Source organism: Lontra canadensis, unplaced genomic scaffold (assembly GCF_010015895.1).
Source record: "Lontra canadensis isolate GAN:19392208 unplaced genomic scaffold, GSC_riverotter_1.0 scaffold1, whole genome shotgun sequence".
Classification (NCBI taxonomy): domain Eukaryota; kingdom Metazoa; phylum Chordata; class Mammalia; order Carnivora; family Mustelidae; genus Lontra; species Lontra canadensis.
Window position 1 is genome coordinate 95,137,842 of NW_022630995.1, and position 269,293 is coordinate 95,407,134.

The 269,293-nt window shown below is 38.9% G+C and overlaps 5 protein-coding genes, 1 long non-coding RNA gene and 1 pseudogene across 23 annotated transcripts; 4 read left to right on the plus strand and 3 right to left on the minus strand.

The window, feature by feature from the left end:
• The first annotated feature begins 14,809 nt into the window (after positions 1-14,809).
• On the plus strand, positions 14,810-17,378 carry NEUROG2 (neurogenin 2). Its single transcript, XM_032872062.1, has 2 exons — positions 14,810-15,183; positions 15,564-17,378. The coding sequence occupies exon 2, from the start codon at positions 15,565-15,567 to the stop codon at positions 16,381-16,383; it is 819 nt and encodes a 272-aa protein (XP_032727953.1). The 5' UTR covers positions 14,810-15,183; position 15,564; the 3' UTR covers positions 16,384-17,378.
• Positions 17,379-58,429: 41,051 nt separating this feature from the next.
• ALPK1 (alpha kinase 1) lies at positions 58,430-170,517 on the minus strand. 7 transcript variants are annotated; one of them, XM_032859618.1, is made up of 15 exons: positions 170,467-170,517; positions 145,814-145,933; positions 116,396-116,627; positions 111,016-111,170; positions 86,753-86,951; positions 78,216-78,275; positions 76,788-76,874; positions 75,241-75,317; positions 74,246-74,341; positions 72,309-72,413; positions 69,037-71,152; positions 66,242-66,395; positions 61,469-61,631; positions 60,091-60,277; positions 58,430-58,905 (listed from the first exon to the last, which is right to left on the minus strand). In XM_032859618.1, the coding sequence occupies exons 3-15, from the start codon at positions 116,514-116,516 to the stop codon at positions 58,706-58,708; spliced, it is 3,720 nt and encodes a 1,239-aa protein (XP_032715509.1). In that variant the 5' UTR covers positions 116,517-116,627; positions 145,814-145,933; positions 170,467-170,517; the 3' UTR covers positions 58,430-58,705. The 7 variants fall into 7 exon arrangements, with proteins under 7 accessions (XP_032715509.1, XP_032715500.1, XP_032715519.1 ...); XM_032859609.1 differs by lacking the exon at positions 145,814-145,933 and having other exon boundaries at positions 170,467-170,512; XM_032859628.1 differs by lacking the exons at positions 145,814-145,933; positions 170,467-170,517 and adding an exon at positions 123,605-123,667.
• Positions 93,565-97,594, minus strand: LOC116871366 (annotated as a pseudogene).
• A 9,706-nt stretch (positions 170,518-180,223) lies between the features above and the next one.
• Positions 180,224-188,467, plus strand: TIFA (TRAF interacting protein with forkhead associated domain). Of its 11 annotated transcripts, none has more exons than XM_032859714.1 (3): positions 180,225-180,241; positions 181,200-181,313; positions 187,509-188,467. In XM_032859714.1, the coding sequence occupies exons 2-3, from the start codon at positions 181,269-181,271 to the stop codon at positions 188,088-188,090; spliced, it is 627 nt and encodes a 208-aa protein (XP_032715605.1). In that variant the 5' UTR covers positions 180,225-180,241; positions 181,200-181,268; the 3' UTR covers positions 188,091-188,467. The 11 variants fall into 11 exon arrangements, with proteins under 11 accessions (XP_032715684.1, XP_032715605.1, XP_032715596.1 ...); XM_032859705.1 differs by lacking the exon at positions 180,225-180,241 and adding an exon at positions 180,511-180,690; XM_032859731.1 differs by lacking the exon at positions 180,225-180,241 and adding an exon at positions 181,761-182,177 and having other exon boundaries at positions 181,282-181,313.
• On the plus strand, positions 184,821-187,022 carry LOC116868952. The gene is made up of 3 exons (XR_004382924.1): positions 184,821-185,220; positions 185,426-185,958; positions 186,516-187,022. It is a non-coding gene; the product is annotated as an uncharacterized LOC116868952 (long non-coding RNA).
• Positions 188,468-192,153: 3,686 nt separating the features above from the next.
• On the minus strand, positions 192,154-231,331 carry AP1AR (adaptor related protein complex 1 associated regulatory protein). Of its 2 annotated transcripts, XM_032859684.1 has the most exons (10): positions 230,880-231,330; positions 207,856-207,904; positions 206,310-206,336; positions 203,035-203,060; positions 199,831-199,927; positions 198,568-198,666; positions 196,295-196,353; positions 195,570-195,643; positions 194,384-194,509; positions 192,154-192,793 (listed from the first exon to the last, which is right to left on the minus strand). In XM_032859684.1, exons 1-10 carry the CDS (start codon positions 230,960-230,962, stop codon positions 192,528-192,530), a joined length of 906 nt encoding a protein of 301 aa, XP_032715575.1. In that variant the 5' UTR covers positions 230,963-231,330; the 3' UTR covers positions 192,154-192,527. The 2 variants fall into 2 exon arrangements, with proteins under 2 accessions (XP_032715575.1, XP_032715584.1); XM_032859693.1 differs by lacking the exon at positions 198,568-198,666 and having other exon boundaries at positions 230,880-231,331.
• Positions 231,332-240,241: 8,910 nt separating this feature from the next.
• LOC116876118 (cytochrome c oxidase subunit NDUFA4-like) lies at positions 240,242-240,616 on the plus strand. Its single transcript, XM_032872160.1, is given in 2 exon segments — positions 240,242-240,332; positions 240,335-240,616. Coding segments are annotated over 2 exon segments (348 nt in total). The 3' UTR covers positions 240,592-240,616.
• Positions 240,617-269,293: the final 28,677 nt, after the last annotated feature.

A 269,293-nucleotide genomic window follows, 5' to 3' on the forward strand; every position in this document is an offset into this window, starting at 1 on the left:
GTCCAGGCAATGTATTTTCCTTTCTTCTTTTTAAATATTTTCTTCTATGTTTTTAAACAAATCAAACTGAGCCTATTTATCTTACCATCTAATATTTGTTCATATATATATATATATATATGCCTAATTTATATACTTGAAGCATCCATACCTCACTTTGTATTCTGTTTTTATTCATTATGTTTTCCTTTTCCTTCTTTCTTTTGTTACTTTAAAAATATATTTTTGAATAGGTAATGACATGCACATGATTCAATATTCAAGAGGAACAAAAGGGAGTAGAGTGAAGAGTTTGCCTCCTCCTTGTATCCCCCCAGCTACCCAGTTTTCTTCCACAGAGTCATTCAGTATTATAAGGTTCTTATATTTCTTTCCAGAAATATTTTATTAACATAAAAGTAACTAAATACCAATGATGTTACCCTTTTACACGGTAGTCTACTATACACACTTTCTTGTACCTTGCCTTTTTTACTGAACGATATTACCTTAGAGTTCATTCCATATTGTCTATACTTTTAAAAATTGCTCAGAATTTATCATCACCCTAAATGACTCCAATCTCCCACTGGCCACAGCCTCTCCTTCACTTCCCCAATATGTACTTCCTAGCTTCATCATGATTTCTCACCTCCTATTTCGTTACTGGTCTGCCAATCTATTGGTCTTTTTTGATCTTTTCCTGTCTGCCCAGACAACATCATGTTTAATTACATTCAACTGCCTTGGTGCATTGACTCTTTGCAGCAGTTTTTTTTTTTTTCTACCTGATAAAACTCTAACCATGGATTGATTACTCCAAACATCCTTTTCCATATCTCACACCTGGGCTGCTGGGTGCTCTAGAGAAAATTCTACTAATGTGCAGCTGGGTGCCAGAACACATTTATGATAACTGATCTCACAGATCCCATGTGCCCAGAAGTTCATGTCCCTAATCAGCTCTTCAACTCATTGTCTCCAGTCATTCTTCCACCAGAATGATTTCTCTAACATACGACAATCCCATGAAGTCAATCCATCCCCGCCCATGTTACCACTGATCTGCTCTGTCTCTATAGATTAGTTTTGCCTGCTGAAAACTTCACAGAAATCAACTCATACAGAAGCTACTCTTTCAACTCTTTTTACTCAACATGTTTTTGAGGTATATACATGTTATTATGTATATCAGCATCCCTTTTAATTCTGAGTAATATTCTATGAACATACAGTATTTGTTGTTTTAAATCTGTTCACCGGTCCTTCACATCTGAGATAATTTCACCTTCTGTATTTTCTCTGTTTTTTTTTTTTTTTTTTTCCTGAAACTTGCTGGTTAGATGACGGACTCTTGGACTGATCCTCTAAGTATTTTATCCTTATGTTGTCTATATCTTTGACTTTGCCCCCTGCCCCACACTCAAGGAGATTCCTTAGAATTTATCTTCTGGTGTTTTATTTTTTTAATTTTTAAAAATTTATTTATTTATCTCTATCCCCAAGTTGAGGCTGAAACCTGACTCCAAGATCAAGAACCACATGCTTTTTTGATGGAGGCAGTCGAGTGCCCCTCTTTTGTTGTTTTAAATGACTTTTTTAGAGCAGTTAGGCTTACAACAAAATTGAAAAGGAGGTGTAGATATTTCCCAGATACCTTCCTCGCATTGTCAACATCACTTGCCAGAATGGTACCTCTTTTTTTTTAACCAAGGATGAACCTGCATGGACATGTCATAATCACCCAAATTTATAGTTTACAATAGGGTTTATTCTTGGTGTTGTACTTCTAATTCTATGGGTTTGGACAAATAATATAATGACATATATTCATTATCATACAGAATATTTTCACTGCCCTAAAAATCCTCTGTGCTCTGCCTATTCATCTCTCCAACCCTAGCAACCACTGATCTTTGATCTTTTTTATAGTTTTGCCTTTTCCAAAATGTGTATGGTTAGAGCTATATAATTATGTACTCTTCATTTTGGCTTCTTTCTCTTAGTAATATGCATTTGAAATTCCTTCATGTCTTTTCATGGCTTGATAGCTCATTTCTTTTTAGCACCGAATAATATTCCATTGTTTGGATGCACCACAAGTCATTTATCTATTTACCTACTGAAGGACATCTTGGTTACTTCCAAGTTTTGGCAATTATGAATAAAGCTGCTATAAACATTGTGTTCAGTTTTTTGTTTGGACATGTTTTCAACTCCTTTGGATAAATACTCAGCAGTGTGATTGCTGGATCATATAGTAAGAGCATATTTAGTTGTTGTTGTTGTTTTTAAGATTTTATTTATTTATTTGAGAGCAAGAACATGAGAAAGCACAAGCAGGGGGAGGGGGAGGGGCAAAGGGAGAGGCAGATACAGGTTCCCCACTGAGCAGGGAGCCTAAGGTGGGGCTCAATCTCAGGACTCTGAGATCATGACCTGAGCGGAAGGCAGACACTTAGCCGACTGAGCCACCCAGGCTCCCCCATATTTAGTTTTGTAAGAAACTACCAAACTGTCTTCCAAAGTAGCTATACTGGTTTGCATTCCCATCAGCAATGAATGAGAGTTCCTGTTGTTCCGTATTCTCACCAGCATTTGGTGGTGTCGGTGTTCTGGATTTGGGCCATTTTGTAGATGTGTAGTGATATCTCATTGTTGTTTTAATTCACATTTCACTGGTGACATATGGTGTGGAGCATCTTCTATGAGTTCTGGCAGATTGTATCTTTCAAGGAATTGGCCCATTTATAAGAGATCTGTGATGTTTTCTCTTTCATTTCTGATATTAGTAGTTTGTGTCCCCCCCCCCTTTTTTTTCTTAGTATGCATTGAAGCTTATCCATTTTATTGATCTTTTCAAAGAGTCATCTTTTGGTTTAATTTATTTACTCTACTGACTTTCTCTTTGGAATTTCATTGATTTCTGTTCTAATTCTTCTTATATATTTTTCTGCTTGCTTTGGATTTAATTCTTTTTCTAGTTTCCTAGGGTGGAAACTTAAGTTATTGATTTTAGCTCTTTCTTGTCTAATATGTGCATTCAGTGCTATAAATTTCCTTAAAGCACTGTTTTTGCTGCATCCCACAAATTTTAATAAGTTACATTTTCATTTTTTTTTAGTTCAAAATATTTCTCTTGAGATTTCTTCTCTGACCCATATGTTATATAGAAGTGTGTTGTTTAGGGGTACCTGGGTGGCTTAGTTGGTTGAGCATCCAACTCTTGATTGTGGCTAGGGTCATGATCTTAGGGTCATGAGATCGAGTCCCAAGTCAGGCTTCATGCTCAGCCAGAGTCTGCCTGAGATTCTCACTCTCCCTCTCTCTGTGTCCCTCATGTGTACACATGCGCATGCTCTCTCTCTCTCTAAAATAAATAAAATCTGAAAAAAAAAAAAGGTGTTGTTTATTCTCCATATATTTTGGGATTCTTTTATCTTTCTGTTTCTGGTTTAATACCATTGTGGTCTAAGAACAAACATTGTATGATTTTGTACTTCTAAATGTGTTATGCTATGGTGTTTTATGGTCCAGAATCTGCTCTAGCTTGATGAACTTTCATGTGAGACAAATGTGTATTCTATTGCTGAATAAAGTAGTCTAGAGGTATTGATTATATCCAATTTATCGATGGTGTTGTTGAATTCAACTATGTTTTTACTGATTTTCTGCCTGCTGAATCTGTCTATTCCTGAGGGAGGAGCGTATTGAAGTCTCTAATTATAATAGTAGTTTCATCTATTTCTCCTTAGAGTTCTATCAGTTTTTGCCTTCCTTAAGTTGATGCTCTGTTGTTAGTGCATACACATTAAGGATTGTTATGTCTTTTGGAGAACTGACCCCTTTGTCATTATATAATGCTCTCCTTTATCCCTGATAACTTTCATTACTTTGAAGTCTGTTTTGTCTGAACTTAATGTAGCTGCTCCCACTTTCTTTTGATTAGTATTAGTATGGTACATTTTTCTCCTTCCACTTACTTTTAATCTATATTTATCTATATTCAAAGTGGTTTTCCAGTAAACAATATACAGTTGTGTTGTGTTTTTAGATCCACTCTTACAAACACTGTTTTTTAATTAGTGCTTTTAGTTAGACCACTGACATTCAAAATGTGATTGTTGATATAGTTGGATTAATATCTAACATATTTATTATTGTTGCTGCCCTTTATCTTTATTCCTATTTTTGTCTTCTTGTCTTTTTCTACCTTTTTTTGGTTTTAGTTGAACATTTTATATGACTCCATTTTCTCCTCCTTATTATATCAGCTATTCTTTTTGTCATTTTTTGGTTTTGTTTTACTTGTTCTAGTAATTGCCCTAGAGTTTGCAATATATATTTACAACTAATCCAAATCCGTTTTCAAATAACACTATACCAACTCTATATTATTAGAAGTACAAGTACCTTATAATAATAAAATAATCCTAATTCCTTTCTCCCTGCCTTATATCTTTGCTTTTATTCATTTCACTTATATATAAGCAGACATAAGCATATATATACACATAAGTATACATAACTGAATACATTGTTGTTATTATTAGTTTGAACAAATTGTTATCTGTTAACTCAATTAAAAGTAAGAACAATAAAGGATTTCATTTTACCTTCATTTATTCCTTAGTTGATGCTTATCTACTTTATGTAGATCTGAGTTTCTAAACTGTATTATTTTCCTTCTCTCTAGAGAATTTCTTTTAACATTTATGATCAGGCAGGCCTACTGGCAAAAAAATCCTCCAATTTTTGTTTTTCTGAGAAAGTCTTTTTTTTGCCTTCACTTTTAAAGGATAAATTCTCAGGGAACAGAATTTTAGGCGGGTGGGGATTTTTTGTGTGTCCACTTTTTTTTTTTCCTTTTGAGAGAGAGAGAGAGAGAGAGAGCGTGAGTGAGCAGGGGAAGGATGGGGCAGAGGGAAAGAGAGAATCTAAGCCTGCTTCACACCCAGCATGGAGCTCAACGCTGGGTTCAGTCTTACAACCCTGATATCACAACCTGAGCAGAAATCAGGAGTTGGGAGCTCAACTGACTGAGCTACTCAGACACCCCAATTATCTCAACAGTTTAAATATTTCACTCCACCCTCTTCTTGCTTACATGGTTTCTGACAAGTCAGCTGTAATTCTTGTCTTCGTTCCTCTACTGGTAAGGTGTGCCCCACCCCACCTCCTTTTAGGATTTTAAAAAATCTTTAATTTTCTGTAATTTGAAAATGATAGGCCTATGTGGTTTTTTGGGGACAGGGTGGAGTATTTATCCTGCTTGGTATTCTCTGAGGTTTCTGGATCTGTGGCTGGTGTCTGATATCAATTTTGGGGGAAATTTCCGTCATTATTGTTTCAAATAGTTCTTTTGTTCATTTCTCAAGGAAAGGGTGTAGGTTTGGAGTCCTCAAGTGTGAATATACAGTGTGACAGATCTACTTTGTGCCTGGGATCCTGACTTTTAATTAATATGTGCCTTTGGGCAATAGTTTCCTTGTTTGTGAAAATGGTCACAACAATAATGTCCTCCTTGGGATTTGTGTGAGCACTAAATGAAATAATATATTTCAAGTTGCTACCTGGTACAATGCCTGGCTCATTGTAAGTCTGCCACCCCTCTACAAGAATTATTTTCTAATTTCTCAGTTTCCATCAAGTATCAGCCAGAAAACACTGTCTCTTTTTTTGGCTGTTCACTGCAATGTAAAAATATGGGGTAAGATGAAATGGAGAAAAAACTGCAAAATAAATAATTCCATTAGAAGATAATTTTGTCAAGATCACTGATACTGATCTGACACAGCCTTGGCACAGCTACAAACTACATACTATGTAATCAATACTGACTGATGAAAAGAAAGAGGAGGAAAAGTGACTAATGGCCCTCATCTCTGTGAATGCTATGTTAACTTAAATTTTGTCTTGGTTCTCTACAATGATTAAATTTACTCTGTGTTCTCTAGTTAGATTTCTTTCTCCATAAATTTCCAATTACCAAATTGTGATTGAAATCACTAGGTATTCTTTCTTGGCCAAATGCTTAGAACCAAGAAATGTATTACTGACTTATTAGACTGTATGCATTTTATTTAATATGTTTTATGTATTATTTTATTTTTATTTTTTTAGAGGGGGAGTGAAGGGCAGAGGGAGAGGGAGAGAATCTTAAGCACGCCTACACCCAGCATGGAGTCCAACATGGGGCTTAATCCCACACCCTGGATCATGACCTGAGCTGAAATCAAGAGTTGGAGGCTTAACTGATGAGCCACCCATGGACCCCAAAAGTCTGTATATCTTATTTGATTTCATTTTATTTTATGAGATGAAGAAAAATCATTTTGAGCTATCAGAATAAGAGGGAAGGAAAAAGCTGTTATTTTAATAAGACATTACTTCTTAATTAGCTTATTTTGAACAAAAGAATTGTTTCCAAGCATCGCTGTGGAATAGGCACCGTTGATGCCTATTTCATGATATGGGGGCCAAAGGAATATTCATTCAGAGAAGAAACCAAACACTATGTGATTCTTTGGGAGCAGCTAGCAATTTATCCCAATGACCAATGCAGTTAGCCCTAAAACATTCCCTTAAGCCTTCCAATGACTCATTTCCTGAGAAAGTGTTGATCTCAAATTCAGTATAGCTACAAAAGGCAAAGGAGGTCTCCAGAAGGCCAGTGGTTTGTAAATAATAATTTCTGATTATAAATGTTCCCAAATTTACCTGGAAAACACAAAGAAGGAAACACTACCCAATGGCCCCAAAAAACTGCACTATAAATATTTTTCTCTCCAGGATGTATGTGTTTGTATTTCCCTGCAATTATCCAGATATACATGTCGTCTACAAATTGGAGTTAATACTAAGCATTACATCATGATTTTAAAGATTAAATATCTGCCCAAAATATTATAAATTCTGCATGACATTTCATTATTGTGACAATAATATAACTTATTAATCAGACTCTATTATTGATAAATATGGGCAAGCTTATAAGATTCACAGGTGAAGTGTAAAAGTATAAATCCTTAAGTTATCTTTGACACTTGGGAATGCACAATTTACCTGACAAAGTTAAGGGCAAGTAGATTATAGTGGGAAAGAAAAAAAAATGGGGAGCAGAAATAGGAATTTGGGCACCTGAATACAGAGAATGAGGCTTAAGGCAACTGGCCCCATGTGCCTCATAGCCCCTTCTCCCATCATGCGTAATAGCTGGGTAAAATGGGTATCGAATATCAATTTGGAAGAGAAAAACATACCAGGGGAATGACAAGCAATCTGTGAAGGAATCTGGCAAGTGGCTTTGTGTGTGTGAGGAGAAACATTGATCTACACACATTACATAATATACAGACACAGCATATGCCTGGTAAGTGCGTATGAAGTCCTTTTAACAGTCTGGAACCCAAGCCTTTCCCTTAGTCTATTGCATCTTGGCATCATTTTTAGCTGTTGAATAGAGAAATCCTCAAAAGTCTTGGGGCCTAGGCCCCCTTATTCTCAAACTTGGCCGCTATCAACTGCTGGGGGGGGGGGGGCGGGTGGTGTCTTGTATGTTTATTTCGGCTCCGAGGTCCACACCACTGACGCTTTTGAGTCTGATGGTTAGAAGCAGCCGTACCAAGCGTTTGTAACATGAGTCCAGATGGAAGAATCTAGAGGGTGAACCGCGAGGAACTGCGAAGTGATGCCCAGCCCAAAGTCCTGTTTGCCGCCGGCGGACCAGGGACCCCGTCGTAGTCCCCCGTGGTCCCGCCAGGGGGCGCCAGGACCCCGTCGCGCACCCAGCTCTCCGGGACCAGCTGCGCGACCTGCAAACTCTAGGTGTGACAGGAAGGGAGCATGACCCCCGGGGGCGCGGCCCGCGGTAGGGGGCGCCTTCCTCAAACCCATCGGCGTTCGGGTTCCCTCGGGTATCACCCTCGAGTGAGAGATCTTGTTTTGTGTTTTGTTTTAAAAGCCTCCTCCGTCCGGGTACTGCTTGGAGGCGTAAATGAGAGACGGTGGGAGGGGTGGGAGGGGGAAATGGAGAAAAAAGGCGCTGGGGGACTGAATGCCTTCTTTAAATTACTGCTGACACCTCGGTTCCAGGCCCCTAAAATCTCAATCAACAATCCATTAGAACTCAACAGGAGCAAAACGAAATCCTCGTTTAAGTGTATTTATCCGATCTCCTTTCTCTCTTTCAAATGCAAAATCCATTTCAGCATATGCCCCCTTCTTTCTTGGGCCTTTCTCTCAAGACTGGCAGCCCATACCACTCTTGTAAATATGAAAGATGCTAATCATATGACATATCACGTCTCCGTCGGAGCCGGAATAAAGCCTTCAGATTTGGGATCATTGCCTCCAGACAACAGCTTCATCAGCCGGAAAGTTGGTTTTTTTCTCCTTTCCTTCAACTCTCAATCCCTTCTTTGTTTGGAGGAAAATGCAGCCGACTCGAGCCACCCAGGCCATATGGTTCACTCTGTATTTTCTTAGTTGAATTCTGTATTGTTTCTGTGACTTGCGAAGTTTTTTTGGAAGTGCGTATAAAGACATAGAAGAGCTACTTGTGCAGGGAGCGCTGCCCGGGCGCGCCGCGGCCGCCCCCTCCCGGCCTGGAGACCCGGCCGTCGCCGCTCAGAGCAGCGCGGTGTCAGCGGTGGCATTATCACACTGACGTGACCAACCACCGAGCCGGCCGCAGCTGTCTGGTTCGCTCGCCGGGCGTACCCCGCGTCTCGCACGGCGCCTGGCACACAGTAGGCGCTCAAGAACTATTTGGGGGAATGAAAGCATGAATAACATCAGCTATAAGGCTGGACCCCGAATGTGTTGGGTTCTTAAAATATACCATGGGTCTCTGAAAAACAAAACGTAGCCTCGCTCTCTCCTGACACTATTACCCTGTCTTACTGTCTACATAACACAAGGTCTCCTGACTTAAGTATTTTTTTTTTCTTTTTTACCTGCTAAGTTGAATGCAAGCTTTACGGTGTAGGAATCGCGTCTTGGGCGTCACATTGTTCCCAGAGGTTGATACAGTGCTTGGCACACATTGGGTGCTCCTTAAGTGTATTTTGAACGTAGGAGGGAGGGATGATTGCATGAGTGGTTTAAAGTGGGAAGCTGATACCCTATTCCCCAAAGATACGATTAAAGAAACTCCTAAAGATGCAAATCTATTTACCGCAATCTCACCCTTTTAATCTATATCAGCCACAATAAAGAATACGTTTCTTTCCAGAAGAGAATTCGGTGTTTGAGGGGTTTTGTTTTTTCTTTAGCGGGGAAAGGAGAGGGGGAAAAATCAGCTTTCAGATCTTTATCCATTGCTCTGAATAAGTTTTGTGTTTTCCAGGTTTGGTACTGTCCGTGCTGGGGAGCAGGCTGCCAAATTTCCTTTCTCTCAGTCTAACTCCTTATACAAACCCCAAAGGGCCCTTTCACCAAATCATTAAATTCTACAGAGGTGGTCAAGCTCGCACTGCTTTTCATGAAACGGAGAAAGAAAAGGGTCCTTGAAGTTTAGAAGATGCCCAAGGAAAACTCCTTGAATGACATCAAAAGAATGAGTTTCCATAGCTGTTGAAGCACGAGGGCCGTGTATCCGCACAAAGGGGGACCGGGGCACCGGGACGGGCCCAACGCTCTGTCCCAGGACAATTGGGTCACTGAAATAGGGAATTAATTACCATTGGAGAGTGGGCAGCCCATTCACCACTGGCTGAGTTTTATTAAACGCCAATATAAATAACAAAACAACTCTTGTGGCTGCACTATTCCTACACGCCAAAGGAAGGATTATGCTGGGGATTAACATCTTAAAGTCTATGAGACTTTCTGACTCAAGGCTCGGAGCTGGTAATCGTGTTTGTCTCCTGGTTCAGCGATTAGTGCTCTCTTTCTTGCACTTTCCCCTGGATAGCCAATGTCCCTTTTTGCAGGCACAGAGGGCTAGGGTGGGGGAACCTTCTTTCACTAGTGGGCCCCCAAGGCCCCCATTCACGCGCCGGCTGTTCTTTTCCCCTTACCTGAGGAAAACAATCAGAAAGCTGGCGGGGATTGGCAAAATCTTCTAACAGTGATTTCTTTCCTTCTGGGAAAGAAGATGGGCACTTGGGTCGCATCAGGGGTGAAGAGAAGCCTGCAGGGCGCTGCCTTTCCAGAGCCCGTAGAGAGAGGGTAGGGCCGGGGCGGAAGAAAGGGAGCCTCACAGCACTTGCTGGGCAGATTTCGCCACCACCAAGACTGCCTTGTGCGTCAAGATCGGTTTCCTGAATATTTGGTTTGAGACACCAAAGCACTTTGCGCGGGCTTGGGGCAAGGATCTCGGCAGCGGGGCTCCGGGGCAGGGGGACGATCTTCCTCGCCTGGCATCTCGTGTCGTGGATGTCTCCGCGGTACGCGCGCACCGAAGGGGGAAGGGCTGGCGCGGTGAAGCTCGCAACTCTCCCGAACTAGGCTGACGCGGAATCCTCCCCGGGCGCGATACGAGGGGAAAACCAGGGCAGACGGAGAATTCCGTGCAGGGGGTCCAGGATGAAGGTGGGGCGTGAGTTTGCATAGCTATTTCTCCGGGCTTCCTTGGCTCCCCGGAAGAGGACAGCCAAAAAATCCCAGCCCACCCTAGCTCCCAGCGCTTGTGAGCACAAATAACGAACTCTGGCTTTGCAAGGAGTCCTCGGCGGGGAAAGCTAATCTTTCCCAGTCCGGCTCCCCCGGCTCTGGAAACTGCGTTGGTAGCCCCCCAGGGAAAAACTAAGGATGTTCAGGATTGGCTAACTTGTACTCGCCATCTTTCCGCTCTTCTGAGAGCTCGCTCGGAGGGTCGGGACTCAGGGTACAAACCCCTCTTGGCAGGCATGTCATCCTGTCCTTTAAGCAGAGAGTCGACGCACCCTCTCCTTGCAAGCAGGGTGATTTACTGGGAACTGGGGGGCAGGCCCGCTGCGCAGGCAAACTTTTCCTCTTCCATTCTCTGGGAACAGCGCCCCCCCCGCCCCGCCCCGCCCCGCCGCGGCCTCGCTACCCCCCTCACCCCCATTCACCTGCCGCAGCAAGAGTTTGGGGAGGAGACCAATTGTCCTCTTTGGCCACTTGTGAGGTCGAAGTGTGGATGCGATGTAGCCTATGGCCCCACAGCAACACCTACCCTAAACTTTAGGGCTTTTGGGTCGCCTTAAAGTTCAAGCTTCTTAGAAGCAACAAAGACTTTCTAAAGATCTCCACCCTTTCACCCCTCCCCTTACTTCACTTTTCTCTGGCTACACGCATTCGACCCCCTTTCTTTCGAAGGCTTTAGGGATGAGTTTAAATCATTGTGCTCCCATTTCTTGATAACTGCCTGCTTTGAGCTTTTGTTCTCTTAAAGTAGGATTGCACACTGAAAGAGGGCTGAAGATGAACAGTTTGACCCTTCAGGACAGTTCACGCAGTGGACAGGAGCGGCCCTCGGTCACCATCCTCACTGATGCTATTCACGATCTCCCCTCCCCCTTCGCATAACATTTCAGCCTCGTTTCATCTGGACAATCTTTTAGACCACACAAGTGCCTCTTGAATTTATTTAAGTTAAAAGAGTGCTAGAAGAGTCCAGATAAGGATGTTCCGCGTTGGTAACGTCTTCGCAAATCTGAGTACAAATCGAAATTTCTTTCTTTCAGCAAAACCCAACAAAAGGTTGAACAAATAGAATTCTGCAACTGTGTGTGAATGGCCGGCTTCTGAATTTCACTAGCGTTGTTAGACTCTTCTTGGGGCTCTTTTCTTTTTTAAAAATAATATTCATAGTGGGAAATATTTCCAGAAGTGTTCTATTACTGAATGCTTCTCTCAAAAGCTATAACACAAACATACAACCAAAATTCTTAGAATTCCAAGATGATCTAAAGGACGATTTTTTGGAAACTCTTGTAGTTTGCACAGTAATCTAACATACACCACAGCATAGACCCCAAGAAGCCCTTATTTCAAAGATAAAATTTTGTAATGTCCATGATATCTTTATATTTACATGGATTAGAGGTTGGTTGATGTCAGTGTTTGAACATGTGTACAACCTTAAGTTTCTTGGCACAATTTTCCCTTTAGAAGGAAATTTCTGTAATCATAAATGTGAAATCTATCCTAACAATATTTTATTTTTACTAAATATCTGCATAGGACACACTTAAATATGCATTATTAACTTCTCGTAGACAGTATAGGAAGTTTGGATTTTGACAATAGAAAGCATGTACCCTTTTGGTGCATCATAAAAACATAAAATCGTGGGAGAACATAAAAACTGGGGGGTCATACACGCAAATGCTGTTAACAATCAACTAAAGAAATCCATTGTGTTTCACTCACACTAAGCACTAGACCCAGCTTGATCTCCGTGTCTGTTCAGTTATACAAGACTGGTCAGTCTTTCCTTTAAGCCTCTTCTTAACTGGTTTCTGATTCTGTTCTTCCCCCCCGGAATATCTTTTCATCAGATCAAACCAGCACTTCTAGCCAAACTAAAATATTAAAACAACTGTCCAAGAAGGTACCTTTCTACTGAAACTAAAATAAACCTTTCTTTGTTTTCTGTTACATTGGCATCCATGGCAGTCTTGAAGGCTTTCTTTTATGGGGACTGTGAAGAGTATCTACATGTTTGTTTGGGATCAGTGAGCATCACCTGGAAAATAATGCTAAGGTGTACATGCAACCACGTTAAGCACTTCTGGTAACTTTTACTACGGACACATCTTCTTTTTGATCCAACTCTTTCATGAAATTCTGATTCTGCAGGTTCATGATTTAGAACCAGAGACCCAAAGAAGTGCCAGAGAGGCAAATACTGTATGTTGGAGACTGAACGTGTCTCTCCCTTCTTGATAATTTTTTGCACTTCTCACAAATGAAATCAAGCTCCTCGGAAAACATGGAGGAGGTAACCTGGAGGAAATAATGCTTTTAAATTTAGGGAACTTGTTTTTCAAAAGGAGGGAGAGGCAAAACACAAATATGAGTGAGGAAAGTGAAAATCGTGGCAGTTTTAAAATCATTTTGAGACAGAAGGAAGTCTGGAGTTTGTAGAGCTGAGCTGGGCAAAAGTCTCTTTCGTAGGATTCTAATTTTCATTTTCTTTACTTTGTGCTTTCCAGTCCTGCTTACCCCTGCAGAAAATATCAAACAAATTAAAACCATGCCAAAACACTGGCAACCACTTTCATCATGCCCTTTTCTCAAATAAACTTGTTTCCAATTCCTACAGACTGAATGAGACAGAGACCCGCAGACAATTATCTTTTTCTTTCGCCACTTTTCAACGCCCAACATTCCAAATGTTCCTTGCTTAAACTTAATTTGCAAAAGGGATCTTAAGGCAGTCCTCTCCCATCGACCAGAGTCCAGATCCATCGCCACTACTCAAGCATAGTCTACTGCCCGGCCCAGCACACACTTCTGGGGACTATGCTTCTGTCTCTAAGAAAAGTCAGCCACGTCGACAGGAGGGTGGGCATGAGCGCAGGGAGGAGGAGAGAGGGAGGGCTGACAAGCAATGTAGAACAAGTTTCCTTCGAAGCCCAGTCACCGTCAGTTCTATTTTCCCGTTGAAAAGCCGGGAGTATGGGAAGGACGGGCCCCCTGTCCCTACAACGCCCCCCAGCGCGGAGCAGAGGTCACGGAAATGTCAGCGCGGCCCAGGCGCCCGCGGGAGCGCAGGTCGGCCGCTCCTCCCACTCCGCTCGCTGCCACAGTCGCGGGGAGTCACCTGGTTGTCTGGCCCTGCGGTAAACAGGGGTTAACCCCCCCCCCAAAAAAAAACCAAAACAAACAAAACCTGTGTCAGTTCCCGGAGACCCAGTTTGTCACAGGTAAAATGAGGAGAGTCCTTTCAGCTCTAACACGTGAGCGCTTTTCTCACGTCCTCTTAAAGCCCATCAACCGCTCCCACACTCGATCTCTCTCCTTCTACGAGACGCCCTCGATGAACCCGCCACCGTCCTCTTCCTTCACCCTCGCACTCTAGTCTCTCTGGAACCTACGTGCCCACCACTTGCCCACAACTCGCCACCCCTACTACATATTCCCCCCTTAACCAAATGACTGCGTTTTAAAAACCATTTCCTATTTGATACAGCTCCTAAGAGGCTTTGCCATGAGGCACCCGGCAGCACCAGAAGGTAGCTGCTTTCCCCGGCATTCTGACCCTCATTAACTAATTCCTCGGATCCCGAGGTCCGGGAGCTGAAAGGCTGGGCAGCGCCTGGTACTGCGCGAGAGCGCACGCCGGGGCGGGGGGTGCGGTCGCAAGGACGGGGGCGGGGGCGGCAGCCTGGGTCTCCCCAACGGCCCCCGGCGCCCCGGCCCCTAATGAGCCGCTGAAAGGGAGCCGGCTCCGGTGCGCGTGGCTCGCAGGCCTCCCGGAGTCCGGGGCGCCGTGATTGGCCAGCTGCGCCTCGCGACCTCCATTCATTAATAAATTAGCGGCACGCTCCAGCCGAGCGCGAGCCACCAATCACAATGGGCAGCGGCGGCGACAACAGCCGCAGCTTGAGCTGAAGCCACCACCGCGGCTTCAGCCGCTCCGACCACAGCCTCAAGCTCCAACAGGAGCTTTAGAACCATTTTATGCTGATTAGATAAAGGGGGAAAAGAGGCGGGGGCGATGGGAGGAGGAGGATGGATGGCAGGGCCGGGGAGGGGGGAAGTGGTTGAAGAAAGAGAAAGAAATGAATGATGATAATGCAATGAAAAGAATAAGCCGGGGGAGGGAAAAGCGGGGGAGAAGGGGGGTCGCCACAAGGGGAGGAGGAGGCGGCGGCCCGGGGTTGGGGGGGGAGCTGGGGGCCCCGGGGGCAGATCTGATTGTTTTCTTGGTGGTATATAAGGGGTTTTAAGGAGAGTCGTGTGCCAGACACGCAGCCACTGAACCACAAGCAGCTTCGCTTTAACTGGAGTGCCCGGGAGTCGCGTGCCAGGAGCCGCACTGCCGAGGACTGACTGACAGACAGACACGCACCACCACCACAACACACGAGATCCAGGCGGATCGCCGCGGCCACCGGGGATCTTGGCAAACTCGTCCGTCGGACCGGTCCCCCGTGGAGCCGCACCCGAGCCGCTGTTTTCAAGCGAGGAGGAGGACGCAGCGCTGCGCTCCCGGCGGCGCGGAGAATCGCTTCAGCACACGCCAAAGTACTAGCGACCCTGAGACTCATTTAGGGAGCAAACTACGTAAGTATCCTCCCTGGGGCTTCCAGCTTGCACGGGTGTTTCCGGCACCCGGTTCCACCACGTCCGAATGCCCTTTGCTCGCGTAGAATCTTTGTCCCGGGGGTCGCTGTCCCTTTCCGGACTTCTACACATCCCTGAGGTCGGCCCGCCGAGTGCGGGGGGGCCCGGTTGGCTGGCGGCGGGATCACAACGAGGGGCTTCTCAGGAGCTTGGAGAGCACTGGCGGGGTTTTCTCCCTAACTACGTTCTTCCTTGGCGCGGTTCCGAACCAGTCCGCGCGGGTGCGCGCAGGAGTACTTCCCACTGACACCGAGAACGTGCCTTGGACTCTGTATTTACAGCTCATTTGGTTCTTTCTCCCTCCCCGCTCTCTTCGGTAGGATGTTTGTTAAATCCGAAACCTTGGAGTTGAAGGAGGAAGAGGACGTGCTGGTGCTGCTCGGCTCGGCCTCCCCCGCCTCTGCCGCCCTCACCCCGTTGTCGTCCAGCGCCGACGAGGAGGAAGAGGAGGAGCTGGGCGCGTCGGGCGGGGCGCGCCGGCCGCGCGGGGCCGAGGTCGGGCCGGGTGGGCTCGGCGGCTCTCCGGCCGGAGCCGAGGGCTGCCGGCCCGCGCGGCTGCTGGGTCTGGTGCATGAGTGCAAGCGGCGCCCCTCCAGGGCGCGAGCCGTTTCCCGCGGCGCCAAGACGGCCGAGACGGTGCAGCGCATCAAGAAGACCCGTAGATTGAAGGCTAACAACCGTGAGCGCAACCGCATGCACAACCTCAATGCCGCGCTGGACGCGCTGCGCGAGGTCCTCCCCACGTTTCCCGAGGATGCCAAGCTCACCAAGATCGAGACCCTGCGCTTCGCCCACAATTACATCTGGGCGCTCACCGAGACCCTGCGCCTGGCGGACCATTGCGGGAGTGGCGGCGGAGGCCTGCCGGGGGCGCTCTTTTCCGAGACTGTGTTGCTGAGCCCGGGAGGCGCTAGCGCCTCCCTGAGTAGCAGCGGAGACAGCCCGTCGCCTGCCTCCACCTGGAGCTGCACCAACAGCCCAGCGCCGTCCTCTTCCGCGTCCTCCAACTCCACCTCCCCCTACAGCTGCACTTTATCTCCTGCCAGCCCGGCGGGTTCTGACATGGACTATTGGCAGCCCCCACCTCCCGACAAGCACCGCTACGCACCTCACCTCCCCATAGTCAGGGACTGTATCTAGAACTGCCCTCCTTGCTACCCGCTCCAGGCCTTAGTAGGTTCCCGTTCTTGTCCCTGACCAAGCCCTCCTCCCACCCCTCTCCCGTCTCCACTTCTATATGCCCCGGAAACTATCTCACTTTACGGGGCAGATGTAGGCATTCTGAATCCTGGGTTGTTTGCTGCATTCCTTGGCTAAGGGTTTCCTTCCTTCAGACGGTCTCTACTTTATTGATGGTGTGATGGAGCTTATTGTCAAAGAGGATGGTAGAATTTGGGGGGGGGGCGTTTCTACGGCTAGAAAGATGCTGGAAAGCGACGAAGGTGGCATGTCTAAAGAGTATGCAGAGCGGACTGACGCTCCTCCCCCTCTCTGTAACACCAGAGGGACTCGGAGCAGTTCGTGTGAATCTCCCAGGGGGAATGCAACTGGTTCCTCTGATCTCTTCACCTTTGCTTCTACATAGAGATGTTAATGTCGAGTAGAAACAAATGTATCTTAGCATCTGAATGATTTTACCGGTAATAATATTATCCACAGATTTGCAATGGCTGGCATCTGCTTTATTCCCATTGCTGTCTGAGGGCTGTGGGAATTTCACCTGTCAAACCAAACTTTCCCTCTCTGATGTGCACTTTGTTCTGTTTCCCAGATTCGTCACAATGCCTATTGTCCCGTTCTTCTCTTTCCTTTTTCTTCTCCATTTTGCCATCTGTCTCTTATGATTTATAAGGGGAAAAAAAGTTGTTTTGTTAGAGGGCCAGGTTAGAAGTCATTGTATAATTTGTAGGCTTTGTAATGATTGAATGCAAGCGTGGAAATTTAGGCTGAACTCTCTATCAAAAGGAAAAATGTGGAGGAAAAGGGAAAAATCGGGAGGGAGGATTGTTTCATGCATTATTTATCTCGACCTTTTAGGGGAGAAGGAACTCCCCCATTCTTTCAAGAGATTAAAAATAAATCAACAGACTGAAAACCTGAGCAGACACGGAGCATTATCAGGATCAGCCACACACGTGTTCCTTTCTATTTATTATAAAGAAAATTTTCATGGGAAAAGTATGTATTTTTTGTATATTTTACAGAGTTTATTCTAGTATGTATTTACACCTTGAACAAAAATTGTTCTTGTGATTAAACTATAAATAAAATATATAATTTTCATAATTTTTGTGTGCTGTATTCTAACTTTTCCCTGCTTTTGTGGTTTTTAGAAGAATGTGTTGTGCCTTTCTGAAATTCTCCCTGTAGCAGATTGAGATAGAGTAGTTGTATTTTTCATCAGTGTTTGTGTGTAGAATTTCACTGACATATAAAATCTAAGAGATCACAAGAAGCTGAGTCATATTTGAGACACTAATACTGACATCAGAGTTAACTGCATACAAACAAAACTTGATTTTTAAGAGTGAACAAGATCAGTAAAAAAAAAGGGGGGATAGAGTTGGAAGATAATTAAATCATGATAAGTTCCAAAGTTCAGAAACTTTGATGTAAAAAAAAAAAAATAGTGGAGCTGAAGTTTCTTGTTAGAATGTGTAGAAATGTGTTCTTACACTTAGAGTTTCAATTATCACCTGTAAATTGTAGGGACTTGTCAGTGATTTCCAAGGTCCCTTCCAACTCTAACATCTATGATGTATTTATAATTCATTATTGGAAGCTGATTTTGTATTAGCCATTTTAACAAACTTGTTGGTTTTAAAAGCAAACTCCTGGAGAATATATATTCAGAGTGAGCTGGGATAAAATTGTGTCTGTGGGAAATAGCTAAGCTTTCCATTTTTGTTAAAATAATCACATAGTCAAAACTTCTTCAGAGGGAAAGCAAAAGTGGTTTCCTAATCTCCCAAACACATAGCTCTACAACTTGTACTTCAATTTCCAAAGCAGAAATGAATAGCACCATGGGTCAAAGATGACCAAGTGAAGGTTGATCACATCCTAGGGTTAAGCCCCTTCCTTGGTGGAGAGTGTCCACTGGAGGACACAAGCTTAAAAAAAAAAAAAATCAGCTTAGCAAAGAAATATTGGTTGCTCATGCCTCCCTGCAGCCTCCCCCTCCGCCCCGCACCCCCATGAACTTCATATTTGCTTCTGGTTTGGGCTAAATCTTCCACTCCTCTGCCTTAAGCAATGATAATTTCTCCTGAGATAGCTATCTGAAACTACTCCTCTTCTTTATCCAAGTACAAAATATTAAGTGTTTAATATCTTAATAACCTTTTTTTTTTTTAATCAAAGGAAGAACCAAGCCAAGGGTTTGCTTTGTTTTGATTTCATAGCTGGATATAAAAGAGACTTGTTGGAAAACTCTTCTAATTTAAAGTTCTCGTTATTCCTAGCCTCTCTTGATGATGTGATATGAGGAGGCAATGCTATATCTTTAATATTCACATCTATGTTTCTAATATTTAAAAAGCTAAGCCAGGAAGTAAGACAATTTTAGTAGGGTAGAACGTCAGTTTTAATACCAAATAATTGTTCTAGTGATGATGCTTATGACGATATATGGTTCTTCTTTTGGAAATTTGTCAAAGAAACATGTCAAGGTACAGGTCCGTAAAGACAAACCCTCAGGGGGCCGTTAGGCTCCCAAGACTATGGGAAACCTCAATTGGTGGGGTGATCCCGTAAACGGGTTACCCTAATTGTTTAGTTGGAGAGGCATGGATGGCGAGACAGTCCAGTAAGCGCAGCTTTGAGTAAGCGCAGTACAGCCAACAACTGAGCCCTCTCTTTAGCTGAATGGAGCAGCCACCGGTACACAGGACCCGAGACACGTTTAGCAGGAGCTTGTGGGTCCCCACACACATCCGCAGCATGTCATACATGGGGGGAATTCCGTCTACCATTTGTAACCTATACTCAGGCTCTCCCTTCCTCCTGTAGAGCAGACCTTATTTTACACTAAATCGGTGCAATGATTTTTGATGGCGCCCAATCTCTTTTCGCGGTTACGGATGATCTTTCTGCCTCATTTCGCGTTGGATGTCGCGCAGCAGCTTCCACAGCCCGTGGGCTGAGGCCCAGCCGTCCTTTCCCCTCCTCTGTAAGAATGAGAATTACAGGGTTGAGGCCGCTGCTTCTGCAGTGGGGAGTAGAGTCGCTCTTGTATTTTTTCCATTTCCTCTCCACGTTGTGACCACGACAGGAGGAGCTCGGTCTGCACGGAGCAGGCTGGGGGGCGGCTGAGCAGCCATTCCCTCTCTGGCAGCTCTCTGGTGAAGAACGTTTCAAACGAGGCCAAGGAGACGTTCTTCCAATGATAGCCCCACACCGCCAGAGTTGCTAGATCTTTCCAGCGCCTGCGAGTGTGCTGCGCGTGTTTACCTAAGGGCTGAGAGGTGCGACCGTCGGTCCTGTCCTCTTTGGAAACTTCGCTTCGACGCCGTCAGGGTTCCCGCACTGGTTGATTTATTGGTTCTGAACTGCCCCAGGCCTTGTTACCGGACTAATTTTTCCTTCACCAGATTTTAAATAAATCCAGCTGAGGGCCAATAAGGAGGAAAAAAAAAAAAAAAAAAAAAAAAACAACAACAGAGAGACGGGCTGCTAACTGCTGGGCCCACCGCGGGACCCCGGCCCAGGCTCAGCGGAGGCGGGAGTGGGGAGCAGGGCTGAGGAGCCCGGAGTCCGGCCGCACCTGAGCAGGGGTCGGGTGGGCGCCCTCCCGGGCCGAGCCTTGCAGGCCGGGCTGAGACGAGGGCAGTAGGCGGCCTTGTCCCGCAGAGAGCGAGGTTCCAGTCGGTCCTTCCCTGAGTTTAGCCCGATTACGCATGAAGGACATCTGGGCCCAAGGCCCGCTGTAGCTGCGCACACCAGCCGGTCCAGGGGGCAGGGGCTCCTGGCTGCGGCGGGCCAGGCCTGCGGGAAAGGCTGGGAGCTGTGAGCCCCCCACCCGCCTCGCCCTCCGCTTGCAGTTCGCCGGGTGCACCCCCTGCATTGCACAGCCTTGGGCAGGTTGTGACTTCTGGGCACCGACACCTGGAACCCGTTAAAAGCGCCTCCTCCTCGTGCTCGGCCTCCCCCCATCCCCCGCGCCCCCTCAGCTCTAGGGCTCCCAGGCGAGCTTTGAATGTATTAATTAAATAAAGCAGGCAGCCCTTGAATCGAACCGATGCAGGGCGCTCCCGGGAGCGTGAAAGTCCCGGCCTCCGAATCCGCAAAAGAAAATGTGTGAAAAGAGAATTAGTGAAATTAGGTTAGACCAATAAAACGTGAGGGCTCTGGCACCCACCCCCCTTCCCGCTCCCCCAGCCTGGGGCTAGAAGGGCTATCTGGTCTGATCTATTGTTTCCCTCCCTGGCAGGGGGTTCATTGTGTGATAAATAATTCCCCTTCCATTTTATTCTTTAAAAAAAGGGGGGTATTTGCATAATCACTGCTTTGATGTGGCCAGAATTCGGAGGCTTGGTCTCCCCAAGTCTACTTTTGGTAGCGAAGCAACAAAGCTCGATCCAGATCTTTCACTTCGCTAACAGTGTGTGGGGCAAATTGTCGGAACGGCAGCGTTAAGCTCCTTTTTTAAAGGATCCATTTTAATGATGAAACCTAAGGAATGTCAAAAAATGGGGGGTGAAAACCGAGGGTTCTCACCCCCCTACTTCTCCCTCTCCTTTAGGGTTCATTGTTCTCGGCAGTTTTTTCCCAAAGCCCTTGGGGGTGTGTGTTGGGGGGATGCGCCTTCCTTAGGGCCGCCCCACGTGGCACGCAGTGGGCACCGGCAAGGTCTGCCCGGGTAGGGATGAGCGAGGACTGCAGGAGGGGTTCTCTTGCACCCCCCCACCCCACTTCCACGGTTTTCTTTTCTCAGTTTGGTTTATCCAGCCTGGATGAGCTCCTCTTACGGAGGACGCTGAAGTGAGTTTGCTCTTTAGTCCCCGAATCAAATCCGAGGGGGTCTCCTGGGAACGCAACTTGGGGGCAGTTTCAGATGGTCCCCGAGGGGAGAGAGGAGCAAAGAAATTCAGTCATCCGGAAAGCAGAACGGGAAAGCCAGTGCGGCCGAAGCTATTATTTCCCTTCAAGGTGGCGCGAGTAGGGAGGATGGAGTGGGAAAGGGTCCTGATGGTGTGTGCACTACAACAAATGACTCCCCCCACCACCCCGCCCCTTGGTGCCAGAGGGAGGGCGATGGGAGTGCTCCTGTCTGCCTTCGCTCGCACCCGCCTTCTCCAGCCGCTCAAAGCGCCAAGAGGGGAAAGTCAACTTGGATTATAGACTAGGAACACCCAGTGAAAGGCCCGGGCTCCCTGAGCACCCGGACAGGCGCCAGTTCTGCGCTCCAGCCTGGGTAGGTCTCACCTGCGGGGGAGACGCTCAGCCTCCTGGGATCTGAGCGCTGGAATCTCGCAGAGGTGGGGGTGGGGAATGCAGGCGGGAAAGTGGGATCCGCAGAGCTTTCCTCTCCCTCTTTAGACCCCGCCTCTCACCGAGCTGACTCCCCGCCATTTTTCAGGTGTTCTACAAGCTTTTGGACGCAGAGCTTCACTGGTGGTTAGCTCATCATCAATTCTCTTTTTACTTATTTTTCCCTTTTACTTTTCAAGACTGTAACTGTGTAAGCATTAGGATTTCATGTCAAGATTCTCATGAAACAAAAATCATATTACTTAAGAACGAAAAGGACTTAGGATCTAAGTAAGGTTCCTCCCCAAAGAAGCATACTTTTAATTTTGATTGGACTTTGGGGAGAGTGCTTTAGATTCAAGTTCGATGGTAGCCTCTGCAGACAGTAGTGTACATTGAATTCCAGGGATGTAGGAAATCAAGATACAAAAAGTTAAATTTATTTCAAGGACCCATCTCCGAGGGAGGCCGTTTGGACTGTAACCCGGGTTTCAAAAATTCAGAAACGAGTGTATTTCTTCTCTGATCATGTTGAATTGCAGAGCAGGTGGGTCACCAACGTCTTTCTTCATCTCTCCTTTCTTTCTGATGATTCCATCATCACCTTTTCTTCTTTCTCTTCACTCCAGTGCCTGGAGACATACCTGGAGATGTCCAACCCTGGAGCAAAGAATCAAAACTCACCTATTTTATTTGATCTAGAAACAATGAAGTGAAAGTGCTGGAGTCCATGTAAAATGAAAACTGGAACCTTCAACAGAAGCAGAGAGGACTCAGGCTGGTTTCCATGGCAGCAGCTTGCAATAAAGCCTAATTCCTTGTGACAAAGAGGTCATCTTCCTTTTCAAACGTGTTTATGATCCCTTTGTGCATTGTATTTTGGCATAAAAGCTTCTCCGCATGGTCAGGGCTCTGCGGGCAGCTCTATGACTCTCAAGGGGGTTTATTGCCTCCTTGGTCTAAGAAAAGCAGAAAGAAACCCAACTAGTGCCAGTGTGACAAAAGAGTAACCCCACAGGCTTGCTGTTGTTTTCTCTCTGTAATACATAAATCTTGGTATGCACTGAATAATTAAAAATGAGAGATTCTGGGTATAACTTGAATTTGATTTTGTGTTTTTAAACCTTTATATCTACTGAAGCACCACATCCAAACAAATACAAGAAAACTCATCGAGTGTGAGGATATGGTTCATTTTTTTCTTGACTTGCTTTCCAGATAAGAAATCAGAAATTTCGTAAGAAATAAATTTCAGAAAAGAAATAAAATGCTGTTAAAACCTTGAACATACCTTTGAAACTATGTGGAGGAAAGTCTAGCCATAACTTTAGATAAGTATGGTATTAATGCATTCGTACTTCTTTTCATATCACAGTGCCTAGAACATGATCAAAGAAATTTTTTTTTTAAAAATCAAACTAATTTTATTTTCTTTAACTCTCAAACTGCCATGGCAGGAACTTGGAAATAGACAAGGAGGAAGACGTGATTTTGCTGGTGGAGCAGTAAAGCATCCTGATGCCCTGAGTTCAAACCTAGTGTTTCTCTTGAGTTGGAAGAAAATGAGTCACCATGTCCAATGCAGTGGGTATGTGCACAGGCAAGCTTTTACTGAGCTCTTGTTGGCATTTGCAAAAGAAGTTCCTATACTTTTCAGGGGAACTGAAGAGTCCATCCGACAATGTCTTCAGTCTGGGAAGTTCAGAAAGAGTTCAGTGAAAAATGAGGTGGTTTTTGTTTTTGCTTTTTTTTTTGTGATCAAATAATTTTAAAAGGGCTTCAGTTCTACTTGAGTAAAACTGTTCTAGAAATGTAGATTATTCTGCTCTCCTATACTGGGTAGAGATTTCTAGACTTCCTAGAGCTTTTTCAAAGCCAAAGTCTTCTGAACAATAGCAGATGAAACTGACCTGATGAAGGCCCCAGCCAGTGGTTCCCTCCACACCTTCACATTGTTCTGAATCTCTTGGACACTCATGTCTTCCATAATAACACGTGTAAGATGATAATGATGATAAGACATTACAAAACAGACTGGAGCAAACCTCTAGGGTGGCACCTGCTGGTTATAGCTCTCCAGGTAATTGCTGCTTCTGTATCTTTCTACCTAAAAGAGACCAGAATTCAATTTTCTTCAAGGGCTCCCTTTTTCTACCCCTACAAATTAAGAGATATTATAAGACCCCTTGTAGGGGACTAGAAGGAAATTGTTCATAAACATTAGGCTTCTCAACTTTTTGGTATTCACAATACCGTTTTGAACTTTAGATTTTTTTTTTTTTTTTTTTTTAAGATTTTATTTACTTACTTGTCAGAGAGAGAGAGAGAGAGCAAGCACAGGCAGAGGGAGAAGCAGGCTCCCTGCCGAGCAAGGAGCCTGATGCGGGACTGGATCCCAGGACACTGGGATCACGACCCAAGCAGAAGGCAGCTGCTTAACTGACTGAGGCACCCAGGCATCCTAGAATTTTTTTTTTTAAATTTTAGAAATTTGGGTAGTATGTTTGAAGGGATTAGGAGTCTCAAAGCAACATTAAACAAGGCAGCTATGGATTATTCCACAGAGAATCCTCACTGCTTCTCACAGAAACTGTAACATTCCCAGCTGCACCCTTCAGCACTGTATCATTGTTTGAGGAGAAGTATTTTTGTCCTGACAGTGCCTCCGGCGTACACTGGCCACTATTCCTGCCTGTTCCAAGAAACACAGTTTCAGTGGTACTATCTTCACACTACTCTGCAACTCTTATTTAAAACCTGTCATTTCATTTCCTTCCATCTGACAAAACACTGCTGCCAGACATCGTGGAGGATGTGCCTAGTCTCCACCAATAACTGATGTCCAAGCCCTACTGTTAACTGATGGTCTAGCCCTACTGGGCATGCTCAGGCCCTTTACAGCTGGCTGCCCCACCCTCCACCCTTGCCATCTCTATCTTCCTCTTCTTTTGAGATGGTGAGGACAAAATATTAAAGCTGGTTGGGCTTTTGAGTGACCACATAAAGAACAGTGGTCCTCAAGAGTCACCTGAAGTCACAGTGGGTGTTGAGTGAACGAGGAAAACTTGTGAGTTAAAAGCCACTAGGAGAGGCTTCTGGATGGCTCAGTTGGGCTCTGACTCTTGATTTCAGCTCAGAGCTCTGATGGAGCCCCATCGTGGTCTCCATGCTGGGCAGGGAGCCTGCTTTAGGATCTCTCCCTCCCTCTGCTTCTCCCTCCCCCTGCATAGTACTCTCTCTCTCTCTCAAATAAATATACATTAAAAATAAATAGATAGATAGATAGATAAATAAATAAATGCCACCAGGACTTGGTGGTTATTATTGTATTATAACAGCCCACTCTGATTAAAATGAGTGTGTGTTTATTTGAGACCTGTATAATTTATTTGTAGCAAGAAAAATGCTTTTAGCTGACTAAAATTTGGTGGCTTATCTCTGAAAAATTTGAAGATTCTCCTTTTTTATTTTAAAGATTTTTTTAAAAAAGGATTTTATTTATTTGACAGAGAGAGAGACAGCGAGAGAGGGAAGTGGGGGAAGTGGGAGAGGGAGAAGCAGGCTTCCCGCTGAGCAGGGAGCCCAATGCGGGGCTTGATCCCAGGACCCTGGGATCATGACCTGAGCCAAGGCACCTACTTAACAACAGAGTCACACAGGCGCCCCTATTTTAAAGATTGTATTTATTTATTTGAGAGAGAGAGAGAGAGAGAGCACAAGCAGGAGGAGCTGCAGAGGGAGAGGGAGAAGCAGACTTCCCACCAAGCAAGGACCTGATCAGGTCCAGGACCCTGAGATTATGACTTGAGCTGAAAGCAGACGCTTAACCTGCTGAGCCACCCAGGCACCCTGAAGATTCTCTTATAAAAACCATTTTAATTTTAATTTTGGGTCATGCAGAAAAGGTTTCATTCCTTGGACTCTGCAGCCTAAAAGTGATTTTTAAGATCACCTTAACCATTTTGTAAGTGTACAGTCTAATAGTTTCATGTATATTCACATGGTTGTGCAAGTACCCTCCAGAACTTCTCATTTTGCAAAACTGAAACTCTGTAGCCAATAAATAACAACTTCCCATTCTCCTTACTCTGACAACCACTATTCTTTCTCTTTCCATGAATTTGACTACTCGACATACCTGTATAATAAAAGCTGTTTTCATTTTTGAAGCATGTGTTGTCTCCGACCCCACTTTTCTCTATCTCATTTTAATAAACTTTAATTTTATTTCTCCACACTGCTGATGTAAAAGTGAACATTGTATAAAGTTCTATCATTTACCACACCTGCATTTTCTGCTACGTTGTGGGAAATAATTAATGATATGGAGCTGTACTCTCCTTTGTATAATGTTGGCTGATTGAGGGCAATTTTACAAGAGGGTACCCATTAACGGGGTAACTGACCCTCTTGAATGAAGCCACCTATTCTTGAGAAAGCCCTGAAGGTGATTATATTTTTGTCTCATTCTATCCAGAATGTGATTCAGGTGGTTTGATAAGGTCTGGAGGTTCCTTTGAGGAGTAGAGTGATTCCTGGGACACTATGGATAAAACTTACTGTGATAACGTCTTTTGATCCTATTGTACCCAACCCTATAAGGGGACACATGGTTAAACAAACATGTTTAACTGAAGTACTGTAATTAACTTATTAACTCAGAGTATATGTGATGAGGCTTTTCCATTTTGGAGAAGCCAGAGCTCTGGATTGAGTCAAGAGGCTGAATTCCTGGTGAGAGTTCTTTTTCTGTTACTGAGTGACTACATGACCATGATTAAGTCCCTTAGCCTGATTTTCCTGTGGTAAGAGAGGGTATGTCCAAAGCCTCTTCTTTTTTTTTCAAAGATCATATAAGATACAATAGATTTGCTTTTAGAAACACTTTTGGACACACCCTAACAGTTTTATCTTGATATGTTTTTAGAAAGATTTACTTTAAAAAGAGCCAGATTGATTTCCAAAAATAGATGGGGGAACCAAATTTTAAGATGCCTTTAATAAATGTGTCTTTGAAAATGGAAACTAGAGGCTTGAGGAAGACAACTGAGAAGTCCCTCAAGCTGGGCTAGTATTTAACATCGATGCATAAGACTTGCCACGCACCTTGAGTCCGATCTTGTGTTTCATTCAGCACTTGCACTGAACAGAAGCCAGTCGTTTTAGGTGGGGGAGAAAAGCAAACCTTTCAAAAAAGATTGCTGTCTTTTAAGCTGCTTCCAGGCAGAGGACGACTATTTCTTTTATTCAGAAACTCATATTCCTTCATCTGCCTTCTTTATTTCTCATCTTTAAAGGCATCTCTTGATTTGGCCATCATGGATCTATAAACACATCCCACAAGTAATTTAAAATTGTTCTTCTTGGGGCAAAAACAGATTAAGTCTCAGGTCCCGATGAATAGCTCTGTTCTCGCCATTTTAATAAAGAAGAGTTGGACCAGGGCTGATGGCATATTTACCTTCATGAGCTAAGAAAAAAAAAGGGAGGGGGGAGAGAAAAAGAAAAAAAAGTTAATTACTGCTCCGAGCAAGTTAGTCTGGCTGTCCTGAGCTGTCTTTTATTAGTTGTCCCCTTCATTAATTTCCCTCACTGGATTTGCTGCTAATAGCTGCTTGGTCCCAGTCAGCTCAAAGCCGCATCTGTGCCATTGAGCAGAAAAGTAGGAGCCTGGCCAAAAGGGGGTAGAGATGGGGTGAGGGAGACGCTATTTACAAATCAACTCTTATTAACATGATGGTCTGGTTTGCTGAAGAGGGGAGAAGGCAGGCCTCAGAGGAGAGGGAGTGGAACCTGAAGGAGCCAGCCTCAAGCCTGGCAGCTGGGATTTTTACTTCCCTCCTGTGAGCTAGCGTTCACCTAGCACCAACTTACCCATCCTGACTTTTCTTACACTTATCACCAACAAGTAATGTATTTTGTGTTTTGCTTACATTGTCTTCCTTCATTAGAATGCAAGCTCCAGGAGGACAAGTGTGTGTGTGTGTGTGTGTGTGTGTGTGTGTGTGCGCGCGCGCGCATGCTTTGTTCAGTGTTATCTCCATTACCTGTAACACTGCCTCCCGCACAGTAGGAGCTCAATAAATATTTGTCATGCTAATGCTGATGAAGTCATTTTTTATAGACAAAGAACAGTCAGTTCTAAATCTCTTATTTACATGCATACTCAATGAAGACACATCTCGGTGTCCCTCTTTCTTTTTCTTTGATAAGAAGAAAGAAGTTTTTCTCAAATGTTAACCTTTCCCCCAACTTCTGTCATAGATGTGGTCATAAATGGATCTGCCTAAATAAAAATTTTTCTTCCTCATACAGTAGTTCATCTTTTCAAGCTGCATCTAGGATCTTCCAGAGCTGAGAAAAGCATGCTTGCAACTATACTGTGAAGTATTGTGGATGTGGTGCAAGTTAGGGGGTGAGAATATATTCTTTTTTTTTTAAAAAATTATTTATTTATTTGAGAGAAAGAGAGAGCATGAGCAAGGGCAGAGAGAGAGAGGGAGAAGCAGTCACCCTTGCTAAGCAAGGAGCCCGATGTGGAGCTCAGTCCCAGGACACTGGGATCATGACCTGAGTGGAAGGCAGACACCCAACACAGTGAGCCACCCAGGTGTCCCCCCCCAAAACTAAACTGAGTCTGTTGCAGCCAGTTTGGCACTAGTCTGGGATGGGCATTCAGGAACCGAGGAGTAAGACAATGAATACAAATATGAAGGATTATTTCCAGATGGCCTTGGTTAAGCTACGTGCATATAATTTGGGAGGGTTCTTTGGCAAGAGGCTTGAATTAGCTATGGTCATGCTTCCCATGTACATTATTCCCGGGAAAGTCTGCCTTAAGCAAAACTGGGAAGAGGTAAATTGTCCATAATATTTTAGTAGATGAAAATGTCAAGTTGTAGAATATTATGTATGGAATCATCCAATTTTTTTTTTTAATGGAGAACTTTTTTTATTCACATGTGTTCCACAGCCTTCCAGCTAAGAGTACATCAGGGCTAGGCAAATGGCATAAAAATATAGCCCAGGAGCCCTGGCCATCCAGAAAAACAGAACAGTTTCTAAATCTCCTTATGCTCCCCAGTTAAGGGAGACCACTTGAACACACCAGGCACTTGGCATTTGAGGATTTAGCCTTCACAGTTCCATCATCTGGGAATGAGTCCAAGGGTTCAAGACGTTTTTGAAACCTAAGTGCTATGAGCCTGGAGTGTGGACAAGTCGCCGAGCTGATGAAAAACAGACCCACTGTCAACACAGCCTTGTTATCTTCTACCTGTCTCCACAGGTCGGGAGACTACTTGGAACTATAACCACACATCTGAAAAGTCACAAAGGACCAGATGATGTACTGCCCATGAATGTCAACGGGAACCGGAAATCAACTGGTTCCATACACAGACAAGTTTGTTTCAGGAAAAGGGACCAAAGCACATAAGTAGAGGATGAGAACCTTTTCAGATGATAACCATACCCTCACGATAATATACCCTCTATGTGGATCTACCTATTATGGTCACAAACACCCTGACTCTACATCAAGCATACACAAAAAGGACATGACATACACCTTAGCAAAGGGAAGGCACACAAGTTGAGTAGGTGACTAGAAAGCAATGAGGGAGAACTAAACTTAAAAAAAAAATTCCAAGTTACCTTCAGCAGTAATGTGTTTCCAGAACAAGAAAATGTTTTTAATGACATTTAATGACATTCTGTACCCCTTCTTTACCAACTGCAAGCTATCACACCCCTTTCCAAAACTTTCCAAAACTGTACCACACAGGTACACATTCACATCCTGTGCTTTGGATCTGCCCCTCAGGCCGTTTTAGCCAGCCATTTCTCCAGGTCCTGGATATCGGTGGAGTCAGCGTCCCCTCTTCATACCCTTGGCACTGAACTTCAGGAACTCTGCTTGAGGGGCAACTGTGAGAACTGTAATTCTTTGCCTTTCCTTCGCAGCTGAGCGGGAGAGGGCAGGTAGGTCAGGGTGGGGTGGGATGGGGTGTGGCCGTGCTGGAACTGTCCAGTGTGCTGAGGACCGCGGAACAAGTGGCTAGAGTTCTTTCTCAAGCTGCTGCAGAATTAACTTTGTGGATTGTAATGCCTTGCTCAATGCAGGCATGGAGTCATCCAATCTAAATTAAAATATCAACATGTTTTTATCTATACCCACTTGTTCTTACAAACATGGAAAACCATATGAAGGAACATGCACCAAATAATAACGGTAGCCGTAGAGGAATGGGATTGGATTGGTGGAGTAAGGGAGGCCCTTTTCCTTCGTACTATATATAACAGGGTATAAAATTTTCTAAGTTTGTATCACCCAGGTAATTAAAAATAACCAATTAACACATGAAATATGGTCAAGACAAGCCTCCTAAAGTTCTGTCAGGGTGTATATTTGGCACTTGCCAGTTTGGGATATGACTCCTTTCTTTAAATTGGGCTTTACTTTGCTTTAACAATAAACAAAGGGGTAGCAATTTCAGGACACCAAGGGATCTGGAGACCATCATGGGGTAAATTGCTGTCCTTTTATTTCCTGCCTCTCAGTAGGTTAATCCAATCAGTTTCAGCTCCTTCCTTGGGAAATTTCTTTCTTTCTTATCTATCTAAGCAAATCTAGACTCTCCAATTGGGTTTGCCCTTAACCTGGCATCTGCTTCAAAGTCACCTTAAAGTCATCTTAATGCTTCTGCTCAGGCAAATAAGATTGACAATGGAAATATCTAATCCTCACTTCATTTCCTTGTTTGAGTCAAGGTGACGCTTGGTTCTTTTTTGGTAGCAACATTAAATAGTAAGCTGGTATAATTTCTGGAGAAAAATTACCCAAAGGAACTTGACAAACATTCTATTCTATTTGTTGTTGTGTTGTAAAGTTTTTTTTTTCTTTCTGAGAAAGATGCACAGTGATCATGGTGTGACTTAAGTGAAAATAGTTTACAGGGTGCCTGGGTGGCTCAGTGGGTTAAAGCCTCTGTCTTCAGTGCAGGGCATGATCTCAGGGTCCTGGGATCCAGTCCCACATCGGGCTCTCAGCTCAGCAGGGAGCCTGCTTCCCTCTCCCTCTCTCTCTGCCTGCCTCTCTGCCTGCTTGTGATCTCTGTCAAATAAATAAATAAAGCCTTTAAAAAAATACCTTCTTTAAACAAATATTTTATTTATTTATTTGAGAGAGAGAGAGATGGAGAGAACAAAAACAGCAGGATGGGCAGAGGGAGAAGCAGACTCTTACAAACAGGGAGCCCAATGCGGGGCTTGATCCCAGGACTCCAAGATCGGACCTGAGCCAAAGGCGGACACTTAGACTGAGCCACCAAGGCACCCCTATTTCATTTCTTTAAAGATTTATTTTTTTGAGAGAGAAGGAGGACGTGCACACGAGTGGGAAGAAGGCAGAGCTGAGTGTGGAGCCCCGTGCAGAGCTCTATCTCACGACGCTGAGATCATGACCTGAGCTTAAAGTACGAGAGTCGGTTGCTTAATAGCCTGAGCCACCCAGGTGCCCCTGTTATATTATTATTATTATTATTATTTTTGCAAAGAAGGAAAAAGTCTGTAAATATACTTTGAGTATTAAGGGGACTTTAGGCCTATGGAAGGTAATTTGACCAAAGATCTCCCAGGAGAAGGTGACCACGTATTCAAAACTTCTGGTGTGCTTAAGGTTCCTGATCAGTTGATGATTTGAAAATAAAGCAGGAGCATGTGTCGGAAGAAGGTTCTAACAATGGTCTTTTGCTGGGGCAACGGGTAGAGGGGAGAGTGAGAATTCCTACAAGCTGAAAAAAGTTCTATCTCTCAAAATATTCAAGGTCTAACAAAAGACTTTCTTGCCTATACTATACTAATGGTTAACGGTTTGATGATCAAAAGGAGTATATTGAAAGAAAAAGCACAGCATTTGTAAAGAAAGGGTTTGGGTTTGAGCTCTCTGTGTAATTTTGAGTAAGTTCTTTAGCTTTCCTGAACTCTTAGTTCCACACCTGTAAACTATATTTCCAATCACAGGATATTTAGACTATTTCCAGTTTTTCTTTAGTTTGCACATTGCTGTAGTGAATAAGAGCCTTGTAACTAAACTATGTGGGGGCATTAATTTTCTTAAAGTGGAAGAGTGCACAGGAATAAGACATCATGTGTCTTTTTATTCATGTTGACATATCCTCCCAATATATCATTAGATTTAAAGGAGCAGTTTACAATAATGTGTGTAAAATTATCACATAATAGGTAAAATAACAGCTATGTTTCATCATGAACGTACCCCATGTGAAGGCAGTTGCCAAGTTTTTACATGAATTATTGTGTAAAAACCTCACAATAACCCTTTACTGTAGGCACTATTATTATTTTTGTTTTATAGACAAAGACATTCAAACTTTAAATATTAATAGTAATCTCTTTGGATTATGAATGTTTTAAAAATTTATAACTTTCGTTTATTTGATATTTTCTATTTTTCAACATTGAACACATATTACTTTTTTATTTTGGTAAAATATAACATAAAATCTACCATTTTAAAAAAAGATTTTATTTATTTAATTGCGAGAGAGACAGTGAGAGAGAGCATGAGAGGGGAGAAGGTCAGAGGGAGAAGCAGACTCCCCATGAGTTGGGAGCCCAATGTGGGACTTGATCCCGGGACTCCAGGATCATGACCTGAGCCAAAGGCAGTTGCTTAACCAACTGAGCCACCCAGGCGCCCCCAAACCTACCATTTTAACCACTTTCAAGGACAACTAGCAGCATTAAATACCCTCACAATATTGTGCAACCATCCCCACTATCCACTTCCAGAACTTGTTCGTCATCCCAAACAGAAATTCAGTACCCATTAAACACAGTTAAATTCCCACTCTTTTAAATCTTTAAAACAAAACCAGAAAGACATAATCTCTATTTCCTTAGCGGCTGATGGCGGAGGTACTTTGTACCAGATGAACCATACCAGAACATGGCAACTTTCCTCTTAGTGTCAGGTCTCTAACCTGTTAAAGAAATTGAATGTACATCTTACAAACTACCCACAAAAACAAACAAAAACAAAACAAAACAAAACAAAATTCCAGACGCAGTTAGTTTTTACCCATGAGTTTTTCCAAACATTTAAGGAAGAAATAACACCAAGTCCACACAAATGTATCCAGAAAATAAAAGAGACTGGAATACTTCTCAACACATTCTATGAGACAAAGATTGCCCTGATAAAAAACCAGGCAAAGACATTATAATAAAAGAAATTTATTTTATTAGATAGCTAGTTTTTATAGCTTAGTTTATTAAGTATTAACTTATTTTGTTTATTAGATAAATAATTAAGGGGGTGCCTTGGTGGCTCAGTCATTAAGCATCTGCCTGCTGCTCAGGTCATGATCCCAGGGTCCTGGGATTGAGCCCCGCATCCAGCTCCCTGCTCCGCAGGAAGCCTACTTCTCCCTCTCCCACTTCCCCCTGCTTGTGTTCCCTGTCTCGCTGAGTCTCTGTCAAATAATAAAACAAAAATCTTAAAAAAAAAACCAACAAAACGCCTCAAATTTTAGTAAATTGAATCTAACAATATATATAAAAAATACATCAGGATCAAGTAAGGTTTATCCCAAGGGTGCAAAGTTGGCTCAACTTTTGAGTATTCACCAATGTAATTCACCATATTAAGAAACTAAAAAGGAAATTCATATGACTAATATTTGCAGAAAAACTTTTGACAAAATTCAACATTAATTCATCAGAAATGTTCCCACAAAACTAGGAATAGAAAGACATTATGTTGGCAACCCAATAAAGGACCTCAACAAAAAACCTACAGTTATTATAGTTAGTGATAAAAGGCTGTATGTTTTCCTTTTAAGATTGGGAACAAAGCAGGGATGCTTACTCTCATCACTTCTATTTAATATTGTACTGGCGTTCCTAGTCAGTGCTAATGGTTAGAAGTAGAAATTCAAGGCATAAAGATTAGAAAGGAAGAAGTAAAATACCACTAATCACTGTTGACAAGATTACCTATTTACAAAAAAGCTACTAGAACCGAGAGAATTGAGTATGACCAGAGGAGATAGGAACATTCTACAGAAGTCAATTATATATCTTTTTAAATCTATTTTTATTTTATATACTTTTAGTGATCTCTACACCAAATGTGGGGCTCGAACTCACATCCTAAGATCAAGAGTTTCGTGGTTCACAGACTGAGCAAGCCACTCTCTTTCTCTCTTTTTGAGATGAGAACACTTAAGAATTACTCTTAGTAAATTTTAAATATACATATTGTACTATTAACTATAGTCACTATGTTGTACAGTAGATCTTCAGAACCTACTCATCTTATAACTTGTACCCTTTTGTCAACATTTCCCCACTTCTCCTACCCCTTAAGCTCCTGGCATCCACCATTCTACAGTCTGTTTTTATGAAATTAACCTTTTTTTTTTTTTTTTAAGATTCCACATGTAAGTGATCACTGTACAACATTTGTCTTTGTCTGGTTTATTTTAGTTAGTGTAATTCCTCCAGTTTCATTTATGTTGTCCCAAATGGCAGGATTTCCTTGAATAATATTGCATTTTATGTCTCAGATCTTCTTTATCCATTCACCAGTAGACGGACATTTAGGTTTTTGCCATATCTTCACTATTGTGAATAATGCTGCATGGACAAGGGAGTGCAGATATCTTTTTGAGATACTGGTTTCATTTCCTTTGGATATATACCCAGACGTGGGGTTGCTTGATCATATAGCAATTCCATTTTAAATTTTTTTGAAGAGCTTCCATACTTCTTTGTAATGGCTGCACCAATATACAATTCTACCAACAGCGTACAAGGGTTTCCTTTTCTTCACATCCCCACCAACACTTGGCATCTCTTGCCTTTTTGATCCTAGCCATACTAAGTGGTATGAAATGATATTTTGGTTTGATTTGCATTTCTCTGATGATTAGTAATGTTGAGCATCTTTTCATATACCCATTGGCCATTTGTATAACTTCTTTGGAGAAATGTCTAGTCGATTCTTCTGCTCATTTAAAAATAACATTTATTTTTTTTTACTTTTTTGTTTGTTTGTTGTTTTTGTTATTGAGTTGTATGAGTCCCTTATATATTTTGGATATTAACCTTTTATTGGATATATGGTTGGCAAATATTTTCTCCCATTCACTAGGTTGCCTTTTCTTTTTTTTTTTCTTAAATATTTTATTTATTTATTTGACAGAGAAAGCAAGAGAGCACAAGCAGGCAGAACAGCAGAGGGAGAGGGAGAAGCAGGCTCCCCACTGAGCAGGGAGCCCAATGTGGGGCTTGATCCCAGGACCCTGGGATCATGATCTGAGCCGAAGGCAGATGCTTAACGATTGAGCCACCCAGGCGCCCCAGGTTACCTTTTCATTTTGTTGATTTTTTTCCCCCTTTCCTTTTTAGTTTGATGTAGCCCACTTGCTTATTTTTGCTTTTGTTGCCTGTGCTTTGGGTTTCTTATCCAAAAATACCATTGCCAAGATCAATTTCAAGGAACTTTTCCCATAAGTTTTTTTCCCAGGAGTTTTATAGTTTCAAATCTTACATTGAAGGCTTTAAAAATCTATTTCAAGGAAAAAAAATATATATATGTTTATAAAAAATAAAATTATAAAAAAAAAACTATTTCAAGTTAATCTGGGGAGTGGAATAAGATAGGGGTCCAGTTTCATTCTTTTGCAGGTGGATATCCAGTTTTTCCAAAACCATTTATTGAATAGACTATCCTTCTTCCAGTGTGTATGCTTGGTACCACTGTTAAAGAGTAGTTGACTGTATTTTATTTCTGGACTCTCTATTCTGTTCTATGGCCTATGTGTTTGTTTGTATGGTACTGACATAAAATCATAAAATGGTACCATACCCTTAATTACTACGGTTATGTAATATAGTTTGAAATCAGGAAGTGTGATGCCTCCAACTGTGTTCTTCTTTTCAAGATTGCTTTGGGTATTTGGGGTCTTTTATGGTTCCAGAAAAAATTTAGGATTTTTTTTCTATGTCTATGAAAAATAGCATTGGAATTTTCATGGAGATTGCATTGAATCTATAGATTAATTTGGATAGTATGGACATTTTAACAATACTAATTCTTCCAATCCAAAGAACATAAGGTATCCTCCCATTTATCTGAGCCTTCAATTTCTTCATCAGTGTTTTATGGCTTTCAAAATACAATTTTTTTACCTCCTTAGTTAGATTTATTCCTAAGTATTTTATTTTTTGATGCTATAGTAAATGAGATTCCTTTCTTACTTTCTCTTTTATATAGTTTATATTTCCGTTGAACTTCTCCCTTTATTCATGCATTGTTTTACTGAGTTCACAGCATTATCTCTGTACTCATTGAGTTACATTCATTGAGCTTCCTAAAACAATCATTTTGAATTCTTTGTCAGGCAATTCATAGATCTCCATTTCTTTCCAGTCGGTTGCTAGAAGATTATTCTGTTCCTTTGGTGGTGTTGTATTTCCTTGATTTTTCAGGTTCCTTGAAGTCTTACATTGCTGTTTTCACTTTTGAAGGAGCCAGTACCTCTTCAGACTTTACTGACAGGTTTTTGGACAGAGATACCTTCACATGTTAGTCCAGCTAGGATTCTGAAGTGGTTTCAGACATCTTCTGTGGGTGTACCCACTCCACACTTTCTGCTTTTCTTGGGGGAAATAACTAAGATTGTATACCTTCTCTCAATCCTGCAAAACCAGGCTAGGTGCTGAGGGTCTCCTGTTTTCCCCTGGGGCAGTGCTCTGAAATGCTTGTGAGTTAGGAGTGAGAGGAGTGTAGGGTTATGCATGGGGAACATTAGGAATGGATGTGGGGGCAATGGGGGGGCCCCATATTTGAGGCATCCACAGTTGTTGGTGAGTGGGTTTCCTAATGGAGTTTGTGAATAGGTTAGTAGACAGAAGAACCATGAAGCCATTAGTAGGACCTCTTTAATGAGTTCAGAGCCCTGGCTGCTATACTCTTAAGTTCTTCCAATCCCTTAGGCTTGCAAATCACCTCAGTAATTTGGGTGCAGTGAGAAAGAAGTGGGTGTCTTGGGTAGCATACTGCATAGCTAGGAAAGCCAGGCTCTCAGTCACGTATTTTCAGTTTTCCCTGTGGGAGAAACCATGCCTGCAGCCATCCTGCCTGGGGTAAGAGTGACGGAAGCAACGTGGTACTGTTCCTCCTACCCTCTTCAATGCATCTATTCTCAGACTCGTCTGCTATAATGATGTGCAACTCCTCTCCTGGGCTCCTGAACTCCCATGAATGGACTTTTGTCTGTGGGTGACTGTCAAAATCGGTGCACTGTGGTTGAAGGTAGAAGGGTTGAAGGGTTGAAGGTTGAAGCGTTGAAGGTAGAGAACATCTACTCTGCCATCTTGCTGATGGCACTTCAATTATGCTTCCATGAACTATTAAAGAACATTTGGAATTTGAAATAAGTAAATAATACTTTGTGCAATAGCATAAAAAATGTCAACTACTCAAAGATAAATATAGCAAAATATGGACAAGATGTGCATGATGCAAACTAGAAAACATTTATGGGAACATCAAAGAGGACTTAAATAAATGGAGAAATGTATGGTACTCATGGAACAGAAGATTCTATGTTGTTACAGTAGTTAATTTTCCCCTATTGTGATCAGCCTGCAGCTGCAAAATATGGATGTCAAGACTAATGATGCCACAAATGCACCAAAAGAGTGTGAAGAGAGTGCCATTCATGTAAGAAAACTTTCTGGGGAGAACAAGACAGGCTTCCAGATATGTCTAAAATGGCTTGAAAGAATGGGCTTGGGTTTTTACGGTGTTTAGAAGGTGGGGCTGGTTAAGAACCCTTTCTGTAAGTTGGAATTTGCATACTTTTAGTTTCCTGCTGGTGTCAAAGGAGAAAGGACCTGGGCTTTCTGTTCACTTGACCAGATGGGGGGCAGAAAGGTAAGAAAGAGTGGTGGGTTGAAAAGAAATTTAAAAAAAAAAATTAAAAATAAATAAATAAATAAATAAAAGAGTGGTGGGGCTTCCAGATGCCAACAATCAAACTTCAGTCAGTTAAGCAACTTGATTTTGGCTAAGGTTATGATCTAAGGGTCATGGGATCAAGCCCCATATGTTGGGCTCTGTGCTCAGTGGGGAGTCTGCTAGAGATTCTCTCTTCTCTCTGTGTCTCCTTCTGCCCCTTCCCCAGCTCTCTCTTCCTAAAATAAATAAATAAGTCTTAAAAAAATAAAAAATGGAGTCACTTTTTTAGATTCCCAATTTGATCTATAGACTCAATACTAATTCTAATCAAAATCCTTCATTACCTCTAATATTAATCTTTTTTTCTTAAGCCTACTTTGTTTAATAATAATATAGCTACTACAGCTTTCTTTTGATTAATGTTTGGTGGTGAATTCCCCCAACCCCTATGTTTTCGCTATTAATGATATGGTTTGGCTTAAATCTATCATCTTTCTAGTTGTTTTCTGTTTGTTCTCCTTTTTCCTCTTTTTCTGTCTTGTTTTTGATTTATTTTTATGATTCTGTTTTATCTTTGCTATTGGTTAGTAACTATATTCTCATTTGGACTTTTTCATAATGCTTAATCTAGAGCTTACAATATCTGCCATGAGCTTATCACTGTCTATCTTCAAATAATATAACTTCATTTTATGTATAAGAAACTAACAATATTTGTTATATCTACTATTACCTACCCTTTGTGTTATCATAATACATTGCTATAATTTTTGCTCTACATAATTATCTTTTTAAGTGACTGAAAATAAGAAAATCATCCTTTACATATACACTTATATTTATATATTTCTCCTTAATTAATTGATCGTAAATATTTCTGCCACTCTTCTTTAGTTTTTATAGATTCATGAGGAAATTCCTCAAACATTTCTTATAGCAGTTTTGCTTGTGAAGAAATCCTTCAGCTATTGTTTATTTGAAAACCTCTGTCTTCATTTTTACCTTTAACTATTTTTAAAGAATTTTATTTATTTGAGAGAGAGAAAGAGAGAATGAGAGGAAGGAGGAGCAGAGAGAGAGAGAGAGAGGGAGAAGCAGACTCCCTGTTGAGCAGGGAGCTAGACATGGGGCTGGATCCCAGGACCCTGGGATCATGACCTGAGCTGAAAGGCAGAGGCTTTAACCAACTGAGCCACCCAGGCACCCCTTGTCTTCATTTTTTTAAAAAATTCATTTATTTGACAGACATATCACAAGTAGGCAGAGAGAGAGAAAGAGCGGGGAAGCAGGCTCCCCGCCGAGCGGGGAAGCAGGCTCCCCGCCGAGCAGGGAGCCCGATGTGGGACTCGATCCCAGGACCCCGAGACCATGACCTGAGCCAAAGGAAGAGGTTTAACCCACTGAGCCACCCAGACACACCCTTGTCTTCATTTTAAAAAGAGATTTTCATCAGTACTTCAAAAATGTTTCTCCATTGTCTTCTGACCTGTCTAGTTTCTGACAAGAAACCTTCTATACTTCTTATCTCTGTTCTTCTGTATGTTATAACGTTATACCCCCTTCATAACTCAAGACTACTGGCTGCTTTCAAGATTTTCTCTGCATTTTTTGGTTTCAGCTTTTTGACTATAGAATCTAGGTGTGGCTTCTTTTGGTATTTATGTTTTGGGGGAATTCTCTGGGTTTTTGGCCTATAGAATTTTGTTTTTTATTAATTTTGGAAGTTTCTTAGAAATTACCTCTTCAATATTTCTTCTGCCATATTCTCTAATGACTTCTTTTTCTGGAAATCCAGTTACATGTATGTTAGTTTTTTTGATATTGTTACACAGCTCTTGGCAGCTTTACTCATTTTTAAAAACTCTTTTAACTCTTCTTATTTCAGTTTATATAATATATACTGATCTATCTTCAAATTTACTGGCTCTTTTTTAGTTGTGCTCAATCTGCTGATAGCGCATCTAGGGAATTCTTCAACCCTGATAATGTGTTTCTATTTTTCTTTATGTAAAATTTCCATTGATTTGAAAAAAATAGTTCTTATGTCTCTGCTGAGATTCCCTCTCTGTTCTCATACATGCTATCAACTTTGTTATTAAATCTTTTAAATATTAATCGTAGTGATTTTAAAATCTCTGACTGATACTTCCACCATCTGGGTCATGTCTGATGACTAGTTCTGTTGACTGCTTTACCTGTTAATGGTGGGTTTTTTTATGCTGTTCAAAATTTCATATCATTTCAATGAAGTCTTGACATCATTTGTAGAAGAGTAATACAAGCTGAGTTGAATAACATTTAAATATGAAAATGGACATGCCTCTCTGTGCCTGATTCTCAGGGACAGGGTTTTATCAGCATTTGCCTGCTAAATTCTGATTTGTAGGTCATGGATAGAAAAGAGTTTCTTAGCCATTCCCAGAAATAGTATACCTATCCTTTTACTAGTGCAGGATACCGACTCCAAGACTTTTCCTATTTTTGTCTATGGGCATAAGGCTTTTGCTTTTATTCAGCCCCTAGAAAAAAATAAGTCTGCCCCTTCCTCCAGTAGGCTCAGGCTTTTTTGCTTTTTATGAGAGAATGACCCAGCGGGCTGGGTGGGTTTGTCAGACGTTTGCCACAGTGACGGCCCCAAATTTCCTATATGCCTATACCACTGATCACCTCCTCCATGTCTACTCTGTCCCTAGTTTTTCTCATGAGACCCCAGTGGGAAAAAACTTGTGAATTAGGGCAATGCCCCCTTGTGTCTTCGACTCCCAGCTTTTCCAAACCCTTTAAGACTTCAGTAAATTTTTAGTTAATTTCTCCTTACTAACTTATATGGTGGTCATCTCTTTCTTTTATGTTTTGCCAAAGGTAAAAGAGTTTGTGTTTCCTATCTCTCCTTGGAGGGGCTTGCAATTATTTGGGATTTAATTTATTTGATTGCCTTGTAACCTTAGCTCTCATATGGGCTCAAGAACAGTTTGTAGATTTTCTAACTTTTTTTGGCTGCTAAGGTGGGAAGGCACCATGTCTCTCTTATGGTATTCTACATCCTAAATAGAAGCAAACTCTGGAAATATAAACTTGAAAGACAGAGGGAGTCAGTCAGGGGAAAATCACCAGGGCAAAAATTTACTAACACCTGCTGTGGGTCCCCTGCCTGCTCCAGCTCTTGGATTTTCACATGCAACTACTTCTCTTACTATCTCACATGTAAAGAGTGTCTGTTCCTTGCAATTAAAAACTTTAAAACATGCATGAAACTCCGCATCTCAAAACCAGGAGAACCCAATGTACATCGTGTGTGTGGTAGGCAGGATTTTAGAGATGGCCTCCCAAGATTCCCACACGTTGGTTAGTCAAAATACTTTTCTAGGTAATGCTCTAAAGAGATTTTGCAGATGTAAAATCCCCAGGCAGTTGATCTTAAGATCTGAAGATTATCAAGGTGAGCTTAACTCACTTAGGTGACTCTATTTTAAGCAGAAAGTTTTTCTATAGCTGGTAGCAGGAGAAGTCAGAGAGATTTGAAGCATGAGAAGGATTTCAGTGCACTGTTGTTGGCTTTGAAGGTGGAGGGGGCTCTGTGCAAGGGCTGGAGAACAGGAGCAAGTAGCTGGGAGCATCCCCTAGGCAGCAGCCAGCAAGGAGATGGGGACCGCAGTTCTTACAGCTGTAAGGAACAGAATTCTGCCAGTAACAAGAATGAGGCTGGAAAGGGGACTTAAGCTCCAGATGAGAACATAGCTAGCTGACATTGATTTTAACCTTGTGAGATCCTGAACAGAGATCCTAGCGACACCAGTCTGGATTTCTGACCCACAGAACTGTGAGATAGCACGCTGTGTTGTTTTAAGGTGCTACATTTGTGGTAATTTGTTACACAGCAATAGAAAAATGAGTATGTGTTGATTTCAGGTGACTGGAACCCTCCCAAAGCTTCGAAGTGCTTCAGCACTGTTCATAAACTATTTTGTGACGTTACTAGAAGAGGAGGCCTTTAGAAACACATGTTTTCCTAATCAGGATGTAAGATTCATGATGTTGAAGGGACTTACAGCAGAGACTGAAGCATAGAAAATACAGAACACCACTTGGATGACTAGCAAGGTAACTACACAGAAAGCAGATTCGATCAGTAAACAAGGATTAGAGCAACGAGCATTCAAGTAGGAATAGCTTTTGCTCAAGAGGAAAGCAAAACTTTGTAACTGTGACTCTGCTTTGGTTTAGAAAATGAAAATATGGTGGTAGATAACAATGATGATAAAACAACAGCAACAGCAACCATCGATGGAGTATTTACTCTGCACCAGACACCGCTGCAGTGACGTCACATGTGCTTTTTCTGATCTTAAAATCTTGAGTTTGATGCTATTAGTCTTCTTTTAACCCTTGCATGGGGGTGATGCAGATTGACCCAGAGGTTAATCAGGAAAAAGCCAGGAAACAGTGGCAGCATTTTGATACAGCAAGATTAAGTGTCTGTTACAGTTTTATAACGTGCCCTTAATCTTAATGATGTTTATCTGCTCTGTCTAAAGAAGGAGGTAAATTCTTTAATTCATGCACCTTGAAAAATACCCTTCTTAGTGCACTTAAAAACAGATGGTTTCTGAGCCAGGACCAATAAATTAGACCTTCTGTATTTCTAAGATAATTTATGCTTTATCTAAAGCCTATCGTATAATACATGTAATGTGAATTAGCAATGTTTATTGATCATCTTTTATTTAAGCAATCTCCTATTCCCAGTGTGGGTCTTTAGCTCACGACCCTGAGATCAAGAGTCGCATGCTTTACTGACTGAGCCAGTAAGGTTCCCCAATTAATCATCTTAAAAAATTAGATTACTAACACATTTTGGCCACACAGTGGTAGAGTACACATAATGATAATTATGCCTTATCACTAGGGTCCAAGAACAGATGGTAATCAATTCTCCAGAGTTGTCTAATTAGCAGATACATAAAATAATAGTAAAAATCAACAGTAATAAATACAAGGAACCATTAATTTTTGCCAATTTTAATTTGCAACCCACAGATAGTTTAATTTTCTTAATTAAATAAGTACTAAAATCAAAATCATGAAAGAGGGGACCTAATCTCCTTAAATGATGGGGCACTCAAACATTTTTACTTTTGCATGCAGACAAAACAAAACAAAACAAATAACAAACAAACAAACAAACAAAAAACCCTGTACACCCAAGAGCTAATCCATTTTCCACGCTCATTATCATTCAGATGAGTCTTTTGTAAGACAAAGATGTCCGCAGAGCTTTTTCAGTGTCTGAGAACGCCTTTCTTATTTGGATTGTACAAATAAAGAGGAGCCTCTGGATCTAATTAAGAGATTTTTCACCTGCCATCATTCATTCAGTTCACAAACATTTATGGAACACGTGCTATGTGCATGGTGCAACGTTAAATACTGTATTCGACCACAACGGGCCAATCATAAAACTACACTCTTTTTTTTTCTTTTTTTTAAAGATTTTATTTATTCATTTGACGGAGAGAGAGAGAGCACAAGCACCGGGAGAGGCAGAAGCAAGCTACCGGCAAAGCAGCAGTAGCCGGATATGGGACTCGATACCAGGACTCTGGGATCTCCACACGAGCTGAAGGCGGTGACTTAACCAACTGAGCCACCCAGGCGTCCCATAAAACTAAACTCTTCATTAATCTTGTGATTTTTAATGGTTTACTTCTTTCAGTCAGCAAGGCCTGACTAACAACCACGTGCAGGTCTAGGCCTTGGCGCGGATGAAGGGACTGCTCCATTTCCGCTTTCACGTGCTCATAATCCGATAGGGGAGGCAGATTCGTAAACGAGAAGTTCCTGTGCAACAGAGGTCCCACCTCAAAGGTTTGTGATGGTATAATGGAGCCTCTCGGTGTGTGCGTGTGTGTGCATGAGTGTGTGCGTGAGCGGGAGGAGAAGGGCCAGAGAAGGGATCCCTGAAAAATGACAAGTGCAGGGTCTTGACTGACAAGAATTCCAAGGAGGGTGGGTAGGGGGAGACACTGTAGGCACAGGAAAGAGCCTGGGAAATCTAGTTGTGGGAGCACCCGTCGCATCTGAGGACCCACAGTCAGGTGAGGCTGGAGGATGTAGGACTACTTGGGAATGAGGTTGGAGAGAGAGAAAATGTGAGGATCCTGTTTGGGCATGATTAATTTGAAATCATACAAACTTGCCAATATCAGATGATTTTGACTTCAAAAACAGCAACTTGATATGGTTTCAATGATATTTCAACATGACATGGTAATGATGAATGAACATCAGTAAATACACGAACAGACTGTAATTCTGTTGTCATCAGTGCTGTTATTTGCATTTTCCACTCCCCATCCTGATCAGAAATGACTTGTCCCTAGGACCAGGACCGGTTCCGAGTCTGGGGGAGAATCTGAGGTTACACACAGGGAAGAGGTCTTGGCTGCCAAAGTTGGTGAGAGTGGGAGGGGAAAATGGATTCTGCCAGATGGCCCTGGGGAAAGAGCATGGATATAATGATGCTAAAGCTCTATCCTTTACTGAACACCAAAATGTGCTGGCCACGGTGCTAAGTCCTTCACAAGCATGGTCTCTAGTCCTCCCGACAGCATCCCTAGCTGTGTCTTTTTATACCTATTTCACATACGGGAAGTCTGAGGCCACTCTCTGGTGCACAGTAGAGCTAGGGCATGTTCCTGTGATTTCCCTGCCCCCTGCCCTTCCAGAAGGCCTCATGAGAGTGACTGCAAGTAGAACCAGAAGGGACTGAGCCCAAGCTGATTTTTTTAAAAAAAGATTTTATTTATTTGACAGAGAGAGAGAGAGAGAGAGAGAGAGAAATAAGCAAAGTGGCAGGCAGAGGGAGAGAGAGAAGCTGACTCTCTACTGAGCAGGGAGCCCAAAGCCAGTCTCGATCCCAAGACCCTGGAATCATGACCTGAGCCAAAGACAGCCTCTTAACCAACAGAGCAACGCAGGCACCCCACGAGTTGATGTTTAAGTATTGCCCAGAAGAGGAAAGACCAGACGGTAGGTATAGCCCCATGAATAACTTCAGTGTCACAAGTCCTTGCTTTTTAATTTGTATGTTTTTGGTCTTAGGGAGGTAGACAGGGGCAGGCGGGAGGAGGCAGGAGAGGGGGATGGGAGTGTAGAAGATGAAGCTTGATGGTATGGGAAGAAAAGGGAAGGCAGGCTGCTCTTCCCTCTCTCACCTCCCTGGCAAGCAACCAGCTGGCTCTGTAACTTAACTCTTTGTTTACCATGGCAAGGACAAAGCACAGTCTGCTCAGTGAAGTCTTTCCTGACAAGAGTTACCTAGTAGGGGGAGAAAACTGTGGGGACATCATTCGATGAAAACATTTTTCTTGATTTATTGTCCAAAAAAATGTGCATAGAGAGGAATACATTGTCAGGAAAATGCAAAATGAAAACTTGAAGTGTGCTGCTAAAGGAGTGCTCTCAGCTGGGAGATTTGAAAGTAGACAGCATTTCCATCACACTGTGATGGCGGTCCAGTTGAGAGTCTGCGGTTCCCTGTGGCCTTGTCATCTCGAAGCCACCCAGCACACTACAATGCGCAGTGGGAACAATGCCTCAGGAGGCCCATGCGACCCATGAGTACAGCATCTCATCTATTATCCAAGTGGCCTATTCTAGAAACCATCTTTTGGGTGTGTCTTTTCATTTGTTTCTTCTGTCCCACATGCTGAGAGTGATGACAAGGGTCATTTCTAGTTAATGTTGTGGACAGTGCACTCAGAGTGACCTTTCCAACTGAGAAGCAGCTATTCACACTCCGGATTTTTAAACAGTTTTCTAAAAAAAAAAAAAAAAAAAAGGGAGTGTATTTCCCTAAAGATCTCATGTTTGAATTTAGACTTAGGTACCTCTCTGAGGCTTACCTCTTTTCATAAGAAACATGATTTTGTTAGAGTTTGAAAGAGAAAAATCATTGTAGGGTTATTTTGCAGGGGCAGAAGGGAAGATGTTTTCAGCAAGAGTGGAATAGATCATTAATCCTTCCAATGGAAAACACTATAATAAATATGCAAACCTCTTAGTAAGGTCCCTTCTCTCCTCTAGCATTTGCACGACTCAGCTATGCCAAATTATAAAATGCTTCCTGAAAATGATATTTTCTTCATAACTTGAACTTCAACATTTATAGAACATTAACTTTCCTCAAGTATCTTTTTCAGTTTATGTTTTAAAAACACTTGAGTTATACTCTAGTCGGTAAATGTTCAGAGCATGGCATTTTGGGCACCTTTTCAAAAACAGTCAAGGCAGTAAAACAGTTGACATATACCAAGGGATCAAGCACTTAATTCATCCTGGTCTGTATTGAAACTTAATTTTTAGGTTCCTGATGACAAAATCTGGCATTCTCCTGACATTCAGGACATCTGGGATTTGTCTACCTCTGAGTCATCAGTTGCCATATAGCCACTGAACAACAACAACAAACTTGTTATCGGCCTCTATAAGATGAATCTGAAGCAATAGTCTTTCTCTTCTCCTCCTCATTCTCCTTCTCCTTCTCCTCCTCCTCCTTCTTCTTCTTTTTCTTCTTCTCCTTCTTCTTCTTCTTCTTCTTCTTCTTCTTCTTCTTCTTCTTCTTCTTCTTCTTCTTCTTCTTCTTCTTCTTCTTCTTCTTCTTTTTCTTCTCCTTCTTCTTCTTCTTCTTCTTCTTCTCCTTCTCCTTCTCCTTCTTTTTCAATTTTATTTATATATTTGACAGAGAGAGACCAAAAAGTCAGGGGAGAGGGAGAGGGAGAAGCAGGCTTCCCGGTGAGCAGGGAGGCCCATGTGGGGCTTCGATGCCTGATATCATGACCTGAGCCGAAGGAAGATGCTTAACAACTGAGCTACCCAGGTGCCCCAACAGTCTTCTTTTTGATTGCATTTTTCCCCTCCTTTCTGGTAACCAAGTGTTGAGTGTTTTTTTTTTTTTTTTTTTTAAAAGCTAGTACTTGGCAATGTAAGGTTTTAGAAATGTCAAGTTTAGTTCACCTTCCTCTGAGATCACACTGTCTCCAGATACCTAGGAAGCATCTTTGTTGAGTGCCTGTCCTTGGTCAGCTCAGCCCAGTGCAGAGGCTGTGCTGCTGGGAGGGCAAGAGGAGATGGGGGGAGGGATGACTTAGGTCTATTTTGAAGTAGGTGGTCTGGTGCTTGTCTGAAGGTCCTAGGGCTCTGATATTTTAAACTGGCTTTGTCAGGACAGTTGATGCCTTCGAGTCTTTGCACAGGCATGTTTCAAAGGCTCCTGGGCTCCGTCGCTTTTACCCTTTATTTATACCCACTGAAGGCTCTTGCTAAGTTGTCTATGGTGGGGCAAAGAGGACAGCCACTCAGATGGATGCCCGGTTGCGCGTCCGGCCTGGCCTGGCTCAGCTCGTGCTCCAATATGCCCTGCAGGCTGGGGAAGGCTACAGCTGGCCAGAGGCTCCTGTCCCTCATCCACCACCCTCTCCAGTGCAGGTGGCTCCTTGACTGCTGTCCCGCCCAAGGGAACATTGCACATGATCCAGGTGCTCGGCCCAGAGAGAATGTTCCCTATTGAAAGCACATGGGGAATACGGCCCCTCAAAGCCAGTCGCTGTGCGTCCTTCTGTTATTTGGAAAAGACCATGTCAAATGTCTAACAAAAGTGTCTAAACAGTCCTTCTCCTTTCTGGTGATTTGTGTAGGAAAAGAAGGTTAAATCTGGTCTCTGTCCTTGGCAGAGAAAACGTACACATTTCCGGGACTCTCGTTTGTTCTTACAGAACACTTACAGAACACACATCCAGCTGGTGATAGATGAGCAATGTTTAAAAATTAGTTAGAAGTAACAGAATAGGGGATTCTTTGATTCTGAATCCCTTCAACTAGAAAAATGGTCTGTATTTTAAGAAGGCATTTCCTAAAATTCACCAGAACCTGAAAGAAAACACAGGATTCTTTCTCTTTAACCTGTGTCATTTACAGTGTTAAGGTCTAAATGGCAAAACATGTATTAAAGTTTAAAATTATTTTAAGTTTTAAAAAATATTTCCTGAGGAAGAAATGGAGTCTTCGTACATTAATTTTCATTAATGCACTTATTTAATCTAAAATTAAGCACTTTGATACTTATTTTTGTCTGCCCCCTTTTGAAAATCACTTTGTAAAAACAAATATAACAGTTATGGATTCAATTATTGAAAAAGATGCTATTTCCTGAGATATGATAAATACTTGCCTGGGCTTGGTAAATTACAGGCTGTCCATTGTGAGCTCATTTCTGTAGGAGATTCATTTAAAATTTTATTACTGTGTAGATCATACAATGGAATAACAGTGTTAATAACTTGATACTATAGCTGCAGGATTTGCAACTTACTCTTATGAAGCTAACTGCCCCCAGGCCAGCGGCTGCTCATTTATTTCACTATATTTAAATCAATTGAAGAGGCAGTCAGACAGTAAATTGTGTGTGTGTCTCTGGTCATAAAATTGGCATCTCAAACTGTAAAATCTTCTGCAAAGATTTAACAGCTCCCCCTTTCGGGACGGACTCTTCTTTGTCCAGTCTTCCGCGGGGAAGGTGTGGAGATGTAAATAACATTCTTTTTCTGTCTTCTTGTTCAATTCTCTTTTACCACCGTACAGTGGGGTCCAACTTTTCCAGCTTCTGTAAAGCTCCCACTTACTGCTTGAGGGGGATTCTTTTGTCTGAGCAGCGGAACAAGATAACCGACTTAATCTTCCTAGTAACACGTGAGTCGCCATGTATCATTTTAATCTGCAAAACACTAGGGCTGAGTCGTGTCACATGCTGATTTTACTTTTCTATGAGAAAGTGACTCCCTGGTTCAATGATGGATTGCTTGTTCTCTTTAAACAACAGTCAAGATGGTGAATGCCCCCGGGCGATAGACAGAGTGTGCAATGGGAATGGGGGCAAAGCTGATGGCCCGGTTCAAGTTCACCTGACAAAGCTGGAGCAGTCTGCAAGCAGCATTCGAGAAAGGATTATTCACACTGGCATTATCGTTTTTGAATGCATTTTTCTCCTTGCGCAGCTGCAAAGCCCCCTCACACTGAAGGTTTATGCACCATAATAAAGAGATTTATTTTTTTTTTTTCTCTCACTCTTGCTTCTTACACTTTACACCTAGTTTCTTCTGAACAGTTCCGGCAGAGGAAGTCTGTATAACCAAACTACACAGAACAAACATCATCTCCAAAACAATAGCAGTGCCAAAAGACAGCAACAAAAGCCTGCTAATTCTGATGTCTGAAGGGAGAAAAATTAAGTCTCTCTTTAAGTTGAACCCAACGCCTGAAACTCAGCTTTTTATACATTGTCATTTGACACTACACGCGAAAGATTAAAATAAAAATTATTTATTCAATTTAGAAACACAATAATGAAGTTTTTCTAGAAGTTACTTGAAAATATCCCAGTGGCCACGTTGCTGTGAGAAATAAACATTAAAGAATAGGAGTGGGGGAAGAAATGAGAAAAGCTTAAACATAAGGAAGCAAAATTATTTTCTTTATAAATTAGAGGTTGAACTGAGTATATTCTATTTGTCTTTCTTTCTCTCCAACTTTCCACCCTTCTGTCCACCCACTTATCCGCCCATATCCTACCTTGTTATAGAACGGCTTCCTAAAGTCTGGAGAGCTCAGACATTCTTCTGTAATTAAGACATAATCCTTATTAGCCTCTTGCCTTACGTAGCAAGAGATGGTTAGCTAATAAGCAGTTACTGAGCATTTAAAATGCATAGAATTAGCATTTACTTATTCATTCAATTATTTAAACAAAAATGAACTAATCACCAACTGTTAAGCAGACAGTAATAGAAGCAAGTGCTGGGGGTACAAAGGGCTCCGTTTAGGCTGGTGAAATAGAATGACCTCCAAGCCAGCCTCTAGTGATCCCTGATATTCATGCCTTTTTGGTCTCCTCCCCCATGGTAAGACCGTGATCTGGGTAACCCCTAGTATGTAGAAGTGATGGTATGTCACTTCTGAGGTTATGTTATAAAAGACATGGTGACTTCTGTCTCTCTTTCTCTCTCTCCCTTGGAATTTTCCCTCTGATTGAAGCCACCTGCCATGTTGTGCTATGGACAGGCCCACGTAGAGAGGAACAGAGGCCTCTGGCCAGCAACCATCAAGGAAGACACCTCCTGCTAACAGTCACAGGAGAGAGCTTGGAGGCAGAAGCGCCAGTCCCAGTCAAGCTTTCAGATGACTGCAGCCCCAGCTGATATTGTGATGGAAACTTAAGGAGACTCTGAGTCAGCACTATCCGGCAAAGCCACTCCCCAGTTTCTAATCTGTGGAAACTTCAAGCTAATAGCCTTTTGTAATCTTCTGTGTATAATAATCCTTTGTTATTCACAGCCTCCAAGTTTTGGGTTAATTTGTCAAGCAGCAACGAGAAATAATATAATAATAAAAATAAAAATTAATAAGAAATAACATAATAGATAATTATAATCCAACTGCAGTGTAGATAATATGACATAAGTGTATAATAGCTTCCACAATAACCATGCAGTGAGAGTTACACAATTATTTGGGGACATCAACGGAGGGATACTTTAGGTTGTGGAGAAAAAGAGGGTGGGAGTAAAGGATTTTTTTAGAAAGTGTTCATTGAGTGAGTCTTCAAGGATGAGAGGACATAGGAGGTGACTGTCCTGTAAGCATAAGAAAAGCACGAAAACAGTCATCAAGGGAAAAAATAGCCTGTAGTGGGGGGGGGAGGAAGTAGGTTGACCTCAAACTGAAACCATTAGCAGTTCAGTGTATCTAGAGAGTACATTCCAAGATTAAGAGGCATGATGGTCTGAGGAGAAAGATGGGCCCTATATGCTCATCTGATAATGTGTACTTTGTCTTAAAAAGTTTAAAATTTAAAATTTAAATTTCATAAAATACATCTTTTGATGTAAGTGGTACATCCTTATTCTAAAAACTTGGAAAATATAGATGACAAAGAAGAAAATAAAGTCCACTACCATAAATTCACTAGCTAGGGAAAAATACAATAGCCATTTCCATATATTATGTGTTACTTTTTCTACTTACATACACATATGTACTGATATTGGGATCAATACTATAAATGCTTTTTTTTTTTTTTTTTACTTTAAAATTTATATGCAGGTGCTTAGATGGCTCAGTTGGTTGATCATCTGCCCTTGGCTCGAGTCATGATCCTGGAAGCCTGGGATTGAGCCCTGCATGGGCTCCCTGCTCAGTGGGAAGCCTGCCTCTTTCTCTCCCTCTGTATGCCGCTCCCCCTGCTTGTGCTCTTTCTCTGTGTGTCAAATAAGTAAATAAAATCCTTAAAAAATTTATATGCAATTATTATTTTTTAAAAAGATTTTATTTATTTATTTGACAGAGATCACAAGCAGGCAGAGAGGCAGGCAGAGAGAGGAAGGGAAGCAGGCTCCCCGCCAAGCAGAGAGCCCGATGCGGGGCTCGATGCCAGGACCCTGAGATCATGACCTGAGCCGAAGGCAGAGGCCTCAACCCACTGAGCCACCCAGGCACCCCAGCAATCATTTTTTTTTTTTTTTAGATTTTATTTATTTGACAGACAGAGATCACAAGTAGGCAGAGAGGCAGGCAGAGAGAGAGAGGAGGAAGCAGGCTCTCCGCGGAGCAGAGAGCCCGATGCGGGGCTCGATCCCAGGACACTGGGATCATGACCTGAGCTGAAGGCAGAGGCTTTAACCCACTGAGCCACTCAGGCGCCCCTCATTTTTGAACACGTACAATTTCAATGGATGAATAACATTTGTGGATGAATTATATAATACTATTCCCCTACTCTTGAAATTTTAAATTATTTCATTTTTTTTACTATCATGAGTAAAAGTTATGATGGGCACACTTGTATTTGTTCACATTTCTGATTATTTTCTCATTAGAGATTCATGGAAGAATTAGTGGGTCTAAGAATGGACACCATATAATGTTAAATCCCTTTCCATAAAGACTACTTAAGGCACATTCCTATCATCAGTGATAACAGAATTTCTTTCTACCTTTCCAGAATTGAGTATTACCCCTTAACATACTTGCAATTTGATGAGTGAAAATAGTATTTCCTTTTTGTGAATCCTCTGTTCACATCCTTTATTCTTTTACCCCTTATATGTCTTTTATGGTGGGAATTAAAGCAAGTTAATGATATGGTAAGATTTGTATTTAAGAGAGATCACTAGTGTCTCTGAGGAGGATGTGGAGCAACAATGAAGTCAGAGATCACACAGATCTTGATTAAGGTTCTGGTCATGGCGACAGAGATGGAACTGTATTCAAGAGAGTGGACCGAAGGATGCAGTATAGACTACCCAGGCAGTACTACCTATTATATGTATTCACGTCCTCAATATTGCACTCTAGTAGTCTGTCTTCTCATCTGTTACCGTGGATACACGATCCATGCTGTGGTCTAATACCAACCCTTCCATTTGTGTGCTGGATTCTACTCCCTCTTGCCTTCTCAAGGGCAGTGCACCCACAATTTTCCATTCTCTTTCCCCTGTATCATCATTTCTTCAATTTTCTTTTTAAAGATTTTATTTATTTATTTGACAGACAGAGATCACAAGTAGGCAGAGAGGCAGGCAGAGAGAGAGAGAGAGAAGAGGAAGCAGGCTCCCCGCTGAGCCCCGATGTGGGGCTCGACCCCAGGACTCTGGATCATGACCTGAGCCGAAGGCAGAGGCTTTAACCCACTGAGCCACCCAGGCGCCCCTCATTTCCTCATTAAAAAAAAAAGATTTTATTTATTTATTTGACAGAGAGAGAGACACACAGGAGAGAGGGAACACAAGCAGGGGGAGTGCTAGAGGGAGAAGCACGCTTCCCGCTGAGCAAGGAGCCCAATATGGGGCTCAATCCCAGGACCCTGGAATTGAGCCCAATATGGGGCTCAATCCCAGGGCCCTGGGATCACGACCTGAGCTGAAAGCACACACTTAACGACTGAACCACCCAGGCGCCCCATTTCCTCATTTTCTTCTGTAACTCTCCTATTGTTGTGCTGTGACTTCTCCCATCTATATAAAAATAAACTGTATCTCTCTTAATTCCACTTTCCCCACTACCCACCACCCCATTTCTTTGTTCTCTACTGAAGCATACCTCGCACAGTATTCCACATGCTCTTTCTCCATTTCTTTTCCTCTCTTCTCACTTAAACTCTTCTGTTTGTGCAGATGCACCCTAAAGTAACCCCCAATGAACCACACCACTGTAGTTCCTTCTCCCTGATGGTGAGTAGAAGTTGTGAGTTGCTTCTATCCAACAGACTCTTGATTAAGTGATGTTGCATAAAATTCACTCTGCTTCCTGGGAAGAAAGGAGATGACCTTCCGCTGGTCTTGAAGGAGTTTAGCTGATGAGATGGCCTGTGAGGGGGTCACATGGCAGGAAGGTGCAATGATCTCCAGGAGCTGAGCTGGGCCTCCAGCTAACAACTTGCAAAAAAGTGGGGATGTCAGTCCTACAACTGTAAGGAGATGAGTTTTGAAACAAGTTGGTAAACTTGGAAGTGTATTCTTCCCTTGCCAAACCTCCAGATAAGAATATAGTCTGGCCAACCCCTTGATCACAGCCTTGGGAGACATTGAACAGAGGACCAGCTAAGCTGTGCCCGGACTTCTGACCAAGAAAAACTGTGAGATAATAAATGTGTGTTGTTTTAAGCTGCTAAGTTGTGGTAATTAGTTATGCAGCAATAAAAAAACGATTGCGTCTTTCCATTTGGGCCTTCACCCCCAATATTCAACTATATGTGCTCATACCAAGGTTACTAGTAAATAATTTAATTCACAGTACTCTTCTTATCTATAAGCAGTATTTGACACAATTGATCTGTTCTTCTTGATTCGTTTTCACTTGACCGAGAGGATTCTTCTATCTCATTTTCTTTTTCTCCTTCTAGAACCCCCACCACATGATGGTAGACCTCTCCTTCTTTCCCCCAAATCTCATATTCTTTCTTTTGTATTTTCCAACCCTTTATCTTTCTGCTGCATTTTGGCTGATCTCTTCACATTTACCTTGAATTTCAGTAATTCTTTCTTGAGTGATGTCTAATTTGTTGTTTAACCTTTCTATTAAATGTTAAATATTAATGACTATCTTTTTCATTTTCTATAAAGCCAATCTGCCTCATTTTTAATGCCTCTGGTCTTTTTTGTATTTATACAAACCTTAAAAATATTTTTTTAAAACACCCTAACACTGGGTATTTATTGTTGCTTTTATACAAAATATAAATGAATAACAACATTAAATAAAAGTAAATGTGTAGCCACATTAAAGGGAATGATAACCAACACTTTCTGGGTAGTGATTATCTCTCGCATAGAAGAGGAGGTGAAGATTAGGGAAAAGTCCATTGGAGTCTTCAACATTAGTATTACATTTACTTTCTTAAGCCAGATGTTGGGTATATTAATGTTGGTATAAATAAAGAACAATTTAAAGAGATTTTTAAAATGTAATTTTCTGTGAATTCTCCTCAGTTGAAATATTTCTCCTCTTTATGATATAGAACATTCATTGTTTCATAACCTTCCCTCCTCTCATAGCCTGATGTTGCTAGCCTCATCTCATTCAGTGGATAGCCTGGACTTTTGACATCACAAAGAAAAAGGAGCTCCAACACATGCTTTATGCTTTTCATCAACTTCCTTATTTATCACCTCCGATTTCCAATTTCTTCACCCGTTGTTGTTACCTCCTTTTTTTGTGTGTTGGTAGAGACACCAGTATTTCTTTGTTATGTCAACATCCTGACCTTTATTTCTGATTTTATCTTCTACCACCAGAGTTAACAAACCTTTCCTATAAAGGCCCAGATAGTGCATATCTTTGACTTTGTAGGACACAGACTCTGACACAACTGCTCATCTTTGCCAATGTAACACAAGGTCAGCCACAGATAATATGTAACTGAGTGAATGTGGCCGTGTTCCAATAAAACTTGGAATGCTGGTGGTAGGGTTTGACCCAGGGGCCATAGTTTGCTGATCTCTATTTTGCAATATCCAGAAGGCCACTCTGTCAACCAATTACTTGTTTTTGCTGTGAGCCATCTCTCCTCATAATCCTCAGGCCCTCAGCCAGGGCATATTCTATTTCTTCTTGATTTTTCTGTGGGACTTTACATTGTTGACCGCTCCTTCTTACATTCTTTTCTGATTAGCTTAGTTGATACAAATCATAGTCTTTATCATCTCTATCCACCCAATTCTTCAGATAATCCTTGGTAGTTCTTCTTTTTATGAACACCTAGTTTAAAAAAATTGTGGACACTTAAAAATATATACAAAGGAAAAAGACTAGTATAAAGAAGCCCGATGTACCCTTACGCCCGCTTCAACATTATCAAGAAAGAACCAAGTTTTTCTTACTTCCACCTTCACTTTTTTTTTTTTTTTGGCTTTAGTGTTTTAAGATACCACCTCACTAATTTTATCTAACACTCAGTAAACACTAAAAATCCCTAATTGTGCCCAAAGTTTTATTTTATCATTGATTTATTGTCCCACTTTTGGTGATACAATTGGTTGAGGTATAAGTAACATCAGCCTGATTCTTCCATTATAAAGCTCCTCATCAACTATTCTCCTAATAGTATTCATAGTTATCCATGATTTTTGCCCAGGCCCATTATTTCAATAAGGGATGTTTGGTGATTTCCTAATTCCATCATTCCTTCTATGTTCATTAGCTGGAATTCTTCTATAATGTGCTAGAGGGCGAAACTCCTTTGTATTTCTCCTTTACTCACATACACTAGCACCACATTCACAGTACTTCTGAAACCAGTGGTGTGGATTTTCTCTCCACACTAATTCTCTGACACCAGCTGGATGTTCTATCATTCAGTTCATGTCTAAGACACCCTACCTGGAATTAGCATCAGATCCCACAGGCTAAGGGCTCAGTCTCACAAGAACCCCTCACTTCCGACACTAATTGCAGTCCCAGGTGTTCCCTGTACTTCTTGTGGAATGGCTGCTCATTGAGGTTCTAATGACATCCTCCTCGGGTTTGATACTATGCTAGAGTGACTTGCAGGGGTCAGGGAAACACTAAGTTATTCACTGGTTTATTGTAAGAGAATACGATGAAAGAAATAGAAGAACCTCATGTGGGAGAGATGCATAGGGCAGGGTATGGGGGAATGACACCGACAGAGCTTACTGCCCTCTGTGGCAGCACCTCCCTCCCAGGACCTCCATGTCGTTCAGCACCCGGGCAGCTCTCAGAATTGGTAATTCGGGGATTTTTACAGGGGCTCCATTATGTAGACATGATTAATCATTAACTCAATTGCTAGGCCTTCTCCCTTTCTAGGAGGATGGGAGGTGAGGCTGAAAGTTCCAAGCTTCTGATCATGACGTGGTCTTGCTGGTGACCAGTCCTTATCCAGAAGGTATCTAGGAGCTCATCAAGTTTGCCTCATTAAAACAAAAAATACTCTTATCACTCAAGATTTCAAGGGATTTAGGAGCTGGTGCTCTTATCACTTTGGGAATTACAAGGCTTTTAGGAGCCTTGTGCCAGAAACCAGGGTCAGACATCAATGTATTTATTTTTAATTTTTTTCACAAAGGATACATAGGGTTTGGATAGTAAACAAATTTGTTTTGCTCCTTTTCTCAAATGGAAACAGTTAAGTGCCTCACTATTAATTATAATATTGCTGTTTTTTTTTTTTAAAGATTTAATTTATTTATTTGACAAGGAGAGAGAGATCACAAGTAGACAGAGAGGCAGGCAGAGAGAGGGGGGAGGCAGGATCCCTGCTGAGCAGAGAGCCCAATGCGGGGCTTGATTCCAGGAGCCTGAGATCATGACCTGAGCCAAAGGCAGAGGCTTAACCCACTGAGCCACTCAGGCACCCAATGATATTGCTGTTTAAAAAAAAAAAAAAAAAGTTAAAAAAATCCCTTTATCAGATTTAGAAAGCTTTCCTTTACGCTTAGTTTGCAGAGAGCTTTCTACCGTGAATTGATTTTCATTTTATTAAATGCCCTTTTTTTGCATCTTTGGGAATGATACAAGTTTTCCTCTTTGTTAATAGGATGAAGTTTTTTCCATTTCTTTAAGAAACTTTTGTTGGTTTGGGTTGTTCAGGAAGCAGATGCCTGAAAGGGATTAGACACACGAGATATTTGTTGGGAGAAATGACTCTAAAGGCCAAGGGGTGGGAAGAGGGATATGCAGGTGTGGTACCAGTGAAAGAAGGCAAAGGAGGACTGGGAAGGAAGAGTGTCAAACGGCAACAGAGTGTTAAGAAGATTTTTCTCAGGCCACTGGGAAGATGTTGTGTACAGCCACCTGTCTGAAGCATTCGGAGCCTGGATTTCCTGGCCTTGCTGAGTCACTGGCTGAGAGCATGCGGGGGTGTGGGGGGGCGGTACATGACTTCACTGTGATCCGGAGGGCTCAGAGCTGGAGTGTGGGTTAACCGCACCCCCACAGCAGGAGATCTATACGGTTCTCACTTCCACAGCCGCAGCTGTGGACGGACTTGCCCTGTAACCCAAAATGGGAAAGTTCTAACTATCAAGTAAGCAGAAACTGCACATAGGAGGTCTGAATCTTACCAGATCAGCCACCAAGACTTGCTGAAGTAATACCTCCGAATGAGGGAAAGTTAGACTGAATAGTGGAGGAGGGAAAGAATGAAAATCAGCTATGTCCCCAAAGACTAACCTCAGTAAGGGAATACCTCACCAGTATCTTTTTTCTAAATTTCTTTTAACAAGACGGTGGATGAGCTGCTCCCCACATGCGTGTGAAGAAGCAGATGTGTGTGGCGCAAGGAGTGGACTGTCGTGCCTCTTACAATGCACCATTCTTCCCTCAGACCTTTTGTAAATGTAAACGTACTAGAAACGTACTCTAAAAATAAAGAAACTCGTGGGAGGAGGATCTACATAGAACCTAGAACCTAGAAACCATAAAATAAAAGATGAATGAATTCAACTGTATAAAGTAAATTCTGCAAGGAAAAAAAAATTCATGCGAAGTTAAATGTCAGAAGACAAACAGAAAACAACAGGAACTCATATTACAATGTCCTGAACTCTTTTTTTTTTTTAAAGAGTTCTTCTTCTTCTTCTTTTTTTTTTTTTTTTAAAGATTTTATTTTATTTATTTGACAGAGAGAGATCACAGTAGACAGAGACAGGCAGAGAGAGAGAGAGAGGGAAGCAGGCTCCCCACCGAGCAGAGAGCCCGATGCGGGACTCGATCCCAGGATCCCGAGATCACGACCCGAGCCGAAGGCAGCGGCTTAACCCACTGAGCCACCCAGGCGTCCCAAGAGTTCTTCTTTTTTTAAAAAAATTTTATTTATTTATTTGACAGAGAGAGATCACAAGTAGGCAGAGAGAGGGTGAAGCAGACTCCCTGCTGGGCAGAGAGCCTAATGCGGGGCTCAATCCCAGGACACAGAGATCATGACCTGAGCTGAAGGCAGAGGCTTAACCCAGTGAGCCACCCAGGCACCCTGTCCTGAACTCTTTAATACATATGGAAAACTCCTAAATCGATAGGAAAAACACCCATAGTACCATCGTTGATAGATACTGACCAGAAAACTCCAAAATCTCGATGGCTTAAGCCACAAAAGTTTATTTCTCATCTGTTTTGTGTCCACGATGGGTCCGGTGGGGATTTTTTCAGGTTGCCCTCACTACAGGGCTTAACACCGATAAGCAGCTATCTCCTGACATATTCTGCTCATTGTGGTGGAAGGAAAGTAACTCCGCTTGCACTGGCAATTAAATAAGGGCCTGAAATTGATATTCAACAATTCATCTCACATCATTGGCTAGAACTAGTCCCATGGTCCTGCCTAAGCCCAAGGGGATGGGCTGTGCCATACTGTGTGTGCCTGGAAAGAGGGCAGGACCCCACACATGTAAGGAGCACTAAGCCTATCCCATTACCATGCCAGAGAGTCTATGAATTATTTGGTTTCTCAACTGAAGGTCTTGTCAGAGAAAGACGATGGCATATTTCATTACATTTCACATGCTGGTGATTAAAAAAGTAAAAAATTCCTTTCTTTCCAAAATTGGTTGTGACATCATTCTGATCAACAGAGTGAATCTGGGGATCTGTCAGATAGATGAGCCCTTTTCCATTCCCAGTCACCCAACCTAAAAAAGAAATACATATGTCTGAGAATTAAATCCTTTATAAAGGTCAGTAAAGTATTTCAGAAAAATAAAATGTATTTATTTAGAGAGATACTTTAAAAACTTGGTTATACTGAAGTTTATGTTTAATAAGTTTCTGTTAAGGGATTTGGTATTGTGTATTCCAATTACTGGTTTAAGAAGGGAAACTGAACATTAGAGAATTAAATTTGTCAAATATGACACACCTAGACCACCAATTTTCAAGGAATTAGAGAGCAAAAAATGCACTTAGTTTAATTACGGATATAACAATATATTGAACATTTCACGATTCATAAGTTGCTTTTTAGTGCCTAACCCATTAATTCATCTGTTCATTTAGCAAGTATTTATCGAGCATACACAGTATACAAGACACTGTTTTGAGTACTGGGGATTAAGCAATAAGTAAAAAATCACTATACTCATTGAGCTAACATTCTGGTGAAGTGGGACAGATTAATAAGCAATATAAATAAGTAAAATACATAATATGATAGAGACTGATGATAAATGCTATGGAAGGGGGATAGAGAAAATCTTGGAGAATGGTCATAGAATCATTACTAAAAACAGTTATAAGAAAACTCATTTATCATTTAAAAGAAGAGTATTGGCTAATAATTCCGGTAAACAAAATACTAGATGAACGGAAATAAAATTAAAATATAAATGCAGAGATCTTTTTTAAAAGTCAGATTCGAGTGCACACAACTTTCTATTTCATAATGACCCCATTATGAAACCTAATGTCACACTTGTAATAAAGGTAAAGGGCTGAAGAAAAGAACGAGTGGCAAGTCTTTCCACATATTAAAGCATGCAATATTAAAAAACCTACATCATTCAAATATACTTAAATGAAATAAAAAAAAAGTGGATTTGCTCTAGAATTGAGCCCAGAAGAATGTGAGCCAGATCTTACTGATTTTGTGACACTTTAGACCCTTGTAGACACTTTAGACAATTTTTACAGACATCATTTGTTTTAGACAATTTTTACAGACATCATTACAGTAAAATCAATCAATTGAATTATAAATAGCGGTCTATTTAGGCCCTGAACAGTCTATTACATTAAATAATGACTGGAAGCGCTAGTTACAAGACCTCATGTTTACATATGAATAACACTAAAAATTTAAAAATCCCAATTTCACATACCTTGTAAATCAACTACAACATCTCTATGATTAGAAAACTCATAGGAAAAATGGCCATAAGCCAATCCATATTCTGTGGCTTTGTATTCTGTTTTAACCACTTTTGCGTTATTTGATAACTTCACAAATTCTCCCAGTATGTAAGGTTCCACACTGATACATCCCTTTATTGTCTTGCCTTCCAAAATCTGAAAAATAGAAATGGGAGACCATAAATGACTAGGAAGGCCACAGGCTTTGGGCTTGGGTAGACCTCACTTTGAACCTAGGCTTTGCCGCTTAGGAGCTGTTACTTCCGGAGGTTTTGGTCTGCTCATCTGTAAAGCAGATACTGTAATAATAACGACCTTATAGCACTGTTAAAAAAAATTAAATGAGAAAAATGCATGTAAAGTGCCTAACATTTTGGCATATAATGGAACCTAAAATAATTTTTATTCTTTTTTTAAAATACTCACATAAAAATGAGGCCATGAAGTGACCTACTGTAGAGAGCTAGCTTGTCATGGAGATAAATCATGGCCTGGAATGCTGGGCTGGAATAGCAGTTCAAACATTTGTGGGTATAATCTCTTTTGTCAAGTTGTTTCAAAGGTTAGAGTTGATGTGTTAAATGCCTGGCATAGTGCTTGACATAAAGAAAGTGAAAAATGGATGATAGCTGTAATTGGTAGTAACAAAATACGGGTCAAAAAATGTCTTTGGCCAATGTAAAAAAAAAAATTCTTTAGGTATGAATGAGCCAAGGATCCAACATATTTGGGAAGGCAGGATATTCTTCACCCAAATAAAAGTCAGTGTCTTTCTATATTTAAAGAGATAGCTTAGTAAAAACAGATTGGGCTCAATGACCCCAGAAGGTGGAGTTGCAATTCATAGGTAGAAATCAGACAAAGACACCTTTGGGCTAGATCTAAGAACTTCCTAACAAGTAGAATTGTTTGCAAGTGAAAAGGGAATAATTATTTTTCCTTACTAAAGGTGTTTAAACTATGACTTGGTAATTCCTTGGCTGCCAGGGGTGGGGACTAACAGATGTAAAATAGTGAATTCATGCATCAGGTTGTCGAGGGGATAATTTGTACTCCGTATCATCTTTAGGGTCCTTCTTCTCTCTTTGAAAGTACAGCCAGTACACAAAGAAAGGATATGAAAAAAGCTCACTTGACCATGTGGGACCAGACACCAGACTTAACAGGGTGACTTGAAAGATCCAAATTATGTGTTCAGGGTCTAGAAGGTCATAGTTCTTACACATCTCCCTAAGTAGATGAAGAAGTTGAAGCAGTTGAGGGAGTCTGGTAACTGAGTTTATTGGGAGTTAGCAAATATGTACGCATAGACCTGTTGAACGAAACACTTGCCCTCTTTAATCTTACCAGTAATAATGTGGATGGGATATAGAATATCTGTGTTGGAATCTTTTGTTCGTAAAGTCTCTTGTTAAATTCCGTCACGTAGTGCTGTGCGGTCATTTGCCGTTCCACATCAGTGAAGTGGTGCCAGAGCCCCTTCTGCTCCTTATATTCTTTCCCAACATATCTATGACCAGAGGAAAAAACCATACAAAAGAAATGCAAAAGTGATCTTATCACAGAGGAAGAGAGCAGAGACGAAAGGAGAGATGTAAAAATTCTTGAAAGACATTACTCTTTCTCTACCTTGGACAGTCAATATTAACTATCCTTTCTTATTTCATGACTCAAATAATTTTGTAAGCGCCTCCTGAACATGAGAACATAATTCATGTTGGCTGATGGTGACGGCTAATGTTATGTGCTATCTTGACTTGGCCATAAGGTGCCCTGATATTTGATCAACCATAATTCTGGCTGTTTTGGTGAGGTTATTTTGGGATAAATTTCACACTTAAATCAACACACTAAGTAAAGCAGATTGCTCTCCCTCATGTGGATGGGCCTAATCTAATCAGTTGGAGGACAAAAAATAGAATGAAAAGAATGACCTTCTCCCAAGTGAAGAGAATTCCGCCTGTCACACTGCCTTTGAGCTGGGACACTGGTCTTTTCCTGCCTTTGGACTTGAACTGAAACATCAGCTCTTCCTGGTCTTGAGCCTACTGGCCTCTGACCTGGAACTACACCATTAGCTCTCCTGGGTCTCCAGCTGGCCAACGCAGAGCTTGAGGTTTCCTGGCGTCTATCATCATGCAAGCCAAATCCTGACAATAAATCTCTGTCTATATGTGTATATATCTTCTTGGTTCTGTTTTCCTGAAGAACACTTTCTGATACACTGCCCCAGGACAATGGTGATTATAGAGCAAGTGTCCAGTTACTGTAGCAGTTGGCCAGCCCCCCCTGGCGAGTCTAGGGAGCCAGGATGGACACTGGAAAGTGTGGGCTCTGCAATCAGATCTTTTACTACCCGCACTGTGGCCTTAAACAGGTCAGTTAATCAATCTGAAGTCTTCCTCTATCCCTTTCTTTTGTGATTACTTCATCTGTACAAATACTTGTTTCCATCATCACCTGTTATGTGCGTAGTCCTGTGCTAGTCCTGAATATTTTGAAGAAAGTGTGACATAGGATTTGTATATTTCAAGGCCTTATGCATAGCTGGAGACAACATATGAGGGCAGTAAATGATTAAGTGTTGAAAGGAGCAAAACAGTAACTATCACACTTTACTGGAGTTTATATTTGCTATAAGCCAGTGTGAATTTATGAGGAATTTGCGTGTGTCCAGAGTGACCTCCAAAAATCAAAGAGAATTGTCAGAGTTATAGACCTCAACTAGAGAAAACGCTCTCCAGAAATTACTGAGTCCACCATCAAAAAAATTGAAATCTTACCATTTGTAACGACATGGATGGAACTAGAGGGTATTACGCTAAGCGAAGTAAGTCAATCAGAGGGAGACAATTATCATATGATCTCACTGATATGAGGAATTTGAGAAACAAGGCAGAGGATCATAGGGGAAGGGAGGGAAAAATGAAACAAGATGAACCCAGAGAGGGAGACAAACCATAAGAGACTCTTAATTTCAGGAAACAAACTGAGGGCTGCTGGGGGGGAGTGGAGTGGGAGGGATGGGGTGGCTGGGTGATGGACACTGGGGAGGGTATGTGCTACAGTGAGTGCTGTAAATTGTGTAAGACTGATGAATCACAGACCTGTATCACTGAAACAAATAATACACTATATGTTAACAACAACAACAAAATTACCAAGTCCAATAGGATTATGAAATCCAAGTTGGCTGAAGTTTTGGCCATTCAGACCCCTGAGGATCAGAAGGGAAATTTGAGGGGCACCTGGGTTGCTCAGTTGATTAAGTGTCCAACTCTTAGTTTTGGCTCAGGTCATGATCTCAGGGTCCTGAGATCAAGCCCGGTGATGGGCTCTGCACTCAATGCAGAATCAGCTTGAGATTTTCTCTCTCCCTCTTCCTCTGCCCCTTTCCCTGCTCACATATTCTCTCAAAAATAAATAAATAAAATCTTAAAAAAAAAAAAAAAGACAATCTGACAGTGGAGGCTGCAGAGGAGGAACCTCTAAAGCATCAGAAAGCAGGCAGCAGAGGAGCAGTTGCCTAACAGGGTTAATCCAGCGTTTCTGCTATGGACAGACCGCTCGGCTTGCAGTAGCTTTGAATCCGTTCAGAACTTTGAGCAAACCCCGGTACTGGAACCGTTCCCAAACATTCTGTCAGAGGACCTCCAGCCCTAGGTAGAGGATCATCAATCTGGGGACAGAGGTCCATTCTTTCTGGCATCTTATGCCATTTTGTTGGGATCATTTTTCTTCAGTAAGGATTTGTTAGCAGTAAACTCTTTTTTCATTGACAGCTTTTAAGATTATTTCTTTAACCTTGGTGTTCTAAAGTTTCACTGCTATGTAGCTAGAAGTGGGTTTATGATTGCCTGCCTGCCTTCCTAGTTTCTTCCCTCCTCTTCTATCCTACTTAGGATTTACTATGACTCCTGTATTTGAAGATTAATGTATTTTGGCAATTCTGGGAAATTATCAGGTATTATCTATTTAAATAGTAATTCTTTTCTATTTGATCTGTTATCTTTTTCGGATCAGATATACGTTGGATCCTCTCTTTTCATCTTTCACGTTTCTTATTCTCTCTTTCATTTTCCATTTCAGATCCTTATGACACATCCTGCTGTATTAATTTCTTAGGGCTACTATAACCAAGAGCCATAAATTGAGTGATTTAAACAACAGAAATGGGTTCTGTCACAGTTCTGGAGCCTGTAAGTCCAAGAACAAGATGTCGGCAGAGGCCATGTTCCCTCTGAAGCCACTAGAGAAGGATGTTTTCCAGTCCTCCCTCCTGGCTTCTGGTGGTTTCTGCTCTGTGGCAACATAACTACAATCTGACATGCATTCTCCTTGTGCAGGTCTATCTCCAAATTTCCTTTTTATAAGAGAGGATGAGCGGCCCACCCTATTCCAAAATGACCTCATCTTATCTAATTATATCTGCAATGACTCTCTTTCAATAAGATCACAGTCTGAGTACTATGGGTTAGGATTTCAACATATGAATTTGAGGCTGGAGGTACAGAGCTGTTAAAAAACTCATTCAACCCATAACACACAGCTTCATCGCTTGGATGTGTGATGTGGGGCAAGTTTCTTAGTATCTCTATGCCTCAGTTCCCTCATCTGTAAAATGGGGATAATAATGTTTGCCTCATAGTGTTTTGTGATGATCAATTAAATTAGTATATAAATTACTTAACATAAGCCTTGGCACATATATACTTGGTAAGTAGATTTACATGTTCCTATTATTATTATTATTATTATCAACAACAACCTTTTCAAGAAATATACTTCCATTGTTTAAGAATCACCCAATTTCTCACTCTCTCTCATTTCTTCTCTTCCTATTTATTTCTTACATTATTTAGATTTGGATAAAGAACAGGATCCATCTTAAAATTCTTGGCTTATAGGTCTTTTTAAATACACAGATGATATAAAATTAGGCCTCAAACCTAATGCGGACCACTTGTGGTGACTATTTCTCAGGTGAGTTTTTGCTTGAAGTTGTCATCCAGAACTAAGGCCAAACAAAAAATTTTCTGGGTGTTTACCTCAGTGGGATTTTTTAAAAAATAAAGATTTATTTATTTATTTGAGAGGGAGAGAGAGCCGGAGGAGGAGCAGATGGAGAGGCAGAATCTCCAGCAGACTGCTTGATGAACAAGAAAACGGACATGGGGCTCTATCTCATGACCCTGAGATCAATCATGACCTCAGCCGAAATCAACAGTTGGACACTTAAGGAGCTGAGCCACCCAGGAGCTTGGGGTTTTTTTTTTTGTCTGTTTGTTTTGTTTTTTGTTTATTTTATTTATTTTTTAATTTAATTTTTGAAAAGATTTTATTTATTTATTTGACAGACAAAGATCACAGAAAGGCAGGCAGAGAGAGAGGAGGAAGCAGTTTCCCTGCCGAGCAGAGAGCCTGATGCGGGGCTCGATCCCAGGACCCTGAGATCATGACCTGAGCCGAAGGCAGAAGCTTTAACCCACTGAGCTACCCAGGTGCCCCTTGTTTTTTTTTTTTTTTTTAAATATAAGTTTCTCCTTAAAGATGTAGCCATTCCTGCATCCCTGTTTTATATGGATGATCTCTAAACACTCCCTTACACGTGTAACTTTGGTCACTAGCTGCCACCTCATCCTACCCCACTCAGAATGTCTACAGGAGGTGTCTCAAGGGCTCAGTATGCACTTATACCTCCAAAAATGCTTCATCCCTAGCCTCAAAGGAGTCTCCTACCTTTTCTGCAGACTGTTTATTTACATATAAGTGTAGTTTTCACAGTTGAACTAGACTTCTTGCCAGCATTTTTAGTGGGAGTGTTTGAGGCTCTCTGCCCTGCCATACAGTCAGAAACTCCATTTTTCTTATCTGTACAGTGGGGATAACAATGTCTCCCTGAGAGGTTTGACATCATGTACATCTATGTAAAATGGCTGACATAATGTTGTTCAGTGTGTGGTAACTACTGTCAGTTAATGAGGAGAAAGGAGTAGGGATCTGAAAATATACATTGTGGCCAACTTTTCTGGCTCTTTCAAAATCACATAAGTGATTAAGTAACAGAAAGGCATAATTAGCCCATTTTGCATTAGAAGTACAGATGTTTTAAAGAAATACCTCCCCAGAGTTTCTTCCTGATGAAGATAATGAACCCAAAAAGCATTTCTTTGTCTGCCTTTCTTCTTCACATTCAGGTAGTCCCCCAAATATACAACAGTTTCTTGGGCTGTCCATAGTTCTGATTTTTTAGAGTATTTTAATAAAAGAGCATCTGGAAAAAAAGAGAAGATAAAAATGGATGTTATTTTCAAAGTTTGTTATAATTTATAAATAAAGTTGAAGCAACACAGATTCTAATCCAAATTGCCTGATATCTTCAGTTTCTTTAGATGTTTTCTCAAAGTTCAGCCTCTTCTATGACTACTACTGCAAAGTTAGTGAAGTACAATAAACTAAAGCTTTGCAAATGTAATGAAGATTCACAAAATCTTTTGCTTGTGATGGTGAGGGATTAAGATAAGGCCAGTTTTTGTCTGAAAATAGTGGGAAGGAAAGTCTTTTTAAGCAGCAAAGCCCCAGAGACCATCTTGGAAGAGTGATATATGCTTGCATTTTCTGCTAATTATCTGGGGAACCTGGGACCTACGACTGGTACCAGACCATATAGATAGAAATAAATGAAATAACTTTCCCTCAGAGACTCCTGGCAACTCCAGAAACCATGGTTACTATTAAAGTGCACCTTAATTTTCTCTTACTTGTTCTGTTTAAGCTGGGAAAGTCCAGGAATTACTTGACAAAATATAGCTACCGTACAATTCAATTCTACTCAATTGAAGAAGGAAAAGATAAGAAGGAAAAGCAAAAAACTGTCTCCACCTTAAGGAAAGGCAGAACAGGGCAAGTAAGAAAGCATTTCTTAGAGGGAAAAGACATGAACTCTGAGAAGAAATGCAACATTTTGGGATCCCAGTTGAAATGATGTGAACAAGGACCTCCTGCATCTAGGTCCTGATAATGGGTGAAGGTACAGGTGACTCAGGAGAGAAAAATACTTCAAGTAAGATAAACTCACAGGTCTGGGTCTGGGGCGGGAGATGGCTGGAGGCTGGGGAAGACAGTAGCCAGGGTTGGGTCACTCAGTCAGAGAAACTGGGGATGGAAACAGAAGGCGAGCTGCTTGCACACATCCATAGGAAAGGCAGTGAACTGGGGGAAGCAAGACGGAGGAATGTATAACTTGTTTTGTGCTTCCTCTGTTTTTCTTATCTGTACACTGGGGATAATAATATTCCCCTACTGGGTCTGAGATCATGTACATGTGGCGTTTTACCCACAAACTGGCACATAGGCGTAACAATAAAGGGTTGCCTAACTCTAAGAAATGTGATTCTGAACCTACAGAATCCCTAGAAAGGGAATAGTGAATAGGGAGACCCTACTAGAGTAGCATTTCACTTCTTTTTGTGAAAACTGATCTGTATCTTAGTGTGACTTCAAGGCAGCAGGAAAAGCACTGGAATACTTTGAACAGAAGTGACTGACATTGTCTTTATAAAAACTTACTGAAGAGCTCTTAAGGGCGCCTGGGTGGCCCATTTGGTTAAGTGACTGCCTTTGGCTCCAGTCATAATCCTGGAGTCCTGGAATTAAGTCCTGCAGCAGGCTCCCTGCTTGGCAGGGAGTCTGCTTCTCCCTCTGACCCTCCCTCTTCTCATGCTCTATCTCTCTCATTTTCTCTCTCAAATAAATAAAATCTTTTTTTTTCTTTTTTTTTTTTAAAGAGCTCTTAAAAAATACTGATGCCTGGATCCAAACCTCAGACTCATTAGATTGGACACTCTGGGGTGAGGCACTGGAAATTTTAAAAAGCTCCCCCACCCATAGGGATTCTTATATGATGACAAGATTGAAAACTACTACTCTATTGATTGATTGATTGATTGATTACATGAGATAAAGAGATAAAGAGAGAGAGTGAGTGAGCGGAGAGAAGGGGAGAGGGAGAGGGAGAGAGAGAATCCTCCAGCAAACTTCCCACTGAGCATGGACCCTGATGCTGTGCTCCACAGGGTGCTAGAACCTAGGACCCTGAGATCACGACCTGAGCTGAAATCAAGAGTTGGACACTTAACCAACTACCCAGGCTCCCCAAGAACTATTACTTTAGTATCCAGTGCTTAGCAATCCGCAGAATTTGTCTCTTTTCTCTCATTCAAATAATTCTTCAGTATCTTAGAGGGTGCTACGATATGATCTTCGGGGCTAAGAGAGGAACCTTCTTTTGTCTCCTTCCCCGCCTCTCCACCACTTCTAAGCTGTAATAGACACATTGACTACCGGATGGCCCCAACCAAGACTCCCTGCTATGGTAAGTGACACTGGGCTGTTCCATAAGCAAGAAGGAATTGCTGATTGCAATAGTAGAGGGCACTTGCTCAACCCATTGGCTGGGAGAAACCTTGCGGACAGGTGTGAAAATCTCTGCCCTGCAGAAGAGTGATGTTTAACTAGGTCAAACTCTGCCCCTTAGAATCTGAATAGGGAAAAACAGAAATCAGCTGGTTGGTAATGAGAATCCATGGAAAAGAAAAAAAAAAAAAACCCAAGTGATGACTGTCCCTTGGTCCTGTAAGATTCTTGTCTCCCTTACTGCCTTGTGTGTCTTCACAGCAAGCCCCCAACATATGAGGTGGCCTGAATAAGCCTCTAGTCTTTGCGACCATTAGCGTCCACCACACCAAGAGTGAGGGAAACCCCCAAAGTACATATTTTTCTGTATATTCACAAAGTGTAAGAGGTGTCTGTGTCTTTCATGAGTTTTAAGTGATCTACACATCAAGCTCTTCAGAGGACCCCAACTGCACACTGAGGCTTCCTGAGGCTCTACCTACCAAAAAGGTTGTACTCACTGTGTGCTTGGTGGAGTTGATTGGGCTTAAAAACTCCTGTATTCTCCAGTCTCTGTAACAGCCACTCATGCCTCACCCCTGCCAAGAGTTTTTCAAAATCATCAGGGTGTAGGGTTCGAGCCTCTAGGATCTCTTGCCTTATCATTCCTGGCAATGAAACAAAAGAACTTCCACTGGAATTCAGAAAGGACCATGAGGTTTCCCTCTCAGAAGAACCGCTGGAAAATGCAGGTGATTTCAACCACCATGGAGAGGATGAGCTGGAGTTCTGGCTGCAGTTTAGTGTGTTTCCTGGTTTGTTTCCTTCCTCTGTGGTAGTGCAGTCCTTGCTAAAATCAGGGAAGGCAATGTTACTGCTTACAGATGGACCGGGGGTCTCAGCCCCCTGATCACGCGGCTGCCTCAGAGCAAATAGGCTAGAAGAGCCACACCCCCTGGTGGGGTGAACGTCTGTGCTGTCCAGCAGCTGGCCCTCCTCATCCACTGTGGAGGCATCAGGGTCAATGTCCTGCTCTTTGACTGAGCCGCCACTCTTTTCTGAGTCAGGATTTTGCACAGGCCAATGAAGAGTGGAAGAGCTACATGCTGTCACAGAACTTTTGCCCAGAGACAACTCCACGGCTATGTGAGAGTGTAAGGGTGTATCCTCCTCTTTTTCCTCTGTTTCTCCTTCTGGGTCAATCCAGGAGGAGCTATCTTTGAATGTAAGGCCTGTGCCTCTTTTGATTTCTTCCCCATGCCTGTCTTCATCATCGCAGTTGATTTCTGGAAGTTCAGTTAGTTCAAAGCTTTCTTCTCGGACCAAAGGGTATGTGGCTATGTTCTTGGGTGGACCAGAATCAGAAGAGGACAAAGAAGCAGAACCAACCGAGGGACTGGAATGAGCAGAAGTGTTTCTGGATCCCATGTTTCTGACTTTCTGCACACGTTCTGGAGCTCCTTCTAACAGCCCTGCACCAGAGGCCAAGAATATGGCTGTTGTGTTATGAGGACAGAAGGTTGTCAAGGGCATGTGTTTGTGTTGCTGACTTTGAGAAGACTCTAAACTGTCATCCTTGGACACTTGGAGAGGGAGACCATGAAGTTCTGAAGACAGTTGATGTACAGCTCTTCTTTCCTCATTGATCTCTAGCTCTTCAGACAGGGCAGTGGAACACTGAGTATCCACAAGACGTTCTTCTTTGCAAGGCTCTTTTCTGGTTGGCCTATCATCTATATAATTCACTTCCTCCCAGCTTGTAGAAGAACTAGCCCCTGATAACTTGCTCCAACAACTAGAGCAATGGCCGTCACTCAGAGACTTGTCCAAAACAGCTCCTTCACCATAACTGTGGTCTGGTGACTCAACCTCAGCCTCTACATCTTGATCCAAGGAGACTTGAAATGCATCAGAATGGGTCCAGGTTTTCCCTCTTATCCTCCTGAGTGTCTCCTGACTATTCTTAGCCATTCGGGAGGACGATATTACCATGGCTTTTTGAAAATGTGATTTGTCTTCAGTAGTACTCACAGTATCTACGTTTTTCGTCTCCGTTTTTAGAGTAGTGATACAGACTTTGGTTTTTGCATCTTTCTGTTGATTTTTGTTGTTTCCACAAGAGCTTTCAAATACTTCACACACTGAAGTGTGGTGCTGTGAATAGGCTCCAAGAATTTTTTGGAAATCCACATGCCCATGCAAGATGGGTTTATCCAACCCATGCTTGAAACTCTCTGGAACATAAGACTTGTCATCTAAATTTAAGAAGCCTTGAATTTGTAAACGATCCTTCACCTGGGTTATAATAGACAAGATCTGCTGAGAGAGAGCTTCTCTCTCCTGACTTCCAGAGGAAGTACTGAAACTGTACAGCTTTCCCATAGCTTCATTACAGAGCTGACTGGCTACGCGGACCATCTCGTTCTCCCCGTAGAGTCTTTGGTGCACTGTGGTCAGGCCGAAAGCAGCTTTGAGAAGACTATGAAGCTCTTGTTTTCCAGTGGCTGGTTCGTCATATCTCTTAGTGAGGAGGCCAATTTCGAAGGCCTCTTTGGCTTCATACAGATATGAATTTTTCATTTCTGGAGGACAGTCATCAGAACTACTATAGGACAATAAGCATGTGCCACGGATGTTCTGAGGAAAATACCAAATACAAAATCAGACATTGAATTAGAAACTGGAATTGAATCAGGAAAAACTTCATTCCTAGAGGACAGTCATTAGAAGAATTATAGGAAAATAAACACACACACCGCAGATATTCTAAGGAAAATACACAATCATGTCTTGAGTCAAGGACCCAAAGTATTTTTGGTGAAACAGGAGAACGGACTGGGTTGTATGTGATTGGTTGGCATGAGGGGGTAAGAAATTAGCTTGAGCTACCATCTTGCTGTAGGCCTGATACTTCTTTTTTTTTAAGTTTATTTATTTATTAATTTATTTATTTTAGTAATCTCTATACCCAAGGTGGAGTTCAAACTCATGACCCAGTGATCAAGAGTTGCATGCTACTCTGACTGAACCAGCCAGGAGACTCAGGCCTGATATTTTTGATCAAAGATTATAAAGTTGTTGTTGCTGTTACTTCTGTTGTTAGTTTTAGCAAAGAGATTCTATACATGGGACATGAACATAGTAATTTTCTCTGTGTAAATAAGGCTACCATATACAAAGGCACCATGTATTTAATAGTAGTCAAAACCATGGAGTAGCAGCTTCCAAAGCTCTCTGTGCACCAGGGCAGTATTTCAAAATGAAAGATTTCTAGTACCAGTCCCAGAGATTTGCATTTAGTGGATGTTGGGTGGATCAGGAATGTGCATTTTGAAAAGACTCCTTGGGCAATTCTTTTTTTTTTTTTTTTAAGGATTTTATTTATTTACTTGAGATCACAAGAAGGCAGAGAGAGAGAGGGAGAAGAGGGAGAAGAAGGCTTCTCTCCAAGCAGAGAGCCCGATTCGAGGCTCGATCCCAGGACCCTGAGATCATGACCTGAACCGAAGGCAGAGGCTCAACCCACTGAGCCACCCAGGCATCCCTCCTTGGGCAATTCTGATGTGCTTGGGAACTCTTGGTCTAAGGCAGACAACATCATACCCTCAGGCTGAATTAATTCCGCCTTCACCAGGATGTTACTACTCTGACTGATAAAACCCTTCCATACACAAGGCCTGATCATAATTATCTAAAGATGTGCACAAAGCCCACTTCGGGTTAGACTTTTCCCTCTCGCTGGTTACTTCCCTCACTGGGCAGAGGTTGGTGGGGGGGGCTGCCCCCTGCTTACCACTGCTGAGAGCACAAAGAGGGGTGTGTAGGGACTGAAGGCAGTGGCCAGTTTGCAGGCTTCTGCAGCTGAGAGCAAATGGTGGTCAAACTCCTTCAGCAAACCCTATGAGAAAATAGGAGACAAAACGTTGTACTGACAATCATTTATCCATTAGCAAAACGCAGGCTCTGAAATTCCTTTGCTTTTGTTTCAGGATTCTGAGCGACACTCGGCCCCTCATCACAACTATTTCGGAATAGTGCCAAGAAAGAGTGAAGTGGCTCCAAAGACCCGAGGGTTTGAGCGCCCTCTCCCCCTGCGCCCATACACAATCCTGTCACACACCCTTTGCTCCCCAGAGAGGGCCTAATGTGGGCCAAAATTCACAATGCCTGCCTGTACAAAATAACCAACACAAGTTTCTCTGGAGGATCGTGCAAGTCTTTGTTCACAGAAGCTGCATATCTTGCAGTCAGATTAGCTGATGATTCCTGCGCTGTTCTTGGCAAAGAGCCTTTTAAGCAATTAAGACTCGTTCATTCTTCCTAGAAATACTGTTCTAGGCACGATTAAGACTCGTTCATTCTTCCTAGAAATACTGTTCTAGGCACGAAGGAGATAGCAGACAGTGAGGCTGTAATAACCTCACTTCCTATTGAGGGGAGGGGATTAGTCAATACACAAAACAAGTAAGATGCATAGTGCCTGACGTGGTGATAAGTGTTCCAGAGAAAAATAAAGCAGGAAGGGGTCACAAGGAGGTTCAGGGTGGGGAGGAAATTTGCAATTTTTAAAAAAAATTAATAGTTTTTTTTTGTTTGTTTTTTAAGTAAGCTCTATCCCCCCTGTGGGCCTTGAACTCCAGACTCTGAGATCAGGAGTCACATACTCAGCCAGGTACCCCGGTAGTTTATAATCTTCAACAATCATCAAAGATAACTTCGCTGAACAAGGGATATAACCATTTTCTTGTGTGTTGGTCTGACAGCAAAAGCAACATTTTGCTAAGACTCAGATCGCCAGCAGCAAGCTGCGTGTGTTCTTATGCTACACTCATTACTATTAAATACAGTTACTATTTATTGTCACTTCAGTATTTAATAAAAATAGTAATCTTCATGTAATATTAAAACTCTCAATAACAGTGCTGAGCAGAAGAGCAGTTCGGTGTCTATGCTAATGTTCTAGACTGGCCGGAAACCTTGGTTCTTCTCCTAGTATTCTTTCTTACTGGGTGTGCAAACTATGGAGCTCATTTAGTTTCTCTGGACCTCAGTTTTTTTCCCTCTAAAATGGGAATAATACATTTTGCTCTACCCATCTTATGGGGTTTTATGTAGCTCCTACATATTGAGTTGTAAAGGAATACATAAATATTAGTAATCATTGCTATTAAGGATAAGAACCTTGACAAGTGACTGAGGCTCTGATTTGAACAGAGGCTCAGGAGAGTTTTAAAATTGTTACCCCTTAGGGGCACCTGGCTGACTCAGTCAGTAGGGCATGCAACTCTTGATCTCAGGGTTTTAATTTCAAGCCCCAGGTTGGGTGTAGAGCTTACTTAACAAAATAAAATCTTTAAAACTGTTACCCTTTTACCTTATCACTGAGATAGCCCAAGTGTGGAAGTGGAATTCTGTGATGATTTGGAAGATCAGTGGGATTCAAAGCATTTATCGCCCCGATGATATTTAATATTCATTCATTCACTCGTCATTTTTTTTTTTTTTAGTAACCTTGTATGTCTAGTACTGTGCTAGATGCTAAGATAATATAGCCAAATAGGACACCATAGAAATTGTCCCCAGGATTGTTCACGTGACTCGAAGAGGGGAGACACTTGTGCTCCCTGATGCCTGGAGCGAGAACGAGACTGATGCACCGAGCACCAAAAATGTTGGTAGTTTTGTTAGGGGAGGCCACTCTGCACCCCGGTTGTGACATGTGATAATTACCAAGTTAATCTGCGGATTGTTTTTAAACTTCTCATAATCGTTTTTGCTCATGGAAACAAAGATGTCTGCCAGTATACCTAGTGATGTGGAAATACCCTGTAGGAAACAAACAAACAAAACACAGATTAGGAATTTGTGGTCAATCTCTGCTCACCTCTCAGGGCCTGAAGGCAACAATCAGTTCTCCACATGAACTACTCTGGCTGCTCTTCTTATTCTTAATGTGACTGTTATTCTGACAGTGGAAATACTTCTAAACAGACACTGCAGGTCTCGAAAGATCATCACATCCTGAAGACACAGACCTAAGGTGAGCACAACTGTTTCCTAGTTGAGCTTTACTGGACTCTCAACCCTAGCTTCTCCAGACTGTTAGGCCTAAAGAATTGGCTCAAGCCAGAGTCCTTGTGTCCCATTCTGTCTGTGTCGTAGACGGACTGTAGGCAGCGGCACTGCTGGTACAGCTCAGGGAAATGAGATGACCCGTTGCTCCAGTTAACAAGGAAAACATTCCCACAGACGCACAGAGAAGGAAACATCAAGTAGGAAAGCAAGTGTTGCCTCTCGATTTCTTGGATAAAGATGCCCCAGAAACAAATGGAGCATGGAATGGAAGCCTGTCCACTGACTCAAGGAAAATGACTTTACATATAAGTAACGTGGCCACCTCAACTTTGCTGTGGAATCAGGTAAAAGCTAAGTCCATGCTCAAATAAAGAGATGAATGGGTCATAGAAATAAATAAATAAATAAATAGACAGATAGATAGAAATGAATGCAGAAACACTAAATACATGTCAGGAGTCTAGCTGTGAGTGGGGGCAGGGCAAGACACAAGAGGAAGGTAACCAAATATCCCTGGTCCTATGCCCTCGCAGAATCAATAAAAACAGAACCAATAAACTTGACAAATGATACACTGAATTGTGCCATAAGGAGATAGTCACCCAAAGACAAATGTAGGAAAAGAAAAAAATAAGCACTAGATACACCACCTTTCTATCTGGCTGGGGAAGTGTCAGATATCCTATGATGGAGGTCCAGATTAGCTCTGCTGCTTCATACCACATCCCTGGAAAAAGAGGGGAGACGGGACAAACTGCCAGTATCTGTGTATTGTGAAAGAAAATACACTGGGGAGGGTATGTGCTATGATGAGTGCTGTGAATTCTGTAAGACTGATGAATCATAGACCTGTACCCCTGAAACAAATAATACATCATATGTTAATAATAATAAAAAAAAAGAAAATACCTTTGAAAATTAATACAGAAAGAAGACTCATTGGCTCCTGTTAGGAAAACTTGAGATTGAATTATATTGATAGCAATCAGCAGATAACAATCTGCTGGAAAAACAGCAATCTATATTTCCAGTTAGTTTAATACAGATAATTCTTCCCTTTCACAGAGAAACAGTAAAAATTAGAAATTATATATATATATAATATATATAATTTTTACTGTTGATTTTATGTATATAAAATCAATTCCATTATTTATAAGAAAACTAATTACCATTCTATGTTAAAAATTTTCAAACACTTGGGGTGCCTGGGTGGCTCAGTCATTAACTGTCTGCCTTCAGCTCAGGTCATGATCCCAGGGTCCTGGATTGAGCCCCGCATTGGGCTTCCGGCTCAGCAAGAAGCCTGTTTCTTCCTCTCCCACTCCCCCACTTGTGTTGCCTCTTTTGCTGTGTCTCTCTCTGTCAAATAAATAAAATCTTTAAAAAATTTATTTTTTTCAAACACTTTAGTTTGCAAATTTATTTGAGCACCTGAAGCTCCTTCTTATTCTTCCTTTTTGTTGTTTTTTTAAAGTCTTCTGCATTTAGGTGAGGTAAGGGCTTTGGGATAGGCTAAGAAGCCCACAGGGCCCCCAGGGGCTCCTTACTCCCTCCTAGCAAATCTCCTTCCCTCCTCTCTTCAGCCTATAGCAGAGCTTCTGCCTTGTGCCCCTCCCTCCTCAGACCCCTCCTTTAGACCACACCCCCAACCCCCCCCCTCCCCCCCGCCGTGTTCTGGTTGCTCTGTCTGTGGGGACCGTCCTAGAAGCCCTCTCCTGGACTATTGTCAGAGCGCTCAGGCTTGCTGGGCTCTAAACAGCAGGGGCACGACCATGCATTTTAAAGCACAGTTAGCATTCTATAAATTTTGTTTAACAAGCTCAGGAATGCCCTTGGAGGAATGAATGGGTAAGGTGTCAGGGTGGTGTGGAATAAGGTGTCACTCTAGCACACGGAGGCCCGTAGAACTGAAAATCAGGGGCCAGAAGTAACACGGAGAACCGTAGGGCTCACATCACATTATACAACTACGTATTTCTTGAACAAAACTCAACAGAAAATATTTTGTTCTATTAATGTTCATAACACTCCTGGGATCTTAAATGTCATTTTCTTCTCAATAAGGAAACTCAGCAAAGTGGGGATTAGCAATGGTAACCAGATACATGAAGAAAATTCCACAGTAAACTCTCTCAGCCAGCCTTTGTAAATGAGCCCCAAGAGGTGCGAATGTTTGATGACCGACCGACCGTACCTAGCTTTTGCAGAATTTGCCCTCTGATCTGTATGCAGACTGACTGCACCAGGACCTTGTCGCTTTCATTTCTGTACAGCCAGGTACCTACGACAAAAGAAAGGGAAAAAATAAAAATAAATAAATAAACTTAAATTTATTTATTATTTTTATTTATTTATTATATTTATTTAACTTATTAAATAAACAAATATATTTATATTTTAAATAGATGATAGATAGATAGATAGATAGATAGATAGATAGATAGTTAGTTTTAGTTTTGAATTATCAAGGAAATAGCCTGGTGAAATGGAAGTATTTTCACAGAAGCCGTCATGAGCACATGTGATCTAGATTCGAGAGATGATCTTTTCTCTGCATTTAGGGAAAGGTCCCAAGTCCTGGCTGTAAGCTATAAGGCTTCACAGAAATGAACTCCTATCTGGTCTCCAACTCTCCCAACTGACTATGTTCTGCCACACTGACTTCGTTTGTGTGCCTTATTATGGGGGCTGTCTCTTGCTGTTACCTCTGCCTGGGGTCTGCTTCCCTCTGGTTCCTGGGGAGGCCAGGTCCTCCTTCCAGTCCACCCAAAATTGGTTTGGAGGTCGAGACTGATGGCTGCACATGCACTCCGAGAAGGTATGAAAAGGTTTTGTATTCATATAAGGAGCCTTTCTGAGGAGAGCAGGCAGGCACCCAAGCTGGTCCATTTGACGTGAGTAAAGAGGGGTGAGTGGCTTTGGTTTTTATTGTGATTAGGGTGTGTGGGGCTGGGGTAAAATCTCCCACAAACTACGCTTGGTTTACTGATGAGTTGGTTTAAAACAAACCAAAAAACAACACCCCCACATGCCAGCCTGCCCAGTTGTGGGACAACAGGGTTGGGGGTAGGCTGGGGCCTGAAAACTGTCAGTGGTCAAACACCAAAAATAGAGTCAAATTCATTATTATACCCTCCTTGGTTCTGTGTCACATCACCTTCTCTGTTTTCTCCCCAGCTTTTAATCCCAGTGTGTGTGTGTGTGTGTGTGTGTGTGTGTGTGTGTGTGTGTATGTGTGTGGTGTGGAAGATGGTAAGTATGCATACCATAGGTTAGTGATGGTGGCCACAAAATGAGGGGTGTATGGCCAATATCTGTATACCAAAGTGCCTCCCCACTGGAAATGTCTCTAAGTTTCAAGGAGCTTGGGAACCTTGGATCCAGGCACACTGGGATTAAAAGTCTACTGGAAGTTTTGTTCAACTTAGTGGGAAACTTGTTGGATTTAATGCCCAGAAATTCAGGCAAGATATCTGAAGGTTTAAATGATTTGTTACCCAACTTCCAGGTAGTTCTGGAGATGTCTAGTGTACAGTAACTATGAGGTCATTCAGTTCCTTTTAAACTAGAACTCCGGTAGGACCGCAGGTGAGAGTCGTTGTAAGATAGGAAAGCATCTTACCCGTCGCTCCGTTGTTGCTTATTAGACTGCTCAGGATATATTCTGCTTTTAGAAGTTTCCCTGAAAAAGAAGCAACCAAATGCTACACAATTAGTTCTGAACACATGCCTTCAATACTACTAGTAGTTTATGCTTTAAGATGAACACATTGTAACAGGGAACATAACCTGTCTTGGAAACATTCTGTTTTAACATACTAAGTCAGGAGTGACGGGATGGCTGTTTAGTTAAGTGATGGACTCTTGATTTCGGCTCAGGTCATGATCTCAGGGTTGTGAGATGGAGCCCAGCATTAGTCTCCCTGTTTAGCAGGGAGTCTGCTGTAGGTTCTCCCTCTCCCTCTCCCTCTGCCCCTCCCCGCCCCTCTCTAGAATAAATAAATAAATATTTTTTAAAAATAAAAATAAAATTTAAAATCAATAACTACATCATACGCTAAAGTGAACAGAAAGGGTGAGATTTCCAGGAACTGGTCAAGTGGGAAGTTGTACAGTATCTGAAATGGCAATTAGATTTACACACATTCATACACATATACACTCATTCATATAGAATAAGGTTTGGGAAGTAAAGGCAAACCCTTGTAAAATGTTATGTCTTCTTTTTGTGAATGACTTTGAAAGAAAGGAAAGAAAAGAAAGAACGAATGAAGGAGAGCAAGAGGAGAAACAAAGAAATGAGGGAAGGAAAGAAAAAGCACATTCTGAAATCATGACTTATTGTCTGATTAAAATTTATTCATACCGATGTGTTTAGAAAGAGAGCAATAACATAAAATACTTGTGTAAATGAATTAAAAAAAAAATTTCTTCGTCTCCTCCTCCTTCTTTTTAATTTACTTGGCAGGGAGAGATACAGCTAGAAAGGGAACGCAAGCTGGGGGAGTGAGAGAGGGAGCAGCAGGCTACCCGCCGAGCAGGGAGCCAGATGCAGGGCTTGATCCCAGAACCCTGGGATCATGACCTGAGCTGAAGGCAGACGCTTAATGACTGAGCCACCAGGCATCCAGGTATCTTTCTTCTTAAAAGTTATATTTTCTAATTAGGGTTTTTAAAAAGATTTATTTATTTACCTGAGAGAGAGAGAGTGCACATGAGCAGGGGAAGGCAGAGAAGAAGAGGGAGAATCTTTAGCCGACTCCCCACTGAGTGGGGAGCCCTCACCTGGGGCTTGATTCCAGGACCCTGAGATTACAACCTGAGTGGAAATCAAGACTCGGTTGCTTAACGAACTAAGTCACCCAGGTGCCCCTCTAATTAGGTTTTGCTGATAGCTAAGGGTGGGTATTTTTAAAATATATTAATTCATTATCACCAAACTTGCTGAATGTCTTAATTCTAATAATCTGTGTATTTCTTGAAGTTTTCTATGTCAGCAATCGTACTTTCTAAAAATCCTGATAACTGTGTTTACTCATTTCTAATCTTTGTAGCTCTTATTTCTTTTCCTTTTTGCATTGCATCGGGAGGACTTCTTGGTCAGTATCAAATAGAAGTGATAACAAGATATATTTTTTTCTTTACTTGATTTTAAAAGGAACATTTCTAGTTTTTCATCAGTAGTTTTGCCAAGGTTTTCGATTGCTTCCTTTTACTAGGTTAAGAAGTCTCCTCTTGTGCAGCTACCAACTGATGGCCGTTCAGCTCCAAATTCACCCTTCATTGCCTGCTTTGCAGTAATGGGAATGGACCTTGTAAATAGTTCTCCTTTGTCAGCTTTTTCATTAGAGGGTGTGGAGAGATACCACAAGGGGAGGCTGCTTCTCTTTCTGATTTTAGTGTGCAGTTCTTGCTGGGCTCCCGCAGTGCGTGTTGCTTCTCCAGTGCCTGCCCTGCACTGCGTTCCTGGCTTCTCCTGTGCCTGTGTCCTCCAACACAGGTGGCCTCCCCAGCGCTTGGCTCCTCAGTCTGTGGAGGTCAACAGTGCCCAGCAGCCAGCAGCTGCCTGCAGCATCCTCTCAGGTGACTTCACAGTGGAGTGGGGCCAGGGAAGGACCTCACCTTGAATGTTCCCTCCTGGCATTCCTTGAAGGCAGCCGTGTGGTGAGTTCCAGAGTGCCTCTCTGTGGGTGGCTTCCCCCAGCACCCAAGAAGGTGGATTTCTGGGGAGTTCTGCTGGCATGGAACCTCCTTGACTTCTCTGCCGTCCTGTGAGCCATGGCTGTGCCTTCTCCAAGTTCTGGATCATAGTCCCGGTGTGCCTGGCTGTGGGGTTGGGAACTTTTCCTTATTCTCTCTCTCAGTACAAGGGTTAGTGGCTGCTCCTTATAACTGCTTATCCTGTATTCTTCAGAGTTCTCTTTACCACTTAATAGTAATCACTCATCAATCCCCTGACATAGCTAATTACTCTTTATATTAAACTCTCCTTGTTGAAATTACTGTGTTGTTTCTGTCTCCTGAGTAGAACCTACCAAGAACATCTCTAACTCTAGTTTATAGAACAAGATGAAAATTTTGTAAAACACTTCTTACATCAATTTCAGTGAACACATAGTTTTCTTGTTTATTCAGTCCAAGAGGTGAGCTGAATGAATCAGTTATTACATTATTATTGTTGTTGTTGTTATTGTTATTATTATTTAGTAAGCTCTACCCACAAAGGGGCTTGAATGCATGACTGCGAGATCGAGAGTCACTTGTTTGCTCTACCAACTGAGCTAGCCAAGTACCCTTGAATGAATCAACTTTTAAATAATCAACCTTCCTTATACATCTGGAATAAGCCTTCTTTGCCTGTACTGTATTATTAACTTAATACAATGTTGGTCAATTTGATAATATTACAAGATTTTTTGCATCTGATAAATTATGTAAGTGATATTACTATAAAATTTCCTTTTATTTTTATCTTAATTAGTTTGCATTTGCATTTACCAATTCTTTATTTATCATTGCTTTTTGAATCTCCTCTTCCATCCTTATGGATTCAACTTTTTCTTTAACAAAATACATTCAATAATGTGTGTGTGTGTGTGTGAGAGAGAGAGAGAGAGAGAGAAAGGGAGAAACTGGGAGAAAAATGTCTTGAGAATAATAAATATTTTTAGTCTTTGTCTGAAATGTCTAATTCGTCCTTACTTTTGAATGATGACTTTGCTGAGTATAAAATTCTAGGTTGAAAGCATTTCCTCTCAAAAAAAAATTTTTTTTTTTGTAGATTCCACTGCTTTCTGGACTCTGTTGTTCCTGATAAAATACTTTATGTGAGTCTAAATATAGTTCACATATACATAATCTGTCTTTTCTCTCTGTTTCCTTTAAGATTTTCTCATTGTTTGATTTTCTGTAGTTTCACCACTCTATGTCTAGGTGATTTTTTAAAAAAAAAAGTTTGCTCAAGATTGGGTCCACCTCTTCAATGCAAAGACATGTTTTTCTCCAATTTCAATCAGTCCTCTCAGAAGTCCTATTACACTTATGTGCTTTTTTCATTCTTTTCTCCAATTTTTAAGATTCCTCTTTCATATTTTCATCCACCTATCTCTATATGCTTAATTCTCAGTATTTTCCTTAAATATAATTTCCAACGCCATCACTCTCTCTCCTTCTGTTAGATCTGCTGCAGGAATGCATTTCAGGATGGTCAGTTAGGGGGTTAGAATACCTGAGAAACTGGCCCAGAATTATCTTTATTGGAAGGCTGTTACCACTCATCTGTAATAGGTGGGCACATATTTAGAATTTTTGAATAGCCCCTTTAAAAAATTATTTATTTATTTTTAAAGATTTTATTTATTTACTTGAGAGAGAGAGAGAGTGAGCCCACACATGAGAGAGCACAATTGGGGGGTGGGGCAGAGGGAGAGGGAGAAGCAGGCTCCCTGCTCACATGGGACTTGATCCCAGGACCCCAGAATGATGAATTAAGCTGAAAGTAGACACTTAATCAACTGAGCCACCCAGATGCCTCCCCTTTTTTCTTTCTTTCTTTCTTTCTTTCTTTCTTTCTTTCTTTCTTTCTTTCTTTCTTTCTTTCTTTCTTTCCTTCCTTTCCTTTCCTTTCCTTTCCTTTCCTTTCCTTTTCTTTTTTCTTTCTCTCTCTCTCTTTCTTTCTTTTTTTTCTTTCAAGATTTTATTTATTTATTCATTTGAGAGAGAAAGAACATGAGTGGGGGCAGGGGCAGAGGGAGAAGGACAAGCAGACTCTGCACTGAGTGGAGCCACCCAGACCGCCCTGGAGAGTCCTTTGCTAGTCGAGCAAGATCTGGAAAACAGCAGCATCAGTGTTGTGTGGGAGCTGGTTAGAAATGTCGAATCTGAGGCTCTGCCACATACCTACTGAATTAGGATCTGCACATTTTTAAAAAAAGATTTATTTATTTTAGAGAGACTGAGAGAGAGAGCGCACATGTGCATGAGGTGGGGGGGCGCAGGGCAGAGGAAGAGAGAGAGAGAATCCTCAAGCAGACTCCCTGAGGAGTGTGAAGCCCGATGTAGGGTTCCATCCTGGGACCCTGAGATCATGATGGCTCAGGTCCTACGTACAACTACTGAGCCACCCAGGTGCACTGGGTCTACATTTTTAACAAGATCTTCCAGGGGTTGTTGAAGTTTGGGAAACACTGCTATAATGAGACTTTTTTTTTTAGGTTTTATTTATTTAAATATTCTCTATACCCAGTGTGGGGCTTGAACTCACACCCCCCAGATTAAGAGCCATCTGACCGAGCTAGCTATTTGTGACTTTTCATCACTGGTCTGAGATGAGATTAAGTGAAAAATGGAGAGTGAGCATTTAGTCATTTTTATATCTTTTGCCAAAGTAATTTTATGACTCTTCAATCTAATAATAAGTGCTTTGGACTTAACAGTTGTATGTATTTTTGTTTTTATTTTAATGATCTATTTTATTGTATTCACCTCAGCTTAAGGAGTTTGTTTGGCAGCTGGCATCTGCATTGGCACTTGAAATTCGAGAAGCTTAGCCACCAACTAGGAGAGCCGCTGGATGTTTGGCTCTCTCCAGCCTTCCTCATGTGGTTATATTCTTGTGGCCTGCAGATACAAAAGAGGAACTGAGAAGCTGTGCTTGCTTTTAAGCAATTCCCTAGTAATTGCTAAACTTTCTGACAACCACACTGCTTTTTAATTTCAATTGCTATTTTTTAAAATGTCTTTTTTTTTTTAAAGATTTATTTATTTATTTTAGAGAGTATGCACGTGTGATTGAGGGGAGGGGCAGAGGGAGAGAAAGAATCTCAAGCAGACTCGGCACTGAGCGTGGAGCCCGACTAGGGGTTCAATCTCATGGCCCTAAGATCATGACCTGAGCGGAAACCAAGAGTCAGCCACTTCACTGACTGAGTCGCCGGTATCTTTGAATTTCTGAAAAGTCTCTTTAGTTCTTTTTCAAAGGGTGAATTCATTTTCTTTTCCTGTTCCATTCCATTCTTCAAACATACTGTTTTTTAAGCTGTATGAGTCTTTCAGGTTGTTCTATTTTTATGTTTTGTTTTGGAGGGCCATTTTTCCTATTTGTTGTACATACTGTTCTTCTCTCACATGTTTAATTTCCTTTTGTTGCTTGTATGGTTTAACCAAGGGCATCTTCAGCAAGGATTATTCTCCTGTGGGATTCCTAAGCCCTTGGAGTGTGGATGTTTCTCTGGAACATAGTTCTGTACTTGATATTCTGCTGGGTCCCAAAAATGTCAGTGCTGAACTAGTTTTTTGGTAATTATTTGGAGGGATTCCCTCCCTTGTGGATAGAGTAAATTCAGACTCCTCACACACATCTGACATAGTCTTGGGGTTTTTTGTTTATTTGGGGAGGTTTTTTTTTTTTTTTGGCCTCTACCTCAGAGCTTGGATAGAGAGCAAGCTTCCTTGCCACTTCTCTGGGTGAGCTGGTGGACCTGGTCAGTCACCTCTCAGAGCTGTGCAAACCTTTAAGAATTCCTGCTTTGTCACTCCTCATGTAGTCCCGTGGACCTGTCTCTTGCCCCTACATGGGGTTTAAAATGACAATCCCTTCCCTTTGGACCATATCCAAGTGTAAACGCTTTTGCCCACAGTGTCATGAGCAGCAGAATACTGTTTTAACTTTGAACCCTTTCTACATTTCCAGCACTTAAAAAAAAATTCACAATATCTGTGTAATAGGAGATTAGAATGCTTGCTTAATCTTCCATGTGAAAGAACTAAAAATTTGAACCTTTATCTCTAATTATGGCTTAAAAAGATTATTCTCCTTGCTGGGCAGGCCCCGGATGTCCTCAGTTGTGTATGAAATCCATGTTGAATGCCCCAACCTTAGGCGTGTGTTTTGGGTAGATACCAGGAAGGGCTGAGTCAAAGGGGTAACAGTGCGACTGTGCTGTCCCCTCATATTACCTTCATTCCTCTTCCTTATTTCTTATAATATCATATCATCCTCTCATTTCTCTATCCCAGGAGTCCCAAATGCTGAGAATGGAGACCTCTTCTCCTGTTACTTTCTTTATCAGGACACCACCGCTGCTCTAAGCCCTCGTCTTTCTCTTACTGTATGGGGAAGCCTAAGAGTTGTTTGGGAGGGGGTGAGTGGCACAGTCAGTTGAGCATCTGATTTGATTTCGGCTCAGGTCGTGATCTCAGGGTTGTGAGATCGAGCCCTGCATTAAGCTCCGAGCTCAGCGTGGAGTCTGCTTGAGTTTTTCTCTCCCCTTAACTCCCACTGTTGAACTCTCTCTCTCTCTTTTTTTTTAAAAGATTTTATTTATTTGACAGACAGAGATCACAAGTAAGCAGAGAGGCAGGCAGAGAGAGAGGAGGAAGCAGGCTCCCTGCTGAGCAGAGAGCCCGATGTGGGGCTCCATCCCAGGACGCTGGGATCATGACTCAAGCCGAAGGCAGAGGCTTTAACCCACTGAGCCACCCAGGCGCCCCCATCTCTCTCTCTCTAAAGTAAATTAGAAAAATGAAAGAGTTGTTTGGGGGAGAAGTTCACAAAAATCACTTAACTCTAAGGCTGTGTTCGTTTTCTTGTGGCTCTTTTGGTAGTATCTTTGAGGAAAAGACCACCCAACCACTGGGGACCAAGATTTCGGATTTTATCTTAAGACATAGGCTACGTAGTAGCAGAGAAGCATACAGTTCATGAGGATATCTAGGCTTGTTATCACAGTTACAAGCATGAGAGAAACAACACAACAAACAAGTGAAAAGATCAGTTTGGCTGTGCAAAGCAAAGCTATCAACACACCCACTTACCGCTTGACCTCAATTTCCATGTCACACTATAGCAAATCCATATATCATAAAATAGGCCACATCAACTCTATTCCAAGTTCTAACTGAAGAGAACGAATGCTAGAACTCTGCCTGTGCATGAATGGCCTCCATCATTCTGTTCTCCCTACAGAGCACCCTGCACATACATCATGACCATCTGATGCCATCCAAAAGAAGATGAGTTGTTAGGTTTCCCTCATACCCCAAACAGTACAAACTCCAAACACTGTAAAATGTCCCAAATCAGGGATATCAGAAGGAAGAAAGTTTTCCCAAGTTCAACTCTGTCCCTGCAGTTACTCTAGAAAAGTAATAAACACGGACACAATTTATGCACAGCTGCAAGAACTTGAAAGTAAATGAAGTTGGGCTTTTGAAAAGTAAACCTTCACAAGCCCATTTCCCTCATGCCCTTTTATCTCTGTCCCTCTCTGCATCCAACAATTGTTCCATTTAGTATAGTCAGTACAGTTCCTTTTCAAAGGAAATGGAGTAAAGATATTTTAACCCCTTGAAGGCCAGACTTATAAAATCAATTTTAAAAAATAAGCCAGTCCTGTTTCTGGGAAGGGCAGATTTGCCTTCTACTTTTGTCCTGTATTCTTTCACTCTTAGAAATGAGGATGGCAGGCTACACATTTCTCAACCTCATGGTTATCAGTAATTTAAATAATTCAAAAATTCTATAGAAGTAAACTTCACTGTAATACATAGCAGGCCCTTTCTCCCTCCAACCCCCCTCTACAGTACTTCCTAAGTTAGAATGTCAGCCTCATTTTTCATTTCATTCAAAGTGACAGAAGGAAAAAAAAAAAGATACTTTAGGGCCTAATCAGGTACTGTACCGGTGTCCCCAGTGATGGAAAAAACCCTCGGATTACTTCGGTGGGTTTGTCAGCTCTATTGTCAGCATAGTCAAGTGGCTGGAGACAGGAGAACTAAGAGAAAATAGTCGAATTTTAATCTGCTTTTTAAAGGCTCTTGGTCAGAAGTATAGCAATTCAGATACCCCTGTTTGAAAGCAGCAGGACAGATTTGTTAGAAGACAAAAGCTCCAATTAGTATTTTCCACACCCTTTCACAATTTTCTCTACCGCTTTTGGCTCTGAAACCCTTTATGCCAGGCCTTTGTGCCGGCAGGAGGCGGGTGGAAGGGTACCTCGGAGGGCCGGGGGCGGGGAGAGCCCGCGGCTTGCAGAGCCGGCCCGCCCGCCCGGTGCCCGCCGGCCTCCCGCCGAAGTCAAGGAGCCCCGGAGGGAAGGCGAGCCCCGGCCGGCCAGCCCCGGGGCGCCGGGCTGGGGGGGCTGCAGGAGGGGAGCCTACCTGAGTTGACCGAGAGTCGGGCCTGGCGAATGACCACCTGCGGGGCAATGGGAGTTGCCGGCCGCAGCTTGTGGAGCCCCTTGGCGACCTGCAGGAGTTCGCCCGAGACGTCGAGCCCGTACAGGAAGCGGTCGCTTAAGAACACGATGGCAGCGGCGGTGGCACAGTCGCGGGCGAGGATGGAGGCTTTCAGGGACGCCTGCGGGAACATCCCGGGACGTAAAGAACCACACCGAGGCCGCGCCCCGCACGAGAAGGCCGCCCTGGGACCAAGCTTAGTCTTCTAGGTTTTTGTTTTTCTTTTCTTCTCCTTCCTTTCCTTTTCCTTTCTCCTTGCTTGCTTGCTTCCTTCCTTCCTTTTCTTTCCTCCTTCCTTCCTTTTCCTTCCTTCTTCTTTCCTTTCTCTCCCTCTTTCTTCCTTCCTTCCTTCCTTTCTTTCTTTTTCTTTCTTTCAGTCAAAACAAGAACAACAAAACCTAGAACTAGGGGAAGAAACCTACTTTATTGGGCGGCTGAACGGAAAGAAAAAAAAATAAATAAGGAAAATCCAAGTCAATTGTGAGATAAAACCTTTCTTCCATTTTGTTTTCCCCACTACATTTCTAAAACTCTACAAGTGATAAATGCATATTTCCTGTCATTAGAAAATTCAAACAACATAAGGTAAAAATGAAAAGTGCCCCTTAGTTTCCTGACTCTTTACCTGATGTTTTCCCTTCCTCCTCCCCAATCTCATTCTCATTCTTCCTCATCATGATTTCAGGGCGATCCTTCTAGAAACTTCTACCCTCTTGTGTATATTTAGACATTAATTGGTTCCTTGTCTTGCCTTGCTCTCTCCCCCTTTCCCTCTTTTTCTCTCTCATAAATGAGATTACACTAGACCTATTGTCATGTTGGTTGCTTCTTTCAGTCATCTTAGCATCTAGAAGAACGTTATGCATCAGTTCATAACACTCTGCTTCACTTACTGCCTACATTTTAATTAAGAAGAAATATAGAATTTTAGGAAATATTTTAAATTTATCTTGTATTTAGTTAATGAATAAAACAGGAAAAAGTAGAAAACAGGCATGGAATGAAATTGTAACATAGAGTGAGAAGTAGAGATAAGCAAGGCAGACTTGAATGGGAAAACATCATCTTTTGATCTCCAAGGTATTATACTCAAGATGTTCAAAGTCATGGAACCAATGGCACAAATGAACTTCCCACTCGGTAGTACTTTCTCCATTTGCTAAAGTAAATCAAGCAGTGCTTTCTGAGCATATTGGTTCACATGGGAAGCCCAAGAAAGCATTGCTCATTTTCCTAGCACAATGTTACTACACAAAGCACTGCTTTCTTCACTACGTAATCCTAAGTACTAACAATTATTGAGTAAAACTAGATGTGGGGCATGGTGCTAAGTGCTTTACATGTGCTAATTCACTCACTCTTTACAACGATCCTAAGAGGCAGATTCTATTAATACCCCCATTTTACAGATGAGAAACCTGAGACTCATAGAGATTAAGTAACATGGCCACCATCACATGATCCGTGACTAAGAGGGGAGATTTGAACACAGGAAGTCTAGGTCCAAATCCCACATGTTGAAGTCCCATGTTGTACCGACTTTATTTTAGGAAAACGGGAATTGGATATCAATTATCTGACACTTGCAGTAATGCCAGTAAATTCCAAATACGTAATCAGTCTTGTTACAGTTGCTGGTCTGAGCATTATTTACTTTAATGAATTGAAACTAAAAGATGATGTATTCAAATTGGTAGAGAGTAACCTCTGCTTTTCAAAATCTGCCTGGAACTGTTCTTTTGGGTTTTAATTTGATACTTGTGTATCTCTGAGTAAAACTGGCCTAAACTTTTATATTTGGCCCATTCTAGAGTTCTGTTGATGGTGCTGATAACAGGATTTGAGTTTTGGTATACTTGTGCGCTGTCTATAGCACTGTCGGTAGAACATAACATATATTTATAGGTTTTCATCCATCAGGCAATGCCTACCAATAACCACCACAATAACCCCTCTATTTTCACACTGATGCTTTCTTAACTCGTTAAGGCTTTTAAGCTATCACTGTGTTTATTAAGTCTAGAAAGTGATCATTTGCATTTGTATTTATCCTTTTATTCAAACTGATCACTGTTCTCATTGTGATAGAGATGCCAATTATTAAGGCGGTAGTGGGGCTGGGGGGAGTGGGGATACCTCTTCTCTTTTCTTGGTGTTTCCTTCCATGTGAAGGGAGCTGGCTTACTGTAGCACTCCTGGTCTCTACTTCTTTATCCACTCTGCCCCAGGGGAGGTGGAATGACTTGACTGGTAAATGTGGGAAGAAGAAACTGGCATGTCTGGCTTAGCTCTTCTCTTTTTTTCCTTGGAGATGGGGTGTCTAAGGGAAACAGGATACTCTGCTTTTGTGTATCAAAAGTCTTATCTAGGAAGCCACACTCTATGTGGGGTTCTGCTTGCCCTTGTAATCCCTGTGACTGAATGGGTATGTCTACATAATTCTGGGATTCAGCTAGTAGACCTCCTGTGGTCTAATTATGAAGCTATATCTTTCAGTTTTGCCTTTATCAGAATTAATGGTAATGTTTAACCTCTTGTCTTCTAACTCTTGATATATTTCTCAATTTGCTCAGAATCCAGGAGGGAAAGAATCCTAGAACCTCTCTAAGATTCCAAAGTTAATCATGGCCTAATATGCCATAATCCTTTCTAAGGAAAACTGAGCTGCCCACAGTTACTGCTTTTGAAACTAGCATGTATTTTGCTACTTGACCTTGACTCCATTTCCCTACCCCACCACCAGCTCAAAGCTAAACTAAGAGTACTCATCAGATCCCTGGTCTCATGACTCTGTGGCCTGGCTTGAAAAAAATGAACTTTAAAATCTGAACTAAAAAACATAGAAAGAATGGTAGGGTAGAAAGAAGCAGAAAATAGAATGTAGCTAAGTCACACTTATGGGCAACTGCAGACTGAAGATGGAAGAATGATGGCTCTGAATCCAAATGCACCTGTCATGAGTGCCGTTCTTAGGGTGCCAGGCCTCCTTGATTGTTCCGTTATGTTTTCATAATAATGTACACCCTATTTTGTGAATTTGCTTGAGTGAAACTTTGTTCCTTCCAATAATAAAAAAAAAAACACCCAAAAAACTAAAATTGAAGTGTTCCAAACTTCTATTGAGAATTGTCAAATTTTAAAATAAGAACTAGTCAGTCAATTGACATTCATAAACTGTAAATTCAAATGGAAAGGAAAATTTATGGTTTTATGTATGCCTGGCTCTGTTCACTGAGGTTGGTCTCTGGTCAAGAGTCCTTCCTATGCTAAATACCCATGACACAGTACTTCAGTTTGCAACCTCAGCTGTTATCTGCAGAACTTGTAGCTTCTTCCACTACGAGGCTTCCTAAAACTTGTGCTTGGAAAGAGAAATATTACTACTGTCACCCTGCTCGTCATGATCGTGTATCTTTCAGGGTTCTCAGCAAACCACAGTGAGTTCCCTCTCTTTCAGGTTGCCCTTTGGTGTATGTGTGATGGTCAGTTCTGCTCTCCCTTCTCACAGGTGCCCCACTTCAGTTTCTGGGTAACCATATACCTACTTGGGATGCAATGCTATTTTCCAGAGGTGATTCTTGATCCTTACCTCTCCAATAAAAATGGTTTCCATTATTGTAGCAACATCTAGTTCATGAAAAACATTCACAGACATTATCACATTTAAATTTATAGTAACTATAACATCTAAGTAAGGTAAGGAGACTGAAGTTGAGAGGTTAAGTGACTTGCCAAATTTACAAAGCCCAAGGGGTGCCTGGTCGGCTCAGGGGTTAAAGCCTGTGCCTTTAGCTCAGGTCATGATCCCAGGGTTCCGGGATTGAGCCCCCACATTGGGCTCTGTTCAGCAGGGAGCCTGATTCCCCCTCTGTCTCTCTGCCTACTTGTGATCTTTGTCTGTCAAGTAAATAAAATCTTTAAAAAGAAATTTACAAAGCCCAAAGGTCAGGGTCAGGCAGGAACCCAATCTGTATCTTTTTAAAGTAAATTTTCTTATTGTGGTAAACAATGCATAACATAAAATTTACCATCTTCACCATTTTCAAGTGTACAGTTCAGTAGTGTTTAGTATATTGTTGTGGAATAGATCTCAGAACTTTTCCATCTTGCGAATATGGAAGTCTTTCCTGGTCAGACAACTCCCTTGCCCCACCACAACCCAGCCCCTGGTAATCACCATTTTACTTTTTATTTCTATGAATTTGATTATTATAGGTAGTTCAAGTAAGTGGAATCATATAGTATTTGTCTTTTTGTGACTGTGTCTTTTTGTGATAATTTAGCATAGTGTCCTCAAGGTTCATTCAGGCTGTAGCATGTGACAAAATTTCCTTCCTTTTTAAAACTGAATTATTCCATTGTATGTATATGCCAAACTTTGTTTATCCATTCATCTGTTGATGGACATTTGGGTTGCTCTAAACTGTTGGCTATTGTGAATAGTGCTGCTAAGTACATGCACATGACAATATCTCTTCAAGATCTTGCTTCCAATTATTGTGGCTATATATCCAGGAGTGAAATATATGGATCATAGTATAATTCTAGTTTCAATTTTTTTTTTTTTTTTTTTGAGGAAGCTCCAGGCTGTCTTCCTTAGAGGTTGCACCATTTTACAATCCCAACAGTGAACAGAGTTCCAACTTCTCCATATCCTTGGCCAACACTTGAGGGACACAAGTGTATTAAGGGTCAAGTTTTCTTCCACTTTCTCCCTATGATCTGATCAAGGTGATTTTGCTCAGTGACTAATCTGGGCATAGAAAGCTGGGTCTCTGGAGCAAGGGCTAAACTTGTCACTCACTGAATCCAACCTGTTTCTAAAGAAACCATATCCTTTATTATGATGAGCAAATTCTAAAAGGGACAAAAAAAAATTGAAAAGAACATTCTTCTTACGGATTTAAAAGTAAAGCAACAAAAAGAAACCTTTATAGGAGATGACCTTTAATTTCAGTGTTTTGAAATTCTCTAGTAAAAGTTGGTACCATGAGAGCAAATGATGAGTTGGTGATTACCTGGAAATTATACCAGCAAACATTCTTCACACTGAGCTGCAAAGACACTTTGCAAGTTCAGTGGAAACTTCTATGAGGTGGTCTTCCTGACTTGAGATGATTGAGCTTCTGGGTGTCTGGGTAGGCCAAGGGGGCCAGAGTTCACAGAGAGGGCTGCACATAGCAAGAAGTCCAGAGATCTGAAGAGGGTTTCTTGGATTTTCAGCAGAGCTCATGCATGGAAAGACACCACCCAAAGCTGGAGAAAGAAACCCCTGAAAGGATTAGTGGAAACAGTCCCCAGGCTTCATGTAGGACTTGTGTTTCCAACAACCAGAAAGGAAAATCTTGTTGTTTACATGGCATGGGGTAGAGTATTCCAAAAGGCATCACTTCAATGGTGAGACAAAATCAGAATAAGGTGGCTTTTGGGGCACTCTAAAAGTTTAGAAGCAAGCTTGAAAAAGATCAAACAATTTCCTAACTTGATTGAGTCCTAAAACAAAGCTCAAGGCTATTTATAGGCTCACAGAGTACCCACCATCCTATGTGGTGAAATTCACAATGTCTGGCATCCAGTCAAAAATTACCAGGCATGAAAAGAAGCCCATATTGCAGAGAAAAATAAATCAATAGAAACTGACCTCAAAGTGAGTTATTATAACTGTATTTCATCAGCTCCAGAAGATAGAGTAAAAGGTGGAATTAAAAACATGGGAGGGAGACGTAAAAATGATCCAAATCCAACGTCTAGAGACTAAAGAATACATAATGTCAGAAATGAAAACACAGATATCTGAGTTTGTTTCCTAGCTGCCATTCGTTTGCCATGGCAAGTTACTTAAACTCTCTGACTCTCAATGGTTTCATCTGTGAAATGTGGATAATGTCTATTTGCAGTGCTGTTTTGGATTAGAGGAAATGTGAGTTGAGTGCTCAGCGGAGGGTGGGTTGCTTAATGAATGACAGGGAGCACGGTGGGGGGAAAATAGGGAAAAGAAGTCAGTTCATGCATTCCTACTCTCCTGCACGACAAAATCGCAAGAAAAGACAGGCTCTGGAAATAAATGTCAGTGGACTTTTCAATAGAGTAGAAAGGAAATAATAGATCATGTGTATAACCTCTATAAGGCTTATTTCAGAAAATGGCTCAGCCTCTAATTTCTTTTACGCTCTTTCTTCTCTCCACCAACTCTGAGGAGCGATGTTACTAGAAACTGAGAAAGAAGAAGGAAAATGAGCAGGCTTTATGGCAGTTGGTGAGGGAAAGCTGGTTCCTGAAAGGGGGCCTTCTCAGCACGTGCGAGTTGCTTTTGGCTGTCGCCAATGGAGGAATCCCTCCCCGAGCACCTGTAAACTGATGCTGCAAACACCCTATTCTACATCCCGCATGAACACGCCATATATTTGAGCAGAGAACATTGCCTAATCTATTTTTCCCCCTTCTACTCTTAATAGATTGCAGCACAAAAGCCTGAGAGAGGGTGACCTGCCAGACAAAGGCCCTTTGAGTTCCTTGGAAAAGTAGACTTGGAGGAGGATGGAAGGAATCCAAGTGGCCCTATTATTTCCACTTGCACTAATTAGACATTTTTCTGTCAGCTATTGAGCACTGCTGAGAGGCCAAACTCACTGAATTCATTTCTAAAGTGTTTACAGAAGTTTGCATCTGTTTGTGTCTCTTCAGGAGGAAAATAAGCACTTCAATAGCATTGTGGAAAATCTAAACGAAGCATCCTATTCTGGAGGACCTGGCATCCCCACAGCTGCATAATTTAACTCCGCTCGGTGCCGAACCTCTCGCATCTCTCTCCAAAACCTAACGATGCAAAATGCGGAGAAGTCAACTCAGGAGAATCTTTTCTTTCTTGTCATTGTCTTCTGTCTCCCTCTTTTGAAACAGCGGCCTGCTGCGCTCTACATACAGATGGAGGTGGCTATCATTCCTGCGGCCCCTCTCTCGCGTCCCTCCCGGCGCTCTGAGACATTAATACGCACTTTCATTTGCTGCCAAGCGAGGGGACAGTAAATTCCTCCGCGGCGGCGCAGAATACATCACCGTCCTGGGAATCTCCCCCAGATGTACACCCGGGGAGCACTCTGACTTCAGAAGGAGGGGAATGAAAGGAGGCCAGAGTGTGCTGCAGGGAAGGACACTAAAAGAGAGAGTTTCCCTACGTGGTAAAATGTGCCTGGGTTATGCGCAATTAGATTAACATGAAAGAGAGTCCCTCCCCCCACCCCCACTCCCCAAAAAAGAAAGAAAAAGAAAACAACACAAAAACCCTAACCCAAGGCCTACATGGGCAGTGCCTTTGAAATGCATATTGGTCTACATGGAATTTGATTCAGGATTCTTTTGTTTGGGTCTGTAGGCCTATGACTGACCTGCCATCACAGAGGACTCAAAAATATGATCTTTTTAGACAATCTCGTAGCGACAGAGTTTTAGTGTTGGAATCAACATAGGATAACTCAAGGAAAAAACAAAACCAAACCAAACCCGAGCAGGAATTCTATCCCTTTGTCTTCTCTCAGCCTGACAGTAAAGGCTGTCAGATTGCCCACATCGCCACCAAATTGTGTTTTTCTTGTTGACTGATCATGTTGCCATACAATATATGGGTGTGGATGAGAGAGTGTCTGGATTTCTAGAGATAGGCGTGTGTGTGTGTGTGTGTGTGTGTGTGCAACAACCCTACAGTTGTTTTTTCACATCTGCTTCAGAATGGAAATACGGGGTTTTAATTGAGTTTATGGCACAAAGGGAACTTCATGGCTAGAAAGCTGAGTCAGGTGGTAAAGGAATTAAACTCCGCAATGAGATTTCAATACACAGATGATTGAAAAAATGCTAAAGAGCCTTTGCTAAGGGCTTTTGCTGAACAGCAGCAAGGAAAAGTGTGTGCCGTTTTCATGGTTCCTTGCATTAGTGTTAGCCCCTCCCGATGCCGAGCATCAAGTTTGGGTCCCAGCTATGGGTTCAAAGCCGGATGCGTTCTCAGCAATGACAATGGCAGCTGTTCTCTAGGGGGGCTGGGTGAGGGGACTCAGAACTGAAGCCATCTGGCATTGCAATTGGCAGGAACAGCGTAAAGGGAAATTATTGTTGCATAGCAAATTGGGAGGTTGGAAGAAGGCAGGGGAAAGTGGGGGTGATATCCTGAGGTGAGGAATTAGCAGAATAAACAAACGAGAAGTGGTGATGCCTGCATAGTTATACATCAGCAATAAAAGCAGAGTTAAGAGGAGAAGCCATGGAACTGGACTACTCAAGGTCAATGGAAGACCAAGCATGCCATGCTCTGTATTCATCCACTGAAATGTAGAGAGGGAGGAAGAGAACAAAACTTGAACTTTCCTAAGGTTTATGCCGAAGGCCGGTTAACATTTCGTCAGCCTTCCTTTGTTTTACCAGTGGAACATGCAGATTCAAGCCCTTTTGGAAAATAGTTGGGTATCTTTTTCTTTATATACCTAAAGATAACGTTTCAATCATCTCTATCTGCTTTTCATCCTCTCTCTCAGATCTACCATAGACGGAGTTGGCTATCTTTTAAAAGAAAAAGAAAGCAGTTTCAAAAGAGAGAACCACCTCTCCAGGATCCTGTGAATCTCATGGTCCCTGGGACCCAGGGGCTTAGCCTCTTTCAGGTTGCTTTGGCCACCATGACTCCAGTCATCCTTGGTCATTTCAACATCTACATCGATGATTCCTTCAGGACCCCGGTCTCTCTTGCCACAGCCTCCGTACCTCAGGGATCTTGTTCTACACCCAGCCTTAGTCCCTATGACTCCCATGGTCAGAAATACCCTAGAACTTGCCATTTTGGCAGCAACACAATCTGAATCTCAACTAGACCACTTGACTCTCTGAGCTTTCTCTTGTATTCTAGCTGCCTTTCTCTGGTCAACTCCAACAATTCTGCCATCCATTGACCCTACTATTTTTTGCTATGCTACCAGTCTCCTCATGTTCTCACTCAATTCTTTAAATTCCTATGGTGCAGAAATATAGGGGCTTTTAAAAAACCATTCTTGACTCCTTTGTCACTTTCTGCTTCTGTCCTGTTTGTCTGGAAATTCCAATCGTATTTATTGTTAAGGGAAAATGTTGGCCTCACATTAAAATCATCTAGGTGGACTTTAAAAAGCTCAGATGTCCAAATGGCACCCCGGACCAGTTAAATTGGACTCTCTGCAAGCGTACCCAGCCATCGATTTCTTTTAATATCCCCAGGTGATTCCAAAGTGCAGGTGTAGCTGCAAACCCCCGGGGCTATTCTGTTAGCCTTTCCCCATCCCTCATTTCCTCCTTCCCGCTAAAGAGGGAATGAACTATCTAATGGAAGGGGTATACCTGCCTCAGACCTTCCTCTCCCATCTTTTTTTTTTTTGTTTTTGTTTTTTTTAATTTTATTTGAGAAAGAGCACATGCGCACGAGAAAGAGCGGGAGAGAATTTATCAGCCCACTGTCTGAATACCTAAGGCTATATTCTCCTATCCGTTTTAGAATAATGAAGATTGCTCTTCTGTATCTATCTTTCAGATGGTTCTGAACACAGAAGGTGATGATGAATATTATTTATTGTCATTGACAATCCCCATATTCTATCTCCTTCTCTGCCTAACCCAAGCTTCAGCCCAAGCAGCTGAATGTGGCTGGAGAAAAACACACAACCGTGACACTTTAAATTTATGGCCATAACTTCAAGTTGGCTCTCAGCACAGTCCAACAGTCCAGCTATGCTCACACTCTCTGCGCTCTTCTTTTTTTCTTCTGATTTTTTATTACTCAAAAAAACTTTTTTTTTTTTTTTTTTTTAGCTTTCTGACTCTGTGCTTGTACCTTCAACGCTTTCACAACGATTTTCTTCTGCTCCTTGATAAGGAAAGCATGCTTAATCCTGTCACAAACACACTCAGCACACATGGAACCACCATAGGCCCGGCTGATGTGTTTCTTTGTATTAGACAACCTCATAAGCACTTTTGATCTCACCGCACAAACTCCTCAAAGTTGGCCTGGTGTGCACACGTCACACACAGATTTTGGTGCTTTCCCAACCTTCTTGGTATAAAGGCAAATGATCCTGTTGCCATGGGTTCAGGGCAGTCTAGTTTTGTTAGAGGCTGTATTTTAGGTCCGCCTACGACAGTAGGTCAAACGCTGGACCATTCTGAATGCCTATGGACACCATCCTCCTTTCTGCTCTCTTCTCAAGCTTCCACACTTTCATGGACAACCTGGCTTCTTATTTCACTGAGCAAACAGTTAATGAGAAGCAACCTTCCTCATCGTCTTATCCAGATTTACCAGCCCTCTTGCTGTGAAGCCCATGTTCCCACCTATACTCCCATTGGCAGGTTTAAGGTCAACCTCCCACTCAGTTCTATCCTTTCTTCTTTGCTTAAGGACACTGCCTGTAAACACCCTCTTTCTTTTTCTGCATCATTCATTTCCTCATCTCTACTGCATCATTCTCATCAGTATATAAACCTAGCATCTTCCATCTTTGAGAAATTTTTCTTTATCCACACAGCTTTGTCTTTGTCTGTTCAGGATGTTGCCATAACATAAAATGCCATAACGTGGGTGGCATAAACTCTGTTATAAACAATAGAAATTTATTTCTCCCAGTTCTGGAGTCTAGGAAGTCAAAGAGCAAGGTGTCAGCAAATCCTGTTGGCTGTGCCTTTAAACTACATACAAATGTCTACAATATTTATTATTGATGCTAATGTCATGGTTATTTGTGGTGACAAAAAAATGTTAGTGAAGCCTGAGAAATTGGAATCCTTATTCCTTCTTTTTTGACCATGAAAATGTCTATAAAACCATAGCAAAATTATTTTCTTAGAGGTCTTTTCACTGGAAATAAATATAAAATGAAAAGCAAAATCAAAGATCTATATTATTTGATGTAACACTTGGCTGTGGACAGAAAACTGATTTGGGGCCCATGAGCTTAATCTCAAAAATGAAGGGGAACTCATCATTACAATACACTCCATTAATAGGGGAAAACTTTGCACATGAAGCTTTATAATGTAGCAAATGATTCCTGGCATATGATTTACTGAGAATTCATTCATTCACCCAACAAAATATCTATTGAGCATCTCCTAGATGGCATCTTATGGGCATTGGATATACAATAATAAGAAAAACAGATATGGTGTTATCTGATCCATAAACATTCTGAAGATGTAAATTCCCAGCTAAATGGATTGGGTGGATTTTAGAAAATACAGAGCATATAAATGTCAGAGTTAAAAACAAAAAAAATCAATATTTAGACCACAAGTTTAGCGTTACAGTCTGACTCAACACATTGATCACGAGTCCAAAACTGGGTGGGTCCCTAGAAGAAGGGTTACTTGATGAAGAAGATGCATTCTTCTCCCATGTCCTAACCCCCTTGGCATTCCATGTTATCCACTTACTTAATCCTCCAATCTATGAAGTAGATACTGTTATTATTATCATTATAGCTGCAGTTTACATAGGTTGCCCATGATGACAAACAAATAAGGGGGCTTGGATTCAAACCCAAGCAGTCTAGCTACAAACTCAGCTTCCTTAGCCCCTACTTATGCTGTCTTAATTTTATCCAGATTGTCATTGTCATTGTTACCAAAACATATACTAGAGTAGTGGCATATATAGTACAAAGAGAACTGTTTGGACCTCTTTGTTCCTAGGGCTTTTTACTGGTTCTTAAAGTATTAATTATCACTGAAAGGATTGAAAGTTGACTTGAGCCTGTTGCGATCTTAGAGAAACAAATGGATTGAATCGTCACTTTAGAATCTTATAGTCCAAGAGAATTATATTCACGTAAGTGCAGCAGAAATAAATATTTAATCAGCAAGGGTTAACCTTGCTTTAATAAAACCTCATTAAGAAAAAAATTTCAGATTACTGTACTAGGAAATGTCAACTTAAGGAATGGTTATTCATGTCACAAAGTAGTCTTCATGGGGACGCCTGGGTGGCTCAGTGGGTTAAAGCCTCTGCCTTCGGCTCAGGTCATGATCCCAGGGTCCTGGGATCGAGCCCTGCATCGGGCCCTCTGCTCAGCAGGGAGCCTGCTTCCTCCTCTCTCTCTGCCTGCTTGTGATCTCTCTCTGTCAAAGAAATAAATAAAATCTTAAAAAAAAAAAGTCTTCATGATTCACTATAATATTCTTAAATAATGAACTCCTATAATATATTTAAAATATGATTCAATTACAAATAATGTTATTAATGACAAATAAGATGCTTAAGAAGGGGAACAAAATAGTAGGACTTCAACCAGGTGGTACATTAGTAAATAGTGATGATTTGTTAATATAGATTCTTGGGTCTCAATAGAGACCCAAAATCAGAATCTCTGGGTATATTTTAAAGAAGTGGCCTTTCCCCCCACACACATCCCAGATAATCTTGATTCAGTCAGCTCATTAAGCAGTATTTGAAATCTCTGGCATAAACCATTAAAGTCATAAATAGGTGTTAGTAATGTACATTTTAAGCATATCAGGCAAAGATACAGTCTTCCACAAAGAGTGAAGGGAAGCTGTCACATTCTTGTGCTCAAAGTAATAAAATGAGAAAGCTACTGAGAGAGAAGATTAGGAGTCTAACCTCTAAGCAAGATTTTTTTAAAATGTTATGTTAGTCACCATACAGTACTTCATTAGTTTTTGATGCAGTGTTCCATGATTCATTGTTTATGTATAACACCCAGTGCTCCATGCAATACGTGCCCTCCTTAATATCCATCACTGGGCCAACCCATCCCCTGCCCTACTCCCCTCTAAAACCCCAAGTTTGTTTCTCAGAGTCCACAGTCTCTCATGGTTTGTGTCCCCCTCCAATGCCCCTGCTTCATTTTTCCCTTCCTTCTCTAATGTCTTCCATGCAATTCCTTATGTTCCACAAGTAAGTGAAACCATATGATAATTGACTTTCTCTAAACAAGACGTTTTAGGGTTCTCCCTGACAATGACTCCAGAAAGCCCAGAGATTTCAATTTCATATACAGTGTCAGTGGGAATAATTCATGCCCAGTATGATAAGTTTTCAATAACCATGAAAGAAACAGATTTTGCTTCCAGTCTTTAATGGTGAATAAATATAAAAAGTTCGAGAATGAGTTGGTAATACTTCCAAAATGTGACAGATTATACATACATACAGAAAAGAAGCCAACTTGTTGAGGCTATTCTCAAGAGGGACCAATCACCTCAGTTGCTTTAGGGAGATACTGCAGGAAAAGGCAAAGGGGGGGCCTTTTAGTATACTGAGGCACTATCTGATTTGGGGTAATTCATTTAACTTTTTAATTTCAACTTTCTTATATGTAAATAAGGATAATAATACTACATAGATTACTGAGAAAATTGAAGAAAATATATGTAAACTGCTCAATAGTAGCTGCTTAAGAAACAATGTCTCATTATTTTCAGAGTGAATTGGGGGTAGATCTATGGAATCAGTCTCTCAGATCTCAAAATAGAATGAAAATTTCAAAAAGATTCCACTGAAATTTAACGGTAAGAAAGAAATTAAGCTTTACTGACATTTTAAAAAGTGCATGGACACCAGCTCCTTACTTTGCCTGTATGTCAGATGGCCACTCATCATGGATGGCGCTTGAGGAAGCCCTCATCTTGGAGGGGCCAACAGTGAGAACACTGAACTCATTCTTCAATTGCTTGTATTGCAGTTTATGTATACCTGGTTAAGTAGATTGACAGACTGTACCGTCACAACTCACAGATACTTTGGAATAATCCGTAATGAGAGGGGGAAAGACTATGGACATGTCAAGGCAAAGTTCTTTAAAGAATTGTCATGTTTAAAGAGTTTAGACATTTTCTTTTATAAACAGACAAGTTCTCCAAAATCTCCTGCCTTTCCTGTGATGAGTGGTCGACAATAATATGCTATCCAACCAGAATTTTGAAAAAAAATTTTCAGTTATTGGGGACTGGAAATGTTTTCATCACTGTGATCTTCATGCCAAAAATAAAACATCACATAAAGATAACTCACGCAAATGGGAAACTTTTAACCTGTTTAAAAATCTTCCTCATGAAGAGTTTTACATCCTTTGTTAAAAGAAGAATATCTTCTGATTAACATTGCAAAAAGACACAATTGATACTAGAGAAGGTGGAAATTCATAGCTGAATTTCAACAAATGATTCTTCAGGGTTGGTGGATGGATTGAAATATGAGTGTCACGAATTAGCTGACCTTTTTTATTTGGGATCTTCCTATCTTGGAAGCCTAATTTTTTTCAACTATGAGAGCCATTAAAAGTAAGTGTTGAAAAAACCTGTCCTAGCCATATCTTCACAACACAGTGCTAAGATTTGAAAAATGAATTAAACATACTTAATTATAATTTTAACATGAATCAAAAGTTTCTCATGCCAATAATGCAATTTAAAAAAAAACTTATTCTAAATTAGTCACTTAATCTTAGTGTTCTTCTTAAATTTCTAAAATATATATAACATAGTAAAGCATAGTATAAGCATATAACTTAATTAAATGCTAAGAAGTTTTTACTGAAGAGATGAGCATAAAAAAATTCAAAGGCAAATGATTCAGAATAAATTTATCAGTGGGATCATGCAAGTCTTTCATTTGTGGGGTACAAATACATCCTAAAAAAGAAGGGGCTAATTCCAAATACCTGTGAAATTTCTCGAGCCTAAACATTTTATAGTGTCTGCCCTTGAGACTGAGGCAAGTTGGTTTAATAAGCTGAGCAGGTGATTGCACGTGATGACAGGAAGATGGCAGGCAGAGGGAGGTGGCACAAAGGGGAGGTCTGGGTTGTGTCTCAGCCTAGCCACATTGTAGTGTGGGCTAGGAGAGGCTTTTGAGCGCCCTGAGCCAATCACTTCATCTGGAAAATGGGCATAGTCCAATTTACTTGCCAGGGTTTTCATCAGGAGTGTATGTTGTGAAGAACGTATCATATTGAATCATATGAAATTGCCACAATTTGGTATTTGTTGACATAAAAAGACATAGCCTTTAAACGAATATAAACAGTGTCAGATATATGAAGATGTATTTTCCAAGATAATATTATTGTTTAAGCTCCTTATTTATTTCACATGCCCGACTTAGGTAATGCTATTCTTACTTGTTGACAGGACTGAATAAACACACGCCGAGGGTTTATCCCTTTCGGAAAGTCTTTGCTTTCTTCTGTCTGTCCAGCACAGCAACCTCTTCATTTCCTGAGTTTTGAACCGGGCTGTTCTGCCTGCTCATCTAGGTCAGATCAACTCCTCTAAGACTTGGCTCAGCCTCTGGGTCTCATTATGGGGAGACATGAAACTCATGCCACAGGGTTAGCCCTCATCAAAGGGATAACTCACATGCCTGATTCTGTGGCAACCAGAGTTTCGTCGGTAGAATTTTAAAAACAAGTCATCGTTTTAATTTATCTTCCATTGAAACTTGAAAGTACCATATTAAAAGGGGCAGTTTTTGGCACAGTTTTAGAGCAGGGCTTAAATCCTTGGTGATTTTAATCATAGTCTATCTTAAAGTCTGAAACTTCATAGGCCTTGGCGCTAATATTTATCTTCCAAGGGCGCCTAATTTTCATTCATTAAATGAAATTTATTTTCGATAAATCTGAACATTGTGTCTGACTGGTTTTCAAAAGAAGGACTAAAATGTCCTGTAGAAGAAACTAAAGTTTTGAGTGTTGACAATTGGAAATGATAAAATCTCTGTCTTAATTGATTCTGCTCTGAGTCCAAAAGTCCAATTGTGTGAACAGAGGGGATGCAAGGCAGGTGATAGGGCAGCGGGACGGATAGGAAGGAGCAGGGAGAGTCTGGCTCAATCCTGCAACAGGTCCGTGTGAAGAATGGAGCTGTGCAGACTCAGGGAGGACACAGCAGGCTCAGGACCAGCATGCCTGGGTGCCGTGTCCTGTGGCTCCCACGGACTGGTTCTGTGCCCTGTGAGGAGCCACTTCTCTCTCTGGGTTTCGGTCCCCCATCTATCAACGGATGGGCTTGAAATAGATGATCTGTAAGTTTCCCTCCAGCTTTGACATTCTAGCATTTGATACAGAAATAACTTGTGTCCGGGAATACCAACTATATAGATATATACACATCCATATTCCATATGTGTTGGCCCACAGGTGTGTGCATTTAAAACGATCTCTAGAAGCAAAGCAGGAGCAGAATGATACTTAGCTAATAGCAGGCCATCACATGGGCAGAGAAGATTCCGAAATAAGAATAGTCCTTACTTTATCAGTGAAAGATGCCTTGTGCGAGTCACTTAAATCATGGCTTTAGCTTGTTCACTGTTAGGATAGAAGCAATGTGGCATTTATACTTGCTCTGAAGGAGGTGGTGCAGCGTAGCCTTACTACCTCTACTTAGGTTTTTCTGAACATTTGACCCCATCTAGATTTAAAGGCAACTGATCAACAGATACTCTTCTCTCTCTCCCCTTCCTTTTTTTGTAATGGTAAGAGATGTTGATTGTGAAGAATCATATATATATGTGTATATATATATACATATATGTGTATATATATATAAAGAACAAAAGTAACTAGTTATCCCACCCCTTTAATGAACATGATCATCCAAATTTATTTCGATTTATTTAGATTCTGTTGTTCAGGATTACTAGTAGGTGCTTTTGTAAGAGGTACATTTACAAATCTTTTGTTTAAATTAACTGAGATATCCCCCAGGGACTTAAGCAAGGAAAAAGTGTCAGATCGCCCTTTTAGAAAGATGGTTTTGGTTGCAGTATGGAGTACAGCTGGTGAGCCATGGGGATTATGGATACTGTCTGCCAATCTATCTCTGTGTCTCCCCTCTGAGTTCATGGTAGAATTGTGCTTCCTTGCCTTCTTGAAGTGAAGTGTGACTACATGGCTTAATTTGACCTATGGTCACCACCAAAACCACCTTAAAGTGACCTATGGTCATTTCTGCATGCACGAATTTAAGAGCACGGTACCATTCATCATTTCCCCTTCCTCCTGCCATGGCAACCAGCAATATTCTAAATAGTAGATATTCCTCAAGTTGATTCCCTGAGGGAAAGTGACATGAAGCAGATAGCACTCTTTTCCACCCCCTCCCCTCAGATGGACGTACAGCAAGACGAAGAAGCAAACTTTTATTGCTTCAAATCTCTAAGATTTTGGCACTTCTTTTTTCTGCAGCATAACCTTACTATCCTTATTTATGAGGATACATAAGGAGAGGGGTTGGCTATAGGTAGGGAGAGGGGTTGGCTATAATTAGGAAGGAGATGTTATGGTCTGAACCATTATCGTTGCAGTAGGGTTGGAGAAAGGAAGACACATTTGAGAGCTATGTAAGAGGAAATGGGGGGCTTGATAATCAATAAGATATGAGGGTTGAAGGGGAAGACAGAATTAAAAATGATTCCTAGGTCTTGATTGGGGTTATTCATATTTGGCATTGGCTGCAGTTTGGCTCTAACTCTGAGACTCTGCTCCATGTGTCTTGCCCTTTTCAGGATCCAGGCTGAGGGAATAGCCACTATCTTGTTTGTGAAGCGAAGGAAAATTTCCAATGGCTGAACTACACCATGGCTTATAAATTTTCTGCTTGGGACTGGCATATGTCACTTCTAGTCACATTTCATTGGCTAAGACAGATCATATGGCCAAGTCTGTAAGAATTAGAATATGAGGGCACCTGGGTGGCTCAGTTGGTTAAATATCTGGCTTTGGCTCAGGTCATGATCCCAGGATCATGATCCCATGGTCTTGGGATCAGGACCAGCATCAGGCTCCCTGCTCAACTGGAAAACTGCTTCTCCCTCTGCCTCTGTTCCCCCCACCCCCGGCTATGCTTGCTCTCTCAAACAAATAAATAAAATCTTTAAAAAAAATAAAGAGGAGAATTAGAAGAATATATATTGAGCACCTGCCACATATTAGGTGGTCAATAAATGGGAAGAACCTTTCCAACAAGTGGGTCATTCGACAAAGGCTGGCTGCCCCGTCTTTTCATTCAGGTAGTTTTTCCAGGACATGAACTAGGTCTCTTATTTCTTTTGCATTTCTCTGTGTTCTATACATATCAAATGTCTGGTACATGTTAATACTCAATAAAGTTTTTCTGAATAAATGAATGAATGTGTAGCTTGCATTCATTTTACTTTATATGCCCTGATGAAAAAGATCTCAGCTATTAAAACCCCAAAGCACATAGTTAAAGACGAAAATTTCATTTGGAAAAAAAATCACTTGCTGAAAGAATCATAATCCCCAAATCACCTATTACTGCTTTTGAAGTTTCTATTTGTAATATGAAAACTGGCCCCTGAAATGAATGTGTTTTAAGAAACTTTTTTTTTTTTAAAGATTTTATTCATTTATTTGACAGAGAGAGCATGAGAGAGCACAAGCAGGCAGAGCAAGAGAGGGAGAGGGAGAAGCAGGCTCCTCACTGAGCAGGGAGCCCAACGTGGGGTTCGATCCCAGGACCCTGCGATCATGACTCAAGCCAAAGGCAATCCTTTAACCAACTGAGCCAGCTAGGCACCCAGTTTTAAGAACCTTTTTAAGGGTGCCTGGGTGGCTCAGTCGTTGAGCGTCTGCCTTCAGCTCAGGTCAAGATCCCAGGGTCCTGGGATCAGCGGTGCATCAGGCTCCCTGCTCAGCAGGAAGCCTGCTTCTCCCTCTCCCACTCCCCCTCCCCCTACTTATCTGTCAAATAAATGGATAAAATCTTTAAAAACAAACAAAAAAACACAAAAAAATCTCTTACCCCAGAGCTGCTTTAAGGAGGGGAATTTTATTGCTCCTAAGGATAGTGTCTCCCTTTACCTAATCCTCATACCATGTATCTTTCTTCAACTTGGCTTTTCATTTCCTAATTTATACTTATCTGTTTCTAAAGAATCTTTTGCCCCTCTCTGCCCCAGGTTGATCACACTAGACATTTTAAAAACATTTCCCCACAATATTGTAATGACCAACTCTTCTATTTATTTGTGCTTACTTATGTTTTAATTTTTGGTTCATTAGTATTTAAGTAGTTTAAAAATAAAAATATCAACAAATTAAAGGCACCAAGATTATCTGAAGAGACATATTAGAAAAATATTCTGGAAGCTAAATATATCAAACTTTATTCAACCACAAAGGTTTTTCACCCACGATAGCATAAGAAAACAACTAATCATTTATTATTATTGCTATTACTATTATTATTATACTTATGATTATTTTTGATCTCTCTTCAAATTACTGCAAGGTAGAACAGATACTTCAAAAAATACTTGTGGAATAAAGCTTATCAGATTACCCATTTTCATGGTTATACAGTTGAGAAGAAAATGGAATAAATATCCTCATTCTGAGACTGTTTTATCTCCTTGGACTTGACTTTTATCCAACCTCTAAAAATTACCGTGCATCTCTTTGCAGAGGCACCACACTAAATTTAGGTTCCCTCCCTCCACAGAAACAAAACTGGGGAGAGGACAGCTCCTCACCAAGATCAGAACCCCCAAATCTGCTGCCTGGCTCAAAACCAGGGCCTCTCCAACAATTTCTCTTAGTCTGGCAACTCAGCCTGCTCTCAACTGTCACACATGTGCAAATCCAAACACACCCTTTACCTCTTTTTTAAAAGCCTTATTTTCATATTTTCTTTAATTATGTAGAAATCATCCTTTTTTGGGGGTGTAAAAGTTACTGGAAAAATGACAAAATGTGGCATCTCCGCTGAGGCTGGTGCCTTCATTCCCTGGCATCTCAGAAGCAAGGGTAGATTTACTAGTCAGAACTCTACTGTGCCTGCCTAAAAGCAAGCTAAACAGAAGAGAACGGTAAATGCCTTCAATACTTTTTGAAAAAAATCCATCAAAGGTTTTGTTGAATGATATTTATAAGGGCCTTACTGTTCTCTTTCAAAAACTGAAATGCCCTTCCCCGACACTCGAAAAAAATCGCTTGTGCTTTTCATCTTTCCGTCTTAGAGTGTAAACATTGTTTTGAGTGAAAAGAGCTGAAGGAGCGCTTACTTTGCCTTGAAATTTTATTTTTAAATAAGAGAGGGAGAAAATCCTTTTTCTGACTAATACTAATAATACGGGTCAAAGTGTCAGGCGATATACAATTAAATGGAAAACAAAAAAGGTTCCCCCTCTTTTTCCCACAGCACAATGGCACTGGAATATAAATTACCAATGAAGATGAAATAATACTTCAAAGCCTGTAGGGCAGGGCAGTGCAGTGTTTACAAAGTATTTTCTAGGGCATGATGAGACATTAAAGATGATGGTAACCCATGGACTTGGGGGTGTTGTTGAATAGTCTTAAACTAGCATGAGGTAGGATTGTAGGTCCCTGTAGCCTGTGACCCCATGATATGCTTTGTTTCACGGGGCAGCTGCAGTTATCAACAGATGTTTCAGCAATAAATAATTGGTATCATCTCGGAAAAGACCCATCTACCTGGGGAGAGGGCATAATACCAAAAACACTGCCCAGCTATTACAGCCACATTAATCTCCCATCTCTCCAGGTTTCTCGGGGAGCGTACTGCAGGTGTTTTTCCTGGGAGAGAGTGAACAAACACTCTCAAGTCAGCGAGCTTTGTGTGGAGTGTAAAGGAGGTTGGCCTCTGCCATAAATTTCTGTCTGTGGCCACACACCAAAGGAGAAAAGATTGGGGGTGGGGGAGGAGGAGGGGGGTGCATGGGGAGGGAGGAAATGGGGGAGGCTGAGGAGAGCAGAAAGCAAAGCATGAAACACATATAATTTTTCTTGATTAAGTTCAGCCCAAGAGAATAACATTATAAATGACCCTTAATTTCACCAACCCAGGCACTCAGCGGAATTCTATGCTTAGCTTTGATCTGTTATTTGTGGAATTAAGTTTAATTAAATTAAACTTAACAGGGTTTACACTCTAAGTGTAATGCGAATTTTAAAAATAGAGGGGAAACTTTTTATGGGAAGGGTTCATTTCAAGGCAAAGAAAACCATGGCAAGTTTAGATTTGTGAAAAAACTGTAAGAAGAACTAACTTGGCTGAAAAGACAAGGTCAGTAGCCTTTGACTAATTTTTTATGTAAGAACAGAAGCTCATAATTAATTGATTATTAAAACATGGCCATCCAGCTTCAGTAGAGTATAATATTGAAATCAAGGGTAATGCGACAACAACAAATCATGGAATTCACTCGAGATACTTTTGACAAGCTAAGATATCAAAAGTTGCACGAGTTCACAGAGTGCTCTAGTTCTCCGTATTTAGAAAACTGAGTGGGTTAGTAATTGTGCACTTGGGGTCTGACACAATAGGAAAGCATCCTAAGAGTCTTGGGGAGGTGTGGTTACTTAATTTATAGTTTGATGGGGGAAGCTAAAGAAAATGATGTTCAGAGTCCAAAAAGCTCCCAGGTTAAATACATCAGGGGCTAAAGAAGCCTAATGGACACATTCTTGGAACTGCCTCTCGTGATCTTGGGAGCTGGACACAAACATCTTAATTCCCGATGTCTCTGTTTCCCCCAACTGTGACATCCATGCAGTATACAGAGGGAAAGTAGAAGGAATAATAAATGGGCCCTTAAAACAGTCTAACGATTATGAGCAGTTTGTCTCCCAACTCACATTCACCCTCAAATGCAGCCAGACCACGTTTTCAAAAGACCATCTTCAGTTTTTCAGTAAAGTCACTTCAGCTATGCATTCAGCAAAGGGGGGTCTGGAGGTTGTGAGACGGACTGAGAGGCGTAAAACTTTGGTTATGGTGATGCGTTGTGTTTTCCTGTCTCAGCCTGTGTTTGAAATTCAGAGGGACTTTCTAAACCCCAAACGTCAAAGCAGGGGTCCTGCCATCTGTGAAGCTATCCTGTTCTCACCTTCCCTAGAAAACCTGAAAGTTCCATACCACCGGCTGCCCAATCACACAAGGCTTTCCAAGCAGGTAAACAACTACTGGCTTTTCAGGAATTGGTCTCAGTCCAAACAAGTTCCTGGAATTGATGGGAAGGAGACTGCTTTTATTTATTTATTTCTTTAAAAGATTTTATTTATTTGACAGAGATCACAAGTAGGCAGAGAGGCAGGTAGAGAGAGAGGAAGGTAAGCAGGCTCCCCGCTGAGCAGAGAACCTGATGCAGGGCTCGATCCCAGGACCCTGGGATCATGACCTGAACTGAAGGCAGAGGCTTTAACCCACTGAGTCTCCAGGGGCCCCAGGAGACTGCTTTTATCTTAGGTCTCCTGCAGTCTTCACTTTGGAGTCCCTTTTACCCCCTACCATGTCGCTTCTCCCTTCACATCCCTGGTCAGGCTCTCTGACTTTCCCCTTTGCTCTTTATCCTATTCTTTCCTTTAGAACACTGGTTCTCACACTCTAGCATGCATGTGAATCACCTAGAGGGCTTGTCTAATGTTCATTGCTAGACTCAGCCCCAGGGCTTTTTGCTTGGTAAGACTAGGGTGGGGCCCAAGAATCTGAATATCCCACAAATTTCCAGGTTATCTAGTGCTGCTGCTGTGAGGTCTCATTTTCAGCATCACTGCTGAAGAACTGCCCTGTTCAACAAAATAGTAGCCCTATCCACATGTGTCTATTTATATAGAAATTGATTTTTTTTTAAATTAAATAGTATGAAAAGCATTCAGTTCTGCAATTATACTTGCCACATCTCAAGTACTGGAAAGCCATAGGTGGCCAAGGCCTTATGTATTGGTCAGCAGAGATATGGAACATTTCTATCATTGCAGGAAGCTCTGCTGGAGAGCCTGCATCTCGCCTTATGGTTAACAAGTTTCAGGAATTCTATCTGTGCTTTCAAGTTCTTCACTTGGGGCTTCCTGAGGGAGAACTGGCATTGAGGTGGAGAAAGGAGTAGCTCCACCATCACTGGTCGGTTCCCCTGGGCACATTCATCTCCCTGCCCCTTAATTTCCTCCTCTGTAAAATGGGGATGACAATGGTAATAATCACTGGAAGGCCATTCTGAGAATTAACTGCGCATGCATTTGTTTGTGCATGTGCAAACAGTTTGTAAAACCCACAGTTTTACACTAAGTGTAGTTATTATTCCATTCCACTTTTCCACCTATACCAAGACCGCCAATTTAAAATCCCTGGCTCATCCCTGCATACTTTCCAAGTATTCCCTTTTCCTGGCCTGCAGTCCTCAGTCTACTTAATCCCAGTCTGTTTGTTTATTTATGGGAGGAGAGGTGTGGGAAAAGTGGGGGTTTTGTTATTCTATCAAGCCTCCAAAGATGCCATTAGATGTATGTGGATCATGGACTCTTCCCCAGATTTCTGTTTTGATTGGCGAAGACAGTATCTATATACTTATTTTGGGATGACCCAAAAAACACATTCTCATGTAAACTGCTGAAATAAAGAGTTTAGGGTATTATTATTGTTTGTAATGCCTGGTCTCCAGACAAATAAATATTTATATATATAAAAAAAAAAAAAACAACCATATAAGCTAATAGACTCTCTTCCTTATCAGTGCTACCCAAAAGAACAATGACACTCCCTGTATCATCCCCAGAACCTAAGTCTGAACGCTGAGCTCAAATCCGAGTTCACATGTTATTTGTGAGGTCCTCTTCTATCCGAGGTAGAGATATTAGTTTGACTAATTTCCAATAAGTGAGTTGAGGAATAAGTAAATCAAGGACTTTGATTTGATGCCTCCTGAACAGCCTGCATTGTGAGGAGGATCCTGGGTTTGGGGGGACAGGGAGGGACATGGCAGAGAGCAAGTCACAGTGATGAAATATTGGTGAACTCCTTTTTTTTCCAAGCTACTCCACTTTAAAAAAGGAGCATTTAAAAATAAAAATGTTACGAGACATGGTAGAACCAAAACCGCTCCTCCTGGCCTACCAGTGATATAATAAATATTTCAGGATGACGGGTTTCTCCCTGGACCCCCTGACCACCCTTCTTCACTTTTACTTGACTCAGCTTTCCAGCGGAAGGTCTCATAGTCAGGCGATGCTTTCTAAAAGCTGTTTCCCCCACATTAGTCAATCTGGCAGAGCCGACCATAAGCATAGGGGCTGTCTTATGCTTCAAAGAAATTTAATCTATTAGACCACTTAGAGGCTAAATGCCTGGCTTGGGGGTGTCAGAGGAACAGGTGGTGTGGCTCTCCCTACCAGTAACTGCTGCAACCCGGCGCCAATCACATCCTGCAGGTTTGTTTTGTCCTCTGGGCCCACGGCTTGTTTGTACTGCCACTTTTCAGGCACGAAGGGCCACTTCATTTCCTTTGCCTCCTGGATCAGGGTCCTCAAGTCGCCGGGGAGTGAAGCTGAAAAGGTCAGAGTTCAGGTGAGGAAATTGCAGTCAAAGAAAAGGCTGTTGAGTTACCAATGTTATGATGAAGCACCTCAGTGGCAAAGAAACATTTTTCCTACCTCTTGCTGGCTGGTGGAAAGCTGGGGGTTCTGACTCAAAGAATAATAGCGCAAAGCTATCTGTCAGGGGTGGCCCTGGTCTACTTTGCCCTCAGGTAAATTGGGGTAGTCAGGCATTAAGAAAGGTTTTTAGCAGGAAGTAAAGCACTTCGGTGACTATCTCTGCGTGAAGAATCAGAGAAAGGAATGAAGGAAATATTATTTTCCCTGTAAAATGAGAAAGGGACTGAGATGGACTGCCATCTGGGACTTGTGGCAGCTGGTAAGGCAGAGAGTCAATTTGTACAACCTCTTTTTACTTCTCTAAGACATTGCATACTTTCACTACGGACTACAGTTGGATAGAGGTGATTGTTACAAAAAACCCAAATGAAATTTGAAATAGTACCAATTTATTGTGAAATGGCCCTGTTTCACCATGAGTAGACACGTGCCATATTGGAGTTCCGTGATCTCCTATCCAAACTTAGAAAACCCAAAACTCTGGAAACTGGAATGTTTTTTCGTAAGTTTGGCACGCTAACCAGACTTGAACTGACTGGGAGCTCTTTATGGTCTTGTTTATCTTATTTAGTGAGATTAGCCAAAAGTTTTGCTGCAAAAATTTTAATGTTTGACTCTAGATGCTGCCCCTGCTTCTGCTGGAGTGTGAATGTAACAGATGGTCCCTGCACCATACTACCTTCCTAACATTTGAAAAATTCTGGATGCTGAAGCATGTGTGAAGCCCCAGCGTTCAGGATTATGGACCTGATTACACGACTGATAGTTAGAAAGCTCTAGGTGCATATCTTACAGACATTTCACACTCAGAAGTGTCTAAAGCTGGGGGCGCCTGGGTGGCTCAGATTGTTAAGCATCTGCCTTCGGCTCAGGTCATGATCTCCATCCAGGTCCTGGGATTGGCCCCTGCATCGGCCTCCCTGCTCAGTGGGGTATCTGCTTCTCCCTCTCCCACTGCCTCTCCCCTCTTCTTGTGCTCTCTCTCTCTCAAATGAATAATGAATAAATAAAATCTTTTTTTAAAAAGTATCTAAAGCTGAACTCACCATCTTTCTTCTAAATCTGTTTCTCTACTCTTTATTTTGATGACTGCTACCACCATTCACTGAGTCACCCAAGAATAAAACCTAGAAATCAGGATAGACTTTTTGCTTTTTCTTCCCCTCTCAACCTAACCAGTTACCAAATTCTGTAGATCCTAAATTCCTCCTTTTCATTATCAGTAACTCTTGTCTGAACCACCGTTTCCTACCTTGCCCCATCCATTCCAACTTCCGCGGTGTTGATCCCCATTTTGCTAAAATACAAAATAGACCAGGCCATTGCCCTGAATAAAATTCTTTAATGGTTTTGTACATCTCATCCTCACATTTGCATTTCCCTCCCCCAATCCTTTCATGATCAAGCTCAGGCTGACTGGCTTCAGAGCAAATGTGACCACTTCTCATCAGCCTGCCGTGACCACCCTGCAGAAGTAAAATGTCCGTCCAGAGTGCTCTCAAACCCCAAAGTACATGGCCTTTCAGTATTCATCCCATTGCTGTGTCATCACACTTCCCTCTCACTGTACTGTGAGCTCCTGAAGACAGGCATCCTATCTTACCACCATTGCAAATCCCATTATGATGGTTAAAAGAAGGATTGGTCTTATATCTACATGAGACATGCTACATAGGACAAAAGAGATATGACAGAGAGAATAAAAAACAAAAGGAAGAGGAGGAAGGAAACCTAACTCTGCCCTAGGCCACGATGCTCTTCTGTGTCCTTGCCACCAACTGCACAAATGTAAGGAAGACCGCTGATGGGGAAACATTGCTTGGCACTAAGGAGATATTAAATGGGCCACACCAGTGAGTAATCTGTGCAGACTACTGAGAATGATTTACAAATATCCCACTGAAATCATTGCTCTCTGATTCAGCAACCCAAAACTACTGAGCACTGGCTGTGTGGTAGCACTCCTCCAGAGGAAGCACAGCCCTGGCATTAGGGATTCATGTGGTCATAATCTGCTAGAAAGCCCAGCCCTCTGACGGCCAAAAGTGTTCCAATAGGGACGCCTGGGTGGCTCAGTGGGTTAAGCCTCTGCCTTCGGCTCAGGTCATGATCTCAGGGTCCTGGGATTGAGCCCCACATTATACTCTCTGCTCAGCGGGGAGTCTGCTCCTCGCCCCCCGTCTGCCTCTCTGCCTACTTGTGATCTCTGTCTGTCAAATAAATAAATAAAATCTTAAAAAAAAAAGTGTTCCAATATACATGTAGAGAAAAATTTATTTATTTATTCCTTCCTTCTTTCCTTCCTCCCTTCCCCTCCCTTCCTTCTCTTCTTCTCCCTCCCTCCCTCACTTCCTTCCTTCCTTTCTTCTTTCTTCTTTCAAGATTGTATTTATTTGAGAGAGAGAGAGTGAGAAGAGGCAGAAGGAGAGGGAGAGAGAATCTGATGCAGACTCCACACTGAGCAAGAGGCTGACGCAGGCCTTGATCCCACGATAGCAAGATTGCGACCTGAACTGAAACCAAGAGTTGGCCGCTTAACCATGGAGCCACCCAGCTGCCCCTAAAGAAAGTTTCTTAAATGGTATTTGTAAAGAGTTGGGAATAGGGTGATTGCTAAGTCCCGTTCACTTAGGACAGTCCTTTGTGGCCCTAGAGTACTTATTTGTAGTGTTCCTTCTCACTCTGAAGTGTCCCATTTGACTGATCGATTATGTGGAAATTCTGTCCATGAGTATAAAATTCAGGAGGCAAACAAGTAGTTAAACGACAATAGGAAGCTGATTTCTGGATTCGAAGAGTTTTACCATACACTGGCACAGAATCATTTAAATATTTTCAATTTTTTTCATGATGACAGAGAAAATCTGTTCTACACAACTCATTTTTGCCTTTCCCTCACCAGCCTCTCCCTGTGGATCATGCCAGAGCATGGACAGTCTAGTGTGCCGCCAAAGTCAGTGATGCCTCTGAAGTACATTTTAAAAATATATTGTGTTTAGATTTCGGTTCCTTCTCTATTTCTGAGGAAGTTGCTGGGGTAGTCTCCCATGTTGACAAGGACAATTTCTTTTTCTTTTCCTTTTTTTTTTTTTTAAGACTTTATTTATTTATTTGACAGAGAGAGAGAGAGAGAGAGAGAGAGAGGGAGAGAGGGAGAAGTAGACTTACGGCGGAGCAGGGAGCAACATGCAGGACTTGATCCCAGGACCCTCGGATCATGATTTGAGCTGAAGGCAGACGCTTAATGACCTCGCCACCCAGGTGCCCCTGACAAGAACAATTTCTGAAGGAAGAGGATAGGATTGAGAGGAGGAAGAGAAAGAATAAAATCACAGTGATCATGTTCAAGTCCTCTGACTAGTCCTGTTGCCATAGGTGACCCTGTACTAATGTCTTTCCCTTGGAGTACACACGAGCAATGACTTTGGGGACAGCACAACCTGCCCACAAGCGTCACTCAGAAACCACCTGCTAAGGGAAGGACTCTGTGTCAGACTACACTCAGTTGTACTGACGGTGCGTGGGGTGGACCCCACAGCTTGCCTCCATGGGGATCGATTAATGCTGAAATTGTCAATGACTCAGCATAGGTTTCCTCCCCCATTGACTTATCAGATTCAGCCAAGCGCATCAGTCAGCCCCTGATGGAGCAGTACCCTCTTCTGCCTCTTGAATACTTCCTTCTCCAAGCAGTTTACCTGAAGGGCCGTTGCTAATCGAGTGATTTTTGTGGCCCTGTTTGCCTTATCTGGAACTAAACTGATTATTTCTTCTATTATGTGCCACTTGGGAAGAAAAAGAAGAAAATGCTACCCAACTGGGAACTCTGAGTTTTCATGAGGGAGAACACAAAGCTTAACGGAATTTGGGCTGAGTAGACAAAGGATGCCATGTAGTGAAAGGACCAGAGGAAAAACCTCAGTAGACAGAACACAACACACTGCCCCTGGGGAGAACTGCAGCACGATCTGGAGGCGCTGAGTACCCGCCACTCCCTGACAAGGGGCTAACACCTGCCAGTGTGTGCTCGGGCTGATGGGCACCTATAACTAGCAAGCAAAAGCACACAGCGTGTATGCGGCTAGTAAATAAGGAAATCACATAAACTAAGGAGCACAAATGACAGATTACAAAAATTTAAGACATCTACAGGTCCCTAAAAGTGCCTCTGTAAGAAATGTGTGTGCCTATATACAAGAATATGGGGAAAAGGCTTCTCCAGAACATTTTCCCGTTATATAACATCAAAAACAAAAGAGATGGGGAGTGTGCACTCTATGTGGTCATCTTATTTCTGCAAGGAATAGCAAGTCTCTAAAAATACAAAGAAAAATATTAAAAGCACACAAAAGGGACACACTTATAGAAATGGAGAAACATGTATTCAAATGCTAAAAAGAAATGGAAGGAAAGAAGCTTCTCTCTCCAAAACTGGCTATGGAAGAAGTAAGAAATACTTTAGCTTTCTAGACTTTGTGATCGAAACTTCCCAAACCATGACCTATCTAAAAGTGTGAATGGCATAAACTATGAAATGAGCAAAAGGCCAATTCAATTCTGATAGTGATGCCATCAGTATTTATCAGTGTGAGAGGATTTATTTTACAAACAGCATGTGAATGCAGCATGAGAAATGTATCGATAATAAAAAAAAAAAAAGAGAGAGAGAGAGGGATTGGACCAATGAGATGACATATTTACGGAAACCACAGAAGCCTATGGAAACTGATGAGACACAAAAGCCTCGTTTGAAAAAAAAGTATGTGCCACCATTCAGAAGTTGCTTCAATTTTTTAATAATTGAAATTTACGTGCACCGGTCCACTTGCACCCTTTGTTCTTCTTGAACTACACTGTTTTCTTGTAGCCTCATGTTTACTGAAGCCTAAAATTAGAACTGACAGCAATTCACTGCAACAAAGTGGGCTTCCTCCCCTGCCCGTCCGCCTGCAGCCCATGTCCCATTCATGCCCTAGAAATCCACTCATCTCTCGGTGGTCATCTGCCAAGAGAAGAAAAATAGGGCAGAGATGAAAACACGTCGTTCAGGCAGGGGAGTTGAGAGCGGACCTGCTGGCTTCTCCCTCCCCCCCAGTGCCTCCTGTCAGGGCCTCACCTCTGCACTGCTGGTCCTCGCTCTTGGCCTCCTCCGACACATCTGACGCCTCCAACAGGAGCTGCTCCAGCACTTGCTTGCACTCTTGCAGTAGGGTAGCTACCGCTTTTTGATTATTCATGACGATTACTCTTCCTCAATGATGAGTCAAGTGTCCCTGGGTCTACGGTGATCGATTACCCAGAAGAAGACATCGATTCTCAATAAAAGAGCCCCTTCAAGGCGGAGGTACCTGGTGAACAAAAGCGGGAGAGAGATGATTAACCGAAGCATCATCAATTATCTGTAAGGCTCAAGCAGGGAGGGATAATAGGGCAAACACATGAAAATACATGACAGCCCCTGAGGACTTTATTAGGGGAGTGTGTGAAATTACTGCAGGGCCTGGTCTGGATGGGCAGCACCTCAAAGGCGTCAGAGAGCAGAAGGGAGAGGCTCCTGGTACAGACCTTGGTTACCCGCAGTGATGTCAGCAGAATCCCACGAAGCCAAATGAAGTGAATATACCCTATGATTTATGTATCTTCCGCATACTTCACATCGGTGCCTCTGGATCCCAGTGGCACCACACTTTCTGTCTCTCTGGAAGTGTACAGGAAGCATCTGGCTGACAGTTCTAATATTCAGTTACAAGCACATGGTGATATGAAGTTTACCATTCTCATAACCCGCTACTGATTTCCCCTGTGAAGTATTCTTCATGGTACTTAGCATCGCATAATTTGGACCAAGATAGGCAATGGCAGATGCCAAATTTAAAGCTCTTCACAGCCAGGCACCTTGCCAAGGAAGATAGAGAAATGATATCTCAGAAAACCCAATTTCCTAGATCTATTATATGGATGAATTTATCATATGGACGGATGAATCTACTTATATTGCTATTTAACATATGTACAGTTGAGAGTTTTCATATGCAAATTTGAATATACTGTAATGATCTATGGCAGTCAAGGTAATTTCAAGAACAAAATAAATTACTATCAGTACAAAAATGCCTGGCAAAATTACTAGATTAACTAGTAACTAGATTAACAAATTAACCGGAAAGTTACTAGATTAACAAATCTTTTTGTTTGTCTTCCCTTTATTAAAGAATATACATCGGAAACAAAACAAACTTCCTTTTGTTTTGTTTACAATGAACAAATGAAACAAAGGAACTCTTTCTGAGTTGGCCAGGATAGATTGCAAAGCTGCTGTCTGGTTTAGACACTCTTGTAGGCACACAGAATTTTATTACCAAAGCAAGAGAGTCTGAAAGGGGAGAAAGCAACAGATAAATGGATGGCCCCAGTCCCTTTTTCTCCTAGCTTATACATGCAATGAAGTAATCATCAAAAACATTAAAGCAGTGAATTATTGTATAGGCTTTGGGATTAACAAGGCCTCACTTTAAGAAGCTAGTTTTGAATTTAAATAGCAAGAAAATTTTTTTTTCCTATTCTAAGACTCAAGAGGAATACAGAGTGAAAGACGAGCTCATTGTATAACCTACACATTTCATTTTTCATTCTAACCTGACTGGTATAGTTCATATGCTTTGGATTTTAAAATATACACATATTCTTTACACAGACAAACTGCCAAAGCAAAGTTTTCAGACGTTACAGGCTTGTTTCATTAAAATAATTGTGTATTGTTGGTGAAGAACACAAGTAGAGTACTTGAATACAAAATTCTTGTTACTTGAGAGTATTCACAAGTGAGATTGTGAGGAATTAGTTACTGGAAGCATTTAAGCATAACTATAAATTAAGTTGCTCTTCTCTTTAATATGTTTCAGAAAGTATTCCTGCATGGTTTGGATTGCTGGACTAAATGGTTTTCAGTGTCCCTTTTAGCTCAAGTGTTTTTAAGTCAATGTTGTGTAGTAAGAGCTGGCCATTAGCTTGCCTTTCTACGAAAGGAATCAAGAAGTAAGGGCTAGTCAGAGAGCTAATTAGTGGACTAGCATGAGGAAGAGGCCATGTAGCAAAGGCCATTCTTGTCCCAACATTCCTGAAAAAGGGAGATGTGGCTAGAATGGGAGGTTAGTATGAAGACTGAGAAATGCAGTTAGCTATGGGTGAATAGGACACATTCACTTTTCTTCAAATAAAAACAAGAAGGGGGTTCTCTTTGCTAGGATCATTTTTAAGACTTCATGTAGAAAGAGGGATATAAGAAGAAAATATGAAGAGTTCATGCACAAAGAAATAAAACTACTGTACTATAATTTTCATAGCATATCACCCCTTTGTCTAAAGGCTTATAGTAAGATCTTATTGGTGCCATATCATCCTCTTAAGGCAGAAAGTCATCTTTTGTTATATTAACAAGTTGAAATAAATTTTAATTTCTCTGTTTCTGTAAATGTTTAAACAGAAATAGCATGGAGAAATGGAAAGCAGACTTGGATATAGGAAAACTGTTACACACGAAAGTGTTCAATGGATATTTGTGACTAATTCAACTTCATTCTCTGTCATTAACTATTTGAGAGACCTCTGAGACGCACTTTTGAGACTCATTTTTCGTAACTGTATTTTATGGGGGTTAAGTGGGAACAATTGCTAATATCTTTCCAGGCCTTCAATTACACACTTAGCAGCCTATCTGTTGCTGTAGAATATCTGATACTTATTTACTAAATAATTCCTGTCTCTTTTGAGAACACTTAAGTATAATATCTTTATGTATACTTTTCTCTGTGGCTTAGAAACGTTGGCTTGAATCTTAGAGGTTGATTACTAAATAAATATAACTCTGCTTTTGTTCCCTCACTTGAAATCCTGATGCCTAATGCCCAGGATCATAAATCTCTTCCTTTTGTCTAAGTGCTGTGAAAGAGAGATAAGCTATGTGGTTCTGTGAGGACAAACAACAGGACTGACCTAACAATTTGGGTAAAACGAGAGCAGGTGAATGGGGGTTCTCTGAGGATGTGATGTTGGAACTCTGTAAACTCTGTAAACTCAGTAAGAAGAACAGGGCTTAATGAAGTTAAAATGGTGAGGAATGGACCTAAGTAGAAAGAAATATAGAGGAAATGAGAGAAGGCTAAATTAGTTAAAACAGGGATTAAAGGAGAAAGTTAATATGAGGTGAGTTTGGAGAGCTAAGTAGGGGCTTTTTAAGGCCCTGTATACCAGGTAACGAATTTTGTGTTTACCCTAAAAGTCATAGGAAACTACTGGTAGCAGGAGAAACATGACCCCAGATTTGCATCTGGAAAAAGTTCATTCTGTTTTGGCTGTAGTGTGTACTGGGGGCAGAGAGAAGAAGGTGATTGCAGGTAGACCAGTCAGACATTTATTGCCAACAATTTAGGTTAAAAATATCATCAATTTGTACCAGAGTCATAGGGATTTAGAAAACTGGACAAATTTGAGGGCCTTTTAGAGAGTAAATGCAGTATTGCTGTTGGATGGTTACGAATGGTCTTAAAAACGAGTCCCAAGTTTCTACTTCACCAAGGTTCAAAGTTGAATGGACAAGACATAAATACATCCTAGATTTTGTACTTCTAGCAATAAAGATAGTAAGAAAGATAAGTCCTACTGTCAAGAATAAGTAATTCGATTTTAACCAATAAAGTATTTCTTTAAAAAAAAAAGGAGATATTTTTTGAGATAATTAATGTTTAGTACTTGTGACTATCCAAAATGTACTGAGGATATTCTTTATACTTTTTGAAAGTTATAGCATTTTCTCTTTTCCCTGCAGAATTCAGGAGAGACAATAGGATGAAAATACTGTAACATGAGAAACACTTTGGAATCCAACCATCTGTCCAGACTTGTATGGTTCATTGTTAAGCATAACAGAGGCTGGAGCCTAGGAAATTTTCCTTCAGGCAGTAGTCCTGCTGGAAATTTTGGTCAGCTTCCTTTATAAAAGAATCATTTTCAATTTCAACACATATCAATTTTTGCTCCCTGAACTGTGGCATTCTTTGAGTTGTATGTATTTCTAAATTGAATCATGTTAGTTTCCTTCTATTTTTTTGTAATATATTGATCATTTTTTCTATTTTGACATGCCCCTATATATTTTTTTCTAAAAATTAAATAGAGAGAGGCCAGAAAAAGCAATAGGACATACAGATACCTTTAGAATAACACTAGATACCGAACAAAGTTAGAATCTAAGGCACACATGCACACACGTAGCCAAATTGTCATGTGCTCATACATTCCATGTTTGATTTGATACACGTGTACTTTATTTCGATTGGTGATGTAGAATTTAACTGAGTGGCTGAGTTAAAATTGACAAATCAGCCATCATTAAGAGTCAGCAAATCAGCAGACTATTCAAAGCCGCGTTTTCTTTTGGCATTTGTGAGTCTTTTTCCTCGGACAATTAATACTAAGGAAATGGGGGTAAATCAGGGAAAATAAAAGAATTCCAAATGTATTCCATGGTATACTGGCTGCCACCTCTGTAATAATCCACTGGCCAACCAGTCATAGTCTTTAAGCTAGAAGATGTGGGGAAACATAAAGAAATAGAAGAGATGGCCTATATTGCCAAGAAGTCTATAATATAATTATAAGACATAAATACACTTAAAATGAACTACACAAGGCATACTAAACACGACTATAGTCTAAAAGCTCAGTTTAAAATATCTTTGTTGGAATTCAATTTATGATTGGTTAGTTTCATAAACAAAGCCACAGAGCTCATTTAATTCATAAGTACATGAATAATTATGCGAAATATACCTTTTCATCTACATTCTAAATCATCTATTGTATTGTTTCTATGAGAAAATGTTTTCTGCTCTCCGGCATAGAACAAGAATGTGTTTCTCCAGTCCATTACTAGCAATGACAATCCAGCTTTTTACACCCTTTCACCCTTCCCTGAGCAATCCCACACACCAACTTTGACCATAGTGCCTCTGGTACTGGTTGGTGCAAGTGGGGAGACAAAAGGAGAAAGAGAAGTTTGACTGGAGTGTAAGATAGCCGTGCAGCTTGGATAGATATGTCTGGGTAATGGCCATTTTTAGCATTTTAAAACTGAATAAGAAGGGAGAAGAGAAGGCGACTTCTAAGTCATCAAAACCTGAAAGAGTAGACTTCTATTTCTAGCAGTATGGAAGGCTATACACCCTCACCAACATTCTCACTGAAGACAGGCAGAAATGCTGGAGAAGCACTTTAACACCTCTAAAATGTGTCAATAAAACGGTAAGAAAGGAAGGTCTACTCAGAAAACATAAACCAAGTAAAAGCTGGAACCCAGAAAATTAACCAACACAGAAACTAGCCTTTGCCTCAAGAGAAATTATAAGCACTCTAAGCCGAAACTTTGGTTTTCGCTAAGAGTGTGGGAAGATGGGAAATAAAACCCAAGGCCCACCCAAGGTGGGACATATAAGAGGAAACTGTTCCCTTGCATAAAACTGATGTCCTAAAAGGTTGAATTGTCAGTGTAGGGAGAGCTAAAAGTAAATCCCCATCCTCTCCTGCCACCTCCCAGGAAATCTGCCGGTGGCAAAACCTGTTGCTTTCTGGGAGAGAATGAAATTTTTTGCCTGTGAGAATTTGAAGCCACAAGATCCACAGAACTTCTACCTGATAATTACTTTAAAATAAGTTATTTAAAAATAACCTTAAATCTTTAGGAGGACACACCCTATAAATCCCAACTTACCACATAATGACATCCCTACCTAGGCCTCATGCAGACCTCATGCAAATTCTGAAATTAACTGTGTTTATTGAAAACATGTCAAATACCTAGCCATGTTTTTCATTCATTCTTTAGATTTTATACGATGTTTTTCAAGATCTTCAGAGATAAATAATATTCTAACACCATGTTTGCTATTTAAAATAGCTACAGCAAATAAACGGTGATTTTACATGTGAATTTCATGAAAAAAAAAAAAAAAGGTCCTAGGTTGGTAGTTTGGTAGTTTTCTCCGGCAATCAGTGGAATGAAACATAATCTTCTCTAAAGGAATCTGACTTCAAACTAAGCATCAAAGAATTTCCACCTATAAAATACCAAGAAATATGAGTATACATGTTTAAAGATCTGAAAGAGTATGGTGGGTGTATGAATTAAGAGCAAAAAACTATATAAAGGGGGTGCCTGGGTGGCTTAGTGGGTTAAAGCCTCTGCCTTTGGCTCAGGTCATGATCCCAGGGTCCTGGGATCGAGCCCCACATCGGGCTGTCTGCTGAGCAGGGAGCCTGCTTCTCCACCCCCACTCCCGTCTGCCTCTCTGCCTTCTTGTGATCTCTGTCTTCTCTGTCTGTCAAATAAATAAATAAAATTCTTAAAAAAAAAAACTATAAAAAGGCACAGGCAGATTGAAAAAGAATCAAATAGAATTTCTATAAAAGAAAAAATAATAATTAAAAATATAAAATTCCATGGATTAGATAGATTTGATAAAAATACCAGCTCTGGTTGAAGCTAAAATTTTTAAACTGGTTGATGAATCAGAACATTTCATCTAAAACACAACAAAAGGGGGCGCCTGGGTGGCTGAGTGGGTTGAGCCTCTGCCTTCGGCTCAGGTCATGATCTCAGGGTCCTGGGATGGGTCCCGCATCTGGCTCTCTGCTCAGCCGGGAGCCTGCTTCCCCCTCTCTCTCTGCCTGCCTCTCTGCCTACTTGTGATCTCTCTGTCAAATAAATAAAATCTTTAAAACACACCAAAGAAGACAGAAAGATGGAAAATACAAAAGAGAGGTTAAGAAGCAGAAAGAATTAGGGCACCTGGGTGGCTTAGTTGTTAAGTGTCTGTCTTCAGCTCAGGTCACAGTCATGGGGTCTTGGGATTGAGCCTGGATTGTGCTCCCTATTCAGTGGGGAGTCTGCTTCTCCCTCTCCCACTCCCCTGCTTGTGTTCCTTCTCTCACTATATCTCTCTCAGTCATATAAATAAATAAAATTTAAAAAAAAAAAGAAACAAAGGATTGATAGAAAAGCTCTAGAACATGTCTCGTTGGAATCCTAGAAGGGAAGAAGAGAGGGAAGCAAAAGAAATGTTTGGAGAGATAAGGACCAAGGACAGGAGAAAGAAAGTAATTAAAATACCCATAATCTTCAGGCAGGTTAAATAAATAAATAAAAATCTTTATGTAGTAATATCATAGCAAAACTACGGAACACCAAAGGCATACAGAGGATCTTTAAAGTAGCCAGAGAGAAAAGACAGAATACCTTCAAAGAAACAACAATGAACTTATAGCTACCTACTGAAAAGCAACAATGGAAACTAGAAGATAGTGAGAGGATATCTTCAATATGCTGGGGGAAAAACCTGAAAAATAAAAATATTTAAAAATAAACATAACAGATTCTTACTAACCAAGTCTCTAAAGTATGTGCTTTAGATACAAGGAAAGTGATCACAGATGAAAGGTCTGAGATTCAAGGAAAAATAATAAGCAACAAAAATGGTGAATTGTTGGTTAAATGTAAATACTGATTGTATAAAGCTACAACAATAACAATGAGATAAAAAAATAGAAAAATACACACACAAACATAAGGAGCATATATATCAGGAGGACAGTGATTTGTGTTAAAGTGTTTTAAGATCTTGGAATTGGTAGAAGGAACAGAGATATTAACTTTAGACTATGATAAACATTTCTAAGATAATCCTTAAAAAATTGAAATAAAACATACAACTTTCAGGCTGGTAGAAAGCGAAAAATGAAAAGAAACAAAACAATTCAAAAGAAGGCAAAAGGGGTGCCTGGATAGCTCAGTTGGTTGAGTGTCTGACTCTTGATTTTAGCACAGGTCATTTACTTGAGATGGGGTCCCACAGTGGGCTCCATGCTCAGTGCAGAGTCTGTTATCTCTCTTCCTGTCCTCCTCCCCCTGCTCACACGCTCTCAATCTCTTTCAAATAAATAAATAAAAATTTAAAAAAGATTTTATTTATTTATTTATTTGGGAGAAGGGCAGGGAGAGAGAGGGAATACAAAGTAGACTCCGTACTGAGCTCAGAGCCCAGTGCAGCAGGGCTCCATTCCACAACTGAGAGATCATGACTTGAGCTGAAACCAAGAGTCAGATGCTTAACAAACTGAGCAACCCAGGTGTCCCAGGATAAATTTAAAATACAAAATATGATGGTAGAAATAAATTAAAATATATTAGTATTTCAAACAAATATAAGTGAATTAAATGTTACAGTAAAAACATAAAGATAGACTTGATTTAAAAAATAACTACATGGATTTACTTAAAACATGAGAAGTAAAAAAGGCTAAAAGTAATAAGATAAAAAAAGAAATATTAGAAAAATACTAACTGAAAGAAAGTATAGTTACATTAATATCAGACAAAATAGACTTTAAGGAAAAAGGCACTAATAAAGATAAAAAAGCCACTTTACAGTGATACATGGTTCAGTTCACCAGGAAGGTATAGCAAGCAATTCTAAACTTGTATGCATCTGGAAGCATAACTCTTACTATATATGAAACAAAAAAGTGAAAGAACCATGGAGAAAAATATGCAAATACATAATCATAGTGGGAAAATTTAATACACTCCTCTTAGAAACTAATAAATTAAGCAGACTAAAAAAATTGGTAATGATATTGATTTGATCAACACAATTAACAAACTTGATCTAATAGAGATTTATGAAACAACATATCAAACAATTGCAGAATATACATTGTTTTCAAGCATGCCTGGAACATTTATAAGAATTTAATGCCTACTGTGCCATGAGACAAATCTCAATAAATATCAAAAGATTAACAGTATACATATGACACTGTATGACCAAAAGGCAATTAAGCTGTTAATCAATAACAAAAGAAAAATGTTCATATAGATGGAAATTAAGAAATAAACTTCTAAATAACTTGCAGGCCAAAGAAAGAATCATTATGAAATTTAGAGAATATAACAATGCAATGATAAATACTACATGTTAAAATGTGGAATTCAGTCAAAGTGGAATATAGATGGAAATTGATAGCCAAAATACTTAGAAATAAAGAATGCTGGAAAATTCAAGAGTTAAGCTTGAATAACCAAAAGTTAAAAAAAAATATATAAAAAAGTAGAAGAAAGGAAATAAAAATAAGAACAGAGATTAATGGAATAAAAAACATATTCAATAAGAAGCTCAACAAAATAAAGTTCTTTCAAAGGACCACTGAAATTGATAAACTGCTGGCAAAACTGATCAAGAGATGGAAAACAAACAAATAGAAGTAGGAATAAAAATCTTAGAAGGGGGTGTGACAGATGCTATGGAGATTTTTAAGAAGTTAATAAGAGAATATGGAAACTTTTTTACTGATAAATTTGAAAATAATAAAATGGGTAATTCCTAGAAAAGTATAAATTACTTAAAAGAAACCAAGGAGAAACAGAAAACCTGTATGGTCCTAAAATCTTAAAGAATTGTAACTAGTAGTTGAAAAATCTTCTTACAAGGAAAACACCAGGAACATACAGAAAGAGTTTACCATTCAATAGGCCAATAAATCCAATCTTATGCAAAATATCCTTTAAATGAGCAACAAGTGGCTAGAAAACATAATTTAATAAAAATACACCATTTACCAGGGCATAAAATACGTAAGGTATAATAAAAAATAATATATGTGTGTATATGTGTATATACAAATGAAGTAACTTAATAATTCTAATAATAAATATGCAAGATTTCTGGAGAAAAATTATAGAACTTACTTCATTAGAAGGCATTAATAAAAATCTAAATACATGAAGAGATATTCTATGGTAGTGGCCTGGAAAACGCAATATTATTAGATACCAATTTTCCCCAAATTTATCTATATCTTCATGCAATTCCAATCAAAATTGCTACAGCTCTATGTGTGTGTGTCAACTTGACCAAATGATTCTAAAATTTATATGGAAGGACAATTCTCAAGAATAATCAAAGTACTTCTAATGAAAAATAACAAGGGAGGAGGCAGAGTGTCATAACAGATTCCAATAACTAATACAATATTATATTAAATGATTTAAATGTTACTGGCACTAGAGTAGGCAAATTGAGCTTCGAAATAAAATAGAATGCAGTAAGAGACACGTTTATATAGGGAAATTTGGTTTACTATACTAGGTTAGTATAAGACATTGAGCTAATTGGTTATTTTTTTTTTTTATCAGTACTAGTTAGATTAAAGACTTACATGTTAAAGACAAATGTATGCAACTTTTTTTTAAAGATTTTATTTATGTATTTGACAGACAGAGATCACAAGTAAGCAGAGAGGCAGGCGGGTGGGGAGGGGGGAAGCAGGTTCCCCACTGAGCAGAAAGCCTGATGCAGGGCTCGATCCCAGGACCCTGGGATCATGACTAGAGCCGAAGGCAGAAGCTTTAACCCACTGAGCCACCCAGGCACCCCTAAGTATGCAACTTATAAAGGAGAATATCTTTTTAAATTATTTTTATTTTTATTTATTCATTTTTACATCTTAATTTAATTTTTTTTCAGTGTTCCAAGATTCATTGTCTATACGTCATACCCAGTGTCCATGCAATACATGCCTTCTTTAATACTCACCACCAGGCTCACTCATCCCTCCCACCCTCCTCCCTTCCAAAACCCTCAGTTTGTTTCTCAGAGTCCACAGTCTCTCATGGTTCGTCTCCTGCTCCGATTTCCCTCCTAATGTCCTCTATGTTATTCCTTATGGTCCACAAGTAAGTGAAACCATATGATAATTGACTTTCTCTGCTTGACTTATTTCACTCAGCATAATCTCCAATCCCATCCATGTTGATACAAAAGTTGGGTAGTCATCCTTTCTGATGGCTATGTAATATTCCATTGTATATATGGACTACATCTTCTTTAAAAAAATTTTTTTTATTAACATATAATGTATTATTAGCCCCAGGGGTACAGGTCTGAGAATCACCAGGTTTACACACTTCACAGCACTCACCATAGCACATACCTTCCCCAATGTCCATAGTCCAATCACCCTCTCCCTACCCGCCTCCCCGCAGCAACCCTCAGTTTGCTTTGTGAGATTGAGAGTCTCTTATGGTTTGTCTCCCTCCCAATTCCATCTTGTTTCATTTATTCTTTTCCTACCCCCCCAAACCCCCCATGTTGCCTCTCAACTTCCTCATATCAGGGAGATCATATGATAATTGTCTTTCTCTGATTGACTTATTTCGCTAAGCATAACACACTCTAGTTCCACCCACGTCGTCACAAATGGCAAGATTTCATTTCTTTTGATGGCTGCATAGTATTCCATTGTATATATGCACCACATCTTCTTTATCTATTCATCTCGTTGATGGACATCTAGGTTCTTTCCATAGTTTGGCTATTGTGGACATTGCTGCTATAAACATTTGGCTGCATGTGTCTCTTCGGATCACTACATTTGTATCTTTAGGGTAAATACCCAATAGTGTGATTGCTGGGTCATAGGGTAGCTCTATTTTCAACTTTTTGAGGAACCTCCATGCTGTTTTCCAGAGTGGTTGCACCAGCTTGCATTCTTACCAACAGTGTAGGAGGGTTCCCCTTTTTCCACATCCTCGCCAGCATCTGTCATTTCCTGACTTGTTAATTTTAGCCATTCTGACTGGTGTGAGGTGATATCTCATTGTGGTTTTGATTTGTATTTCCCTGATGCCAAGTGATGTGGAGCACTTTTTCATGTGTCTGTTGGCCATCTGGTTGTCTTCTTTGCTGAAATGTCTGTTCATTGGACTACATCTTCTTTATCCATTCGTCTGTTGCAGGGCATTGCGGCTCTTTCCATAGCTTGGCAATTGTGGCCATTGCTGCTATGAACATTGGAGTATTTATAGCCCTTCTTTTCACTATATTTCTATCTTTGGAGTAAATACCCAGTAGTGCAATTGCAACTGGGAGTAAATACCCAGTAGGTCATAGGGTTGCTCTATTTTTAATTTTTTTGAGGAATCTCCACACTCTTTTCCAAAGTGGCTGTACCAACTTGCATTCCCACCAACAGTGCAAGAGGGTTCCCCTTTCTCCACATCCTCTCCTACAGTTGTTGTTTCCTGTCCTGTTGATTTTGGCCATTCTACCAGGTGTAAGGTGGTATCTCAATGTGGTTTTGATATGAATTTCCTAAAGGAGAATATCTAAGGGAGAATATCCTTTTGATCCTTTGGTAAAGGAAGAATTTCTCAAACTACTTGTGAAAAAAGCAAACCACAAAAGATTGATATTTAATTAGAGAGATAAACTTCTAATTAGTAAAATGACACCATAAAGAAAGTGAAAAGACAAGTCATAAACTGGGAGAAAGTATTTTGTAATGTATATAAACTAACAGAGGATTTCTATTCTGAATATATAACGAATTCCTGTAAGTAAATAAAAAAAAGGACCAATCACACAGTAGGAAAAAAATGAGCAAACGGACACTTCACACAAGAGAAAGAATTGATGGCCAATGAACATGTGAATTGTGTCCAACCTCATTAGTAATCAGGAAATACAAATTCAAACCATAAACATTCACAACTTCTTGACTGGGAAAAAATTTAAGTTGGGTAACAGTCATCAAGAACAGTGTTACTTCCCTTCACCACTGTTGAAAACTACAGTTTGGCATTATTCAGTAAAATAAAAAATGCACACAGTGGGTACACTATGACCCAGTGTTCACTCTTAGGCATATACTCTAGTTTGGAGAAAATCTTGGACCAGAGTCTAGGAAATATAGGCATGTTCACAATGACACAGTTTGTAATAGTAAACAAACAAAAGGAAACAATCCATATGTCTCTCAACAGGAAAATAGATTAAAAAACTGAAGTGTATTTATGCACCGGAATAGAATAAGCAAATAAATGAATGAATTATAGTTACATGTAGCAATATACGGATGAAACTTAGAAATATAGTAAAGCAAGTCACAGAAGAATACATGCATAACATTTAAAACGTTTATAGCTAAAAAATATATTATAGGATACAAATATATATTGTAAAATTACAAAGAAAAGAAAGGTAATGATAAGCTAAAAATTCACAACAGTGGGTTTATGGAGCAGAGAGTGAAGATGTGAGGGAAGTGTATGAACACAGGAGACTTCAACGAAAGTGGTATGTTTTTGACTTAGATTAATCTGTGAGCATCTATCATGTTCTGGCTATATTACACCTATTTTATAATTTTTTGATATTGATTTGACATTTAATGAAAAAATTAAAAAGAGGAGGGCACCTGGGTAGCTTAGTTAATTAAGCATCTGCCTTCAGCTCAAGTCATTATCCCAGGGTCCTGGGATGGAGTCCCACGTTGGGCTCTGTGCTCAGCACAGGGTCTGCTTCTCCCTCTACCCCTACCCTCTGTTTGTGATCTTTCTTTCAAGCTCTCTCTCTCTCTCTCAAATAAACAAATAAAATCTTTTTAAAAAATTGAAAATAGGAAAACAGAAACTCAAGTCTAGGAGTACTGCACAGGTAATAAATGTCAGTTTTTGCCCTCGGGGTTGGAGCAAGTGATTCCATTGAGGACAGCAAAGGAGCCTTTCTGAGCAGGGAGGGGCACTTGCCCTGGGACTTCTCAAGGGGGTAGGGTTTGGAACAGCTAGAGAGAGAGATAAGGAAAAGAAATCTAGTTGGAGAGTGACAGGATAAGAGACTTTGAGGAAGAGATCCTCATCTCGTATTAAGGATCCATGAGTTAGCAGAGACTATTGAAATAATGATGAGACAGGCAGTTGGAACCATTAGTTTAACAAACACTAGATGGCTAAGAAATCTGATTCTCCTTTTCTTTTCACTTACAAAGAAAATGAAGGAGTGTGCTGTGATTTAAAAAAAAGGGGTGGGGGGGAGGGAATTCTATACATGACAGAGAAGTTCTTTCCAATGGCTCTTTATATCAAGACTTCCAGCCTGAGGGCCACACCTTGTTCGAATGGGAGACTGGAGGCCTCAGCTGTCCCTTCTCTCCAAGTTGCCTCTGTCTCTCTCGTCCTTGTGCCCCAGCCTCTCCTGTTCCCAGCTGCTGAAGGTGTTTATCAAACTTGACTGCACAGGAAAGTGCAGTCAGAGTGTTCCGGGTCACCAATGGGTTACCTGCTGGCCTCAGGAAAAAAGAGGAGGGGAAAAAAAGGTCATCATCATGGGGCCTGTTGCTCATAGTCCCCAGCTACAGTTACCCACTCCATCAGCCGTGGTGACATCTGACGAATTATGAGCCTGGCCCCCATGGCTGGAAGAGCAACATCTCAGGTCAAGGTGAGCCAAACCTGCCATCTGGTCCTATTCAAGGATTCGGCACTTGCAAATGGGACTTCCAGGAAGAGTTTTCTTCGTATTTTTGCACCCCAAATGAGAGAAGAACTGCCACCTGTACTGACTCCGTATGTCCCCAAATCCAGAGCTGCCTTAACACTGGCAGGCAATCATAGAGCAGGAAAAAATTATTTTACAAACTTGGAAGGATCTTCAAACTGGCGAGTAGACTCTCAGAGGCAGGTATCATCCACTCAAACTCCAGGGGAAGAATCTGAGGCAGGAGGAGGTTGAGTAACCTGCCCAAAGTCCCAAGCAAAGATCAGGGTAAGAATTCAAGGTTTCTGGGGCACCTGGGTGGCTCAATGGGTTAAAGCCTCTGCCTTCGGCTCAGGTCATGATCCCAGGGTCCTGGGATCGAGCCCCACATCTGCTCAGCAGGGAGCCTGCTTCCTCCTCTCTCTCTGTCTGCCTCTACCTACTTGTGGTCTCTGTCTATCAAATAAATAAATAAAATCTTTAAAAAAAAAAAAAGAATTCAAGGTTTCTGACTTGTCCTCAAAACACACCTACCTTCTCATGAAATAGATACCAGGGTTCTAGAGAAAAACACGGCAAGGAAAAATTCACTGGAAGAGAAGAAATAGGGGCACTGGGTGGCTCAGTGGGTTAAGCCTCTGCCTTTGGCTCAGGTCATGGTCATAGGGTCCTGGGATTGAGCCCCGCATCGGGCTCTCTGCATAGCGGGGAGCCTGCTTCCCCCTCTTTCTCTGCCTGCCTCTCTGCCTACTTGTGATCTCTGTTGAATAAATAAAGAAATATCTAAAGAAGAAGAAGAAGAAGAAGAAGAAGAAGAAGAAGAAGAAGGAGGAGGAGGAGGAGGAGGAGGAGGAGGAGGAGGAGGAGGAGGAGGGGGAGGAGAAGAAGAAGAAGAAGAAATGGTGAAGACTCGATTGCTAATGTAGTGTGTGGTTTGGTGGACGAGGCAAGAGAAATGCCCCGCTTCACAGTCAGAAGGGCAAACCTGCTGGGTGTCTCCGGGGGTGAAGTAGGAGGAAAGTGCAGGTGATGGTGTGGTATATATATGGAAATGGCATGAAGTACAAAAACTGCTAGGGCTATGAAGCATTACATACTTGATGAAAGCCAGCAAATGTGGGGACTAAGGTTACTTCGGCAACAAAATATTTTCAAATCTGTATTCATAATTCTTACAGCCAGTAGAGTTATTTGGCAAACAGCCATGCAGATTTTGAGTTAGAGGTAGCCCACAAAGGAATAGTCTGTCTCAAGACAAAAGGGATGAGGGGGCTGCGAAATTATAGGAACAGCAAAATGAAGATGTATACTTGCACTGTCTGAGCCATCAGTAGAGAGCCACGGTAAACACGGTTAGGGTTCTTGGATTTAAATTTCTGTTCTGCTGCTTGTTAGCTGAGCAGCCTTACACAAGTCAGGTTTCAGTTTCCTCATCTGCAAAACAGGGTAATAATAGGACCAATCTCACAGAGTTTTACTGAATTGAATTATATTGTAACATTGTATGATACAACCATGTAAATATAATACATATGTAAAACACAAGGAGAATCACCTAGCATGTAATAAGTGCTCCGAAGTTATCCGTTATTGTTATCAATAACATTTTCAGGAAATAAAATTTCGTTTTTTTAAAGGGCCTCCTAATTTTTCTTTATCTTACATGAATTAGATTTCCTTATTGACGTAATTAGCATTTATGTTTTTAAGAAAGAAAATTGCTTCGCTATGCAACATTTTCAGATTCTTGATATTTTTCTCAGTATCAAGTCTTACAATAATGGGATTCTTCCCTAAGTAATTCGCCAGATCCACCCTCATTTAATGAATAAAAATCTGTTAGAGAATTGAAATATTATGACCAGTTAGACATTTTCAGGAAGAAAGATGTGAGTTTTATTTGCTTAAAAAAAAAAAACTCTTAAAACCCAGCCAACTCGGTTTAATCAGCTGTTTGCCTCCAGCACTCAGCCTTTCTTTCCTCTGTCTGAGGCGGCAGGCAAGTGAGCCCTGAAGTGGCTCAGGGAGAGAGCGTCCATCGGATTATAGATCAGACAGAAACACCCGCAACCCCACATCTTCTTCTTCACTCTGAGATACACACAAAGCCCTTTATTTATTTTTTACTTAAAATGTCAAAGGCGCCGGGGTGGGGGTGGGCTTCTGGATTGGGGATTGGCAGCCCACACTCCGGGCCTGACATAATCAAAGTCCGCCATGTGGCTGTGTGATTCACACAGCGTGTGCATGTCACCAGCCACCGATGGGTCTTGGCAGGGAGCCTCCTACTGGCCTGGGAACAAACGCGTCTTACATTTTCTGGAGTGGCAAGAGACTGCTGAGGGACGACCGCTGGGACATCCACATGCTTTGAGGGCACAGAGGCACAAGTCGCATTGAGTGAGGCAGACATCCACACCCCAAACTACTTCCACACAGTGATAACCAATACAGCCCAGGGGCAAGGGGCTCTGTAGCAGTTGACGGCAGGGTTTTACCACTCCTGTGTGATCTTAAGCAGGGGAGAAAGGTGTCTATAAAGAAGGGTGGCACGTTTAATTTTTGTTTACTTATCTCTTCACAGCTCCTATGCATCCTACGTTGTATACAAATTACAAAGTCCTTAATTAACATGGGTCATTTTAGGAGCCAGAAAGACTATTAAAAAACTAGACCTACTTCTGCTCTCTGTAACCTGCAGACAGCTTTGAGGCCCTCCCTTCTTCAGGCTGACGTGGAAAATGAAAACAGTTTCAGAATTTCAGGATTCTCCACTTTCTAGAAGAGTTCTGTTCCTGGGGAAAATACTGCTCAGTCACAGAGCAAATGTGCTCAGGGCATCAGTCACCTGATGTGGGGGATAACTTCATTGTTTTTGGACTACTCCACTCACTTTCTTTGGTAGTTCCTCAACAGAAGAGCTCACATTTTCTTTTTTCTCTAATGAGGAGGGTGGAGATCCGAGACTTAGTGTTAATTGTGTTCCTTGCTTTTAGCTAATGAAGGAAGATTTACCAGTGTAGAACTAATAGAAAAAAGTTAAAAATAAGTAAATCAAAGTAAGCAAGTGAAACACATTAGTTTTTACACAGCCTTTTACTAGGAAAAATTAACCATCTGTTTCCTACTATTTCCTTAATGTTTGGTTTTCATAGCTAACTTACAGGTTTATAAAATAACATGTACTGCATTTGCAAACTCTGAATGGTAGTTAAGCATATGCTGAGTATCCATTATATCTTGCATTTGATACTTCAGAAGGTTGCCCAGAAACAGAATAGAGAACCCTCAAAGACAGCCTTACTGGGGAAGGAAAATAAGCATATAATTTAGCTTACAAAAAATTTCAAAGCATTATTCTAACCAATGAGGATGAGTTTACTTACATTTAGACAAATTGGAGAATCCATTCTATCCTTTCCACTATTACAGAAGCAAAGGCATTCATATCAAATCTTGTCAAAAGGAAATAGAATTATCTTACTTTTGTAAGATTACAAGGAAGAAGATAGCTAGTAACATGGTCCCCATTTGAAGAAACAGTCAGAAGTTCAATAGTTTGTCTAAGTTCAAATGGCAACTCACTGGGATTATCTGCAGGTGTTAGACACAAGCTTTTAAATATCCAATCCACTGTGGTTTTATGTGAGACCACTCTGTGTCCCTGGGTTTTCTGGGAAAAGAAACCAATAACCACACTAAAAAACAGGATGCATTACTTTGGTAGAATATGGATTCTATGACAGAAATGTCTATTCCAGGATGTTTAAAGAAACAACTCTTGGGTTGATTCTCAAATTTTAAAGCACTGAAATAATAATGGCTGTGTTTTTTGTTTTTTGTTTTTTTTTTTTTCCTGAGGAAATCTCTCCTAATTTTGACCTTATTCAAGCTGCAGTATAATTCCAGAGGGACCAATGAAGGGGAAGGAAAGAACTGATGAGGTCTAAGTGGTGATTGCATTTATAGATTAATCCTGACAGGGAGCAAATACATCTCTTCCCAGGAGGCACCAGTAGAGTCAACTAAGAAGTGGGGCCATTATTTATGAGCACAGTGGATTTTTCCCATTACAATAAACATTTTAATTACTTTAAGTGAAACATTCTTTTTAGTGGTAGTAAGCTTTAAAATTAAGTACTGTATAGTCATTTTTTGGTAATTTCAACTATGTAGGCAACCCTCTCTTATTCTTTACACTGCTTTACAGAGCAATTTGTCTTACCCTAAAACCAAAACGGGAAAATGGTATAGGTTTATAAAAAGACATTTCACTTACCAAAACCTGCAAGACCCCACATGGAGAAAGAATGGGCCAACTGAGTGGTTGGCAGCATGGCCCCAGAGTAATTTCATTTCCATCTGTTATATATAGTGGCTTTCCATGTATAATTTCATTTGAAGCTAATAAGTTTGGAAAACACTTATCCAAATGAATCAATGAAGGTGGAGTAAGACTAAAATAATGATGCAATTTTTATTTTCCAATAAAACAACAAATTTTCATTCTAGGAAGTTATTACCATATACCACAAAACCTATCGACCACATAAATCAGCAATAAAAGTTGCTACAAAAAAGTACTCATGAAATTCTTACATCATGGGAGCAAAATAGCCAATTTTGTAACACTGAAGCCAAATAATCCATTTCCTTAAAAAAAGGAGGGCCCTCCATTTTCTCACTGATTACATTAAGTTGCAATAAATGATATTAAGGCATTAGTGTTAATTTTTGAGGTGAGATAATGGTACTGTGGTTATCTTAAAAAGGAGTTTGTTTTAAAAAAGGGAAAAAAAAGAAAAGGAGTTCATATCATATCTTAGTATTATTAAATATTAAATATTTACAGATGAAATTGCATGAAGTCTGAAATTTGGTTCAAAATAATTTGGGACATGGAGGTGGGGAAGAAGTGAGGGTATAAATTAGGCAAGCCTGGCTCCAGATTGTTACATGTTGAGGCTGAGTAAAATATGTCAGATTTCTTATACTGCCCCTCTACTTTAATACGTTTGAAATTTCTAATAGTAAAAAAATTTAAGATTCTGTTTCAAGGACTCCAAGCAAAAAGAAATGGTCTTGATAAACTCTGAGAAACAGAAAAGGACCGTTCTGAAATTATTTTAAATCTGCCTACTCCCAGGTTTAGAGAGTCAACAAAACTGGGCTTTAGCCTCCCTAATGTGAACTCTCTTTTGAAAAGTGAAGCCACTGCTTCATCTGATTCTGTAATTAAGTCCAGACTATGACTATGTATATTGGAAGTGTTTGCTTAATGAGTTATCAGCAACACATATTTTTAATCTGTCTGTTCTGCCTACATTTTCCTCATATAATCTAGGTTTCTCTGCTGCACTTTCCAGTTAGCAGTATGTGCTCAGAAATCACAACCCAATTTAATATTATCTTAAGTAAAATATAAACAAAAAGTTAAATGTGTGCAAAAATAATCATACCCACTACTTCAAAGCCATGAGCACGGGTAAATGAGCATTGTCTACAAAAACAAGAGAAGCACGCCCCCTATTAACACCGTCTTGGGAAATCACAGGCTACTCCTGAATAAGTAGAGAAGCCAAGCCTGATTTTAACAAAACTATGTAACACACTTCTATTATTCTACTTTCTACAGAATTAAAAAGTTAAACACCTTAAAACAAAAATTCCAAACTGTAGAAAGAAAATCTCCAACTTCATCTGTTTCAATTTTTTTTAATGTGAAAAAGTAATCTGATGATGTGAATGCTTAGAGTTTTTAAACTAAGTTAACTAATACTTTTAATATACAGTTTACTGTCACAGACACCGCCAAAAGGCAGGATGGAAAGGGAAATTATCATTGGTTGAATACTTTCTATATTTTAGGTACTATGGGAGATATCTCAGACACAAAACCTTATAGTGTAGGCTTTATTATTCCCACTTTAGGGTTGAGAAAGTTGAGGTCATGGAGGTTAAGTAACTTGCCCAAGGTCACATACTACATAAAAAGCATATTCAGACTTTCCAGAAGATTTTGACAGGATGGGTGTTTTTAAAACCATTTACCTTCCAGCTTACTGACACAGTCCTGAATATTTCAAAATGTACAGAAAGATAGGATAAATGGAAGTCCTTTCAGTACTCTTAGATTCCCAATAAAATAATTCTGTAAATATATATGTGTATATCACATATTATTCTACCACTGTACTGATGAAACAATTTCTACCCAGCCTGGTCCAAAAAAGTTAATCAAAATCCGAAATTCCCTCTGAACAGACTACAAAGAGACAACTGAAAAGTCAGGGACAAATTCAATTGGTCACTCCTACTATTTTCATGTTGGAAAGACAATTGCTTACAACTGAATTCTCCTCAGACTCCCGGCCAGAACACGCTCTCCTGTCACACTCCATCTTCAGCAAGTGGAGGGGAGTTTTGTCTCGTAACAGATAATTAAAGACATCGCAGTGCCATTTGCTAGGATTTCTCTCTCTTTTACATCTTATAAAAGAAGAAACTTTAGTTTAAAGATTAGATTTCTTTTTCTTTTTCTTTTTTTTTTTTTTTTTTGCTTTTTCTAAAGCTGGGTATACCAACTGGCATCGGCTGTATTAAAATCAGGAGAAACCTCAATCAAAAAGCCCCTCTCGGAAGGCAGGCTTTCTTGTTAATATGCACCAACATGAAAGGCTTTCTTTTCATGCTATACAACTACAGTGTGTGTAAATTGCAGGGGGCTCATTGGCATAAATCTCGGCTGCGACCTCTGAGGTAAACTGGATTTACATTACTTTCTGACAAGAATTAAATGAAGGCCTTGTGGATATATGAACAGCCTTCTAGGCTGCAACAGATGGGCATGAATGTGCTCCCTAGGAAAACTATCAGTGACATCTGTGTCCTCCAAATTCTGGTGGTCTCAGCCAATTAACAGGGGGGAAGAAGGGGTGGGGGTTGGGAGGCCGCTGCACAGCCCCCAGCCAAGACCAAGGCAGAAGTGTTTGTGTTTGGAGATGGGATCAGGCTGGCCCTGGCCCGCAGCAGTGAGGTTAGCACTTATTGTTATCATTCAAATGGAGAATGTGGCTTACAAGCTATTTGTATACCACAATGAGGATAATATGATTTTTCTCATTTGACCAGAGGAGAGGGCTCTCTCTTGCAGCTGGTATCATATTTCAGGACAATCTCTTTGGAGCCGGTATTTACTCCGGTGTCCTCTGAGGCAGGCTGTTGGTGTTGCTGCCTGCCAGTTTATGTGGTACATTCACATGTCACAAAGCCGGTGAACTCTAAGACAAAACAGAGATCTTTCTCTAAAACATTCTTGCTCAAGAAGTACTCCTTTCCTCCTCCAAAGTGGCCTTTCCTGATTTCACAAGGAAGTCAAAACTAAGGTTTCCTGGTTACAATGAAGTCAAGAGAAATGGCATCAGAGGTCTGTAATGAAGTGGTGGAGGGTTCGTTGAAAAGACAGCACAAGGAACCATGAACCCCACTGTCTGAATTTATCAGATTTTGGCATGCCAGCCCCTCTGTGTTTTGACATGCAGGCAGAAGGAAACCTGGATCTACCCCCTCGCCTTCTCCTCTCCTGCTTTCTCTTCCCATTTTCTTGGATTGTGTGGAGCAGGGGACCGGGACTGGGGAGCTGAAGGATGGGAAGGACAACAGAACTAACATTTACTTATTCAGGAACAGCAGATAGTCCAGATCTATGTCTTCTAGGCCCTAGCATTAAGAACAGAGGCTCTGTATCCAAAATACACTAGTCTGGGTCTACTACCACTTGCTGGATATGAGATAGTGGGCAAGTTACTTAACCTCTCCGAGCCTCAGTTTCTTTCTGAAAATCGAGTCAATAATAGTATCTACCTCTTAATAAGGATGAAATAACCTAACACATGGAAAATGCTTCTGACATTGCTTTGCCAGCTATTTTTATCCTGACTTCGTGGAGAGGAGTATTATGGGCCTAAGGGTAGAGTCCCAACCCTCTAAACTAGTTTCAAAATGAAAGACATTATGTTCTACTAGTCTTTGGAAATTCAGAAAACTGACTTTTCAAAAGAAACAACTTTTATTGCTTTTAGGAACCTAAGGTCATGCTTTCAAATTACCTATTTCTTTTAATGTGTAAAGTTTTTTAAAATCATGCTTTGCTCAAATGAACTTCCTGATTATCAAAAGCATCAGGATATCTCTACATTAGAAAACAGTCGGCCAAAAGGCTAATAAAATACTACATTTAGACAAAAAAAGAAAAAAAGAAATTAAGCTGTTTGTTTTAACTCTCTTTTCCTAGTTGCAGAAATGGAAGTGAGTAGCTTATTCTGTCCTATATTGAAGTTATTATATGTGAAGTGTTAGAAGACAATGGTTAACCACGATAGTTCAGATGTAAACTATTTACTTCTTTGTCCTAGATGTTGTTTAAAACACAATAATTCCACACAGCAATTGTTAGAACCACCACCATCACACAAAGAGGGCAAAAAGGGCAAGAAGACTTTCTAAACAAGACAAGCTACTACGAAAGCTGTAAATTCTCCTCTTGCTAGATTTTTAAAGTAAATTTTCACATATGGATTCTTATCCTCTTATTTCCTGCTATGAATAATGATTCAGTTTTAAGAATTTTAGCAAGCTGAGCCTCAGCACAATGTAAAATTGCTTGTAGGGGAAGCCAAAGCATTGGTCCATAAAGAAGTCACTTGCTCTGTCTCTATTACTCATACACGGGCTTTTGAAACTCATGTAGTCAGTGGTGAGAAGGAAAACAATTGCAGACACAATTTTTATAAAAATTGTGAAGCTTTGATCTTCATTAGGTTATAACACCAAATATAATTTTGTCTTATCTGTTGGTGCTGATATTTTTGCGTTGAGCGAGAAACAGCAGAAGGGCCTTTGTCCGCACAGGGATTCAGAAGAGAATCGACACTAAACAAAAGCACCTGTTGTTTCGTTCTTGTAATGGCCTTAGAAGTGACCAGTTGGCTGCATTTTCCCCACACTCCTCCTTAGGCTTTTCCCAACACTACCATCTCACACATCATGACTGGACGTAAAAGGAGAATAATTGAGGAGAAGATCAATAAATTTAAAGGCTCTTTAAGGAAAGACATAATGAATTTGGTACAGCACATATTTTTAGATCAAAGATGCCTTTGAAGTGACAAAACCCTAATCCATAAACTACTGAAGCACTTCCTTTCTCTCCCAAACTGCTTGTTGTCAAATAAAATGGAAGTTAAGGAAATTATCTTTATCTGAAAATGGCCAAAAGAAGCCATCACCTAATGACAGCCTTGTCACAAGTGACAATTGGGGAAATTGTCAAGATGGCAAGGCCTAACAAGCAGAGGAGTGGGCTTGCTGTTTGCACTAATCTGGCCATGCAGTCCCCACACACAATCCCAGTCAGCTTGCTGTGTGAAACAGCTAAGGCTTTGTCAGTGGTAGCAGCGCCTGGAAAGAGCACTCTTTCATGAATATGTATTACCATTCCTCCTTAGTGTCTACAGAGACAAACCCTTCAAAACTGAGGTATAAAACACATGCACACATGCACACGCGCGCGCACACACACACACACACACCACTGACCAACAAAAACCAAGAGAACCTAAGCTACGTGGTTGAGTGTAATGAAATGCTCGTAACTAAGGAAAGAGCACATAGGCACCCGGTTCCATGTGTTTCCTGGGATCTTTATTTCCCAGCAGTTGAAATGAAATTCTTTAGTGGCCTTTCAATCTTTGGCAGCCATGTGTATGGATTCCAAGTTGTGTCACACAGTTACATGCAAATCACACACCTTATCATGAATTTACCTTCCCAATGTCAGATATGTTCTGAAATTCTAAACATGTGAAAATAATTTTAATATTAATTGAATGTGTGTGCAGCTTTAAGAGACTGATCAAGCCTCATACTGGATTCCTATAAGGCAATAAAAACAATGGATGGAAAATTATGATAAAGACACAGTGTATTTCAACAGTGAGCAGCAGGACATTATGCAGAAAAAAATTTTAAGGTGAAATGGGTGAGGGGAACCTACTCTGTCAAGCCCTTTGTAAACCTACAGTAGTATTTAAAAAATAGTGTTTAAAAAACCCATATTATGTATATATTCCTTTCTACAAATATGAATTATTTCACACCCATCTCTGAGCATAGATCTATCAAGATATTTTTGAATGACTGAATTTTGGTTTTTTCACTGATATTAAAATTAAATTAAATTAAATATATGTATATATTTTAATTCACTTTTTATAGAAGCAGATACATAAGGCAGACAAGTGGAAGGTCGTTCCTTTTCTACTTCTGATGATGATAAAGTTTGTTTTCCCACTGTGCAAGAGACAAAGCTCAGTTTTGAGGGTTTTCCATATTACGCAATGTTTGCCTTGGACATTTACATTTCATTAGCATATTCTACTCTACATGAAACCAGCATTGAATGCTCCCAGCCGCTAAAGCTAATCCTCTTTAAAGAGCTACAGGCTATATTACATGTGGCCACAGCAGCGACAGTGCCATCGCTGCCTCACTTTGAAGACGATGAACAGAGTTCTCTTGTACGTCTGTCTTGTACCCAGCCTCATAAACCACTGCTTTCTGTGCTGTGAAATCCTTCTGTTTTCATCAAGGACAATTATGAGGAGGGCTGAAATCCACGTTACCACTCTGAAAGCTGGACTGCACTTGAAGAGGAGATATTATGCTGATTTCACTTTCTCCTAAGTGTCTGTCCACAATCTTTTCAACTAAGATTAAAATGAACTGTATCTAAGTATTTGGGGTCCTTTTATTAGGATCAAATGCTAACCACATCTTCTGTCTAGGGAATCCGATCTTGGGTAATCAGGGGAAAGAGACTCAGTGATGGCAGAGGTCTTTTTTCCTTTACCTTATTTTTACAGAATCACATTTAGATGTTACAGGATAACATTTAGGTGCAATAATTTGTAGGTCACTCCTACAGATGAAGATGATTCGGCTGATGATACCCAACTAAACAGCAGATAGATAATCCAGTATCCAATTTCAGTAAAATATAACAAGCAGTAAAAATTGTACAACACTGAAGAAAATGTATGTAATTTTTTATCTAAAGCAATGGAAAACAAGTGAATTCCGTTAGTCTACTGCTGGTATTCCCTTACTAATGCATGAATTTTCTTTTTTAAAAGGAAAGTGCTATGCTATACACAAAATGGATTTTATCTGTTTTGCTTATTTTATGATAATTAATTTGTAAAAAATGTAATTGGTTTATAAATTATAATTTTAAAAATAATTTTCTCATAAAAATTGCTATTGAGGATGTTCATTATACTGGTTAGTGTTATTTTTATTTAAAGTCCCATATAATAAATTCTCCTATGATTAAAATAGGAGATATTCAGATTTTCATATTAAATGGATACATTTCTTTTTATTGGATTATGAGGATCGAAACCTTATCATATAGTCCCTTTTCACCTTTACTTCCAGGAAACTCAGAGTCAAATTTTGTAAACAGTTCCACGGGTGTCCTTCACTTAGATAATCTTGTATGAATCATCTAACCCAGGCCCTTCATTGTTTGGTCTACATTATTTACCCTTAGTTTCATAGTTCTAGGCACAACTATGGGTTTCATAATAGGTAATTTCAAATAATTTTGAACATGTATAGAAGTTAAAATATATTTCACAATAGGATTCCTTATTCAATTCGGCCATTTTCTTCATGAGCATATGCTAGAAAGGTTTTATGGCAAATGGAAAGAACTCAGCGTCTGGAGTTAAGGAGGCCTGATGTGTCACACACTTACTATGTGGCAGGAATTACTTGCCAGCTTCTCTGAGGTGACTAAGCTATGAGACAGGTGACCAATTATTTCTCTTGCTGTGAGCCCCTTGGGCACTTACAGACAGTAGAAAGAAACTTAGCTACATGTTGTTTGCCCTTTAATCCTGGCACCAACCAAATTTGGACTGAAGTCTTTATAATTAGTATAATTCTCTGCTTATTTTTCTATCTCCGTCATTTCCAAGGTAAAATGTACTCTGAAGGATTTTATGTCAATCATCTAGATATTAGCGAACACTCTTCCTAGGTAGTGTGACTCTTCTATGTCTGTGCCACTTTAAAAGTTATTAAAGCTTCTGTTTTGTGTGATTCTTATTCTCTCACATCTTCTCCTGATTGTCTTTATTATCACCTTCTTCTCATACTTCTAATTTAAACAAGGTAGGAAATAAGTAAAGATAGAGGTGTATTTAAAGTTGCTTATTGTATTTTATTCAAAAAGTGTCTTCCAAAAAAAACCCCAATAAATATAATTATACGTAAGCATAAAAAAGGCATAAAATAGTTTATTAATCAAAAGTATTTAAAATGCAAACCCTTCTGCTCTTATCCAAAATATATATTTAAATGTGTGTAACTATTGAGCATTTATAAAAATTAATAATATAGTAGGATCAAAAGAAACTTCACAAACCCCCAATAGGAAAAATCATTTGGCCATAATGCATAAAAGTTCTAAATTACTAACAAAAAATTAGATTTTATATTGATCTGCTTGGATTTTTCAATAGCACTTGCAACTCATCTTACCGTCTCTTTCGAATATATTTCCAAACTTAAAGGATGCAAACAGAACTATGTCCAGAAAAAAATGCATAGCTTGATAACTTTTTATAATAAAAACAAAGAAGTACAAACTGTGCTTTCATACTAAGCAAGTGGAAAGGGAGTAACAAACTAAGTCTTAGGGGAGTAGGAGGAATGAATAAACATAAAAATTTTTAAAATAAGGATTTATGAAATAGCACATAAAGCGAAATGGTAGCTATTCGAAAAGGCCAATTAATTGGCTTTCACGAAAATCTAATGGGAAAAAAGAAGAGATAATAATTTCAGAATGGGAAAAGTGGTATAAACACCATCATGATTAAGATTTTAGAAGCATAAGAAACTATCATCGGGTGCCTGGTTGGCTCAGTCAGTGGAGTGTGCAGCTCTTGATCTCGAGGTTGTGAGTTCAAGCCCCATGTTGGGTGTAGAGATTACTTAAAAATAAAATCTTTAAAAAGACAGAGAGAGACTATAATGTACAAATCCTTGTAAAAAACGTGGACATTTGTTTACAGTGTATATTTTCTAGGATAATTGTGATATACTTTTAAAATTGAAGAAAAAATCTAAGATTTAATTAACACTGAGTAAAAAAACTTACCTAGTATATCTAAGAAAGCTGCCAGGCTCAGATGTCATAGTCAATTCTGACCAAATCTTTTAAAAACATGTAATTTCTAGGAACTTATATTATTACAAAGGATAGAAAAATATGAAAGACATTCCCAGTTCATTGTATAAGGTTGAGATAATACTATAATTAGTGCCTGACCAAGATAATGAAAAAATATATAACTATGGTAGATATAGTTGTTGCCCACCTCTATCTCCAAAATACAAATTGTCAAGTAATAATATTACTAAGAAGGGGATTCAAGCTATAAGTGGAAAGAAAATTTTACTGAGGTGAATAGAAGAAGAACTAACAACCAAATAGTTCCCTTAATATTTTAATGATGTGATTCTCTCCAAAACCATCTACAGCTTTAATAAACTTAATAAAAAATACTGACAAGATAAATTTAGACCCAGTAAATACTTAACAACCCACTTCTCTGAGGGGAAAAAAAAAAAAAAAAAGCCCTGGTTTGTAGCATGTGCCAATTTCTGTGGTGTAAATATTCCTACCATAGATGATTTTAAGCTATCAGTGTAGGATCACTGGAAATAGCATTAGGAAGAGATACATGTTCAGTAGCACACCACTATGTAGTGTGTCCACCATGCAAATGCAATAGACATAGGAAATTTCAAAACATAGATAATAGTAAAATACTTAAAGTAATTAAGAAATAAGTTTTGTCTTTGTATTTAAATAACTTAGTAATTTTAAGTTTAAATATTTAATTTTGGTGGTTGTGTTTAACAAATGGCCCCCAAAATTCCTGAAAATTTAATAATTGGGTCTCATAAATCCCAGTATGAGACAACCCCAGCAGACTACCAAGAGGGGTCATGAAGAGTTCCTAATAGAAGGGGGACTAGAAAAAAATAGAGCTTTAAGAAAATTAACAGGATGGCAGAGAGTTTTTGCTTCTTTTCAAGTTTTACAACTTCCATTCCGAATATTTTTAAATGTTCCCAATTATATCTTAGCTGTCATTATATCACTAGCAATAAAGCTGGCACAAAGAAACACAGATGATTGCTTTTTCTTCATGAGATTATATTCGATATTGTCAAAAAGGCAGAAAATAACAGAAGTTGGCAAGGATGTAGAGAAACAGGAGCCCCATACTGTGTTAGTGGACATACAAAATGTATAGTCACTTTGGGAAAATAGTTTGACAGTTTCTTAAAAAGTTATACATAAATTTACCATGAAACCCTGTAATTCCACTCCTAAGTATTGACCCAAAAGAAATCAAAAACATGTGTCATCTAAAGACTTGCCCACACATGTTCATAGCAGCACTATTTATAATGGCCCCAAAGTAGAAACCACCCAATGTCCATCAGCTGATGAATGGATGGACACAATGTAATATCCACGAAATGAAATATTTGGAAATAAAAAAGAACTTGCTACCACACGGATGAACTTCAAAAACATGCTTAGTGAAAGAAGCCAGACCCAAAAGACCAAGTATTTTATTATTTCATTTATTAAAAATTTTAAGAAAAGGCAAATCAAGAGAGGTAGAAAGTAGATTTAATAGAGTGAGAATGAGGCTTGGGAATATAAGTGTAAATATAAAGTGTAAATGAGCATAAGGAATCATATTTGGGTGATTAAGATATTCTATAACTGGATTCTGATATTTGCACAGCTTGGTAAATTTATTTTTAAAAACTTTAATTGTACACTTAAGTTATTTTATGGTATATAAATTATATCTAAGTAAAGATGTTATAAATTTAGCTAAATTTCATTCATTTATTTTTGATCATCCTTATTTACACAAAAGGCAAAGGATACTCATTCAAGGAGATAATTACATAATTTGCTTTCAGTTAAAGCTTTTTTTTTCAACCTTAGAATTTATACTTACAAATACAGTTTCTGTCTGCCTGTCTCTGATTCAAAACTGAAAGATGTTTACCTGAATCTCATTTTACCCACTCTATGAGTGAATCTTCTTTCCATTATCCAGGGTAATTCTTTTTCTTCTCTATAGTATATGGTTGTTCATTTGATTACTCTTCTGCTGGGGAAACTAGGCCTAAAAGAAACAAATGAAAACCTAGACTTTTTTTTTTTTTTAACATTAATTTATTTGACAGAGAGAGTGTATACAAGAGCATGTGTGTGTCCAAGTTGGGGGGAGGGGCAGAGGGAGAGAATCTTCAAGCAGACTCCCCTCTGAGTGCAGAGCCTCACACAGGGGCTCAATCTAAGGACCCATAAGACCTGAGCAGAAACCAAGAGTCCAAAGCTTAACTGACTGAGCCACCCAGGCACCCTCACACCCTAGAGTTTTGATTCATTCATCTATTTACTCCCATTTATTCAACAAATATTTACTGAGCATCTACTATGTGCCAGGCACAATTCTAGGTACTAAGGATACAGCAGTAAACAAAAGAAGCCTTAATAGTTTTGAGAGATAGACTCAAGTTAAGGGCCTGGATTTATTATTTGATTATTTTTATTTTTCCAAAATGCAAATCCACATGAAAAGTTCATAGCAAAGGACTATAAACAGTAAACACTTTATCCACCTATTCAGGTGAATAAAGATCCCAAGAACTTATCAAAGATGTTTGACTGGCCATCTGTGAAAACCTTGTATCTATCACCCTCAGAAGTCCAAAAAAACCTGGAATTGTTGGAGAAAAACCTGTTTCTAGAATCTGCTTGGATTTATTAGGTCAAGCTTTCCCTTATCCAGATGAAATGGCATGTTAATATTGAGATTATATTAAATCATTGAAAATTATAAGAAACTATATTTTTGCCTCTTGAATATGTGGCTTTAGTATATTATATTCACTATGCAGCTCTCCCAAAGCTGAGATTCTGAGACTCACCCTCATACTGATATTACCTTCTGTCCTGCCTCAAATAGAACCCCAATGAGTTCACTCCTTTCTGCCCAAGAAGGCACCAGCTTCCACTCCAGCTAAAACCATCCAATATTCCAGGAGGCCAGTACCCCCCAACCATCCCGTATACCTCAAAAGTAGTAACACTCATCTTTTGAAGAATGAAAAGAAACTTAACCATCTGGATTATTTTTTCCTTTCAGACAAAACTACATCTCAGTGATTAAGATGACAACAACAACCCCCTAAAGCAAATGGTTGTTTTCTCCTGATTCTTACTATAACTACTATGATGACTCCCCTGCCTCTCTCTGGAATGTGACAAGATTGGCAAAAGCAAATGCAAAGATCTTCATTATCCAGTATGCCTTCCTGGTTCTAGCAGGAACTATATGCAAGAAATAAAGATTTAGAAAACAAATTATCCCAAGATTTTTTCTTATCCAACTTACAGCAGAGTAATCAGATCCAAATGGAGCCTAGGAGCATGGGAGTTTGGTTAAACTTAGGAAAGCCTCTGAGTTACTTGGTTTAAAATAATAAGAAATATTCATCCTTATCCTGACTTTCCACTCTGACACATATAGCCCCTGTTATATACTAAAATTCCTATATATCCAGAAGCAAGCTGATCACTTTCTGAAACATAATATCCTCAAGGCTTATGCTATCTGAATCACTGTTTTAATATTTGCCAATTTTAACAATGGTCTTCACAAAGCTTCAACTGTTGGCAGTTTGGACTGGGAACACTGTTTCCCTTTGGGACTGTGATAAGCAGCTAAAGCAGTACTTAGAGGAAAATTGGTTCCATATCCTAATTGTGGTGTTAGTTATTACACAGATCTATAGATAACGTTAAAATTACAAAATAAAGGCTAAATAAAAGATCAACTTTACTGTATGTCAAGTTAAAAAATAAAAAATAAATACAATATATGCTGTTTATTCAAAAAAAGGAAGGAAGGAAGGACAGAAGGAAGGAAGGAAATATAAAACAAATAAAAGGAAAAGGAAAAAAAAAGAATCAAGGAGCTTCATTGTCTTACTTCTTAGAACTATGGGGCTGAGGCATCTAAGTATCAGGAGAATCTGACCAGGTTATGCCTAGAGGATACAGCGTATATATCAAAAGACTTGTATGACTTCTAATTTATATAGCAGAAGACAGGAGAACATGTGTGAAAATGAATTCTAAAATACTAGACTAAGGAGGAAAAAAGCAACATAGCTCCTTTGAATCAAAATTATTAACATGGGTACCTTTACCAGAGATTCTGGATTCACTGTGCTAGTTGTACTAGGTGGGATTTGTTATCACATTTTGGTCAGAAAGTAACAAATACATAAGATGCCTTGGTAAGACACATATCTGACTGAGAATAAGAGATAAATTCCATGGAAGTTCAGAGATCTGCCAATTCATTGATGTTTTTGGGAGTCTAGAGATCTGGAATATTTAGAGGTATCCCCTCCAAAGTAAAAGACAATTTGCTGCATCTCGTACCCAGTTCTATGAAGAAAGAGGCACACACACTTGGTGGGCTTTTAGCATTATAGAGGCAAAATAATACTACACCGGTGTTGTTCCTTCCCATTTATTAAATAAACCATAAGGCTCTATATGTAAGGAAGGCCAACAGCAAAAGAATATTCGTCAGCAGTTCAGTTTAAAGAATAAGCCACTCTAACTACTTAGATCTTGTGACTCAGAAAATCTACTGTGTACAAAATATCTATAACAGATCATTGAGCCTATGAAATTCCCCAGTAAAAGAATCATAACACTGCCACATAATTGAGAGCAAAGCCATGCTTCTCTGACAAGTAACTATTTTCCTTGGGAAACATCTCCTGATCTTCGTTGTTGGATTCTGGTGAAGACTGAATATCTGGCCATGGGAAATGAACTGGTTTTGAGACCTGAGCTGACTTCCAAATTAGATGCTATTTGATTGACCTGTTCTTAAAATTGGATGTGAGGAGCAGCTCTCCATCCTCAACTTGAAGTGGCATATACAAGAGCAGACTCAAGAAAGTTCTAAAAGCAGAAGAAAGTTTCACGAGCAAATACTCCAACTCTCATGGCACCTCATCCTCCTATAATGCCATCTCTCCCTATACCTATTAACTTAGCCTTAAGGGATTTCCCTATAGGTAGGGAAAAAAGATTGAAGATTGAGTTAGTAATGATTATGCATATAATACACTGGCATCAGCCATAAATAAATTGATAATAGCATTAGAGCTCTTCACGCTGTTGGTAACAAAGGACAAGTAGAAGATAAATGTTTATAATAAGCAGAACTTTGAGAAGCAGATCAAACAGCATACTTTATCTAGAGGGGAAGATTATCAGAGTGAAGATTTGTACATAGAACCTAAAGGTTTGGTTTGATGAGGAAGTTGAAAGGAACAATAATTGGACTACAAGAAGGTCTAGGGTAGAGGTATGCTCATGGACCTCTCAAAATAGTTTGATAGTGTGAGAATGCTTGTGCCTCATGTGAAAGCTCACCAATGGACAGAGAAGACTTTCCAGAATCAGATGGGCAAGAAGACCAGGATTGCAAATGTCAGCTGTCCTCTTTCCCCAGCATCACGAGTATTACTCACTGGGTTCGGGAACAAAGTGGCCATGGTGACAGAGAGGGAAGTTATTCGTGGGTTCAGTCTCATGAACTTCCTCTCAAAAGGCAGACCTGGCCACCACCGCCACTGAATGCTTACATTACCAGGAGCAGAGACCCACACTGAGCCCTGCATACAGTTCCAAATGTGTGTGATGCGGATGGCATGGTCGGCTGCCTAGTTACTGATTATACTGAACCCCTTTCACTGTGGACTTGGTAGCAATTTTTCTCACTAGAATGGGTATTTGTTCTGGATATAGATTTGACTTTACTGCTATGCTTCTACTAGCAATGTCTTCTGTGGACTCACTGAAGGCTTAATTCATCAACGGTAATCCATGTAACATGGCTTGTGGTCAGGATGGTATAGGCCATTTCCCACAGGATTCACTGGTCTTACCATAACCCAGGAGCAGCTGGGCTTTTAGAGCAAAGCAATAGTCTATTGAAGACTCAGTTACAAAGCCAGCTGGAGGACATCCTATGAGGTGGGGTACTGCTCTAGAGAAAATGGTATATGCTTTAAATCAATAACCAATATATGGTGTTGTTTCATCCAAGCGCAGATTACACAGGTCCAGAAAGTGTAGGTAAGTAGAAGAAGAACCTTCCATACTACCCTCCTCCTCCTTACTGAGTGTAGGCATTAAGGAAGTTATAGATAGTGCCTCACAATTAGTTGCAAACATGGGGACTGTAGTCAATATTTATATTTTCTTGCTTGAGCGGTAGTGTATGTGTGCATACATTAACCCCTTCTCCCCCTCTCCTTGTCATCTACTATGTTATTTGGTATATTGTTGGTGGTTACCTTTAGAGCTTTGTCTATGAATTACATGTATGTAGCTTTTGCAAAACATTATTAAATGTCTTCTTTCCTCATTTAAGCGTCCATGCAATAAACTTTTTCTAGAATTAAGCTCCAAGAATAAGTCTCCATTTCCAGATAAGTTTACAAACTTCCCTTTACTGGCTGATGAGACTGTATAATCCAGCATGTTTCTTTCTTGAACTAGTTGCTAGGAAGCTCAGAGCTTCCAATTAGCTCCATTGTCATGATTCTCTAGCCTTAGGTTTCCAGCACATTGCTTTCTTCCTTTCTTTTAAATGGTTTCTGCTTTAACTTTTTCTACTCTGGTTTATATACATTTTAATAGTGCGCATCACTTCAATTCTTTTTTAGATGTACCTAAGTAAATACATAAGTAAATAAATAAACAAACCCTGCCATTCACAAAGCAATTCATGACTTCCCAGAGCAGCAGTTCAGGCCCACAGTGGCCCACTCATTCAGTCAGCATTTACTGAGTGCTCACCATGTGCAGGCATGACTGTCCTACACTCTCCATCACCGTGTATGGTCCTCATGTCCTCCGCCATCCATATTATTTCCTGTGAGATGCCCCATGGTAAACTCCATGGTAACATTTTGGGATAATGTGTGGCTCCTCTTATTTCCACTGTCTTTCAGAACCTGTTTCTGTTTGTTCTTTGCTCCCACCTTCCAGGAGATGGCTTTCACCAGTGGACCTTTAAATCCAAATCTACTCTTAGATAAGATCTTACAATTTCTAAACTTCCTGATAACTTCTCTTTCTACCATATCTTAGAGCACCTGCAACTTTTTCGAAGCTTTTAGAAGCTACTGGAAAACCAGAACGGTCTCATCCTAAAAGTTAAGGACTTTCTTCATTTTGGAATGAATGCAGATGTGAAGTAGATGGGATTGGGTAAGGGATTGTGTAAGCTCGACACAAACACTGTAATCTCTGAAGGGATATGTTCTCTCCCAGAGATGGTAAAATAGCACATTAGTTTATAAATCAACCTCTTGAGAGTTTGGTTACTTAAAAAAAAAAAAAAATGTATTGGGCTGGACACAATCTACTGCTATTCTCTCTTTTTTTCTATACTTTTGGAATAATATTTGTCTATCATAGGTACAATTCCTCATGGATGGTTGGCTTATTTTCCTCTTTTTTTCCCCTAAATTGATCTTTCTTCTATCCTGCCTTCTCTTGTTCTTCCAAAGCCATATACTTATTCTTTAATCCATTCAACATTTTCATAAGTACCTACTATGTGCCTGACACAGTCTGCTTAATAATAAACAGATGAATATGGTATAGTTTCTAGAGTTCAGAAGTACACAATTGTGGGGAGGCCAATGTGTGGGCAATAATTTCAACCTTATGGTAAATGACAGGACAGAAGCACCATAGAAGTCTAAAAATGTCCCTTCACCTGACCCAGAAGCTAAGAGGCTCTTTGGGGACAGTGACCCTTTTATAAGGCAGCAAAAGGTCATCAATCTATCATGTTGGGTGAGTTACTAGGCTTTTACACAACTGAAAGAACCAACAAAACATCTCAAGCCACTGCATGAGTAACCACGGTTTTGGAAAGTCACATGAATTTTCCCACTAATTCACATATTATATGTAGTTGTGATCTGATAAAACTAGTAAATATGATAAAACTAGTACCCCAGGGTAGAATTTTAAGTAAGAAAATATGTTTCTCAAGCAGGGCACATAGATATGTAAAGTAATACAAAGCTCCTTTAGGACTCCTGAATGCCCAGTGTGGTACTCCATAGAAATCTCCATCAGCCAGTGAGATGATGTCAGTAAAGGATGGTAATTGGTCCCTAAAGGATTGCCTTGGGAAGTATACAGAACAAATGCTCAAGAGTGGCAATAAAGAAGCAAGGGAGGATATAATTATTCATATAGATCAAAAGATGTGGATACTTTGGACATGTACAATGGGTTCAGATAATTAAAATGTTACATATGGATATTCTGAGAGGGTAACATTTCTGTATTCCTCAAGAGACTTTAAGAAATCTATTTATGTCCCCTACATGATACTCTGTTCTCTTATCAGTGACTAGTAGCCAGCGTGAATGCTGAACCAAAACATTTCTTTCAGAAACTAACAGTCTTGTCCCTCAACAGCACATATGACCTATGATAGACTCACTTGGACAAGTAGATGGACAGTCCATTTAGAGGAAGGAACAGAATGTGTCAGCAAAGAATTCTCTTGGCTTGGTGTAATATGCCGCCTTTACTAATGTATCAATTTTACTTAGGCCTTCCTTTAACAAAACAAAAACCATTGCTTTCTTCTCTAGGTAGTCATTCTTTAGTATTCACCCTATCCAAGTTCGCCACCTACAGGTCATAGAGTTCGCAACTGCTTTTAAGGTCAGAAGATTGCATGTGAGAATTCACACGTGCCTCCTATTTAGGGACTTTCTCCTTCTCCTCCTTCTTCCTTTTTTAAGGAAGTTTATACTTCTAACTGTTGATTGATACCACAATCAAGGGTTGTTTACTGTACACCTACCATCTTGTTAAGATGTTTACTCGTCTCTTTTACATTTCTCTATCATGTAGAGATTTATGTTACAAAAGCAATAGCGAAGAGCTATTAATCATATGTTTTAGTGCCATGTTTCTTCAGCTTCAAAAATATCAATCTCCCTTTTGTTCCACAAAAAGGCAACACACTCTTCACTAATGCTTGAATTACTAAGCAATAACCATCCTAATCATCCCTACTGTGTACTGAGCACTTAGCTTGGTACCATTGGCCAAGAAACTTACAGACATTATCTAACTTAATATTTATAGCAAATGTATGAATTACTATTCCCATCTTATACATGGGAAATCTGAAGTTATAAGCATTTGGACAGCTTAACCCAGGGCATAGAGCTAAGCTAGTAAGTTGGATAAATGGCTTTGGAGATCCGTCTCACTTCCAATGTTCTTGGCAAACGCACCAAACTACCTCCAAGTATTTTTTTTAAGATTTTATTTATTTATCTGACAGAGAGAGGGAGAGAGAGAGAGAGAGAGTGAGCACACCAGCAGGAGGAAGGGTGGAGGGAGAAGGAGGTGCAGACTCCCCACTGAGGAGGGAGCCCGATGCTGGCCTCCATCCCAGGACTCCAGAATCATGATCTGAGCCAAAAGCAGATGCTTAAACAACTGAGCCACCCAGGCGCCCCTGCCTCCAGGTATTTTATTTTTCTATTTTTCAAACTGAGAATGATTGCCTGTGGCTTTTTTCAACTACCTCCCTCCCACTTTGGAGGTTTATATGTGCCCTCCCAAATAGGCATTTTCTCCCTGCTACTTCAGTGAGTGGGAAAGAATAACTTTTCTTCTGCATGTGCTGCACAATAATTGAGAGTACAACTGTAAACTGTAAAGAAGTCTCCTGCATCACCAAGTTTAGTCCAACAGAATTCCAGAAGTTGAGGTGAAGCTGTGACCTGCTACTCCTTCTTCCGGAGCTTAGGTTGGCAGGTGTCTCCAGGTCATGCCATTAATCTTCCCTGTGGACCTAAATAAAGTCATATTCAATCAATAATGCCTAAGTCCTGGCCCTTTTTACAAAAGGATCTTCAAGTTGAAGTTTCTGGAGTTTTTCTTCAGAGGTTACTTTTTTTTTTTTTAAGTTTTAAAAAAATCTCTTTTAGTAACCTCTACAGCCAACATGGGGCTCAAACCCATGATCCCAAGATTAGGAGTCACATGCCTCTCTGAATGAGCCAGTCAGGTGCCCTGAGAAGTTGCCTTTTTAAGAAAGATTGTCAAGCTCTATTTTTGGAGGTAATCCTTTATTTTCAGGTGAATTTGAGTTTCTATTCTTTTCCTTGTCCCAAAAATGTGAGGTACACTTAAGCAAAGTAGAGGCATGATTACTTTTGGAATTCAGTGATTTCTGGACAAGTCATCAAGATTTCTGATTTGCATGGGCCAACCACAGCTCCCTGGGGATGAGAAGATTTTAAAATCTAATGATTGGGAATCTTATATTCAGAGATTCTTAGGTTTAATTTAGCTGCAAGGAATATAACATGCCCAAACTAACTTTAGCAGAAAGGGGAATTTATTGTAGACACAGGGATCTCTCATGGACATAAGGATAGGAATGCAGATAGATAGTCCTCTTGAGGGATTACAGTCAGGAATGGAAAGCTGTTGGGAGCAAAAGTAATCTCTCTGCCTCTCTTTATCCCCCTCCAGAGTCTGTTTTATTCATTCCAGCAAGACTTACTGGGAGCCTACTATGTATCAGGTACCACACCAGGTTGTAAGAGTATAGAGGCAAACAGAACATACAAGGTCTGTTCTATTCTTCTCTATAGATCATCCTTATTTGATCCACTTACCATGGCTTTACATGACCTCCTGATTGAAATCCTCAACAGAAACTAACTAGATCTCATCATCCTTAGTTCAAAGACAAAATTTTAGTACAACACAACCTAGTGAACGGGAGAAGATATTTGCAAATGATATATCTGATAAGGGGTAAATACCCAAAATATATAAAGAACTTATACAACTCAACACCAAAAAAACCACAAACAATTCAGTTAAAAAATGGGAAGAGATCCTAAATAGACATTTTTCCAAAGAAGACATCCAGGTGGCCAAGACACATGAAAAGATGCTCAGCATCATTAATCATCAGGAAAATGCAAATCAAACCACAATGAGATACCACCTCATACCAGTCAGAATGGCTAGGATCAAAAAGACAAGAAATAACAAGTATTGATGAAGATGTGGAGAAAAGGGACCCCTCATGCTTTGTCGGTGGGAATGTAAATTGGTGCTACTACTGTGGAAAACATATGGCAGTTTTTCAAAAAATTAAAAATTGAGGGGCACCTGGGTGGCTCAGTGGGTTAAGCCTCTGCCTTCGGCTCAGGTCATGGTCTCTGGGTCCTGGGATCAAGCTCCACATCAGGCTCTCTGCTCGGCTGGGAGCCTGCTTCCCCCACTCTCTCTGCCTGCCTCTCTGCCTGCTTACGATTTCTCACTCTGTCAAATAAACAAAATCTTAAAAAAAAAAAATTGAAATACCGTATGATCTAATAATTCACTACTGGGAAAATGAAAACACTAATGCATAAAGATATATGTACTCCTATGTCTACTGGCAGCGATATTTACAAGAGCCAAGATATGGAAGCAACCCAAGTGTCCACTGATAGATGAATGGATAAAGAAATTGTGGTATATGTAACAGAATATTACTCAGCCATAAAAAAGAATGAGATCTTGCCATTTGCAACAAAAGATGGACCAGGTAGGTATTATGCTAAGTGAAAAAGTCAGATAGAAAAAGACAAATGTCCAATTATTTCAGTTATATCTGCAATCCAGAAAAAACAAAACAAATGAAAAAAACAAATAAAATCAAACTCTTAAATACAGAGGAAAAAGTGGTGGTTGCCAGAGAGCAAGTGGGTGGGGGGGGTGGGCAAAATAGATAAATGGAATTAAGAGGTACAAACTTCCAGCTATAAAATAAATGAGTCATAGAGATGAAAAGTACAGTATAGGGAATTCAGTCAATAATATTGTAATCACTTGGTATGGTAACAGATGGTAGCTACACATATTTTAGCAAGCACTAAGGGATATGTAGAATTGTTGAATCAATACCTTGTACACCTGAAACTAATATAATGTTGTATGTTAATTATTCTTCAATTAAAAAGAGAATCATGGGATTTTAAGATATTTCATTTGTTCGACTGCAACTTTCGAAGTGAGTATTTAATTCTGATCAAATTCGTTAGCGTAATCTACTTTGATTTGTAGTTCAATTCACCATTTTAAGAAATGCGTGCTAACATTTCCTAAATGAGCATAGTATCCAAACTTTTAATGAAGTTTAGTGTGTGGCAAGACACTGCAGATACAAAGGACTGTAGTTACTGTAATACTAATACAAGCTACAAGCATTGTCTTAGGTTGTTGGGACTTATCTGATTGCTTTGTACATGAGTCCTTCCCACTTCCCATGATATAAAGTTTTTAGAAATTTTATTTGTTATAAAGTCATGTGGTCTTAGTTCTCATTCCTCTTTCTGACTTTTCCTCCTAATCAGATCTGAAATCTAGAACTGTTCCCTTAGGGATTCACTCTTTTTGACTTTTTAAATTCCTCTGTGGTTTCACTTCTTCTCACTAATTAATTAATTTGATTCAACAAATATTTATTAAGTCCCTCTGATGCACTAAGATAACCAAAAGTCTTATTCTCACAGAATGCTTTTGGGAGAGGCTGTCCACCATGGTCTGTGGGCATCACTACAAGTTCTTGCTGAGTGTGTCAAGAATACCCACCAGATTCCTCCTCTCCTGGGCAATTAATCAGGTTTGTATTTGTAGCAACCTTAAGGGATGAGGTAATGTCTCCCTCTGGAACAAGAACAGGTGTGTTATAAAAGCAGTAGCTTCCTCAAGATCCATGTTCATTGGGGGCAACACAAACCTACCCACATTCACATGGACTGCTCAGTGTCACTCCTTGGAGACTTGGAGGACATGAGAAACTGATGTCTACATGATGCTCATGCTTCTTGCTGTGCTCTTGAATAATAACATCCTCTGTCTTTGACCCAAGAGTCTCATGTCTTTTGTCAGTACCCATGAAACAGTAGCAGGTCAATTTATTAACTTTAAAGATAGTTAAATAAAATCCCAGAGCTTGAAACTTAATCTTAATTTCCAGGAATTTCTTCACTCCTAAAAAAACTCCCTTACAAAGTGAAATTTTAGGTAATGCTCTAGAAATCTGCCTTAACTGAAGTAGGACAGAGACAAGAATGTCAACCATATATGATGTAAATTTGCTTTTTTTAACTTCCTATAGTCTCCCAAATGTGTAGCCTGCATATTAAAAATATCGTGTTCTTCACAATTCTTAAAAAAAAAAATTAAGGTTTGTGGGGTACCTGGGTGGCTCAGTCAGTTAAGCATCTGCCTTCAGCTCAGGTCATGATCTTGGGGTCCTGGGATCAAGCCTCATGTCAAGTGCCCTGCTCAGAGGAGAGCCTGGTTCTCCCTCTCCCTCTGCCTGCCATTCTGCCTACTTGTGTTCTCTATATCTCTGTCAAATAAATAAATAAAATCTTTGAAAAATTTAAGGTTTGTGAAACTTTCCTTCCAATAATGCAAGTTATTTTTTTCTATTTTTTTTCTATTTTTTTCTATTCTATATTTCTAGGGCTTCTCCTATGTGTCAGGTCCTACAGGGGATATAAAGATCTTCTATTTTTTTCTATTTCTATTTTTTTCTATTTTTTTCTATTCTATATTTCTAGGGCTTCTCCTATGTGTCAGGTCCTAAAGGGGATATAAAGATCAATAAGACACAGTTTCAACAGTTTCGGGCCTCAGGGCTTAATAGAGATGACAAACACAAACGTGTATCTCAAATATAAGAGTGACGGGGATCAGGTGTAGTTAACTTCCAAGCAAAGAATGGATGAAAAATGGGGATGGGGAGAGTCAGTTAAGCTAGTGTTTGTTAAGAAGGCCAAATATGAACTAAACTGAAGAATGGATAGGACTCCAACAAATGGAGAAAATGGGAGAGGCAGGGTTTGGGGAAAAGGAGAGTGGTACAAAGAGATGCATTTCAGATGGATGGGGTGGGGTGGGGAGCAAAGAGCAAGAGGAAGGGCCTCACAGATCATGATCAGAATCAGCTGGTCGGTAGTCTAGGGTACATGGAGCACTACTGAGAGATGATGAGTTCAGGTCAATCTGTTTGATGTACCCATGAATCCTGTAGAGAAATGAAGCTCTCTGTAAAGAGGTGGGAAATGTGAGTCAAACTAAGGAGAAAGATTAGGACTGAAGAGGAATTTGGGGTGCATCCACAAAGGCAGGGTTTGGCAATAATAGAAGTTATTACACTAGATTAAAAGAAGCAAAGGTAGAATCTGAAGAAGACCTGGCCTTTTAGAGAATGCCTCTACCCGGGAGCCAGATAATAATATAATGGCCTCCAAAGAAACAGCTAGAAATGTGAGAACAAAGAACAGTGGAGACATGACAATGGGCAACAAGTTCCACAGGAAGACCCAGAGTAGCCACTAAGAAGAGGTGACTAGATCAAGTGATGGGAAAGTTCTCGTTGATCACATAAGTAGACACTTCAGAAGAGAGAAGACCAGAAGAAATGGATGCAAAAGTGTTAAACAAGGAAGTGAAAGGGATAAATACAGACTCCTACTCTGAGAGGCACTGCTGTTAAGGGAAGGAGAAAGGTGGAATACGGTCTCAGGAGAAATGAATATTTCATAAAAATCATTAGATTTGAACATGTGTGTAGGCCAAGAAGATGTCATAAGGCAAAAAAAAAAAAAAAGGGAGAGAGAAAAGGGAAGAAAGAAAGAGGAACAGAGAGAGAAAGAAAAGAAAAAAAGATGAAAGAGGGAATATGAATGAGAAAAATCACAAGACAAGTTAAAAAGGGGTTGGTTTAAGAAGTCAGAAGGAGATGGCTTAGATACAAGGGAGAACATTGTCTCTGTGAGGCAGAAGGGAAGGAGAAAATTTGAGAGTTAAACGTAGATAACCCAGTATCCTAAGTCAAACAGATGGAGATCTGCGAGGTAGGGCGGGAGGAGTGAGTTTAGCTTGAAAAGGGGGATCCTGGATTGAAACAGGGACTGTACAGAATTAGAAAGACAATCAATTAAGGATGAATAAAAGAATCAGTGAGGGCCCAGCTATGGTTCATCAGTAATGGATCCCATCAGAGTCAGCTGAGGGGCTGGCTGTCTCAGTCAACCAACATCTGGAAAGGGTATACAGGGGAGGGAAGGAACATAACAAAAGTCGAAAGTGCGTTTAAAAATATAGATAACCTTTTGAGCCAATGTGTCCCTGCTCAGAAAAAGGCTGGAGGACCTACAAGTGGGCTGATAGCCTGGGAAAACTGGAAATCCAGGATGTCAGAGATGCCAATGAAGATGAATGAAAAAGAGGAGGTAGGGGATTCTATTTGCATAAATGTTCTCCAGGTTTGGGACCTAGGATTTAGAGCGGATCAAGTGAGGACAGAGTCTCAGTTGCAGCTGGAGCCAGCCTGATGATTGACATGGTGTTTAATCAAATTCAGGCCACCAGAGAAGGCTTGCGGCATTTTATGACACTTAATTGACAGTGTTTTATTGCCGTATATCAACTACCCAAAATCTCTTACGCAATGATATTCTTATCAACATGTAAATTCCTCCTTACCCATTTTATTTGTTGTTAAGGGAAATACATGATATAAATTGGTATTAAGAACTTCAAATGAGTTGTTCTTAAGTCCTATTTTAAATTTTATTTAATTTTCAATTTTGAAAATGAAAGTAAACTAGTTTACTTGGGGCCCTGTGGTAGACTGGTTTTCATTTTTTTTCTTAGTTGTAAAACTAAGAATTAATTGTGGTTTTGCTTAATGTTTTTCTTCCCCACTGTAATATATGCTGCAATAGGGCAGGGCCTGTGTCTGTTTTATTCCCTTCTATAGCCTGGAGTAATTCCTAGCACATATGAGGTACTCAAAATATATTTGTTTTCAGTAATTGATTATAAGAGGAGATATTTTCTGAATCTCTTAGTTGCTTAATCCTATGCCTTTTTTACCATATATTTGATAAATTGGAAATATTTCTTTTTATTTTAGGAGTATCTGCAATGTTCAAAGTAAATGATTCCTTTTATTGTCTTTGTAAATTATTAAATTCTCTGCCTATGCTCTTGAACAAGAAATAACATGTTTACTTTTAATCCATCCTCTAATCTTTTCCCTTCTGATGTAAAATTTTCAGAATATGTCTCAGTGTTAATGGTCATCAATCTTAACAGAAATTTCCACAAAATTATTACTCTGTTGCATTATAAGGACATCATCTGATGTTCTGAAAATTCTGTGACAATATTTATGTCATAGTCTCTGGCTCAGAAAATGAATCAGTTAATTAAGATGTCAGCCCAAACGGATGTTTAGGTCATTTACAGGATGGTGGTAACTGCCTCTGCAATTTAAGGGCCTGTTCGTTCTTTGTAGTGCCTCACTGCCGCCCTCTTCTGGTCACACATAACAGCACAGGCGCAAGAGATTCCACTTTTAACCAGATGTATATCTTTGCTTATTAATGAAAACAAATGTGGCTCTACAAAACGAAAAAGAACCAAATAAATTACAAGACTTAGTAATGACCAAAAAAAATGGAAAACTTTTGTGAAACGTTAAAATAGTGTTGCATATTATTTACCTGACCATTTCTGACCTTTTCTGAACCGCATTTCAGAAAAAAGTCCATTAATCTTTTGAATTTCATTATAGAAAAAATTCTCTAATCCATTTTCTCAAAATTTATGTTTCAATATCACAACGATAAAAAGTTCACTTATATTATCCATGTAGGAAGAGTTTGCTAACAGAATTAACAGTGTAAATAGCGTTGCAGGCTATGTGTAAACTGCTTGGGAGAAAAAAACAAATATTAAACTATTAGTGTTTTAGAATGACTAAATATTTAAAATGAGTACTGATAATTCAAAGAGAATTCATTACTTATTTATAAAATGCTGAATGAGTCCTTCACTTGTAAACAATGCAGTGGTTCTGAACATATATATGACCTGAAGCTTTTGTGTATTCTGTTCTCTTGATTCTCGCTATACATCCTACAGTCCATGAATTCTGCCATCTTCTTATAAATATGGTCTCTACTCTCCTAGTCTCTTCTGTTGTTATCTCGACGGGGTCCTCTCCATCTCTAGTTGGCACCGTTAGCCTCCAGATGGGTTGTCCTGCCACCTGTCTCTTCCCACGTTTCTACACTCTGTACTTTACATGCTGCCAGATAGCTTTTTAAAATCATAATTAACCTTGTCACTCCCCTGCTTAAAAATGTCTGCTGACTTGCTATTGCCTATCAAATCAAGTGCAAGCATCTGAATTTGGCATGGAGAATCCAGTCTGCCGTGCTCAGCACACCTGCAACACAGCATAGCTTCTGGCCTGAGTACCCTGGAAGGGTGGCCCCCAGCTCTCTGTATTTGACTCTGTGGCAGAACTTGGCGCAAGGCTCTGTCATTTGTCAGTTACCTACTAGTCTCCCAAGAGACTGACTCCTGAGGGTGGTCAGTGTCACACTCATTCTCTTTCAAGTCTTTGGAGCACAGCTGGAGCTACCTGTGGGACTAGCACACAATAGAAGCTCAGTGCAGGTTTGTGAATGTATGAATCAGTGAATGCTGCTCTCCCCATTGTAGCTAATGAAACTCTCAGGTTTGAAGTCTTAAATTATAATGCTATTTCTCTAAAGCCCTTGTTGACTCCCTTCCAGCACAATTAATAGCTAAAACAGCATTCTGTTCATGTTACATTTAGCTGTATGTATTGTCTCTTGTTCAAGGTCGTAAGTGCCAAAAGGCAACTAGGGAGAGGGAAAAGGGCATGAGCTTTGGAAGCAGTTAGCCCTGAGCTGTGTCCCAGCCCTGCCACTTACTCTGTGTTACCTCCGACAGGTGGCTTCAGCCTTTCTGAAATGAACATTATTTTCCCCATCTCTAAATGGGATTAACACCACTTACCCATTAGTTTAAGGCAAACATTAAAATAGAAAGTGAAAACTCATGACACATACTAGATTTTTCACAAAATTTTAGTATTTGTTCCCTTCCACAGAGGGTGAAGATCATATTGAATTTATGTCTAGGTTTCCAGGGCTTGAAAAACTATAAAGACTCAGTAAAGTTTGCTAAGTAAATAAATGAATCCCAGAATTGTAGTTGGTCAAAAATAATATAAGAATTACAATGTTGAATCAAATTTTTCCCACTTCTATGTTTATAGTATCTAATGCATATACAAGTCACATAATTTGAGGCATAAATTTTTCTAATCTTTCAGTTATACTTTCATTTGTACATTTTCCTTTATGTAGTCATTGTAAAGTATATTTACAAAGTATTTAAATTAAAAGAAGTTATGGTTATTTATTTTTATTTGTTTTTTATTTTTTTCAAGGCGGGGGAGGGGCAGAGGGAGAAGGAGAAAGAGAATCTTACGCAGACGCCACACCCATTGCAGGCCCAGATGCTGGCCTTGATCTCACAGCCCTGAGCTGGAATCAAGAGTCAATCACTTAACTAAGCCATTTAGGTGCCCTAAGAAGTAACGTTTATTTTTAATAATAAGATAAATATAATGTGAAGGAAGAAAAGCAGAATATAACATTGTCCACACAGTGTGATAGCTGTTATGTTTAAAAAAAAGTCAATGAAGATCAATAAAGTTTTTTCCAGAAATAGAAAAAAATCCATCCTAAAATTCATATAAAATCTCAAAAAATGCTGAATAGCCAAATAGCCAAAACAATGTTGAAAAAGAACAATGTTGGAGATCTCTCACTTCCTAATTCTAAAACTTTCTACAAAGCTACACTTGTCAAAACAGTGTGTGGTACTGGCATAAAGACAGATATCCAGACCAATGAAATAGCAGAGATAGCCCAGAAATAAACCTTCATTATATGGTCAAATGATTTTTGAAAAGGATGTCAAGACCATTTAATGGGGGAAAGAACAATCTTTTCAATAAATGGCACTGGAAAAACTGGATATGCATGTGCAAAATAATAAAGTTGGACCCTTACCTTACACCATTAAAAAAACCAACTCGGGGCACCTGGGTGGCTCAGTGGGTTAAAGCCTCTGCCTTTGGCTCAGGTCATGATCCCAGGGTCCTGGGATCGAGCCCCACATCAGGCTCTCTGCTCAGCAAGGAGCCTGCTTCCCCTCCTCTCTCTGCCTGCCTCTCTGCCTGCTTGTGATCTCTGTCAAATAAATAAATAAAAATCTTAAAAAAAAAAAAAACTTCAAAAACATAGAGCCTAAAACTATAAAAGCCTTAGAAAAAAAAAACAGAGGAAAATCTTTATGATACTGAATTTTGCAGTGATTTCCTGGGTATGATCTCAAAAGCACAGATAAGAAACAAACAAACAAACAAAAAAAAACAAATAAATTGAACTACATAAAATTTTAAAAACTTCTGTGCATCAAAGGTCATATTAAACAGAGTGAAAAGGAAACCCATGGAACAGAAAAATATTTGCCAATCATTTATCTGATAAAGAGTTAATATCCAGAATATATAAAGAATTCATACCACTCAACAGTAAAAATACAAACAACCTAATTTAATCAATAGCAAAGGGCTTGAACAGACATTTCTTGAAAGAAGATATACAAATGGTCAATAAGCACATGAAAAGATGCTCATTATCACTAGTAGGGAATGCAAATAAAAATCACGATGAGAAACCACTTCACACCCACAGGGATGGCTACATGACAGAAAGAAAGAAAGAAAGAAAGAAAGAAAGAAAGAAAGAAAGAAAGAAAAAGAAGTATTGGCCATGATGTGGAAAACTGGAATCTTAGCACACTGTTGGTGGGAACAGAAAATGGTACAACTGCTATGGAAGACATGGTATTTCCAGAAAAATTAAAAATAGAATTATCATATGATCCAGGAATCCCACTTCTGAGAACATGTCCAAAATAACCCTAAGCAGGAACTTTCAGGGACGTCTGTATCCCATGTTCATAACAGCACTATTTACAGTAACCAAAAGGTGGAAGGAACTTATGGCCCCGTCAGCAGATAAATAAACAAAATGTGGTATATACATAAATGGAATATTATTCAGCCTTAAAAAGGAAATTTTGACACATGCTATTTGAGGACATTATACAAAGTGAAATAAGCCAGTCACTAAAAGACAAATATTGCAAGACGCTACTTACATGAAGGTACCTCGAGACATCAAATTCATAGTGACAGACAGTAGAATGGTGTTTGCAAGGGTAGAGCGAAGGGAGGGAATGAGAAACTATGGTTTGATGGTACAGAGTTTCAGTTTTGCAAGATGAAAAGAATTCTGTGGATAGATGGGAGTGATGGGGTACGAGAGTGTGAATGTAAATTAGCACCACTCTACTGTACACTTAAAATGATTATGATGGCAAACTTTATGTGCACCTCACCATAATTTTTAAAAATGGCAGAAACATAATCAGAAAAAAATACACCAAAATATTAAGAGTCTTGGCTCTCAGTGATACTTTTCAATTATTTTCCCCTTCTTTTCATAATTTCTACAATGACTATGTGTAGCTATATAATGAGGAAAAGGAATTAATTCAAAAGCCTCATATGAAAACACCCCAAATAGATTTTCATAGATTCTGATCCATTTCTAATTTAGAACTTTCTAGTTTAAAATAATACTGAACACAGAGGACTTTATTATAAGAAGAGAATGAACAGAATAAGGGATAATCTCTACTCTTTATTTCCTGCATTATGTCATAGGCATTGTTGCATGATTGCTCCTTGAAACATCTAGATAAGAGAATAGAGGAAACTCATGTTCCCGAGTCCCAAACTTCTCTCTTAAAATTTTCAGATGCATATTTCCAACTGTTTATTGGATATCTGCACTTGGATACCCAATAAGCATCACATTCTCAACATGTCCACTTTGAACTCCAAATGGGTCTCAGCTAAGGTCTCTACCTTTCCGGGAAAGTGAAATAAAGGGCCAGGTCTTAGTTGAGCTGTGCATTCAAAACAGGCTGAATGGGAGCAGATAGGGTGACCTGAAGGGATATATATATATTTTTTTTTCTTACAAATTTTTATTTAAATTCTAGTTAGTTAATGTACAGTGCAATATTGGTTTCAGGAATAGAATTCAGTGATTCATCACTTACATACAATACCCAGTGTTCATCATAACAAGTGCCCTCTTTCATATCCATCACTCAACTAGTCCATCCCCCGACCCACTGCCTTTCATCAATCCTCAGTTTGTTCTCTACCATTAAGAGTCTCTTATGGTTTGTCCCCCCACCCCACTCTTTTTTTTTTTCCCCTCTCTGAAGGGATATATCTTTCGGAGAAAACTTGGCCAGGGGGAACTCCCTAATTCCTTCATGTTCCCTCAGACTTTCACACATTGTGTATGTGCAGCTGTGGTCAAAAAGCTTTTCCTTGACAACTGTGATCTGGGGAAAGACCGTGTTGAGATACTGTAAGACTTCTGTAATCTATGTTGCATAATAATTAGTGCTTTTCTTTTCTTTCACTGTAACTTGCTTTTTCATACATGGCAGCTTCTGGCTTGCAAGTGAAAGGTATTACCAGTCTACTGGATGTCTTCCAGTAGCCTCCATCACAAAGTATTTAAGTCACGAAAATCTTGAAGATTGTACCATAGTGGTCTCTGATGTATTTTTAACCATCTAAGCCACCACCTCTGATGTATTTTTAAAGATCTAAATTTTTTTTTTTTAGGATTTTATTTATTTATTTGACAGATGCAGAATACAAGCAGGCAGAGAGGCAGGCAGAGAGAGAGGGGGAAGCAGGCTCCCTGCCGAGCAGAGAGCCCGATGTGGGGCTCGATCCCAGGACCCTGGGATCATGACCCGAGCTGAAGGCAGAGGCTTTAACCCACTGAGACACCTAGGTGCCCCTAAAGATCTAGATTTTTTGAAACATTTCATTATAATGAGCACAAAATGATGTTATTTTAAAATGTGGAGAAAAAAATGTGGTAAAAAGGAAAATAAGAATTACCCAAAGTACCACTAAGACATAAGCACTATAAACATTTTGATATCATTGTTTCTTTGCATAGTTATATGTTTATGTAAATATTTTATTATATATACATATATCTTCATATTTATAATAAAGTATTTAAAAGTGTAAGTTTTCAAAATTAAACTAAGTATTCTTTGACAATTACTGAGCAGTCTGATTTTTGCTTCTCAATTGAAGTAGCTAGGCGTAGTCAGAAGTGATTTAACCAAACATTGTGACACTGTACATATATTAGTGGCACTTCCTTTCCACTCAAGTTGTATGGTTAACTTAGGGATGCTTTTTGCATGTATTATCTTCTGCTTTTCTTTCAGCCTTACTTTAGAACTAGACAGTCTCACCTCTTTGCCTCCCTCTTTAATCCCACCTAACACAAATGATGAATCCCAGTAACCACACTTCGTCAGTGGTGTATTCACCTTTATCACACCTTATCTAAGGAAAAGGTCCCTCATATTGTGTCTAGGACAGGCATGATGCAGATATAGCAGGATGGAAGAGACTGGAGTAGGGCCAGAACCTCCTTGAAGGGCGGACACATCTGTAGCTACTATAGACACAAATGAGGAAAATCTTGTCTGACAAGTATGTCATCTCACACAAAAGAGCTATTGTCAGATTAAAAAAAAAAATTAGAAGACACATTTTGCAGGGTTCACAACTTGTCAAATGTCTCAACCTTCTACTGCCTCTAGTTGAGTAGACATCATTATGTGTGTGTGGGAAAGCAGATGTAATTCTTCAAGTGTTGAGTTGATGGATTTTTTTTTAAAGATTTTATTTATTTTATTTGAGAGAGAGACAGTGAGAGAGAACATGAGTGAGGAGAAGGGCAGAGAGAGAAGCAGACTCCCCGTGGAGCTGGGAGCCCGATGCGGGACTCGATCCTCGGACTCCGGGATCATGACCTGGGCCGAAGGCAGTTGTCCAACCAACTGAGCCACCCAGGCGTCCCGAGTTGATGGATTTTTTAAAAAAATTTAATTCTGGAGAAAAATGATGTCCTTTGTGAGCTAGAGAACTTTAAGTTGTGGTAAGTCTCATTTAAACAAAAGAAATCGGGCAGAGAAGTAGGAATCCATGAAATTTTACTTATATAGCAAATCCATATTGGGTATCTACAATGTGTCATGCATTGGGCTAGGTAATGGGAATTCAGAGATAAAAGTTACAGACTTAGTTTTCCAAAATGGTTACTGCAAAAAAGTTCTGGGGTAGAAGAATGCTCTGGGCCCTTGGAAATATCTTGTCCAACAGGACAAAGGCTAGAGGCTGAGGAGATCAGGATATACTGTGTGATCTTGAGGGCCTAAACCAGGAATACGTAGATACGGGTAGTTTCCAAAGACATTTAAGAAATGGAATCAATGTCACTTCAAAATTGATTAGATATTATTGATTAAGAAATAAGGGGTCTATGAGAGCCCCAAGTGTTTAGCTTGAGCAAGTACATGGCTTTTAGTGCCAGATATCAATATAAAAAAATATTCATGGAGGTGGTAAATAAATCCAGTGTTGAAAATGTTTGATGTGAGATGCCTGTGGGATGTAGAATACAGATACTAATAGAAGTTTACACCTGGATGTGAGTCCAGAACTCTGGAAGAAGAACCGCAGGACCTTTAGTGAAAACTGGTACACGTGCAGCAACAGGCATTCATTCAACGTGAACACGCAAGAGAGAGAGGAGGCAGAGAGCACAATGCAGTATATGATGGGGGCAGAGAAAGAGCATATAAAAAGGAAGTGCAGCCAGAGAAGTAGGAAAGAAGTCAGAAATGCACAGTGATATGGAAACCAAAAAAAGAAAATACACACAAGTCAACAGTGTCAAAATTGCAAAGACAGAGAAAAATGAAGTCTAAAAATCACCTTTGGATTTAAGTAAAGTAATGAGAGGTCATTTTACTGAGTGGATATATACTTAAAGAATATGCTTCCAGAAGTCCTGAAGGAGGGGTGCCTGGGTGGCTCAGTCATTAAGCATCTGCCTTTGGCTCAGGTCATGATCCCTGGGTCCTGGGATCGAGCCCCGCATTGGGCTCCCTGCTCTGCGGGAAGCCTGCCTCCCCCCCTCCCAAACCCCCCGCTTGTATTCCCTCTCTCCCTGTGTCTCTCTCTGTCAATAAATAAACAAAATCTTAAAAAAAAAAAAAAAAGTCCTGAAGGAGAGCTACAAAGATGAAGTGCTTTGCCACATCGACATTGAGAGGCTGGAGCCTGCAGCCTGGAATTGACTGTGTAGGGGTGTTTCTGTCTGCTTCTTAGCTCCCTTGCAAGCTGTGCCTTTAGAAGCTCCACCTAGTTCCTGGTATCCTCCACCCACCTCTCTGGCCCACTGGGGAAGAGGGGAGATGGGAGGTGGCAGGGGAATCTGGGCTCAAAAGGCTTCAAATGTTTCTTATTAAAGAACCTGCAACTTTTGGAGATGTGAATCAAACCTGGTTGAGTAATATCTTGGAAGAGATGCTATTCACTCACATTTTATTATCCCTCACAATAACACGGGGCAGGATTTAGGGAAGCAAATTTCTGGGTAGGGATACAGTTATCTTGGAAAATGATGAGCTGCAGCATCCAAACTATAATCAGAGATTAAGTTCTTCTGAAAAAGTGGTCAAATAAAAGGACATGTGATGAGGACTTAAGCGTTTTCTTTTTTATAGAAATGAAAAACACTTATGAACAGACAAGAATTTTGTTGAAATTTTTAAAGTATTTTTTTAGTGCTTATAGTGCACTCATGGGGAATGTATCACAGTACCTAGATATGTTAGGGTTAAGATTCTAAGCGAAGTTTCCTGGGCAAGCCAACGACACAATATACTTTGAGGGGTGCTAGGAGTATATGCAAAGATACAGCAACAATGAATGTTAAGTATAACACATATAGACATAAATGGACAACTCCAGCTTATGGGAATCCGAAAGAATGAGAAACTAATTAGGAAATTATTAGCATGCATATCATGTAAAGTTTCCTTGCCTCTTTCCTTCCTTTTTTCCTTTCTTCAAAAGAATAAGTTGACTGCAGTAAAAACCATGGTTGAGACTGAAGCAATCAATGCAAGAAAAATCAACTGAGAGTAGTATTTCAATGGGTATGTCCATCTATGTTCTCTGACTCTCTATGCCCATTCTCTCTAGCACTGAGACTCAATCCTCTCTTTTTCAGACAGCTAGTTATTTGTATGCCAAATAAAGGAAAGGTAAGATTTATTTTTCAAAGACTGCACAGTTGTTTTTAACTAGGCAGCAGCATAGTTTTATTTAACACATTCTATTAGTTGTGTCAAAAAGTAATACAAGCATGTTATATAATATATATTATATATGTTATATATATTATGTTATATATGTTATATATATTATATATTACTATTTTAGATAGTAATATGAAAAGTCAATATAAAAATAAATATACAGACATAGATAAAGGAAAAGGAACAATTAATTTATCACTGTAAGACAACAACCACTTTTAGAATATTTGTGAATTTATTTCTTTCTATATTTTGTACATGAATTATGTAGTTGTAAGTATAATAGTTAATTGATCCTGAATCTGTTTTTCACTCAATATTTTCTATGCTGGTACTATTCTTCACCTTGTTTTACAGATATACCATAGCCCTCCCCCCCATCCTTGGGGGATACATTCCAAGACCATGGACGCCTGAAGCCATACTGAACCCAATATAAATCGTATTTTTTTCCATATATACATACATAAAGTATATATTTATAAATTAGGCACAGGAAGAGATTAACAGCCATAATAATACAACAGTAATAATAACATACTGTAATAAAACATATGTGAATGTAGTATCTCTCTCAAAATACCTTATTGTACAGGCATACATTTTTTTTTTTTTTGAAAGAGAGACAGAGACAGAGATAGCGACAGAGATAGCAAGAGAGAGAGAGAGGGAGAACGCGTGCACACAAGTATGGAGAAGAAGGAGAAGCAGGCTCCCTGCCCAGCAGGGAGCTCAATGCAGGGCTCGATCCCAGGACCCTGGGATCACAACCAGAGCCGAAGGCACATGTTTAACCGACTGAGCCACCCGGGCACTCCTGTACAGGCATACTTTGAAGATATTTTGGGTTCAGTTCTAGACTACCACCATAAAGTGAATATTGCAATAAAGTGAGTCAAATAAACGTTTTTTGTTTCCCTGTACATATAAAAGTTACGTTTATACTATGATTTAGTCTGTTAAGTGTGGAATAGCATTATGTCTAAAAAATGTACATAGCTTAATGAAAAAATACTTTATTGCTAGAAAATGCTAATCATCATCTGAGCTTCCATAAGTTGTTGTAATCACTCATCACAGATCACCATAGCACACATAACAATAACAACAAAGTTGGAAGCATTTGAAAGAATTATCAAAATGTGACGTTGAGACATGAAGTGAGCAAATGTTCTTGGAAAAACAGCACCGGCAGACTTGCCCCATGCAAGGCTGCCATAAACCTTCTGTTTATAAAAAGCTCAGTGTCCGTAAAGTGCAATAAAGCAATCACAATAAAAAGAGATATGCCTGTACTTTACTCACCATTCTTCTCTTGTGGTGATGTGAGCTGATAAAATGCCTGTGTGAGGAGATAAAGTCAGGTGAACAATGCAGGCATGTGACGAAGCGTCAGAAAAGATCATCTGCTTCTTGGTGGGGGTTGACTGTGGGAAACCAAGACAGTGCAAATGGATAAATGAGGGACTACTGTACTATAATTTGCTTGACCTTTCCCTTTTGTTAGAATGCTTATAATTTGGGTGGGAGGTTGGGGGAACCAGGTGGTGGGTATTGGAGAGGGCACGGATTGCATGGAGCACTGGGTGTGGTGCAAAAACAATGAATACTGTTACGCTGAAAATAAATTTTAAAAATTAAAAAAAAAAGAATGCTTATAATTTGTTGTTACCATAAATACCTTTATTTTTTTTGTGAATTTTCTCCATATTAAGAATTATATCCTCCCTAGAATGGATTCCCTAAAAGATATGACCAATATGATCATTTTTTAAAGGACCATTGGCATACTTCATGATACATTAATGACCCTTGACCTAGATGATGTTCATGGTTCCCTCCTCCTCTCCCACCCTTTAGCCCACACCACCCCTCTCCGCCCTGCAAAGATATCAGTGTGTGGGAAAACAGGCAGAATAGAACTACAGTGTTTATTTGGGGTTGATTCACCCTCTCTCCAATTTTTTTTTTTTTTAGATTTGTTTATTTTAGACAGAGAGAGAGAGCCAGGGAAAGGGCAAAGGGAGAGGGAGAGAATCCTTAGCAGGCTCCACGCTGAGTGCAGAGCCCAGCATGGGCCTGTCCCATGACCCTGAGATCAAGACCTGAGTGGAAATCAAGAGTTGGTTGCCCAAATGACTGAGCCACTCAGATCCCCTATCCTCTCTATGATTCTTGTTTCAAAAAATACTGGTTACCTTCTATATTCCTTCAATTTTATGGCAATTCATGAGGACTGAAGATATGATAAAATGATAAAGCATTTTTTATCAGCTATTTTGTATATCTGTAATTATGAAATTTAACAGATTGTTATTATTAATTGAGCTGCATAATCAAGGACCAGTGGGGTTCAAATTTTACAGTGATTTAGAAAATATCCACTTATCAAACACATTAGTTCAATATTTCCAAAACTTTAGCCATTTACATTCCACCTCCTTAATTTTTACCATGTCTGCATATTACCTGTGAGAGTAATTCCTCATTTCCTTAAAATCGGTAGTAAACACCTCACTTTCTTTTCACTTAACATCTTCCTGAGCAATAATATTCATTAAATCATAAATTTTATGAGCTAATTATTTGGTCTTTAAAATTATTTATTTATTTAGAGAGAGCACATGCAAGCAGGGGGACGGGCAGAGACAGAAGGAGAGAGAGAATCGCAAGCAGACTCTGCCCTGAGTGCAGAGCCTAACACTAGGATTCATCCCACCACCCTGGGAACATGACCTGAGCTGAAATCAAGAGTCAGATGCTTAACCGACTGAGCCACCTAGATGTCCCGAGCTAATTATAGTTTTAATTCACATTAAACCAAAGATAAAACTCAAATTTTCGAAGTTTGGATATGTGCCAGCTGAAATCAGTAGTATGTACACCATACTTCGAGAAAACTGTATTAATATATAACTGATATTAAAGCTATGATCATCTCTTTCTGTTCCTTACACATACAATGGTGGCACCAAATAATATTCTTACTTTTTAATTTGTCTATCTCACAGAACTCTAGAAACACAGGAAACCACAATGTCCTGCAAAAATTGATATCACTGTCAATAACAAGAAACAGACTCACCTATATAGAGAGGCAACAGATACAATAACAAAAATATGGCATGAGTTTACATCAAAAGTTTGAATGCACATTCTTATGAAAATTCTCCAAAACTTAGGTGCTTAAAATTTCAGGAAAACATTTTCAATGAACATTTTATGCTAAAAAGCCATCATCCTCTGAAATAGATTAAGGGACAGTAAAAGTAGTCCGTGTACTGTGTTCAGGGAAAGGGGTCAGTGAAATTCTTTTGGAATGGGAGGAACCACAGAGTTTCAGAAAATATTTTCAAATGAATACACTTATTCTTTTTTTTTTTTTAATTTGACAGAGATCACAGGTAGGCAGAGAGGCAGGCAGAGAGAGAGGAAGGAAAGCAGGCTCCCTGCTGAGCAGAGAGCCCGATGCGGGGCTTGATCCCAGGACGCTGGGATCATGACCTGAGCCGAAAGCAGAGGCTTTAACCCACTGAGCCACCCAGGGGCCCCTGAATACACTTATTCTTAAAGAAAACTCCAGGTTCTAAACCCAAATTTAGATCCCATAGGACTCAAGGGGAGATTGTTAGAGCTTAATATGCCAGGTGTGCTCATTATACAGTATTATTTCATGTGAGCTTTTATAACATCCATCATGATTTACATATGGCTCTAAAAAAATATATATATATATGCATATATATACATATATATATATATATATATATATATATATATATATTTAAAGTAATTATTGGCTCCTTTCTGGAAAGGAATCTATTTAAAGCCCCCTCCCCAGCCAATGTTACAGACAAAACTCATAGGTGTTTATACCTGGCCCTCACTCTTTGTTTTTCTATGTCATGGTACCTTTTATTCTCAGAAAACAGACCCCACTACAAAACATACTCTTCTCTGGCATGACCACAATGCACATCCTGGACAAGCCCTGGAGAGAGCTCCTGGAGATACCTGTCACCTCCCGCTCTACCTGGCAAAGAGTCATGTCACACACACCCCGCCGCATGGGCATAGCTGAAACCCTTACACATCCTTTAAAATCCCTCAAAAAACCCAATCTAATAGAAACTCAGGCTGACATCTCTCTTGACATCTGGCCCTTGTCTTCCCTTGGAGAGTGAATAAACTTTGTCTCCTGCCTGTTGCTCTACTCTTTGTACATTTTTTGCTGCCCCCATCACCAACCACCCTAACATTACTCATGCCAGTGAAGGATACTATAAAATTCTGGTGTCTTGTTAGGGAAGAACTTGAATTCCTTCAACTCCAATTCAAAAGATATTTGAAGTGGAAAGTAAAATTACTGCCAGAATACTTTAAGTGTTTTGTTTCTCTCGAGGCTGCAAGTTGGCAAGAGTTCGGAAGGGGGAGGTGGAAAGAGAGAAGTAAATGATTTTGGTCACTGGATATAAAGACTTGACTTGGCATTTGGTTAAGCTTGGTGTGTCTCTCAGGTGGTAAGTGAACCTACACCCAGCCCTACCCAAAACTGTGCTCACCACACATGTAATCTGCTGACATCCCATGGAGACAGGGGTGCACAGCTCCCGTAGTACAATTACAAATGCTCTATATAGTTCAATACTAAAAATGTTTTCGAGGCAAAGGAGGAAACAGGAGAAACAAAGGAGCGTGGAGACTATGCTGAAGTATCATGTGTAGACTTGAACAGCAGCAGTGATTATGTGTAAGGAATTTAAAAGGTTCTTAACAATGAAGTATCAGCCAAAAGCAGAGATTGCTTCTCATAAAAGCACTAGCTGCACTAAGTAAAAAGAAAAGAAAAGGCAGAGGGAGCTAGAAGCAAATATTACAGTGGTGCCATTATGTTGCCACACAAATCCCCTCCTTTCTGCCCACCTGCAAGTCCCAACCTATTCTAAAGCTCATAATTTGTGGCTTTCCAAATGAGTCTTAGAGCCCTAATTCCAAATGATAAAATTTGTTAATGAAAAGACTCCTTTGCATAAAGCATGAAGTAATTTAATTTTTCTAGCTGCTTTCTGTCTATATAATGCTTCACCACACCCAGAATTCCCGTCAGTTCTTCCCAAACAAAAAGAATAATTCTCCACTCTTATCTGTTTCCTGGCAAAATCACTGAGGTCATTGTACAAGTGATAGTTTCTGTTATGATTACCTAGGTACTCCAGGCAAAAGTCCTGGGGTTAATTTTTCATGTAAGTAATCCCACCTCTCTCTCTCTCTCTTTTTTTTTTAAGGTTTTATTTACTTATTTGACAGAGAGAGAGAGGATGAGAGCAAGCAGAGGGAGAGGCAGGCAGAGGCAGAAGCAGGCTCCCCGCTGAACAGGGAAGCCCAATGTGGGGCTTGACCCCAGGACCCTGGGATCATGACCTGAGCCAAAGGCAGCCGCTTAACTGACTGAGCCACCCAGGTGTCCCAATCCCATCTCTTAATGCTTTAATCAAACACCTCAATTCAGTGACAAAGCCAGATGTTCAATAGCAAGCTACCTGACATAGGGACTTTGTTACTAAAACCTTCTATAAAAAACAAAGCAAAACAAAACAAAAAACCTTCTAAAAAACAGGTTCCTTTTTTCTTTCTCCAGTAACCGGAGTTTGTTGCTCCTTCCCCTTCCCAACCCTCACCCTCTTTCTGTGGCGTTTTTTGGAAGTGCAAGTATTCTTAGAGCTTTAAAGTTATTAAATGTAGATAAGATCAGGAAGTAGAAACAAGGTCACAGTTCAGAAAAAATACTTTCTTATACATTATGCCATCTTTTGTATCCACATCTACTGTGTTTTGTCATTTAAAGGCTGATACTCACCTTTGTCTCGAAGTAGAGGATAAACACTTTTAAGACCAGCAAATCTGACTCTGAAAAAGGTTAATTTTAGTGGAATCTCCCTGAAATACACTGTTTCTCATAAACAGCCTCGGTTTCAGGAAGTAGGAATTTGAAAGAAAACAGTCTGTCACTGTCCCAGAATCTGATTGTGTAATTCAACTCTGGGACTTCCAGCAGTTTTGCATCGTAAGACACACCCCTTTAGGGATGGCTTTGGTGAGAGGTATTCTGGGAGTTGTATTACTACAGAGAAGTTTCCTCTTTTAAACGAAGTGCAAGGAAACTCCTTATTTGAATGAAGTCAGGATGGAGTCCGTTGCCTGAGGGCCAAGGAAAAAGAAGGTCAGTAAGAAACAATGAACATGACGTTGTTTTTGATCTATTATCAAAAAACAAACTCATGTTAGGACTCCATTTCAAAGTGGGGGTTGTCAACAGTACTAAAAGGTGCCCGGAAGTGACAAAGGATGAGGACATGAAGTGTCCACTAGCTTGGCAAGTAGGTCAAAGATTGCTTTAACAAGTACAAATTCAGTAAAGTGGTGGCAGAAAGCAGGAGGAATATTTTTAAATCCTAAGAAGATAACTAAGTAGCGTAGAAAGAGAGTCTTTCCATCTTGGATTAGGTAAGTCTTTCCATCCTAGGTTACATAAAGTGTGCACATGGAGCCCATATTCAGAAGGGGTTACACTTCTGAAGTTACTTCTGGGTTGGAGAAAGATGATCTGAAGACTAACTTCACCCTTTTATTATATCCTATAATTCAATATATAATAAACTTGAGGGCCACCAAACAGCAAGGAATAGTGATATTTCTATGGTGTTAATGGCCAGAATGTTAACTCTGGAAATTTTTCCCCTGAATTATGCACTTAGTTGGCAGCACAATTCTGGTAAACATAAACAGAAAACTAGAGATGGAGGCCAGATGGAGAACTTATTCCAGGTATGGCATTTCTCTAAGGCAATGTTTTCTTTTTTTAAATGAGAAAATAAGGGGCTCCTGGGTGGCTCAGAGGGTTAAGCTTCTGCCTTCAGCTCAGGTCATGATCCCAGGGTCCTGGGATCAAGCCCCGCATTGGGCTTTCTGCTCAGCGGGGAGCATGCTTCCCCCTCTCTTTCTCTGCCTGCCTTTCTGTCTACTTGTGATCTCTCTCTGTCAAATAAATAAAATATTTTTTAAAAAATGAGAAAATAAAAGTATTGTGTTATACATTATTTAATGTATAGCTTCTGATCTCTCAGTAGTATAAAATGTTATTTGCTAGAATGCTAGTGATTCCTTAGATTCCTAAGCACTAACAAATGTCATGTAAATACGTAAGTATAATATTAAAGGAGACGTGAGGTTTTTGGGTTTTGTTTTAGTTTTTTCCTAAAAATCATACCAGTGAGGAGTGCTATATGACAAAGTTTAGATTCAACAAGGGAAAGATTAAGTTATTTGGTTTGGAGGACATGTGATAGGTAGAAATTATGCACCCCCCCCCCCAAAACTGACCCTTTTCTCCCTGCTTACAAAGCCTCTAGATCTCATAATGGGTTATTAGGACTGGATCTACTGGGGATTCTCATAATCCACTGAGATCCTCTAACAAAAAAACTCTATTAGTAGACTGTTCTATTGTTACATTAAAAAATTACCACAAATTTAGCAGCATAAAGCAGCACCCATTAAATAATCTGTTCCATAGACAAAACATAAAATATTTGTAAATGAAGAAATGTTTTATTTTATTTATTTTTTAAAAAGATTTATTTATTTTTTTTAGAGAGAGAGAGAGAGAGGACATGCACATACACATGCACACAAGCAGGGGGAGGAAGAGGGATGAAGAGATTCACTGATCGATCTCACTACCCTGAGACCAAGACCTAAGCCAAAATCAAGAATGGGCGCCCAACCAACTGAGCCACCCAGGGGCTCCACGAAGATACATTTTAGATGTCAGTAACTGGTATCATAACTAAAAGATGGATGTTAGGTAATATTTAAAAATTTAGAAGAAAAAATAACAAAGGTTCTATGATATAGGAAAACAAGCAAAAAACCTCAGCACCCATCTGTTATTTCTGTTCCCAGCAGTCAGAAGTCTGGGCACATTATAGTTGAGAATGCTGCAATCCTAATCTAAGGCTTGGGTCTCCTTCTAGGCTCGTTCCGATTGTTGGCAGAATTCTAGTTGTAGGACTGAGGTCCTTATTTTCTTGCTAGCTGTTGTCCAGGGACCGCTCTTACCTCTTAGATACCACCAATGGTTCCTTGCCACGTGGTCTCCATAGGCAGTTCCTGGCTAACATGGGCATATGTCTCTGCCTTCCTGGAGAGCTCAGTCCCTTTTAAGGATTTATGTGATTAGGTCCAGCCCAGCTAGATAATTTCCCTTTGGATTATCTCAAAGACAAATGATTAGAAACCTAGTTGTAGGAGTGATATCCCACCATAGTCACAGGTTCTGTCCACACTCAAGGGCAGGAGGTTATATAAATTACGTACACCAGTGGGTGGGTATGTTGGGGGCTATCTTACCACAGAACTTTCCCACAACTACCTTCAGGGAGGAGCAGAACAGATGGCCCCAAACAGGCTGACTCCTCCTCCTTCACCTTCCGGTGCCCTGCCTTTACAGGCTTTAATTTTCATCTCACCATCTGACCACTCTCTTGAGAACCTGAATTCTATTGTAGTCTTCTATCTTATGAGAAATACTGAGGCATTAGAGCATTGAAACCTGTCTCCTGGGAGATTCCTCTTACTTGGTTCTTCTTTTAAAAGCTGATTTTTTTTGAGTGTGTAACCACAATGCATGCAAATAAGAAAAATTCTGAACAGCATGAAAAAGTACATAATGAAAAATATCTCCCCACATAGATCTTCTGCATTCTCTCCCCTAAATTCTTCTTCTCAGATTAATTATTCTGTTTCTTGGATTTCTTTGCCGATAGTTCATTCATTTACAGACAGATTTTTTGTTTGTTTGTTTGTTTGTTGTTTATTCTACAAATGGCAGCATCTTTGTTCAGCACTTTGGCTTTTTTCTTTAGTAGTGCATCTGGCAAATCTTTCCACATAGATCTAAGTTGTTCGGGTTAATTGTAGTCACGTGACTCCAGCAATAGGGAGGAGGAAGAGAAGTCCACATTAGCTTTCCTTTGTCCCAATCCCAACACTTCGGGCTTCCACTTGTCTCCCATTTAGAGAATAATGGAAAAAGAGTTAAATGAGAAATTTCAAGTAATTTTGAGTATTTTCACCAGTTGGTAGAAAACATCAGCCATGAAATGAGGCACTCCTGAGCTGAGTTACCCCAAATCTGAGCATCTGAGCTGGGCAGTGGAGACTTGGATGAATGTGTATCCAATGGGCATAGAGTGCATTGAACAGAAGTTGGGTTTCATATAACCCAATTACTAGCAAGCAACACAAACAAGCAACGTTTTTCTTTTTTTTTCCTATAAGGTGTGATTGTATTATCGCAAATTAGCTTCCTCTGTTTTTGATCTTAAGTGAAATACAATAGGCTTTCAGGTATATCTGCTTAATTATGGGCTACTGAAAATATCCAAAACTACTCTTAAGAATCTTTCCATGGAAAAATATCTTTCCATGGAATCTTTCCATGGAAAAATATACTAGATTGTGGATATTTTATGTTATTTTTACACTAACTGATTCATCACTGATATCTCAAATAGTAAATACCTCTTTTTTTGTATCAACAAAATACCTGCCTACTGTTTTCCTCTGTTTTGCCTTGATAAACAATCCTAGCCTGACTTTTGGGGTATCCACTTCTCTGAAGGGTTCCTTTTAATCTCTTCCTAAATCCGTAGCCTAGGAATACTTACTTACTAGAAAAATGAAATTATATTCAGCATCTTAAATTTTGGCAATTGTTTCATTTCATTTTCTTTATTAATATTATTAATAACATCTACTACACCAGTCCTTTATAGCTTTTAAAGCATTTCCAAGTCTTACTTAATTTTAAAGGCTGGAGATCAGAAACTCCAGTTCTGATAATATTATTTTATTGTATAGGTTTATTGGCATTGACAAGTTACATATCTTACCTTCTACATGCTCTAATGTTCTTCAGAAGATACTCTGGCTATCCCCACTCCAGAGAAGAGATAATAAATGTTGATGATTAACAAACAAAATTGCAGCCTTACAGGAAATCAGCCTCTTATGTAATTGTACTCCTCCTTCCCCAGGCTTACCTTTCCAGATCACATCTAACTGAGAGGTCAAAATTTAACCCCACAGAATCTCTTTATCAGATGGGGAAGCAGCAAGTATTAATGTCATTTTATTGTCAAGGAAACTGACCTGCAAAGAGCAACTGTTCTGCAAGGCAGGGCTAGAATCCAGACAGATAAACGGCTTCCATCTGACACCTACCAGGATTGGCGGGTAGAGTCCCACGCTCTGACGTTAAGTGGGCCCTTTCCATGTCAGTCACGTCCTTCCTCCTGTCTTGTCGGTGTTCTACTCCTTACTGAGTTTCATTCCTATCCTGCTCTTGACACGTACTGTCTTGAGGTTTTCTTCACTTTTAGTTAATTTCAAACCTTTTCCTGAGACAGGAAAAATACTATTACCTATTTCACTGGAGGCTATAAAGGACTCCTGGGACGTTAAGTGTTTCTCAATTCAATACCTTGTACCTTGTACCTTGTACCAGCCTGTACCTGTGGAACCGCAGAGCCTGGATGTTGAGTGAGGGTACTGTCGGGTGGCTGGGGCGGGAGAGGAAGCCCCTGGAGTGGTCTGGGGCAAGGTGAGGGCATCATGGGTAGCCACGGACTCATTTGGAGCTCTGGGGCACGTTCAAATCCCGTCTCTGCTCTTGCTCAACAGGACACTTAGCCACTCTCAAGGCCACAGTTCAGTCACCTGTAAGGGGGACCTACCCTCCCTACTGTGAGGATTAAATGAGATAATACAAACCGTGCACCTGGCTAATTTAGGAAGTAAGTTCAACTCCCCGCCTGCCCCTAGCTAGTCCCAGGCCTACACTGGAAGTGGGGAGGCGGAAGGGCGGGAGAGGTGAGGGGTCCTCAACTTTGAAGTGGTTCTGTTCCGTTTTCAAAAATCGAGCTCACTAGTCACATCCTCTTCGGAGGGCCTCTTGTTTGGGGCGGTGAGGTCCCCACCAGTTTACTGAGCCTCAGACCTGGCCTGGAAGCGTAGCAAGGTGGTCGGGGGTCTGGGCTTCGCGTGGATCCGGCGTCTGCAGCCACAGGCACCTGGCGGAGGAGGGAGGGTGCGGGCGCGGGGCTTTCGTCCCGGCTTTATGAAGGCTTCGGGGCCTGCTAGGGGGCGCAGTGAGCCGGGAGCCGGAGGAGGGTGGCGCGCGCCGGAGGACCCGCGGCCGGCAGCCGCCCGTTCCCCGGGTTCGCGCGCGTCTGCGCCCCTCGGTTCCCCAGCTCGGCCCCGCCCCCTCGGCTCCCTCCTGCCCTGTCCCTCCCCCAGGAGCTGCGGCGCGGCCCGCTGGCGCTTTCTAGAGTGGCTGAGGGCTCGGGGCGGTGGGCGGGGACCGTCTCCCGACTCCGGCCTCCGCGGGGTGGCCTCCATTAGTGTCGCGCGGAACCCCGAAAGCGAAGCCGCTCTGGGGAGTTAGTTCACCGACTCCCGGGCCCCAAGGTACTTGGCGGGCTGCGGGCTGGGGGTGAAGTGGGGAGGGTGTCTTGTCTGTTCATCGCCCCGAGAGGGACGCTTTGTCCCGGAGTCTTTCGCGGGGCTCGGTGGAAAGTCACACCCACTGCTCCTGCGGGCTCAGCGCCCGGCGCGCTCGAACAATTCGATGCAGCACGGCTCCAGCTTTATAAAATTTAGGAGTATTTATAAATGCGGGGGGGGCTACTGAAAGGAAATACCAGAAATGGGATGAGTTTTCTTTATAATTTTCCGTGTGCTTTGCAAGAGTTCTGTTTGTTTTCCTAATCAGAGAACAAAGAATTCCATTTATCAAGCGGAGCTCACAGAGCAATTGTGCGTGGACCCCTCGGCGTCCCCCAGGGGACTTTTCCGCGGGGCTTCGGATTCCCGAGAACTCCGGTTCTCTGCCGAGGGTTCTTCTGGACCTGCCCTTCTTGCCTCAGTGGTTCATTAGGAAAATACAGTAATCTCCTGTTTTCTGGGACTTTCCCCAGTTTTCAGCTTGAAAGGAGGAATTTCGCAAAGCCTCCGGAAGCCAGAACCCACGCTGTACCCCGTAGCGGATGTCCACAGCCGCCAAGAAGCTGGACTCTGCAGATCTGATTAGGGTAACAGGTTAATCAGGTCGAGTGGGAGAAGGAGGACCCTGTCTCAGAAGCAAAAGTGAGCTCTCTTAAGGTTTTCCTCTTGCTTTTTTTGGTTTTCACCACTCCTTTTGAGAAACCTATTCTTTAAGAATTGATTCTGCAGAACAGTAGTAGAGTTCACAGATGTCTTCGAAGACACACTGGGGGTGAGGACCGGCGAGGGAGGTTAGTCGCCGGGATAACCCTGCCTTTGACTGTGCTTCGGGTTTCTCTTCCCTCTTGTTAGCTCAGTGTTGGGTGTTGGTCAGGGAGAGGGCCTTTTAAAAAGGCTACTTGCAACGACTGATGACATACTTTCTCTTGAGATTATCCATAGGGTGGGAGCTGAGGAGGGATGAAAATAAAACTGTTAGAATACCTTGCTTATTAACACATGGCCCAGAACAAAACTCCATTATTTCACTACAGCTTACCTTAAAAAACAAACTTAAAGCATGAGAATCCTCTTGGCATGCATGACCACCCAGGGGCACCAAACTTTCTGTTAAACTGCTTGGACACCTGGTTCCTCCTTTGAGCGAAATTTCTTTTTGTTCATGACAGTTGAGGTCCAAACAGCCTTTTTGCAAGGTCAGGTAGTATGTCTCTTTACTGGCTTTGCCCAACTTTGGGAGGGATAGCTGGGGTGTGTGTGTGTGTGTGTGTGTGAGAGAGAGAGAGAGAGAGAGAGAGGCAGGGGTGGGGATGTGGGAGTGTGAGCAGGCCCCTAGAGACTATATTTTTGCTCATAACACCTCTATACATATCTATTTTTATTTCCTTTGAGAGGAGTCAGAAGGCAACCTCAGAGTCTAACCCTTCTCTTGACAGCTCAAAGACTCCCAGGTAAGTATGTACTTACTTCTTCCTGTCCAGCAAAGGAGAGGTTTACTCTTCTGACACTCAAAAATGGGGCCCTCACCTTATGTATTATGCTTTCTGTGATAAAGTTCTTGATAGCGGGGCTCATTTGCTCATTTTCATTTCTATATATTTATGTATTTATTGTGGTTCATTTGTGAATATAGATGTTACTATGTATCACCACAGTGTTTTGGAACTTTTTCTTTAAGCTCTATACCCATTGTGGAGTGAGAACTCATGACCCTGAGATCAGGGGTTGCCTGCTCTACTGACTGAGCCAACCAGGCAAAACATGTTTTATAATTTTTTTTTTAAGATTTATTTATTTATTTATTTGACAGAAAGAGATCACAAGTAGGCAGAGAGGCAGGCAGAGAGAGAGAGAAAGGGAAGCAGGCTCCCTGCTGAGCAGAGAGCCTGATGCGGGATTCGATCCAAGGACCCTGAGATCATGACCTGAGCGGAAGGCAGCGGCTGTAACCCACTGAGCCACCCAGGTGCCCCCTGTTTTATAATTTTTTAATGTCAGTTATCATCACAGTTAGCCCCTTTAATACTTAGCTAATCTCCACTTCCATTTAATTCCCTAAGAATCAGATGGTTTGTAATTTTGTAAAGAAAGTATTTGTTAAATGTTTGATTAGACATTAAGTACACATGGTATACAATTTCAAAGGTATAGAATGTGCAATGAAAAGTCTCCTTTCCGCCTCTGACCCCAGGTTTCCTCCAGAGGTAACCACTTTTATGTCTATATAAGCTCATTGTTTTTCTATCTTTGACAACTTATGCCAGGCATTTCAAAAAGCTGCTTTTGAGCATTTACACATTAGTGTTTTTTGTTTTTTTTTTTTTAAGATCTACCATGGCACCTGGGTCACTCAGTCAGTTAAGCATCTGCCTTTGGTTCAGGTCATGATCCCAGCCAGGATATTGGGACGGCCGAGGTGGCAGAGGCCAAGAGTATTAGTGGAACTACACAGTGGCTTTTAAAGCTTCTGCTTGCAAAGAAGCTTCTATGTCACTTCCATTCATGTTTCATTGTCACTGCAGTGGGAAGTATCATCTCTCTGAAGGGGCAAGGCCTGGTAGGGAGGGGCAGCAAATATTTGACAGTAGTACTGTCTACCTCAGTATTTTTGGAGAGTCACATTGTGATCCCCAAATTTGTCAAACCCTAGGAATTGATGCACACCAAGAAGCTAGTAGCCATTGATTTGATAAACCAGAATGCCAATTTTCTCCCCTTGCAGTGAATAATATATCTACCCTGAGAACTAGGCATAAGAGCTTGTATGGGGCAAACTTTTCTTGGTAGATTTGCTCAAAAGCATGAATTCTAAGCTAATTCGTTATAGGAAGAACACAAAACAAAATTTGGGTGTTACCAAAAGATTGTACCCAGAATACACAGTGGTTTTTAATCCAGTTCTCCCTTTGGAACTGTTATTGTCTGATGTCCCAAGAACGAACCAAAATGGTAGTGGTGTGTCCTAGACAAGGCCAAGATCACTGACAGATTCTTGCCCCTCCTTTTTAGGTTCTTTACTTGTTAACAGCTAATTTTTTTCTTGTCAACCACTAATTGTATCATCTGAGGATTTGTTATAATTATTCTCTTTAATGCTGTCAGCTTCTTGAATAATGAGACTTTATTATCAAAATTAAAGTCATCTTCAAATCACAGTTCTACTCATTGTGTGTTAATTCTTGCTGCATTGGTTTCATAGTAATTTTTACTATCCTTGGTCCATGATTTTGAGGGTTCCTCTCACTTTGTTGCTGATAGCTGGGCATGTCCTGTTTGCTTGGGTAGTATGATATGATGTAATAATGTCCAAAAACAATGTATGACAAGTAAATTTAAAATTAAAAATATATTTCCGAATCCATAAAAAAGAAATTTTGGGGGCGCCTGAGTGGCTCAGTGGGTTAAAGCCTCTGCCTTCGGCTCAGGTCATGATCCCAGGGTCCTGGGATCGAGCCCCGCATCGGGCTCTCTGCTCAGCAGGGAGCCTGCTTCCCCCCTCTCTTTCTGCCTACTTGTGATCTCTGTCTGTCAAATAAATCAAATCTTTTTTTTTTTTAAAGAAATTTTGCTTTGCTCTATCATTTGTTGAAAATTGAATACATTGAGAGTTTGATTTTTAACACTCACTCATATGTGGAATTTAAGAAACAAAACAAACGAACATAGGGGAAGGGAAGGAAAATAAGATGAAAATAGGGAGGCAAAGCATAAGAGACGCTGAACTCTGAGCACCTGAGGGTTGCTGGAGGGGAGGTGGGTGGAGGGAAGATAATTGGGTGATAGGCATTAAGGAGGGCACTTGACATAAATGAGCACTGGGTGTTATATACAAATGATGAATCACTAAATTTTCTCCCTGAAACTAATAATACAGTATATGTTAACTAAACTGAATTTAGTTTTGTTTTTTTTTGTTTTTTTTTTATTTGACAGAGATCACAGGTAGGCAGAGAGGCAGGCAGAGAGAGAGGAGGAAGCAGGCTCCCCGCTGAGCAGAGAGCCAGACGTGGGGCTCGATCCCAGGACCCTGAGATCATGACCTGAGCCGAAGGCAGAGGCTTTAACCCACTGAGCCACCCAGGCGCCCCTAACTAAACTGAATTTAAATAAAGAATTTAATAATAGAAAAAAAAAATAGCGCCATAGCTGCAAAACAGGAGGAAAGATTGTATTTTAGAAATAAATAGCAGCAAGTGTAGAAAGAAAAGGAAAGCATTTTGGTTTTATTTTTTTAAGCAGCATAATAATTCTGATACCAACATCTAATATAGATGGCAAACAAAACCACAAATCAACTTCACTTAAGATCATTGATTTCCAAACCCTAAACAGTTTTTAAGGAATGCAGGGAACAGTCAGCATTACTCTGTTGATGTAATTTATCACCATGCTGGATTAAAGGAATTCTCCGTAACCATTCAAATATAAGGTATATGTATATGTGTGGATATGGAAACAAATCACCCATTTGTATTATTAATTTAAGAATGCAAGGTCTAGGGGCACCTGGGTGGCTCAGTGGGTTAAAGCCTCTGCCTTCAGCTCAGGTCATGATCCCAGAGTCCTGGGATCGAGCCCCGCGTCGGGCTCTCTGCTCAGCGGGGAGCCTGCTTCCTCCTCTCTCTGTCTCTGTCTGCCTCTCTGCCTACTTGTCTGTCAAATAAATAAATAAAATCTTAAAAAAAAAAAAGAATGCAAGGTCTAGAACTAAATACACTTTGTTCCTGTTTGTGTCAGAAAAAATTTTCTCTATGTGGAGAACACAAGTTCTATGTTCTACATAGAACTATGTGTGTATGTGTGTATGAGCACACACATAGTTATGTTTATTGTATAAAGATAATTTCTGCAAGGATAAGAGCAACTTTTACAGTGATTGACTCTAGAAGGATTAGGGTGGAGGGAAGATACTCTTTAAAAAAATTTTTTTTTTTTTACCATATCAGTTTTTAAATTGTGTGCATTTAATTCTTTTAAAATAAATTAGTTTTAAAATGGCAAATCTGTGTCAGAATAATCTCTCCAAGAGTTTGGTAATTAATTCTCCGGTCCTGTTATACTGCTTTACTCCACTGATTATCAAAGGTGCATGTAGGCAAGTGTAGATGGAGGGCACCACAGGGCCAGGAGCTCTAGAGGGATTTAGCTCTTAATAGCAGTTAGCATGTGACTAATGACAGTTTGTTCAGTCATTAGGGAACAATTGATAAAAATAAACAAATTCCAGTAGGAGTACAGACTATGGTATTTAAAACTAACTTATGTAATGTCTAATTTTACAAGTATAAAACTTATAAAGCACTTAAGTACTTTTTTTTAGTATAGTTAATGTACAATGTTATATTAGTTTCAGGTATACAACATAGTGATTAAACTTTTCTATACTTTTGCTCACTGCAAGTGTAGCTACCATCTGTCACAATACACTACTATTACAGTAACATTGACTGTATTCCCTATGCTGTGCCTTTTATTTCTGTAATTTACTCATCTTGTAACTGGAAGCCTGTATCTCCCACTCCCCTTCACTCATTTTGCCTAACAACTTCCCTCCCCTCTGGCAACTATCAGTTTGTTCTCTGTATTTGCAGGTCATATTGTGTTTTTTATTTGTCTATTCATTTATTTTTAGATTCCATGTATGAGTATAATCATATGGTATTTGTCTTTCTCAGTCTGACTTAATTTAATTTAGGATAATAACTTCTAGGTTCATCCTAGTTATTGCAAATGGCACAATCTCATCTCCTTTTATGGCTGCATAATATGCCTGTGTGTGTGTGTGTGAGTGTGTGTACATCTTTTTTACCTGTTCATCTATCAGTGGACACATAGCTTGCTTCCCTATCTTAGCTAAGTATTTATTATATTTAACCCTTTACCTACTAGAAATATGAGTATGTAAATAACAAATGTTGAAATTGTTTATAATTTTTAAATTTCTTTAATCAGGTTTTATAATTCATAACATCTAATTCCAATTTAATTAATAAACTGTAGGTTTTCTTTATGTGTATAGCCTCTGAGGGCATTCAAACCAAAGGGATTTATTCCTGATTTTTAAAATATAGCTGTCATATTTTCTATGGGCCAAGTCACTATATTTAAATGAGAATGGAACTGAAGTTTCTTTATGCCCCTATCAAATCACTTTATTATTAATAAGTGTTTCTTGTTATTGTCTAGATTGTGTGTATGGTCTGTTGTCAAACTAGAAGTGAAAAAAGAGATAGAAAAAGTAATAGGGGCACCTGGGTGGCTCAGTTGGTTAAGCAACTGCCTTCGGCTCAGGTCATGATCCTGGAGTCCTGGGATCAATTCCCACATCAGGATCCCTGCTCGGCAGGGAGTCTGCTTCTCCCTCTGACCCTTCCCCTTCTCATGCTCTCTCTCTCTCACTCTCATTCTGTCTCTCTCTCTCTTAAATAAATAAATCTTAAAAAATAAAAAAAGAAAAAGTAATACACCAGATCTCATGGGACTTGGTATAAAATTTCACATATGTGCTAATTAATTGAGTATTCTATGTATTATCTTTTCTTTTTAGCATAGTTTATTTTAATTTTTTAATTTTTTTATAAACATATAATGTATTATTAGCCCCAGGGGTACAGGTCTGTGAATCGCCAGGTTTACACACTTCACAGCACTCACCATAGTCTATGTATTATTTTCTTAAAGTCTAAATAAATCCCTATCAGATTTTCATCAAAATATTAGAATTAAAGATTTCAGTGCCTAAAAAATGGGAGTGTACTAACATGCTGGTTTGATTCTTGCAGGCAAGTCATATTCCAAGACGCATCATGTCCAGTTTCGAAGATGCTGATACGGAAGAGACAGTGACTTGTCTCCAGATAACTGTTTACCATCCTGGCCAGCAGCAAAGTGGTGTATTCCAATCAATAAGGTTTTGTAACCGAGAAAAACTTCCTTCCAGCGAGGTGGTGAAATTTGGCCGAAATTCCAACATCTGTCATTATACCTTTCAGGACAAACAGGTTTCCCGAGTTCAGTTTTCTCTGCAGCTGTTTAAAAAGTTTGATAGTTCAGTTCTCTCTTTTGAAATTAAAAACATGAGTAAGAAGACCAGTCTGCTTGTGGACAACAAGGAGCTGTGCTACCTAAATAAAATAGACCTGCCTTACAAGTGCATGGTCAGATTTGGTGAGTATCAGTTCCTGATCGAGAAGGAAGATGGAGAGTCATTAGAGTTTTTTGAGATTCAATTTATTTTGTCTCCAAGATCACTCTTGCAAGAAAACAACTGGCCGCTCCAGAAGCCCATACCGGAGTATGGTGGTTACCTATCCTGCTCCACCCAAAACACTTCTCCTACAGAAATGGATGAAAATGAATTGTGAACACAGAGGGCTGAGAGGAGAATCATGAAGGATGAAGAAATCTGTAGACATTTTATGGATACTTCACAGTTTATTAGTATTTTACAGTCATCTGTTGTCAAATTTGGCAACTTTTATTATCATTTTGAAGTCTTTAAATTGTATTAGTCATCAGTTTAGTCATTTGTTACATTCCTAGATGTATTTTGGAATTACTGTGTATTATTAAGAATTATTAAGCATATTTAAGTGTACATCTGTGAGGGTTAATGTACAAGAAGTATCCGTGCTGATGAAGGGATAGTGTTCTCAGTAGGATTATTTTCTTTTTATGCTTGCTTTTAGTCCTATGTTTTGTTTTGTAAGGAACAGTCTCTTGGTTTGGTCATATTTCACACGTAGCCATTTTTCAAGGTCAAGGCTGTGGGCGTGTTGTTACTTGTGGTGTAGCCTGTTGGTACCTGCAGTACTAGGGTACTAGCATAATGTGTTTTGGAGAACTGTCAGTGCATCATTGTGGTTTTAGTATAGGAAGCCCTATCTGAGCAATAATACCTTTTCTGTGATTTCCTTTCTGTAGAATAATAGTGTTTATTCCCCAAAATAGAGTTTTCCTTGTATATATTCAGTATCTAAAACCAGTATTTTGGACATTTTAATGAACCATTGCTATGTTTAGGATTCTTTTTCAGTTTTCTTACCAAACATTGACTTTTATGTACCATGCATTTTTAAATTCCATGAATTTGAAATTTTAACAACATTCATGCATATAATAAAGTCAAAGTTTAATTCTGTAACCATGTTCTTTGAAACTCATTCTGGAGAAGGGAAAGAACTGTTCTTAGACTGCTTACTCTAAGGAAGGAGTGCCATAGGCCTCAGGCAGAGGCTGTGACTGGGGATTAAGATGGCTCTAGCTCTGCCCCTCAATGCGTATTGGCTCCAAATCTCCATACATCACTCCACGTGGTGGCACACGGCCACCGGTAGTTCCTGTGATACACATTGTTTGGTTTTCTGCATCTATCTTAAATCTGCTGCTTTTGCCAGTTTCTCTACCCCCGACCTCTAAATATCAACACTTAGTTGGGCTGCTCTGCCAATATGCTGCACCAGGGTGATCCTACCTAGTATAATGACTTAAAATACCATTTACTTATTAATGACTTCTAAACGTGTACCTCGACCTGTTCTCTGAACTACAGACATATGCATCCCATCACCTTCTTGATGTCTTGATATAAATTCCTCATAAACACCTCAAATTTAACTTCCAAAACAGAACTCTTAATTTCCTTCACCTTCCTAAATCTGTTCCTCCCACTACATTTGTCAAGTTGGAAACCAAAGTTATTGTGAAGTGTAGTTGTAGCTGCTAGGTTGGCTGTCATATTTCCAGATTTAACCGGCAGGGAGACAATAAGCTCAAATAGACTTAATTACTTCCACAGATAGCAAAAGCAAGGTCAGCATGAAGTCAGTGTTCCACATCCCTAGGGCTATCCCTTGGACATTGGACCAGGGAGGCCAAATGACACCTAAATGGAGGGCAGCTCTGTTGTTGAAGAGCCAACTCTAAACTCCAGCCTATTAGCCTACATCTGTAGTGAAAGGGAGTGAGGTGGAAATCTCTGCTTCACTAGAACCAGGGAGTGAGATGAGAAGTTGCCTCATGGCAGCCTTCTGCAAGATAGGGGAGCAGTTGATAAATGGCTTTGTCCCATCTCCTGGAAGACTGCCTATCTTGCCATGTTCTGGGGAGGATCACAGGGCTTTGTTAAGATTTCAGTAGGAATGTGGTTGAGTGTTGCTATACAGATGTGCTGTGAGCAAGGTCGCCAGAGCACCATGCTAGATGCATTATCCTACAGTTCTCTTGGATTCTTTTGGATTCCAGCTCTACTTTTGCCCTCCATCTAGCCCATCAGAAAATCTTGTTAACTCTACCTCTGAAGTTTATCAGCTCTGCATTCCTATCACGATTATCAACCCAAGTCACATCATGTCTCATGGCAAGTATCACACATATACTCTTGTCCTCTTATAACCCATTCTTTACACAGCAGCTAGAGGAATTTTTTAAAAATGCAAATTGGATCACGGTCCACTCTGGCTTACAGAAAGTCAGTGGCTTTATACATCAAATAAAATTAACTGTTAACCATAGTCTATAAAACCTTATATGATCTGGCCCTTAAGTACCCCTCCAATATCATATATTATTCTACCTCATGATGCTTCAGTCCCCGTGATCTTTTCATTCTCAGAACATACCAAACGTTCTCCTACACCTCAGGAATTTTATAAACATGCTTTTTATAGACAGGCTTTTTACTTGGCTGGTTCTGCTCAACAGTTAGGTCTCAGCTCAAATATCAGCTCACAGAAGACTTTCTTGTCCCTAGCCATCCTGCATCCTATCATCTCATATATTTTCTAACTGTGATCTGTTGTTTTCTTATTTACATGTTTCCTTGTTACTGTCTTGTCTCTCTCATCAGAATGTAGGCAAGAGCTTGGGCACTGTAAGTCTTTTTACTACTCTGTCCCTAACAAGCTATCAGACTCAGTAGATTCTCAAATATCTGCTGAATAAAAAAATGTTATTTCCAGTTTTTTTTTATAAATACATAAAACAAGAAAATTAATGTTTTCTTAGCAGTTAAAACACAAACATTTTCAAATTTAGTTCCATCCTGCTTTCCTAACTCACTCCTTTTTGTCTTCACAGCAGATTTAATAAAGAAATTATACCTAAGGAGACATAATTATGGTTATGTTTTTAGACTAAAACTAGTAATGGTCAAATAATTTATTATTTTTAAATGTAAAAATGTGTTTATTCACAATCCTTGAGAAGTTACCATTCCTTCAAAAAATTTTTTATGAACAAAATGCCAAGAAAAATTACAATAGTAGCTTATGCCAAACCAAAAATATACATCTGATGTATACAAACTTTAAAAAGCATAACACAGGCAATGTGAATATAGATTACCTTTAAAATATTTCCAGTGACAAAGCTACAACTTAAATTATGTTGAGAGTCATAAATAATAGCATTACCTAATATATTTACATATTTAAAGCATCATATTTATTTCTATGAGATAAAAAGAAGATGAAACTATAGATATCATTGCCTAGCAGTTCAAATATTGAAAGGGCCCCATGATTTTTTTTTAAGTACAGCAAGAACTTTAAGTTACTATTTATATCTGGACCTTCCTATATTTTTGAGAACATGCACTGTCATCGCTGCAAGAAAAAAAGAAAAAAAAAAAACACCAAGGAAAAATCAGAAACAAGTTTGCTTACTAAAATCATATTCAATCCTCAGCAAAATTAAGACAAGCAATTAGGGAGTGCTTTATAGCCTTGGCCTTTCAAAGTGAGACACAAGCTTTAGGGAAAAGAAGAGTTCACTGTATATCACAAATGCAGTTATTTATACTAATATGCTTAGTTCCATCCCATTAAAGTACCTTGTATTACAAGGCAAAGGAAAGCTTAATAAAATCAATGAATCCTTTCACACCAGAAAGGATTTTATTTTGAAATACCCGTATTGCCTTTTTAGGTTTTCCTTTCTTATAAATCATGCACAGAGAATATGTTCTGTGTAAAATCTTTCTAAGACCATTCATTGGAAATATAGAATTTAAAAAAATGACACCTAGAAATTTAATATATCAATTAACTTAAAGTCAATATTCATTTATAGTGGCAGCATGTAAAAGGAAGTGAAGACCTAAATATATGTATTTTCTTAAATATTACTTTTGAATACTAGCTTCAAGTGTCTGAACTCTGAAAGCCTATTTGAACATCTCATATCCTTTGTTCAGACTGAATCAACATTATTATACTAGGAAACGCAGTTAAGTATAGAAAAAAACTGATATTTCAGCATTTCTTTAGGGTCATCAACTCAATTGTGCTTATTATTAGATAATAAAAGTTAAATAAGTCACAGGAATAAATAATGTTGGAAAAGGGAACACTTATGAATCTGATCTGGCAGTCCCTCCTCATGCTCCCTTCACATCTGCTGAGAATTAATACATCAGACAATAAAATGCCTTAGTATTTTCACAGTTAACTACTGAAATAGGCTTAAGAAAGCATTCAAAGTAAAGCTAATAAAACTATTTTAAAAAGTGAAAATCTACAAATAGTAAACACGAATGCTATAAAGAAGAGTTAAAATAAATTTAACTGATAACATGACAGAACCATTACATTGTTTTTGAAAAGCAGAAGGCAGATGATGAAATTGCACTTAATTCTGAAGCAGCTCAGATATAGCCTATCATTCCTATTCCTTTCTAATAAGCATTTACAAGATGTTTTCTTATCTCCCTCTTACAAAAAGGCTCAGCACAACCACTGATACATTCTAGTTGTTTTTTAACATTTGGTCACAACTGATAAACAGGGTCATACAATTTTACCCTATCGTTTCTGTTGATCTGCATCAGACTGCTTTATGCCAGAATCAGACAGTTCTAATACAGGATTTACAAATCCAGAATACTCGGAATTGCCATTATCATCCATTTCAGCACTAACAAAGTCATTCTCCCACTCCAGGCCATTGGAATCATCAGAGGCTGATGTAGGATTACTTCCAGTCTTCTTGCTGCTATACTTAAGTGCTGCTCGGAGAATGTCTTCCTCTGTTCTGGAACGTTCTCTCATTGGAAGCATGCGATTCATTCCTGTTATTTGGAAGGAGTTATTAGAAATCTCAGTGAAAATTTTAAAGGCTATATTAAAAGACATTACGGTTTAATAATGTACTTTTTGTTTAATAATCAGACTTGACTTGTAAATTTACTTAAAGAGTCAGTCCTACGGAGGCCTTATGTTATGGGAAGGTTTCTGATGGGTTCTGTCTTCTACATAGTCTAGTTTAATAACTGTGTTAATAACTTGAATAACCTTGAAAGTCATGTTATCTACAAATCTAATTAGCATACGGATAGTCTGGATGACAGAATCAGGAATTAAAAGATCTGAAAGACTTTAGATCAAACTGAACAAGATGCTACAATAAAAATATATTTTATTAAAGTCTGCTGATTGGGATCCAGATAGGAAATAACGTAAGTACAGGATTGTGGTAACACTGTTTGGCTGAGAAGAAGACTTAAATTAAGTTAATGCAATCTTTGGTAAAGTTATTCAAGCTTCCTATATCTGTTTCTCTATGATAAAAAAAAATGGCTCAATTAGAGGACTAAGGTATTCCATCCCAAAATTCTATGAAATATTTCATGCTTATTAGTCTTCTTAAAGTCCTATATTCTGTAATTGGTTCTTCATTTTCGTGGATTACATAGTTCTTAAAGTGAAAATGAAAACTTGAGCCTTATTCAGTGAAATGGCCTTAAAAAAAAAATCCACATTTGAGGGGCGCCTGGGTGGCTCAGTGGGTTAAGCCTCTGCCTTCGGCTCAGGTCATGATCTCAGGGTCCTGGGATCAAGCCCCCCATCGGCCTCTCTGCTCAGCAGGGAGCCTGCTTCTCCCTCTCTTTCTGCCTGCCTCTCGGCCTACTTGTGATCTCTCTATCTCTCTCTCTGTGTCAAATAAATAAATAAAATCTTAAAAAAAAATCCACATTAGAGGCCTTGCTATCTGTCACATCTGTACTGGTGTTTTATATAAGTTTCATTTCATCCTCACAACATTCATATGTTTATTTGTTCAATATTTACTAACTGCTTATTATGTGCCAGGCATTTTTAGACCCTGGGTATATAACGGTGAATAATCATCCTTTAAAGTAAGCTTATTATTCCCTTTTTATGATGAACAAACTGCAGCTTAAAGAGAGTAAGAAATCTACCTAAAATACTACAGCTAGGAAAACATATCAGCTAAAATTAAAACCTATGTTCATGTTAAAGCTGTTGTACTACACAAAAACTGCTAACAAATGGCTAAAGTTATAAAAAAAAATATATATATATATATAAAATGAACCAAAAGATAATAAAATTTTGGCTTTAGGTTGACCACAAGGGGGCAGTAATTCTTCTTACTGAGTAACAAAATGGGTGGATAACAGAAATATTAAAGTGAAAAATTAACATTTATTTTTAAAAGCTCAAGAAACACTAAGAATTATACTATTTTCTAAACCATTTATCAACAAATATAATCACTAATAAGGTAAGAGACCAAGAAATTTTTATATCGATTTTTTAAGGCCTTGCACTCCCTTCAACATAAAGTAAAATACCAAGTAGATTTGTATAGGCTATCATGGATTAAAATTTAAGGTAAAACTGTGAATATAAAATACCTTCTTCATCTTCCCACTCTAGATCGAGGGATGTGCTGTCATCATTTCCACTTGATTTAGTTTTGGTCATTAAATCACAACTGCTTTCTGTATTTGGTGTCAGAACTGTGGCATCTGATGAGAGTCCTAGGATATACACCAAATATAATGTGGTCATTATACTATACCACAAACGTGGTCATTTGCACTCTTTTATCACAACCATTTATTCTGTAATATTATCTATAATATTATAATGATATAATTTATATTATATATAATATATACCAAGTATATATTAATATATAACAACATATATTATTATTATTCCTTTTAATAGCTTAAGAAACAATTATTGAAATCATCACACTGGTAAGTTTTTGTTAGGAACAACATAGCGCTTTTTTCCCTTTTTTTCTTTTTTTTGCCATACAGCACGATAAACATGCAAATTTAAATGAATTATAAACTTTTCCAATACAATGAACTCTAGGTAACAGTCAATTACAAAGAGAACAAAAAATAAATGAAAAAAATAAAAATGAAAGAAATCTGTTTTCAAAATGGAAACACTACTGGATAGTAGTAGTAGCACTACTATGCTTCCATTATTGGAAGTACAGGAATTCTGACTTTTGAAACTTAGAGAAAAACACTTTGATCTTATAACTCAATTTGTAGTAAGTAAAATAAGTACACTTTTGTACTACTTCTTCCCACCTTCCCTTTTTCTGGGAGGCAGAGAGGTAAACCCTCTGGGGGGTACCACAGTAGAAATGGAAAAATGAGTGTTTGACTCTCCATCAAGATCTACAGTAATAGCCTGAGATTTTTCTTTGCTCCAACTCCTTTTTAAAAAGGAAAGATAGGGGGTGATTGGGTGGCTTGGTCGGTTGAGCATCCAATTCTTGATCTCAGCTCAGGTCTTGATCTTGGGGTCACAAATTTAGGCCCCCTGTTGTGCTCCATGCTGGGCGTGGAGCCTACTTAAAAAAAATAAATAAAATAAAAAATAAAAAGGAAAATTGTATAATTGTATAATTAAATTGTATAATAAAATTGTATAATTAAGGACCAGTTAACTGACCTATCTGGAAAATACAAATTTAGAGGGCAGAAAGTTCTATCGAAACAGAGCCAAGATCTCCAATTATCTGTTTACAGTGGCATGAAGTAAAAAAGTATGCATATATTTTAAAAGACTTACTACTACTTCGAAAAACTTCATACTGTGACTTTATATTTCTCAAACAAGATTCAAAGTCATCTTCTGGTCCTGAACTGTAAGGAAAGTAAAAGAAATATATTCGTAATAGATTCAACATAATGCATGCTTAAGTTAATTTATGGCATTTTAGTCTGAAGGTCTATCCCACACAAATTTATAATTACTATGCAATTAGAGTAACCTAATGAAAATGGGTCTTGATTTTCTTAATGCTAGCAATAAATTGAAAATGATAAGATTTTGGTTAACACTGAAGTCAATGTTTAGTAGTAAGCCCATCTTCATAATTTATAATAATGAATCATGAACAAGGTTCTTTTAATGAGTGGAAAATATGACTCTGGGATGTGTCTTCTAAAAACTGATCCCATATAAACTTTATTGTAAGAGAGATGTGCTAAGGAAAACACAAGCAAGGCAAGAGATAAGCAATTTATCCAAAAGCATTCAGTGTATTACTGCATCATTTTCTACATGGAAGATACGACCACTCTCAAAAATGCAATGAAATCAATTCAATTAAATAATGATCACTTTCCAATGTAAAGAAAGCAAATGTTCTCAGTATTCTTACAAGATAGGTGTCTATGTTTTTTAGGGAACACACAAACATAATATGTATACAAACACCCAGAGCTGAACTGTACTCTCTTTGGATATTACATTTTCTACCACAAAGGGAAGTAGTATGTTTCACTATTTACCTCTGATATTCTCCATTGTTTGAAGGATGGTATCGCTGCACAACTCTCTGCCTTTCTTGCTTTGGAAACATAATGCAATACAAAATCACTCTCTATTGCAAAATTATACTTTAAAAAATCATTCATGCAAAACCAAAAGATTATTTTTTCTAGTTCCTAAAAAAAACTTTAAAAGTTATTCTACTTAAGCTTTTTCCTTAAATGTATCATTGTTCATTTCTATAACCTCTTATTTATGGTTGCAATTTCTCCCGATCTTTCAGTGTATAATCGTTAAGGGTCAGAATATTCATAATGTTATTAAAAACTAACTTTTAAACATATATATATTGGTGTATTGAACATTCTTCTTACCCCTAAGAACTTCTAATAACTGGAAGGATGAATGGTAAGAAAAAAAACAGTTAAAACAGTAGATGAAGTTCTATTTTGGCTGAAATAAGTAGCAAAAGAACTAAAGATCTACAAGACCTGGCTAAGCTGACTCAGAAATAATAAAAACAAAGGATTTAGAAGACCTGTCAGATAGTTAAGGCTCTGACAGTTATTAGCTATGTGCCCGTGGCATGCACTTTACTTTCTGTTTTTTTTCATCTGTAAATTATAGATGGCTATAATACTGCCCAAGCAAACTCACAGAGCTATTGTGAAAATCAGATGAATTTTCATATATCTGTGTATCTTTTCTGTGCCAGTGGATGTTGTACAGAGTGCTATATGTTCCTGCATCAGTATTTAGTCAGGGAAGAAAAAACTCAGAGAATTCGGGAAAAACTCAGAGGACCCAAATAGATTCTGCATATGGAATGCTTTTGTCTTTAAAAGGTGAGCAGTAGAGGGGCGCCTGGGTGGCTCAGTGGGTTAAGCCTCTGCCTTTGGCTCAGGTCATGATCCCAGGGTCCTGGGATCGAGCCCCGCATAGGGCTCTCTGCTTGGCCAGGAGCCTGCTTCCCTTCCTCTCTCTCTGCCTCTCTCTCTGCCTCTCTCTCTGCCTGTCTCTCTGCCTACTTGTGATCTCTGTCTGTCAAATAAATAAATAAAAATTTAAAAAAAATAAAGGTGAGCAGTAGAGAAGTTATAGTAAAAAGAGTTATACAAATTATAGCCAGAAAAATATTTTTATTTCTTAGTAGAAGGTGAGTTAATTTTTAAACTTTTCCACTAGTTAGAACTTACTAAAAAAACAACCCCCCCCACTCTCCCATATAATCTAATTAGTCTGCTGAAACAGATTAATCAAAATGACAGGGGAGCAGGGGGAGAATGAAAGGGAGAAAAAGGGCACAGGTTACATATAAACTCATAGCAGTATGACACGATTTTTCAGTTTCTCTAAGCTACAATAATTATAATGTGACATGATCTTTGTACTACTTCAGTTAATGTTACAGTAGAGAGTTCACATAGGCAAGATACAGAGGAAGATACTAAGTAGGATAACTGGCTCAACACCATTGTACTTGAATGCTGGCTCTACCATTTATTAACTAGGATTTTATTAAGCAAGTTATTTAACATCTCTGTCCTTTGGCTTCCCCATCTATAAAATGAGGATTGAAAATGTTACCTGCTAGGATTGTTGCGAGTATTAAACAAAGTAAAACATGTAAACTAACTAAAACAGTAATACCGTAAGTGCCTGTTATTAATAATGGTCTGGCATTATAGTAATGCCGTATTAGCATGTATCATGGTGAGATATAATAAATCTGTTGCTTTCTCTGATAATATGCCAAAGATTTCTCAAGACTCAAACCCCAAATCTCCCAAAGACACAAGAATAAAGACAAGAAATATACAATATTTGAAAAACAGGCAAATTGCCCAGCTTACCAGATTCAAAGAAGTATAGGAAATTGCAGTAGTTCAAGCAATTGTTTAAAAAAATACTCACAAAAATAAACTAAAAAATGCTGCAGAAATTATGTTTAAAGAGTAGTTTTACAATGTTTCCACCTAAGAGTATATTTATTTTTCCAAAAGAATACTGGATTTTGGAAAACTACATTTCATCTTTGGGATAAACAAGAATTAGCTTCTGCTAATTTAAAGTGAAACAACATTCAATATCAAGCACATACTTTGATGTTATTTCTAGTTTTTAAATACAAGCTAATTTGTCTTTAAAATTCCTAAGAATATATACATAAATACATTCGTTGTTCAACAAGAAGCCCTTGATTCTAGGATGGAGAAAGAATCTCAACTAGGATTTGTCAGAGAAAATCAGGAGAAAAGCAGCCCTAATATATGTTGGGGTCTTTTCCCCTCACCTCCAAGAGCTTTCGCTGCTTTGCTGCCCTGGCTGCTTCACGCTGTGCAGCGTATAAAGCTTCTTCTTCTAGTCTTAACTTCTCTTCTTGTAAGGCTAACTGTACATGAACAAAACAATAAGGATTAACAAAAATCAGAACCTGTCTAACTGCTCTAAAAATAAAATGTTTGTCAAATTAAAAATAAATTATTAAAAAAATAAATGATCTCTACAAAGCATAATAGAATCAAAATTTTTGTGATTTCTCATTTCAATTTCTCCTTTTATAAAATAATTCCAATGATATCAAACATATTATCGAACTCTTTAGAAGTTGAATTATGAAGTAGTAGCATTTAATTTGCAGAAATACAAAACTATTTCTTCCTTTAGAATATGCAGTGATCTTCATTCTCAACAATTGTTCCAATGCCTATCACCCTGACTAGTTTAATGGTTTTGGCTTTCGTAAGTCCAAGGTCTTTAAACTAAGGCCAATCATATCACCATCTATCAAAGTGAAGTAAGCTTTCACAAAGTTCATGTCTCATTGATGCACATGTGTTCTGAATTTTATTTCTATCCAGTTAATCAAAAGTTACTTTCAAATTTAAGTTCTTGCCATTCATAATAGCATACTAACTGCTTTAGTGGTAATCCATTGCAGGTCATATCAAACTTAAAAAAATTTCAACAATTTTTCTCCTTAACCTAATATTAGCATCTATTGCATAGCATAAATGAATGCTGCTGAAATCACTAGTTAATACTTAAAAGATTATTCTTAAATCTATAATAGAATATGACTAATTCCATTTAGTGAAGAGCAAAACTATAATTACAGACCATTCCTATAAACACATTAAAGTAAGTATAACATTTATGATTATAGTTTATGGTTCACTTACTAAGAATAAACAAGTCCTGACAAACAAAAAGACTTAAAAAATATTTACTGTTAGACTTTTTAAAAGTTGTTTTTAAACATAAAAATACATGTATCTCGTCAGAGTCTCTATTTGTGAATTAAGGAATTAGTTTTTAAAAGAACATATTATCTTCATTTTTGGCAGCATATGATTTCTGATCAATTAAACTGAAATAAAACAAACTATAATAGACTAAAATTTTTTAATTGTAAATAATCTTCATCTGCATAATATCTAAATATAGATCCAGTGACTGTTCATAAGGACCATATTAATTAATGAAAACTTTCTCCATAACATCAACAGAGGTCTTATGATAACATATACTTAAGCAACATAAAAATACTATTTACCTCTTTTTGAATTTTCATATCAAGAGCTTTCTGTTTTTCAGCAATAGAATCATAATGCCTCTCTCTTAGGTTGACAATTTCTTCCTCAGTAAGAGGCCTACAGAAAAAAATGAGGGAGAAAAAAGAAAGAAAAGAAAAAAACATTTTTGGTGAGAACAAGTCCAAATAAAACACTGATCAACCAGAAAAATACTAAAATTGTATTGTCAAAAAAGTATTAAAGCAACATGATACTATAACTTTAATGGTTAAGAGTAAAAAGGTATACATTTTAACATTTGCTATAATTTGGTATATACATTGAACATGATGATATATCATCAGAGTATTTTTCAGTACTATAACCACTTTTAAGAAATGCGGACTACATTTATCACTTTGGCTCTGCTTCAGCCATCTGACCATATCCCAAAATGTTCATCATGAAGTATAAACTGCAGTACACTATGCTCTGATAGCCCTCTTACCATTCTGGAACTCTTAACTCACATACACATTACCCTCCTGTTTATCCTGCTCAGTCGCTCTGGGTACTCCAAGGCCTTGATCCTTCCCTTTTCTCCCTGTCTACTTATCCTTATTACCTTGCCACACTTCACATACAACCAATGTGGACACCATGGCAAATCTGAAGTACTTTCTTACCAACATCTCACCTTCTTGCAATCCTATCATCATGATACCTCATTCACCCAGCTTACTTTCTGACCTTGGATCAATTCCATGATCAGCCCTTTCTCCTAAGAGCTGCTAGAAAAAATCTAACATTAGCAATAACCCTTTTCTTAGACATGGTCAACTCCTTCTCACATCTTAAGCTAACTACTTAAAATCTTCAAGTACTCTATGTTCCTCATTCAAACTCTTTTCTCTTAGAAGTCAATTCCATCCCACTCTGAGACATGGGGAGCACCAACCAGCAACTCCTTCAACTTCTTTTTCCTCCTCCTCTTAGCTAAAGTCGATCTTCTCTATTTCCCCCTCCATCCTCTGAAGAGGTGGCATTGCTTAACTTGTTCAAGGTCATCTGCTACACTTATACTCTTGACTCATTCACCACTGATACCACCCTTCCTCCCCTACTCCACAGAACTCTCTGGGACATTGCTCTAACAATTAGCCCCTCTCTTTCATCTTAACCTACTCTTTTTTTTTCTGTCTTCACCTCTCTTCCTTTTGAAGGGAACTGGGAAGAAAGAAAAAAAGGAGAAAAGAGAGGAAAACCTTCATTTGACTGTATTTATCTTTAGCTACACCCTCTCTCCTTCCCATTTCTGCTAAAACTCATGAAACTGAGTGTATATTGCTAGAGCATCTAGCATTTATTGTGTCAAGTTCTCTTCCATGCACTTTACACATATTAACTAATTTTAATCCTCACACCAACACTATCAGGTAGATATAGAGATAATACACCTGAGGGAAATGAGATGAAGAAAGATTATGTCCAAGTAAGTCACATAATATGTGACAATCTCGGATCTGAATTCAAGTAGTCTAGCTCCTTGCTCTTAACTACTATGCTTATCTTACCTTCTCTGTCCTTACCTCCCATTCTCTCATTACTTCATGGCAGTCTAGCTTTGCTTTCCTCCCCAGTAACTCTAGCAAAGGTGGCTTCTATGTTGCCAAATACAGTAGACACTTTTTAAAAAAGATTTATTTATTTATTTATTTATTTGACAGAGATCAGAAGTAGGCAAAGAGGTAGGCAGAGAGAGAGGGGGAAGCAGGCTCCCTGCTAGCAGAGAGCCCAATGTGGGGCTTGATCCCAGGACTGTGAGGTCACAACCTAAGCCAAAAGCAGAGGCCTAATCCACTAAGCCACCCAGGCGCCCCCCCAGTAGACACTTTAAGTCTTCATCTTCTTACTTCAGTTTAATGCAACAGTGATGGCCATTCTCTCCATTCCTTCTGTTGGCCCGTCATCTCTATGACTTCCCGTGGCTTTCTATACTCTCATACTTCTTTTTGCTTACTTAGTCTTGGTTGTCTTCAGAATCCTCTTATAGTATTTGCTTATTCAATCCTCAGACTGCTACTGCTACTCTCTCTCCATGCTCCAGGCACCTCACTTCCTCCTGTTCTCAATCTCAGGTTACGTTAACTTGATAATTATGGTTTTAACCACCAGTATAAGCTAATGTCCCCTACATCTGTTCCTCTAGCCCTTTCTGCCTACGGTTTTTTTTTTTTTTTTTTTTTTTTTTTTAGGTATAACAAATAAAATTTTAAGCGTTCAGTTCATTAAGTTTTGGCAATTACATACCCTTGTGTAACTGCCACACAAAGCAAGATACAAACATATCCATCCCTCCACAAAGTTCTCTTGTGCCTCTTTTCATTCAACCCACTTTGTTCTTGCAATTTCTTCTGTCTGAAATGCTCTTCTCCACTGGTTAGTTCTCATGAGCTAACACTTCCAGGATCAACCTAAGTGTCATCTCCTTAAAAAAGTCTACCTAGACACACCTCTTCTCACACATTTTGGGCAAATGTTTTCTCCTTTAGGTTTTCCTTGCATATTTTATAACTGCTATTTAATCTCTTTTTCCATCTTCTGTTGAAATTAGTCATTTACACGAACTACCTCCCAGACCAGGATATTCTTTCTTCTAATGTAGAGAAGCATGTTTGACTTTTTAATTCCAGTGCCTAGCGCAGTGCCACGTAATTGCCTAATAAATGTATGCTAAACTAAAAAAGGTAAAGAATATGCATTCAAAATATGAAACAGTGTATGAAAATATTCTCTTGATATGAAGAACTCTCCAGTTAAAGACAGATGGTTCTTTTTCAAGTAGCTCATATAATTTCAAAAGAATCTAAAAAGGTTGCTTAAATAAATTAGAATATCAAGGTTCTAGTTAACCTATTAGTAAAACAAGTTTTAGAATGTCATGAGGAAGGAAAAGACGGTTAATATTTTAAAAATTCAAGGAAATGTATTTATTGATATTAAATAGTTTTTTTTTAAACTAAAAAATACATGACTTAGGTTCAATAGGAGAGCACTAGGTACTTATGTACATTAAATTCCTTTATGTTCAAAATAATACTTTGAGATATTATTTGCCTCAAACTTATAGAAGGAGAAAACTAAGGTCCTGAATTGTAAACTATTCAATGCCTCAAAGCAAGCAAATGACAGAGCCTCAATTCTTAGCTTCACACAGACATTGTTTAAAAAATGAAAAGCCTTACCTATGACTGCTTCCTGGGCTTTCCCCCTGTGTAAAAATTAAACAAAGAAATTTCACTTGCTGAATGTTACATAAGGCAAGTCAACAAAATTTTTACTTAATCAAAATATTTCCTTTTTATTTTTATCACAGTAAATAAATTCTATTATTAAAACTATCTTTAAAAGCTTTAAAATTTTACTATTTCTCAAGAGCAAAATTTAATATATAGCTAAATTATATAACAATTAATCGGGGGGCTCCTGGGTGGCTCAGTGGGTTAAAGCCTCTGCCTTCGGCTCAGGTCATGATCTCAGGGTCCTAGGATTGAGCCCCGCATTGGACTCTCTGCTCAGCAGGGAGCCTGCTTCCTCCTGTCTCTCTACCTGCCTCTCTGCCTACTTGTGATCTCTCTCTCTCTCTGTCAAATAAATAAAATCTTTAAAGAAAAAAAAAATTAAGAAATGTCCAATAATTGTTTTTTTTTTTTAAGATGTATTTATTTATTTGACAGAGAGAGAGAGAGAGAGAGAGAGCGCGAGTGCACAAGTAGGCAGAGCAGCAGGCAGAGGGAGACGCGGGCTCTCCACTGAGCAGGGAGCCTGATGGAGGGCTCGATCCCAGAACCCTGGGATCATGACCTGAGCCGAAGGCAGCTGCTTAACAGACTGAGTCACCGAAGCACCCCTCTTAATTTTTTCTAGCTAATATATATTCTATACCAAATGAACTGGGGTCAGGATAGTATTAGACAAGATATCTTCTATGACTTTATCATTTACAGTTATCCTCATTATTTATAAATTCCATATTTGCAAATTCACCTATGTAACATCAAAATTAATAATCTTTGTGCTTTTGTGATCATGAATAGACTTCCACAGAACAGCAAAAACTTTGAGTTGCCCAAAATGCATATTCCCAGTAGAGGTAGAACATGGTGATGCTCTGCCTTCTCGTTTCAGTTCTCATACTGTCCTCTTTACAGACTATTGAGGACCATGTTTTTTGTATGTTTGTGCTTTTTTGTTGGTCATTCCACTATTTAAAATGACCCCCCTGTGTGGTGTTGAAGTGCTGTCTAATGATCCTTGTGCCAAGGAGGCTGAATCAAGCCTTAGGGAGAAAATGTGTGTGTTAGACAGACTTCAGGTATGACTTATAGTGCTGCTGGCCTTGAGTTCAAAGTTAATGAATCAATAATATATATTAAAATAAGTTGTCAAACAGACACATGAAACAAGGTTATTTACTGATTGGTTTATGAAAATATGACTAAAAGCTTACAGGAATCTCTCTATTCCCCCTGAGAGTAATGTTCCAGTTGGTATTCACTAACTCAGCACTTATGGCAACTTTATAAGACATAATTACCATAAATAATGAGAATCAACTGTTTTTCTTTTTTTTTTTTTTTTACATGGTTATGAAATTACCTATAGTTTTTTTTTTTTTCCTCCAAAGTAAACCATAACTACTTCCAAGACTGATTCGGATTTATGTATCTTTCTTACACACTTAAGCTATTCATATGTGATAGTTAAAATATATGGCCAAGTAACAGCAGGAATAAAACTCCAAATGATAAGGAACAGCACTATAAAACAAGATGATGTTCAATTAAAGCAAACACAAAATATGACATGAAAGAGGAAAAGACTGGTTAGTAAAAATGAAAGCAAACAAAAAACTCAACCAAACAAAAAACACCTTAGGAAAATACATGGAACCATAATCTTTTGTCTGTTTGTTTTTTTTGTTAAAGATTTTATTTATTTGACAGACACAGACCACAAGTAGGCAGAGAGGCAGGCAGAGAGAGAGGAGAAAGCAGGCTCCCCATTGAGCAGAGAGCCAGGACCCTGGGATCATGACCTGAGCCGAAGGCAGACTTTAACCCAGGCCAGAGACTTTAACCCAGCCACCCAGGCGCCCCATGGAACCATATTCTTTTAAAAAGCAGTGTGATGCTGGGATGAACCGTAATAAAGACTGAAAGAGCTCTTACATTTAGCATTTCTGAAGTTTAGAAACTTTAAAAATACTATATTAAGTGTTTGCTTATACTAGTTCTAAAAAACACATGGAATTAAAGTAATCTTTGAAATGGGAAAGAAACTAGGTTCTAGGAAACATTAAAATATTTGGCAGAAATTTTACTGGGAAACAAAAGGCTAAGTTTTCCAATGTGTTCTACCAGATGATAATAAACATGTATTATTGTTTTTAAAAAGGATTTACACCCAAATTAATTTGGGAAATGCTAAGTTAAATAGGTTTAAATAATTTTCTTAACAGTTTCTTTAATAGTTCTTCTTAGAAGCTTTAATGTGCTAATTTACATTCTGAGACAAGTATTCTTCCATACACACTGTGGGAAATGTTGGGTTAAAGAATAATTTAAATTTGTTTGATACGTTTTCCTCTTTCTTTAGGAAACAAAAGTGATAAAAGGTCAGAGCTTGCAGTGTTCTTCCAGTAGAACTCATTTTAGAGTTGTATAGAGTAGGCCCAATGGGGGCTAAGTAACTTGTACAAATTCATACAATTAGTTTAGTTAAGTTGAAACTTAGCTCATAGACTAAAACTCTTTTAACTACAACCAGGGCATCAGAAATACACACTACATTTCATAATTCTAAACCTTACCTTCTCCCTATTTTCATATATCTGTACTTGAAATGCATCTTATATTTCAGTTTTAGATGAGATGAAATGCAAAGAAATCAACAAAAAGAATAACTGTTAAAAAAGATAATGACTAAAAAGTCAGAAAGTGATTGTAGAATGGACATGTATAAATTCCACCCTGAGAAATCTATGAAAACTATGGTTAAAGAATGTATCTACCCTGGATTGTTGAGGAATTTTACTTACCTAACAGCAAGAGGTTAAAAATAGCTCTTTTTAAAGTTGCTGGAGTTCTACAGCATGCTTTAAAATATATTTTATATATTTATATAATATATATTTTCTATATAAAATATTAAAATCATATTTTAAGTATGTCTATATACACACACTTACATATATAGAGTACATGAAATTAATACATAAACCTATATATATATCATATATACAGCATTATATACATTATATATAAGAAAATTATGAATTATATACTAATATAAATTAGTAAAAGGACATAGTAAAGGACTAAAAAGACAAAATAAAAACCAAAAGATAAAAATTCTAAAATAAAGACAATAAAATAAACATTTCAAAAATAATTGTTAGAATTAATGAGATGACCCATGAGAACAAATATGGGTTTTGTATTATTGTGGAAATACTTACTTCATCACTTTCTACTAGATTCTCAAACTGAAAGAACAAGAAAGTAAGTGTTAGAAGGGATATTTGTCTAAGGTATGTATCTCAGAAAAAACTGACTTTTTTTCACTTTGAAAATAATATACCTTTATATTTTTAGGATATTTGAGTCATGTGTCCCATTACACATGAGTTCATTTGATATATCCAATAATCCAGTAAGATAGCCAAGATAAGCATATACTATTATTTATGATTTTATGGGGAAAAAAAGGAGAATTACAGCAATTTTCATCAATCAGAAACTTTTTAAAATTTATAAACTAAAACTTTCACCTGAATTATTTCATATGGGTTTTTTAAACCCACACTACCAGTTTCCATTTGAGCTCCGAACAAATTAAATGTCGTAAGGAGAATTTACTCAAGAAACAGGGACTTCAAAGATACCCAAATAAGAATTTATCTTATAATGTTTATATTTATTCATCTACTCATTCATTTAACTATTTACTGAATATCTGCCAGATGGTAGTCATTACTCCCAAATACAGTGTCTTTCTGCATAAAGGAATGTAAACAATTAGATGATGATGTGATAAACAGGAGTATGTCAAATGATTGGATGAAAGTCATTACTACTAAATTATGTTACAAATATATGTACATTTTAAATATAAATAATTTGCTAAATAACCACTGAAAGAAAATAGTTTTATTGTTAACATTGTTTTATTACTTAAAGATCAAGAAAACAATGAATTCAAAAGGTTTAGAAAGACAAGAATTTAAAGAGATGACAAAAATTTTTCAAATCATCTTGAACTTTTTTAATTTGAGATTTAAAAAAAACTAGTTTCTGATTTATATGCTTCTTTATTTAATATAGAAGGCAGTAAAGTACAGTGTTCAACCTTTGAAGGAAGGCAGATTGGGACTAGAATTAGGTTCTGCCACTTAAGGGGCTGTGTAACAAAGCCCAACTTCTTCGTCACCTAACTAAGCTTCTGATTCTCATCCCTAAAATGGGATGACTGCCACCTGTTCAACGCAACTGTATCAAGAATTATGTTGATGACATTTATAACCTATATGGTGAAGTAGGTAATACATAGCAGGAGCTGACTAGATTCTATTATCATATTTTACATACAGAGAATAAGCAACTCAGTGACTCGAATCGTAAAGTTGCTTAAAATTAGCTTTCTGCTTTGATCCTGCTACACCTCTCTACTAGGGCAGGCCAACCGTCTATCTTTAGAATCACTGCCTATTGAGCCATTATAACTGCAAGAAGAGTACCCCCTCTCTGAATTGTGTGGAGTGAAAAAGAAAAAAACAAAAACACCACTTCTTAAGTAGAAACAGCAATTCTATTGGAAGGTCAGACCCTTAATCCACATACTTTTCTCTATTCACCCCTCCTTTCATCACCCCAATTCCTTCCTTCTTCGCTAGCATCAATAACACTGAAATATAAAAAGTCCATACTAAATTTAATGAAAAGAAAAATGTCCCTCCTGTCCTCCTGAAGATATTTTTATCCAATCAGATTCATGACTCTACTCACCTCTATAGTTAAGTGCTCACCTCTTGAGCATGTTCTAAAATACTTGGATCTGGGAAGAAAAACAGAAAAACTTTACAAAACTACAATTAATCCCAAAACTGAGCCAATATAGTAGCATAAAAACATTTCCATAAAAACATTTGAGAGTTTCAAACTAAGTTATGAGTTTAGAAGTATTCAACCAATATTTTTCCACTAATCTTAATATTTACTAAACCTGTAATAATAAATTTGTTGTATTTACTACACAGAACAGAATATAATTAAGTTTTAAAATTTATCTCATTATTTTTACTGTATCAAGGAAAGCATATGTTAAAATATGAATGTGTTAAATAATGTGTAAGAGTATGTTTCCAATTTTCTTAAACATTTGCAAAACAATAAAAATCTGAAAATATATATGCCAATATGCTAAGAGTGGTTATCTCCAGATGCTGGGATTCCATGTTTATATAAAGCTAGGTGCTTTCTATTCTTTCCAGGCCCATACAAATTTTAATCATTCTCTTCCATGCCTATTAGTGAAATTTACATGTAATCAAATGAGAAACTTTGTTATAGCTGCTCCAAAGACATGTATGCATTCTATTAACTATATGTCCTCTATTATAGTATGAAAGTTGGTTGTAGGGCAGAAGCACCCAAATTTCTTTAATACTAGAAGTGCCAGGAGACTGTAAGACTTTAACTTAAAATGTGGTTCCTGTTATACTGCTTATATTAATGGAGGAAAGGATTTCCATGCTCCCACAGAGATCAAAAATCACACTGAGGGTTCCTGATGTGTCAGGATCCTTGGACAGAAAGTACCCCCTTAAGAGATCAGAAGAATCCTGGATTAGGACAGTTCAGAATGCTTTGTGAGTATTATGTGTATATGTTTGTATGGAGGGGCATACAGGTTTAGTGAAAGAGAATGTTATATTATCATGATTAAATTTTTATTATTATAAAGAACAGAAAGAACAATGAAATCACAGGCCCCATTTTTAGTACAATCTTTATTTGCTAACAAATGCAAAACAGTTTTATTGCCCATTAAGAGATCATTAATAAAACTGTTTAATATATAATAATATATAATAATATATATATAATATATATAAGATATAATAATTTATAAAACATATATAATAATATAATATAAGATAATATATATTATATATAATATAATATAATATGAGATATAATAATTTATAAAACATATCCAGTATTAAAAAAATAACCTTAATTCTCTAAGCATTTAGTTGTCCCATTATTCTATTTTCCCTATTTCTGAGACAAAAACAGAAATGAGTTGAGCTTTCAAATAGCACTGTGTTCTAGCATTTGGATTCATGCTTAAAATACTGTATGCTCTCTCCCTATAACTACCACTCTTTTTCCTGAATGAAGAAGTTGTCTCTGATTAGTCAATTTTCCCCTCCAGATTTATTGAGTGATGTAGCTGGATAATGAAATAAAACTCAGTAATACTAAGTATCTCAGTATAAACCATCAGTGTGACTTTACTGCTGAAGCAAAACCTAAAGCCGAGTGGTACATTGTCCAAACCAAGGGAAGTAACTACTGCACTAAACTATATTAGATGGCAGAGCACTATGTTCTATTCCAATTATACACAGATACATGACTAAACTTAGAATTCCAAGGTGTTGGCTGTGGTAAACGTCTCACTTTTCTGTCCCTTTTATTAACATCTAACTATAGTGAGGATGATCATGCTCTTGCATGACTGACTTTCTGATTATCTGACCAAACGAGACCATAGCCAACCCCTCGACTTCATTTTATTGATTCAGGGTTATACAGAAACTGAGCAGACAGACAATATTTTCCTCAGAGCTCTAGGGTGGTGCTAGGAGTTAAGCTTCTGAAAATCTGCAAAGAGAGGACTGAAATCAATCAAAATAATGTTCTGACAGTGCTGAAGTCATCCCTAATAATCAGTTACATCCCCAATCTGCCCATGATCTGGCAGTAGTTGAGAAACCTAGTATTCTTATAAGAAATTCTACCTTTTGCCCAAGATTGTTTGATCTGGATTTCCATCTCACAACCAAAGTCCCGACTAATAAATAAACATGAGTCCATATAATATAGAATGGCAAAAGAGCAAATTAGTAGGAAAAAACCTACTAAAACCAAAACAATGAAAATGGAAGGCAAACAGAAAAGCAAAATACATGAAAAAAACATTTAAGCTTTCCTTTTTTAGATAGATTAGATTGTGACCTTATTATTCACAAAGGGCATATATTGGCTACTAGTATCATAAATGCCAAGATTATATTAATAGATTAAAGTAAATACTCAATTTGGCAAACTCAGAGGCAACATTTTTTATTAGAAGAGCTTTGTCCTGGGATTTATCTGAAAGGAAGTCGAGAAATATTGTGATACACATTTTAAAAGTAATTGGAAAGCCAGCTGTTTGAAAGTAGCATTTTAGGGGCGCCTGGGTGGTTCAGTGGGTTAAGCCTCTGCCTTCAGCTCAGGTCATGATCTCAGGATCCTGGGATCGAGCCCCACATCGGGCTCTCTGCTCAGCAGGGAGTCTGCTTCCTCCTCTCTCTCTCTACCTGCCTCTCTGTCTGCTTGTGATCTGTCAAATGGATAAATAAAATCTTAAAAAAAAAAAAAAAGAAAGTAGCATTTTAGATTTCACAGAGCTCTCCATTACTTAAGCAGTAAATGAAAGAAATTGAAACTAAAATCTTTTCATATTATTGGATCCTTAAAATCCTAATACATTTGGAATATAACTTTCTCAGTATTTCCTGTAATAAACTGCCCTGATATTTTGTATTTTCTACCTCGCAGTTTTATTCTAGAATAAGGAGCGAGACTCCTGGCAATCCTCCTCTACCTCTAGGTATAGATGAGAATACAAGTGAAAGGTAAGTAGAACAACAGGGGTGGGGGGTGGGGAGTACTTGTTTATTAAATGTGGCCTCAAGCGTTTACATTTTTATTTCATAAATATTTATTGAATACCTGAGTGCCTGGCACAGCTCTAAAGTGCTGGCAATACGACTGTCAATAAAACAGGCCAAGAACCTGCCTCCTTGCAGCTAACATTCTTGGGAATGAATAACAGTAAGTACATAAATGATCAGGTGGTGAGAAGCGCTATGAAAAAATAAATACCTCAGAGTACGCAAGGATAGCGACCAGGAGAGGGAGGTTATTTTACATAGGGTGGTCAGGGCAAGTCTTTCTGTTAAAGAAAAACTGGAACAAAGACTCCTAAGGCTATGACAAAGCCAGCTAGCTAGATAACTGGAGGAAAAGAATTCTGAGCAGAAGAGAAACAAAAGCTTTGAGGCAAAACTGTGCTTGGCATACTCTAAATGAGCAGGCGACCTGAATGGCTGGAGTAGAGGAGAAAGAGAGAGGGTCTGGGAAACAGCCAGGGTCTTTGGGCCTTTCTTGGCCATGGAGAGGGTTTTGGAGTTTCTTCTCAGTAGCTGAGAATTCACAAAAGATATGTTGGTCTTTGGCATTCACCTTTTTTTTTTTTTTAGCTTTTATTATGAAAATTTTGAAATATATAATAAAGTAGAGAGGAAAGCATCATAAACCTCCTCGTACCCATCACCCTACTTAAAAAATTACCATTTTCCTAGTCTTATTACTACAACTCCCTTCTTTTGTTTTGGTAGAGTATTTTAAAGCAAATCCCAGACATGTATGTTATCTTACCCTTACCTCAGTTACTACCTCTATTTGTTAGGAACATTTTTGTCAACCTAACCATATTACCACCTAACAAAATTAAAAATCATTTCTTAACATCACCTAATAGCCAGTCTATATTTCAACCTCCCTATCTTTTTATAAATGATTTGGTCAAATCAGATTTCCAACAAGGTCTACCTACTGCATTTGCTTGTTAGGCCCCGTCTAAGTCTCTTTTAAAGTCTGTAACAGCCCTCCTTGCTGTGCCATCACCTTTTTTCATGCCCCAATTTCTTGGAGAAATTGTGTCATTTGTCCTGTAGAATTTCTTACTTCTTAGGTTTGGCTGACTTTTTTCCTCTTGGTGTTGTTTGCCTCCTCTATTCTCTGTATTTCCTATGTACTGACAATTTGATTTAAATTGAGGGCAGTTTTTTAAGGCAAGAACCCTTTGTATGTGGTACCTGCTACTGAACCAAATTATGAGGAATTTCATTTTTGTCTGCCTTACTTTTACTGACTCCGAGAATGATTTGTAGGTTCAGGTATCGTCAGCCTAATTCATCTATTATAAAGCTTCCCATCAACCTTTCACCAAATGGTTTCAGCATCCACTACTAATCACTGCTTAGTTCCATTATTTCATGAGAAGGTAAAAAATCATGACTTTCTAAATCTACCATTCTTTAAGAACTTATTCTTAAAGCACTTCACTGGAAGATCCTAAACAGATGATCTGATCTAAGTTTTAAGAGGCCAATTAGGAATCTTTTGTAATAGCACAACAGAGAAATGATGGTAGCTTGGATGGATCATCAAGTTGAAGTCCTAAAAAGCAGTTCTGAAAAAAAGACTGACAGAATTTGCTAATGAATTAGTTGTAGGAATGTATGTAAAAAGGAAGAATCAAGGATATCTCCTAAGTTTTTGTCCCGAACAACCAGAAGAATGAGAAGTTGCCATTTACTGAGATGAAAAAAGCTAGGAAAGGAGAGGTGTGGTGTTTTAGATGCCTTAAGCTTGACATCCACACGTAGTTAGAGTTCTCTAGAACTCTAGATGAGAGTTCGCTATTCAAATTCCAAGTCTCTTACATTAAGATAAACATCAGTCCAAAATGCCCTTGTATTTTCTATAATTAACACTGGGGCTACTTCTCAATTCCCAATCTTTAAGAACACCGTTCTTTTCTTCTTGGCTTCAAACCCAGGAAATTCATCTTTGTTTTCTTTTCCTATCTCAAGGAAGGTTTCCTATAAACAAAGATGCAATGCCAGCAATTTTTCCTCTCCCATATGTCTGCTTCATGTTATTACTAATACATACACATGGCTATTATTTTTAAGAATTTTACTTCCAATCACTATGGAGATATAGAAGTATAGCTTATTCCTGGGAAATAGAGGAAGAATGAGTTATTTCCCCAAAAGTGAAATACCAAGAAACAAAAGTTAAAACTATAAAAGCAATATACCATTAAGGAAATGCTACCTTGACAAGCTAAATTACCTTAAAGAAACAGAATAGCTCTTGGGTTATGAGACTTAAACAGAAGTAGTTAACATCTAAAAGAAGCTATGGTTGGGGCGCCTGGGTGGCTCAGTGGGTTAAAGCCTCTGCCTTCGGCTCAGGTCATGATCCCAGGGTCCTGGGATTGAGCCCCGCATCGGGCTCTCTGCTTGGCAGGCAGCCTGCTTCCCTTCCTCTCTCTGCCTGCCTCTCTGCCTACCTGTGATCTCTTTGTCAAATAAATAAATAAAATCTTTAAAAAAAAATAAATAAAAGAAGCTATGGTAAAGTAGAGGAAATGGAAGTACAGGAAACAGAGAAACAAATGTTAGCAGAGTTAATCCAAAGCCTATATGTAGAGGAGTCCCTGGTTCAAGGAACTGATCTGTCTGGCTCCAGTGGTAGGTTGTGCTCCCATGTAACAGGTTATTTGAATTGCCTAACTTTTTCTAAACCTGTACTCACTAAGAGCTTCCACCCCATTATTCTTTACTCACAGTGAAAGAATGTCTTTATCTGAAGATAAAAGTACTAAGCAGTTCCTGGACAGTTATATCTCACACTTTTAACAGCCAAATATGCCTTCTGGTTTTCTCTATTTAACTCAATAAAGCTGAGGGCAAGAGCCTGGGACAAGGAGAAATCACCAATGTGATTGTTCAAACAAAATTGCTATGTGTTAATGAAACAACAAAGCTAGACATAGGAAAAAAACCACAGGATTTGTTTTATCCAGGTCTCCCAAGCCCTGTGCAGTAATATTTCATTATAGTACATAGGTCCTAGTTGAGAATATTTTCCTCAAAAATGAAGTTTTAGTTGTATATAAATGGCACCATTAAAAAAGAACAGAGGAAAATGAGATAAAAAAGAAACTGGATCAGTTTAAAACCAGATTTGATATCAACTAATTAAACTACATTTACAACAACCTTTGATCAAAGTTAAATGTTAGAAGATAAACAAAATGATTAAAAGTAGTAATCTGGGTGGCTCAGTCAGTTAAGTGGCTGCCTTTAGCTTAGGTCATGATCCCAGAGTTCTGGGATCGAGTCCCACATCGGGCTCCCTGCTCAGCGGAGAGCCTGCTTCTGCTTCTCCCCCTGCCTGCTGCTCTGCCTACTTATACTCTCTCTCTCTCTCAAATAAATAAAAATAAAATCTTAAAAAAAAAAAAAGTAGCAATGTCTATTCCAAAGGCCTGACTCTTGATTACTGTTACTTGGTTTAGAGAAATAACACTTTGCTTTCTTCAATTTGAAAAAAATGTTTTATTGACTTGAAGCTTCCTGGTATACATAATGTTACAAAAACCAAAGTATAACAAGCTATTACTGTAATGGAGATCAAAGAGCGATTTACATTTAGTCAGTACCTATAACAGGCTATTATAATGTATTATGAACTTAGGGGTTTTTTTTAAATGAACTTAGTTTTTATATGTATTTTTATATACATTTCCTCTCCACAATAATTCTATGAGATACTATAATCTTATGGATCTGAACTGTTCAATATGATAGCCATTAGCCAGGTGTGGCTATTGAGCAGTTGAAATGTGGCTAGTCTGAATTAAGAATTCAGTCTGAATATTTCAAATAGATACTGGATTTTTGAAGACTTAGTACCAAACCAAAAAAACCAAACCAAGCCAAAACAAAACAACAACAACATCAAAAATAAAATGATCTAACTCCAGTAACTAAGCTCTTTTCAACATAGAGCCATGATCAAACACAAACATCTTTTAGATCTTCCTCAATTCCTCCTCCAAGTTCAACTGATCATAGTTCTTCAGTTGAAAACACTGATGTGCATGTTCCAATATTGTGTGCAGCTGAGAATCTAAATGTATGCTGATTTTATACATAACACTGCTTACAATATATGCTTTTAGCATTCATAAAGCATTTGTTCTATTATTCATAAAAAGTTCTTCACTAAATATTAGGAGTAAATAAACCTGCTGACACTTAAAATTATAAGAAAATCTGGTCTAATACTTTCATTAACTTCTTAAGAATCTAAAAATAAAGAATAGCCATCCTACTTTGTAGACCTATTGTTAGCATATAAATGGGTCATGTTGTACAAAGTTCCCTAAACGTCGCTAAAAAATTTGAAGTAAATCAGTACAGAAGAATTTAAGATTTTTCATTATGCAAATATAACTGCTTAAAAATAAAAATAGGCCGCTAAAAACCATATTACTGCTTTCATATTTGTAACTCTTGACTAAAGCTATTGAATCTCAAAGAATCTCAATTTGTTTCATTTATAATAACAAAACTCCAAGAGAGAACTCCCAAGCTCATACAGACCAGAGATTTTTGGAGGAATGAATGTTGGAAGTATCAGAGAAAACAACATGAGAAAATGGCAATGGTAAATCTAGGAATGGCATCCATTCCTACCTTGGGACAAAAATCAATTATTAAGTTATTATTACTGACAGGAAACTGAAGTACACCTCTGAGAGCTGAAATAAGAAAGGGAAAAAAAGTAAGTCCCTGAAATAGACACAATACACGAAAATACCTCTAATAATACATATTTAGTTCTAACAGCTGTTTTAATAATCTGCCATTCTTATACTTTGGCATGTAACAGTCACCTTCTTAAAAAATGAAGATTCCTGAGCTGCCCATCAGGTTGATTTCCAGAGCCTGGGTATTATATTCTGTTTTACTCATCTATTTATCTGGCCTTGGACCATTCAACAGGGTTTTGATTATTAGAACATATCTGATAAGGCAAGTTGCCTTCCTCAAAATTTGCAGGCTATTTTTGGTTTCTTTGTTCTTTCATAAAATTTGTTGGAATCAGTTTGTTAAGTTCAGTGCAACTGCTGGAAATGCACTCAATTCTCATCTTTCTACCCATAAACATGTCACTATCCTCCATTTGTTTTTTGTTTCTATTTATTTATTTATTTTAAAAAATATTTTATTTATTTATTTGACAGAGATCACAACTAGGCAGAGAGACAGGGAGAGAGAGGAGGGGAAGCACACTCCCCGCCAAGCAGAGAGCCCGATGTGGGGCTCGATCCCAGAATTCTGGGATCATGACCTGAGCCAAAGGCAGAGGCTTTAACCCACTGAGCCACCCAGGTGCCCCTGTTTTTTGTTTTTAAATGCTATTTTGATTTTACACATCTACTATTGACTTATTCCTAGTTTTTCACTGCTAACATGGAAAATAATTTTTAAAATATGTATTATTTGTTGCTAGAATATAGGAATAAAATAAAATTTTAGTGTAAATATTAGACAGCATTCACATTAACAGATAGGGAAAAATATCTGACAACACCAAGTGTTAGGAAGTAGAACAATGTAAACCACTGTTGGTAAACGTATAAGCTGGTAAAATTACTTTGAAAAGTTTGATATTTTCCATTAAGTTTGAAGATATATGTCAGCTATGACAAAGCTATTCCATTCCTGGGTATAGGTAGCTAAAGAATCTCTCATACATACATACATACAAAGAGTCATTTATAAGAATGTTAACTGAAGTAGTAATAGCAAAAAAACCTCAAGATAATCTACAAGAGAATCAAGATAGAGAATCAAGATAATCAACAAGAGAATGGATAAATTAATGATAGCCACACAGGAGCATAAATGAATGAAATGAACCCGAACTGCATGTATGAAAGTGGAAATTTTGAATAAATACTCCAGGTAAAATCAATACCCTCAGTCTAATCAATCAATGTTTACTATATTCAGAATGACTACAGGGGAATAAAAACACCACTTTTCCCTTCAAGCTGGGAGTAAACTTAGGTCCACATAAGAAGTTGCTCCTCCAAGTGTCAGGAACCATGTGACTCCTAGAGAAATGAGTAGAGATAAATGCATAAAGAATAAGGGAATACATGAATAATGTTTGCAATTAAATTTGAGTCTAGGTACTATAATGGAGTTAGTGAGAGAAATTGATAGATTAAAGAAACATTTAGAACATGAAAATCATCTGGATGGGGAATGGACTGGAAAAATGGTATGATGGAGAGGAGATCAGAATCTTAATAGGGACATAGTATGAAAGCAGGAGTCAAGAATGAAGGTGTGAGAGGAAAAAAAAATGTGACAAATCCAAGGTATAAGACTTACATGCCAGGGGTGAAAATAAAGAACTAAGTGATATGAGAAGCTGGAAGAGCCTCTAGGAATACATCAGTATCACAAAAAGTAAAGCTTAACTGTAAAGAAAATGATTAAAGTCACAACATGTGTGCATTTAATTTTTATGAATTCAGCCATAAGCCTTGGAGGTAAAGGGGAAGTTTGAAATAATGTGGGCAACAATCCACTGTTCTATTTAAGATCATATATATTCAGGTGTATAATTATGGTGAAAACTAAGCTGCTGAAAAAAAGCAGCTCCAAAAACAATGATTTAAAGAAAATAGTAGGTTATTTTTCTTCTCCCATAACAGTCTAGAACTCCCGAAAGTCATCCATGGACATTGATTTGTACATAATACTTATATCCCTTATGTCTCTAAACCAAGTTTCTGTATATTCATTCTATTACTGCCAAAAAAGTGAAAATGGACATAAACATGTAAAGGATATTAAAGAGGGAGAAAAGATAAGCTAACATACTCTGAATGATGGTGGCACATAAAAAGTTAGACGAGTGGGACATGTGGGTGGCTCAGTTGCTTAAGCTTCGGACTCTTGATTTCAACTGGGGTCATGATCTTCAGGGCTGTGGGATCAAGGTCTGCGATAGGCTCCACACTCAGCAGGGAGTCTGCTTGAAATTCTCTGTCCATTTCCCTCTCCCCTCCCCACTGAGGGCTCTCTCTCTCTAAAATAAATCTTTTAAAAGAATTTGGGAGAGTTTAAAAGTAAATGTATTACACAAATGAAGATTCTTGTATATATCTTTATCAATATTATCAAAAGCAGATATCAAGACAATCTTTTATTAATAAATCAGTCTCATAAAGAGTAGACAAAAGTGCAGTTTTTTATGCTTCTACATGTTATTTTGCATAGCAAATACTCTTTTACACCAAAGTGACTTAACTAAAAGATAACTGAAAAATTTTCACAAATCCTACATTGGCATTGTTCCTTTTTTTCATACACCTCTATATGTTAAAATAAAATAGGAAAGTCTTTCCCTACATCTTCTGCTTAACACTATAAATAAATAATGAAGAACTGTGGTAAATTGTTTCAAAGTATATTAAAAATTAAAAGCTTCCCAATACTTTTTTTCTTCTGAACAGAAGATTGGAAAGGTTACAAATCAGATGTCTCTCAGACTATTACAATAAAGATAGACACATCATTTTTCAATTATTATCAAATATTTTGATGAAGGTTTAATAATTCAAATCTCAAGGGATGATCCATCAATAGATTTTCCAGGTAGGGATAGTGTCAACATAGGTGATTTTTTTAATTTAAAGATTTTACTTATTTATTTGTCAGAGAAAGAGTATACAAGCAGGGGGAGAAGCAGGCAGAGAGAAGCAGACTTCTTGTTGAGCAGAGAACCTGATGCAGGACTCAATCCCAGGACCTTGGAATCATGACCTAAGCCAAAGGCAGATGCTTAACTGATTTTATTTTTTTTTTATTTTTATTTTTTTTAAGATTTTATTTATTGATTTGACACAGAGAGAGAAATCACAAGCAGGCAGAGAGAGAGGGAAGCAGGCTCCCACTCGCTTAACTGATTTTAAAATAAAGTAATAATATTTACTGTTTATTAAGTCCCTTATTAATGAGGGCAAATTTAGGAAGAATGGATGTTCAGAAAATTTATTTTATGCCTTGGAAAGGAAAGACCACTCTTTGTTACACATGTTTAAGACAGAAAACATGGGTTTAAAAAGGTCACTGCCTTTTTAAATTTTTAATGGCAGTACAGTTAACATACAGTGTTATATTAATTTCAGGTATACAATATCAACAATTCCATACATCGCCCAGTGCCCATTAGGATAAGTGCCCATTAGGATAAACTTCCCCTTTACCTCCAAGGCTTATGGATGAATTCCCCATCACCTAGGTCACCCATACCCCCACCGACCTCCCCTCTTGGTAACCATGTTTGCTCTCTATAGTTAAGAGTCTGTTTCTTGCTTTGTCTTTTTTCCCCCTTTGTTTCTTACATTCCACATGAGTGAAATCTTACGGCATTTGCCTTTCTCAGACTGCCTTATTTCAATTAGCATTATACTCTATAATCCCACACATACTGTTGCAAATAGAAAAATTACATTCTTTTATATGGCTGAATATATACACCACATCTTCTCTATCCATTCATCTATAGATGGACACTTGGGCTGTTTCCACGACTTTGCTATAGTAAATAATGTTGCTATAAACATAGGGGCGTACATATCTCTTTGAATTAGTGTTTTTATATTTTTTTGAGTAGTTACCTAGTAGAGCTGGATTGTAGGGTAGTTCTATTTTTAAGAAACTTCCACATTGTTTTTCTTGGTGGCTGCACCAGTTTGCATTTCCACCAACACTGCATGAGGGTTCCTTTTTCTCCACATCCTCACCAACACGTTGCTTCTTATGTTGTTGATTTTAGCCATTCTGACAGGTGTGAGGTGATCTCTCAATTGTAGTTTTGCAGTCTCAGTTTACTTTTATTTTCTTTCTTCTATATGTGGCTGTCCAATTTTCCCAACTTCATTTGTTGAAGAGACTGTCCTTTTTCCATTGGATATTCTTTCCTGTTTTGTCAATGATTAGTTGACCACAGAGTTGAAGGTCCATTTCTGGGGTCTCTATTCTGTTCCACTGATCTATGTGTCTGTTTTGTGCCAGTACCATAATGTCTTGATGATTACAGCTTTGTAATTTAACGTGAGGTCTGGAATTGTGATGCCCCCAGCTTTGCTTTTCAAGGTTGCATTGGCTATTCATGGTTTTTTATGGTTCCATACAAAGTTTAGGATTATTTGTTCCAGTTCTGTGAAAAAAGCTGTTGGTCTTTTAATAGTGATTGCATTACATGTGTAAATTGCTTTGGGTAGTATAGACATTTTAACGATATATGTTCTCTTATCCATGAGCATAGAATATCTTTCCATTTCTTTGGTTCTTCTTGAACTTCTTTCACCAGTGTTTTATAGTTTTTAGAGTATAGGTCTTTCATACTTTATTATTTTTGGTGCAATTGTAAATGGGACTGTTTGTCTTAATTTATCTTTCTGCTGCTTCATTAGTATACAGAAATGCAACAGATTTCTGTACATTGATTTTGTATCCCAAGACTTTACTGAATTCATTAATCAGTTTTAGTTTTTTCGTGAAGTCTTTAAGATTTTTTTTATATAGTATCATGTCATCTGCAAATAGTGCAAGTTTTACTTCTTCCTTACCAATTTGGAGTCTTTTTAATTCTTTTTATTGTTTGATTTCTGTGGCTACGACTTCCAGTACTATGTGGTATTGTCTTGTTCCTGACCATAGGGGAAAATCTCTGTTTTCACCAACGAATATGTTGTTTGCTGTGGGTTTTTCATATATGGCCTTTATTAACATATATAACATATATATTAACATACATAACATATATGAGGTATGTTCCCTCTCACTCTACTTTGTTAAGGGTTTTTATCAAGAATGGATGTTGTACTTTGTGAAATGCCTTTTCTGCACTATGAAATAACCACATGGTTTTTATCCTTTCTCCCCTTGATGTGATATATCACAACGATTGATTTCTGAATACTGAACCACCCTTGCAACCCAGGAATAAATCTCATGGTTGTGGTGAATGATTTTTTTAATGTATTGTTGAATTCAGTTTGCTAGTATTTTGTTGAGGGCTTTTGCATCTATGTTCATCAGAGATACTGGCATATAGTTCTCTTTTTTGGTGGCCCTTTGTCTGGTTTTGCTATCCTGTTAATGCTGCCCTCATAGAATGAATTTGTAAGTTTTTCTTCCTTTCTATTTTTTGGGGCTAATTTGAGAAGTAATTTATCTAGTATATAGCATATTGGGGATATGGCAAGTGAAAGAATGGCAGAGAATACTTTCACTGATCTTTCCTGCTTATGCTGCCAAGTTCATGTAGAAGTAAAATCTACAATTTTAAATGGAATACTCCAAGACAAATATAATCAGAAAACACAATTAGTAAATGGTAAAATGGATATGGTTATCTTGTCGGGAGTTAGTCAGTCAGTCTGTCTGTCTATCTATCTATCTATTTATTTATTTATTTAGAGAGACCATGCATGTAGAGGGTGGGGGGACAGATTGAGAGGGAGATAAAGAATCTGATGGGGCTCAATCCCACAACCCTGAGATCATGACCTGAGCCAAAATTAAGAGTCAGATGCCCTTGTCAGGAGTTTATTTTTGTCAGGAGTTTATTTTTGATACTCTCTATGAAGGTATCATTTATCAAAAAAGTTAAGATATTAAGGTTTATGAATGAGTTAAGTTTTTTGAAATTAGAATAGATTGTTTTCTTTTCAATGTTATTCTCACTGATTTGTATTCTGAAATGATTTTCTGAAGGAGAGAACAAAGAGTGAGATTACACTCTTCACCCCCAAACGCAGAAGCTGCATAAAATCCCGAGCAAATGGATGTTATGTTGCACATCTGAATGCCATGGAACTTATCACTTAACTCTTCTTTTAATGTTTGGTAGAATTGCCCTTCACAGGGCATCTGTGACGCCATCTGGTGCCTGGACTTTTGTTTTTTAGGAGTTTTATTTTATTACTGATTAATTGGTCTGTTCAAATTCTCTATTTCTTCCTGCTTCAGCTTTCGTAAATTATACATTTACATATATAAATGTATAATTTATAGAAATGGGTAGAAATTATACATTTTACATTTTTACATTTTACAAATGTAATTTACATTACATTTACATCTGGAAATTATACATTTCCAGAAATTTATCCATCTCTTCTAGCTTTGGGTAGAAATTTATCCATCTCTTTTGGCTTCAGGCCCCAATTTGTTGGCATATAATTTTCTATAATATTCTAATTGTTTGTATTTTTGTTAATTCTCCTCTCTCGTTTGTGATTTTGTTTGAGTCCTTTTTCTTGATAAGTCTAGCTCAAGGCCTATCAATTTGGTTGGTTTTTTTCAAAGAACCATCTCCTGGTTTCAGTGATCTGTTCTTTTGTTATTGTTGTTAAGTTTCTACATCATTTATTTCTGCTGATTTTTATTAATCCTTTGTGTTGGTTTGGGGTTTTGTTTGTTCTTTTTCTAGCTCCTTTAGGTGCAAGGTTAGGTTGTTTATTTGAGATTTTTCTTGCTTCCTGAGGTAGGCCAATATTGCTATAAACTTCCCTCTTAGAACAGCTTTTGCTGCATCTCAGAGGTTTTGGACCGTCATGTTTTCATTTTCATTTGTTTCCATGTAATTTTTAAAATTTCTTCTTTGAGTTCTTGCTTCACTCATCCACTGTTTGGTAGCATGTTATTTAACCTTCACGTATTTGTGGTCTTTCCAGACTTTTTCTTGTGGTTGATTTCTAGGTTTATAGCACTGTGTCCAAAAAAGATGCATGATATGAAGGTCACTGCTATTTAAAGGGGCCTGAATTAGAGGAAACTAGTAACTAGAAGGGACCTTAGAAATCTTTTGGTTCTTTCTCATCCATTCTCTGTAATCTGTGTGCAGCATCTGAAATTGCTGACCACCTTCTTCTTTTAGAAACTGTTGCTACTTACGTATCTATGATACTGAACTTTCTAATTCTAAGTGAAGTTCCCTGGATTACTGAATGACAGACATATATAGCTTTGTAGCTAAAATACAGAAGTGAATAAAAGCTGACCCATGTATCCAAGAGGCTTAGGATCTAATGGGGGTAGATACACAGGTAAATTAACAACTACATTAACAACTCAGCACACTCTGAGTGGCATATGTTTAAATGAGGGGCATCAAAAATCAGATGGAGGAGGAATTAGCCAGGCCCCAAGTAGTGAGAAAAAATGTTTCAGGGAGTAGCAGGCACCAAAAGCAAGGGGGAATGAAAAGAGCAAGATACATTTAAGAAACATACTCATTAATTCTGTGAACAAGTATTTATTGCCTACATACTACATATTAGGCATATAACTTAGAGCTGAGTGTTCAATGGTCAGCAAAAACAAGCATGGGCTGCTTCCTTTACATTGAAAGCAGAAAACAGATATTAATTAATCACACTATTTTAGGTATCATAAAAACCTGAAGAAGTAGTCAAAAGAAAAGGAAGATGATTCCATGATAGTATGAGGACTTATCCCCTGAGAGTAGGAGGTGGTTTGGAAGGACTTCTGTGAGAAATAATCCTTAAGCTGGCATCTAAAGATGAGAGAAGTTACATAAGTAAAAAGAGAAGAAATGGATTCAAGGAAGAATGTGACACAGATGAGGGCCATCCCTCCCCCAAAAGGAAGGCAAGGAATAGATAATGCAAAGCCTTGAAACCTAGTTAAAGATTTCAGTGTTTATTCTAAAAGTACAATAAGCCACTAAAGAATTTTAAGTTGTGTTTGCATTATGGATTTGCATGAGATTACTGTGACTCCAAAATACGGGACCAACTGAAAGAGGTCAAGAATAGATGTGGGTACATGTGGGTAGGCTACTCACTCAGTCAACAAATATTTATTTAGTGCCTAATACTGGCAAGCACTATTGCTACACTGGATTCATAAGAATAAACAAAAGTTTCTGACCTCATGAAATTTATACCATATTAAAGGGGAACAGACAACAAACAGTTACAAAGTCATGGAGTGGTAAGTGCTATGACGAACTAAAGCAGTGTCAGAAAGTGATGAATGAGGAAGAGTGCTATTTTAACAGAGGTTATTGGAAATCTAAGCAAGCTATGAGTACAGCTTGGACTAATGTGGCAGGGGTGAGAGAAATGGGCAGGCTGAAAAACTAGAAGGTACAAAAAAAAATCTGGTTTTGGGGATAGACTAAGAAATGTGGGAACAGAGTTAAAAGATGCTCCTAGATTAGTGACGACATGCACGCTATGCTTTAAGGAAAGTATAGTACAAGAAGAGTCTAATTCAGTTTTGAATGACTCCAACATTTAATGACTGAAGTGATGAAAAAGAACATTCACAGAAGATAGGGAAGACAGATCAATTTAAATCCACTACCCAGGGAGGCAGATAGAAAATATGGTAAGTATGAAATTACAGGAGTGAAGCGAGAGCCAACAGCAATAAATGCAGCTAAAAAATCACATACAATAAGGATTACTAATATCCACTGGATTATGATGGCTGTTTTGATGTTATGCTGGTAGTGGGCAACAACATCAGCAGTAGCAGGGATAATGAACGTTAGCTTGCCTTGAAGACTGAGTAAGGGGCGCCTGGGTGGCTCAGTGGATTAAAGCTTCTGCCTTTGGCTTAGGTCATGATCTTAGGGTCCCGGAATTGAGCCCTGCATCAGGCTCTCTGCTCAGCAGGGAGCCTGCTTCCCTTCCTCTCTCTCTCTACCTGCCTCTCTGCCTACTTGTGATCTCTGTCAAATAAATAAAATCTTTAAAAAAAAAAGAAACAAGAGAAGAATGTTTAAAAAAAAAAAAAAAGACTGAGTAAGAAGTGAGCAAATGGAGATACCAAGACAATTCTTTAGTTTGTTAAAGGGAAAGCAAGGTTTAGTGTTTCTTTTTGGTTTTCAGATTAGAAAGACATCAGCTCAAAAAGGTATCAGCAAGAGGGTGGAGCTACAAATACAAAGAAGATGAAAGGATCTGTACGAAGGCGGGGAAGATGTAGAAGCTGGAAAGATGTAGATGCCATTCAGAACCTTAACAACCTGGATTTGGAGGGTGATTGAAAGGGAGGAGTTTAACATGATTCTCAGGTTCCTGGTTTAGGTGACTATACATTGTTTACCATTCACAAGGTAGGGCACAAAGTAGCAGAAATGGTTGGTGCTTTACGAAAGAAAAAAAATGAGGAAAGGCCCATGAGAAGGAAAGAAAGATGATGATGGCTTTGTAAACTGATTTTGATACCCAAATGGAAATACTGAGTGGGCAATATGATATTTCAGAGCTAACACTGAGATGACCAGGCTCATTAGTATGCACATAATAGGTAAAGACATGTGTTTTCATGCCATTGCCCAGGAAAAGTACATTAAAGAAGAAAAAAATATATTAAGGAAGAATAGAGTAAGGTTCAGAACACAGCTCTGGGAAGTCTTTAAGGTAAAATACAGAATACTCAGAAAATTCATATCCATTTAAATCTATTACAGTTTTCCTTCCTAATTTCTGAAATTTCAAAAGAAACATCTTAAACTTGTATATTTTTCAAAGCTGACAAAGATGTAGAAAAGTAAACTGAATCTCTTAATAATGACACTACTGATTACCATTTTAGCAACATATATTATGATAAAATATTAAATGCTCACTGGTACTCTATATGATTTTTTAAAGTAAATCAACATTAAACTGGTAGGTTTTATGTTTAACTCTGTGAATGAGTGACATTTTTGCCAAAGTTAGACAAACATCTAAAAGAAAAAGAAGGATAAGAGAAAACTCTGTTTTCTAAATCTTCCAAGTTCAAAAATAATACTCTCTGGCTATTCATTCAACAAACATGAGACACTGAGAGTAGAAGGCAATAAAGATAAAGCATAGTCCCTGACCTTGAGGAGCTCTTAACCGTCTACCAAGGAAGATACTAAAAGTCAGTGAACTATGGTCCATGGGCCAAATCTGGCCCAATGCCTGTTTCTGAAAGGCAAAGTTTTATTGTAACAGTTACATGCATTTGTTTATATATTGCCTGTGTTTTTGAACTAATACAGCAAAGTACAGCAGTTGCAACAAAGCTTCAACCTTATGGCCTGCAAAGCCTAAAATATATATTATCTGTCTCATTACAGAAAAAGCTTGCCAATCTGTTATATAAAACAGATTTAAGCCTATAAAAAATATTATTTCCTCAGGGAGATAATATTGTCTCAGGGGGCTAGAGCGGGTTTCATAGAAAAAGCAATGCGCAATGGATAAGTTAAAGCTCACGAAGAATAGGAAATGAAGAAATATCACAAAGGCAAGGATGAGAGAACATTGTATTTTAGGAAAAGAGGAATGCGTATAGCCCATCTAGTCTATAGCATATTGGGGATACGGCAAGTGAAAGAATGGCAGAGAATACTTTGACTGATCTTTCCTGCTTATGCTGCCAAGTTCATGTGAACACAAAGTAAAATCTACAATTTTAAATGGAATACTCCAAGACAAATATAATCAGAAAACACAATTAGTAAATGGTAAAATGGATATGGTTATCTTGTCAGGAGTTAGTCAGTCAGTCTGTCTGTCTATCTATCTATCTATCTATCTATTTATTTATTTATTTAGAGAGACCATGCATGTAGAGGGTGGGGGGACAGATTGAGAGGGAGATAAAGAATCTGATGGGGCTCAATCCCACAACCCTGAGATCATGACCTGAGCCAAAATTAAGAGTCAGATGCCCTTGTCAGGAGTTTATTTTTGTCAGGAGTTTATTTTTGATACTCTCTATGAAGGTATCATTTATCAAAAAAGTTAAGATATTAAGGTTTATGAATGAGTTAAGTTTTTTGAAATTAGAATAGATTCATTGTTTTCTTTTCAATGTTATTCTCACTGATTTGTATTCTGAAATGATTTTCTGAAGGAGAGAACAAAAGAGTGAGATTACACTCTTCACCCCCAAACGCAGAAGCTGCATAAAATCCGGAGCATACAAATGGATGTTATGTTGCACATCTGAATGCCAAGGAACTTATCATCTGTCACAGAAGGAAAAAAAGACTGAGCAAGTTACCTACAGGAAATGGGACACAGACAAAGTGGCTTAAGCACTTTAAGCACCAATACCACATATTGGATGGTATGATCCAATATGGGTTTTAGAAAGCCTAACTCCAATGACAGAAAGGGAAGATGGGACTGAAGTATGAGAGAAACAAGAGCGGAGAACAGTTAAGAATGGGAAACCTGGTGATCTGAAAGACAAGGTTTAAGGCACAAATACCAACAAAGGAAATGGGTTCAGTATGTATTAAGGAGAGACGAACTTAGCAGATAAGAGAGGGGTACAGGACAATGAAGTTGAGTTAGTAGCTTGGAAAACTATGAATGTAGCTGGTAAGGGAATGAGAGAATACATGAAGCAGAGGAAGAAGAAATCTTGGGGGAGAGAAATACCTATTCTAGATATTTCTTAGGTATTTTAGATAGGTTGATTTGAGGAGCCTTCATATATCCAAATGTATCCAGTGTATTCAGTTGGCAACTGAAAATATAGTGCTGAACCTTTGAAAGGAGGTCTGTTTATTTATTTAAAGAGGGAGAAGCAGGCTTGCCCAGTGCAAGGAGTCCACTGCAGGGCTCAATCCCCCAGGACCCTGGGATCATGACCTGAGCCAAAGGCAGACGTTTATCGACTGAGCCACCCAGGTGCCTCAAGAGGTTTGTTTAGAAGAAATGAGATTTGGAAGTCACGGTAGTTGAAATCATAGGAATGGATAAAATTTCTTCAGGCTTGGGTATACGTGTGAAGAGAACTAAATAAAGCGAAGACAGGACAGAAAAATGTTGTATTTAATAGGCAGATAGAGTAAGAACTAGTCAGGAGATAAACAGGAAAATAATAAAAGTAATGTTGCCAAGGTCAAGTGCATGGTTTCAAGAAAAGAACAGTTTTACCACACAGAATAAAGTCAAATTTTTCAGAAGTATGCACACATTACCTATAAAATAAAAAGCCACAAGCCATTAGAAGTTAAGGGTAAAGGCTCTGAATTCAGAGTGACCTGGAATCAATCCCAGTTCAGCTGTCTTGAGCAAGGTAAACTTTTCAGTTTTTAATCTATGATCTATGTAATAGTACTTATCTTCCTCACAGGATTGTGGTGAGGAATAAATGAGATAATGTAAAGTACTTATAACAGAGCCAGCACATACAGGAAGTAATTGGATGTTGGCAGCTATTACTAAAATATTTCTTACCAGGAAAGAAAAGAGCAAATCACCGCAAACTACCGCCTGAAGGCAACTTTGCTACTGGAGCCAAAAAGCCAACAAATGTTAATATCAAGGATACAAGACATGATCATACATTTATATAAAACTATAGTACATTTTAACTGGAACCACTGTGTGGAATTATATGGCAAGATAAAAATGAGAAAATATAACAAAACATAAATGGGTCTTCAGTTTGAGAAAAAAAACCACCAAAATTATCTATACAAGATTTCTAGTACTGCCCAAGAACCAACCAGTAGGTGGAGCCCTCTAGACCATGTTGGTAAACAAAACCTGTAGTAGAAAAGGATGACTCCTTAGGATGTCTAAATCTTACTGCTTAAAGATATTTAACTCCCTCTGCTTTAATCCCCAGATAATTTTATTAGTAGAAAGGTTTCTGACATATCTCAATACTGATATTAATATTTTGACTATTGACAGATATTCTAGAATATAAAATCTAGAATTCTCTTATATTTTATAAACTGAAACATTAGTAATTCTGGTTTTGAAACTGGATAGTGAAAACTGAGTGATCTGACTTTAGAGATGCCTTTGAGAAATCTGTCAGGCTAAGGCCCTATATCATAAAGCACCCTTGTGATGTCCAGCTTAAAACAGTCTAAGAAAGCCCAGGATTATAATACCTGTGGCCACTATAGTGATAAATATAATAAATCAGATCAAGTCTTTGTGATCACCCCTCAATATTTTGCCCTTAGATAAACTATTAGTTAACTCTCTAGACGTACACTTAAAAGAAAATCAGAATTCCCAGGTGATTAAAAAAGAAAAAGAAAAGCAACTAAAGTGAGGTAAAGATTAACTTTATTCTGTAAATAACAATGAACTATATCCACCTGTCTCTGCTTGCTTACTGGAAGCTACTAAAACAATATGAAAAGTAATGTAAAACAGTAAGTTATTCAGAATATTCAAGTAAAGAAACTGTCTACACCTATGTTTATGGACTGAAATAAACAGTAGCAACATCACCATTATAAGGTTTTAGATGACAGTGCCCACACCCACAGACATGCACTGCTTCAACAAGATTTGTTTGTTCAAGTTTTGCCCATAACAGAAGAATACAGATCCAACTATTATATTTTTATGGCATATCTACAGACAATTAACACACTAATTCACTGATCTCTCCCTATGCTGCCAACCTCACCTGCTCGGGGAATAAAATCTACAATTTTAATGCTACCCTCTAAGGAAAACTTAGTTTGTCAAATCACAAAGAAAGAACAAAACAAAAATCCCAGATACCCCATTGTATTCAAAAATCAAAAACAAGTGATTTTTGTCTACCCAATTAGAGTATAAGACCTGATTTCCACAATTAGAATTGAATATGCTACAACACAACTACAAATAAAATATTAACAAAGCCAGAGACTTTGTGGCATCTCGTCCTTAGGCAAACCTATTTAAGCATACTTGACTACACAGGTGCACATGCACACAAAAATTAGAAGTAAATTAGATGATTCTCTCTGATATGATAAAAACAGCTGTCATGTTCCCCTTTGACAGTAATAGCCCTTAAGTCAGGGAAATCAAAATACTAAGCTAGGCACAAAAATCTTTAATTCCTTACTTCTCCATTCAGGGATACTTAATATACAATTTTGGCTACTTTGTATGAGAGAGGTGACTCAATGAACGCAACGAATCTGTGCCTGATGAACCAATGAGTGAATCATATATAAAATCTGTATCACCAAAAGATCCAGATTATAAATCGTGTGGCTCCAGTGTATGTATTCTGAACACCTTATGACCTGCTAATGTTGGTTAAATGAGGGAGATCAGAAAATTTAGCAATCTGTTCTATAAAGTGCAGTCTTATTCCGTACAGAAAGTGGCTTCGTTCAGATTTTTGATTCTAAGTTTGAATTCCTGGGAAATATTTTACAACAAAGCCAACTTCAAAGGAATTTGTTCAATTTCTTTCAATACCCTAAGAAATAATAATAAAAAAAAAACAACACAAAAAATGGATTATGAAATTCTATTATCTTATGGATGGTGTGTTTTACATATACCAGTTTTAATAAAGAGAAGTAAGGTTCAGAAGGACTGTTATTTCTCTAGGTATACAGGGCTTATGGGTAGCACTCAGAGTACAGCATTCCTCTGGAAATAACCAAAATATTAATATGGAAAAGCTACACACTGCTTCTCTTATTATCAATACTAAGAATCCGAAAGCCCACTGGAATCCCAGCAATTCGGCAAGTCTTCGCACATTGTCAAAGAGTTATTCAATGTCTGGAACCTTACTTATTTGACTACAGCATCCCAATGCCTTTTACTAAAATTCCCTCTGAGGCTCAACTTTTTGGAGCCAGATTCTCAGCGGCTCCATCAGCGCAAAGGGAGGGTCAAATACAGAGCTACAACCCTGGGCATCAAGCCCAAACTCAACGTAGGGTGTGTCCGGGTTGTTGTGGAGCCCGTTCCACTGCCCCTTCGTGGGAAAGGCTCATGCTTCCCAGAGGTGATGCCCTCCATGGCTCTTACCCCGCGTGACAGCGCAATTGGAGGGAGTCTTGCAGGAGGCGGCAAGAGCGACGCCCGCCCCTTTTTCTAGCTTTCCCTGGGAGGCCCCCCTCGACCAGGGCCTCCACTCTATGACCACCAGCTCGACGCCCGTTAGGTGGTGAGGGCAGAGGGGCTCCCGGCCTACTCTAAGCCGTCGCAGTTTAGACAGTGAAGAGGGTTCCCCGCAAGGGCCGAAAGGGAGGAGCCAGAAGGAGCCCGGCCCTTCCCCCAGCGGGCTTACCCTCCACCGCCTCCTACACGTTGCAGCCGCCCCGCTTCCTTGCGGAGGAGACCGAAGCACTGCGTCCAGCAGCAGTTCCCCATCGCATGCCGCCCAGGCGCCGCTTCTCCTCCTCCTCCCTCTCAAAGCCCACACTCAGGCCCGGCAGCCGCATCCGCGCGGCACGAGCCGAATGAGGCTTCGGGGACCAAGGGCGGGCCAGCAGGAGCGCGACGGCGTGAGGGGCTGAGGTGACAGGAGGGACAGGCACTCGGAACAAAGGCAGCGGTTACTCCACGGGCCACCGAGTCGCTGCCGCTTGAGGGAGGAGTGTGAGGCTGCGGAATTTGGACTCCCTCGCCGTCCTCATGGCCCCTCGCTCGCCTCGGGACCCCAATCTAGCTAAAGTGACCGCCTCCAGCCCCTGAAAGAAGCCAGTCCGCGCGCGTCGCGCGCCCAGACCCCGCCCTCCCGTGCGCCCGGGCCGACGCCTCGCGGCAGGCGCTGCCACACCCCCGGCCTCTCCCGGGCCCCAATAGGGCGCGCTCCCTTTGCGGCCCCGCCTCCTCCGGCCACTGGTTCTTACGTCACTTCCACAAGCTCCTCAGAATCAGTTCTACCTTGCGGTTAGTCCAATTCCTGGTTGCATTTGTTTCGTTGGACCTTGACCGGACTAGCAACCTCCTTTTCTCCTAGCATTTCCCGCCACTGGCTCCCGACTATTTCCGTGTGTCGCAACGGTCAAGGCTCAAGCTTCGAACTTTGTACCAAAGCCTTGTGAGCGGCTTACTTAGAGCCCAAGGCCGGGAGTCATCGGGTATGAGAAGGGGCACTTATTTGTGTAGTGTGTGCTTAGGTTTTGTTAATACCGCACCGTAAGTGTCAAGGGACTGATTGACGTTTTGAACGCACCCCCACATTTTTCTCTTCCGGTCTCTACTTTGCGTTTCTATCTCTGTATTGTCAGTATTGTAAAGAAACTTTTTAATGGCGGCCTACTGGCATCTTTTTTTGTTTTGTTTTGTTTAAAATCAAACCTTCGAATAATTTCGGATAGGTGGTTGTAGTCCAGAGGAAGTAAAAGGCTAGAGTTTTTCAGCGACACCAGCCTTTCCGATCCAAGCGTGCTGCAGGGAACTGTAGTAGATGGGAAGAGATAGCTACTCAGACGCGGCTTGGTTTACATACTCAAGTGCTCCTGTAAAGCTCGATTTTTGTAGTTGGCCTTAAAATCGAGTATAAGGGGGAACAATCGGATATAAGGGGTGGCTTAATAAGCGCCTAGTCCTTTGGATAAAATGCTTTTTAAAAAAAAAAACTGTGTCTTTTTATAACCAGTTGAAATTTAACCTAGGACAGTTGTTACATTTTAGAAAATTGTTATTCATGAAAAAATGTTCTTGAGCTAGTCATTTTCTTGTTTCCTGAAATCTAGGCCCAACTGGATTTCAGTCTTAGCACTGCTACAAAAATAATTTTGACCTTATTTGGGTCTTAGTCGTTTTTGGAACCAAGTGCATAAGGATGTTTAGCCCGGTAGTCTGCAATCAATGGATGTTAGTGAAATGACTGAATAACTTCATAAATAGCAGCTATATTTTCTATCCCTTCTTCAGCCCCTAAAGTCAAGCAAATATATTCTGAAATAATCTTTAAAATTCAACTATAAAGCTATAAAGAAAGCTGTGGAATACTATTCAACAACAAAAAGCACATACTATTGGTATAACACACATAGTAAATAAATGTGCCGGAAATTATATAGAATTGAAAAGCCAGTCTGAAAAGCTTTCACATTGTATAATTCCATTTATGTAACATTCCAGAAATGACAAAATTATGCAAACAGTGAGTAGATTACATGATTGCCAGGGGTCAGAGAGTAAGGAGTGGAATCTTGTGATGGAAAACATGTATCTGGGTTGTGTCAAAGTCAGTATCTTCTTTGTGATATTACATTACAGTTTTGCAAGATGTTACCATTGGGGAAAACTGGGTAAAGGGTATATGTGGTGATTTCTCTATTATTTTTCACAATTGCATGGGATACCACAATCATGGACACTTGATGGATACTTTTTGCTATAGGCATTCTTATAAACCTCTGTTAAAAGTAGATCTATGTGAATGATCCTCAGAATCAGTACAAATGATTAAAACATTTAAAATTGACTTAATTAGTAAAAAAACTGACTTCACTAATCAAAGCAATGCAAATTAAAACACAAAGAGAAGTCATTGTTCACTTGTCAGGTCAACAAAAATTTACAAATAAAATGTTCAGTTTTTGCAAGGGGACAATGAAATATTCTGAACTGGGGCTAGTGAAACTCATTCTGAAAAATCATTTGGAAATAACTTGTCAAGAGCCAGAAACAAACTTAATGCTCAATAATTTGAAAGATGGTTAAATTTGCTGGTATGGTCTTATAATATTACATAACCATCTGAAATATATTTTGGAAAAACTCTAATAGCCTGGCAAAATGCTGCTGAATAATGTTGAAAATCAGGATAGAAAGTTATATATTGTGTGTTCCAAATCATGTTTAAAACAAAGCATATACATTCTTAAATACACATATACTTTCTTTCTTAAATATATTCCTAGGGGAAAATAAAAGTTAGTTGGTAAATAACAATACTAATAATATTATATCAAGAATGTGGATTTGGGGGGTGCCTGTGTGGCTCAGGGGGTTAAGCCTCTGCCTTCAGCTCAGGTAATGATCTCAGGGTCCTGGGATGGAGCCCCGCATTGGGCTCTGCTCAGCAGGGAGCCTGCCTCCCTCCCTCTCTCTGCCTGCCTCTCTGCCTACTTGTGATTTCTGTCTGTCAAATAAATAAATAAAATCTTAAAAAAAAAAAAAGAATGTGGATTTGGGGAGATTCTTTTTTTGTATTGTCTCAATTTTTTTTAAATGATCAGAAAAAAAATTTTTTTTAATCTGGCCTATCAGCAGGAAAGATTAATTGATAGCCAGCTTAATTAAATTTTATAACAAATGTAGACATTTAGAAAGTGATTAGGATATAAATGTGGGTGGATTCTAATAAATTGAGTTGAGCTACTTAACATTTTTCTGGAAATAAATTATGAAGCTAATATAGGCTGTTTCTGAAATTTATTATGCAATTTTTTTTTTTTTTTACCAAGTTTGACATCAAGAATCTTATCTTCACTGCAATGTAGCTTTAAAAGATTGTAAACATTCAGTTGAATGATCTGCTATTAGTTAAGCAGAATTAGCAGGGAGAAACCCTATAAGTGGAAGGGATGTTTGTAAAGCAGATGAGAAAGAGGACCTCTAGAGGAATTTCGTGATTTTCCCAGAGTCACACACTGAATCAAAGGTATAAGATGAAGAAAACACAGGTCTCCGGACAACAAGGCTTGTTGTGCTTCTGCCATGGCCCAGTATTGTGTCACCAATCCCACATTTGGACATAGTTATGAAATCATTAAAGACAATAGTCAAGTATATTCCGGAAGGATATATTCATGGCTAGCGCGTTCATATCTATGGCAGTTTGCCAGGTAGACTATTCAATTTGCCAGTAGGAGACACAGAGCTTATCTACAGTGATGGCTACTTAATAATCAGCTTGCTAGAGACCCTACCTACCCACCTTCCCGGTAGCAGGACCTTTTCCTTCCCCATGCCTTGCAAAATTCCTTTCCCTTTAGGGATTTATTCTGAAGTCAAATGAAGAGTTTTTCTCATGAATACTCTGAAGTCAGTCAGCATGCAATCTTTACCTCTACTTGTCTTCTGGATTATGTGGTTCCAAATATGAATCTCTTTTTGCTCAGAATTCTTCTGTTGGCTACTAATCACTTTTTGTTGTCTTGAGATCCGTTGCTACAATCATGTTTTTTCTCAGGATTAGGAGGTTCTTCAAAGGGAAGAATTCTGTGCTCTCCATTACCACATTGGTCCAAGAATGGACATGAATTCATTCTTTTTTTTTTAAATGCTTTGATTTTTTAAAAATATTTTATTTATATATTTGACAGAGATCACAAGTAGGCAGAGAGGCAGGCAGAAGGTGGGGGGGGGGAGCAGGCTCCCCACTAAGCAGGGAGCCTGATGTGGGGCTCAATCCCAGGACCCTGGGATCATGACTGAGCCAAAGGCAGGGGCTTTAACCCAATGAGCCACCCAGGGGCCCCTAAATTCTTTCTTTTAATTCGTGGAGCAGGATACTAGATACAATGGCTATAACATATATAGATAATGAGATAATAAAATTTACCTGTTGAGTTTGTTGTCAGGATAAATGATTATTTAATCAAAAGCTTAGCATAATATTAAAAACCATTGCTTAGTATAATATGATTATACTATAATTTCCATAATGTACTGTATATACCATACTAGAATTACCTATAATACCCTAAGTATAATATAAATATTAGCTGTTTTTTTTATTGTCCTCAGATTGAAGGAGATGTCATCAATAAGTTATTTTTTGTAGCTGTATCTCTAGCTTCCTATGAAAAACATGAAGTTTTAAAAAATTCTATATCTTCGACATGCACTCAGGCATACTCTACACCACTTTATGAAGTCAGGTTCTAAGAAAGTGTGGCCTACAGGGAGGAAAGAATTCTCCATCTCTCAGGCATTGTCTGTCCCATGATCTGCCTCTTTTCAGGATGATTGAATGTAAGATTATTCACTGATTTATGGGGAGACCTCACCCCCTGCCAACTAGAAGTATTGGCCTTGGAAACACAAATAGAACATTCTCTTCATACTATAATAATCCAGTATCATTATGGTTCCTAACGTCTTATATATTAAGTCTTAAGTAATATGTGAAAGAACTATAGTCCAGTCCAGGTTTGACTTGATCCAGAATTGCCTAGTTCTTTTGTACATATTTATGTACATTATAAAGTGAAACTTTAGGTGCACTAAGGCTGGCTGGCTGCAGTAACTAAGTGGTAAACCATGGCTCAACGACAAACATAATTCCGTAAGAATAACACTTTGCAAGCACATCATAGCTAAATTTCATATGTAAAAACCAAATATTTCTCCAAAAAAAAAAAAAAAAAGTCCCAAGTGAACTAACTATGCCTATAATGCAAACCTTTGTGTTGTTATGCAGAGTGGTTTAGCTCTTTAAAAATTGCTGCTCTCAAATGCCTTTATTTCTGCAATGGTCTTTTACTTTACATTTGAATAACTAAATAGCTCAATGGAACATTTAAGTGATTTTTCCAAGAACAAAGATATGCAAAGATGTGCTTAAAGAGAAAAGGGAAAGTCAAGAGGAAATTACTTAATTTCTTGGCTGAATCACCAGTGCCCCATTTCTTCTGACTTTAGGGTATGTGATGAGCTTCATTAGCTGGTCGTGTCTCTGAGTACAATGCACATTAAGTGATTTGCTTCCCTTTTTGCTCACCGTACATTTACCTTTCACAAACAGAAGAACTAATAAGAATAGTTATATAATTCATACAGAGTTCTTCCACTGAGCAGAATTTGTTCCAGATCTCTTTTGCCTGGTCAGAAACTGAGCTAGTAATTTGAACAAGGAACATTGGAAGTTAATTAAATAGATAAATGGTGGTTAGTGCTAGAAGGAAACAGGTGTAACTACTTCTAGGAGCAGCCATCAACCTGGGACTGAGTAAAAGTAAACAGAAGAGGATTTTAGACATTTAGAGGACAGCCCTACAAGGTACATATTCAGACCTCTGAAAAGACTGTGGATGCCATAGAAATTGCTCTGCCATTATGGTCATGGAAAAGCTAGATGGAAGTTATCTGCCTGTGAGCCCACCTCTGTGGACCTGGGGGCACTTACCACTGGAGCAGGAGGGCTGGGGCCACTGTGGTAAATACTGCCAGGACTCCTTGCTGCTGATCCATTTGCCATCATATGGAGAACAAAGTAGCAAAAAAAGAATTAAGTTGCTTTTTCAAATCTTGTACTGTCCCTTCAGTACCCCCATTGGAAGATCGCAACATAGCACCTGCTGGCAAAAGAGAAAAGTATTTTGCTGAGTCCAGTTCTAGCCTTGGAAAGTAGGGCTAGGAAGGGTAGGAGACAGGAAGCAAATTTGTTATTATTGTTGTGATCTGAGTTAGAAAAAAAAATACTCTTTTTCTGTTAAGGAATTGGGATTTACAATAATCTAAGTCCAATTAACATAAGAAATTAACATAAGAAGTGGTTTTTAGGTATTGATACTTTAGATTTGTTGTAAAGCAAAAACATTCACTGGAGGAGAGAAGGGGGCACACATACTTTCCATCTAGCTTGCACAGGATTTCTATAGATAAAAAACAGCACTGAAAATGAGCCTGCAATCACATATTACAAACAAACTACCATGGTACAAAGCAGACGCATGGAATAGCAGAGAAAAAGAAAAAAAAAAAAACATGGGTTTTATAGACCAAATATAAACAAGCAGTCAGACACTATAAAATAAGCATGTTTAAGATAGTTAATGTCATAAAAAGGAAAACAAGGAAATATGAAAGAAAAGTTAATTAAAATAAAGCAACTAATAGAAATAGGAAAAAAAAAAGACACTGAAATTAAACATTAATGATTCCTGCTTCCAATTAAAATATAGGACGTGAAAGGCACATGGTAACAAAAACATTAACAAAATTAAAATCATTTTTTATGAGATCAGCAAAGTACAATAAACAGAAGAATGCCTAAATGAACTAATACTCAGGAAGAAATGAGATATTCATAAATGAACAAATTCATACTTGGGAGTAGGCAGCTAATCAAAATATGGGCAGTTGAAGAATTGGGCCACCAAAGATGGAGATCAGGAAAAAACAACTAAGCTTTAGACAGCAGTATGGGTTTGTGGGAGACACTGAAATCTGGAGGTAGACTATAGCAGATTGAGTTTTCAAAATGGCCTCAACCATATATTCCATCCTACATTCTCTTTTCTACAATGTGACATTGACATCCTCCCATCAAGTAGTAGTGTCCATGATCCCTCTTGAATCTGGTCAGGTTTCAACAATGGTGGAAACAATTGTGACTTTTGAGGCTGAATCATAAAGGTGATACAGTTCTCTCTGACCTTCTTGGGACACATGATTTTGCAACCTTGAGTGCAATGTAAGGAGTCCATGTGTGATATGATGTGTGGGGATGGTCTGGTCATCCCAAGTGGAGTTCCCAGGCAATAGTTGATACCAACCAGCAGGCCTGTAATTAGACCATCTCAAGATAATTCTTGTTCCTTGCCATTGAGTTACCTCCAGCCAGGTCCACATAATAATTTTTATTTTTTTAAATTTCAAGTAGGCTCCATACCCACTGCGGAGCTCAACATGGGGCTAGAACTTCCGGTCCTGAAATAAAGACCTGAGCAGAGATCAAGAATCAGACACTTAACTGACTGAGCCACCCAGGCACCCCCATAATAAACTATTTTTATCTCAAATATTACTTTTTTTTTAAGACTTTATTTATTTGAGAGAGAGAAAGAGCAGATTGGGGGGAGAGGCAGAGGGAGAGAGACAGGCAGACTCCCTGATGAGCAGGGAGTCAGACGCAGGGCTCAATCCCAGGACCCTAGGATCATGACCTATGCTGAAGGCAGTTGGTTAACTGACTGAGCCAGCCAGGCACCGCTCAAGTATTATCATTTTGTTTCAACTGAAATATCTTCATTTCAAATGTTTAAACTGTTAAATTTAGTGTAATAGATAACCAGAATAAGCTCCAGATTTGAAAATAAATTATTTTGAAAATTCTCTCTCCACATGCCACTCACATCCAGATATTGCCAAGAAAGCTGCATTGGAGGAAAGGCTGGACAACCAGAATAAACTGTACATTTCTCTGCATCCTTGTAATGTTTGGATTATGAATCCTGCTGGAGTTGAATCTGAAGATGAGCCAAAATTACCTGAAAGTAACCTGACCTACTCCGAGCTCAAATACTTAAAAAAAAAAAAATTATCATCAAAGACTAATAACAGTTGAGTTTAAGAATATATATATGGCTTGACTGTCTGCAACATGACTCTTGGAAGGATCTGAATTATCATTCTTACCCTACCTGAGGAAAGGGCTTACGCTCTGGGAAGAATCAAAACAGAACAAAAATGATGCTTTAGCTTCACTGTTGTTTTACATATAATCTCTATAAATCAGTTTTTTAACAGGCATGAAAATAAAAATGGAACCCATAATCAAGAAAAAGACAACAATCAAAGTAGACCTAGAGAAGATAACCCGTTTATTAGACTTTATAGAGAACTTTAGTACAACCACTATAAATACTGAAAGCGTATATCAGAAAATATGGATGTTATAGGTTAAATATGTGGTATTTCAGGAAAGAAGCAGAAACAGCAGGAAGAAGCAAACAAATTTTAGAACTTAAAATTTTTTTGAAAAATGCAATATCAGAAATAAAAAATTATCAGTGCCTGGGTGGCTCAGTCGATTAAGCATCTGCCTTCGGCTTAGGTCGTAGTCCCAGAGTCCTGGGATCAAGCCCCACATGGGGCTCCTTGCTCAGCTGGGAGCCTACTTCTCCCCTGCCTCAGTTCCCCCTGCTTGTGCTTGCTCTCTGTCTCTCTTGCTCACTCTCACTGTCAAATAAATAAAAATCTTAAAAAAAAATTATCAGTTGGGTTTAACAGCGGGTTTGATAGAAGAAGTGGTTATCGAATTTGAAAACAGTTCAGTTGAAATTAATCCAGAGAGAAAAAGGGTTGAAAAAAAACATCAGCATCAACAGCTTATGAGATAATATCAAGTGGTCCAACATACTTGTGTGCTTTAAGTTCCAAAAGGGGTAGAAAGAGAGAATTGGATAGAGAAAGTATTTGAAGAACAAATAATGGCAAAAGAAAAAAAAATTATTTATTTTGACAAAAAGCAAAACAAAATAAAAACCAAACATGGACTCCTAAATCTCAATAAATCCTCAAAGTGAAAAATAAGAATTTACACCTAGGCATATCATAGTAAAATTGTGGAAAACAAAAGATAAAGAGCAAATCTCCAAAAAAAAAAAAAAAATCTTGGGGAAAAAGAATACATTATAGGGAACAACAATAAGAACTCCGCCTGACCTCCCCTTAGAATAAATGCAAGCCAAAGGAATGATATTTTTAAAAGACAGAAAGAAAAAGAGAAAGAGAAAGAAAACAATTGTCAACATAAAACATTAAGGGAAAATAACTTTCAGAAATGAAGGCAAAATAAGGATATTTTCTGATAAATACTGAGAGAATTCAATATAAGAGATTTCTACTACAAAAAAAAAAAGTGCTAAAGGGGTTCATTCCCATGGTAGGGTTTACTCTACAAGTGCTGGGCCTTGCAGATTTGTTCTTTTTCCTTCTGGACAAGAAGCCTTTGCCACAGCCATGTTACGACAGATCATTGGTCAAGCCAAGGAACGTCTGAGCTTGATCCCCCTTTTAGTATTTATTGGGGCAGGAGGTACTAAAGCAGTGCTGTAGTCTTGTGACTGGCATTGTTCAATCCAGACGTTAGTCGGGATAGGAAGAATAACCCAGAACTCTGGAACAAACTGCATCCCAGTGATCAACACAAGTTCTGCTCAGTGAATGTAGGTTACAGAAAACTGAAGAAAGAAGGTCCAGATTTCTCAATGAAACGTTTCTGTATAAAGCTGCTTAGACTGAAGATATTCCAGAAGGCATCCACACAGTTTTCCACTTACCCAGAAAATATTTCCCCTTTAAATGCATGAAATCATGTTGGTGTATTGTGTTGGGATTTACACTGAATAATAAATATCTGAAACTTGATATGGGTCACTATTTCATGCTGAAAATCTGCTCTGAACTTTATAACAAGGGTATAGGAAATAAACCTAGAATTTAAGGGGAAAATGCTAGAAGAAGCTCATCAGGCTGCATGAAAATGAAACCAAATTGATGCTCATATTTACAAAAAAGAATGGCGAGGGCTGGAAATATAGATAAATATAAATACTATTTTATTTTAATTTTTAAAAGGATGGTTGACCTTATAAAACAAAAATTAAAAAATAACAATGTATTATAGGAGTTGTAGCATAAGAAGTGAAATATATAACAGTAACACAAAGGAAGGGAGAAGTTAAATGGAAATGTGTAGTTGTAAGATTCTTCCCTTAATGGAAACATGGTTTAATATAATTCCAGGATAGTCTATGGTTAATGAAGGATGCATATAATAATCTATAAAGCAGGATTTCTTAATCTGAGCTTTATTATCATGTTGGGCCAGATAATCTTTGTCCCGGAGGCCTATCCTATCCATTTTAAGATATTTAGCAGCATCCCTAGCCTCTACTTACTAGATCATTTGTACCCATTATTCCAAATGTGATAACCAAAATTTATTCTAATGTTGCCAAATGTCCTTTGGGAATAATTATCTTCCCCTGTTGAAAACCACTGCCCTAGAGCAATCACTAAAAGACACAGTAAAGGATACACACGCACATAAACACACCCCCAAAGAGTTATAGCTATACATCCAATAGAAGAGGTAAAAGGGAATATTAAAAGCAAGGAAACATGATAAAGAACTCAATCGAAAAGAGTGAGTAAAAGAAAAAGAAGGAAGAACTGATAGGACAAATGAAAAACAAATTACAAATGGTAGCCTTAAACCAACTCTATAAATAATGACTTTAAATGTAAATGGGCTAAGCACACCAATTAAAAACTAGGGAGGGTTTTTTTTTTTTTCAGAGTTTATTAAAAAAAAAAAGGTCTCCATGTGTTGTTCACGTGATGTACTTTTAATGTGAAAACATAGATTAAAAGGAGGAATGAAGAAAGATATAACCATGCAAACACTATAATCATAGAGCTGTTGTGATTATATTAATATCAGACAAATTAGACATTAATATAAAGAACATGACTAGTGATAAAGAGGTGTTGGGAAAATGAAAAATTTTCATTCTACCCTTCTAGGTTCTGTGACTGGTCCAACAATTAATATGACAAAAGACACAGAAAAACAAGAGAAACACAAATTTAATAACCTATGTATGGGAGCCCCCAAAAGATATGAAACTCAAAAGGCAGCCAGACAATTGAGGTTTCTGTCACATCCTATGTTAAGGAAAAGTGCAGAGGTCTGGGGCTACCAAGGGGAGGAAGGCCATTCATAGGAAGCGGGGAGGGGGCGGTGTTTGGGAAACCAAGCATGCCCTGTTGTGCACGCCAATTTCTTTGGTAAAAAATTATCTCTGGCAATAGTTCTTTTTCTGGTACAAAAATTGCAAAATTTCACCATAAATAGGGAAATTTTTCTTTCTTTTATACAGGTAAGAGGGAAGTAAAGAGCTTTTCCTGAGGCCACTGGGCACTGATTGCCTTAGTTTAAAATAATCCCCATGCCCAAGTGGCATATATTGGGGGGACTTTCTGAGCCTCTTCGGAGGGATGTTTCATTATGATGAGAAGATGAATTCATTAAGAAGGCATAATAATCCTAACTTTGTATATATCTAATAATTGAATCTGAGACTCCAGCCACCATAAAGAGACCATTTGGAGGAGAACTGAAATGCTCTAGCTGACAGATCCTGCTAAGCCTCCAGCTGGCAGCCAGGACAAACGGCCAGGGATATAAGTGAGATCATTTAGACATTCTAGTTGTCTGACATCTTAGCTAGTACCATATGAAACACAAGAAACATCCTATTGCCTCACAGTATAGTGAGAAATAAATTGCTTTAAGGCATTAATTTTGTGGATGTTTTTTATTGCAGCAATAGATTATAGAAATACTACCATCTGAAAAATCAAGAACTAGCAATAAAACCATATTATTTAGTGATATGAAAATCATAATTATGGAATTGGTAAAAAAAATTTAAAGTGTTTGCCTCCTTGGTAATTTAAACTATTTGCATGTATTACTTTGATACAAATAAATATTTTTAAGAAAAAAAAACTTATGAACTAGTAAAAAATTCTGAGGAAGTTGCCCAAGATTTAGTACATAAAAATGAAACTATGAAAGAGAAGTTAGTAGACTGGGATATGGAATGAGCAAGTATGATAGGAGTTCTAGAAGGAGAAGCAAGAAAGAATAGTGTTTGGAAATACTCAAGGAAATAATATCTAAAGTAATATCAATAGTTGATATGAATCTTCAGATCTATAAAAGGCAATTCCTCAGGAAAATTTTAAAAAATTCATATATGGACACATCGTATCAAAACTAAAAATCATCTATCCAAGTCATAAAGATCTTCAAAAGAACCCAGCAAAGAAACATTTTATATTTAATGGGAACCATGACTCTCAGCAGACTACTCAACACCATTAATAAAAACCAGAAGATCATGGAATAATGCATTCGAAGTGCTGAGAGGAAATAAACCAATAACCAACTAAAATGTTGTTCAGCAGTGAGAGCAAAGTAAATGTCTTCTCTGCTATCTAGAAAGCAATACAACTATGGCATTTACTGTTAAGATACTGGGATGCTTTCATACTGGTTGGTAAATAGCTATTTCCCTGAGGGCTTTAGGTATCCCTTAAGACACTCCCTCTCCTCTCTCTAAAATCCAGCCATTAGAAGGTTAATTGGCACGTAAAGAGGCTTCCCACACCTTGTTCCATCCCTGTAACTGGTGTCTATCCTGATTGGTAGGACCCTGCCTCTGCCAAATTCTACATCCTATGTACTACCATTGCACGTTCGGAGAACCCCCGAAGAACTGACCTATTCCTCACCTGAGCCTATCACTTGGCACTGGTGGTGGTGGGGGGTAGTCCTTGTGGGTCACTGAAAGTGTGTGTAGGCCTGCAAGCCAGGTTGCTGTGGCGGCCATGTGCTAGCTCTCTTTATGCAATGTTCTCCAGCTAAAGTGGGCCTCTATTCTATTGTAGCAGCACTTGTACCTTGAGGGGCAAATGTCCAGCACCATTCTGGCTCTGTCCCCAGTGCTGTGGCCATCTACTGCAGGCTGGTACTCCTTTGGATTCACCTTTGAATGGCCATTTAAAGGAATTGTAATCTCCTTAGGACTTTGACTCTGAGAAGCCATGAAGAAACAGAGAAATCAGTTAACAGCCAGTAACAAAGGCCACTTTTGCCCCTGGCAGGTGCTACAAGTTCTTCCAGCACAGGAGACATTCTGTGACAGACATGAGGCCGTGGAGGATGGGCAGACCCGTATGGGTGGTTTGGAGCTAGAGGATGCCCTTTTTATTACCATACTGATTTTCAGTTTTATTTGTTAAAGCCTGTTTTATACCCTCCCTCACAGGCACACATTTGTCTTTTAAATTTTTGTTTATTTTTTTATTATTACTATTTTTTATTAACATATAACATATTTGCTTCAGGGGTACGGGTCTTTGAATCATCAGTCTTATACAATTCACAGCAGTCACCATAGCACATACCTTCCCCAATGTCCATAACCCAGCCACCCTATCTCTCCACTACCAGCCCCCCCACCCCCAGCAACCCTCAGTTTGTTTCCTGAGATTAAGAGTCTCTTATGGTTTGTCTCCCTCCCCAGTCCCATCTTGTTTCATTTTTCCCTCACTTCCCCTCACGAACCCCCGCCTTGCCTCTCAAATTCCTCATATCAGAGAGATCACATTTGTCTTTATAATAAAAATCAGAACCAAATTATGTACTGCTTGCTCTGTGCCAGGCATCACTGTAAATATATATTAGTGCATTTGGATAATAGAATTATCACTATCACTCTCATTTTACAAATGGCTAAAACATAAAGAAGATAATAAAAACTTGGGTTGAAGAGTTGGGATTTGAAAGTCTAGATACAGAGCCAGCTGCAATCATTGCAATGTTATGCTCTTTTTCTGTGTTGTAGGATTAGGTTCAATCTAATTAAGTATGATATTTCAGTAAGAGATAATAGAGATAGGAACTATGAAAAGATCTTAGTAATCTAAGACTTCAGAAAAAAATCTGATGGAGGCCAGTTTTTTTTTTTTTAGATTTTATTTATTTATTTGACAGAGAGAGAGATCACAATTAGGCAGAGCAGAAGGCAGCGAGAGAGGGGGAAGCAGGTTCCCTGCTGAGCAGAGAGCCTGATTTGGGGCTTGATTCCAGGATACTGAGATCATGACCTGAGCTGAAGGCAGAGGCTTAACCTACCGACCACCCAAGCGCCCCGGGAGGCCAATATTTTAACAATTAAAATTATTAAAAGACCTCTCTGGCATTGAGATTACAAGTCTTTTTCAATTTTGTGGGGAATTTATTATAAAAGTTTGATGTAGTTTCCTATATCAAGTTATGATGAAGAGACAAGTGTCATTTAAGTAGGGACACCTATGTAAATTAAAAGATTGCAATAGCAACTTACAAAATTCAGTAAATGGCTTGGAAATTACTAGAATGATTTAATGAATGATGCACCTTGCAACTTCTATTACTCACAAGCAGTTTTACAATATAGTTCATTTGGGGAAAAAGTGAAGTACATTTTTAATCTGTGAATCCATATATTGATTTCTATATTAATTTAGATAATTTCAATTGTAAAATATTTTTAATAGCATCTTGGAATTTCTCGAGAAAAGGAGAGGGAGCCATCAGTGCCGGGGTGCACCTTCTGAGATTTGATTTAATCAGTCTAGTCTCAGTACTCAGCTTGAGTATTTATTAAAAAGCTCCCCAGTAACACTAATGTGGTGCCAAGGAGGAGAACCACTCTTCAACAGCAGGGCTTGGCAAATACCCACTGCAACTGCCTCTTTTTATAAATAAAATTTTATTGGAACAAACAGGGTCATTCTCATGTGTTATGCGTCATCTATGTCTACATTGCTACCTCACCAGTAGACTAGGTGCTGCAAAGACCATATGGCTTACAAAGCCCAAGATGCTTTATACCATACAAAGAAATAAATTCAAAATGGATGGAGGACCTACATGTGAGACAGGAAATCATCAAAATCTTGGAGGAGGAAACAGATAGTGACTTCTTTGACATTGGCTGTAGTAACTTCTTAGTAGGTATGTCTCCCAAGGCAAGGGAAATAAGTGTAAAAGTAAACTATTGGAACTTCATTAATTAGAATTCCAAAATCATTTTTCTTTATGTAGAGTTCTAGATGACTAACAACAGGTTGGACATAGGAAACTAAGGAGCAAGTCTGAAATAATACTTTTCATGATCTTAGGATGTTGGTTGGTTTGTTTGACTTTCAGCTGGTTCTTAGACTTTGGATTTGTTATTTTGAGTTTGGAGTACTTAGTAAATTCTAAAATTGTGCTGTGGCTTTAGGGCAGGGCTAGATTTCCAGATACACATCCAGTGTCTGTCACATGGCCTACTTGCTAATGAACAATCATTTACTCCACAGTGGACTTCTTTCCAATCTGTGAGCTCATGATGGTTAGTTAGATCTATGCTTCTAGGGCTGGCTCCAAATCAGTGCTTTGGTGATTACAGGGAACATGAGCCCATGTTTGCCAGTTCAAATAATGTATTGTCCTCAGCCAAATGAATTCTCACTGTTGTGGGTAGTAGCTATGTACAATGCAAAATATTTAACTTACTACCTGTAATGACATACTAGCCAGGAAACTTACTATTCTAAAACAATATATACATTCATTCATGGATCTGTAAAACAATATTAGTAATAGGAGATAAATTGAGTTAATCTTTAATCTTTAATTATGTTATATCTGAAATTTACACAATATAAAATATGACAGTCAGAACTTGTTCAGATTTTTATCAGTAGAGGAAAATATTTTCAAATGCAGATTTTAAACTATCATTGACTCTCTATGGAAGGTTTTTTTCCCCCCATGCTTTTTCCATGCTTTTTCTTTCAGATCCTGAGAACCATTTAGTATCTGATAGCTGTCAGACCAAAAGATACAGTATTTATTCCAAAGTCAAATTGTTTGGTTTACTTCTGCTCTCTTTTTGCAGGCTTCTAAATGGTATAAATTGTATTTCTTGTGACTAGATTAAAAGACTTTTAGAACTCATCAAATCAAAACTACAATGAGATACCACCTCACACCAGTCAGAATGGCTAAAATTAACAAGTCAGGAAATGGCAGATGTTGGAGAGGATGCAGAGAAAGGGGACCCTCCTACACTGTTGGTGAGAATCCAAGCTGGTGCAACCACTCTGGAAAACAGCATGGGGGTTCCTCAAAAGATTAAAAATAGAGTTACCCTTGACCCAGCAATGACACTACTAGAGATTTACCCCAAAGATACAAATGTAGTGGTCTGAAGGAGCACCTGCATCCCAGTATTTATAGCAGCAATGTCCACAATAGCTAAACTATGGAAAGACCTGATGTCCATTGATAGATGAATGGGTAAAGATGCAGTGTATATATACAATGGAATACTACTCAGCCATCAAGAAAATGAAATCTTGCCATTTGCAACCATGTGGATGGAACTAGGGGATATTATGCTAAGCGAAATAGGTCAATTAGAGAAAGACCATTATCATATGATCTCACTCATATGTGGTATTTAGGAAACAAAACAGAGGGTCATAGGGGAAGAGAGGAAAAATAAAATAAGATAAAATCAGAGCTGGAGATAAACCATAGAGACTCTTAATGATAGAAAACATACTAGGGTTGTTGGAGGGTGGGGAGGTGGGGAGATGGAATATCTGGGTATGAACATTAAGGAAGGCATGTGATGTAATGGAGCCCTGGATATTATATAAGATTGATGAATCACTGACCTCTACCTCTGAAACTAATTAATGCATTATATGTCAATTAATTAAATTTAAATAAAAAAAGACTTTTAGAACTATTTATACTAAAAATTAGCAGCCAATCACCTCATTTCATAGCAAGAAAACCCAACTCAGAAAGTTAGGAAGTAGAGTTAGAACTAAATTCAGAAGTCCAAATTAAGAATGTTAACCCCAACTTCCCTAAATAATTCAGTTGCTAATTCTTATTGAAAACTCTTGAAATGTTGGCTTGATCTAATTCTTTCCAAGTCCACTGTTAATTTCTCAATCCAAGCTTTTAATACTCCTGGGTATCTATGGTATTTTATTGATTGATTGATTGATTGATTGATTTGAGCAAAAATGTGTGTGGGGAGGGGCAGAGAAAAAGGAAGAGAGAGAACCTCAAGCAGACTCCTGCGGAGCAGGCAGACTAATGTAGGGCTCTATCTCACAACTCTGAGATCATGACCTGAGCCAAAATCAACAGTCGGCTGCTTAAACTGACTGAGCCACCCAGGTACTCCAATATCTACAGTATTTTAAATTGGACTTGTGCATCTAGTTTCTTTTTACTCCAATTCATCTTGTTTTTGTTTCTGAATTTATCTATTCTCTACTAAGTATGCCAAGTAGTCTTTAACAATTTTTTAAATGGTTATGAAATATTTTATCTTTATAATTTAATATTATCTTAGATCAAGAAATACGCCCTGAGTGGGAGACTTATGTTCAGAGAGTTTACTGGGACATGCTCTTGGGGTCAACACCTCTAAGGGGAGTGAAGAGAGTCTTGGGAAGTGCATGTATCTTTTCAAATTAGTGTTTTCATTTTCTTTGGGTAAATACCCAGTGATGGGATTACTGGAGCATCTGGTATTTTTATTTTCAATTTTTTGAGGAAGCTCAATTCTTTTTTCCAGTAGTTGCACCAATTTACATTCCCACCAATAGTGCACAAAAGTTACCTTTTCTCCACATTCTTGCCAACACTTGTTATTTCTTGTCTTCTTGATTTTAGCCATTCTGACAGGTGTAAGGTGATATCTCACTGTGGTTTTAATTTGCTTTTTTCTGATGGTGAGTGATGTTGTTGGTGATGATATTGATGGTGATGATGTTGCCTGGGGTGCCACCCAGGCACCCCACTCTGAGCATTTTTATGTTGTTTCTTTTTGTGTGTAGGTTGAATTGAATAAGTTCTTTACATATTTTGGATATTAACCCCTTATGAGATAAATCATTTGCAAATATCTTCTCCTATTCAGTAGGTTGCCTTTTTCAGATTGATGGTTGCCTCCACTGTATAAAACCTTTTTAGTTTGATATAGTCCCAATAGTTTTTTTAAAATAATTTTTTAAAAGATTTTATTTATTTATTTGATATATAGAGAGATCACAAGTAGGCAGAGAGGCAGGCAGAGAAAGAGAGAGAGGGAAGCAGGCTGCCTGCTGAGCAGAGATCTCGATGTGGGGCTTGATCCCAGGACCCTGAGATCATGGCCTGAGCCAAAGGTAGAGGCTTAACCCACTGAGCCATCCAGGCACCCTGATATAGTTCCAATAGTTTATATTTGCTTTTGTTTCCCTTACCTTAGGAGACATATCTAGAAAAATGTGCTATGGCTGATGTCAGAGAAATAGCTGCCTGTGTTCTTTTCTAGGATTTTTATGGTTTCAGGTCTCACATTTAGGTCTTTAATCCATTTTGAGTTTATTTTTGTCTTTAATGTGAGAAAGTGGTCCAGTTTCATTTTTTGTATGTAGCTGTCCAGTTTTCCCAACATCATTTGTTGAAGACACTGTCTTTTCCCCATTGTATATTCTTGCTTCCTTTGTCATAGATAGATAGTAGAATTTTGGGTTTATTTCTGGGTCTTCTACTCTGTTCTATTGATCAATGTGTCTATCTTTGTGCCAGTACCATACTGTTTTGATTACCACAGCTTTGAATGGATAAAGAAGATATAATATGTTTGTGTGTGTATATCAATGGAATATTAAGCAACCTTAAAATGGGATGAGATCAGGCCATTTGTGACAATGTGGATGGAACTAGAGGGTGTTATGCTAAGTGAAGTAAGTTATACTGAGAAAGACAAATACTATATGATTTCATTTATATGTGGAATCTAAAAAAATAAAGAAAAAGCAGAATCATACCTATAAACATAGAGAACAAATTAATGGTTGGCACTGGAGAGGGAGGTTGGGAGATGGACAAAATGGGTGAAGGGGATTGGGAGAATACAGGTTTCTAGTTATGGAATGAATAAGTCAAAGGAATAAAAGGTATAGCATAAGTCAATATATTATTCTAACATTGTATGGTGACATATGGTAGCTTCTTTTGTGGTGAACATAACATAATGTTTAAGTTTGTTGAATCACTGTGTTGTACACCTGAACCTAATGTAATGTTGTATGTCAATGACACTAAAATAAAAAAAAAAAACATTAAAAAAATCTTCAGCCCCCCCCCCCAAAAGAAGGCTGAATAAAGGGAAGACTTAAGTAGCTCTGGAGACCATGACTTGTACTCCTATATTCTACCAGTCATGGGATGCAGACTTATTCTGGGGAAGGGGCAAGGCCTTGGGTGAGATGACTCTCTTTGGTTAAGGGCAATTCTTGGAGACAACTCAACTGGAAACTGTGAGCTGCCCAATTTTCCTGGAATGTCTTAGGTGTGAACAGAGAACTGGGTGGCACATCACAGGATCTCCTAAAATATATGTATATGTGTGTATAACATATGAATGAAACATACAGAATAAAACCAACAGCCAGTATGTTGGAAAGAATAATGTGACTGCCAACATGTCCACGTCCTAATCCCTGGAACATGTGAATATCTTACCTTAAAAGGCAGAAGAGACTTTGCAGCTATGATTCACTTGAAGATTTTGAAATGGGGCTATTGTCCTGGATGATACGTGAGCCTAATGTAATCATAAGGGAAGGTCTGAATCAGAGGAGATCTGATGATAAAAGTAGGGATTGCAGCAATGTGGCAGAAATCAAACAATGCAATAGACTCTAGATGATGGAAAAGACAAAAAACTCTCCCCTAGATCCTAGACAGATCCTAGCTTTGCCTACATTTTGATTTTTGCCCCATAAGACCCATTTCAGATTTCTGAGCTTGAAATCTGTAAGGTGGCAAATTTGTGTATTTATTATTATAAATATTATTATTATTATAAATATTAATATATAACATATATAATATATAGCACACATATATAGAATATAACATTCTATATTAATATGTTTTCTAATGGTATATTGTTAAGGGTTTATGAAATTGCTCTGTCACTCAACATTGTGTTTGTGTTTTTGAGATTCAGCAATATGAATGTGTGAAGCTATGGTTCATTTTTTTTTACTGTTGTTAATATTCTAGTTTTATGAGCATATGGTAATTTAACTATCCTCCTGTTGGACATTAATCTACCTTTACACACTTGATTTAATCAGCAAAATTTCTAAGGATTGTCTTCCCAACAAGGGAAAGGTCTGAGGAAAAGCACTTTAGGGAGATCAATATGGTATCACCATCTTTATCTTTCTATTGACCTTGGTTTCTTTCCTGGCAAATGAATAATATCTTTCTCATTGTCATCACCTAACTTAAATGGTAAGTTTCTAGATTTTAGGAACTTAACTTAGGAACTTAACTTAGGAACTTAAATGGTAAGTTTCTAGATGTTAGGAATTGTGGTGCTAAGCAGATGTTTTATATTATCCAATACTTTGTACAATGTTTTGCAGGTGTTGAATAATTGTTAAATAATAGCAGCAATAAATGTTATATACTTCTTGCATGTAGGGGTCAGGACCTTTTAGTTGCAAACAACAGAAACTCAGCTTATACAAACTTAAGCAGAAAATGTATTGGTTTGGCTCACATCTGTGGAAATTTCTCTCACATCTGTAGGAGGAGCTAGAGCTTTAAGACATAGGGAGATACAAGGGTTGAAATGCTTTAGGGCTCTGTATCTGTCTGTTGCTCAGATTTCCAATCTCTGCCTGACCTCCTTCTCAGAAAGAGAATATTACAATGGAGAGATGTTACTATTATTAGCTTCTACAAATTATTTTTCCAGAAAAAGAAACATACCACTTCTTCCCAATGACCACATATGGAATCTGATGATTCAAAGTATTTTGATTGGTTTTGCTTAAGTCATGTCAGTCCCACCTGCTTCACATGAACTGAAAACATTAATATGGAATGGGTGAGGGTCCTCCAAAGGAAAGGATGCTGAGTAGAAAAAAAAAAAAGTCCTCCACCACATGTATCAGGAACTTTTCTGGGTTTAATGTATTTAACACTTTCCTTAATGTGAAGATGCTGAGATTTTAATCTAAATAAAAATAATCTCTATAAGGATGGATTCTCACAATTAATCATAGAGCTGCAAATAGAATTTACATTCATAGCTTATTACATAATAAGCTTATTCATAGCTTACTACAGGGGTTACATTTCTTTGAGCTAGAAAGTTCTTAAAGTAAATGGAAAAATCTATGAGGTACACAACATTTTGTTGAATTTTGAACCACAGAACTTTTAAGCTTCAAATACTGACTTTCACAGTATCCATGCTGTGAAAAATACCTGTGACAAGATTTATTTCACTTTCAGTTCAGTGCTTCTCTTATTTGGAATATAGGTGTTTCTTTTTTTAGTCTGACTCTGATCCTGCATGCCTGAGTGTGTGTGAGTGCATGTGTGTGTTGGGCCATAGGAATAGACAAAATGATTGACTGGAAGGAGCAGAGAGGCTGTGAATAACAAGGTCTGGATTCCCACAAAACTTTATTAATATCTTTGCAATACTTACTATGTTGCAATTATTCCCCATGTTGCAATTTATCCTTTTACTTATTCTATTTAATCATCTGGTAAGATGTGAACACCTCAAGCCCAAAACAAGGGTTGTGTTTAGTCATTTTTATATCCCAAGCTGAGACAAACATCTGGCACATAGAACTCACTGAATAAAGATATATTGAATTATTAATACTATTAACATAATAGTATTTATAAAAAATAGCAATATTAGTAATAATACTAACAAATACCACTTATTGAGAGACTGTGTACTATGTTCTGCTAGGTATTTTTCAAGTTATTTTATTGTTTATTGAGTGAATTTATTAACTTCACTACTTGCATTAGGTTTCCTCATTTATAAAAAAGAACATGGCTAGATAATTTCTAATATCTCTTTCAAACTATATGTTTGTAAGAATTTATTTTCCTGTTGACTTCCATTCTAGGACTGGAGATGTGTTCTTATGGAAAAGATTTAGACCAAGTACCAAATAAAATTTCAATTGGCCCCCACTGAACAATATTTATTCACTAGGGACTGTATATCTATGTTTTTCTAGCACTTTCTCTGTGGGAAAAAGCTCTCTGCTTTTCCACATGGATAAACTATCTTTAAAATTCCAATTAGGGTGAGCAGGACACTCTAGCAGTCTTCTCCAGGCTTCCCTGTCACCTATCGTTTTTGGAGTCTTATGCCCTGAGAGCTTCAGAGCAGAGCCATCCCCTCTCAATATCGATCTGTTTCTAATTGTAATAGAATTTAGAAAAAAAATTCTGAGTTAAGCAGGAAAACATTCTATTTCTAATTTGTCTTACTTTCTTCATTCCTTTGTCTTATTTATTATACAAACTGACTTTTATCAGAACTTCAATATAATAGACTTTGATGTTATTGTAGTATGGATTCACCTAGGTGCTCTAGTTGCTAACTTTCTTATCAATCATAATACAGTTGCTTCAAATAAAAATTTACAACATCATTGTATTATTTGCCTGAAGGTCTTGTGATAACTTATACAGAGCAGTTTTTAAAATTTTTGATATCTCATGATGAGCCACCTTTTTTTTTTTTAAGATTTTATTTATTTACTTGACAGACAGAGATCACAAGTAGGCAGAGAGGCAGGCAGAGAGAGAGGGGGAAGCAGGCTCCCTGCTGAGCAGAGAGCCCAATGTGGGGCTGGATCCCAGGACCCTAGGACCATGACCTGAGCCAAAGGCAGAGGCTTAAACCCACTGAGCCACCCAGGTGTCCCTCTCTTGAATATTTCCTGAGTGTATCCATGTCCCTCATCTTCCTAGTCACTACTTTAGTTCAATTATGACATATCTTGTGTGTCCAACTGCAGTTATTCACATAACCCCAGCGCTCTATCCAATCTCTTTTCCATATTAAAACCAGAATAATATTTCAAAACTTCTTCAATATATTCAAAGTTTCTATTACTCCCTATTTAAAATACTTAAATGACATTCCATCACCCTACAAATAAAGACAGCATTCTGCAATCTGGTTCAGAAGGTTCTGCGTGATGGGTCCCTATATCCTCTCCAGAGGCATCTTTATGTTTCTCTCCCCTCTCAGCCCTAACCATACTGGCCTACTCTAAGTCCCTCATAGTCACCGCATCATCAGGATCTTTTCATGTATTGTTTCATCTGCCTGTAATTTTTTCCCTCTCTCTTCTTTTACTAATTCTATAGTTAAGAGGGTGGACCCTAGAACCAGACTACTTTGTTTTATAATCTCAGTTTTACTATCTGCTGTGTGACCTCAGGGCAAAACACTTAACTATTACGTCACTTAATTTTATCAGCTGTAAAAATGGAGGAACAAAAGAACCACCTAACGCAATGTTGTAAGGGTTATGTATTAATAACACATGTGAAACACATAAAATAGTACCCGGCATTTAGCATAACTATTTAAGTGTTGGCTTTCAGTTAGTTGAATTACCTCAGATTAGGCATCACTTATTCAGTGAAAGCTTCCCTCATTCCCAAATAAGTCAAATGCCATCATTCTAGACTCCCCCTACCTTTCTTCATAGCACCAGTCACATAGTTTTATACTTATTTAGTAATTTTTAAAAAATAACTGAGATATTGGCTACACAGGTGTTTCTTTTATTCTTTTTTTTTTTAAGATTTTATTTTTATTTATTTGAGGGTGGGGGGAAAAAGAGAAAGAGTGCAAACAGGAGCAGGGGGAGGGGCAGAGAGAAAAGCAGACTCCCCGCCCAGTAGGGAACCTGATGTGGGACTTGATCCCAGGACCCTAAAATCATGACCTGAGCTAAAGGCAGATGGTTTACTGAGTGAACCACCCAGGTGCCCCTTCTTTTATTCTTTTACTTTAAAGTTTATATACTCATTCTTTAAAGTTTTGTTATTGAATATTTGCCAGTTTTATTGATGTATAATTAATGTAGAAGAACCTGCACATATTTAAAGTATATGATTCTATATACCTTTGACATATGTACACAGATACAAAGTATCACCACAATCAGGCCATATCAAAGTTTTAAGTAACCTTAAAACCAATATATGTTTCCACAATGGGTCTTTGTGTGATGAGTGTTCTGATGCCTTATCTGCCTGAATGTATATTTCAGCCACATACTTAGTTTAGTTTCATGTAAAATCCCAAGTTCAAAGTTCCTTTATTTCAATATTTTAAAAATATTTTTTCATGTTCTTCTTGCATGCCAGTTTTATTCCTGTAGCTTTTATGTGATTATTTGTCTAATGTCTTTTTCCATAGAGAGACTGTAACCCCCATGAAGGCAGGGGTCATGCGGTTGGTTTGTGTTCATCATTTTATCCCATTGTGTATCCAGCACACTGCCTTGGTATCTTATAGATGCTCATTCATATTTGTTGAGTGAATGAACGAAGGTTTAGGATGGGGCAAATTTAGAAATATATTTGGGATAATGTTTTGGATGGCTTTGAATGCTTGTTGAAGAGTTTGCATATAATTTGGCAAGCAATAAAGTTGTACAAGGTTTTAAAATATTGTCGCGTAGTGACATAATTAGAGGCATTTTAGGAAACTTAGTCTGACAGCAGTATATTAGATACATTGGAATACAGGAAACATTGGAGTACATGGAAACCAATTATAGTGCCATAGCAAAAATGTAGGCTAAGTAATGAAGAGATGAACTGAGATGCTGGGTTTGGGAATTGCAAATTGAAGACATATTTGATATAGGACAGGACTTGACAAGGGTGATTTTTAAATTTCAGGACTAGATGACTGAGATACAGTATTCCAAGAACAGAAAGAAGTGGGAGATTTCAGGGAAGCAGGTAGTTTGAATGAGGCATATGTTCTGAGCTAGGTATTGAATGATTTTGGTTTGAGGTGCCCTGGGGATGTTCATATCAAATGGACAGGAAAAAGCTGAAAAGAAGACTGAGGAGCTCAGGATATAGGTCAAAACTAGAGATAAGGTTGGGGTGCCTGGGTGGCTCAGTGGGTTAAAGCCTTTGCCTTCAGCTCAGGTCATGATCCCAGGGTCCTGGGATTGAGCCCCGTGTCTCCCTACCTGCCTCTCTGCCTGCTTGTGATCTCTGTCAAATAAATAAATAAAATCTTTAAAAAAAAAAAAAACTAGAGGTAAGGTCTTAAACAGGGTGGGTCAACTGTGATCCATGGCTATCCAACTTGCTGCCTACTTTTGTATGGCCTCCACACCAAGACTTCATTTTACCTTTCCAAGTGCTGAACAAAAACCAAAAGGGGAATAATATTTTGTGATGCATGAAATTCAAATTTTTGTTTTTTGAGCAGAGCCATACTGGTTGCTTTTGTGCACAAAAGCAGAGTTCACTTGTTGCGTCAGAGACTATATGGGCTGTAAAGCCTAAAATATTTACTGTCTGGCCCCTTACAAAAACAAAAAACAAAACAAAACAGACAAAAACTTGCCATTGTATACCTATATTGCTGAGTTCTCTGTTGTTATCACTCTTCTATAAAGCAATCTGACCAGAACAAAAAACCAAAAAATGAAAATAGTTGTGTTGAGATAATAAAATTACAGAATTTTCCCTGCTTTTACAATTTTTTTAAGTATTTAGAGAAGACTTTGATAATTTTTCTTAAAACAAATTTTATAAAAATTCATTCAAGTATTTCAGGCAAAAGCAAATGGATTTACTATTTGAATGGAGAACAAAATACTAGGCCAATAATAAAAACTTCGTTAGGTCATACCAAACAAAATTTTATACAAATGAAACTGACTGTAGGATGTGGTGGGGGAAATTAGAAACTAGATTTTCTGCTTGTTTAGCCACAGGAAGGGGCTATGTCATAAATAGGTCAGTCACCTCTGATTGAAGGCCCAGGTCTTAACTTCAAGAAATAAGAATTCAATTTTTTAGTTATCAGGGAATGGTTTTTGAGTGTATTTCTTCCCAGTAGGAAAAACTACTTGGTACACTAAAAAGCAAAAGTGGCTAGTGAGCCTATGGAAAGTAGTTATTGAACTACAATAGCTTCTTACTATAAAGACTTAGTAAGACTGACCCAGATGCTATCCAGATCAGTCAGGATACCTTCTGTTGTGGATAAAGTGGATAAATACTGAGGAATCAATGTTCTTTGACTCTCTTATTTTATTTTATTATATTTATTTATTTATTTATTAAAGATTTTATTTATTTATTTGACAGAGAGAGATCACAAGTGGGCAGAGAGGCAGGCAGAGAGAGAAGGAGAAGCAGGCTCCCTGCTGAGCAGAGAGCCTGATGTGGGGCTGGATCCCAGGACCCTGGCATCATGACCTGATCCGAAGGCAGAGGCTTTAACCCATTGAGCCACCCAGGCACCCCTGACTCTCTTATTTTAGACTCTATAATGATCTTTACCCTTCAGCTTCTTAGCATTATACCATTGTAGACAACAATAAAAAATACCCAAAGTTTTTTTATATTTATTCTCTTTGATGAAATTAAGGAAGAATTGTAGTCTTTCTGATGGAATTTCAGGGAGCATTGTAAAAGTTAACTCAGAGAATGATTTTTATTAATCTCTTTTTCCAAATTTTGTGAAATTCATCCTTTGGGGAATTATATTTTCACAACCTCAAATTAAAGTGGGTACTTAATATATATATTTTTTTTTTAAATCTTTTTTTTTTTTTTTTTAAGATTTTATTTATTTATTTGACAGAGAGAAATCACAAGTAGGCAGAGAGGCAGGCAGAGAGAGAGGGAAGCAGACTCCCCACAGAGCAGAGAGCCCGATGCGGGGCTTGATCCCAGGACCCTGAGATCATGACCCGAGCCGAAGGCAGAGGCTTTAACCCACTGAGCCACCCAGGCGCCCCGGGTACTTAATATATTTTGTGATGACTTTTCAGCTGCCTTTTATTTTCCTTTCAGCATGATCAATAAAATAGGTAAGAAATATCAAATCATTAAAAATACAATTTTATAGGGTTTGAGGTATATAGAATTATTTCAATATTTAGAGTGACTTGAAATAAGCTGTAATATTTTCTGTGGTAATTGTTTAGCACTTATTTTCTGATGTGATATAAATTGGCAGCTGGAATGACAAAAATGTATGTAAAAAAGTATAAAAGTATGCTTCCTACTTCAGACATGTCAAGTTTGAGGGGCCAGTGAGGACAACATGGAGAAAAAAAACCCTCAGAAATCTGTTGGAAACATGCTGCTCAACCTGTGGGCAAAGATCAGGCCTGGAGACACTAGAGCTGAGAATCAGGACAGAGTAGAAGATGAAGGCAATAAGAAATGGAAAGAGAGGCTGTGTGGTGAGAAGATAATATACATAAAAGTTTCTACCATGGTGTCCAGCACATACTGTGCACCTTACACACAGTTAACCCTACTAAGAATGATTGGGCAGTTGAGGAAGATTAGAATTAGGCAGAGAAAAATAAGCCATCAAGAGAGTTTTAAAAAATAGGGGAATATTATTATTAAGGACTGGAATATTTCATAAAATTTTTTCATAATTGAGGTCCTTCCTTCCAAGATTGGACTCTATACAAGTATTTGCAATGACTGGTAAAAAGAAATCAAGCAAACAAGCAAGCGAGAAAAAAAAATAAAACACTCACAGTTCACTTGACGAGAAAATTAACTTCTCTACACTAACTGAAGTTGACAACATCAACAAATAAGAAGATTGCTAAATGCAGAGGTCATGGAGTGGTTTTATACAAATGTAATGGTAAGCATATATCACAAACCACTAGTAAATATTCAAAGAATAAAGAGAAAGAAATCTGAATATATCACTAAAGAAAATCAACAAAACATGAAAGAGAGAAAGACAAACAATCAGAGAAAATCTTCAGAAACAATCGCAGAACAAAAAATAAAATGACAACAAATACATATCTATCAATAATTTATTTGAATATAAATGGACTAGATACTCCAATCAAAAGACATAGGGTGACAGAATGGATAAAATAAAACCAAGACCCATATATATGCTGCCTACAAGAGATCCATTTTAGACCTAAAGACACCTGCAGATTGAAAGAGGATGGAGAGACATCTATCATGCAAATAGATTTTTAAAAAAGCCAGCGTAGCAATACTTATGTTGGGCAAATGGACTTTAAAACAAAGACTGTAACAAGAGACAAAGAAGGGCACTATATAATAATAAAGGGACAATCCAACAAGAAGATATAACAATTGTAAATATTTATGCACCTGAGATAGGAACACTCAAATACATAAAACAGTTAATAACAAACATGAAGGGACTAATCAATTATAATAATACAACAATAGTAGGGGACTTTAACACCTCACTTGCATCAATGGACAAGTCATCTAAAGAGAACATGAATAAGGAAACAGTGGCTTTGAATGACATACTGAAATAGATGGATTTAACAGATATACTCAGAACAGTCCAACCTAAAACAGCAGAATACACATTCTCTTCAAGTGCACACAGAACATTCTCCAGAATAGATCACATATTACCCACAAAACAATTTTCTGACCACAATGCTATGAAACTAGAAATCAACCACAAGAAACAATCTGGAAAGATTACAAATACATGGAAGTTAAATAACATGATATTAAATAATGAATGGATCAACCAGGAAATCAAAGAATAAATTAAAAAGTACATGGAAACAAATGAAAATGAAAACAATGTGGTCCAAAACATGTGGATGCAGCAAAAGTGGTTCTAAGAGGGATGTTTATAGCAATACAGGCCTATCTCAAGAAGCAAGAAAAATCTCATACAACCTAAACTTATACTCAAAGGAGCTAGAAAAAGAACAAACAAAACCCGAAACCAGCACAAGGAAGGAAATAATGAAGATTAGAGCAGAAATAAGTGATATGTAAATTAAAAAAAAAAAAAAAAGAACAGATCAATGAAACCAGAATCTGTTTCTTTGGGAAAAAAAATAAAATAAAATTGATAAACCCCTAGCCAGACTTAACAAGGAAAAAAAGAGAAAGGACTCAAATAAAAGAAATTACAAATAAGAAAGGAGAAATAACAACCAACACCACAAACACACATTTATAAGAGAGTATTATGAAAAATTATAAGTCAACAAATTGGACAATGTAGAAGAAATGGATAAATCCTCAGAAACATAAAAACTACCAAAGCTGTTACAGGAGGAAATAGAAAATTTGAACAGACCAATAATCAGCAAAGAAGTTGGATCAATAATCAAAAAAGTGCCAAAGAACGAAAGTTCAGGACTAGACAGCTTCACACGTGAATTCTACCAAATATTTAAAGAGTTAATACTTAGTTTTCTCAAACTATTAAAAAAAGGAAAACCAGGAAAAGAAGGAAAACTTCCAAATTCATTCTATGAGACCAGCATTATTCTGATACCCAAACCAGATAATGACACCACTAAAAAAGAACTACAGGCAAATTTCCCTGATAAACATAGCTACAAAAATTCTCAATGAAATACTAGCAAATCGAATTCAACAATACATTTAAAAAAGAATCATACACCACAATCAAATGGGATTTATTCTGAGGCTACAAGGTGGTTCGACATTTGCAAATATTCAATGTGATACATCACATCAAGAAGAGAAAGTCTAAAAACTATATGATCACTTCAGTAGATGCAGAAAAAGCATTTGACAAAGTACAACATTCATTCATTAGAAAACCCTCAACAAAATAGGATTAGAGGGCACATACCTCAACATAATAAAGGCTATCTGTGAAAATTAGCCATAGCTAACATCATCTTTAATGGGGAAAAACTGAGAGCTTTTCCCCTAAGGTCAGGAACAAGGTAAGGATGTCCACTCTCACCACTTTTATTCAACATAGTACTGGAAGTCATAGCCACAGAAATCAGAAAACAAAAAGAAATAAAATGACTCCAAATCAGTAAAGAGGAAGTAAAACTTTCATTATTTGCAGATGGCATGATACTATATATAGACTCTACCAAAAAACTGTTAGAGCTGAGTAAAGGCTTGGTATTCAAAACAAATTCAAGAAAGAATTAGGATACAAGATCAGAAAAGTCTTAGAATACAAAAATCAATGTACAGAAATCTGTTGGATTTCTATATACTAATAATGAAGCAGCAGAAAGATAAATTAAGAAAAATAATCCCATGTACAGTTGCACCAAAAATAAGATAACTATGAACAAACCTAATCAAAGAGGTGAAAGACCTGTATTCTGAAATCTATAACATTGATGTTATAGATTGATGTTATATAATCTATAGATTATAGATGTAAGAAATTCAAGGAGACCCAAAGAAGTTGAAAGACAGTCTATGCGCATGGGTTGGAAGAACAACTATTGTTAAAATGTCCATACTACCCAAAGCAATCTACACATTTAATGCAATTGCTATCAAAATACCAACAGCATTTTTCTCAGAACTGGAACAAATAATCCTAAAATTTTTATGGAACCACAAAAGACCCCAAATAGCCAAAGCAACCTTGAAAAAGAAAAGCCAAGCTGGAGGCATCACAATTCCAGACCTCATGTTATATTACAAAGCTGTAATGATCAAAACAGTATGGTACTGGCACAAAGATAGACACACAGATCAATGAAACAGAATAGAAAATCTAGATATAAACCCACAACTATATGGTCAATTAACCTTCAACAAAGCAGGAAAGAATATCTAATGGGAAAAAGACAGTCTCGTCAACAAATGGTGTTGGGAAAACTGGTCAGCTATATATGAAAGAAGAAACTAGACCACTTTCTTACATCATACAGAAAAATAAATTCCAAATGGATAGGAAACCTAAATGTGAGATCTGAAACCATAAAAATCCTGAAAAGAACATATTTCTCCATACTCAGCCATATCTGAAACATCAGAAACAGATATTTCTCTGACATCAGCCATAGCAACTTCTTTCTAGATATGTGTCCTGAGGCAAGGGAAACAAAAGCAAAAATAAAAACTGGGACTACATCAAAATAAATAGCTTATGCACAGGAAAGGAGACAATCAACAGAACTAAAAGGCAACTTACAGAGTGGGAGAAGATATTTGCCAATGACATATTCAATAAAGGCTAGTATCCATATATATAAAGAACTTCTAAAACTCAACAGCCAAAAAACAAATAATCCAATTAGAAATGAGCAGAAAACATGAATAGACATTTCTCCAAAGAGGGCATCCAGATGGTGAACAGACACATGAAAAGACGCCATCATCACTCATCATCAGGGAAATGCAAATCAAAACTACAGTCAGAAATCACCTTACACCTGTCAGAACAGCTAAAATCAATAACACAAGAGACAATATGTGTTGGCATGGATGTAGAGAAAGAGGAACACTCATGTGTTTTTGGTGGAATGCAAATTGGTGCAACCACTGTGGAAAACAGTATGGATGTTTCTCAAAAGGTTAAAAGTTGAACTACCTTACCATCCAGGAATTGCACTACTGGATATTTACCCCCAAAATATAAGAACACTGATTCAAAGGAATACATGTCCCCCTATGTTTACAGAGACATTATTTATAATAGCTAAGATATGGAGAGAGCCCAAGTGTCCATTGGTAGATTAATGGGTAGAGATGTGGTATTTATACACAATGGAATATTATTCAACCATAAAAGAATGAAATCTTGCCATTTGCAATGGCTTGGATGGAGCTAAAGAGCATAATGCTAAATGAAGTAAGTCAGTCAGAGAAAGACAGATACTGTATGATTTTATTCCTATGTGGAATTTAGGGAAGAAAACAAACAAGGGGAAAAAATAGAAAGCAAGAAACAGACTTTAATTATAGAGATCAATCTGATGATTACCAAAGGGGAGGTGGGTGGGTGGATGGGTTAAGTAGGTGATGAGGATTAAGGAATGTACTGGGGATGAGCAAGGGTGTTGTATGGAGCTGTTAAATTACTATATTGTATACCTGACACTAATATATAACACTGTATGTTAACTGTTTCCTTTTCCTTTATAGCAGCAACCTCTTCCTTTTGTGTTCTGCCAAAGATGAAGCAATTTTATGACATGTTAGGATTTTGGGGAGTTCTAGAGTCCTCATTCATTTTTCAGTCTCTACCTGGTCTTTACAAGAAAGATTGGGTGCGAGTAGAGAGATCTGACAGCATACCCCTTGATGCCACACAGACATGAAAATCTGTCTACTTTCTAGACTTTTCTCATATGCAAAACAAAAGTTGTAAACTTCTGGGGGAGGGCCAGGAAACCATGATGCTCCTAAGATCCAGTCCAAGATCTATTGCCTCTGTGTGTGTGCGTGTGTGTGTGTGTGTGTGTGTGTGTGTGTGTGTCAGGGTGGGGTTGTGGTGTGGGGACTGTTAGATCTAGGTAAAGATACAATTCTGCTGTGGGCAAGGGTAGAAGCAAAAGCCATTTGCCACAGAAATTAGAATAGGAAACCCTTTGGTCGCTACCATGAACCTTGCATTGGGTAAATAGGAAAGGGGGTCTGGAGGAGTGACAGAAATCTCTCTCCCGCCTGACTTCCAAGAGTTTGATTCCTGGGAGGGGTAGAGGCAGAAATACTGAAAAAGCCCATATCCAGGGTCCTGGGAACTCATGGTCTGCCTAAGGTTGAAGATGGATAGGAGAAATGAGAACCGTCTCTATCCTACTGTGAATTGCCCATCAAGTAATAAGCAATGACAGTCTAGTGCTGGGGAAAAAGGAGACAAATAGCAAGGTGGTGGATTTAAAATTCAATTATATAAATCATTATATCAAATAAAAATGCTTCAACCATCCCAGGTAGATGGCAGACTTTGTTAGACTGAATATAAAAACAAGACCCAACTATATTTTGCCTAAAATTAGTGTAATTTAAATTTGAAGACATAGACCAGCTAAAAGAAAAAAAAGTTTGCAAAAAATAATCCTTGCATTAGCTAATTAAAAGTAAGTTTGAGTGGCTATATTCATATCAGAGCAAGTAGACTTCAGAGCAAGATATTTTACCTAAGATAAAGAGAAATATTACATAATGATAAAGATATCAGTGTATCAAAAAATAACAATCCTAAATATCTGCACACCTAATAACACAATTTTAAAAGACTGAAACAGAAACTGATAGAACTGAAAGTAGACAAATCCACAAATATAATTAGAATTTCAATATTCCTATCTCAGTAACTGATAGAAAAAGCAGGGCCAAAATCAGTTAAGGATCTAGAAAGCAATCAACTAGATATAATTGATATTTATAGAGTATTCTTTTCAGTAACAGCAAAAGATACTTTTTAAGTACAGATAGAATATTCACCAAAGTAAACTGCACATAGAAATCTCTACAAATTTAAAATGATTTTAGTCATAAAAATATATTCTTCAACTACAAAAGAAGTAAACTAGAAATCAGTAGCAGAAAGGTATCTAGAAAGATCCTGCAATATTGGGAAATGAAAGAACACAATTCTAAATGGGTTCCTTAGATCGAAAGGAAATTATAAAGAAAATTAGAGAATATTTGAGTTGAATAAAGGTGAAAGCACAACATATCAAAATTTGTGGGACATCTGAAGCAGTTGAGAGAAATGTGTAGCATTAAATATCTGTATCAAAAAGGAAAGAATAATAACCTCAGTTTTTACCTTAAGAAACTAGAAAAGAAGAACAAGATCAGCAGAAGGAAGGAAATAATGGTAAGAACAGAAATTTGTGAGATAAGAAAGAGAGAAATATAAAGAAAATCAATAAAAGAAAAGATGTTTCCTTGAAAAGATGAACAAAATTATTAACCTACTAGCTGGACTAATAAAAAAATAAAGAAGACAAATTACAAATATTCAAAGTGAAATAAATTTTATCACTACAGATCTCACAAACATTAAAAGGAAAATAAGCTAATGTGTGAACAACTGTATACCAATAAATTTGACAATTTCAAAAAAAAATGGAAGAATACCTTCAAATATGCAAAATACCAAAGTTCACTCAAGATGAGACAGATCACAGACCTCTACCCCTGAAACAAATAATACATTATATGTTAATAATAATAATAAAAAAGAAATAATGATAGAAAGAAAAGAAGCAATAGATGGAGTAGTCCTGTATCTATTAGTGAATTAGTGGTTAAAAATTGAATTAGTGGTTAAAAATCTCCTTCCCACAAGGAAAATTCCAGGTTTAGATGGCTTCATTAGTGAATTCAATCAAACATTTCAAGAAGAAATATACCAATATTATACACACTCTTATAAACATAGATGTAAATACCTTCAGCAAAATATTAGCTAATCAAATTTAGTAATATAAACAAGGATAATACATTGCAACCTAATTGGATTATCCTGGGAATGTAAGCTTGGTTCCGGTTCAATAATTACTCAGTGTAATTCCACATATCAATAGGCTAGAAAGAAAAAAATACATATGATCTTCTCACTAGATGCAGAAAAAATTATTTGACATTTAACATCCATTCATGATAAAAATTTTCAGCAAACTAAGAATACAAGGGAACTTTCTCAATCTGATAAGTGGAATCTATTAAATACCTACAACTATTATTATAGTTAATGATGAAAGAGTAAATATTTTCTTGCTAAGATCAAGAACCAGGTAAGGATATCAGTTCTTACTATTTCTATTAACCTGGAAGTTGTGGAACGTGAAATAAAGCAAGAAAAAGAAATAATAGTAATGCAGATTGGCAAATAGGCATTCTTTGTTTTTATTCATAAATGACACAATCATCTACATATATGAAATAGAAGAAAATCCCAATAGAAGAAATCCCAATGAATTTGCAAAAAACATAGTAATGCCACTAAGTGAATTTAGCAAAATATCAGGATATAAGACCAACATATAAAAATGAAATATATTTCTGTATATACTAAAAACAAGTGATTGGAAAAATGAAATAAACAACATGCTATTTACCAAAGCAACAAAACCATGAACTACTTGGGGTAAATTTAAATGTACTTAATTTTTTTCCTTTCACTTTCCTTCTTTCTTTTTTTTGTTTCCCCTAAAGATTTTATTTATTTGAGGGAGAGAGAGAGAGACAGTAGGAGTTGGGAGGGGGAGGGGAAAAAGGAGAGAGAGAAGCAGACTCCACGCTGAGCAGGAAGCCAGTGCAGGGCTAGATCCCAGGACCCGGAGATCATGACCTGAGCAGAAGGCAGATGCTTAACCAACTGAGCCACCCACAAGCCCCTTTTTCCTTTCATTTTCTGTCCCCAATCCCATTCCCTTTCCTCTATAGACACTAGAATTAGTGCATGCAATACATCCTCTTCCAATACATTCTCCTGATACTTACTTAGAAATATATGTACCCTTGAAAAACTAAACAGTGTTCTTTGTGTATATTTATCATTTTTTTAATGTAATGAGTATAGTGAGTATAATGTATAGTGCTTGTCCCATCCACTCAGTCCTAGCATTTCACGATCTGAGCTAGAATACACCAATGAGTTCTAATAATTCAAAATTTACAAAAACAACAACACAAGACACAAACCCAAAAGGCTTAAGAAATAATTGGGAATTGCTACATTGGAAGAAATGTACATCTATTTGTTATTTTGTTTCTAATATACCCCAGAAAAGTATTGGTTTTGTATTTTTTGAGAATTAAAGCTATTTTGAAAAATTGGTTCTTTGGTATTATATGAGAAGTAACTGAAATACAATTTTGGCTCCCCCCAATCCCCACCTATTTTTAAAGTGAGAGCCTGACCTGATGATGGTGTAGAAATTATTCAGAAACACTTCTGTTATATATTTAGCAGGAGCTGCCACCTGCAGACAAAAAATAAAATAACAAATCACTGTCCTTTTTTCTTTTTAAATGAAATTGAATTAATTATCAGTACTTGTTTTTCTTAATTTAACATAATCTGGCTCCCTCTTTCTTCTACTGATTAAATGGTCTTTCCTGCTTTTCCTTCGTCGCTAGTTTTTTTTTTTTTTAATTTTATTTTTTATAAACATATATTTTTTTCCCCAGGGGTACAGGTCTGTGAATCGCCAGGTTTACCCACTTCCCCACACTCATCATAGCACATACCCTCCCCAATGTCCATAATAACCCCATCCCCCCCAACCCCCCTCCCCCCAGCAACCCTCAGTTTGTTTTGTGAGATTAAGAGTCACTTATGGTTTATCTCCCTCCCAATCCCATCTTGCTTCATTTACTCTTCTCCTACCCCCTTAACCCCCCATGTTGCATCTCCTCTCCCTCATATCAGGGAGATCATATGATAGTTGTCTTTCTCCGATTGACTTATTTCGCTAAGCATGATACCCTCTAGTTCCATCCACGTCGTCGCAAATGGCAAGATTTCATTTCTTTTGGTGGCTGCATAGTATTCCATTGTGTATATATACCACTTCTTCTTTATCCATTCGTCTGTTGATGGACATCTAGGTTCTTTCCATAGTTTGGCTATTGTAGACATTGCTGCTATAAACATTCGGGTGCACGTGCCCCTTCGGATCACTACGTTTGTATCTTTGGGGTAAATACCCAGCAGTGCAATTGCTGGGTCATAGGGTAGTTCTATTTTCAACATTTTGAGGAACCTCCATGCTGTTTTCCAGAGTGGTATCACCAGCTTGCATTCCCACCAACAGTGTAGGAGGGTTCCCCTTTCTCCGCATCCTCGCCAGCATCTGTCATTTCCTGACTTGTTAATTTTAGCCATTCTGACTGGTGTGAGGTGGTATCTCATTGTGGTTTTGATTTGTATTTCCCTGATGCCGAGTGATATGGAACACTTTTTCATGTGTCTGTTGGCCATCTGGATGTCTTCTTTGCAGAAATGTCTGTTCATGTCTTCTGCCCATTTCTTGATTGGATTATTCGTTCTTTGGGTGTTGAGTTTGCTAAGTTCTTTATAGATTCTGGACACTAGCCCTTTATCTGATATGTCATTTGCAAATATCTTCTCCCATTCTGTCAGTTGTCTTTTGGTTTTGTTAACTGTTTCCTTTGCTGTGCAAAAGCTTTTGATCTTGATAAAATCCCAATAGTTCATTTTTGCCCTTGCTTCCCTTGCCTTTGGTGATGTTCCTAGGAAGATGTTGCTGTGGCTGAGGTCGAAGAGGTTGCTGCCTGTGTTCTCCTCAAGGATTTTGATGGATTCTCGTTGCTAGTTTTCTTAATTCCCAGTTCTCACTTGTTCTTTTGAACATCATCATCCTCTTCACCTCCCTTAATCTATTTTCTGGTAGACCAAAAGACAGTTTTTTATTTAATTTAATTTAATTTATTTTATTTTATTATTTTTTCAGTGTTCCAAGATTCATTGTTTATGTACCACACCCAGTGCTCCATGCAATACGTGCCCTCCTTAATACCTACCACCAGGCTCACCCATCCCCTCACCCCTCCTTCCAAAACCCTGTTTGTTTCTCAGAGTCCACAGTCTCTCATGGTTGTCTCCCCCTCTGATTTCCCCCAATTCACTTTTCCTTTCCTTCTCCTAATGCCCTCCATGTTATTCCTTATGTTCTACAAGTAAGTGAAGCTATATGTAATTGACTTTCTCTGCTTGACTTATTTCATTCAGCATAATCTCCGCCAGTCCTGTCCATGTTGATACAAAAGTTGGGTATTCATCCTTTCTGATGGAGGCCTAATACTCCATTGTATATACGGATCATATCTTCTTTATCCATTCGTCTGTTGAAGGGCATCTTGGCTCTTTCCATAGTTTGGCGATTGTGACCATTGCTGCTATGAACATTGAAAAACAGTGTGGAGATTCCTTAAGAAATTAAAAATAGAGCTACCCTATGAAACTGCGATTGCACTACTGGGTATTTACCCCAAGGATACAGATGTAGTGAAAAGAAGGGCCATAGGTACCCCAATGTTCATAGCAAAAGACACTTTTGATTGGATTTCTAAATAATAGTGATTGGATTTAAGAAGTTAATATTAGATTATTTAGTATGTAAATAGCTCTAGGTTTTGTGACATGTGAAACAACAATTTTTCTTAGATTTTAGTCTCCAAAGATTAGGAATATGCTTATTTAACTTGTCTTTTTTTCCTTCGCTTGTCCATGAATAATTTTTTAAGTCTCAGATTCAGCTTTAAGAAGTATTTGAGTGAATTCAACATAAAAGCATAAACTTACATCGTTTCTCTTAATCTCTGTTTCGCTGAGATTGAATTTCCATCCTCAAATGCATTCCTCAAAGTTTCTTTGTTCTTGAGGCTATTTTTCTTTATGTTTACAATTAGATCATAGCTGATGGGGATTCAAGATGAGGTCCCATTGACTGGATTTAAATATTCTGGTATCAGTTGCTTTTATTTATTCCTGAAAGGGATCATCTTAATTTTCAGTGAAGACTAACACATTTGTTTAGGACATAAGAGAATTGTACTTTTAAATATTTAAC

Coding starts and splice junctions, on each gene's coding strand:
- ALPK1 (XM_032859618.1), bottom strand. CDS start 116,516: ATGAATAATCAAAAAGCGGTAGCTACCCTACTGCAAGAGTGCAAGCAA. Junction 71,153..72,308: donor TCTTTGTGCTCTCAGCAGTG/GTAAGCAGGGGG, acceptor TATTTTCCTCAG/AACATCCGTGGCACATGCTT. Junction 66,396..69,036: donor TCAACTCCACCAAGCACACA/GTGAGTACAACC, acceptor CTTTTTTTCCAG/ATGCTCTTTTATTAAAATAC.
- NEUROG2 (XM_032872062.1), top strand. CDS start 15,565: ATGTTTGTTAAATCCGAAACCTTGGAGTTGAAGGAGGAAGAGGACGTG.
- AP1AR (XM_032859684.1), bottom strand. CDS start 230,962: ATGGGGAACTGCTGCTGGACGCAGTGCTTCGGTCTCCTCCGCAAGGAA. Junction 206,337..207,855: donor GTGAGCACTTAACTATAGAG/GTGAGTAGAGTC, acceptor TTGTTCTTTCAG/TTTGAGAATCTAGTAGAAAG. Junction 199,928..203,034: donor AGCCCAGGAAGCAGTCATAG/GTAAGGCTTTTC, acceptor TTTTTTCTGTAG/GCCTCTTACTGAGGAAGAAA.
- TIFA (XM_032859714.1), top strand. CDS start 181,269: ATGTCCACAGCCGCCAAGAAGCTGGACTCTGCAGATCTGATTAGG. Junction 181,314..187,508: donor ACTCTGCAGATCTGATTAGG/GTAACAGGTTAA, acceptor TGATTCTTGCAG/GCAAGTCATATTCCAAGACG.